The 239,318-nt window shown below is 35.5% G+C and overlaps 3 protein-coding genes and 1 non-coding gene across 5 annotated transcripts; 2 read left to right on the forward strand and 2 right to left on the reverse strand.

Moving 5' to 3' along the window:
- Window positions 1-938: 938 nt before the first annotated feature.
- LOC138704498 (uncharacterized) lies at window positions 939-49,460 on the reverse strand. Its single transcript, XM_069832425.1, has 10 exons — window positions 49,309-49,460; window positions 48,726-48,866; window positions 48,324-48,544; window positions 29,942-30,097; window positions 25,903-26,352; window positions 21,198-21,399; window positions 17,163-17,303; window positions 11,934-12,115; window positions 4,080-5,925; window positions 939-3,806 (listed from the first exon to the last, which is right to left on the reverse strand). The coding sequence occupies exons 3-10, from the start codon at window positions 48,534-48,536 to the stop codon at window positions 2,887-2,889; spliced, it is 4,110 nt and encodes a 1,369-aa protein (XP_069688526.1). The 5' UTR covers window positions 48,537-48,544; window positions 48,726-48,866; window positions 49,309-49,460; the 3' UTR covers window positions 939-2,886.
- Window positions 49,461-49,485: 25 nt separating this feature from the next.
- On the forward strand, window positions 49,486-100,259 carry Uqcc1 (Ubiquinol-cytochrome c reductase complex assembly factor 1). The gene is made up of 6 exons (XM_069832428.1): window positions 49,486-49,673; window positions 76,757-76,954; window positions 84,996-85,068; window positions 88,851-89,017; window positions 93,829-94,023; window positions 100,088-100,259. Exons 1-6 carry the CDS (start codon window positions 49,641-49,643, stop codon window positions 100,175-100,177), a joined length of 756 nt encoding a protein of 251 aa, XP_069688529.1. The 5' UTR covers window positions 49,486-49,640; the 3' UTR covers window positions 100,178-100,259.
- A 7,045-nt stretch (window positions 100,260-107,304) lies between these two features.
- LOC138704499 (sphingomyelin phosphodiesterase-like) lies at window positions 107,305-209,118 on the reverse strand. Of its 2 annotated transcripts, XM_069832426.1 has the most exons (11): window positions 208,805-209,118; window positions 173,397-173,543; window positions 150,628-150,851; window positions 140,726-140,899; window positions 135,905-136,129; window positions 123,425-123,597; window positions 119,734-119,928; window positions 116,967-117,137; window positions 113,843-114,023; window positions 111,063-111,253; window positions 107,305-107,514 (listed from the first exon to the last, which is right to left on the reverse strand). In XM_069832426.1, the coding sequence occupies exons 1-11, from the start codon at window positions 208,941-208,943 to the stop codon at window positions 107,313-107,315; spliced, it is 2,022 nt and encodes a 673-aa protein (XP_069688527.1). In that variant the 5' UTR covers window positions 208,944-209,118; the 3' UTR covers window positions 107,305-107,312. The 2 variants fall into 2 exon arrangements, with proteins under 2 accessions (XP_069688527.1, XP_069688528.1); XM_069832427.1 differs by lacking the exon at window positions 208,805-209,118 and having other exon boundaries at window positions 150,628-150,867; window positions 173,397-173,527.
- On the forward strand, window positions 156,000-156,071 carry TRNAN-GUU (transfer RNA asparagine (anticodon GUU)). The gene has a single exon. It is a non-coding gene; the product is annotated as a tRNA-Asn (tRNA).
- Window positions 209,119-239,318: the final 30,200 nt, after the last annotated feature.

Consider the following 239,318-nt stretch of genomic DNA (forward strand, 5'->3'; position numbering starts at 1 on the left):
TCATTTTGAAGCTGACATTTGGTAGGTTATGTTAAGAAGTAATCCTTATTTTTATTGTATACAGAGAGACAGATAATCTGATTTTACTTACTTTTAGGCTTTTTGCCCATTTGTAAAAATGTAAAAAAATATTGAGAAAAAACTTTGCATTATTAAGAGGGATTTGGCATTGTTTTCTTAGTGGCTCGGCAGTAAGTTTCGAGGGTATTAAATAAATTATTTTCACATGCCTAGACTTGAATGACGCAGTACCACATGCACTGGCCGAGAGATGAAGATAAACGAGCATTGGTCATTTTACTCTTGTGTTTATGAAAACTTGTGATAATGCTAGCCCAGCTATGCGCTACTAGACGAAACATCACGTGTTTGTCTCCTGGCCTTGGTTGTCACACAGTCAGCTGGTTACTTCACGTGCATACTATTTATTTTCTTTATTTGATATTTTCAATACTTTCTTATCAACGGTGCACCAGTAAAAAATATTTGTTTATTTGTACTTTCAATGTGGAATCTAACCATATATTTTTAAAATATTTTTTCGTGGGCAAAGGCGTCTTAATGAAGAAAAATCTAAATTTCTCTATTTCCATAAAAAGTAAGAAAAACTGTTTACATGTCAATATAAACTTTAATTTCTCAGCATCAAAATAAACCATGATTTTGATCATTGGGTGATAGGATTTTGGAGCCACAACAGTTTAAAGTTGCTAATTTTATGAAAATACGATAAATTTAAATATTTTTAATTTGAACACTATGAAGTTCTGATGCCTCAAACTTTGCACAAAGCATTGTATCACAGTTTTCAACGAACAGAAAAAGTTTCATTGTATTTAGAAATTGTAAGGTCAATTTTCTCTATATTTCGGTCGATTTGAGATGGAATAGCCCATACAGTGTTAGTATACAGGGTGAAAGTGAAATAATTCTGTAGATTGAAAGAGATGATAGATTATATTTACAGAAATATTGTTTTGTGATTAAATGCATGGTTAATCAGAAAATTGAGTTGGAAGTTTTACCAGTCTGACAACATCGCTGCCTTTTTCTTCTTGTAATACAGATGTAAGAGGTAAACAAACTCAGGTCTGTCTACCTTAGTCAACTATCTTCCATCTCCTTTTCTGGCTACAATATTGCAAGCTGGTCACATCGGTCACTGGCTTCAAATGAGTGTTTTTTTAATAAAATTTACACGAAAACTATCCACACTATTGAAATATGCCAGAGGGATAAATAATTCTTTATTAGATTTTCTATCAATATGGACAAAAATCACGATCTTACTGGCAATAGTTACCAAATAAGAGGGTGTTAAAACATTTGGGAAAAAACATATGGACTTCCCATCCATTAATATAGTATTACATTTTTTTGTTACATACAACATGAGCTATTTGCTCTGAAAATCTTCAGGATTATTTTACTTCCACCCTGTATAGCTGACTTCCATTCCGTGCAGTTAAGTTTAGTTCATGGCAATGAACTATATGTTAGAACAGTATATCTTCTTTATTTTATGATACATATCAATGGACAGTTCAAAAGGGAAACAACCCAAAATTTAAAATTTTGAGGAAACTGCATTTTAAACATTCATGTTGCTGTGAGAAAATCAATTAACATACTCTAATTTGAAACTTACTGTAAATATAAAAGATCATTAACAGAATTTGGAGTAATTTCAATGATCCTTGGATTTTTTCAGAGCACTATGAAGCTTTAAAATGCAGGTTTCTCTAAACTTTGAATCTTGTTTCCTTTTTAAACTGGCCCGTCAATATATTACGAAGAAATCGTATTAAAAATATTGTGCTATACAAGTATACTCAACAGTCGACAGTTCCAGCATTTATTTCGCCAGATTTTTCTTAAAGCTGATTCACTAAATTACTGCTATGTAGGCTGGTACTTGCCTATGTTGCTTTCAGAACAGTGCCGAACTAAACAAAACCTGTTTCTAGGGATACACCCATTGATAACTTCGTTAGTGACTGAAAACACGAGACCTCTGAAAGTGCAAAGTGTAGCATATATGTGTGGGTTGTGGGAAGGAGGGGAACACTTTTCATACCCCTAATGGCAGCAGCTTTGTTCAAATAAATATAGACTTATTTTTTTTAATTAAAATGATTCTATTTCATGTATATCACTTCAAGATGAATTGACTCATAGATACTGAATTTAAAGATACCAAGACCAAAAGTTTTTACTTACTCTGTATTCTTCATATACAGTAATGAAAAAGTGAAAAGAATTTATTCTCTGTTTTCCAAGTATTTTGATATAGTTCTTCAGAATTTGTGGAGATATTGAAAGCAGGAGAGGTTTGAAAGTGTGGATCTAATACTAGGGATATATGGTAGTTTCAATTCTAGTTGCTACTACAATGCGCAAAATATGTTATCTGAAAAAGTAATGTATTTACAACTCGAAACATATTTCATAGATCAATACATAAGATCTAGGGGCAAAAGTAACTATGTTTAATATAATTTACTAACAGAAAATGTCTGTAACACAAAAATCACAGCAAATTAACGTGAAATTAGATGTATCATTTGTAAAAAAAAAAAAAAGTTACTGGAAATGAACTCATTGAGTGATCTCTAATACAATCTTCTTAAATTATTATTGAGTCATTTTAAAATGACAGATTTAAAAGGTTTACGTAAATATTTGTAACACATTCAATCAGTCCTGAAGAACAATACAAAGAGGAGTTTTTACATTTATTTACGGTTCTTCATTTTCTTGGATGAGGCGAGGTTCATTTTTATGATTTTAATCATTACACAATTGTTCCAAATTGTACTACTTGCATTATTATATACACACACACTTGATTATTTAATGATCAGTTTTTATATAAATTACATAAATTCATTCGTCCTCATTAATTCTATCTTTATTGCTAGGTGGAATTTTGTGTGGCGATATGTCAAAGGTCCGTTGTGATTTTCTAGTAGAGATATTGTATCCCACAGCATTAGATGAACTGTTTGTTCCACTACTGTTGTCAAATGCTTGCGTCACGGTACTGTTACCAGGTTTAACCACTTTAACACCAGTATACTCTCCCAAGTTTGTTCTCACCAACATCAACTTCGGGAGAAGTTTTGGAGCCGAGTTTTCCCCACTATAGTTCCCCTTTTCCACAGCCATTTTCATAGAGTCCCTTGTTCGTTCTTCTTGCAGTTTTCTCCTTGAAGCCTTACTACTATGAGATGAACGCTCCTCTCTATCTCTCCTAGGATCCAAACACCTATCAGACAGATCATAAATAAAGTCCTCTTTCTCTACTTTGACCCTATTTCGCACCGGCCTCTGTCTTCGCTCAGTCTCATACACAGGAGTAACACTGTTCCCACACTTGGTCTGCCTAGAACACCTGCCATCATCTTTGACAGCCTGTTCTGTTACTACAGACGATCCGTCATCAGATGTTAACAGCGGAGATGCTGCAGAACTGTTGGTAGTCAATGGCGATGTGGAGTCACTGCTAACTGTTTCGATTACGTCATATGGTTCAGGAGATGATTCAGAGCCTGCCAATGGATAATGCTCGCCATTTACAGCCACTGAAAACATATTGTGTGTGGCCTCTAGATCTTGGTTCATGTTATTGTTACTTGAACCAAATATTACCTCCAACACCATTTTTCGCAGTGCTGTCTGTTCTTTTGCGTCTTGTTTATCAGATGGATCTTCCACTTGTGAACCAGCATCTGCAGATGTAGAGTCGGAATCATTATGCACATATGTTTCTGTCTTTGGTTTATGTGCTTCATTTTCTTGAACATCTGAAAAATCATACATGGGACTAAGTAGGTTGTCAATTGTGAGACCAACATTTAATAATAAGTACAGACAATATAACTTTTATATAAATGCCCTTTATTCAACCTTTTCCAAGAAAAATATTAAGTAGACATATTTAGCAGAGCTATTAAAACAATGAATAAAACATTTAGAACTTAACACAACAAATAAAATCTGCATATATACAGTGAAAAATAATTCTTCGAACTACACACAAGTTACTTACTCACCTACCCACTGTCATGGCTTCTTACCTAGCACTGCCACATCTCCAACATTCTTCTCATACTCTACAGCTCTCAATGCTTTCTTTGAAGTCACAGTCTCCAGCTCCTCATTGCTTGCACGACGTCTTTTAGGGCGTAGACGTAATGTTGGTATTGTAGATTTATTTGGTTCTTGCGGATCTGTTGTTGTTTGTCTATTAACACTACTTCCTTTTCCTCCCTTAACTTTGTATGTTCTTAACGTGCCGGTGATGCTACCATGTTCTTTTATAGACATGAGAGGATCTATTTCCATATCTTTGTAGCCTTGTTCTTCTGATGTCAGCAAGCACTCTTCAGTAGCCTCTTCTTTGAGCGGTGACTCCTCAGTATTTGTCGGAATAGCTTCTATAGTAATGTTATATTCAGGACTGGAAGTTTTACTGTCATTGCAGTCTAACAATGTCCAGTCAGACACCTCAGTGCACGGGTTATTTAATGTAATTTCTATATCGGCTGCTGTAGTTTCATACTTGTCAGTTAAGTTGATGTCAATTCCACTTTCCTCATTCTTGACTTTGTACGATTCTTCTGTAATGTCACATTTGCTTGAATTATATTCTCCGTCACTTCCCTGAGTTTCAATACTTTGCACCATTGTCTGTGCCTTTTCCTTATCTGCATTTCCAAGGTGTACCTTATTGACATGAGCTACACAGTCATATTTAGAGTAACACTTGAATGTACACTGTATACAACGATACCGGTTCCAACCTATGTGTACAGCAACATGACGTTTAAGATTTGTCAATTTGTTGAACTTCTTTTGACAAGACAGACATTGCAGGCGACGGATGTTTATCATGCTCTGCATGCGATTCTCCATTACGGGAGAAAACTGTTCTTCTTTCTTGGCAACTGTTGAGGTTGATATTTTATCCAACATTTCTCCTGCTTCTACCACATCATTTTGTAACTCTCTGCTGTTATGTAACATGTCTGTTTTCACAGAGTTCCACTCTGTGTCAGCCTCTCTGTCTTCACTCTTTTCTTTTACAAAGTCCACATACGTATCACATCCCTCGACGACATCTGGTACTGATGGCACATTATCATCATCACTGTCTTCCAGCTTAAGAGAAAGAGCACAGTCCTCATCACTTACACCCTCACTCTCCATTTTATCACTTTCAGAAGCGACGGAAGAGTTACAATCATCTGCCCCGACATTTTCTTTCAGCTTAGTGTCTGTATCTTTTGTGGCAAACTCTGCACCTGATTCCCTATCCACATTATCACCTTCGGCATTCTCTTCTATGTCAGAAGATGGAGAATTTTCATTTTCTTCTGAAATTAAATCTTGCTGACACGTCACTCCTGCTACAGAATTTACAGCTGACCCTGTCTTACAGTAGTCCCTTCTAATTTGTATTTCTATTCTCTTCTCAGGAATATCTTTCTTTGTATTGTCTGCTCGGCTGCCACTGCAATGTCTAGTTCTATTGTAAGAAGCATTTGGAGATGAGGCATGGAGTTGAGTTGTAATGTCAAGAGGTACAGGCGATGGGGAAGGTGTCATCATGCACTTTACACCACTATCAGAAATTACTGACAAGGGTGTCAATCTATTAGCATTACTTTCACTACTTGATGTGTCAGCACGCGTTGAGTTTTGGCGTTCTGTAGACACTTTTGTATTGGTAACTCTGTTGCTAGTGGATGAGGGTGTTGGCACTGAAGGAGATGGACGGCGGGCCTTGATGTTATTCTGAATGGCTATTCTTTTCTGGCAAATCTGAGAATGTGAATTGAGTGCTGCCCGTCTCTCAAATCGACGGCCACATCCTCCACACATTTGCAGTTCAAGGTCATCCTCAAAATTATTCATCCAAGCCTATGGAAATAAAACAAAATGTAGTTACAAAAAATTCCTTACATACTACAAAAAATCGAGAATTAGTGAACCTGTCAACTAAATAAAAACAAATAAAAAATTACCGCGTTTACTCGAATATGTTCCTTCTTTTATGAGAATGTTATTGCCCAAAAATGTTGGGCTTCTAATAAGATTTCTATACATTTCTAGTATTATCATACAGAGTTATGAGTTGATGAAGATTTTGAAGTTGGTTTCTTCAGAGGACTTAATTCATTTTTTAGTTCGTTCCCACAGGTTTCATTGTGAGCATTTCAGCAGCATGTGTTGGAGGGCTTGTTTCACAAAATTTGAAAATATTACCTCTTAAGCTAATTTGTGAGAAAAGAATTTCCTTATTCTGCATTCCAGGTCTCCTATTTCTGCGAGTTCTTGTGGTCTTATAAAGTTCGGATATGTAGGCACTAAAAGCGTTAAAAATAGGCAAGAGAAAACAAAAACATCCAAAATAGGCACTAAAAATGCAAACTAATAATAAAAATGTATATAAAGGATATATACATTATACTTTAATTTCATTTGCTGTGCTGCATTTTTAACATGAACACTTCTATTTTTGCTTAAAATATCACTTCTTTCCACATTTTATCTATGAAAAAAATAAGGTCACTTGGTCCAGCTATCAACCTAATTCTTAATAAAAAGTAAATGAATTATTAAATTGATTTCCTTAAAAGAAACACGTAACCAATAAAGGGATTAAATTCCCATATTCAATTTTGCTTAGTTGAATTTTTAAGCAATAAAAAAAAAAACACAAAACTCTTATATCCAAAATAAAATCATAAAATTTACAGTTCAGTTTTTCCACCTTAATATTAAAGTGAAAAAGAGAGAGAATTCACACTAGATTTAATTTTAAAATGTCGAGGAAACAAAATCTGCATTAATAAAATATACTGCCTCCACTTGATTCATGAATGCATGAACTAGTGGTTTTGCTATTTCATACTTAAGAAATTTACTGTCAGAAACCTGATAAACAGAAGGGTCCAGAGCCCCAAGCAGTTCCTAGATCAGCACTGGAAATCTGTAGTACCCCAAAACCTCAACTCTGCCTATATTTTGATTATTGCAGATGACAGTTGAAGTGAGTGTTAGTGTTAGTGAATGAAAGTGAAAAATAGTAGTATCTCGAGAAAAACTCTCTGCAACATCTGCTTTGTTCACCACATATCATATCATAAACACACTGTTTATTTCGTGAAGAAAGCAAAAGTATATTTCCCTTATTAAAACTGAGTCTTTATTCGGTTCCTCAAAATTGAAACTTTGTCCATTTTGAGAGGAACACTTTTTGAAGCTAAGAATCAGGACAATATCGATTTTTCAGCATATATGTAATACTACTTCCAGAGGAGTCTTTTGTCCAAAAAAAATGCCATTCTTGACAAGTTTTAAATCTGTAATATACAGTAAAACCTAGGTCACACCTCGCGATTTTCTCGTTGTTGGTTCTAGCTGAGAGTTTCCACTGATAGTGAAATTGCTAAGATAATCCTTGTCATAGGATTCAAGTATCTTATAAACAGAAGTGCAAGTAGCGAAACTATTTTATTTTTGTGTATTATATATGCTGTGTTTATGGAATGTTCGCGTCTTTTAGATTTTTTAATATATTTTTTGACCTCATCAGCAGCTGAAACTTTAAATCCTAACTCATGTAAATCACAGATCATTTTAAAATATGCATTGTGTCTATGCTCTCATTTCATGTAATTTGTGTCCGAAGTGTTCTGCAAACCTATAAGGGCATTCTATACTGACTTTGTCGAGATATCTGTATTTATCTATTTTCTATATACCGTATTACACAAATTCTGTCATTACACACAGGGTGACCAGACCTCCTCTTTTGTCTGGACATGTCCTCCTTTTTAGGCCTTTGTTTGGAGTCTGGACGGATTAAAAAAAAATCAAGAAATGTCCTCCTTTTCGTAACTTGTATGCCTGACATTTTGAAATTATCTGATTTGACCGCTTCTTCAAGTAATTTGCCTGTAGATGGCAGCAGCATCGACGGAATATACTCTTTGCCAACGATCATAACTCTCTTTGCTTACAAAGTAATATTAAATTCACATTTTGTGCTGTCTTTTTATGTATTTTGATAATAATTATAGTTTCCTTGGCTTTCATATGTAGTTAACTGTAAAATCATTTTATATTATTAAGTTTTATTATAACTATGCTGTAACAAAATAGATATTGACATAATTTTAAGTATAATATAGGCTTAAGCCTAAATCTAAATAGATATTTTCTTTAATAATTATAGTTTCCTTGACTTTATATGTAGCTAACTGTAAAATCATTATTATCAAATTTTATCATAATTATTTTGTAATATTAACATACTTTTACCTATGATATAAGCCTATGTCTGTACTGTAAATATTTTGTAAGACGATATTGACGTAATTTATACAGTGAAACCTGTTCAAATCGGACGGAATCCTGTCTATTTCGGAACAATTTATTGGACCCAGCGAAATTTGTATGTATTATGTATAATTTTTCCTGAATAAAACGGAATCTGTCCAACGCGGAAACGGAAACTGTCTGCTACTGTTCAAAACGGAAACAATATTTTGGACACACACTATATTTTGTAACTATATTTTGAAACAGCGTGTAATTTAAAGGAAAATACTAAATATGTAGGTCACTAAGATAAAAACAAGTTTTCTTTGCAAAATTCTAGAGGGTACGAGGGTGTGTTGGCCTGTCGGTCATAAATTTTATTACCCTGTTGACTAGGCAGAAGAGTCCCTTCAAAGATTTTCAATGCTTCACACCCGTATACTGTCGTAGCTAAACAGAGCGCAAGTGTAGTGATTTCCAGGTAAAAAAAAAAAGTCGCATAAAATGCGGCATTAACATTAAGTGATGAAGTAAAAGTTATCGAGATAAAAGAAAATTAGAAACAAAGTCTATGTGAAATAATATTGAAGTACAATTGTGGAAAACTCAGGTGTGACACTTTAAAAAATAAAGATAATAATGAGTGAGTATGAGATTTTAATCAAGATGATTCACCAACGGAATAAGCGACAGAAAGCTGATTTAATGTGATGAGTGTTAAATGGAATATTTTGTACTTCTTGCAGTTTGTGGCATTCCATTTTGTTTTTCATGTATATGAATGACAAAATATTCCATTTTAATGTCACACCTGAATAATACAGAAACCTGTCCACAACGGAAAAAAAATTAGGACCATGTCACTTCCGTCTTGAACAAGTTTCACTGTAGTATAATATAGGCTTAAACCTAAATCTAAGTACATATTTTCTGTCCTCTTTTTTCGAACAATATCATCCTTTTTGAAGCTTTGTGTCCTCTTTTCTATCGATGTCAATCTGGTCACACTAATTAGTAGGCCCCGGGAAAAGTATTGCTATCAGCTTAGTATGCAACATAGCATACCTGCTTTGAGAGGGATGGGGTAAATAACGCCAGACAGCGTGACGTTGGCAGTAGTGCAGCTTGGTTCATGAGAAATGAAGTGATATATGAAAGTCTCATTATTTGTGCGTCCTTTTGACTGGTTTACAGTGATTAACTATGAAGCTTACAAAGTGCAATTCTAATTTTATTCTCATTAAGAGACCTAATTATTTCATTGTACTTGACATACTGGTAATAATATTATTTACGTATTGATGCGTTACAATGAACTATGATATGCGTGTGCAAGACATGTGACGTGTATCATATTCGGATAACGTGTTTCAAGAAACTTAGCAAATTTATTCATATAGCTAGCAGCATAGTAACACATTTTTAATTGCACACATAGCACTATCAAAAAGTTCACATATGGTGGAATAATTAACCCTCTCTAACACTTCACTCATTAAGAGATAGGGTCTACAGCAACATTCTGCACTAAGGGCAGCCACAACCACATTTGCAACGTGACGTCCAACAGAGTCCATGCTTTCATCTATAGAAACCCATATCTTCTCATTTTGTAATTTACACTTCACTTCACGCAGACATTTATCATATGCATGTTGCACATACTTCTTCCGCAGTGTTGCTTCTTTAGGAATTTGTCTTCCAGTGTACTTTTCTGAAAAGCCACGGAGTTTCGCGTTTTCTAATTTGTTTAACGGAATATTTGAAGCAATAAATGCGTCACACATATCATCGTAAAATGATCGTTCAAGTAATTGTGAAGGAGATTCCTGCTGCACCTTGCTTAAATTCTGTTGTCTGTTACATGCGCGTTAATGCTCATTGCTATTTATATGCTTCTTAACGTTGCATGCCATGTCGGCTGCCAATTCCACGTGACACAATTCACATAACAGTTCATTACCACGGATGGAAAACACACTTTATTGACGAATGTATTTCCTTAGTGCTTCTATCTTGCGTACTTTTGGTCTCGGCACTCTGAAGACCCGTGTTCATTTACTTTTGACGCCGGCGCTACTCCTACCTGCACAGTGATGCGTGCAAGAGTCCTCGGTTCATAAACATTAGCTATACTACATCGCGAGTTTCCCTGTAAGCAATACTTTCTGCGGGGTCTACTAATTAGACATCATTTACAAAAAAAAATAATTGTTGATCAAGAGATGCAAAAGCACGTGAATTATTTGCTACCATTGTCTCCTCTACCAGCATTTTGGGCTGTCACACAAGACAAATAGTTGCTGCGTATATATCACGTGACTAGCTAGCGAAGAGAAAAGTTGAATATGTCCAAATTTTCTCACTGCGATTTTTCTTCTTGCACGGCATATGGTGAGTAACGATTTTTTTTTATCACACTGAGCGATTTTGCCAGTGAGTTCTCATTGCCAGTTGGCTCACTGCTACAGAATCGTCAAGTGTGACCTAGGCTTGTAAGTCCAGTAGAAAATGCGGTGAATTGAAGACCTTGTTCATTTGTTAATAATGTGACAGCGACGTGAGATTCGAACTCACGACCAGCGTCCCGCGAGAGAGAGCATATCACGCGGGCTTCATGAAGCATGAGGGACGGCGCGCGGCGGAGAGGGGAAAGGCCCACGCGACGAGGGGAGAGTGCGCGCGCAACTGCTGCATGCGGAGTAAGGGGGAATGGACCTTCCCGACCCTTCCAGAAGTGCGTCGAAGTGGAGATATCCAGATAATTCTCTACACACCTGTAGAAATTTCTCGCAACTATGATTTTGCTATAAAAGAAGAAGCGCCAGCGAACTCGAGCAGTTTTTTCAGTTATTCAGTCAGTGAGTAAGCCAGAGCAAGCAAGCCAGTCAAGCAAACCAGAGTTCGACTCGAGTGTGCGTCCGCATCTGCGTCAGCATCCGAAGGCCTGAGTTCGAGTGCAGTGGACCGCAGTTGGAGGGACCTGAGTTCGAGTGCAGTGGACCGCAGTTGGAGGGACCCGAGTTCGAGTACAGTGAACTGTCTCTGAAGGTCTGTGGTTCGAGATACTGTGAACTCGAGTGACTGAGATAGAAGAACTGTGAACTGAGAACTGATAGTTCTGATTTGTAAATAGTGCTTTGTAAATATTAGTTAAGATTAACAGTTCATTGTTGTTCGTACTAGTCCAAGTAAATTGTCATTGTCGTCGGTGGAGTTTTATAACGAATATTGTGTTGAGTGAAAATCCAATTGTTGACGAGAGCGTTTAAGGCGAATTGTAGAAAGGAATTATTGTTGGAAGAATAAAACCCTGTTGTGAATGTAAATAAATTTACAATAATATTATATTCTTCATGGTTTAACCTCAAATTTATTTTGAGCTTTTCTAACTTGACGCTAAATGTACACACAGGGGCTCCCATGATGTCCAATCATGCCAGTCCTCTACTGACAAGAGTATAGGACATTATACTGACAAGAAAATACTTTTCCTTTTGGGAGAATCCGAACCCAGAAGCTATGTTTCAATTAATCCCAACCAAGAGCAAATCGAGATTTGTGATGAGTATAAAAATAATTATTTCTCTTTCAATACATACCTGGTTCTCTTGGTGAAGTCTTTGCTGTTCTTTTCGTGCTTTATCTGCTTCAGACTGTGCAGATATACTTGTTGATTTTGCATTTGAATTCTTATTTTCCTGAGTAGCCATTTCTTTCTTAAACGCTTTATTCACAATCTGAGAGCGTAGTTTTCTAACCTGAAGGGTAGTCTTACGATGCACTGCAATATTAAGCATTAAATTAAATAGGTATATTAAAAAAAACGCACGCACACATAATAAAACTGAAAAAAAAAAAAGTTATTAAATTGACATATTACAGACGTGGACAAATTGTTAGCAAAATTGAATATTTTTAATATATATTTTTATAAAATATGATTCTTCAATTTAGACTACAGTTGACATTTTTGTGTATTTCCAAATTATTAGCAAAATTGAAGATTTGTATTGTATATTTTTCAAAATTTAACTCCTCAATATGGACTACATTTGATATTTTTGCATATTTACAAATTATTAGCAAAACTGAAGGTTTTTATTGTATATTTTTAGAAAATTCGATTGTTCAATTTGGACCACAGTTGACATTTTGGATATTTCCAAATTATTAGCAAAACTGAAGATTTTTGTTTTTGTATTTTTACAAAATTTGACTCTTCAATGCAGTTGATATTTTTGCTAATTTACAAATTATTAGCAAAATTGAAGATTTTTATTATATGTTTTTACAAAACCTAACTCTTCAATTTAAACTACAGTTGACATTTTTGCATATTTCTGTCTTCTGTAAATAAGGAAATATGCAAAATTTTCAACTGTACTCTAAATTGAAAAGTCAAATTTTGTAATTAGAATTATCATAAAAAAATCGTCAATTTTGTTAATAATTTGTCCACGTCTGTATAAAGATTAACAAAGGTGTGCGACAAGGATACTCTTTTCCCCTACTTTATTTAAAATATAATATATAATATTCAAGTGGAAAGAAAACAACATAAAATGTATCAATATTTCAAGGAACAAAGAAATTCAGACTCTTACATTTGTAGATGATGTAGATAACTACAATACATTGCAAAGACCAAAACACAATTTAGAAACAATAACATGTAACTATGGCTTAAAAATTTCTACTTCTAAGTCACAATCAATAGTTTTCAAAGGAAGGGAACAAATTAGAAGTAAAACTATAATAATAAAATAATTGAGAAAATTAACACTACTGACTATCTTGGGTGTACAATTTCATACCAAATGCAAAGAGATATAAACATAAAAATTACAGTGTTTCTCAAAATAGCAAGCATCATCAACAAAATTCTAAAACCATCTCACATACCAGACTGAAAATATACGATACTTTAGTTATTCCTACACTTTTATATGGATGTGAGATTTCGGCAATAAGAGTACAAGATAAATCCAGGACAAGGGCAGAAGATATTAAATTTTCAAGAAAAAGCTTCAACATAAACAAGGAAAGACTACAAAATAAATCATGAAATTCCACCAGAACTCGAAGTCAACCTAGCTATGGATATAATTCAAAAGTACCGTTGTAACTGGATTCAAAACATTTGTCGATTGGACAGATGCAGATTACTATATTAAATCTTGAAATAGCATCCCCATGGAAGAGTCATGGTCGATCTCTCAAGAGACTTCCTAGACTGATGCATTGTAGAACCAGAACAGGCCATGATTGCTTGGCGATGATGATAATATGTGTGTGTGTAAAATTGTTTGTATAGATATATTAAATTACCTAATTAGGTCAACATCACTGCTATTTAATATCCACTAAAAATGACACAGCCAGATATCAATCAATGTATACGACATGGTTGTTGCCGGTCATCAATTTTGTTGATTCTATACAGTAGAATTCCTCGTATCCGGCAACTGTAGAACAAAGCCAGTGCCGGATAACTGGAAGATACGTTTATAGGTTATGTAAAGACATACAGTACTGCACAAACATTTTTTTTTTCCATGTTGAAATTTAGTAATTTTCGTATACATATTTAAAAATAAAGTTTTGAAATACGTACAATATTTATTTTTAGTACTGAATATGGTAATGTGCATTCATCAGTTCATAATTATTGTAATACAGTACAGTAATACATAATAGCGTAAAAAAATACTAAAAGTTTTCAGTAACCTTATGACAATTTTAAATGGCTGCTATGTGACGTGAAGAGCAGTGTAGCAATTATGAAGATGCAGTAGCGTTCGATGATATGAACCTTTTTAACATATCTCTTATGTCTGCTTGTTTATATTATACACTATCTAATGTTATGGTTTATTTAACGACGCTCGCAACTGCAGAGGTTATATCAGCGTCGCTGGATGTGCCGGAATTTTGTCCCGCAGGAGTTCTTTTACATGCCAGTAAATCTACTGACATGAGCCTGCCGCATTTAAGCACACTTAAATGCCATCGACGTGGCCTGGGATCGAACCCGCAACCTTGGGCATAGAAGGCCAGCACTATACCAACTTGCCAACCAGGTCGACTACACTATCTATTACTCAGATGAAACTTTTACACGCTACAGCATAACAGAGAATTTCACACTTTCCTATTTAGACTCATCCAATACCCTTTCGAAACAGGCGAGTTCAAGCGGTAAATTTAAAGATATCATCCCTGCGCATTGTTTGCAAGGCCCAAGTGACAGCTTACCAATGCTACCCAATCTACTCCAGGGGCATAACTTTGTTTTCTGTGTGTGTTTTAATGCATGAACAATGTAAAGAGTAAACACAGTATCCGGCATGTGTGATCCACGAAAACCACTCACATCTACGTCTGACTCTTCCCTTTCGCATTATTGATTTTTTTTTTGGCCTAGGCAAAAGTACTGTTGTTTTGGTATTGCAGATTATTTGGGTGCCAGATACGAGGGATTTTACTGTATTTAGGTAAATTAAGAAATGGCCCCGCATAAATGTTGTAAGAGCTTGTGGTTGGTGGTGGAATTTTTAAGGATCCACCAAGCTATGGCAGAGATAGCATCCAAGCTACTGGCAGGGTTTCCTATGCCAGGCAAGTTGGTGATGAGTCAAATTAGAAGCTACTCATCGATCCTCCAGGATAGCTGGAGGTTGGGTGTAGGCTTGACAGCTCCATCCCATAAAAATTTATATTTTGTCTCAAAACTCCAACAGAAACTGCAGATCAGCAGATATAACTGGAGATGAAACAATGGCAAGAACAGAGACTATGATTTTGGTACGTGGAATACTTGCTCTCCTAATGTACTCACAAAACAGTTTCTAGATTATAAGATTCAGATGCAGCAGCATTAGACAGGATGTATTGGATGAAGATGAAAAAGGTTGGTAAGACCATGGCCTGAAAAGGAGCCAAAGTGCCATAGGAAGTAGAGGAAGGAATTAATAAATGGAAGGAAAAAGCATCAAAAGATAAAACTTCACTAATACAAGTTTCATAATACTCCCCTTTGCTGATAATGAGGCTATTACATTCTCTTCCGAAAAAGCAAAAAAATATGCCTAAACATTGCTAGATTATCAAATATCTCGATGTGACATCACATATAACTATGACAAGGACATCGAAATCAAATTAATGAACTTTTCAAGAATACGTGGAACAGTTAGAACTCTAGATCAACAGTGTATAAAAAGCTAACTCTTCAGTATTAAACAAGGTGAATGAGAAAAAGGTGAAACTATGGACTGGAACGGGCAACAATGCCTAATCCATGATGATTAACTTTTTGCATTATCACATTAATGCTCTATTACTGAATTAATTTCACTATTTTACACATATTTCTCATTTACATCAACATGCAAGACTTACATCTTGGTACACATGTCAAATCTCTTCAGATGTATCCTAAATTCAATAATGGATATCAATATATTGATAACACAATATATATTTAACAGCAGAAAGTAGGCCTAATGAAAAGGAAAAAAGATAAGTATGGAGATTCTTCAAGCATACTAGTCTACAATGTTATTCATTCTGCTGTGCTGATCGCTGCAAAAATAGCTGCAATTTTATTGTAGACACCAAACATCAAGACAACATTGTTTTAAGCCATTTTCTGGGGGTCAGGGGAAGATGAAGACTAACAGCCTACACCTAAAACCTGTGTGTGTTTGAGTCTGATGTTCACTTGTACACTCTGGTATGATTTCATTAAAATATTGCATTTTCCATTAGCAGTCTTTCTTTGTTAGGACTTATTTATTCATGTTTTGCTTTCTGTATTTTAATCAAATTTATTCAATTAATGGACTTCATTACTTTTGTTTTTTACTTTATCGCTTAGAATCATTCATTAAATTATTTCTTTTTTTTTTATTATTATTACTTTATCACTAAGATTTATTTATTATTTCTTGCAAAGTTCCCTTATATTTCTTATAATGGTATATTAGATACATTGATAATAACAAGGTTATTTACTGTGTTAAAGTAATGAGAATAATAATAATAATAATAATAATAATAATAATAATAATAATCTGTGACGCAACAGCCCACTCAGAGCCAAGGCTGAACATCTAACTGTTGGTCTCACATCCACATGCCTCAGAAGAGGTGAATGTTCAGCAAGATCTCTCCCTTCCCCCTCAACAGTCATTATAACTTGCTTACAAAACTGGATTTCGCTATTCACTATAGCTCCTCAAATTCATCACGATACTGGGTGGGCACCAGTCCCACAGACTGGAGAAATTTCATGAGACAATTTTTTTTCCCCATAAGGACTTGAACCAAATGCTATTCTGTACTGCTAATCCAAGGTATGATTACCTTAAACCACGCAGCTACGATTTGTTTATTTATACAATGTTATATTTTAAAATTATTTTTATTGATGCCATTTTCAGGAAGAAATGATAGATAAATAAATTGTTATTTATTTACAAAGAATAACTAACTCAATTTGATCTGTTACTTTAAACTGTACTGGAATGTTAGCAACCTCAACTGTGTAGGTTATATTATCTTCTGGGTAACTAAGTAATGATTACAATTCATATGATGCACTTGAATTATGTTTTTAAGACTTAGAAGTTCTGAAACTATATGGCAATTTCCTTCACAACGTGGTGGGGGGAAAAAATAACATCACAGTTTTAAATATTACGAAACCTTTTAATCTAAAAACTTTAACATACTGTTTCATAAATGTAATTTATCTTACATAGATACTGTAATATTAAAAGTTATTGAATTCGAGATAATTAAAAGAATAAAAGTATTATATTTACCTTTATAAAGATGCCTGTAGACACTCCACTTATTACAAAATGTATTCTTACAGCATGGACAAGGGTAACAAACTCGGAATGTCACATGAAGAGACTTCATATGATGATTCAAAGTCTTACGAGTTGAAAATCTTGTATTACCTGTTACCAAAACCAAATTTATGTAAACCCTTATGCAACTTGTACAAAGAACAGATACATAGAGAGCAAAGACAGTTCTGTACATCATCTACAAGTAGTGGTAGAGGAGGTTAAGATTTTGAACCGACAGGCTTCTATTTTTCTTCATATTTATTTATGAACAAAGGATTCTCTATCATACAGTGAATCTGTCGCATGGAGTCATTGGTTTACTTCCTCATTTGACAGCATTCACACTAAGGATTTTTTCTGTCAAAAATGTTATTGTTTTTGGTAGGATTTGAATCCTTGATGAAAAAAGATTGGAGATTTTCGAAAGAAAGATTCTGCGAAGGATCTATGGCCCAACATTTGAGGAAGGTCTCTGAGGTAGAGATGCAACTATGAATTATATAGACTTCTAGGAGAGCCAAATATAATCAATACAGTTAAAACAAGCAGATTGAGGTGGGCAGGACATGTAATACGCATGGACCTCAGTGAACCTTGTAAAAAAATTGTAATAACAAATCCGGGAGGTCAGAGAAGACGAGGTCGACTGCACTTGCGGTGGATTGATGGATGGAAGAATTGGAAGGCTGCTACACAAGATAGAGACGGATGGTGACAATTACTAAGGGAGGCCCAGGCCCACCAAGAGCTGTAGTGCCGATGATGATGATGATGATGATGATGATGATGAATCCTTGACACTAGAGGCAAACATAGTAACTAGACCAGAGATTCTTAACCATTTCTGACTAATACTGCAGTAGTGTCATTTGTTAAAATATTTCCAGCCACACAACTAAAGTGCCAGTCTTCCATGCGTTTTTTTTTAGTAGGTTATTTTATGATGCTTTAGCAACATCTTAGGTTATTTAGCGTCTGAATGAGTTGAATGTGATAATGCTGGTGAGATGAATCCGGGATCCAGCACCGATAGTTACCTAGCATTTGCTCATAATGGGTTGAGGGAAAACCTCGGAAAAAACCTCAACCAGGTAACTTGTCCCGACCGGGAACTGAACCCGGGCCACCTGGTTTTGCGGCCAGACACGCTAACCGTTACTCCACAGGTGTGGATTCTTTCATGCTAGAGGCCCTACTTCATATACTGGCAATATCAAGTGAAATTCATGACATGTTGGAGCAAGTTTTCTCAAGGCACTCCGTTTCCTCAACTATAATTTTAACTGCTTTATCATCAGTGGATTCAATGTTTGTGGATTCAGAACTTGGCCAATGACCGAGGATTTTAAGGGGTGATAACGTGGCATTCTACGGAAGAGAAGTAAAGTTAGAAGTCTTTCTTACTTACTTACTTACTTATGGCTTTTAAGGAACCCGCAGGTTCATTTCCGCCCTCACATAAGCCCGCCATCATTCCCTATCCTGTACAAGATTAATTCAGTCTCTATCATCATATCCCACCTCCCTCAAATCCATTTTAATATTATCCTCCCATCTACGTCTCGGCCTCCCCAAAGGTCTTTTTCCCTCCGGTCTCCCAACTAACACTCTATATGCATTTCTGGATTTGCCCATATGTGCTACATGCCCTGCCCATCTCAAACATCTGGATTTAATGTTCCTAATTATGTCAGGTGAAGAATACTATGCGTGCAGTTCTGCATTTTGTAACTTTCTCCATTCTCCTGTAATTTAATCCCTTTTAGTCCCAAATATTTTTCTAAGAACCTTATTCTCAAACACTCTTTATCTCTGTTCCTCTCTCAAAGTGAGAGTCCAAGTTTCATAATCATACAGAACAATCGGTGTTATAACTGTTTTATAAATTCTAACCTTCAGGTTTTTTGACAGTAGACTAGACGACAAAAGCTTCTCAACTGAATAATGACACACATTTTCCATATTTATTCTGCATTTAATTTGGTTAGAGGTCTCTTGTCTTAAATCTAATGCATAGAAATAAAAAAGTTCCGGAAAGAAATGTTTCTAGCCAAAATTACTGGCCATATCATCTCTGTCCCACATACTTCCCTTCTGACGTCTGTCTCTGTGAACCAAATGAGAGTGCAGAGACCTCTTGATAATTACGAGGGGGATCCAGGAAATAACGACCGTTCGCGCATACCCGCCGCGCAGCTGACTCCCCTTCCTTGTTTGAAGGTCAACTGGCTTCCTTAACATGTGTTCTCATAATGTTGTGAGTACTGGTTGCAACAAGTCGCCATTGTGCATTTTGTGTTACTTCAAAATGAACGACGTGATTGATAATCCCGCCGAATGTGAGGTAAGGAGTGTGATTCGATTTTTGAATGCCCGACATTTGAAACCTGCAGAAATTTACCGGCAATTGAAAGAAGTGTATGGTGATACTGTAATGAATGAAAGAAATGTGAGAAAATGGTGCGAAATGTTTAACAATGGGCGAACAAATGTCCACGATGAAACTCGACCCGGACGTCCATCACTCACCACAGAAGACCTGAAGACTAAAGTGAACGACAGAATCTTGCAAGACAGGCGCACATCACTCGGTGAATTGCATATTGCCTTTCCTGACATTTCTTGTTCTTTGCTTGGTGAAATTGTGTCGCAACATCTTGGCTACCACAAAATCTGTGCACGATGGGTTCCACGGCAACTGAGTGACCAACACAAAATTCAGAGAATGGCCTCAGCATTGACATTCTTGATGCGATATCACACAGATGGAGACGCCTTTCTTGATCAAATTGTGACTGGTGATGAGACCTGGGTGTCTCACAACATCCCAGAGACCAAGCGCCAATCACGTCAGTGGCATCATCCCTCATCACCCAAGAAACCGAGAAAATTCAAACAGACTCTCTCAACACAAAAAGTCATGGTTACTGTCTTTTGGGATCGCAAAGGTGTTCTTTTGCTGGATTTCATGCCAAAAGGCACTACGATCAATGCAAATCGTTATTGTGAGACTTTACGAAAACTACGGCGAGCCATCCAAAACAAGAGGTGAGGAATGCTTTCGAGAGGAGTTGTGCTTCTTCACGACAACGCCCGCCCGCACACTGCTGCTTCAACTCGAGAATTGCTGGATCAATTCGGTTGGGAAATCTTTGATCATCCGCTCTATAGTCCAGACCTTGCTCCTAGTGATTTTCACCTTTTCACTAAGCTGAAAGACTTTCTGGGTGGTACGCGTTTTGGAAGTGATGAAGAGTTGAAGAAGACAGTGAACACCTGGCTTAATGAACTGGCGGCAGAGGAGTATAACACGGGAATTCTAAAGCTAGTGAACAGATATGACAAATGTTTAAATGTAGGTGGTGATTATGTAGAGAAGTAAAGGAAGCTTCAGTTATGTAACAGACTTTGTTTTTTCAAATAAATATATTTTTTAAAATTATTACAACAAAACGGTCGTTATTTCCTGGATCCCCCTCGTAAAAGGATGAAGAAAGGCACAGCAAATCAATAGCCAACAGTGTACCTAGCGCTGAATTGGTGGTGGGAGTGAAGAGAAACAAATTTGGTGATAATAATGATCATAAGCAGTTCTCACAATAAGGAATAAATTTTATAATTATCACAGTATTCCCAAATTGTAGGGAACTTAATTTATCTGCATACTAAAAAACCTGCACTGCAAGTAAGAAATATGACTAAGCATTTCCAAACAATTTCTTATCTCTTAAAGATAAAAGTCATTGCTCTTAAACTGTCACAATGAAATGGCTAAAGTACAGAATTTTTTTTTTCCAAAGAACTATCAGATATGTATTTAATGTGTTCCATTACATGCAACCTACAAATGGTATTTTATAATTAGGTACCTGTTTCCTTTTAGAACCAACATGGTGATAACTATTTATTACTACTTAATTGATGATTAGAATAAGTTCAATAAATAAACCTAACAGAATATGAATATAGCAAATTAGTTTGTATAGATACATGCATACTTACATATAGGGCAAACATGGCTTTCCTTCGAGGAACTTTCTTTGATATTTTGTGTATTGTCTTGTTTTTTTGCTAATGGTACCAAGCTCTTTCCTTCATTACGTGGAGTATGTGCTGGCATGCTTATTCCATTAATGGTTGATATATGTCCGTCAGGTCCCAATGTTGCTTCATTTGATGACATCATGTTATGCAGTTCAACAACCTTTGGAAAATAAAGAGTACAGTAAAACCTCTCTTTATGGACACCCCCAAGATATGGACACTCCTCATATACGGACACATTTTTATGTCCCAACTGAAATAATATGATAAATTTAACTCTCAGACACGGACATGGACAGCTGTTTGACAGTCCTAAAGCTTGCTTTACCTTCTGACTGCGGACAGAACTTGGATTTCAAGATCTAATGTGTTACAAAAATGGAAAATTTAGTTTTGAGAACTGTACAGAAATTCCTTAACATGAAAGAAGACAATAAGGGTCTCGTAGGCTAGCAGTAGCCCAGCTGGCTTTGATAAACAAAATCATAAAATTTAACCTGTCTGATGGGTCCAAGGTTTCCGCGATCGTGAAATTGTATTTGACACATGATAGGGTTAGTAGGATTATTCTCTTCACTTCAATCAGTTGTTCTGTTTCGAGAGACATGGCACCTGAACGTAAAGGTTAAGTTGAAAACTGTAAATTATAGTACTGCATAACTGTAGACCTATAATAAAATTGCATGGCACAGTACTGTATTTTCCTTTTTTGGTCTTATCTACTGTAGTTCAAAGTTGCAAAGAATTTACTGTAGTACAGTATACTGTATTTAGAATTAAACTACAGTAATACATTTCATTTAAAGTGTGAAGAGATACATAATGCATATTACCGGTATAAATTTTCTGGTAGATTGGGGAGCCTCCCTCCCAATAAAGGACACCTCCCAGATGTGGACAGATTGTTATGTCCCTTCGATGTCCGTAAATGAGAGGTTTCACTGTACTTACATTTAAAACAATCTCTGATTTTATACAGTGACATCTGTCACTCTCAACTAGGATTGTCACTAAATTTTATGCATCAGAATTAAAATAAAATACAACTTTCGTTTTTGACTAGTAGATGATAAAAAATCGAGGATGTCTGAGACTCAAGTGAGGAAAAAGTTAGCAATAATACTCGTAATTCCTATTTTCTATTTCTTTCATTATGAAGAGCACCCACTGCTTATTTTGAGTTAACTAATATGTGGGAAATCTTTGGGCAATGGATAGAGGACCATAAAACAAGCAAAAAGTGTCACGTAAATATATAGTCAATTTTGCTTTGTTTTTTAATTACAGATATTTTTTAGTTCATACAGGTTTGCTTGAAAATATTTTACATTCCAAGTTTAACACCATGATCCGAGGTTAGTCAGGATCAAACTACTGGCATTAGATCTGACACACAGTGGTACAAAGAAAAACCTTAAAACTTGTCACATATATTAAATTGATTAGATGTTGTTAATGTTAATTTAATTATGACCAGTTTATTGTCGATATTTTTGTACTCTTCACGTAATTTCCTCCATCAATATTTCACTTCTAAATTTTTAGGAGGGGGGGGGGAAGTGGGGAAGTAAATTACACACAATTAAATATGGTACACTGGTGACAATCTTAACAAATCTGAACAGATTCTGAACATCATGCCACGATGTGGCAATAGTATCAACTGATGACAACACGTCATTTTCGGTTTAGTCATTCCAAAGACTGAAAATAGGTATAAGACAGTCTATGTCACTTACTTTTATTGTAGTGCGTCCAAAATAAAGTGACATCTGGCCACATACATACCTTCCATTCTCTGGTAGGCCTACCAGTAGTTTATAAAATTACAGTCCTTAGTAAGAACTTGTCAGTCCCTAAATTTTAAATGGCAAAAATGGCAATGTTCCTCTTTGGTATGGTTCACTTCTGGCTGGTGGGTAAGGACATGCAAAATTCGCATTTACGATAATGCGAATTTTTGCACGAATTTAGCATTTTATACATGAATAACGCTAATTAAAAAAAAAACGCGATTTTTGGCATTAAAAATAACACAACTTTTCTTTCCATTTTTAAGAATATAATGCAAATTTTATATATTGGGTTCTTTAATTCCTAGTGCAAAAATACATCATGCTCAGTTCTAATGTAATATCTGAAATTCTTACAAGCAGTGTTTGGCGGTGAACATGTATGTATGTATGTATGTATCTAATGCCTACCCACTTCACTTTACGTGATTCGGGTTCTGCATATCATGGATAGGTAGCAGCACTGTGACTCATTTTCTAGTTGCACACCACTTCAGCAGGCCATGTTGTGCATGATGTGTATCTGTGGAGAGTTATGTCACGTACTAGGGTGAGTGTTTGCGGAAGTGTAGTATATAGAATATGAGGAAGGGAGAAGGAGAAACCCGGTGCCGGCACGTAGCCTACTCCTGTTGAATAGCACCAAGGGAGCCGCCAGGCTTAACATCCCTGTCCGACAAACGAATCACTATCAACAGCTACATATGCCTTCTCTTTATATACACTGCAGAAAGATTTTGGATTTAATCCAGGCACATTTTTTCCGGAATTTAGCGAAGAAAAACTGGGGTACATGCATTATTTGAAATAAGATTGGAACTGGGGATCGAATCCGGGCTGGCTAGTCTGGAGGCAGACATGCTATCACAAAGCTAACTTGTCGGTGAACATACAAAATGTTTAGTAGACCTAATAACAATGCTGGAAGGTTTTACAGCGAATAGGGATTATAAAGAATGGACACTGAGCGAATTTTCCTGTGTTTTGTTTCTCTGTGCGCCAGCGGCTAGTTCCACTTTCAAGCGCTAGAGGTAGTGTAATCGAGCATACGCTAAGATAATAGAGTTGAGACACAGGATCCAAACATCGCTTACCTCATTGCATAATCCAGTAACGCTTTGCTTCAAATAAATTCAAGTTAACAGCTTTTCCTTATTTCTCAGTGACAAACTAGTTGTAATAATAATATTTTATATTTCAGATATCATAAATTATATTGTAAAATAATATAATACATTATAAAATTAAGTATCGAATTCGTTTAATATTTGTATATAATATAATATAGGTATATGGTTTTACTTCTCGTAAGAGTTTTGTTTTTCCATTTTCAGCGCTATCAAATCATTACATATTTTAATTGTTGTTGGGGTCAACGTCTCAACTCTCATTATAAAGGAACTCTAGAGTCTAGATATTACAGTTAATGAAGAATTTATTATTTTATGGATCCAATTTATTTTATTTGAGTACATAATGTACCTAGATGTATTAATTATATGTGTTATATTTCCGCTGTGTCGACTGCTAGCTGGTTTGATGTCAGCGCCAACTCTAGGGAGAAAGCTGAATCTGACGCTCTAGCTGGCTTGAAGGTCATTGAAATCGGTCTGGCTACATCAAAGGTACCGACGCGAAGTGTCCATTCTTTATAATCCCTATTCGCTGGGTTTTACTTATCCCACAGCACACATTTTATAAGGTGAACTGAAGAAACTTAAAACAAAGTTTTGAGAATGTAAAGGATGGCATTTTCATGGATGATAGTATTGCTGCTCTGAATGGTTGTGGCATTACAAGAGCTGCTGCTCTTAAAGCCACATTTACACAGACAATGATAAGGTCTCAACAAAACTTTGTCTGATCCAAGTAGAATCATATTTGAGAACCAGACCATCTTGGACCAAAGAACATCATGCTATTGTCAGCGCATTTTGAACTGGTGGATCAAGGTCAAGCAATGGACTGCATTTTCCATGCATGCTTATCCTATTCCTGGACCATTCTCCTCAAGTAAAATCGGCTGGGACAGCAGGGATGACTTGGATCAAAAGAATTTAATTTCTGGTTATTATTGCGATCTGGAAACAGTGTTTGGAGAAAAAAAAAAAAAAAAACATTGACTTTATTAAATAATGTTAGTTCGTGACAGCCAGAAATTTCCTAAAAAATGTGAAGAGGCAATTTGGATGTCATGTAATAATGTAGATTTGGAGATATTTCTATCAAATTACATCAATCTGAAAGAGCAAAATGTGGCTACAATGACAATGTTTTCATTTGAGGGATAATTGTATGGAATGTCTTCTTTCTTTTATAAAGAACATACAGAATAACCTCTTTTTTATTAAAATGAAATAATATTAATAATAATAATAATAATAATTATCTGCGGTGTTACAACCCTTTAAGAGCCCAGATCGACCAACTGGCTGTTGGCCTTATGTTCACATGCCAAAGCAGAGGCGGACGATTCTCCAACCAGAATGAAGGTATTGTGTAGTTAGAACAATGATCCCCAGTCATTATAGGTGGTTTTCATAATCGGATTTTGCTACTTATTGTAGCTCTCCATGTGCATCACGATGCTGGGTGGTCACCGGTCCCATATACTGGCCAAAATTCATAAGAAAATTTCTTACACTGTGAGGACTTGAACCAGCGAGCATTCCATAACAAGAGTCCTAGGCAGGATACCCTAGACCACAATGCCATGGGGCAGGACTATGAAAATAACATACCTTTTCAAAAAAAAAACACCACTAGTTTTAGAAAAAAATAACCTTACCTTTTGCAGGTTCCTACCAATAGGTAACCTATGTGTGGACTTACGTAGTACATAAAGTCATGTAAAATATTTGTAATCTTACTTGAGCTTTCATCAGATCCATATTTTCCATTTGAGAATTAGAAGAAGTTGAATGAAGAACTGTTTGAAAGACTCCAAACTTGGTATTTTCAATAGTTTCCAAACGTATGAGATGTTCTGTACGAGCATCTCTCTTTGCCGTAACTTGTTCACTGACACTTTCATAAAACTTGGATGCGGAAAGGTGTCCCACTGTCTCTGTAACAGTTGACAGTCCTCTCTTTTGAGATAACTGTTCCACAATTTGACTTAAATCTCTCTTAGCATTTTTATTTGCAGTAATTCGTGGAATTGAGGTTTCAACATGAGGTGATGAGGGACCTTCACTGTCATCACTTGATCCTGTTGCTGTCCTTGTGATAACTGGCATGGCATCATTCGTTATCCACGTTTCAGTGCAAGTAGTTGGTGGAACGGGCTCTGGTTGTATAATTACCGTGCAATCCTCCACCTGAAAAATTACATTCCACTGTGCACTATCCACAATAACAATTCAACAAGGCAATATTTCATACAGACAACTTATAATAAGTCATGAATAATAATAATAATAATAATAATAATAATAATAATAATAATAATAATAATAATCCGTGACACTACAGCCCATGAAGGGCCAAGACTGACCAGCCAGCTGCTGGCCTCACGGCCACATACCGAAGCAGAGGTGGACGATCATCCAACCAGAATGGAGGTATCATGTGGTTAGCATGATGAGCCAGCCAGCCATTACAGCTGGTTTGCGTAACCGGATTTCGCTACCTATCATAGCTCCCCAAGTGCATCATGATGCTGGGTAGATAACGGTCCCATACACTGGCCGAAATTTCATGAGAAAATTTCTTCCCCCATGAGGACTCGAATCAGCGCGCATTCCGTAATGCGAGCTCTTGGCAGGATGTCTTAGACCGCGACGCGGGACTACGTTATGGATAGGGACATAAAATATCGCAATTGTGATAAAAATATGAAATATGCTTTTTGCTCCTTTTTTCAGTTTTTTTCACAATTGCAACACTTTAAAGTTAGTTTCATTATTGCTAATTCCCCTACTTTTTCTAATGCTCACAAATGATTTTGCCCCCTCCCCCCACCCCCAATAAAAGATGTAGGTCATCCCATATTATTTGCAGATGACACAAGTATAGTAATTACAGCCAATAACTCCAACACATTCCAATCTTCAACAGAGGCAATATGTGATTTGTTCTCAGCCAATAAATTAGTATTAAATTGTAACAAAACTAACAAAATCCAATTTAAATCCTGTCCAAATTCAACCTCGAAAATTTCAAGCACAATAATTAACAATAGGTCCCTAACAGAAACAACAACCAAATTTCTTGGCTTACAAATCGATAATGTGCTATTTTGGAAAAATCATATTAAAGAAATTATCCTGAAACTAAATTATTCAACACGTTTTGCTATTATATCTATGCAAGAGATAGTAAATATCAATACCTTAAAAACAATATACTTTGCATACTTCCACTTGCTAATGAGTTTTGGAATAATATTCTGGAGAAATTATACAGATAGTAACAGTATATTCCCACTACAAAAAAAGAGTAATTAGAATAATAGTAGGTGCCAAATCTTGGGAATCGTGTTGGACCATTTTCAAAAACTACAAATAATGCTCATGGCTTGTCAGTATATTTTTCATTAATAAAATTCCTCGTAAGTAATCGTGAAAACTTTAACTAATTCAACAGTTCATTACATAAATACTCGTAAAAAAATGACTTTCATATTCCATTGGAAAGTAGGAGTAGGGTTTAAGAAGGGCACGTCAGCTACTATGGCTATTTGCGCCCTTATCTAAAGTTCTTAATATAACAAAGACATAAATAATATAATAATCAGAGTGCTAAAAGAACTAAAAAGCGTTGTCACAGTAAAACGAGGCACCATTGGAAAGTCTATCTTGCTATCAAAAAGGAGTGTGTTATATGGCAGTAAAATTTTTTGATAGCCTCCCCACAGATATAAAAAAATCAAACTCAAAACATAAGATTATTTAGGGCAAAATTAAAGAAGTACCTAATTTCTCATGCTTCCTATTCTGTAGGTGAATTTATAACATTCAACAACGCTGTATGAATATTTCTGTCTTCTATTAAGTATCAATACTAAACCCTTGTGTTGTACTAGTATATTGTAAAACTCTTTTGTATATATTTAAACTACAATTAAGACTTTATGAGTGCTATTCATAGACATTTTGCTAGCCCGTGCTACGAGCATGCTAAACTAGCCCCCGCTATCGAGTGATTACTTGTACAGGATTCATACCATATCATATCGCTAACACTGGTTTATGAATACGAAAAACATTAGTTCGCTGATCATCCACCAGAAGCCCACGCTAAGAATGTCTATGAATACGGCCCTATAGGACTATTTAGATTTTTTTTTACACATTCCTTATTCTAGCTGTGAAGCGATGTGTGAAAGAGTTAGAGGTAATCTAGGTACACAGACTAATGCAAGGTTGCCATAGGTATGACTATAGTTGTAAACATACAACTTACGGCCCTATGTTGAGTTGTGCATGCATGTGTCTATTTTAATAAGACTATGGATAAATCCCCTATATAAATTTACACTTGCACAGACATACAGTAGAGTGATATGCATTAACTACAGTACCTGTAGGACCTATTATATATTGTGACACCTGCAAGATTAAAAATCTACAAATGTATGTAATACACTGTAGACTGCCACCCTAGATCATATATGTAACAGATATGTCGGGGTTATAGGCTTTGAGGTTAACAACTTTTGTCAGGTTTACTACGCTGCCATCTAGTTGGTACATAAGGAGTCACGTCATAATACCCATTTGAATTGCATTAGCGACTGTGCTGCCATCTCGTGTTCATTTACGCCAGACGGGTGGTGATCCTGGCGGTTGTTCTCTTCAAAGTGCTTCCGATTTTAATGTAGCGAGGAGTTATCTGTTACATATATAATCTAGGCCGCCACACGGCGACAAATGGAAAACCAGGAATGGTGATGTATGTTTCTATAATAGTCAGCATTCTATATATACTGTAGTAATCTGAATTGCATTGGAAAAAAGGAGTTGTGCCACAAATTGATGCTTTCAAACCTGGACATATCAATTAATTGATAATATTACAGATTACAACAGATTATCCTGTTCTTATTAACAATAATTATGTTCATGTTATGTTTCATGTAACTCGTTATTTGAAACTGGTGCCATTTGCAAAACTTGGATTGTATTAAGAAACAACTAACTTGGCGTATTTTATTTTTACTGACTCGTTTGTGTATTCAGTTTCCTGTACTACTAAATTCTTTTCTTTTCTAATTTTGTGTGTTTATACTTATTAAATGTGTATATTCATTTATATTTTTTCTAATCCCTAATTTCGAAATAAGAAAGCACTGTAATTTTGCACGGAATTGCGACGTGCATAGAAAATAAATATGTAATAAGAAACAATGTGATTATTAATATTTTTATTTAAAATGGAAGAGGGTGGGACTATTTCCTTCAGTGTACGACTACCTGTCACAGGTTGGCACGACCATTCTGCTTCAGTAATTTGGCAACCCTGCCCTTTACCGTGAGTAGGTCAAGCTGGGCAAGTCTAGAGATCTTTTCCTCAAAATAGAGAGGGTTATTTTATCCTAAATGTGTGAGCACTCACTACAAATCATTTGTATTAAATTTATACATAGTTAAAACTGTGAAATGTTGTATAGACATTATATTATGAGGGCTGGGAAATTGGATATTTTTGAGGATTAGTTTCAACTATAAAATGATCTTATATTGTACAATACTATCTTACGGGTGCAATTATTACTAGAGAAAAAAAATTACTACACTAATATTAATCATATAATTATCTCCTTCGACACATATCTAATCTTTTGCTTGATCTATACGGATTAAGAGAAACATAATTAGACTATCTTCCACTATAATTCCGAAACCAATCTGTGATTTCACATCTTGTAATATTTTACATAATCAGCATTTAAAAACGCATAAGTACCAATTGGTCAGCAGGAAAGACATGCTTAGAATCTCCAAATAGCTCCTTGCAATAGACACGTTTATGAGAAAGGAAGTTTGCCAAACTTCTGAAAAGGTTCCGACAAATTTTACATTCGTACACCAGATCACATTCATATGCCAACAGCTGACGGACCTGAAACATAAAAGAAAATCATTAGTTATTTGGTTGAGAAGCTTTTGCTGTCAAAAAATCTGAAAGTTAGAATTTATAAAACAGTTATATTACCGGTTGTTCTTTATGGTTGTGAAACTTGGACTCTCACTTTGAGAGAGGAACATAGGTTAAGGGTGTTTGAGAATAAGGTGCTTAGGAAAATATTTGGGGCTAAGAGGGATGAAGTTACAGGAGAATTGAGAAAGTTACACAACAGAGAACTGCACATTGTATTCTTCACCTGACATAATTAGGAACATTAAATCCAGACGTTTGAGATGGGCAGGCATGTAGCACTTATGGGTGAATCCAGAAATGCATATAGAGTGTTAGTTGGGAGGCCGGAGGGAAAAAGATCTTTAGGGAGGCCGAGACGTAGATGGGATGATAATATTAAAATGGATTTGAGGGAGATGGAATATGATGATAGAGAGTGGATTAATCTTGCACAGGATAGGGACCGATGGTGGGTTGTGTGAGGGTGGCAATGAACCTGTGGGTTCCTTAAAAGTCATTTGTAAGTAAGTAAGTATATAAGACACATGTTAGCACTAGTTATTTTAGCCTTTCTTTCCTATTTTATGTAAACTCCTTTTTAAGGAAAACCCCAATTTAAGGAAGAAAAATGTAATCCCTCAGAGATTCGTTAAAAAGGGTTTCTACTGTAGATGCAAACTTACGTTATAAAGCATACAGATATGTATATTTTTGCAGCTCTCAAAAATCTTTAAATTAATTTTTAATAAAAGAGCCACCCTAAATAAGAGACGAACATAGGTTAAGGGTGTTTGAGAATAAGGTGCTTAGGAAAATATTTGGGGCTAAGAGGGATGAAGTTACGGAGAATGGAGAAAGTTACACAACACAGAACTGCACATTGTATTCTTCACCTGACATAATTAGGAACATTAAATCAATTCATAAAGAATAATCATGAAAACCAATTGTGTGACAATTTGAAAGGAAAAAAGAAAACATTAAGATAAATGATATGAAAACATAGGAAATCATTTACAATAAAAGTTTGTTGGGTACAAATGATTACTAATTATAGCTAAGGATGATTTTAACAAGAGATCCTATAGCATCAATCGTTGCATCAGAAATTTTAAATTGATTCAAAATTTCTCATGGGATCGTGCCATGGGCACTGAACATGAGCCCAAAAACTGTCCAATGTGTGATGTGGTATTGTGCTCCAAGATGTTGACAACAAGGCTCATATATGACTTGTTTTTCACGACACACCTCTTGTGGCTGTTGCTCGTGCATCTCAAAATGGATTGTGGGATCAAGAATGACACCCTTATCCTTCTGCCGATCAATTATGACGATATCAGCACGTCTAGTAGAGCCATCAGAAGGGACGCAACCAACCTCCTCATAAACCTCATAGGAAGCATTCTGACGGATTGAAGATGCGATGAGAGAACGAACCGTATTATGTCTGTTGATTCGGAGCAATTCTCCATGATGGCAGAAACCCAAGACGTGAGGAAACGTTTCTTGCTCGTCACATCTTCTGCAACAGGCTGAGTCAAGAGTTCCAGGGAGAGTATGTACAGGTATTGTATTACAGTTCATCTTAATGGCTTGCGTCCACTGACTGCTCAAAAGTCCCTTTTTGGTTGAGATCCACGAATTACCTTTCTTCCAGTGAGAATAGAAAATAACTCCCAAACCTTTACTTTTCAATTTTCTTCATTGATGAAAAGAATCTTCACGCAATGCTTTTCTTAGTTTTTGAGAAGAAATACTACCCCATTATCTCCTGGTCTAGTTGCCTCATAAGTGGTACCTTGTTGGTATTACTTCTGGGGTTTTATATATATACATCGATGGCTTTCCCAAAACACGCTACAAATGTTTCGTGTAAAATAATTTTTTTCTCGAAAAGAAAAAAAAAACCAACAAAATTGTATAAAACTTTTTCGTTTGAAATACCACAAAGAATAACTCCCTGAAATTAATGACATTACTTAAGGTTCACTCTGTGTACCTATATTAGTAAGTACCCTTACGATTAAACTGTATTAGGAATTATAATTACTGAACAAGAAAAGATTATAAATAACAAGGTGTACGAGTTTGTATAGCTTATCATTCGTCAGTCTATTACAAAAATAAAAATATTCCAAGTTGTATTTGACGTATTTACGCAGTGCAGGATATACCACAAAGTTGAACGTACCGCACACGTCTTTTTTTTTTACATTATGTCAAGCTAAGAAGAGGGGGAAACCCTTTCCATGTTACAGTACCGGTAATAATGATGGTTCGTGCTCGTGACATGGCAGCATCCAAAAATTAACATCGGAGGATGTTTCTATGATTGATCGACCTCTGTCACGTGAGAATAATAGAACAAATGACGATCAGCGAATTACCATAGGCGAGCGTAAAGGAAAAAGCCGTGGATTAGTGAAATTTATCCATGCAAAAGGCTGAGGTTCGCTTAAAAAAAATGGCTTCTAGAATTATATAATGTTTAGTGACGAAATTAAGTTAAACGTTAACGGATTAGTCGACTATGAATATGTTTGGCGACAACCTAATTAATACAACTCTCGATGAGGGTAATTTATGTTCGAAAGTTCACACGGAGGAGGCTCAGTTATGGTATGTATGTGACTGTATGTCTGCCCTTTGGATGGGCAATATTCACTTCCCTGAATTCCAGCACGATATCTCGTTGTCCATTGGAATCAATATGACGCAACAATACGTAACGAGCACCGGACGAACAATATAAGTGAAGCTTTCCACAATCGCTTGCAGGCGGTTGCTGGTAAACACCATCCCAATTTCTACACAGTTTTGTCAGAATTCCAGAAGGAGGATAGCGACACCGATACCATGATCCGACAATTTCTTACGGGTCGTGTTGTACGAAGGGAGCCAAAAAAAAAAAAATAGTGGAGGAATCTGCAGGCGAGGATTGCGGGAATTGTAGCATAGTAGCAAACGTACAAAGACCAGGATAGGGCATGGAAGACACTTGGACATCAATTCACCCTGTAAAGATACTTATGAAATTACATGTCTGAAATATATCTTTTGTGTTCTGTAAAAATTATCATTATATGTTCTGAAATATATCTTTTGTGTTCTGTAAAAATTATCATTATATGTTCTGAAATATATCTTTTGTGTTCTGTAAAAATTATCATTATATGTTCTGAAATAAATCTTTTGTATTCTGTAAAAATTGCCATATTTTCGAAATCCTATTCGGAATTGAAAATACAGCACTCGAAATAAACAGCTTCAGAAAATCGTACTCGGAAAAATGGAATTCGGAATTTTCGCATTCGGAAGAATGTTTTCGGAAAATGGGCCCCTACCATTCACTTCATTGACACAACAATGGAAACGAGGTGTATTTATTTACTTCCAGGAGGATAACGACCCGAAACATTACAGCCCTAATGTGAAGTTACAAATGAGTTTGAAAAGAAATACAATACAACACAGTACAATAAAATAAAATACAAAGTGGACAAAGAACAACTTAAAAGCGTCCCACAGGAGGAATGGAACAACATTTCGTCGTCTATAAAGAAACTAGTGATATCTTGCCAAACATGTTTAACAATAATGTTACAAGCTAAAGGACATGCATCAAATAATTGTGGGCTTAAAGGGGAAAAAAAAAAACAATGAAAAAGTTATTTTTTCTTGGTGTACGATTAATTCTACGAGGACAACAAAACGAAAATATTTTTAATGGAACCAGTAACTATTAACACAAAGAAATGTAGAAGCATCTTGATTACACATTTCTAACACTTGTATCATTAATGATTTGTTAAATAAACAAATTTAATTTAACTTTCTTGTGTTAATAAGGAAATGTTTGCTTTAATTAATTAAAGTAAAAGTTTTAATATTGACACAGAAAAGCTAAAAAAGTTGTTTATGTAACAAATTTAACAAATAAATGAATATAATATTTTATGAGAAAATATCCAGGTACTGGTAATACATGTATTTATTTGTAAAAGGGAAGGAATATTATTTTGTATGGAAAAATAATATATTATGTACGATATCTAAAACGTAAGTATGTTCAATTCTGTAAACCACTATATGCAGAGTAACGAGAATTACTAGCCGACGTATTTATAATTTGTAAATGAGCATGCATTCAATTTTTTCAATGGTTTCGAATTCCATATAAAAATGTTTCAGATATCTATATGACGGTGATGTTACAAACTTTAAGTATTTCTAAGAAAATATGTAATTATCTATGTTCATATAGTCTAGCAATAGTCTATTTGCTAAATTATTTTCCTACTCCCAAAAGTATTATAATTTATTCGAAAATAAAAGAGTGTTCCTCACTCATTCTGGGACTAGACTGTATAAAACGGGAGAATCTGCATTCTGTAGGTCATACATAATCTTTTACGGAACACTGTGGTCGCTATTCAAGCATCATACTGCAACTTGTTTGTTCTGCATAAGAAAAACGATAAAAATCTTCCAGGCAGACATAGGACTAAGCAATGCTGCGTCACAGCTGTGCTCTTGGACTGTACCATTTGGCATGAGGGGAGTTACGAAGGAGGGGCAGAGAGAAGGGGGAAAGACGAAAGAGGGGAGGAAGGGACGGGATGTTCCGAGGGGAGAGGAAAAGAGAGGGAAAGACGCGTTGAAGTATAAGCTCGAAGAACAAACTGATGCAGGTTTTACGTTTCCAACCTAGGCCTACAGCCCTACACTAATACTTGACCGTGAAAGATGATCTATACAATGTCTGAGGCACGGTTAGGTGCATGAATGAATTTTGCGGAACTTCTATAGCTTTAGAACGCTTTAAAAGTTTATAAGCTAAGGCATACCTGTAAGTCCTGCAATGCAGATTATAGCCTATTAAAAAAAAAAGAGTCGTTTAACCAATATGATCAAGGATCGTGAGGAATGATGGAAGTGAATACTTTACTCCTAATACCGCCCTTACTTCTTTCACATTGTTGAGTGATTAATTCTCTCTGAGAGTCACAGAAGCTATTGTATATTTATATTTCATGTCACTGAGGTAACACAACAGTGATGAGGAGGAATTATGCAACGCGGAAAAAAATAAATGGTCTGTTCATTTTTACGTTTTTGGAGTTAAAAAATATTTTGAATATCCAATATTGTGATACTGATACAGCGACAAAAATAGCATAAAAGAATAACGAATATCATAAGATTCTGAAATAACTAGCTATAGCATTAGTGCAACTTATATTTTACCTAGTGTCTTTGCGCCGTTTTTGAAATGCCATCCCCTAAGTATTGTATTACCATCCTGTAATAATATTAGGGTGCCTGTGAGAAGTACTGTTACTGAAATGCACTGAATATTACAGATAAGCCGAAAAACATGCCAAAGCAGAATATACGCAAGGCTAGAATTGCTGATAGAAACAAAGACATCCTAATGAAGTATGTTGCAAAAGGTGGCCTTGGTGGCATTCGTGAATCTGATGCTGACAGGTAAGCCTCAGCCCCCAATAGAGCCAGGTCTCGTTTTGCTAACTGTCCAATGCTGACAGGTGGGCCATCCTGCCTCAGCCCCTGATAGAGCCAGTCTCGTCTGCATAGAGCCTGATAAGCTCCAGGAGTCCGGAGCCCAAAATCCTTCCTATATAAGCATTAGAAACCTGTACTATCCCCAAGACTTCACCCCAGCCTATTTTCACTATTACAGATGATAGATGAAGTGAGGGGGAGGTGGAGATTGTTAATGGAATGATAGAGGAAAACGGAAGTACCCCAAGAAAAACCTTCTGCAACGTCTGATTTGTCCAGCATAAATCCCATCACGACCTGGCTGGGGATCGAACCCAGGTCGCCTGGATGGAAGATCAGAGTGCTAACAGTTGAGTCACACGTTAACATCACCAATTAAGATCCTAAACTTATAGCATTAAGCAGGCAAACACGAGAGGTTGTGTGTAAAATATACCATACTTCAGAATTAAATTTCATAGTATCAGATACAATATATGTTCGTCTTCTACAAATGTTGAAATATGTCAGGAATGCACAGATTCTACTTGTGGCTCAACATGATACAAAAGAGCGCAAGAAAAGGTTTTAATTATTACTGCGATTTTTTTGGTACTGATCACCTGGAAAAACACTCTAATTGGCAAAAAGAGACCACAGACTTGGGTGATTCTGTTGTTGTGTTCCATCAAAAGTAAATTGCAACATTGCAAATATATCACTATCTTCACTGTCCCTGTACTGTACAAACAATCTTTGTCCATCTACATCAGTGATGAGCAAACAATTTTTATGGGAGCTGGCCAAAAGAAAGAAGAAATATGTGGTAGGCCAACATACAAGTAATTTATTGAAAAGCTGCAATGGTACATTTCACGAAACTAAATGTAACATTAATCCTTTTTGCCTATTATTACTTATTCAATGGATATGAAGGAGTGGTTACAACTGGGATGAGGTGACTCTCGGAAGTGAAGCTAAATATCCATCTGCCATTGTTTCTAACATTACTTTTCGAAGTTTCAATGTAGAAAACACTTGCTAACATACAGTATATGAAGATGCAAACATGGCGATAATCTTCTGGGTATGAGATATCAGTTTTGAGAAGCTTGATTTTGATAAGACTTGTGGAAGTCAAGTTGTAGGAAGTTGAGAAACAATCACTTCAATTGAGTACTACATTGCAACTCAATTAATTCAAGTTGACTATTTGGTTTTACTAGTTTCGCAATCTGCATTAAAAGGAAAAGTAAGAATTTCCAAGTCTTATTCAATAAATGTCGGCAGTCAGTGCCTAATATTAAGCTGTTACTCTCAACGAAATGTTAATTCAAATTTCGTGGATGGTTTGCATATTAATTAATTTCTGACATCTGGACATTAAGCTATGAAATAGAAAGAAAAACAAACAGGAACGAAATTCATTTTTTCCTTTTCCTCATTGAAAAATTCTTGGATTTGGTATCCTGTTATGGGCTACACTGTCCAAGAGAATACTGTTCCGGCCCGCATCGAACCTCTCCAAGGACTGCATCTGGCCCATGGACTGTCCTTTGCCTATCATTGACCTACAAAGACCGATCTTCCATACTCTGAATTAACTTTATATAAGAATAAATGTTAAAGGTTATGTTTTATTTAACGACGTTCGCAACTGCAGAGGTTATATCAGCGTCGCTGGATGTGCCGGAATTTTGTCCCGCAGCAGTTCTTTTACATGCCAGTAAATCTACTGACATGAGCCTGTCGCATTTAAGCACACTTAAATGCCATCAACCTGGCTCGGGATCGAACCCGCAACCTTGGGCATAGAAGGCCAGCGCTATACCAACTCGCCAACCAGGTCGACATATATAAGAATATAATACAATGTAACATATTATATCATTGTTCAAATCTGAATTACATTTTGATATTTTTACAAAACAGTTCTTCGTTTAATGTTGCAGTTATTAAACAATGAACTGTATTTATTTCTGCACTGAGTACTTTTTAATACCAGTAGCTTTTCCCTCTTCAGTATTAAGAAACTTACAAAATGCATGACAGCATAATTCAATGCATGTGCCACCAACTCTTGTAAAGAATGTCTTCCCTTTTTTCAGTATTTGAAATGCATTGCTTTCCGAATTTGTTGTTGTTGTTTTCTAATGCCAGGCATTTGACAATAAAGTCATTTGACCTCTTGCACTCCAATATTTTTCGAAGATATTATCATGGTCAGCCACTCAAGCACAGATTTTGAGGTGTTCCGAATCCATTTCTTGGTTTGAGTTGCACAATCGGCAGTTAGGGGATTGATATATTCCAATTCTATGCAGGTGTTTGGCCAAACAATCATGGCCTGTTGCCAATCTAAATGCAGCTACAGACGATTTTCGTGGTAAATCGGGAATTAACTGTGGATTATGATGCAGAGAGTTCCATTTTTTCCCTTGAGATTGTGTTATCAAATTTTGTTTGTTGAAGTCTAAGTATGTAGATTTAATAAATCTTTTCACAGAATAATACGTAGATTTAGTAACAGGTCTGTAAGTAGCAGTGCTGCCCTTCTTTGCTAAAGCATCCGCATTCTCGTTTCCCAGGATTCCACAATGGGATGGTACCCATTGGAATACAATTCTTTTATTGAGTGATATTAATTGAGAGAGCATTTTAGTTATTTCTGCTGTTTGAGATGAAGGTGTGTGTTTAGAGACTATTGATAGAATAGCTGCCTTGGAGTCTGACAATGTAACTGCATTCTTAAATTTATTGATATGAAATAGAAGGTTCCTGAGACTTTCACTTATTGCAATTTCTCCATCAAAACTTGTTGTTCCATATCCAAGAGATCTATAAAGTGAGAAGAGACAGCACGTAACACCTGCACGGCACCTTGTTCTCTGGAGATCAAGGATCCGTTGGTGTATAAATGAAGCCAGTTTTGTGGACAGTGCTTACTTCTGATTTCAGTATTTCTTCATTTTGTAATATTAGTAACCAGTGGTAGGCAAAATATGAAATTTCGTTTTCTAAAACATTCCTGCTAGCAGAAGGAGAACTAGGATTTTCACGATTCACGATGTGTGAGCCCAGTCCAGACACAGCAGCTTACTTCATGTTTTACTTGCACATGCAAAACGTTCCAAGTAAGAAGAAGCGTGTGGACCATAAAACCAAGCGATTTTTAGAACTAAATGCCTCCAACTCGGTGTTCAGTCTTCGTTCAGTTCTAAAATTACTCAGTTTCAGGTCCAAATGCTCCTTACTTGCAATGTTTTGCATGTGCAAGTAAAATGTCAAGTAAGCTGTTGCATTTGGACCGGCTTAAAATGCAAAACAGCAAAAGAATTTTCATATTTTATAAAGTTCGGTAAAATTTTCAATTTCGTAAAAGTCTTAATATTTTTTCACATTTTACACGATTTCCCAACCTCCAATTAATATTTTTATAACTACCACTGAACCGAATTCTTTTGAAAATCCCAATCTACCTATTCCATCAACATTTCGGGATTTCCAAAGACAAGCGAAATCTCCAAATTCCCCTTTTAGAGTCACATCACTCATATTGTCAATAAATTCGAGAAGGTAAAATAAAGTGATTACTATTTCACCTTGCTCATTCTTTCGAAACCAGCGTTTCCAGGCCTGCTTCAGTAAATGTAATGTTTTAAATGGGCTTCAACGGGTGATGGGAGTATCTGAATAAAAAAACACGAATTATTCGATTTTTGTAAGTTCTCGAGATATATCTCGAATCATGAACAAATATTCGAATACTTTGCTCAGATGGTAGATGCTCCGAGAAGTGAAGAATGAGAACTGAAGTTCTCGAGAATATCGACTGCTCATCAATCGTATACATTCGGCTAACTTCACGGTAGTTGCGTGGAATAAAGACTTGCTCCAGATTGTCTCTCTCTGTCTTCTCTCCTCTTTCTTTCTCTCATCTAATTACGGAACACAGGAAAACAACATCTTTATCGGAATTTGCAGATAGCTACAACATGTGATTAGAGTAATAAAAAAAAATATAAATTCCTGTGCTTGCACAATGCACTGCTGTGACTGCTATTGTTATCGCTGTCATGCTGGATGTTGGATAAGAGAACTGAGAAGCGAAAACTTGCTGGAGAGTAATGAAATCGTTATTCAAATGATAAAAATATTCGAGAACTTTTAGGCCCAGTTGTACGAACACGGAATAAAGTCCTGTTAAAATTAATTCCATGGTTATGCGAGAAATGTGTTGTACCAACTTGGAATAGTGCATTATTCGGAGGATAACTTCCGAATAAGGTATTCCATGCTTTCAGTAGCTGTTAAATTTCTATCTAGAGAATAAAATATAAAATGGCAGCAGCATTAGATATGAATTTCTGATAGTGAAGATAAATTACATATGATGTAATTTTGAGAGTGCGGAAATAAAAAAAATAAGGCACAGACTTTATTTATTAAACGAGTGTAACAATGAAGAATTTCTGGCAAGATTCAGTCTAAAACTGGTCACTGCTTAAAGCGTGCTGGGATTGATTGATTGGAACATATAACACACAGGTAAAAATAGTTCACAATTTCATCATTATAAAGAAATTGTAATTTTTTAAATAATTAAAATTAAATTTAAGCAAATTCACAGCACAATATTATATCAGTATTACGTTTTGCATTATTATAACCTAGCTATAGACTCTCATGCTCTTGTCCTTTGTTCAAAAGTTATGGCATCAGTTTTTGCTTTCTAGCACGTTCTTATAGTCATTCACTATCATAACTAGCTTAAGTGTATCTTCTATCTAATAATTTTGACTTCTAATTTATTATGATTTACTCATTTCTTTATAATAAAATCTATACACAAAATAATGATATGTTCAGAAAATAAATGTCAACAATTACTGGTATTCTGAATGTACTTTATAAACAAAACACCATCTAAAATATTGCCAACCTCGGTTCCAATTCGGCTAACTATGGAATAGATAACCTTGGAATAAACTAACGTCATACAACACGATACTCCATTTATTCTATAGTTAGGCTATTCCATGAATAGCTATTCCAAGATTTATTCTGCGATCATACAACTGGGCCTTATTCGAATAAATTATTCCATCCTTAATATTATTCGAGAACAGATCATTCAATTCTGCTCATCACTGGTTTCAACCATCATGGGTTTTTCATTGTACAAAATAATATTAACCAGTAGTTATTACCTGTGTCATAGATTTATGATACGTAAAAGAACCCTGTCCCTGATTGAGAGCTCCAGACAAAATCTGTTGGCCATTTCTAGCCCATGTCTACTCCTGCTGTAGCTAAGTAGTCAGATCTTCAGCCTGTCACGCAGGTGGTCTGGGTTCGGATCCCAGTCTGGGGCTGGGATTTTTCAATACTTGTGGTGGAAGAGGTCACAGAGTTTTTCTAAGGGTTCTCTCATTTACAAATATTAGGCATCTATATCATTCCGTCTGATCTCCATTCCAGTTGGTGATGCATGGAGGGAGCTGGTTTAGGAACAAGTGGGTTTGCCTGCTCGAAACATAGATATGCAGCGAACTTTAGTGTAGTCAGCCAGTGTGGGTTGTGAATGCGCCTAGCTTGAGGGTCAGCGCAATAGAGTTCTAAGGTCATAGTGTTCTTTTCGCGAAATTCAATTAAATTTATTTATATGCTGCAACTGAGGAAATGCCCTAATTACAGTAGCATTATACAAATTGTTTTCTAGCTTAGGTGTACTGTAATACAACTACAAAAAACGAAAAATTATTACGTAACATACATGCAATAGTGTTAACATAAAAATGTCACACAAAAAGACAAATCAGAAAAAATAAAAAATAAAACAAAAGAATTGAGGAATGCCAGGCTACGCTTTTCCCAAGGCACATGTTATTCTTTCGATTATTTAGCTTAAATCAAGGCAAGTTATGACAAAATCATGGATGAGAAAAAGGATCTGAATAAATAAACATGGTATTATTATTACTTACTTACTGGCTTTTATGGAACCCGGAGGTTCATTGCCGCCCTCACATAAGCCCGCCATTGGTCCCTATCCTGAGCAAGATTAATCCATTCTCTATCATCACATCCCACCTCCCTCAAATCCATTTTAATATTATCTTCCCATCTACGTCTCGGCCTCCCTAAAGGTCTTTTTCCCTCCGGCCTCCCAACTAACACTCTATATGCATTTCTGGATTCGCCCATACGTGCTACATGCCCTGCCCATCTCAAACATCTGGATTTAATGTTCCTAATTATATCAGGTGAAGAATACAATGCGTGCAGTTCTGTGTTGTGTAACTTTCTCCATTCTCCTGTAACTTCATCCCTCTTAGCCCCAAATTATTATTATTATTATTATTATTATTATTATTATTATTATTATTATTATTAAAATTGAAGGTAGTGCAATGGGTCCATAGCAGTTATTTATTTCAGTGGGAGCGGACTTGCCGCATACAATCCATGAAGATTAGAATAATTAAGAAAATAGTGAACCAAATTCCATATTCGTTATCAGAAGTTTGTGAAATTATTTTAATCTCATTCATTAAATTCTAATATAAAAATAACGGGTAATTAGATAGTCGAAAAAAAAATTATGGTTTATTTAACGATGCTCGCAACTGCTGAGGTTATATCAGCATCGTCAGTGTGCCGGAATTTTGTCCCACAGGAGTTCTTTTAAATGCCAGTAAATCTACTGACATGAGCCTATCACAATAAACACACTTAAATGCCATCGACCTGGGCCAGGATCAAACCTGCAACCTCGAGCACAGAAGGCCAGCACTATACCTACTGCTCTACTGAGATCGACTAAATAGTCCATATTGTATAAAATAGATATCCTAAATAACAATATCCTACTGGGAAGACTTATCTTATCGCTTTCAAATCTTATCTCGCGGTATCACCCTAGAGAAAGAAAACCTATTAGATGCCCAGTTAAGAGATGGCATGAGACCGTAATGGATGACACAGTCTAACACTTGGATGGAAGATGATGATTACGACAATAACTTCTTACAGTTTTATTTTATGAATAGCCTATGCCCAATTCAAAGCCTGAGTACACTCCTAACTAGAACAAAAAAGCTTTACAGATCAGTGTTTTCCTATAAAATAATTATAATAGCTTAAATGTATAAATGTTACAATTAAGCATAAACTGCTCACAAAACATGTAGTATATTCTCAATGACCATGCACCATGCTACAGAGGACGATAGTAACTACCACTATTACACATTCAACTTAATTCTAAGAGACATTCTACAGACGACAGCAAATAAAAATATTTTATCTCTGAAACAAACAACCTTTCACACGATTAAAACAACAATACATTATATATGTAAGTCTACATGAATTATCCGTTACTTCTAACAGCCAAATTAAGCCACCGGCGTGGGTCAGTCGGTTAAGGCACTTTCCTGCTGGTCTGAAGTTGCGCTCAGGTGTGGGTTCGATCCCCGCTTGGGCTGGATTACCTGCTTGGGTTTTTCCAAGGTTTTCCCCAACCATAAGGTGAATGTCAGATAATCTATGGCGAATCCTCGGCATCATCTCGCCAAATACCATCTCGCTATCACCAATCTCATCGATGCTAAATAACCTAGTAGTTGATACAGCGTCATTAAATAACCAACTAAAAAAACAGCCAAATTGCCTTTGCAATACTGACTGTGATAAGTGAAATGTCTATTTTCTACAATTTTTAAGGTAGAGATTTCGTAATATTTTGTACACTTCGTCCTCTTGTGTATAAGTTTCACTGTGGTCAGATGAATGGTTTTTGAATTATTCAATCAATCATTCCAGTGTCATAACAGCTGTCGCCATCTTCCGGAAACCAAACGCCACTCCTCTCTGTTCATCCATTGGCCTGGCTCTAATCCTCGAGCATTCATAGCTGCTAGTACACCCTCCAGCCAAGTCTTCTTTGGTCGTCCTTTTTTCCTTCTTTCTGGTGGGATCCATTCCATAATTAGTTTTGGTAATCGTTGTTTTCGCATTCTTCTGATATGGCCTTACCACTGTAACCCTTTCCTTTCTATTATATCTATAATGTCTGGCTCGTCTTCTACTGCCATAATTTCTTTTCTTCGTCTATTTCTTATTTTTTCCATTTTAGATATTTTTAGGACATAGATTTCTGTACTTGAAATCCTTTTTGTTTCCCTAGTTGGAATTTGCCAAACTTCAGCTTCATATGTTAGAATACTTTGGAATATGGTTTGATATATTTGTAATTTTCTACTTTTTTAAACATATTTTTGCTCACCAAATATCTATCTTCGTAATATATCCACCTATTTGCTGACAACACGTGTTCCGCTATGAATTTCCTCTTCTTACAAATGATGGGTAAAAAGCACGATGCTGGTTGTATATTTCAGCAGCCACATTCCAAAGATGAGGTGTATTCGATATGTATTGGAGAGAATTGTGCAAGGTTACAGGGATTGCAGATTTTAAATTAGTTCTATGGATGTTTGTGACAGGCCAGTTTAAGAGGATATGTTCCAAATCTTCATTATTGTTGCACCAGCAACAACTACTAGAGTCAACAAGATTAAAGCAGTGAAGATACTTCTGAGTGATAATATGGCCTGTCCTGGCTCTTGCTAAGAAAGTTTGTATTTGCTCACCAAATAGAATTTAGAACATTTATTGCTTGTTTTGTTTGTGTAGTTCTGTTTTTAATTTCCACTGTATTATCTCCTGAATGGTCTATGTTTGTGCCTGAATAAGTGCATTCAATAGATGGTTCTAATTCTTCTCCATTATCAAACTTTTATATTTTCATTTCTTCTCCTATATATAGATATTTAATCTTCCCTATATTTATTGAAAGTCCCCATTTTTTATATTCTTCTTTTAGTTTTCTTGCCATTTATTCCATATCATGGTGATCTTGGTCATCTGCAAAATTCATTGAGAATATGTGTATGTTTTGAACCGGTACACCCAATTGTTGGCATTTTCTTCTCCAGTCCCTTAATACTCGCTTAAGATATATTTTAAATAGCATTAGAGATAAGCTACAGCCTTGTCTTAATCCCTTTGTTACTTTGAAGTCCTCTGTAATTTGATTTCCAATTTTTATCTTCGAAACTGATCCTTTATATATAATGATTTTATGGCTTCTATTAACATTGTATTGATATTTGAACTGTCCAAAGTTTTCCATAACATTTTGAGTTATATATGTATATTAAAAAAAGTCTATTTTAAAAATCTATATCCTCTTACAAAATTTAAGTTTCATGCATTACTTTCTTTTTACATCTCTTATGGTTAGAAAGAACTAAGTATCTAGAATTTTAAATTAACATGGAAAGAAACTTTTCTTTTAATATGTGATTTAAAAATATAAATTTTTAGTGTTCACTAAATATTTTTTATTTTTTAATTTGAAAAGTATTTAGTTTATAAAAAAATTCTACTGTATTTCGTTAACCAAAGAATATAGGACATACAGTAAAAATTTCATGTTTCTACTATCAAAATTGTAAGAGCCTTTACACTTTAAACATGACTAAATGTGCTAAAAAAAAGTGGGGGAAAAACAGTTTGTAAAGATTGCATTAATTCAAATTAAAGGGTGCAGCCATTTTAAGAATGGCATAATTTTTATGCTTCCAAGCGCTGCAGAGCACTTGAACTCTCTCAACATATAAATTAAATAACAAATTGCTGATTCCTTTAAAATAAAAAGCGAGAGAGAGACTGACTTTCACCCATCTCTCTACCCCTTTTAATTCCGGATACAATTTGATTCATATACTAATCACCTCTGCCGATATTTCAAAAGCCATAATTATAGTCCCGTTGCTCTAATTTTCAGCAGCCAATCACGTTGCAGGTTGGCTACATTTAAACGTGTGCGTCTTGCGCTTCGCTGATGAAGGTGTTAAGCATTTCCTAAGGCTGGATAAATACTTAATATATAATCGCCCGCCATTTTGGCTCTTTCGTTGGCGTTCGCAGAAAGAACATGAGGACGTTATTTGCCGCTCATTTGCTGAATTACAGTGCGTTTGATTTATCATCATAGGAGCTATGACATGATAATGTTTAATGGTGTGGCAAATAGATCCCTCGTCTGGTAGCTCGGAGACAAAAAAACAAAAATGGCAAACGATACTACCTACCTAGACTTTATAGAGCCTTCACTTCCTAAGACGTAAGCAAAGAGGAGGAGTCACGCCAAGAATAACAGTGTCGCGACTATAGTAACCAGTTTGTTAAGATTACCTAATTCCATAACACAGTCTTTCACATTTTACTCAGTATCCAAATATATGATTTAACTTTGTAATTATTATTATTACTACTACTCAGTATTGCCACTCATTCTGATTTTTTGTGGGACAGTCCGGTTTTTGGAACTTTTATAATAATTTAATGCGCTAAAAAGTTTTATTTTAATATTTAAATATTCTTCTTTATGGAAGCAAAGCTGACTCCAAATCATAAAATCATCAGAAAGTATTTTTTTTTATGAAAGTGCTATCTTCTACCTTCAGAACTTCGATTTCTCAGAATCATCATTAAATGGAAAGAGTCAAATTTATTTCAAAAATACTAAAGAAGCAGATACTATTCTGTAGGACAAATTAATAAAATCTTTAATACTAAAGGAGCAGTTTTGGCTCTAAGACACAGTGTCAATTTGGATGTTCTGTTTCTAGATTATAGTGTCTTAAAAACAGTAGTAGTAGTAGTAATCTAATTCTCAAATGATTGAATAAATTCCATTTTCTTTCTTGCTTTTCAATAAAGTCCAGTCAGCATTCTTGTAGGTGATGTCTTAAGGGCTAAACAACATGATAGGTGATCCTTATTCGTTGTAGAATTAGATACAATTTGGAGAGTTGAAGATTTCAATTTTATAAAGATGTGCAGTCAAATAGTCATGACCTGTTAACAATCTAAATGCTACAGCATCATGTCGTGGGTGTTCGGGAATTAAGTATTTATTTTGCAATACAGCTGCCCATGATTTATCATTACTTTGAATTTTGAAGTGGTGTCTTAAAAACATACTGTCAAAAGTTTCAGAAGGAGAAGGGGGCAACAAGAGTATGGGCTTGAAGTGGGTGCAGTGCAGTCTGCCTGCTTTGGCAGAGGTAGTGTCATGTGTCTTGGCTACACCACCCTCCAATGCCTAAGTACAGAGGGTTTTCTCTCATACGACTTTAAAATGGACTAATGTTAGGAATAAGTGTTCTGTTGATTTTGTCAAAGCAGAACTTCTCAGCCATATCAACATTAACAATAGCCATCGGTGTAGCTCAGGCAGTAGTGTGTTTGCCTGCTGATTTGAAGTTGCACTCAGGCATGGATCGATTTCTGCTTAAGCTGATTATCTGGTTGGGTTTTTTGCGACGTTTTTTCGAACAGTAATAAGAATCTCAGGTAATCTATGGCGAATTCTCGACCTCAACTTCCTAAACACCATCTCACTATCACCAATTCCATTGATGCTAAATAACCCAGTAGTTGATACAGCATCATTAAACAACAAAGTAAAAAAAAAAACATTAATATGACTTGTTCAGAATTTGTGTACGAGTTAAAAAATTAGAAACAACTCTTAAACGAATATAACATTAATGTCTTATGAGGTACTTTGCATTACCTGCTCTCTTCAGAATTATTTTGGGTGTACTATATGAATCTTATTTCAATCCTCCTTTCATGTTTTTAAGGCTAGGACAGTTGGATTAGATGTGTGCATATTGTACTAAGTTTTACAGTACTAATACAAGACAGCTCAGCTATTAAAGGCTTATTAGTAATCTCCAAAAATTCTGTTCGTATTTCTGAAAAATGAAAGGTGGCAGTCCTGATTATATTATTATTATTATTATTATTATTATTAATAATATTGTCCTCCCACCTACGTCTCGGCATCCCCAAAGGTCTTTTTCCTTCAAGCCTCCCAACTAACACTCTATATACATTTCTGGATTTGCCCATACAGTACGTGCTACATGCCCTGCCCATCTCAAACGTCTGGATTTAATGTTCCTAATTATGTCAGATGAAGAATACAATGCGTGCAGTTCTGCGTTGTGTAACTTTCCCCATTCTCCTGTAACTTCATCCCTTTTAGCCCCAAATATTTTCCTAAGAATCTTATTCTCAAACACCCTTAATCTCTGTTCCTCTGTCAAAGTGAGAGTCCAAGTTTCACAACCATATAAAACATCCGGTAATATAGCTGTTTTATAAATTATTATTATTATTAAATACTAACTCGGAAAAGATGTAGTGTAGTAAATGATAAATGCTGCTAGCTATTAAAAAAATAAAACTGGTACCGTATGACAAATTTATAGAATTTAGTGATAATTTATGACAACCTAGAAGGATGGTTAAATTAAACCAATTACAAAATGTAGTGCAATTATGAATATAAAAGATATACTAATCTAATAGTGTATACACTAATACTTTTTTTATTTATTTCTTTTTATCCGTGATGTGACATTCCATGAAGAGCCAAACTGCTCTATTAAAATGCTGAAATATTAGCATACTATATTTATTATGAAATTAAATAGGTTACACATAGTCTATTTTATAAAGGCGAAAAAAACAAAAGCATTTGAAATGGGTATCTAACAAGAGAATTATAGGCTTACGTGCTATTTTATAGAATTGAATTTCATTGTTTACATACCTCAGAAGTGCCAGTTTGGTAGACTTTTACAACCTGGCCGACACCTGTGACACTAATATCTATTGGTTTCCGTAACATGGAAAAGTCAGTATGTGATTCCCCATTTTGATCTTTGCCAATTCTGTTATTTTGGGCTTGTAATTTGCCCCCACCAGCTTTACTCCCATTTTGCTTGCCTCCTTTTGAAGTTTTAGAATTCGTCTTGGAACCCATTATATTACCTAAAAGTATAAAATCACAACATAAAATTTGCAAGGCATATAAAATTTTATGGACTTTGTTAAATATATAATTTATTTTAAACACATATTTAAACAGGATATGAGAAGAACGCAAGAGCTCCATAATTACGCCATTCTGTTCTGTATGTTGGTATGTTCAGTACAAATAAATATTATTTACCTTTACAATCTTGTTCCAGCAAGCTATTTATGCAGGATAATGTTTATTATACATGTTATTAATAACGGACTAGTTGACAAAGTAATACATGCAGTATTCGATTCCATAATTATGGTATCTTGGTTGATGCAATTGATGTGACTGCAACAAATCAAATAAAAAACAACAATAAAAGTGAGTTCTTATTAATAATTATATTTTATAAATAATGAAACCTACACCTTCCAATTTCGGGCTGCCCTCAGTGGAAACACTGCCGCGTGCGTAGAACGCAAGCCTTACACTGGTACTGAGCCATCTGGATTAATGTGATTTGTTTTAAATCTTAAAATACAATAAAATTATATCAAACTCATATAAACATGTTATATACATAAACTAGTTTATAATACTTGTGTGTCAGGTGTAAAAACACTACTAGACACTGTTTACAAAGCACTTATTTGGTAAATTACGCGAAAGTGTGTCCCTTTATAGAAGGTCACCTCCCAACCAAGCGGATCTCTCCTCGCTTTTTTACGTACTTACCATATGATTTCAATACACATTTAATTTTATTACTTAACTATAATGATTCACGTACCCTTATAATATAGAATGTTTGTGCTCCGACTAATACATTTATAAATATAACACAATATTCCAGTGGATTCCTCCTTTGTCACATTCCGAACTCCACCATTTTTGCTGAAGAAAGCGAATGCTGTTCTCTTTCAATCGACAGTTTACGTATTTCTCCTGCAGATAGCGTTAATGTCGACATGTTTCGGTTTACTCTGTCGGATGCTTAAGGAGGCCGAAAAATTCATTACTGGTCAATACTTTAGAATGGAAGTAATATAAAAAATAACGACAGTGCATTTTCCTTAATGAAGTATTATTGTCATTTATGAATATAATTGTTTCAAGTCTGGAATGTATTACCAATCTATTTTTCGAACATTTAAGGTATGCAGCATGTTTGCTTATTTCAAGAGAAGTTTACTTCATGGAAACCACCATCCAATTCTAAAAATATCTGTCCATGCTATTAGTTTTAAATTGTTTCCATAACGTAATTTTATTCATATCGTAATTATATAGTCTCTAATGAGAAAGCTAACCATTAGCTATGTTTTTATGACAATAATGGTTTTCTTTACTGCTGTTGGTAATTTTACAGCTTAATCTTTAACATTACAGAAGGTAAATCTTGGATTACATTGTATTAACTGTACGTTTTAGTAACATATGACATCATAACGATAAAGGGTAAAGTGTATGTGTAAGTAATAGTACGTGTTGTTTTGAATTCTTTTTTTTATTTGATTAATTCCATGTAGCCTATCAACTTAACTTTTTTGTCACTTGTTTATTGGAGAACGATGAGAGCATTTATTTGGCGACCTCTTGTCAATATTTATTGTTCCCCATCTCCAGAACACTGTTAAGTACTGCTATTGACATAACTCTCAGTGGTACCGTATTATAACCTCTATAACTACATTCATTGGTAAATGTTATGTAATGCAAACTTTTGCAGAACCATGTCTACCTTTCCTTTACATTTTTCAATTAACCATTTATGGTTTAAAGAAATCATATGGGATAGAAACTTGGCTTATTATGTGACTAGATGTAGGCCTATAGTGTTCAGAATTTCTGTGAAATCTGTACATAACAACTTTGCATAACTTCCTAGTAGATTTGTTATTCCAACATTTTATTTTTTTTCTGTTCAATCTATTTAAGAATTAATTAATATAGGAAGTATTTAAATCAGTTTGTAGGATATTAAACTAATACGCATTTTTATATTAGAGAGGAAATTTATGTTAAGTTGGCTTGTTTGCTCCAGACTGAAGCAAATTTCCGAATGCTTCATTTCAGTGAATTGTGAGATTTTTCATTTTCTTAATATGAAACCAAATATCGGGTTGAATGTGAACTAAAATAATTAACTAGCCTGTGGATAGTGATTTAGTTTAGGTATTTAAGTAATTTCAACTCTATTTCGTTAATGATCTGAGCCACATAGGTTTTAAATTTTTGCTGTAGTCCAAGACCGATGCATGCAAAAATGTAAAGTTGGTGCCAATTCTGATACATGCAAGGGCGTACGCAAAGGGGGAGGAGTTACCGGGTTGGAAATCCCCCCCTCCCTTTTTTGGACTTCTTGAAAAAAAATACTTACCTATTTAGATGTATTTTTTTTAATCTGTAATCGTTTTCCTTTCTCTAATTTTTCACTGTCAGAGTAACAAAATCTACATCGACATAAGGCATAGTCCTCCTACTCCAGTATAATCCCTGTGCTTGGTACTGTGGCACGTTTGAATTATAACAATGCTATTTTTATTAGGCCTATAGAAAGACCTACCACCTAAAACTTAGTACCAACTTTTAATAAAATGAAGCTGACACGATATAAAATCTAACTTGTGAAACATATTGAAAAGGTTGTTTTGACTGTTTTGCAGTGCTAATGTTGTTAAATATTGTGCATTGTCGATTTTAAACTCATTTTAAGAGCAGTATTCACCTGTTTGTTAGTTAAGAATTCTGACTATTGTTAAATGTTTGTTTAACTGTTTGTGCATTTGACAGTTGATATTTTTAATATAAATTTGACATTGTTCCGGGTTTTTTGATATGTCTAAGTGACCGCAACGTTAAATAATTTTCTAGCAGAAAGTCGCATGGTGATTCTTGCAAGGTTAGTGAAAATTTCACATTGGCAAATGTTTCTTGCAACCGTAGTGTGACGATGTTGTCATGAATGTTCTTTCCGGAACTAGTTTCACATCTCCCTGTGGAAACTCAGCTGATGATGATGATGATGATAATACAATTTTAGTAATGTCCCCCCCCCCCCCTTTTGACAAAATTCTGTGTACGTGACTGGATATGACACACAAATAAGATGGAAATACAGACGAAAAGTAATTTAGAAAGTAAAGAACCAATAGTCTGCCTAAAAATAGTTATAGCCCTATTTAGAATGAATATTTCCATAGCAATTTCTAAAAGTAACTGTTCTTAGGCTTTTCATATCGAAAATTGCTTCTATAGTTTCTGTTGCCCTCCCTTGACACTGAGTGCAAAGGAGGTGAGTAATGTGTGTAGAGTAAAATCTAAATATCTCAAGCTTTTTTGGATTCCTCTACACCCACTTTACTGCAATTTGTAATTTGTTTTTGTGGAAACTACTGAGAGTCTCAGCGAATGTTCCCGGTGTTTCTGTTGGCTGACCATTGGCAGATCCTCTAACCACCTTGCTTACATCTGTGAATTCACAGCACTTTGCCAGATTAAAACTTATACTCTGTTATATTAACAATAGTCAGTACTCCTTCCTCACAGTATGATGAAGGATCAGTGGAGTGGAGAAAAATTCTCTCCGTCACCAGGATCCGAACCCAGGTTTTCAGCTCTACATGCTGACACGCTATCCACTAAGCCATACCAGATTCCAATTCCGATGCTGGATTGAATCCTCTCAGTTTAAGCTTTATCTTTCAGTTTCCCTTTAGTGGCCAACCCTCATGCACTGTGTCAGAGATGTGTGACAGTGGTACAATGTCCAACACACTATATGCATATAATATATGTATATTTTCAAATCATCCGTTCTCAAGTGAGGTTGACCGCTGGGATCCAGAATTAACAAACATAAAAGATAAAGAGAAATGTAACGAGCAAAATAATGATTCGATTTGTACATTAAAGCAAAAATTTACATGTTAACATATAGATGATAGTGTAGAATTTGAAGAGAGGCCTTCAGAATTTCCATTACAATCTTCTGAACTTCATAAAAGGGAATTTGAAAGGATTTAAGGATATTACATGTAAATTTTGTCCCGCGCCATGGCGTCGCGGTCTAAGGCATCTCACCTAGGACTCGCGTTACGGAATGCGCGCTGGCTCGAGTCCTCATGGGGGAAGAAATTTTCTCATGAAATTTCGGCCAGTGTATGGGACTGGTGCTCACCCAGCATAGTGATGCACTTGGGGAGCTACGATAGGTAGCGAAATCCGGTTGCGAATACCAGCTATAACGGCTGGGGGGATCATCGTGCTAACCACACGATACCTCCATTCTGGTTGGATGATCGTCCACCTCTGCTTCGGCATGTGGACGTGAGGCCAGCAGCCAGCTGGTCGGTCTAGGCCCTCCACGGGCTGTAGCGCCACGGATTATTATACATGTAAGTTTTGGTAAACAACCCCTCGCTCCAAATAGTAAGCCTGTAACATCCCAGTTGTAAAGCGAAATGCCATATTTTTCACTGAAGTATGAAAGACAAGGTACATATTTAGCTCGCTTGTCATCATTTATCTGCAGTGCTTGATTCGTGTCTTGTTCAAAGCAAATCATAGGGTCTAAGACCATCGCTTTCTGCGTTCTTCTATTGATGGCAATTATATCGACTCTTCTATGAGAATCATCTTCAGACACACAATGAATCTCCTCATGTACTTCCCATCCTCTGTTTCTTAGCAGGTTGGCAATTGCTGTACGGGCACGATGGTGTCTGTTGTTACGCAGTAGCTCTCCCTTCTTACAGAACCCCAGTACGTGGCCAAGTGTTTCAGTCTCGCTGCAGCTGGGATGGCGACAATGGGTAGTACTGAAGGTTCTGCCAGGGACAGATCTCACTGCGGTGACATTGCAAGACATCTTGATGGCATTGATGTATTCCGAGGACGAAAGACACTTTTTAGAGGAGATCCAGGAGTTGGCATTCTTCAAATGTACAAACACCTTTGCCTTTATGTGGGAGATGGCACCATGACTGGAATGATTGTTTTCTGAGAACTTCTCTGAGATGTTTTCCTTTAGTTTGAGGAGTGATGCTGTTTGGAGCAGTCTTCAGGCGCGTGAGAGATGTTTTCTTCTCCTCTTCTAGATTTCTCGTGCGATGTAGATGTGCATCATTCATGTGTTCCAGTCGCCTACAGATTTTATAGTGTTGAATACTGGCTTCCCATTCAGCTCTCAGAATTCCAAGACCTCTTACGTTCTTTGATGCATACAGCATGGCATTCGGAGTGTCATCTGGGAGGGACAATATTTCCTTGATTACACTTCTGATAATTTACTTAGTGATTTAAGACAGCGCTCATTCTGTCAGATCCTGGCCACCTAGTCACTCGTAATGAGTGCACCTTTGCACATTAGTGTGTTGGACATTGTGCATGAGGATTGGCCACTAAAGGGAAACTGAAAGGTGGAGCTTAAACTGAGAGGATTCAATCCGGCATCGGAATTAGAATCTGGTGTTGCTTAGTGAATAGTGTGTCAGTACATAGAGCTGAAAACCCGGGTTCGGATCCCTGTGGCAGAGAGAATTTTTCTCCACTCCACCGATTCTTCATCATATGATAATGCAGAATTCCTGCACGGAAATATCATATGTTGTTGTTGTTGTTGTTTTCTAATGCCAGGCGTTCGACAATAAAGTCATTTTACCTCTTGCACTCCAATATTTTTCAAAGATATTATCATGACCAGCTACTGAAGCACAGATTTTGAGGTGTTCCCAATCCATTTCTTGGTTTGAGTTGCACAATGGGCAGTTAGGAGACTGATATATTCCAATTCTATGCAGGTGTTTGGCCAAACAATCATGGCCTGTTGCCAATCTAAATGGAGCTACAGACGATTTTCGTGGTTAATCGGAAATTAACTATGGATTATGATGCAGAGAGTTCCATTTTTTCCCTTGAGATTGTGTTATCAAATTTTGTTTGTTGAAGTCTAAGTAGGCTATGTAGATTTAATAAATCTTTTCACAGAGTAATACATAGATTTAGTAACAGGTCTGTAAGTAGCAGTGCTGCCCTTCTTTGCTAAAGCATCCGCATTCTCGTTTCCCAGGATTCCACATTGGGATGGTATCCATTGGAATACAGTTCTTTTATTGAGTGATATTAATTGAGAGAGCATTTTAGTTATTTCTGCTGTTTGAGATGAAGGTGTGTGTTTAGAGACGATTGATAGAATAGCTGCTTTGGAGTCTGACAATATAACTGCATTCTTAAATTTATTGATGTGGCATAGAAGATTCCTGAAAGTTTCACTTATTGCAATGATTTCTCCATCAAAACTTGTTGTTCCATACCCAAGAGATCTATAAAGTGAGAAGAGACAGCATGTAACACCTGCACCTGCGCCTTGTTCTCTGGAGATCAAGGATCTGTCGGTGTATAAATGCAGCCAGTTTTGTGGAGGGTACCTAATATTAATTATAATTAATAATATTCCTCACAGTAGTTGCTGGAAGTGTTGTCCATCTTGTATAATACATGATCCACAAAACCTGTTTAATTAACCATATTCACTAAATTTGGTATTATTTTTCTACACATAACTGGCCAACCAGGAAATTTACGTCTAAAGTTTTCTACGGTCACATGCAGCAGGCTGATTGCTCCATGTGTCAGCTGTAACAGTCTGACAGCTGACAGTAAAGGTGTGCAGCGAGTGAGCTAAGAATAAGTGCAGTTTATTTTCCTATGTTGTGTTATGTTTTGCAATGGTTAGATATTCAGTGTATGAATATGTACACATTTTTAAAACTTACATATGGAAGAAAAAAAATCGTGTGCCATAGGCCTACGAGGCGCGTCCATAAAATAACTTTCCCACTTGTCCCAAAGCTAGCAAACCATATGTTGCGCAAAGCGACTACGTGTACATGACAGAGTAATGCCCTGGCATGGAGCATGCGCTTGCAGAACTTCCCAAGTGCTCTCAGTAGCTTCGTTGGATTGATTGAAGATGGACGCTCCTATTCCAGCTCCCGCCACGTGTGAACTGCGATCAGTGATAAAGTTTTTGAATGCACAGGGCATAGCTCCGATTGAAATTGATCGTCATCTGTGCCAGGTCTTTGGGCCTAAAGTCATCAGCAAGCAGATGGTGCGTTGCTGGTGTAGACAATTTTCAGCAGGACGCCAAAATATGCATGACGAGGAGCGCAATGGGAGGCAACCATCATTACAGACGACCTTGTGGAGCAACGCAGCATCTGCTTGCCCATAGACCTGGCACAGCTGACGATCAATTTCAATCGGCGCTATGCCCTGTGCATTAAAAAACTTTATCACTGATCGCACTTCACACGCGGCGGGAGCTGGAATAGAGCATCCATTTTCAACCAATGCAATGAAGCTACTGAGAGCACTCGGGAAGTTCTGCTAGCGCATGCGCCATGCCAGGACATTACTCTATCACGTACACGCAGTCGCTTCACGCAACATATGGTTTGCTAGCTGTGGGACGAGTGGGAAAGTTACTTCATGGACGCGCCTCGTATATTCAGATGTTTTGCAAAATCTCGAAACATATTTGCCATAGTCAGAGAACTAACCAGGTTTGTGTAAAAACTAGTGCATGCACTCTATCACTTTTACAAAGACAGCTGATTATATGGCAGTGAGACAAACCTATAAGACAGACTGGCTAAATAAGTGGCTAAAGACAGAAAGTAGAGCTAGCTGGAGGTAAGTGCTCTCGCACATAGAATATCTTCCTCACTACTTAATGGTCTTCGCAATATAGTTTGTGTTAATTGCATGTCCAATCCAGTTTGTACAAATGATTTGTGTGTGTAATGGCACTTATAAGACAAGATTTATTATACAGATAGGAACAATTATCGTGCTTCCAGTTACTGGATTCCTGTCTGCCAGTGGCCTCAGTCTGATGGCAATCTGATACCCAGGAGCAGGACCGCCGACAGAATTTATGGGCCTCTATGCAATATTGTACTCGGACCCCTGTTCAAAAAGTAACAATTACAAGTTACCTGTTATTATAACCATAATAATTATTTTCAAAATATATAAAAGATAACCCCATACACAGTTACAAACCTAAAAATATACATTTTTATTACACAGAAAACTTTTAGCAAAACTTCACATTAGCACAATATATGACATTCATAAAACATTATTCCTAAACGCCTGTAATTTCTAACTTGCAGTCCAACATCAACAAACAACTCTCCTTGACTTCATTGATGCAAAATCATCAATTATATCATCAAAATTTAAAGACCTAGCAAGATCGCTCTCCAGACTAAGGAGGCCAAGGTTACTCAGTCGTTCTTGACACGCTGTTTATCTGAATATATTTTTTATTTCCTTCATTTTGCTGAAGTATCTTTCAGCATCAGCGACTGTCACAGGAATTGTATAGAATATTCTAATGGCTATGCAAATATTTGGAAATAAACTGTCCAGTTTTAATTCCCTCAGACTATTTAGGAGATTCATAGGTTTCAGTGGGGTTGGCCCTAAATTAGAAGCATGAATTGATTTTAAATATTTCGGCTCATCACTGATCTCTTTGTTAATGTCTTCATAATATTTTTCAAGCAGTCTAGCACCCATATTAATATCTTCCAATTTTTTCTGCCTCTCCTTGTGCTTCTCAGCTCCTGACTTATGCCTGTACTTGTCCATTGTGCAGTTAAACTATAACTGATAACACTAATGAACAGAATTTACTAGACAATCGACAACGAAAAGACGAAAGTTTCGACACGAAACATACAATGTACTGAAAAGGAAACGTGATCCTGTGACTTCGGTTTGGGAGAGTCCACTAGCATATTGCGGTGGTTAAAAAGGATAAGCCAATAAATAATTGAATGTGTTCAGTACAAGCGATGGGAACATAGTTCAGGCAAATGCCGGGGCCCTCAAGTGTCGTGTCGGTGAACGTTAATGCAGGAAACCGATATTCTGTTATATAAAAGTCAAATATTTACATATGAAGTGGTAATTTGTATTAATTCTACTATTGTGGAGTTAATATGTCAAATTTATGTAACAAATATTCTTACAAAATTTTATAGTACCCGTATGTATCTACGAATAATTATTCATAATAATAAAAAGTAATCAGATTCACTTTATCTGATGGGCCCTTATTGCTTACGGGCCCATATGCACTCTCCTCCTTTGCCCCCCCCCCCCCCCCTTCTCAGCGGCCCTGCCCAGGAGCATGATATTTGTTCCGCTCTATAGAAAGTTGCAAAAATGTCGCATACTACTTATATGCTTGGTTATAGCTTAATTACCAGAATGTAGAATTTTGATACAGTTTTTGTCAAGAAATTTACTGTTTCATTATCCCTCACGCCACAATGAGAGGGGCTCCACTGTTGGAAAATCCTACTATTCAATTGGTTTAAGTGGTGTGTTATTAAACATTTTTTAGGATTGTGATGCAACTATCGCCTGTATGGCTGCATGTGAATCTGACAAGATTACAACATTTTTGGAAATGTTTTATCCTGTACAACAGAGATGAATTGTTGTGTTGTGACCCAATGAATGATAAAAGGAGAAAAAAGTGCATGTTCCCAGCTTCTGCTTCACTATGTGCTGATAAGAGATTTTGTAACCATTATTTGCGTAAATAATGTAATTTAGTACTTTGTGATGTAACATTTTCATAATTAATTTGTGATGTTCAAATTTTTTTGAATCCTGGATTTTATGTACCGTATAAATTATACATCTTGATTACACAACTTTTAACACTGTATCACTTAGGAATAAATATATATGACTTTCAAACTGATGAACATCCTGAAGAAAATAGGTGTGAATTGGAAAGACAGGAGGCTGTTCAGTAACCTTTATATGAAACGAGTCAAAGTCAGGTTAGGAGAAGAAATGTCTGAAGGAAGTGACATAGGGAGAGGAATACGACAAGGATGTCCTTTATCATCTACCCTGTTCAACATCTACTTGGAGGATTTGGTGAAGAACTGTTTTCAGAACATGAAAGGAGTGATAGTAGTAGGAAGAAGAATAAAGTACGTAAGATTTTCTGATGATATGGCGTTGTTAGCAGAAGAGGAGACGATACTAAGGGATATGCTACTGGAGCTAAATGACAGCTGTGAGCAGTATGGGATGAAGATAAATGCAAATAATACAAAGACCATGGTTGTCGGAAGAAAAATAAAGAAGGTAAACTTGCGAATTCTAAATGAGGCAGTAGAGCAAATGGACAGCTTCTGACACTTGAGATGTACTATAAGCAGTAACATGAACTGCTGCCAGGAAGTGAAAAGGAGGATAGCAATGGCAAAGAAAGCTTTTAGTAGAAAAAGGAGCATCTTCTGCGGACTTCTGGAAAAATAACTAAGGAAGAGACTATTGAAGTGCTTTGTGTGGAGTGTGGCATTGTATGGGGCAAAAACATGGACATTACGACGAAATGAAGAAAAGTGAATAGAAGTATTTTAAATGTGGATATGGAGAAGAATGGAGCTTGTGAAATGGACAGACAGAATAAGAAACGAAGCTGTGTTAGAAAGAGTGGGTGAAGAAAGAATGATGCTGAAAGTGATCAGAAAGAGGAAAAGGAATTGGTTGGGTACTGGCTGAGGAGAAACTGCTTACAGAAGGATGCACTGAAAGGAATGGTGAACGGGAGAAGAGTTCAGGGCAGAAGAAGATAAATTTTAGTTCTGAAGAAGGCCCAACAAGGCTGAAACATGTTAACCAGTTACGATAGAATTTAACATGAGAAAGACATATAATACACATTTCAATGTAACAAACTTCGTTGAAGTTAATGTAGTTTTTAAACAAATTGAGCAATCAAGATGAACTAAGCAGATATGATATGTGTATGCTTCCTTTGTTATGAGACAATTAGCTTTGAAAAATAAAGAGAAGTTCGTTACCATTTGACTTGTTTATTACACATATTTTCCGAGTTTGAGGAAATTGTATTAAATCTTCGAACAAGAATCAGTTTGGTGCAATGTTGTTATGAATATGGTAGAAACTTCACTGCTGGATTAAGAATATTTCATGTAAAAATACGTACGGTGAATGGCCCTTGTGCCATGCTTTATCATGCATTAATTAAGAATTCTGAAGAAACTGATTTGGTTCATGATAAAGTAAAATCGGAAATACCAAGAATTAGTGATATTCAGATTGCAGAGGTTCTCCATGAAAGCTGGAACCTATATTCTGACCAGTGAAAGAATAAAGTGATGTAAACCATAGATTACCAATATATCTGTTAACTTGGCAACAAGAGTCACTGCCAATTCAAGAGAATTCTAGACCACGTGCATGTGTTTACATCACTTTATTCTTTCGTTGGAAAGAGTTTAGCACTTTAACTAGGGAAAACCCATTATCAGTCAGTAGTGCTAATGTGTTAAGCAAACTCAAATGCCACACTGCGCTGTTTGGTTAGTTTTACGGGAACTTCTGAAAATGTATCTTTATAAACTGCAAATAATGTTTGAAATGAAAGAAGCTGATTATGAAAAGAGATATTACTTTTCATTGCTTGTATTAGTTCAGATAGAAATTGAACCAGAATGGTCCTCTCGAATACTGTGGACAAATGCTGGATCATTAGTAGTAGTAGTATTTATTTATTTAACCTGGTAGAGATAAGGCCGTCAGGCCTTCTCTGCCCCTCTACCAGGAGATTCCAACTACAATATCAACAATAAAATTACAATTAGTATTAAATTTACAATTACAATTACAAATAATATTACAGTTAGTATTAAATTTACAATTACAATAAAATCAAAGTATGAAAAGATTACCTGAATAATTAAAGCTAGATAATTTATCATAGAGAAACAAGGAATATTTTATATTTACTGAATTACAAATTAAATCTAGAATAACAAAATTGTTTAGTGATGAAATTACTGAATATTGAAATATTTTGTGATAGATTAAAGAAACTATTTACAAGTAATCAATTACTGACCAAGTGCCTAGTAAGTTTTCGTTTGAATTCAATTTTATTTCGACAGTACTTACAGTTATTGCCGAATATGGACAACAGACAATCTACATGCACTAAATCCCATTTTTAGCACATTGCATAGTCGCGTAGTTCATCTTGATTGCTCAATTTTTTGGCAGTTGTATTAAATTTAACATTTTTCAGTTACACATGACTTCGTATGGAAAAAACCTTCCTTAATTTAATTATAGAAAAAAAGTAATGTGGAATCATGTACGCCTATTGGATTAGTGTTCAAGTCTTCATCTAGACAACTTTGGAATAAATTGAGTTTATCTCAGCATACCTTTAAAATTAGAAGGTATTTTAAATGTGTGAGATATTGTATAAGCTGGAAAGTTATCCTATAATAACCCATCAGTTGCACTGGAGATTTTTCCTGAAGAGTTGAAAGATGCTTATTTTGGCATATGCAAACCCTGCAATAAACTTCAGACTTCAGGAAAAATAAAATTTCTCGTATGCTGGACTACGAAAAAAAAAATTGCTGCATCTTTTTTTCTTCTGTCTTTTCGTATTAATCTTCTTTCTCTTTATTCACTCGTCATCCTCCTCCACCTCCTTATTTTTATCCTCTTCCCCCTGCACAATGCCTAAGCATCGACCTGTGTAAATACTCTTCTCTATAATACTCTACGTCCCGTGCTGTGGCATCGTGGTCTAAGGCATTCTGCCTGGGACTCACGTTACGGAATGTGCGCTGGTTCGGATTCTCGTGAGAGAAGAAATTTTCTCATGAAATTTCGGCCAGTGTATGGCACCGGTGCCCACCCAGCATCGTGCTGCACTTGGGGAGCTACGTTAGGTAGCGAAATCCGGTTACGCAAACCAGCTATAACGGCTGGGGGGATCATCGTGCTAACCACACGATACCTCTTCTGGTTGGATGATCATCCACCTCTGCTTCGGCATATGGTCGTGAGGCCAGCAGCTGGCTGGTCGGTCGTGGCCCTTTGTGGGCTGTATCGCCACGGATTATTATTATTATTATTATTATTATTATTATTATTATTATTATACTCTACATCAGGGACAACAATATGGATCTGCAGCCCCATGACTGTGGGCTTGGGCATAGGAGTTTCAGAGGAATTTGTGGGTGCAGCATTAGTTTGTAGGAGCGCTAGTTTCTAGAAGAAAAAGATGAAACCAATAATAGTTAATTTTGAGGAAAATTATGCTTTCAGGATACATTAAAAATGTTTTTATTAAAACATATTAAAATTTTGAAAGTTATATATTTTGAACGTTGATTATCAAAATATTAAAAATACCAATCTGTTTCTTTAAGCTATTCAAAAATATTATTTCATTTTTCATAGAGCTATGTAAGATATATATTGCACATGTTTCTTATTCCATTTGTTCCAATCCTGTTCCTTTATATTCTTCTTTTCAAACTGTTGCCTAATAGACATCAGAAAAATAAATTAAATATCTTGTATTAAAACAATATTTATGAATGAAATAGTACTGTCTTTGACATTTAAAATAGTAGAACCATTTTAACACTGAAGTGACATGACAACATGAGGACTAACTGGTAGGGGGAGGCAATGTTTTAAGCAGTGAGGAGAGTGGGAACACACAACCAAAACAAGCTGTTGCTGTTCTACTTCTGTTACATGTTGGGCTTGACGTGTTGTCAGCTCACTTGAGGTATGTGGATATAAAGGGAAAAAGTAAGCCCGTGTTGGGTGTCGAGCATAGTTCCTGGGTAGCTCAGTTGGTAGAGTGTTGGCATGCCCAGCCAAAAGTCCCAGGTTCAGTAACTGGCCCTGGAAGAATTTTTCCCTTTAATTTATTCAATATAACCATTGTTATTAGCAACATTGTTTTGTGGCATTAATTTCCTGGAGAGCTGCAGTTCACGAACTTAATCAGAAAAATTTGAATACTGGTAACTAGACCGCAGAACTTAATGCAATTGCATGTTTTTATTGATTTGACATACTGAAAAATTGAAATTAGATCTTTATCAGTCGTGGTTTTTACGTTCTATTGAAGTTAACTTTATTTTGTATAAATGCATATTTCGAAGATTTTTCCCTTTTAATTACGTATATATTTTTATTTTGCATATTTAAGTGCATATATTAATATCTTCAGTTGTGCCTGATTTATTATTTAATTTAAAAATTTCTATCTGATAAAAATAAGAATAATTTCAAACTAATATAAAAATTATGTCAGAAATAAAATTATTTAATTACTGTTTAGGCTATGAAATTGCTGTGATGACATTGGATACTTGTCCCTAGTGTATAAGTTGAGTCGTTTTCCACTTTAACATGAGGCTAGATGCTGTTGTGTACATACTAGCCGTGTAAGTGTAATTTTTCAGGAGCCAGGGCAAAATAACGATGGAAGGTCACTTGAAACAACTTGAAAAAATATTAAGGTCATTTGATAACTTGAATTCAGGGAGAAAAATGCGCGAATTTATCACTTGTTTCAATTGCGGCAAAATAAAGATAATTGTTTTTTTTTTTCTGTTGTACTGGAAAGTAAGTTTAAAAAAAGGAAAGAAAATTAGTATTATGTGGAATAATGATCAAGTACTAGAGTTCTTGAAGATGTATGAAACTCACGAAGTCCTGTGGAATATAGAGACTGCAAAGTATCGCTACAGAAATGTAAGGGAAGCTCCATGAAATAATTTGTTGAGTAATTGCACAGGAGAAGTTTTAATGTGGACAGTGATGAGGTACGAAAGAAAAAAAAAAAAACATTAAAATTGTATTAGTCTATAGCATAGAAGTTAGAAAGATAGTAGTAGTGCTGGGAGGGATATTTAGGAGCCAAAACTGGCATGGTTCAGCGTGGCTGATAAATTTTTGGGAATTATGACAGCTTCAAGAAAATCAATTTCAAATGTAAATTAGACTCGATTATTTTATTACATCTACATTAACAATTCTATTTGTAATGAGCATAGAAATAATTACAGTATAATTTAAAGAACTTTGACCCAATTCCTTAATCACTGTATCAGTTATACAGCATAAAAGTATCATGTACCGGTTTTTGTTTTTGTCACGGATTATAATTTTTCTTCCGTTTCTTTAATATCTTTATCAGTTTCCTGGTAAGAAGGTTTCCTACTATAACAGTGGTGTATGCAGAATTTTGTCAACAGTGGGGGGGGGGGGTCATTAAAATTGTCTACAATTTACGTTATCGATATTTTAAGTTTTGTATTATCATCAGCTGAGTTTTCACAGGGGATGTGAACGACATCATCATCAGGCTGCTGCTGCTGTTGTGAAGAAACCTTTGCCAATGTGAAATTTTCACTGACCTCGCCAGAATCATTATGCGACTTTTGCAAAAAAAAATTATAAAATTGAGCTTTGCGGTCACTAAGACATATAAAAGAACCCGAAACGATTATGTGAAGTTTATATTAAACTGTCAAATGCACAAAACGTTAAACGAACGTTTCATAATAAGGTCAGAACTCAACCTAAAGAATGGATGAATACCACACTTAAAATGAGTTTAAAATCGACAATGCATAATATTTAACATCTGCACAGCAGAACTGTCAAAACAATCTTTTCAATATGTTTCAAAAGTTAAATTTCGTACTGTGTCGGCTTTATTTTATTACAAGGTTGGTATTAGGCGGTAGGCCTCTTTATAATAAAGATATCATTGTTATAATTCGAACGTGCCGTAGCACAAAGCACAGGGATTTTATTTTGAAGGAGGAGTAGGAGGTATACGCTTTGTCGATGTTGATTTTGTTACTCTGACAGTGAAAAATTGAGAAGGGAAAACGATTATGGATAAAAATGCTCAAATCTAAATATGTCATTTTTTTTTTTTTACAAAGAGTTCAAACCCGTACCCCCGCCCCCTTTGCGTACGCCCCTGTACTGCAGAAATTCCTATTTGCACAACTTCCATCGACGTCATTTTATCCTGCGTGACAAAATAACTTCAACCTGTCCGAACCGCTACTTGAATTTAGGTTACTTGAAATCGAGTTACGGTACCTCCAAGCCCCCGCGTCCTGCGTGGCCGCACCCTTTGCCAGACATCTGCATTCTTCGCTCTCTTCTCAGTATTAGGTGACGTCACTGCTGAGTCTGGATTGGGGAAGTCAGTTTGGTTCGATGCACACTAGCGTGCTGCGTCCCTTAAACGCGCGGTTTTAGAAATGAATGCTGTTGTGGTTTCAAGCGTGTAATGCACACGCGGTTGCAGGGACGCAGCGTTACATATTTTTATGCTCGACCATGCCGAAATGTAGTAATTATACACCTGGTAGCAGCCCTTTAATGGACCTCATTAAAGTACACCTATTCATTAAAGTTCAGGTGTTCCACCAATCAGAAAATACCATTGTATCAATATGAAAGTGCAAGTATCGATTATTCTCGAATATGCAATCGAAAGACAACTAGCGCGAGATTAGACAATATTAAACTCAGTCGAAAAAAACAACACACAAATTAACATCAATTCACCGTCATCTTCCAGCCTTTCACAAAGCACATTCCTGCAAATTCAATTCACCAATTGCCGGAAAAAATCAATATGGTTGAGCATAAAAAGTCGTATGAAACTTGACTGTAATGGTAATTAAGACGCTCGTATGAAAATTATGAAACTGGCTTGCGCTCGTTTCATAAACATACTCGCGTCTTAATTACTACCATTAAAGGCTCGTTGCATAATGTACTATTATCTGGTTGCTGGGCCTGTCTATACGCAGCATCACCGCTAGCATCTTGTGTCCTGGCAGTTCATTATTGGCTGTTTGTCCATATACGAACACGCTAAAACAAGTGGAAAAGCATAATAAAATTCACCTTTTTTTTTTTGGACACACTGATGTTAGAAGGTAGTAAATTTGATCCTTTGGCCAGAAAAAGAACTTAATTTACCTCTATTGAACCACAAGCTTTTTGTATTATAATGCTGAACTTCTAGCACATGATAAGATTTTCGTAAAGCATTATGGAGGGTTTGAAGTGAAGTATTGTCTATGAAACAGGATAAATTTATCGTTGAGAAATCATGGTTTAACTTCGGTAAATCTCTTAAGCTGCATCTACACGGTTCAAATCCCCATGCGTGTACGCATGCAATCTGGGAAGAATATTGAAAGAATCAAGTTTAAAACGCCCGTTCAATTAAGATGCATGAAGATTTTGTGTCTACATGAGCGCCGTTTTGAACGTCTTCGCTACGTATATAAATTAATATTAAATATCATTCTTGCATTCTTTGCTTGAATGCGTAAAGTCAATTTTCGATGTATGTACGCATGCAATCTGGGAAGAATATTTGAAAACGCGCGTTCAATTAAGACTCGTGCAGATTTTATGTCTCTATGGTGCGCCATGTTGAAGTTATTTTTACAACGTATATATAATATAACTGTTGTTTAGTCTCACAAGTGATACCAACAAGTCACCACTTATGAGACTTTATTTTATTTTATTGGGTTATTTTACGACTCTGTATCAACATCTAGGTTATTTAGCATCTGAATGAAATGAAGGTGATAATGCCGGTGAAATGAGTCCGGGGTCCAGCACCGAAAGTTACCCAGCATTTTCTCGTATTGGGTTGAGGGAGAACCCCGGAAAAAACCTCAACCAGGTAACTTGCCCCGACCAGGATTCGAACCTGGGCCACCTGGTTTCGCGGCCAGACGCGCTGACCGTTACTCCACAGGTGTGGACCTTATGAGACAATTAGGCCAGGAGATAATGAGGTAAGGTGGCCAGTTCCTTTGCCCCTCCAGTGCATACATCGCCGATTAGCTACATATTACACTAATCCGACTTTGGATGCATACAAACAATTGGAGTTACGCAATAAGAGGCCAACCGCCAAAAGCCTGTTTTCGAGATACTGACCATTGAAATAAATATGGTTTTTATTAAACATTTTATGCAAGAAGTATTGTAACATTCATACTATTACAGAAAATAGCACAAATAATACTAAAAAAAAGACTAACCGTTTTTAATAACAGACCGCAGTTGATTTAATATTGCAAAGCAAAATAAATGAATTTTCGGAATATGTATTATATGTCTTTCTCGTGTTAAATTTTACCGTACCTGGTTAACATGTTTCGGCCTGTTAACCAGGTACGGTAAAATTTAACACGAGAAAGACATATAATACATATTCCGAAGTGATATAGTGTTAAAAGTTGTGTAATCAAGATGTAAATGAATTTTATGCAATAAACGGATCTTGCTTATCAATAGCAGCAAAAGTGCAGATATCGCATTCTTGATTTTTTCCAAGTTAAATAATCCGGCGCGGCGATGGGTAGCTCTCAGTTGCTGCATGTGCTGTCATTTTTAATGTATAAGGACATGCACAATTGAATGCGTTTCGTTCACTCTTGCATGCATTGCTTGAATAAAAGAAGAGTTAAACCGTGTAGAAAGATGCAGATTTATGTCACTAAATCCAAGGATTGTGAGTGTGATAAGAATACAGGTCGCTATTGTTTGAAGATCACTGATGATTTGATGAGGCCGTGTCTAGGTGATATGATAAGGACGAAGAAATTTTTTTTTTATTTTCTGCTCCAATATTCTGAGCTAGATAGCTCGAGGTCAACATTTCTTGGGAACTATTCTTCACTTCTGAGAATTTAATTAAGGAATACTTTTAAATTAACCAATGTAGTCTGGCGTGCTTAAACAGTCTCTGTAGATCTCTCAGCTATTAGACAATTATGTAGGTCGCCTACTCTATCACTCTTTTTTACTTTCACTCTTCTTCTCAGTTTACTTTAACAGAAGTGTGTGATTTCACTAAACAGCAGATTTTTTTTTCTTCCAAGAAAACTTTATTGTATAAAAATTTCACTGTGAACTGTAAGGATCTGGAGACAAACAAAATTATTGCTTTTTTTAAAATGTAAATAGTCTGTTAAAGATGTTTGAGAAGTTACGTGCAATGTTTCGCACAGTACTGGTATATTAAATTGGGCTATTTTGTTATACCTTACATAATGTGTTCCACTGGAATATTTGTTCTCCAGGTGATACTTTATGTTAATTTCGTTTCCTGTTTTGTATGCAAATAATAATAAAGAGGATTAAAGAGATCAGAATACTGCCACACGTTTAATGTAACACTTTCGAAATTAAAAAATATATATATATAAATTATACAAACTTCTTTGGTGACATCTTACAGCAAACTATTTATTTCTCCTAATTCCTTTATAGACGTTATATGTACCGTAATCATAGGGATTTTCTCAAATTCCCTGCCATTTATTTTTCACGAAGTATAAGTGATTTCAAAAGTGCTTGGACTTTGATCCTTTTATATTTATTGTAACATAACCAATAATCAGCATAGTGTCCATTTAATAAATTGCGAGTTCTGACACGGCAGTGTGTTTTTCGGCTGTTATCGTATCTGATTTTAGTAACAGTTTTTGCGTGGGATTATCTTTAAAGTGTGAAGCAAGCTTTGTCAGGAAGCGTACTTTTCACAGAAAAATACAGCAGTGTTTAATAAATATTCCATTGTTTAAATTTCAACTAAGTAGGCCTACATAATACTGTATATATTATGATAAATTGATAATGTGCCCTGAAATAAAATTGGCGCAAGTTATAAAAATTAACACATTAAATAGAATGGGATATTATATTAAATTTTAATTAAGATTGCAGAGCACAGTCAGTTACGATTTTCAAGTAACACACTTGTATGCGCTCTTTTGAAAACATTGTAGCGAATTGGTTAGTTTTTCATTAGACTCGTTCCACTTGATAATCGATACTCAGTTTCTTCTGTTCTTCCCTTCGATGGATTTATTTTCCAATCAGGATCTCAATTTCTGAATTCAGCAATGTAAAAATATACGTGAAGATTAATTTTTGGTCCTACAGAATATATCTTTACAGTAACAATTGATATTAGAGGAGAAAAATTCATTCTGACACCGGGGATCGAACCCGGGTCCTTAATTCTACGTACCAAGCGCTGTAACCATTGAGCTATGCCGAAGTTCAATCCATAGCACCGAATTCTCCTCTAATATCAATTGTTACCATAACATATATTCTGTAGGACCAAAAATTAATCTTCACGTAGATTCTACGCCTAACAGTGCATGTTACTGTGGAATCTCGGCCACCAAGTCATTCAGTTGAGTGCGCTCCTTGTATAATGGCAGTTGACAATGTAAATGTCAACATACTTGACAATGTAAATGTCAACATACTTGACAATGTAAATGTCAACATACATGTCGAACTTGGAGTCATGTCACAAAGGGAAAATCACTAGAGAGAGCGATTCGATCCGGTGCTGTGGATTGAACTTCGGCGTAGCTCAGTGGTTAGAGCGCTTGGTACGTAGAACCAGGGACCCGGGTTCGATCCCCGGCGCCGGAGCGAATTTTTCTCCTCTAATATCAAATGTAAAAATAGTTACGGGAAAAATAATCGTAAAGCTGATTTTAAGCAAATTGCTAATACTTTATCCAAGGACTTGAAATAAAATACGAACCTACTGTAATTAATAATAAAATTTATTGTTGTGATGATTATTAAAATAAAAATTCTAAAAACCCCCACATTTTATTTATAATTATAGATCTTTCAAACAAAATATTGGAGACTTAAAAAATAATGTTTCTGACGTGTATATGTGTTTGAATATTTCGACTTTTTGCGTCACAGTCGTGCTTTCTCAATATTTCTTATAGAGAAATTGCGTAAAGAAAACAACGCAATAAATACCTTTATGTGGCGCGGTACTACGATGCTTATGAAACGTATTTTGTAACATGTTGCATTAATCCATTGACAGTATTTTATCTGATATTACTTCATTATTTTGCGATACACATATGCCTGTCTGGTTATATAGCTAGTATCTAGTAACCTTTGTAGTTTTTTGCTAGTTAACGACCTCTAAAATTGCAGAGTCATGCTATCTTCATGTTCTGTTTAAATCCTCGCGTTAAAATTAAACAAGTTACGTATCTCATAGCCAGCGAAATTCTTGCAAAAAGTAATACCGGTATTTGTTTTTCTAATAATGTAGCACGTATAACATATCCCTAACCTCGATATTTTGGATGATTGAGGTATTCAGAAACAAGACTGAATAACTCCAAAATCAAAACAGCAAATTGTTACTGAAGTTGGAAAAACCTCGAGTTTTAATCCACAGATAGAACAGGTTTCGCAGACTGCTCTAGGGCCTGTAGGTGAATACGTTGAAGTTGATAGACAAATAATATTGGCCTTAGGATGCGTTCTAACTACGTAACCTGATCACACAATAATGTATTCTTAATTTACCTTGTAAGTGTCTCAAGATTGGTTTGTTTTATTATGAAAGTCATCCTGTAAAATTTTGCGTTTACACTTTGGTGAAAAATGTATGTGAATGTCATTTTCTGTCTCCTCGTATAACTTCTGATGACACAATATTAATTATAGTAGTTCCGAGAATATAAACATTTGCCTACAATACAGTGACACTCCCACAAGCACCGCAGTCAGTGAGGTCATTTCCAGAGAGAGAAAATACATAATGAATCTTGACCCCAAGACCAGTGAAGTGCAGAAAGAAAAGAAAAGTGTTGCATTAAATTGAACAGAAAACAATCTATACTAGTAATAAATCTGTAGCCGAAATTTTTCCGGTAATTTTCGATTTTCCAAAAATAATTGGTCCTAACATATATAATTAACCACCCTGAAACCGAAAATCGCTTTTTTGAAATTTTTGTTTGTCTGTCTGTCTGTATGTTTGTTACCTTTTCACGCGATAATGGCTGAACGGATTTCGATGAAAATTGGAATATAAATTAAGTTCGTTGTAACTTAGATTTTAGGCTATATGGCATTCAAAATACATTATTTAAAAGGGGGGTTATAAGGGGGTCTGAATTAAATAAATCGAAATATCTCGCTTATTACTGATTTTTGTGAAAAATGTTACATAACAAAAGTTTCTTTAAAAATAATTTGCGATAAGTTTTATTCCTTGAAAAATTTTGATAGGACTGATATTTAATGAGATAAATGAGTTTTAAAATTAAAATAACTACCATCTAAGGCCGTGTAATGAATTAAAAAACAAATGACTTCGTCTATAAGGGGCCTTGGACAGCAACAATCGAAAGCTATGAAAGATAGCCTACAGAGAATGTTTCTGTGTTTGTATGAAGTAATATCGGAAGCTAAATTAACCATTTGTATAATTAATTATTATTTCACCATTGGAAAGTGTAGTTTCTCTGGATGGACATAATGCTATAATGTTATTACAGTAACTTCTGATATGATATAATATAATATAATATAATATAATATAATATAATATAATATAATATAATATAATATGTAATATTATATAATATAATTTAAGTTATTTGAAGGGTACAGAACCATAGTGGGCTAAGCGCCATTTACTGAATACTTAGAAAACAAGGGTTAAAATTAAGTTATTACCATAATTGAATGGAAACCTATAACAAGTAAAATAAAGTATACACATTAAATCTAAATGATGTCAATCTTCATTAAGCTATGGTTGCATGTAATAAAAATTAAGAAACATGTTAAAGGAATTGTCATTGCACCAAATGAGTGTGTCTGGACCAAAAAGATCGCATTTTAATTATTTGGATGCAATTTAAATTAAGTAACATATTAAACGATTTATCCTTCTATAAAACACGAATGTTCCCTGGATCAAATGTCCTATTTTAATTATGTAATTACTTTATATTTATTTCTAACGGGTGCAGCGGAGCTCACGGGTACGGCTAGTAACTATAATAATTCTGCTGCATTAATGGAATGATAACGTTAAGGTGCATCTACACGGTTCAACTTTTCTTTCAACTTTACACATTCAAGTAATGCATGCAAGATTGAATGAAACGTACTCAATTGTGCATGTAGTTTTCCACTAAAAATGAGAACGCATGCAGCAATTGAAAGCTACCCATCGCCTGTGGGTGTTACGTGCGTTATTTCGTTCAACAGTAGATGTAGCGAGCAGCTGATTGTTCTAGAAGGCCGCGAATAAACTGAAAAATGTTTTGTTCGGTGATGGTGGACCTTTTAAACTGAAAATGGCGGCAAGTACGATTACCTTTATTGAAGATTATCGCAAATTCGAGTGTCTGTGGAGTATGGTACCACAATTTTGAGAATGAAGTAGGTCTAAGTATTGGATTGATATTTAATATTAAGTAATTACTGTACACCATATAGACACGAAATCTGCATGCATCTTAACTGAACGTGCGTTTTCAACTTGATTCTTTCAACATTCTCCCAGATGGAATGCGTACGCACATAGAAAATTGAACCATGTAGATGCAGCTTTAGTTACTATAAAACAGCGCAAGCAAAAGCTGTTCAGTGAAGCAACCATACGAGGAAAAAGATCGAAATGTGATAGCTATTTCCTTTTGATCCTTATACGGTAATAAAACTGTGTTGAATGTTGATTACACGTAACGTACAGGGTCACAATTTTATGGAAGGAACTGTTCAGAACGAAGATACATACACGTACTCCACCCTAACACCACCACCTTTCCACTCTTCGACTCGTTTTCAATGCCTTTCTGAATTTTCCTGCTAGAGTGTTTAATTTTTGACATGTGTGGAAACATCTGATTTGTTTAGGAAATTGCTGCAGTTTTTATACGCAAAATAACATATATATTTTTTTTATTCTGATATTATTACCTCCTTACGCCCCACAATTTAAGCAACAATTCATTTTTTTTCTCCCAGTTTCTCGGCCTTTCATTTTCTGTCTATTTAATTTTAAATCCTTAGACAAAAAGATCTACAATGTACTTGAAATATACTATATTATAATTATTTTTTAAAATTCTTTTTTCTCGATAAGAATTATTCTTACCTTAAATATTACCGTATATTATGTTGTGTAGTGTTTAATTCGGATATTTTGCCCCAAGAAGAAACATAAATACGTCTAGAAGAGGAAAAGAAAAAATCGAATATAGGTTATTGAGTAAAATAATATTAGCCCAATTAAAAATAATTTTGATCCAGTTGATCCACCCAGAATTTATAATTTGTGTTAGACAAGCCCGTGGTCAAGACAATGCAGGTCTTCCCCCCCCCCCCCCCCCCCCCAGGTATTCCGGTTCCCCTGTTAGCCTCTGAAAAACTAAGTGGTTTACGTTTCTTGACACTAGCAACATCTATGAGTCATGCTCATGAAGTCGAAGCGAATAATAAGTGGAAGCCCAGCCATTGGATAAATAAATGAAATTGAGTAATAAATAAAAACAAAATAATAATCAAGCTTTATAAAATATGCCAGTTTTTCTGTGCAATCTTAATTGAACTTTATCCCATAGTATTTAATATTTCTTTATAACTCCAGTTCTATTACTTGGAGAAAACATACAGTAAATATTGTAGCTGTGTATAATTTATAAATTTAAACAATACAGTTGAATATTTTCCAAGAGTTAATGCTTAGTAACAGTGCTCTCTTCCTACCATTCACGAATGAGTGAGCAATTCTTGCTAACCCTATACACACACACTGGCTTATCATAGGTAAACACACCAACTCACAATGCAAGTGCTGTCATGACAAGAGTTATATGCATTTGTGAGAATATACTGTCCCATTACACCTTGAATACCGAAAATTCTTTATATATATAGTGAATGTATTGTATGGTTTGTAATGTAGCAAAAAGTTTTTACATCAATTCAAAAATGGTTTTGTTGGAAATTTAAATAAGATAAGTAGTTCTGTCTTCAGATATTAATAATTTCCAACACTCCCTTTCTTTGACTTGCATTTGACTTTATTTTTTTTTCTTTCACCTATTAAACTGTTATGACTCAGTTGATCATTCCATAAAAGCCTATATATATATATATATATATATATATATATATATATATATATAGTTCTTACTCCATTTCGGCTTATACATCAAAATATGTGTATTTTCATATAAGCTCGTTTTCTACTTTTATACTTTTCGCATAAGCAAATTAAATTAGTGAAAGCATTGTAGTTGAGCTAAATAACAGGAACACGGTTGCCATCTATCATTTTTCGGAAGTAGGGACAAAATTTCTCGACTCTTTACCCATGAGTTCCAAGTTTTTTTTTAAACCTTTAATAGCTGCCTACCACTTAACACAAAACTTACCATTATTAACTTCATCTTGTCTTAGGAATGTAAAATTTAGTACAATATTATACACTTAACCCAAATAATATAGTCTTAGTAACATAAATGAATGAGTGAAGTAAAACTCATGATATATTGGTAGTACACTCCAAAATAATTCTGTAGACAGCAGGTAAAGCAAAGAACTTGTGCGAGATATTAATATAACATTAATTTAAGAGCGGTTTCATTTATACTTTTTGTTACTCCCACTAGATTCCAATAGTTGTTTCTAATTTTTATTCGTATACAAATTTTTAATAAGTCATATTAATGTTATTAATAAGAAAATCTCATCTGATCAAATCAACAGAACATTATTCTTAACCTTAATCCACTTTATAAGAGAGAACCCTCTCTACAAAGCATTGGAAGTTGATATAGCCAACACACATGACACCAGCTCTACCAAAGCAGGCACACTCTCTTGTTGACACCTTCTCCTTCTAAAACTTATGGTAGTGTGTTTTTTAAGGGTAGTTTATTTTTTAAGGTGCTGTAGTCTACAAACAGAGCATCCAAATTGGCACTAACTCCCAACGTAAAGGCTGCTTCTTGAATGTTTTTGAAAGAAATTTGTAATTATTATGATTCAAGTTTCTGTAGTGTAGAGGGTAGTTTTCAAAGGAATCGAAGTTCTTCTGAAGATAGAAGATAGCATTTCCATAAAACTTAAAAATATCACTTTCTGATGATTTCATAACATTGGAGTGAGCTTTGCTCCTGCTTATGAGTACATGTACCACATAAAGAAGAATATCTAAATATTAAAATAAATTACTTGAGGTTTTTTTCTTTCTTTTTGTTGTTTTTTACGATACTTTATCAACTGCTGTGGTTATCAAGCATCTGAATAAGATGAAGGTGATAATGAATCAGGATTTTAACCTGGCCTGCTTGTTTCACGGTCAGGCAAGCTAACCGTTACTCCACAGCCGTGGACGAATTACTTAAGGTAGAGCAGGGAAAATTATATTAGTAAATTAAATTATAGAAGCCCCAAAAATCGAGACAGTTAACATTCTGACTGACATGGCAGGATGTGGTGCAATAAAGTCTAAATCAGGACTGTTCCTTGAAATCGGGATGAACAAGAATGAAGTAATCTATTTCTGCATCCAATGCTACAAAAATAGAGGTTAAGAGTAAGACTTAAATGTTGTTACAATTTGCATGCTTGGACGAATATATTTGCTTTATGATCTATAGCAGTTAACCTTCGGACTTTGGTAGTAGCCTATTCAGATGTTTCCCCATTAAGGTAATCTGAAGATAAACTTGGTAGTGATATCATTACAGTACAAATAACCTTGGCATTGAAGAAGAGATGTGATGATACTTGTTTGATAATGATAATCAGTTTCATTCAAAAGATTGCCCATAACTACATTGTTTTGGTAGTTCCCTAGAGATAATTTAATTGAAATTTGTGTTTTTGTTTGTTCTTTTTTTGCGATAAACTACTAAGTTTCCATTGGCTTGCATAGAAAAAAGTAAATCGAAAAAAATAAAGTGTTGCGTTTAAAAAATAGACAAAGAACAACACTTCTCGTAAGCCCTCTTCAGTTCTTGTTTCCATCTTTCTTACCCTTCCCCTTTTCCCTCTCTCCCTTCTCTCTTTCTCTCTCGTATCCAATCTCAGCATTATTCAGAGGTAAATCATTTTACTTGCGCTTTGGAGCAGTTGTGCTGTTCAGCAATGGTCATATTTCAGACTATTTTCCTAAGCTGTAGAAAATGAAACTACAGGAGGGGCGTGGAAGTGGAGGTATGTGGAATTTTTGTCTGATAATTCTTTGCACTTTCATTTCTGCGTCATCGTCATCATCCGCCTCCCCTCCCCCCATCTTGCCTCTCTCATACTGTAGTAGTCAATGTCTTCTCGGGGATCCCAACCTATTAGTTGATAAATATTAAAACTGGATGTACATGTACGAATGTTACCGCTATTGGGAATGGAATGGAAGAATTAATTTAAATTGTATGAAGAAAGCGTGCTTATGTATATTTTATAGACTTGGATATTATCTGGAATTTGTTGTGATTATATTAAGAGTATAATAATTACATTTTTTTGGCAATCTTCATAAATGTACAGTGGAATATCTTTAATCCTAACTCTAGGGAGAATATAAAAAAAAAAATTCGAAATATTCGAAATTCGAATTAACTAGCAAATTATTATTATTATTAGGCCTATTTATTATTATTATTATTATTATTATTATTATTAGGCCTATTTATTATTATTATTATTATTATTATTATTATTATTATTATTATTATTATTAGGCCTATTTATTATTATTATTATTATTATTATTATTATTATTATTATTATTATTGTTATTATTAGTAATGGTGGTGGTGGTTATTATTGTTTAGCCAACTGTCCGAAGACAGGTTGACATTAGTAAGGCATCACTCTTGAGGCAGCTAAGCCAAGAGATAATAGGGTAGGGTGGCCAGTCCTTTTCCCCTCCATTGCATACATTGCTGACTAGTGATATATTACTCTAATCAGACGAAAATATATAGGCTTACAAACATTTGTTCTTCCTCTGACGCACATTATTATTATTATTATTATTATTATTATTATTATTATTATTATTATTATTATTTAGCCACTGGCGTGGCTCAGTCGGTTAAGGCACTTGCCTGTCGGTCTCTGAAGTTGCTCTCGGATGCGGGTTCAATCCCCACTTGGGCTGATTACCTGGTTGGGTTTTTTCCGAGGTTTTCCCCAACTGTAACGTGAATGCCAGGTAATCTATGGCGAATCCTCGGCCTCATCTCGCCAAATACCATCTCGCTATCATCAATCCCATCGACGCTAAATAACCTAGTAGTTGATACAGCGTCATTAAATAACCAACTAAATTATTATTATTATTATTATTATTATTATTATTATTATTATTATTATTTCTGGTATTTTCTATGGCTTCAATAAGTGGACAAGTTGACAAAGTATTATATTTCAGTAACTGTCCTTGCAATTAATTGACGTAATTTTCTTTCCAGGTTTCAAGATGTGCTCAACCACTAGTATTAAAATCCTGGGCCCAGTCATTTATTGCACAGGATAGAGTGAGATGTATCCCGTGTTTCCACACGTGTATTAGCAAACAGAGGAATGCAGTTATTTCCCATGACAAGCCACAAGTGGGATTTGTGAAGAAGTTCTTGAAACGTGTGGGATGGTTGGATCATTCTAAATCAGTAAGAAATATTTTAGTTTTGTGATAAAAGTAGATTTCAGTGAAATATAACTTATGCTGTTAGAATTTTGTATGGACATTTTTGTTTTATATAGGTTATGTTGTTGCCTTCCTTTATTAGTTTTCCTCTCCTTTATTGAAAAGGCAAAGACAGAAAAATGAGGAGTAAGAGATGGACGGAAGGAGAGGGAAATCAATAAAGAGGGAGTAAGAAAGGAGAGGGAGACTGAGAGAGGAAAGGGGATAGAGACACATAAGGGAAAGGAAGGACGCACACAAAGAGGAAGATGGGAAGTGTAGAAGGAGAGGAGGAGAGAAATAGATAGTAAGGGAAGGACACAAGGAGGGAGAGATAAGACGCCACATAAACATTCAAGCACGGAATACACTCTGGAGTGTATTATTATATAAAAACGAAAGTTGACAAATTGGAAAGCAAGGAAAGAATCATTTAGAAGCTGCAGAAATGTTGGTCTTATGCAGAATGTTAAAAATCAGCTGAGGAGATAATGCCAGATATTGCAATTTTAAAAACAGTAAATGAAAGTAGAACATTAACGAAGAAATTACAGAAAAGAAAAATAAATTTCAATGGTCATACAATTAGACATGACACTTTTTAGTTAGTATGTTGGAGGAGAAAATACAGGAAGGAAGAGGAAGACCGAAAAGAAAATACATTATAGACACCACCAGCGTAGTTTGGTTGGTTAAGGTGCTTGCCTGCCAATCCGGAGTTGCGCTTGGGTACGGGTTTGATTCTCGCTTGAGCTGATTACTTGGTTGGGTTTTGTCTGAGGTTTTCTCCAACCATAAGGCAAATGTCAGGTAATCTATGGCGAATCCGCGGCCTCATCTCGCCAAATATCATATCGCTATCACCAATTCCATCAACACTAAATAACCTCGTAGTTGATACGGCATTGTTAAATAACGAAGTTAAAAAAAAATTACAGACTTGCTCAGTAGAATGAAGTGCAACAATTATGAAGGATTAAAAGAACAGCAGGGGAAGGAGAAACATGGTTGAAGCGACAAGGTGAAGCCTTTGGAATTGATCAGTTGATCTGCAAAATTCTTAAAAAGTGAAGGTTTATATTGTTAATCAAAGTATATGTTGATGAAGTTCTAAGCAACAAAAGGTTGTAAATATGTCGAAGATTTTTACGTGATTGGAAAATAGCGGCCATCTATTATGATTTTAAATTCATTTTAAGGTTATTCTACTTGTTATCCTTGACAGTAATCTAGACAACCACAACCACCAGTTTTATTTATTTCATTAATTTATGGTGACCACAGAAAATAGGACTAGTAAACAAATTTGGAAAGAAAAAAGCAGTCTAAACTAACAGATTCATGTTGTGACCATGTATGATAAAGTTACCAGTTTTGTTTCACAATTTCCGGGGACAGGTATTGACATATGAAAAAAAATCTACTTTTAACATTTATGTTAATTTACCATTCACTTGTATTATTCTTACACAGTTTGAAGAATTTTGTCATTCTATTGCACACTAAAAATATTCACTCTACTTACCTGTTATATTAAAGTACGGATTTTTTTAAGCAGATTTTCTCTGGACTCCAATTTTGCAGAAAATTCCTGGCAGGACATGTTGGAGTTGATTAGCAAGCATTGGCTCGAATGGTTTCTAAACTCATTCTGGATTTTTGGGATATCCACATCATGTTCTTTGAAGAAAAAACTTTTTCCACTGAAGCATTACTTCCAGGAAGACACAAAGAAAGTTCAATTTACTTCTGAAGTTGTGCACAGGAAACCATTTTCTCACAGAAAATTAAAAAAATTTCACTCTGTTTTGAGCAAAGAGAAGTATTTTCTTCATTCTACTTTGATATTTTCTCTGAAATCACATATTTCTTCAAGCAAGAAATTTCGTCATATCTTTTTCTAGGTCAAGTCCATCTATATTTGAAAAAAAAAAAAAAATAATGGACTGTCTCTTCCAGAAGGAGAGCTCGGCAATATATGTTCTATAGATATTTTATTTTGTATGTATGTATGTATGTATTTATTTACACTGCAAGTGGGCAAGCACCTGGTGGCAGTGGTATATACAATATTAACAATACACAGTTAAAATGATAAGCAATACACAATAAAATTTACAATAGCCTACATAATAAAATTTACAACACATATACAATTTTATACACAATACAATAAGAATACACAATACAATTTAACACAATAATAATTAAACATAAAATAAAACACCTAATTTTACAACACAACCTACATAATTATGTATAGGTCCTACATAATTTTCAATAGTCTTTCACTTTACTCTCATCTCATTCCCTGTAGTGGCACTATGACGCATTTCACTGACACTTTAGCACACATTTCACTGACACTATAGAACACATTTCATTGACGCCATAAATTATCACTGATCGGAACTGTTCACTGCACTGTAAAACCATAACTTCACTGACTCATCTCGCTTCACTGATACAATAGTTCAAATAAGTCAAATAATTGCATTCTTATGCATACTTATAAACAGAACTACATTTAAACTAAACATTTCTAGTGTAAGGCCCTCTTACACGCTATTTTTAAATAATTTACAATTCAAACCAAGGAAGTAAACTCGTCAGGCTAGATAAATACATGCCACCTTAAAAAATTAAGTGTTGAATGTCACCTTAATTTTAATTTTCACTTTATACACAACTCTTTAAATTATTCTTGAATCTCCTTAAGGAAGGACAGTTCTCAAAGACCGCTGCAGGTAGGTCATTCCAATCATTTATAGTTCTATTTAAAAATGAGAATTTACCTACATCCGTTTTCTGTTTCCTACATTTGATTTTAAAATCATGATCGTTCCTACCATAGTACGTTGGCTTTTCTAACCGAGCCGTTATGTCTACCCATGCTTTCTGACCTAGATGTGCTCTATACAATGATGTTATTCTAGTTTTCCTACGTCTGTTTTCCAAAGTTTCCCATTTAAGTTCTTTTATCGTATCGTTCCCATCTTCTCTTTTACCTTTAACAAATTTTGCTGCCCTATACTGGATTCTTTCTAAGGAATTTATCTGATATATTCTATAGGGATCCCAACACGTAGTTCCGTATTCCATTAACGGTCGCACTAATGTTAGATATGCTATTTCCCTCGATTTGGGGCTAGCCTTTCTCAAGATTCTCATAATAAAGTGAAGTGCCCTCCATGCTTTGCCTGTAACATTATCAACATGCTCTCCCCAAGAAAGTTTGGAGTTTAAATACACTCCTAGGTATTTACAACATTGTTCTTGCGGAATTACAACACCACTGAATTCGTAATTTAGACTAGTTTCCTCTCGGGTTTTACAAAATGTTATAGATTTACTTTTAGAACCATTTATTTTCATCCTATGCTTTAACGCCCAGTTGTAAATGTTATTCAAGTCTGTTTGAATAGCATCTACATCTGAATTATTTCTAATCTTTCTATAGATAATGCAGTAAATGAATAATGTGAATGAATAACCCAGGCACTGAGACATTCAACAGCAATTTAATAAAATTCACAAGAGAGACTGAGAAGTCTGTTATGGAATAAGAACCATTTCTTCTAAAGATGCCAAAAATTGCTTAACTGACGATGGAATAAATTTATTTTCCTTCCTGGAGTTTAATTTTTCTACTAATCTTAATAACACTATGGAAAACTCGACTGCAATTATGTTTTTATCTAGTTTCGATATGTCGTCATGAAAAAGCAGCAAAGTTGTGTTAGCAAAATTCATCCAGAGCAATGTGCAAGAATCATTAAACCTTATTAATAAAATCAACACTGAAAATCCGGGGATATTTGGGGACATTCTGGGAACTAATTTTATCCAGGGATTAAAAGTAAAATTCAGGGACTGTCCCCAAGGAAATAGAGACGTCTGGTAACCTTAATGTATGAGACAGACAGGCAAGAGATTAATTATTTTTACATAAATTTTTAAGAACTTAATATTTTATTGCATTCAAATGTTCAGCATTTTGGTCTTAAGTTTGTAAGTAATTATTTTAATTCGGTACACACACATATTTATGAAGCTGTCTGTATTACACAAATACTAGAAACTATCTCTATTTGACTCATTCCTAATAGAAGCAAAATGTTTCTTCTGCCTAGTTTTACATACTTACTTACTTACTGGCTTTTAAGGAACCCAGAGGTTTATTGCTGCCCTCATATAAGCCCGCCATTGGTCCCTATCATATCCCACCTCCCACAAATCCATTTTAATATTATCTTCCCATCTACGTCTCGGCCTCCCTAAAGGTCTTTTACCCTCCGGCCTCCCAACTAACACTCTATATGCATTTCTCGATTCGCCCATACGTGCTACATGCCCTGCCCATCTCAACATCTGGATTTAATGTTCCTAATTATGTCAGGTGAAGAATACAATGCATGCAGTTCTGTGTTGTGTAACTTTCTCCATTCTCCTGTAACTTCATCCCTCTTAGCCCCAAATATTTTCCTAAGCACCTTATTCTCAAACACCCTTAACCTATGTTCCTCTCTCAAAGTGAGAGTTCAAGTTTCACAACCATAAAGAACAACCGGTAATATAACTGTTTTATAAATTCTAACTTTCAGATTTTTTGACAGCGACTGGATGATAAAAGCTTCTCAACCGAATAATAACAGGCATTTCTGTGTTTAATTTCCTCCAGAGTATCATTTATATATGTTACTGTTGCTCCAAGATATTTGAACTTTTCCACCTCTTCAAAAGATAAATTTCCAGTTTTTATATTTCCATTTCGTGCAATATACATAGAAAAGTTTAATGAAAGATCCTGTTAGCAAGACCTGTTATTATGAATTAAGGGGAATACACCCTTCCGTGAAGAAATGTAAAAGGAGAAGCAAGCTTAATCTTAATTTTAACTCAGTGACGTTCATAGATTTTATTGTGATAGTTTCTTAAAAGATTCTTTCATATTTTTACAAGCAATCTTAAGACTGAATTTAGTTCAAGTAACACTTCCTGCAGAGGTCGGTTATCAGCAATTTAAAACTCGGACTTTATGGTGGAGTTGCCACTTTGCTTTGTTATGAATTCCAAGTTTGAATCCTTAGTCATCAGATCATCACATTTATGCTAAGTACATATTATTTTTATTTTCTTACTAATCTGCTGTGTAGCAGTTTTAGTGAAAACTGCTGACTTTGCAGTTCGTTTGCTTGATCCAACCAGTACTTGACATGTAATAGTGTTGATGATTGTGGTGATGGTGTCACTGTAGGTCTACTAAAGTACATATCACGAGAATCAACAGATGATGATGATGATGATGATAAATTCAACTTTTACTAAGAAAAATGTTACTTTAATATCGTGGTAATAATAGGGTAGACCTGCCCATATTTCGTACATAAAACAGAGACGAATTAAAGAAAAATGTCTATACAATGTCCTTAAATTTAACTTAAATTCAATATTACTAACTCGAAGTAATAATTTAAAAATATCACTTGTAATCCACTTTAATTTCAACTGTAAGATATCTGAGCTTCACGAGACATGTTATTGTATGGCCATTAAATTCCACAAGGTTCTTGCAACGAGAAAATATATCGATTGTAAATACCGTGATTGTGTTTATAGAAGAAGAGTTTGCTAAATATTGTAATTACTTGTAATAGCAGATATAATGAGAAAGAACTGTTTACATTGACCTTAGATAAGTAAATGAATAAGCATCTTATATAGACCGGATTAATGCATAGTACAGTGACGTAGCAAAAATGAGTCTATCTAGCAGTCACGCTTAAATGAAGTGAGTCACCAAGTGGCGTGAGATGGGAAGGAGTTGGAATGTCTGTTTTCCTTTCCTCCTCATTGTCGTAAACATGATTGCATATAAAATATTCCTGTGCCTACTTAAAACTATGCTATAAATAATATGGTTCATGATATTATGTAGATTAAGACGCAAAACTTCGATTTGTATTAAGAAATAGGAATTAAAATTTTACATATGTAAATAGTGCTCTGTGGATGTCTCGTTTATTCGTATTAAATGCAGTTTTGTGTAGCCGATATAAAATATAATTGTGTGTACTCTGCTGATTAAATATTGATATCAAACAAATGTATATATATACAACAACAAGGCTTTTACATCTTCTAATAGTTCCTCTGTATCTTTCATTTAATTAAAGATAGCAACAGCAATTATGCCATTGCCTACTAAGTGTTCAAACATGGATTAATAAATAAGGCAGCGAGTACTTGACTGTTATACACAGTTACGTTCGTCCTTAATTGAAAAAGAAAATGTCATATTACGTGTCCCTCTAAGTAACAACTTATGCTAATATAAAATAATAATAATAATAATAATAATAATAATAATAATAATTATTATTATTATTATTATTATTATTATTACCATCACTACGTCCTGCAAGAAGGGGGTGTTACTGCATAACAGCAGACAACCATCGAGCCTGAATATAGCAATTGCCAACCTGCTGAGAAACAGAGGATGGAGTAGTGCACGAGAAGATTCATTGTGTCTCTGAAGATGACATAGAAGGAGGGTGGATATAATCACCTTCAATAGAAGAACTCCGAAAGAGTTTGGTATTAGACTCTACAATATGCTTTGAGCAAGACAAAATTCAGGTACAGCAGATAAATGACAAACGAGCTAAATATGTACCTTGTCTTTATACCTCAGTGAAAAATATGGTATCCTGCTTTACAGACTTACTATTGGGAGCAAGGGGATGTCTACCAAAATTCACATGCAGTATTCTTAAATCTCTTAATATTTCCTTTTATGAGATTCAGAAGATGGCGGTGGAAATTCTGAAGGTCTCTCTTCAAATTCTGCACTATCATTTATTTGTGAAGACATGCATTTTTTAAATGTACGAAATGAATAACTATTTTAATTCAAGAATTTTCATTATATTTTCATGTTTGAAATTCGAGATCCCAGTGGTCAGTTTTACTTGAGGATGGGTGATTTTGAATAAATATTATTATTATTATTATTATTATTATTATTATTATTATTATTATTATTATTATTATTATTATCATCATCATCATAATCATCATCAACATATTATAACAGTATTTTATTATTTATTTATTTATTTAAGCTGACAAGATTAAGACCATAAGCCTGAAGATATATTCTTTTAAATTATGTGTCGGAGTGTAATTTATGCATAACATCAGGATACGTCACATACACTTTAGGAATTGGATCATATTCTGATCTTAAACATTTAAAAATACAAAAAACTCGCAAAATTGCAAGTAATTCAATTTATGTAGTTCTGTTATGAACTGTCCTTTACAAATTCATTTTATCAAAATTTTCCTGGAGCAATTCGAATTTTAAGATTTTCCAGACACACAATTTATTAATTAGGTACATTGGCGTGTCTTTCAACCACCAATTTTTTTTTTTTTTTTCAACTACCGAAACATGTTGTTGTTGTTTTCTAATGCCAGGCGTTTGACAATAAAATCATTTGACCTCTTGCACTCCAATATTTTTCAAAGATATTATCATGGTCAGCCACTGAAGCACAGATTTTGAGGTGTTCCGAATCCATTTCTTGGTTTGAGTTGCACAATGGGCAGTTAGGGGACTGATATATTCCAATTCTATACAGGTGTTTGGCCAAACAATCATGGCCTGTTGCCAGTCTAAATGCAGCTACAGACGATTTTCGTGGTAAATCGGGAATTAACTGTTGCAGAGAGTTCCATTTTTTTCCTTGAGATTGTGCTATCAAATTTTGTTTGTTGAAGTCTAAGTATGTAGATTTAATAAATCACTACCGAAATATAAAAATTTAAATTCACTGTTACAATAATTATTGTTTTTTTTTTGTACTTCACCACTGTAATATCTCAAAATATAAGATTTTGATTTTTCTGTGTGGTTAGCGTGTTTATCTTCTTTTTGTGTAGGCCTACTTAAATACAGTCTACAGACCACATTCTGAGAAATAATACAGATATGTAACTTAGTTATTTTGTTTCAGAGGTTGAAAATATCTGGCTATCTCTTATATGAAAGTGTGGCGGATAAAATTCCTTATATGCAGTTCTTCAGAGGTAAGTTTACGTAAAGTACAACAAAATAAATATTACGATTCTCGTGTGCGTGTTACCAGGTTTTCAGTATGTGAAACTTATCAGACTCGCATTATTTGTGGTTGGTTAATTGCCTGTAGTAGGTCTGGCGATAAATAACATAAACCCAATCAGTATTCTTATTCATTCTGAAATGATCAGTAATGATTCAGCACACAGGAGATAGTTTCGGTTAATGTACAGTTTATTAGAAATTAAAGACAATTTAGTGGAATATTATTAAATTTTAATGTCTGTCTGCGCCACTTAATTCAAGCAAAATTACTACTGTGCGTATATATAAATCGAGGTAGACTTAATGTTGAAAAGAACTGTTACATTCAGTAATGGAACAGATTCTTTGTGTCACACTTGCTAGAGCTAGACTAATATGTTGTTTGTACTGTTATATTGTCATACTGGTATGCAAAGTGTAAACATGTCTTTGTGAGCACAATAAATACAGAGAACAAAGTGAACAGTTAACCATTATGATCATGAATGAAGACGAAAGTTAGGCACTTAAAATACATATATGGACGAACAAAATTAGGTATATTAAAACGTCACAAAAGACACTATAAAAATGAAAAATAAAAGGCATTATTAAATGTTTCCAATTTATGCACGTTTTAATGTATTTACATAAAAACCAGACACATTTCAAAGACGTTTATTTTATTTATTATTAAATTAACATTGTTACAATTAAATATACATAATCTGTACACTAAAGCATTTGCTAATTACCCATTTCTGTTCACTTATTAAACACTGTATTCTTGAGATGAGCGCCATCATGAATTATGCACTCGTGCACCCTATCTTGCACGGCATCCATTACTTTGCACAGCATGTTTTGAGGAACTGCTTCATTTTCAGCTTCAATTCATTTCTTCAGCGCAGCGATACTGTTGGGTTGGGTTGGGTTGGGTTGTGAGGTTTGAGGTAGCCTCAAAGAAAAAAATCACATGCAGTTAGATCAGGTGATTTTGCTGGCCAAGAAATATTGCCATGTTGGGAAATGAAAGGTCCTTATCCAAAATGCGACGAACAGTGGTGTTTGCCAATTGCAGAACTGTTGAATGACGTTGAGCAGATCGCTTAGGACTTCGAAGAACTGCTTTTGTGCACTCAATGTTTTCCGGAATGCAGACATTACGTGGCCTTCCTGGTGGTCATTTCTTATTCGCTGATGCTGTTTCTCGGAAATTTTTTATCGGTCATTTGTTGGTGTTGTTTGATGGGACAGCAGCATTACAATACATATTGGAGTGGTGTCGGAATAAGAGATGTGTTGTCACCAGTGATTCACTGTTTTTAAAGTAAACGCACAATGTGTTGAACTCCAATTCTCCATATTTATTTATTTACTATAGCAACTGAAATGCTATTCTCCAACGATGTTCTTTAAACTCTCTTTCACTCTTAATTCTCCAAGCTGAATAAGGGGGTGGTTTTTATGGCTTACCTTGTAGTGTTACACTTCTTTGATTATATTTTATTGCACATAAAGAATCTTTTATTTAATTCTCCATGTTCAAACTCGGGCTGTCCAGTGGGGAAAATGATAATGGACCCACTCCCAAGTTTCCGATTGCTTTGCTTTGAATTGATTAACTTTTCCCCATTTTCACCAGATTTAGCCCCCCCAGAATATCATCTATTTCTCACGGAGGAAGAGCATTTTCAGAAAGAAACTTTTATCTAATGAAGCAGTAATAACTGTAGAAACTACAGTTGCTATTTTGTATATATCTAACCACGCCCCATACATGTCTGGTAGCAGACATTTCTGGATACTTAGCAATGCATTTTATGTCTAATCACAGAAAAAAAGACACAAATTTAAGTGCAGCATCTTTTGATAACTGCCATAACAGTAACTTGCACATATAATTTGCTTGCATGTGATTCAATAGGTGATTACTTACCTCCATTGGCTATTATTAGGTAAAGATTGGAAGATTTAAACTTCATAACACTGTAAATCACACTTTCTCAAGTCGACCTGGTTGGCGAGTTGGTATAGCGCTGGCCTTCTATGCCCAAGGTTGCGGGTTCGATCCCGGGCCAGGTCAATGACATTTAAGTGTGCTTAAATGAGACAGGCTCATGTCAGTAGATTTACTGGCATGTAAAAGAACTCCTGTGGGACAAAATTCCAGCACATCCAGTGACGCTGATATAACCTCTGCAGTTGCGAGCGTCATTAAATAAAACATAACATTTAACACTTTCTCAACCTACCAAAATATAGATGATGACATTTTATATGAGATATGTATAGGAGCGCTGTTAAATGTATACAAAGTAACAATACTACTGTATAGTGCATAAACTGCACATTCCTGGATTAAAATTGGTTTGTAGACCAGGACAGATATTTTTTTTAAAGGCTTAGCATTGCTTTACGGCCAGTGTGCTAAATTTGTATATTATTATTTGTATTTCTATCTTTTTAGTTTGTATTTTATTAATATAAATACTATGGGGGATAAGCTCTGTTGGTATATTATTATAATTTCTGTTATTTTTGATTGGTGTTGGTTTTATAATAACTATCATTATAAGTTTGTTAAAATTTAATTTTTTTAGGTTTTGACTTATTGATATTTAATTATTTTATTGGAATTTTTTATTAAATTATTATTTGTTTGTAGATGCACTATCACCTTTACTTTTTAACTTCGCTTTAGAATATGCCATTAGGAAAGTTCAGGATAACAGGCAGGGTTTGGAATTGAACGGGTTACATCAGCTTCTTGTCTATGCGGATGACGTGAATATGTTAGGAGAAAATACACAAACGATTAGGGAAAACACGGAAATTTTACTTGAAGCAAGTAAAGCGATCGGTTTGGAAGTAAATCCCGAAAAGACAAAGTATATGATTATGTCTCGTGACCAGAATATTGTACGAAATGGAAATATAAAAATTGGAGATTTATCCTTCGAAGAGGTGGAAAAATTCAAATATCTTGGAGCAACAGTAAGAAATATAAATGACGCTCGGGAGGAAATCAAACGCAGAATAAATTTGGGAAATGCGTGTTATTATTCGGTTGAGAAGCTCTTATCATCCAGTCTGCTGTCAAAAAATGTGAAAGTTAGAATTTATAAAACAGTTATATTATCGGTTATTCTGTATGGTTGTGAAACTTGGACTCTCACTCTGAGAGAGGAACATAGGTTCAGGGTGTTTGAGAATAAGGTTCTTAGGAAAATATTTGGGGCTAAGCGGGATGAAGTTACAGGAGAATGGAGAAAGTTACACAACACAGAACTGCACGCATTGTATTCTTCACCTGACATAATTAGGAACATTAAATCCAGACGTTTGAGATGGGCAGGGCATGTAGCACGTATGGGCGAATCCAGAAATGCATATAGAGTGTTAGTTGGGAGACCGGAGGGAAAAAGACCTTTAGGGAGGCCGAGACGTAGATGGGAAGATAATATTAAAATGGATTTGAGGGAGGTGGGATATGATGATAGAGACTGGATTAATCTTGCACAGGATAGGGACCGATGGCGGGCTTATGTGAGGGCGGCAATGAACCTTCAGGTTCCTTAAAAGCCATTTGTAAGTAAGTAATTATGATGAAATTTTGAATAGTTAAAAATTTGTTTTGAGATATAGTAACAACTTTTTTCATTTTGGGAACTCATCAATACTGCCTTGGAAGTGTGGAGTAAGCTAGTACAGTTAAATTGTATTTGTAATACACACGAAGATAATTGCAGCAATTCTTTTTCTGTAGAATTTCATATGGCGGATACATTTTATTCATGGTTCCTAATCACTGAGCTGCATGTATGGATGTTAATGGTGAGAACAATGGCTGAAGGAGAGGAAGGACGGTTCACACGTAACAGCATAGTTGAAGCAATGTGGCAAGATACTAGAGAACGTTCGAAGAAATTGGATGTAAGTGTTCAGAATTGTTTTCATCTCTTTCTTTCAGATACAGAAAGAGAGGCGTTATATTGCATCTACATGATTCAATTTTCCATGCATACATTCAATCTGGGGAAAATATTGAAAGAATGAAGTTGAAAACACATGTTCAATGTATGCAGATTTCATGTCTACATGGTGCGCTGTGTTGAATGCCATCTTCACCACGTGTGTGTATATATATATATATATATATATATATATATATATATATATATATATATTTAATTACTTAATATTAAATGAAGGGTTCAGAACCATAGTGGGCCAAGCACCATTTACTAAAACCATAGAAAACAAGGGTTAAAATGAAGTTATTACCATAATTCAATGAAAACATACACATTAAAACTAAATGATATGTCACTCTTCACTAAACTATAGTATTCACTTAACTTTAATCAAAACATAAAGAAAATCTGTTACATAGTAATAATTAGGGAACAGATTTCTAGTTCCATACCTATTTTGTTTGCTACGTCAAAGATGTATGTTATTCAGATAGCTCTATGTTTCAAGTACACAGGATCCACCTATTAAAATTCTATAGAACCTAAAATGCCTAAATGAACCATAAACTCCTATAAATGACTAAAAACTATGTTCGTGCCTGAAAAGCATCTTTTTAGTATTTTGCTATTAAAAAAAATTATCTTATGGACAAACACTGGTCTGGCAAGTTCGTTTCATATTGATCGTAGAAAGGGGGAGAAGAAGGTTTTACCTAATCTCCTAGAACCGAATTTTGTTTGGAAAAGTCCATCTTCGCATAAAAGCGATGGTAGGCTGTTCAGGTTAGGCAAGAGCTTACAAATTAGTTTCCACATCTCCGTTATGCGACTTGAAACTGATCAATCAACAATCGGTATCTTTCACTGTCTTTGACTGATAGACTAGAATTTGAGTCTTCAGTTCAGTAGCACTCATTGTCAGCACCAGATATTTGTAAATAAATTCTACTTAAAATGGAATATTTACTAAAATGAAAAGTATTAATTGTTAATTTTATATAAACTCCTAAAAGTCCTAAATTGAATTTTATAGAGTCCTAAATATCTCCTTTTTAACACCTAGAAATTCGTTTCCTAGTAATAATCCTGTTGATATTATCTCAGTAAATTACAATCTAGACCTAAACAAAAGTGTAAACAAAAAGCATACACACCCCTCTGAAGCAAAAGCTCTTCCAATAGAAATAATTGACACAGACAATCCTTCAGCTGAATGGACGTATATAATACTGATGGATCCCCTTGGATGAAACTGAAGGAGCTGGAGTGTGTGGAATTTATCGGTGCTTTCCTTTTTATAGCAAAGCAGGTGAAAACATCACAATTGAGGCACTCAGAAGCAAAGTGATACAAGTGACATTTAGTAAGATTTGAGATAAATGACTTTGAAGTTGAAAAGGAAATTAAAAAATCTGTTACAGGACTATGTTGCTGTAAATTTACAGTTGTGTATATTGGTACCTATATTTTTTAACTTCTAAATAGAAATTATCTATTCTAAAACATTTTAGGTAAAATAGGGTCCTAAAGTCACTATTATTATTTTGCCATGAAAATATTTTTGTGGAGAAGTAATATAAGTGCAACAGTTTTAAATATTTTTATATTATTTAAAACAAGAACAAGAACATTGCTTACAACATTCAAACATTCTTGTCTTAACAGCATTTGAGCTTTCTGATTATCATATTATAACACAAAATGTGTCTGTGTAACCGAAAGAATCACTGAGTCAGTCTTCCTAACGTATCCACCTGTTTGCTGACAACATAAAGTCTATTCAGTTTTTGTTTTTCATGAAAAGTAAGGGATATTTTGAATGGTGTTCATTATAGATGCCTGTTGCTAATAGCCAGAGTAGATTATATATACCCCAGAGCTCTGTCTTCTGCAATTGGTATTGATGATTTTAATTTACTTCTTTTGTGGTTTATGGATGGACAGTATAGAAGAATGTGTTCCAGATCTTCATCATGATTATTACACCACAGACAAGTAGGATTATCAGAAAGATGAAATCGGTGTAGGTACAATTGTGTGACAATGTGACCTTTTCTGGCTCTTGTTAAAAATGTTTGAACATGTCTGGGCAATTTTTTTGTACATTTCCAGGTCATTTGGTTTCTTTTGAACGGATTGTAAAATTTTTCCTTTTTCAAAGAGAAACAATTATTGATCCATAGGTTTATAAAATGAGACTTTACTGAAGCAAAGGCAATGGATAGAGATATCACTTGAAGAGGTCTTGGTTGCAAATATGTTGCTTATTTCCCAACGTTATTGACTTTCTCGTTTCGAGGTACACCACAATGACTAGGTATCCATTGAAATGGTATTTCCTTTTGGAGTTTTTTTAGTTTACTTAGTTGTTTCTGAATTGGAATAATTCTATGTGCGTATAGGTTTGGTACATATTTAACTATATAATAAATATAGCTTCCTTGCAGTCAGTAAGTATGCAAATAGATTTTTTTAGAAATTTGAGTAACACCCTGAAGAGCAGCATCAATAGCTAGCAATTCAGTGTCAAGACGGAGGAGGATGAACATGGTATGAAGTAACTGTCTTTATATTTTGGAATATAATACTCTGCTCCTGATGTCCCATCATCAGGGTTTAGAGATCCATCTGTATAAATTTGAATATGATCCTTATATGTGCTGCAGAGTAGTTCCATGGCATCTAACTTAAGAATGTATGGAGGATCATTTTTGGAATGATTTGCTGGAATTTGTATGCTTTGTTCTGGAATTACCCATTTCCATGGAGGAATTTCACAACTAAAGTTTTAACAATGAATGTGTCTGTGATATAGGCTAGTATTTCTTCTTTGTTTATTTTGTAGAAATTACACAGGATATTATCTGACAATTTGAAGAACATCTGAGATCTGGATGAGGCTTGCAATTTTAAATGTATTTTTAGATCCTTTTTTAATACATAGTGTCTGATAGGTTGAATATTACATCCAATTTCTAGGGCAACAGTTGATATTTTTAGTACTCCGAAAGAAGAGGGTTAAGAAAATGTTTAATTTTAAATGGAATTCAGCCTTAGTCGCTGTTCATTTCGTCACTAGCCTCATCTGAAGAAGTCACATGTGTCTCTGCTGCAACATCTATGTTTCTGTCATGAAGTGCATCTGTAGGGCTCCTACCGTGAGTATTCCTTGAACTTTCTCTTCCACGCACTCTTCCATGTCCTGCAGTCCTTATTATAGGCCCATCCCTCATGCTTCAGGTCATCAAATAAAGAGTAGTGTATGGGTGGGATGAATTTCTTTAACTATTGGAAGTTGCTCCACTTGGCAAAAGTTATCCTTATTGTTATTGGTCCAGCTCAATGTGTGCAGGCCTTCCACGAAGATGTTTCGAATATGTGGTATGTTACCTCTCTCCAATGTGGCAGATTAATTAGTCATAAACAGAAGAAACGCAACAACACTATGTAAACAACGCACTTGTATTAGTTTGCCTCTCAGTCAAAACTCTGTATGCATTGTAATACAAGAGTAAGGCCAACCGGAGCAGCACTGAATGGAACTGCACTTATATTACATTTTTTCTTAACAGAAGTGACGTTAAAAATTTAGAATATACACTTATCTCAATTTTTAAAAAAATGTCACTTGTATCACTTTGCTTCTGAGTGCCTCAATTATGATATGGTGAAATTGAAGCGATATATATGTGAGGAATGATAATCACACACAAGATACGAAGAAAAGTGACACTCCAATATATGCCCTAAAATTGCTAGTATTGAAAACAATTCATAGTAGATTTCCTAACAAAGGATGGCTTCATACGAGTATTTTCACCAATGGTTCCCTGCTGTCCATCCAAAGTGGAGCAGTGCTGGTGCTTTATGTTTTCTTTTCTTGTTTTATAAATCCTTAGATTATGGAACTACAAATTTAGAGGAGAAGTTGAAGCCATCTATTTGACACATCCAAGATCTGTTGTACTGGATCTCTTATTTTCAACAAGATATTATATTCAGTGATTCTAAAGAAGCTGTGACTGCTGTAACCACTGATCTGTCACCTAAAAAAAAAAAAAAAAAAAAGAAAAAAAAAACTGATTGTTGGAAAATTATACACATCTGATGAAACTTAACAAAAGGATAGTTCTTCAGCGGGTACTGTCACACTGTGAATTATCTGGTAATGAAGCTGCTGACCATCTTGCTAAGAAGGGAAGTTGTCATTATTGTTAACTAATTCTGAGTTCTTGGCAATAAAGCCATTAACACTTTTGCTGTCCAACATTTCTCATGCACAATGGGTTTAGGGGAAAAGCTGGACATCACTGAAGATGATTCTGATCTATTTCTTTCTGAAGACTGTACAATGGACAGAGTGGTGAAGAAAAAAGAAGGGAAGTAAAATCTTACAAAACCCATGTCAACTTTATCATTTTCACCAGTTAAAAGATCAATCAACTCAAAATATCAAAATATAATATCGTACCATTACCACGAAATTTCAAATAATAAACGATGGGAGTGTCTCAGTGTACAACAAAATATAATTCCTGAGTATCCAAGGACAAGTGCAGTTGCATTCTTTTGATTATTCATAGGGCATGACTGTCAAAACACTTGTACAAAATTGGAATTTCAGTCTAAAATTCTGTGGTGCGCGAGTTTTGCCTCATTCTGTAGGTTATATATTATATGCCTAAACTTTAAATCTATTTTCTTAATTGTTAGGCCAAATTTGATTATTTCCATTGTTATTTTATCATCTTATATTTGTGTTTGTTACAGGCTTCAAATCCATCTGGACTTCAAAGACAGCTTTATGAACTGTCACAGCAATTCCAAGCCGCAATGATTGGGTATGATGAAGGATTACTTAGTGATGACAAAGTTCTTGCGGGGGCTGTATGGAGAAGATTTTTTCAGCGTGATTGTAATGATCCAGAACACATTGAATGTCTTGTTCACTATATTCGCAAGCAGGTACACAAAATTAATTAATAATTTTCATAACATATTTTTATTTTGCTTTCATAGAATATAATGTACTATCAAATTCCTTAACCAGATAAATTCCTTAGAAAGAATCCAGTATAGGGCAGCGAAATTTGTTAAAGGTAAAAGAGAAGATGGAAACGATACGATAAAAGAACTTAAATGGGAAACTTTGGAAAACAGACGTAGGAAAACTAGAATAACATCATTGTATAGAGCACATCTAGGTCAGAAAGCATGGGTAGACATAACGGCTCGGTTAGAAAAGCCAACGTACTATGGTAGGAACGATCATGATTTTAAAATCAAATGTAGGAAACAGAAAACGGATGTAGGTAAATTCTCATTTTTAAATAGAACTATAAATGATTGGAATGACCTACCTGCAGCGGTCTTTGAGGGCTGTCCTTCCTTAAGGAGATTCAAGAATAATTTAAAAAGTTGTATATAAAGTGAAAATTAAAATTAAGGTGACATTCAACATTTAATTTTTTTAAGGTGACATGTATTTATCTAGGCTGACGAGTTTACTTCCTTGGTTTGAATTGTAAATTATTTAAAACTAGCGTGTAAGAGGGCCTTAGACTAGAAATGTTTAGTTTAAATTTAGTTCTGTTTATAAGTATGCATAAGGATGTAATTATTTGACTTATTTGAACTGTTGTATCAGTGAAGCGAGGTGAGTCAGTGAAGTTATGGTTTTACAGTGCAGTGAACAGTTCCGATCAGTGATAATTTATAGCGTCAATGAAATGTGTTCTATAGTGTCAGTGAAATGAGTTACAGAGTGTCAGTGAAATGTGTGCTAAAGTGTCAGTGAAATGCGTCATAGTGCCACTACAGGGAATGTAATGAGAGTAAAGTGAAAGACTATTGAAACTTATGTAGGACCTATAGATAATTATGTAGGTTGTATTGTAAAATTAGGTATTTTATTTTATGTTTTATTATTATTGTGTTAAATTGTATTGTGTATTATTATTGTATTGTGTGTAAAATTGTATATGTGTTGTAAAATTGTATTGTGTATTGTAAATTTTATTGTGTATTGGTTATCATTTTATTGTGTATTGTTAATATTGTATATACCACTGCCACAGGGTGCTTGCCCACTTGCAGTGTAAATAAATACATACATACAAATGGTTTCTCAACAGTTATATAAAATTGTATCTACTTATAATTTGTTCATATCAAGCAATAAAACTAAAGCAATGGCTTTTGAAATAAGCAACCTGTCAGATAAAAAATAATTATAAATAATGAACCAGTGGAATAAGTTTCTCATTTTAATTGTCTTGGCAACCTACATATAGAATGTATTGAGTCAGCTAATTCAGGTTCATGACTTACAATATGTCGACATCTGATCACCTAATTGGAATAATAAGTTATTATTAAAGTAAGACCTAAATAATTACAATTAAATTGTGAAAAGGAGCAGATAAAATAAGGTTTAATGTCTTAATGGTTATCACGATTGGTTTAAACATGCACTAAAACCAGACGTAAGTCAAGTTTGAACCAATAAATTATTGAGATTTGCAATAAAATAATGAGTCTAGGAAATTGTATATTTAGTATGTAGAACTACATTTGTTTATAGATCTTTTGTTATATTATTAAGTTTTGTACTTGTGAACTATATCAATAAATCAATATGTCAATATGTAATTGTCTTGGGTGTGATGTATCATATGACAGGAAGAATGATCTTACAAATAAACTGTATAAATTTCAACATATGTGTGGTACAATACACAGAACTCTAAGAAACAAAACCCGAATTGATACACAGCTCAAGTTTTATAAAGTGATGGCTGTCCCAATACTAATGTATGGTTCAGAGAATTGGGCACTAAATATATCTGACAGACTGAAAATTGAAACAGGTGAAATGAAGTTTTGAAGAAGAGTTGCTGGTCTTACTTTGCTTGATCAAATGAACAATAATTACATTAGAAATAGGCTAAATATATTTAATACGAATATTTATTTTCAGTCAATGACTTTACTATCAATATATGTAAGGTGCTAGTTCTTACATTACATGATTTAATATTGTATGAACGTTTTCGTCGGTTTCATACCAACATCATCAGATACAACATTCTATACAGCAATATCATCACTAACAGATACATACAGTATGTCTCTACAACCAAAATACAATATATATTAATAAGCATACAATATGATAAAAACCAAGATAATTAGGACATAAATGTGTCTTTCTTGTGTGACTACACCCTACTGTCAAATGATTAAAAGCACACGTGTGATTACAATACTTGTACAAATATGTTTGCAGGTCTTTACTGATAAAATAATAAAAAATAAAATGAAATCTGTATACTATATTATGTGAAGAGATGCATTACAGTGCACGTCTTTTCGCCTTCCAAATATATGTACGTCACAATATATAGACTGAGGTTGTGCCTTGAGTCTAATTATTCAAAGTCGTTATGGATATCATTTGTATCCGACGATATATTTCAATATTAGGTTGTCTTATGATGTTGATTTGCGGCAAATACTTGAACATGCATTATGAGCGGTGATGCTCTTCAATATGGTTAATTTACGGACGATATCCAAATACAGTAGTTATTGTGGACTATTATAGTAAGTTGAATGTCAGCATTCAAGTTTAGTTGTATATGAGTGTGTGTATTCGTTGGATGTTGGTTGTATGGAGGCTATGTGAAGACAAGAGAAAACAAGAATACGGGCACAAACAAATCAGTTAACATAGTTCAAACACTGTAATGCATCTCTTCACATAATATAGTATACAGATTTCATTTTATTTTTTATTATTTTATCAGTAAAGACCTGCAAACATATTTGTACAAGTATTGTAATCACACGTTTGCTTTTCAATCATTTGACAGTAGGGTGTAGTCATACAAGAAAGACACATTTATGTCCTAATTATGTTGATTTTTATCATGTTTTTATCATATTGTATGCTTATTAATATATATTGTATTTTGGTTATAGAGACATACTGTATGTACCTGTTAGTGATGATATTGCTATATAGAATGTTGTATCTGATGATGTTGGTATGAAACCGACGAAAACGTTCATACAATATCAAATCATGTAATGTAAGAACTCGCACCTTACATATATTGATAGTAAAGTCATTGACTGAAAATAAATATTCGTATTATATATCATAGACTTTTCTGAAAATTAATCAAAATGAATTGCTAAATATATTTAACCTAAATGAAAACATTATTTTAAATAAAAATAGCTGGTATGATCACACAATGTGAATGGATCATAATAGAACAAGTAAAAAGATTCTACATTATAAACCAGAAGGTGATAGAGATGTTGGTCGATCTAGAACAAGATGGAGAGATTCTCTCTGAGCTGGAACAGGCCTTCAAGCCTACCATGTAGAAGATGTTGAAGATGATGAAAATTTCTGTGCTAGTTGTCTTTATCATTGGGATTAATGAATTATGTCTTTCATTCAATCATTCATCCATTCATTTATTGTTCTGCCCAAGGGCAGGTCTTTCACTACAAACCCAGCTTTCTTCAATCTGTCCTATTTCCTGCCTTTCTCTTTGTCTCCGCATATGATCCGTATATCTTAATGTCTATCATCTGATATCTTCTTCTACCCGAACTCTTAATTATGTCTTAAATAATCAATTTACTATATTATAAACAGTGTAGAAAAATTCGACTCACACTTCCTGAAGTAATAGATAGGATCAGGGCAAGTAAATTTTAACAGTAAACCCATATGTGGAATTATACTCTATATTACTAAAGGGCATCGATGTCCTCAATACAGTGCCCTTTTAAATAGGCAAAACTTTATTAAATTATATCTAGCTACCAAAAAATACAAAATATAATAAAATTAAAACCAATCTAACCTCATAAGAAATTGTTTGAGCAACAGCACATAATTTAATAAAAATATTGGTCTTGTAAACCAAAAATAAGGGTGAAGATAATGTAAGTTTCAGGCAGACCTTATTTGTAATAAATCAGGTGTGAAAGGAAATGAACGTCAGATGCAATTCTTGTAATAACTTTAAATAGCAAAACGAAAACAATTGTTGCATATTAAAAAAAGAAAAACGAACAGCAAGTCTTCCACAAAACATACAAAATTCACAAAAATTGCTGCAACTGGTATTCACCAGCTTAAATGTATGCAATGGATTGACAAACTTGCACAAACTTCTTTGGTATTTGAGTTTTGAAGCAACAACTATCTTTGCAATGATGCAACAAGCTCTTGCCCTGTATCCAACAATACCTTGTACACAACACTGTAGTCCCGTCGCTCTAATTTCCGGCAGCCAATCACGTTGCAGGTCGGCTACATTTAAACGTGTGCGTCTTGTGATTTGCTGATGAAGACGTTATGCATTTCCTAAGACTGGATAAATACTTAATATTATTGCCTGCCATTTTGGCTCTTTCGTTGGCTTTCGCAGAAAGCACACGAGGACGTTATTTGCCGCTCAATTATTTGCTGAATTACAGTGCTTTTGATTTATTATCATAGGAGCTACCTATGACATGATAATGTTTAACAGTGTAGCAAATAGATTCCTCGTCTGGTAGCTCGACAACGAAAGAACAAAAATGGCGAACGATACTATCTTCCTAGACTTTATAGAGCCTTCACTTCCTAAGATGTAAGCAAAGAGGAGGAGTCACACCGGGAATAACAGCGTCACAACTATAGAATACAATGTGTGTTGGATTGCTTACTTGAAGGAATACCTTGTCATCGAATTTGATACGGTCTAGTAATGAAGGGTCACATTTTTGGTCTTGGTCTTATAAATTACTAGACTATCTGTTATCTGATTAAGTTTGTCAATCGAATTTTTCTGCTCTCTCTCTCTCTCTCTCTCTCTGTATATGTGTGTCTGGTGCAGGAGAGGGGATGTGCTCATTGTCATATTTTCTTTTTTTGTCAGCATAAATTTTTATGATCACCTCTATGTGTCTTTAATTTGTATGTTAATAAAAGAAATATATTTGTTGTAGTGAAAAATTCTTTGTTCCGTAAAATTATAAATGTTATTTTATACCTAAATGTTATTACTAGAGCTGGCGGTTTCTGACCCAAAATATTGCATTTAGATTAGATATAGCCAGTATGTTGTTCTGAAAACATGCATAAAGTCGTATTAAATGGTTATAGAAAGAGGTGAGATTTTTATTGGCTCATAATCCACATTTACTATGTATGTATGTATGTATGTATGTATTTATTCATTCACACTGCAAATGGGTATATACCTGGTGGCAGTGGTAACTAATTACACTCAATAATGACAATTAATAATAAACACAACTAATAAAAAACAATAATTAATAATAATGATGATGATGATGATGATGATAACAACAACAACAACAACAAGGAGCAGCCTAAATTAAATGAAGCATGATCACTGAAAATAACATTTAAAGTAAATCTAATTTGTATCTTAACCCTAGGTTCGAACTAAGACCCACGAGTGTGACAGGTTCATACCTGCACAAGTACCTTTCGGCACTACACTTATTTCACTGTCAACTCACTCACTGCACTGATTCTACCTGATTTCACTAACACTTCAAAACCATTTCACTGTTCAAATACTTTGCACAGCCACTTCACTGACACCAACACACTTCACTTACACAATAGACTTCACTGACACTACACACTTCACTGACACAACACACTTCCTCACTGATAGAACACTTCAAATAACAAGATTTCAATTACACCCTTTAAATAGTGTGTATAATATACTACCATCTATTAGTAAAGTCTACAAAGTTGGTCTGTTTCGGCACAGTAACTCTTAAACAGTATTGTTAAGTTCCCTTCCGCTCATTACCAATAGTAAATGTACCAGTCAACTTCTAGGTTCAGAGTCTGAAACCACGAGCCCTAGCTATCACTGATGGAAACTATGCATTTGTTAGTCTCATTTAAATTGGGGATGGGGAAGAATTCCGTACCAATCTGTAAAATTTATTGTAATTAATATATTTGTGTGTGCAGGTGAAACATTTGGATGGACTGGATCGAGAGGACATCTTGATAAGACGCAAAATCACATGGCTCGAGTTACCGCAAAAATTTGATACTTAATAAAGGAAAATGTGCAATAAACTTTGTAGAAATGTTTCAATTGTAAGTACTATTTATTGCAAATATAATTGTTTTATAACAACTTGTCTGTAAAAATTTACAACCTCATATCCCTATCCTTGTTAATGTAATCCAAATTAGCTTCCTAACAAATAAGGTGATGGGATATTGTAAATAATTAATTAATTAATTGATTTAGTAGTTTTATAAGTTGCAGAAGAAGTATTGCTTAGTTTTCATTCTTTTACGAAGAGTAAATATTGATAGTTTTGAATGTACAGAGTGTTTTTCACAAGTTGTGTCACTCTCGACAATCACTGTGCATAGCATCTTTTTCGTTAGTATGGGACTAGACTATTAATTACTTTCATTATAAACACCCATTAAGGGTGTTTGAGAATAAGGTTCTTAGGAAAATATTTGGGGCTGAGAGGGATGAAGTTACAGGAGAATGGAGAAAGTTATACAACGCAGAACTGCATGCATTGTATTCTTCACCTGACATAATTAGGAACATTAAATCCAGATGTTTGAGATGGGCAGGGCATGTAGCACATATGGGCAAATCCAGAAATGCATATAGAGTTTTAGTTGGGAGGCCAGAGGGAAAAAGACCTTTAGGGAGGCCGAGACATAGATGGGAGGATAATATTAAAATGGATTTGAGGAAGGTGGGATATGATGATAGAGACTGGATTAATCTTGCACAGGATAGGGACTGATGACAGGCTTATGTGAGGGTGGCAATGAACCTTCGGGTTTCTTAAAAGCCATTTGTAAGTAAGTAAGTATAAACACCCATCGTAGAATGAACATGAAACGCAATTTTGAAATATAGTTTACCTTCATCACGTGGACTACTCAAAACGTTGTCCATTGGCCTGCAGACATTTCAGGCACCACCTTAAGAAATTGTCATCAACATGTTGAAGTTGTCAAGGAGAAACCAGTGAGTGACATTTCAGTTCTCGCTTTTTAGTTCTCTGAATATGTGTGAGTTGTTTTGGAACACTTTGTTGCAAGTGACCGAATAGATAAAATAAGAAGACTACATTCCAACACTAATACTTAGAGGATTCATATTTGATCGAGGCTTTATTAATTTGTAAACATCACACAACACTAAAAAAATTCAAACTTCGATTATTTTTTAAAATAATCTCCCAGTTTACTGATATACTTCTTGCGAGGAAGAGTTTTTTAATTCCTTTTTGAAATAACATCTTTTGTTAGTTGTACAGCCATTTTTCGCACTTCTCTCATTACCAAGTCATTTGTTATAGTTAATGTTTTACTTCCTAAGTTTTTTCTTCAGCAGTCGAAACAGATGATAGTCATACAGTAATAAATTTGAATCATATTTAGAGTATGTGACGATACTTCCTAGCTAATTTCGTTTAAGGGTATCTTGTGTGATTTTTGTGCAGTAAGGACGGGTGTTGTCATAAATGATGGTGATGCCTTTAGACAATTTTCTTTACATATTTCACGTCTTCTGAACATTATGACTTCTTTTAATTGGCCTATTAAAAGATCACCATTGTTTGTTGATCTAATGGACATAGATCAATTAATATTGTTTCTTCCATGTTTCAAAAACTTGTGGCTATTATCTTGTTGTTGTTCTCTAATGGCCGCAATTTGGGATCATGTAACCCATTTTGCTTCTTGCTTCCCAATAAAGTTGAGAGAAGTTTTTATTTCGTTGTGCTTCCTTATTCAGTGTGGTGCATGTGAACAGGCGTTCTCTTCCCATAGATGGACCTGGTAAATTGCATAAGGGGCATTCTTCAGTATTAAGGATTCCAATTTTGCAGAGATGTGCTGCAAGGCAGTCAAGACCGATGTTTAACCTGAAGGCGGCAACAGCTTCTTTTCTTGGTTTTAAGCTATATGTTTTCCAAAGTTTGTTGATATCTGCCCATTTTTTCCCTTGTGATTGTTGAGCAATTTTATGGAGTATTTCTGCTTCTGATTTGGTTTTAATTTTGATGCCTAATGTGTGCGTACTCAAAACTTTTTGTCTATGCAGTTTTGTGCCCTTTTTTGCTAATTCATCAGCAATTTCATTCCCACTTATGCCAACGTGTGATGGTAGATAGATAGATAGATAGATATTTATTAGCCTTAGGAAATACAATGATTTCATGGCATCGTCAGAGTGAATACATAATAAATATGCGGTTACATACATGATATTCCGACATACAAGATGTCTACAATAATATACAAATAACATACAATCAACACATTCTGTAATGAAGTCAATTCTCCACAGTTTTCTTCAGACCATTATTTGTACAAAGTTCTTGGTTTCCTTATCCTCTTGGGCAGTCTCACCCCAGACATGAATCAAACAGAAAAGAAGATACTAACTACTGTAAGCTAAATTTGGAGTGCTAAACTAAGATACTCATTGACAGTAAAAGGCATGTGGGAAAGTAAAATATGTTTCACTGACTTTTTGAATCTAGCATAATTAAGGGCTTTAGTTTCAACAGGGAGTTTGTTGTAAAGTCTTATCCCTGTATGTGATAAGCTATTGAGACTCTTGGATAACCTATGATGATTAAAATGTAAATTATTGCATGTTCTTGTGCTGTAGTTGTGATAATCAGAGTTTATTTTAAAACTATCATAATTTTGGTGGATGAAACAGACTGTTTCAAGAATGTAAATACAAGGTAGGGGCAAAATATCAAACTCTTTGAATATTTTTTTACTATCAGAGTGAATAGGTACCTTCTTTATAATTTTCAGTATTCTCTTTTGCAGTCTAAACACTTGTGCAAGTTTTGATGACGACCCCCAGATAATTATCCCATATGATAATACAGAGTGAACATAGCCAAAGTAAACCGATCTAAGTATCTGGGAGTTATATTGGTTAGGACACAGAAAGCATAACACAAACGACTTAGTTTATCAGTTAAGAATTGAATATGACTTTCCCACGTGAGGTTGGAATCAATCCATATCCCTAAAAATTTTGTACAATCGACGTCCTTTATTTCAGTATTATTAAGTAGTATTTCAATGGAGCCGTGTAGTTGTATCCATTGGAAATGTACGAGGTCTGTCTAAAAAGTATCCGACCTTTAGCCAGAAAAAATATTTCAAATACCTGACGGGGTTGGGACCCTAATCCCCTTCAAAGTAGGCCCCTTGTGCTTGCACACACTTAGCCCACCGATCCTTCCACTGCCGGAAACACCTCTGGAAGTCTTCTTTTGGAATGGTGTTCAGCTCCGTCGTCACATTCCGCATTATCTCTTCTCTACTCTCAAAATGGGATCCTTTCAGTGGTGTCTTCAATTTTGGAAACAACCAGAAGTCGCAAGGAGCCAGATCTGGAGAGTAGGGAGGTTGGTGAACGGTTGTAATTCCATGTTTGGCCAAGAAAGTGTGTATCAATTGGGATGAATGTGCGGGGGCGTTGTCGTGATGCAAGTGCCAGTTGTTCGCCGTCCACATGTCTGGTCTTTTGCGCCGAACTGCATCACGGAGTCGCCAGAGAACATCGTGATAGTACTCCTTTGTCACCATTTGTCCTTCCGGTGCGTATTTGTGATGCACAATTCCACGGACATCAAAGAAAACAGTCAGCATCACCTTGATTTTGCTTCGCACCTGCCGCGCTTTCTTCGGCCTTGGAGACTCGGGATGCTTCCATTGCGACGACTGTCTTTTTGTTCCTGGATCGTACCCGTACACCCATGACTCATCTCCAGTTATCACGGTGTTCAGAAACCCAGGATCAGTGTTGGCGGTGTCCAGAAGGTCCTGTGCAACGTCACGACGGAGGTCTTTTTGTTCCGGGGACAACAACTTGGGCACGAATTTCGCAGCCACTCGGTTCATGTTCAAATCATCACACAAAATTGCATGTGCAGAATCTTTACTCACTCCAACCTCTTCGGCAATCTCCCGCACGGTCAAACGACGATCTGCCATCACCAAATTTCGCACCCTCTCAACAACAGCTGCACTCCGAGCAGTTTGGGGCCTGCCACAACGCTGCTCATTCTCCGCTGATGTGCGGCCATCTTTGAATCGGTTGAACCACTCCTTAATTTGTGTTACACCCATCGCATCTTCCCCAAACACCTGCTGAATCTTACGAATTGTTTGACTTTGAGAATCACCAAGCTTTTGACAAAATTTGATGCAGTATCTTTGCTCAATTCGTTCAGTTATCTTGCGAGAAAACTAAATCCGACAAACACTTAGAACAGCACCTTACTTGGCGACCACCAGCCAGTGACTGGCACAAGCGAATGCGGTGAAAAAATTCAAGCATGCGCATTACAGTTCCTCCTTTCACCATGCACAGTGGCGCCGCCTTAGAATCACAACTTTACTCGGGAAAAATTAAGGTCGGATACTTTTTAGACAGGCCTCGTATTTTCTTCTCTAAGTTTTCTAGCATTTTTATTAGTTTTCGGATTTCATTAATTTTATATGTAAGAGGCAATTTGTTTGATGCTATAGCTTGTATTGTAGCTTTTGAGTCGACTAGTAAGACAGCATCGTGAAACATTTTCGATCTACATATTAATTGCTCCAGGGCAAAAAGTATTGCTTCAATTTCTGCATCAAAATTTCATTTGTTTTCACCTATAGCTACATAATGCGAAAAAAGAGATGAGTGTACTCCAGCTTCGGCATTTGTTCCTTTATTTATTAATGAGCCATTATCTTTTCTAAGATGATTTCACTTTAACCTTTTTTGGTGGTGACAGATCTGGAAGTTTCCATTCTTTGCCAGCAGTCTTTCTTGGTTTTTTAGATAATGATTTCCTTGACAAACATATTTTTGAAGACGTACTGTCTATCCCATTTCATTAATTAATCACGTCCTGGATAAGAAACGAAATCTTGGAGGGGGGAACTAATAATATTGTTACTGTTATTTTTTTAGTATCGGTAAATCACTTTTATCTTATCCTAGTGACATAGTGTACCGTTCATCAAACTGTTAGCAACTGTCAGAAATAGATCATTACTTCACGTGTGAAATAATGGTATCTTAGTTACCATTATTTTATCCTGTGAAGTAATTTGTTAGAAGCAAACATTGATATTACGTTTTCAACTTTTTTTAACTTAGTAAACTGTTAAGAAAATGCTATTACTTTTTTTCTGCGTCTGCTGTTTTTTTTTTTTTGTAGACAAACCGTGCATTTTTTTTAAAGCGCTTCAGTAAAGCACTTCATACCTTTGCTGCAGCAAAATGAGGGTCGAAAAAAAAGTAAGTAGATCAACTGACTGCAAAATGGTGGACAATTAATATTGGCTTCTATTTCTGCCGTAATAAATTTAACTCTAAAAGAACCAAACATGTTAAATAATTTCGACTTCCATGATAATGACATGGAATTATTATTACTAGACGATTTTGACAATAATAAACGTTGCAAAAGACCAAAACACACATTCCGCCATGATGGATCGTGCAGCAAACTCGTAAAGCGAAGTTTTGATTTGCTGCACGCTCGCTACAGCGCTGCAAATGTAATAAAAGAACGGTCTTGCTGCAGCGCTTTACGTCTTGCTTTAAAAAAAAAAAACGCACGGGAACTGCGGATGAGTGGGGAGGGGGGTGAGAGAGGCAGATTAGAATGGGGTACCATGTTGAGGGGGGGGGGAAAGCATTCTCAGGATTACTGGAACCTTTCTGGTTGTGCGAAGTTGAGAGAAACAACGGGACATGTGCACAGTCCATCCTATGTGGGTGCGGTGAGTGCAACTTTTGCTGAAGTGTTTTAAAATTGCCTCTCCTGCACAATTTGCTTAGTGGCACTTGTCCCATTGTGCGACCACGTGCTTCATCTAATTTGCATTTCGTTATTGATGATGATGATTACTGTATGCAGTGTTAGTTTGTACACTTTAGTACGTCAGAAATTTTGATATATTCCTGGTTTATTAGTAATAGACTAGATTAGAACAGTAGTGTCAAGACTGCCCTCTGTATGCTGTTATGGAGCAGCTTGACGGCCTCACTCGAGAAGAATGAAAGAGGGAGAAAGTGGTACGACCCAAACACAGTGATTTCTCAGCTTAACTGAAATTGACATTTGCCGAGGTTGGTTACAGGACGTGTAAGTCACAGTTTTGATGCTCAGCAGACACTGAAAAAATTCGTGGAGAGGAAAGTGAATCCATAGGTTCGATCCAACAACAGTCAGGAACTGTCCGTAACTATCGTGAGCATGCGCAGTACAGAAAAAACGTTCCAACACAATCCGAACCAGTCCTGAACCGGAAACATGTACTGCAGTCGGGCGTTCCAACAAGCTTTTGACACGGGTTCGGAACGGTCAGAAGTAGTCCGTGGATTGTGGCATGTACGGAAGAGTCTGCGAGACGCACATAAGCTCACCAACGTCTCCTGGATACTGAAGAAAGACATGATCAACTGTTCACATCAATGAGGTTAAGATGAAAAGTGACAGTGCAGACGAATAATAAAACTAGAGATTTAATTTAAATTTTCGCCAAAAAGAAAGAGAATGAAAATTATTTGAGTATTGAAATAATTACAATTTCAACATGCAGCTTTGATTAAAGGTATAATAAATAACGTACATAAATTAATAATTAAAAAAATAACTATTTTTAGATGAGAATTCCCCAGTACACGACAATGAATTATCGGAATTCTTGCCTTCCATATTTTTTGTCATCTTTGTGTAGAAAATGATTGAAATTCTATTTTCTGCAATTAGAATTAGCTGCGAAACGATAATAATTAAGCATCCCGTTCTTAGCAAAGATGATCACAGTTATAGCATCTCTGGATTTAGTACATAACTATCTGTGAAAGCGTTCCAACTACGTCCAGTCCAGTTTCAATCCCATAGCAGATGCTCAACTAGCACATGCGCATAAGATGGTACAGGAACTGTACATGAACTGATCCATGAACTGCTTGTTGGAACGAACCTTATATAAAACATAACTGTAGAGCATCACGTTTCATCACTATGTGAATATAGTGCTGAATGACATCACACGAAGATATAGGAATTACTTACCCTATTTCCTTCTGGTAAATAACAGAAATCAGAGAGTAGGTTGTGTTCAGGTTTAGGTGTTTTGAGACCACTGGAATAGAGCACTAATTGTATTATTAATTCAGAAATTGCTTTATTAACTGAGAAAACATATTATCACCATCATCTGTACTTTTTGGTACAACAGATTGCTGCATTAGTTGATCACATTGAGTATAATCTCCCATCTGAGCCACAGAAATTTCACAGAGCTTGTCTTTGAGACAGTTCATATCACAACCACGTTGAAGTGCTGTGTCAGCATGCTTCACATAGTATCTGAAACATAAAATGAGAAAATCTGTAAATTATAATATAAAGAAGTTACTGATTCTTTTAACATGGTTGGAGACTTCTGTTGTTGATTTTTCTCCTTATCAACATTATACAGTAGAACTTGGTTATAGCGACCCCGTTTTGTGCGACACCTCATCTATAACGTCAAATATTCTGTAGTCCCAACAAATTCCCCATAAGACATATGTTTTCCTACCTTGCTTAATACGACAAACGTATATGCATCTACCTCGCATATAACGTCATTTTCAAACTCAGTTTGGAGTAAGATTTTCTAAGAACCAAAGTATTTTAAGAAATACTTTGTTGAAATCTGACCCTGACAAATTCTTTACAGTCTCCTTCTGTCATAGTCCTCTGGAATGCAGGCTGATTCCCGACCCCAATGTAACTTGCCCGAATTCATGCGGTATTAGATCAGTTTCGACAGGAAGTTTTCACTAAGTGCATGCATTTTAACGCAGTATGGCCACTAAAAGAAGTGAGTGACGCTTTAGAAGTCATTAGAATTATAAACATGTTCTATGAAGCTAGGGAAGGGAGCAGTGAAATTGCAACTGAAATTATGAACATAGAACGTAATTTAGCCCTAGAAAGTGTGTATTGGGCAAGTAGAAGCCAACAGAGTAAAATGACTGATTACTTCACTTCTAAGTAAAGTAGTTTGGTGAGTACTGAACAAACTGTTTTAATACAGAATACTGTATTTATAATTCTAGGCCTACGTGTATTTTATTACGTTCATTGTAGGCTTAAAAGTGAATACATAAATCTAAAATAAGTCTAATTAAATTTGTTATTTTTCATTTACCACCTCACTAGATTGATAATGTGAATCTCAGTTACTACGACACTCGTTTATAACAACATAATGTTTAAGGTCCCTTGGATGTCGTTATAACCAAGTTCTACTGTAGTTAATACTTCCTGACAGTTGATTTAGCTTTTTTCTGCTTAATAAATAATATTTTCGAATTTCAGCCTAGCAGCAGAAATAAAAAAAAAAGCTACTGGTTAGCAGAAATTCTAATAATTTAAAAGTGTGTCGTCGGCCTCGGTAGCGCAGTTGGTATAGCGCTGGTCTTCTGTGCTCGAGGTTGCGGGTCCGATCCCTACCCAGGTCGATGGCATTTAAGTGTGCTTAAATGCGACGGGCTCATGTCAGTAGATTTACTGGCATGTAAAAGAACTCTGCGGGACAAAATTCTGGCACACCAGCAATGCTGATATAACCTCGGCAGTTGCGAGCGCCATTAAATAAACCATAATTTTTTTTTAAAGTGTGTCAAGTTTAGAGTGACCTCCGGTTTTTGGAGGACATGCCCTTCACTTTTGGTCTTGTCCACCTGTCCTCCAGGCATTTAAAAATTTGCTAAAATATCCAGCATTTTAAAACGTATGACTATTAAAAATGGAAGTCTTCATAACTCATTTTATTTATTGCTCTAAACATGGTACCATCTTATTTTATGATGTACAAGTATAAAGTTTTATAGCAGTTGTCTTTGCCAAATAGTTTTTGTTTTGATCTGTTAGAAATATTTTCCATTTTGTACAGCAAATGGACAGTGTTCTTGTCCGTGAAAGTCGGTTAGCAGAGTTGAAAGTGAATGATCAGATAGAAAGTTGTACAAATCTTTCTTTTTCGCGAGGTATTAGCAATATATCAATCACACATGTAACGCTTATAACTAATTTTTACATTGAGCATTGAGATATATGAAGGGGAGAGAATGATATAGTTCAAAGCCACGCATTTTTAGCTTCAGAACGCTAGCCAATTAAAGAAATGATACTTCTGAATAGTTCATTCTCTATTTGTAATATTCTTTTATCCTTAAAATTAAGGAAAAAAGATCTTTTACTAACAACTTCAAATTAGTAAAACTCCGAAAATATTGAGATAGGGCACATGTTTATACAGGGTTGTTTCCGATTTCTGATAACGAATTTGAGTGTCATGTGCGTCATGAATCGCACCGACAGTTGAATTGCAGTGAAAGGCGACAGACCAGTAGTGAGTGATTTCATAATCAGAGTGCACTGTGTATCACAGTAGCAATGCTCAAGAAAATCGAGTCTTTTTGGGAAGGGTACATAACAACCCTTTTCAATGCCAAGTACAGTTACGTGAAAATCATAGGAGCCTGCAAAAAACGTGGTTTCGTTATTTCAAAGAAAGGCATCTTGTGTGTACCTAATAAGACTGGCAAAGCTCGGATGGGATTAATTCCAGAGTGGAAAAAGCAAGCAAATCCACTCCCTGTCACAAGTTGCCGCACCCCACGAGATGATGCAAATTAATTCCATTCGAGCTTTACCAATCTTATCAAGTACACAGAAGATGCCTTTCTTGGAAATAACGAAACCTCATTTATTGCAGGCTTCTTTTATTTTCAGTTATGTAACTGTACTTCGCATCGGAAAGGGTTGTTATGTACCTATCCCAAAAAGGCTCGATTTTCTTGGGAATTTCTGCTGTGAGTCACCGTGCACTCTATGAGATCACTCACTGCTGGTCTGTCACCTCGCACCACAGTTCAGCTGTCGTGTGGCTCTTGACGCACATGATGTCATTCAAATTCGTTATCAGAGATCGGAAACAACCTTGCATTACATGTTTTGCTCAGAATGTCTTTGGAAATAAGCTCCATAAGTGGCGGTAAATCTTCGTGAATCACCCTGTATACTTTCAAAAACAAGTGAAAAGTGGAAATCGACATCCAAGCGAGTTATGAAGTTTTGGAATTAAGGTAACAATAAACATTTTCATATAACAAGTGAGTTATTCATACATTCCTGCAAACATAGTTGTAATTCTTTGTGTTATGCCTGCAGTTATGTCTCACTGAAAGTATCGTTTACATATTGTGCATATGCAAATGGATTCAGATATCTGTACAAATAACCAAGACAACTAGATAGGCTGGCCAGTAAACTGCTAGGGCTGTATTCATAGACATTCTTAGCACGGGCTTCCAGTGGATGATCAGCGAACTAACGTTTTTCGTATTCATAAACCAGTGTTAGCGATATGATATGATATGAATCCTGTACAAGTAACCAGTCGATAGCCGGGGGTAGTTTAGCACGCTCGTAGCGCTGGCTAAGGAAATGTCTATGAATAGCACCCCTAGAGATTGGTTGTAAGATCATCTGGAGATTAATACTTTTGCACAAACAATATATTTTCAGCGGAAGCCTCCACAATGTAGTTAATTTTCGCAGTTTGCATGTGTAAATCAGTTCAGGTTAATTGCGTGTTCAGCAGTACTTTGTGCATGTAGCTGTCATGTGATAGCTGTATGCTACTCGATAGAGAATTTGGTGATTTGCTGAATCTCCACACCTTACATTCATCGCATTTCATAATTATGCAAGTCAACAATAATTAAGCCAAATGCATTTAGCTAGATCAGATTTAATTTGGATAATACAAGTTTGAAAATAAAGCACTTAGAATTAGCGTATTGATTTGAAATGCTATAGGTATGCTTGCTATACACAAAACATTTGAATACATTTTTCACCTGTAATACTGTTCCAGAAGACTGCTGTTTGTAGCCATTTTGTGAATCAGCTTATCCATTTCTGTAGGGGTCAAAGATTCAACTCCATATGCTTCTTTAAATGAATATGATTTGAACCAGTTCGGAGTCATATTACCATTTAAATTGGCTTCTGTAAGGTTGAAGATCCATGTTTCACTGTCTAGAACATCCTGAAAGTAATAAGATTTAATAGAAATTACCATCTTCACATTTGATTGATATTATTCTAATGGAGGGGGAAAGAACTCCTTTTCCTGTCTCTATAATTAACTATGCCCAGTCCTGTTTGAAGTTCACTTTGAAGTGGACGAACTATAGATTGACAAATCGAACTGAAACCCTGACCGAGTTACTACGTGAGCGCTGGCTGTCTTGGGGAGGAGCAAGTGAGAAAGCACGGGGGGGAAGGGAGAGAGCACTATGCACTATGTACTTGCAGGTCCACTCACAGTTTGTCAAACCTGCTAACAAAAGTATTAAAAGGTTGATTAGTTACCTGCAATGCTAGCATAATGGAACCTTCCTAGCCGACAGTCGAGGCAAAAAATGAAGAATCCGTTATTGTGGTAATACTGGAGAGTGGTTCTTCTATTGGTCACGGTGCCCACACACACCCTCTCAGATATTTACGTGGTGATTGGTGACTGAATGACGAGGAGCGAGGGAGAGAGAAGAAAGAAAGAGAGAGATTTCAGAAGTTGGCGTGTTTTACGGGGTTTCACTTGAAGCTGTCAAACTATAACACTGTGGGTTTGTAAGAGTGTAATCAGTGTCATATTTGGACATTTCCTGTCAGAAGAGAAACAAATTCACCAGAGGGAAGAGAGAGAAGAAACACCATGAATTATTAATCTCGTTCTGAAGTAAACGAATTGATGTTGTGGGTATTGTATTACATTGTATTTACATTCCATGGTATTTGTACATTGCTTCATAGCTAGAATATGAAACATGTCAAACGAAAAAAAAAAAAAAAACCTTAATAATGACATGTCTTAATTATAGTCACAGTCTAGTTGAAATATATACTGAAGAGTTTTACAATATTGTCTACTAGTACAACACAATACTTAATACAACACAGAAATATTCACAAAGCGTTGTTGAATGTCATGAATTCATCTACAGAATGAAGGCGTGAGAAATAAGGTACTTCTTTAATTTGGCCCTAAATAATCTTATGTTTTGTGTTTCATTTTTTATATCCATAGGGAGACTATTAAAAATTTTTACTGCCATATAACGCACTCCTTTTTTGATAGCACGATAGACTTGCTGATGGAGTATGAAAGCCATTTTTTGACACAAATTTATGCTATGAACTGTTGCATTAGTTACAAAGTTTTCACGATTACGTGCAAGAAAGATTATTAGTGAAAAAATATACTGACAAGTGTACTCACTATCAGATTCAGATATCTTGCTTTGAAGTAAAAAGAAGCTATTGAAAAATAGGGTACTGTAATAAACTCAAAAGAACAAAACTTTCACTAACATTCTCCAATTTGTTTGATGTAAGGAAAATAGTGGGCAAAACTTCAGATATGAATTCCTCATATGTAGAGAAGAAAAAAATGTTATATGAACGTAGGTCCGGAATTGCCTGGTTGCCACGCTATAGGGATCACAAGGAGGATCATTGTGTATTACAGAAGTTAGATATTAGTTGATTAATGTTTCAGTCTGTCAGTGGCGTAGCATGAAATTTTGAGTAGGGGAAGCTAACTCAAGTTGTCTTTCATGCAATATGAGAAAACGTATTACAAAAATACAGTCTTAAAATAAATAGTAGTCAATTTCAAGTCAGCAGTCGAAGATTGGTTGGAACATCGTAAGTAACACCAATAAGGCATGACCTCAAATGATACGTAGTAAAATATGATTTCACGATTTACACATATCTCTTAACAAATAGACACGTATACGTATAACATTAGCTCACTCCCTGTCATACTTAGAGAAATCACAATATTAGTATCATTACATAAGTATGCGTCTGTCTTTTGGTTGTGTCCTTCATTCACAGCAAGGGAGTCAGTCGGTCATTTGTTTTTTAAATCACACTTTTGTTCGTAAGTCAGTCTTGATAATACAATTGTCCTAAAAAAATTCAAGTAAATTAGTGTCAGGAACTGTTATTTCGCTCATTATTTATTATATCAGCCACAATGCACACTAACACTTCAACTGAACACAACTGACGAAAAGGGATAATGCGGAAACTACTTATTTCAAATGTTAAAGCTAGCTTCTTTGCGAGCCTTGCGACTAGGGTAGCTTAGGAAGGGATGGAAAATCTGCGGGGTGGATTACACAGAAGAAACCGGTCTGCTTGGAAGCTGGTGTGTGCAGGCTTCTTGTTTACTGCTGCATCACAAATCATCCTGAGCTGCCGCATCACAATATTTAATGCGTAAATATAAATTCTATTAAAATTGATAAATAATTTTCTTCATAAACTGCAGGTTTATTATGAAATTATTATTAACTGGGGAAGCTAAGCTTTTTAGCTTACATTGACGCTACGCCACTGCAGTCTGTGTACATTTGTTTACAGGAACTGTTTAAAATGTCCACCTCCTGCCTGAATACAGGCTGCAGTTCGTCGTCACACTGACTTCCGGACCTGCTCCCAAATTTCTGGCATAGCACATATTGTCCGACAGTGTGTGCAATATGTAGTATCACTCATGTATGTAATATATGTAGATGGCACATTTTTCTCTTGTAGATATATTCTTAAATGTAAAAATACTTACGAAACTTGAAGAATCTGCTACATAGACCTTGTAGTTAGGGTTGAGGTTACTGAATGGGGTCATACTTCCTCCATTGTAAGCTATGTGATTAGCCCGATATGGCTCATCAGTAGTGTAGTAGATATAAAAGTGATCGAAATGTGTATGGCCATTGAACTGAGCTGTTACAGTTTTGTCAAATCTGAAAACAGATAGATTTATATATTAAAGTTGGAATTCCGTTATAACTACATAAATACATTGATAAATAAAATCTATGGTTGTGCTAGTGCTTGATATTTGATCTGAGAATCATAGATTCTAAATTTACGAAAAATGAAGGATTTTTTAAGTGCATGGCTTCCTTCCAAATAAAAGTAAACCTGGGGTCTCGTTTTGTAATTTACAGCAAAGCTGAGGGATTCTGGGTTCGATTCCCAGTGCCAGAACGAATTTTTCTCCATTAATAGTAACAATAAAAATAGCCTATTGTCATTTCTAGCACAAATTTTTTGTTTCGAATGGATTATTTCTGCAAGCCTGTCAGATTACAGTGTTCTCTGATTCTCAAATCAGGAATATAGAAATGAGATCCTAGGAGTGTTGCATAGGTTCTGAAAGACTTTCTGAGGTCATGCAAGTCTAGTTTTTCAGGTAAAGCTGCCTGTGAAGCAGACTTGAATAATTTCAAGGGAAAAATTGTTCCGGGACTGGGTATCGATCCCAGGAGCTCTGGTTGAACGTGCCAACGACTGTTGAGTGGAGTTCCTGAGCAGCTCAGTTGGTAGAGCATTGGGCGGAGTTCCTGGGTAGCTCAGTTAGTAGAGCACTGGTACGTTCAACCAGTGGAGTTCCTGGGTAGCTCAGTTGGTAGAACGCTGGTACGTTCAACCAGAGGTCATGGGATTGATACCTGGCCCCGGAACAATTTTCCCTTTGAAATTATTCACTTTCTGAGGTCGTTAACATTTGTGAAACGTCCGAAACTTGGTTAATAAAGTTAAACGACTGGGCATACAAGATGTCAAAAGCTGATGTAAGTAGAGATTTATCCCGTATGGCAAATGTAATACAAATTTAGTTGGTTTATATACAGGATATAAACAATATAAACTGCCAAAATTATATAGACAGTACATATCAGTCTGTTCAGCAAAATGTCTAGTGAAATTTAATTATGTCTTTTAATTTGTATACAGACGTGGACAAATTATTAGATAAAATTATTTATATGTGCAACGAAGCTGTATTTATCGGCAGAAATAATGAATTAAAATGTATTTTACACAGAAATAATGAACAGAAAATTGAGTCTTGAGGTTACTAATATTTTGTGAACATTTCCTTATTATTTATTAACACGTTGATTTGGTCATGGATGCTGGAAACCAAAATTTGACACTTTCTTTGAATATCAGCATCATTTACCCAGATATCATACAGTGCTTAAATGAGTCCATGTTTTGTCGTAAGCCTCTTTTTGTTCACTTTCTTCTTCAGTATAGATCACAGATTTTCAATTTTGTTCATATCCGGTCTTCTTGCAGGCCATGGGAGAACAGACTGTTGAATATATTCTGCAGTATACAATTAAAACACCAGTAGTACTAACACAGCCAGATAAAATATACTTAACCATTGGAAAAATATACCAGAAGATGTAAACAATCACATTTACAACAATAGAGACTCTGTGAATTATACTGATGGTTGATATGATGAATTATATTATGTTTCCAAGAAAAACGCTTTAGTCTAATAATTTGTCCACGTCTGTAGTACCACATTTCTAAAGGTACGGTCACACGTCGCTACTTTTGCAGCGATGCAGTACAAAAAATTGCGCAACTCTCGTACTGTGACGTGTGAACAACGGTGCAACCCGAAAACTAGCGGCTGCCGAACCTGCTGCTCGCTACTTTTCCATGCTGCGCGCAGCTTAAAAGTAGCGACGTGTGAACAGGGTTCTCAGGGTTGCAGCCGCAGCATTTTTGATATCGGTTTTGTTTGAAACTTTTGCTGCGGTTGCAACCAGTGTCACCACCCAAATATGCCCATGATACTTTTATTATTTGGATGTATTTTAATGTTAGATGTGATGAAAATAAATTATTTGTAACAGTTATTAAATGCACAACACAGTCCGAGCATATTTGCTGACGATATAATTCACTTTTTTAATTTTCTGTAGCGTCGTTTCAAACAGGAGGGTTGCCAACATTGATTACGTGAATATGCTGTTGGTTATCATTTAAGTATATAGGCGTTTTTGAAAGCTTTGTAGTAAAAATAATGCCAATTTCTGAATACTAGTTAGGAAAGAAAAGCAAATAATAGATAATTAAGCTTTCGCATGAGTTTATTAATAATGCGAACATAACCACAAAATGTTTATTGAGAAGTCAACACGGAGATGGAAACCTGCAGCATGACTGCGGCTGCAAAAGTAGCACCTTGTGTGTGAACAGACTCGCAACCTCCAGTTGCAACTTTTGCAGCACTCGGGTTGCGCAGCACGAAAAGTAGCGTGCAGCGCGCTACTTTTGGCTTACGTGTGAACACGACACGCAACTTTTGCAGCTGCAGTACAAAAGTTGCGCAGCAAAAGTAGCGACGTATGACCATAACTTAAGACTGATAGTCCTGTGATTATTTGTTTACATTTTGGCTGAACCTGAATGCCATTGCCAATGATCATGTGCCCAACACATACCAATATACAACAGTGTAACAAACAACTGTTATATCGGACAAAGTAAATAGTGACTGTCTAGTCTATTCTCTTCCCCAAAAAGTTAGATTCACAAAATATTTTCTTTGGGAAAACTTGGTTACAGAAAAATATTACTGTATTTGAATTTTTTTCTTCAGTTATTTGTGTTCTACCACAGTTTTTTTTTTTTTTGCAGTTTATTCCATTTACACCCTGTATACAGTATGTTTCATGATATATGGAATCCATCTTCGGGATAGATTCAGGAGCCAAAAACAAATAAAGAAGTTCATATGAACTTATGTCTTGAATCTCTTCAATTCTAAGTTACAGTTTTTATGTTCCAATAGCAATACACGAGGATGCAAGCAAAAAGTTACAGTGCTGTACTTATACTGAATTTTTCGTGGTTTTAATGAGAAACCAACTGACCTATGAACAATCTTACGAAATTCTCGGCTCCATGTCTTCAGACATGAGGGATATCCTGTCGGAATGTGACTAAGAATGTGAACTTTTTCTCCATTTTTCTCAGCTTCCAGTAATGTTTCAGCAAGCCACTTCAGCTGACCTGCTGGATCCTTACTGTCGTATATCAACCACCTGTAAAATGTTCGGTTAGTTGTCGTACATGTTATTAACTAATACCTCAAAGACAAGAGGGGAATAACAGGGGTGGTATAAAGGTACAGTTTTCCAACTTTTTTTGAGTCACAACATACCTTATTGAATGTTGCTGTTCTTACGAAATGCTGATACTGCATTATTTAAACACACCAGATTAGTACAACGTTCAGTACACTATTAATGTTATAAGATATGAGGGCTCATCCAGTTATGTGATATTTATGCATGGTGTTGCTTATACAATTTGCCAATAATTGGCCTTAGGAATGGATGACAGACTCAAGATGTAATAGTTTGCCTGTTTAGATTTTACTGTTAATGTGGAGAATTGTTGATTTATACAAATATGACGTTGAAAGAGATAGTAGAATCTTTATAGTTCTATTTTCCATTGTGGGAAACCCATATTTTGAGAGAGGAACAGAGATTAAGGGTGCTTGGGAATAAGGTTCTTAGGAAAATATTTGGGGCTAAGAGGGATGAAGTTACAGGAAAATGGAGAAAGTTACACAATACAGAACTTCATGCATTGCATTCTTTACCCGACATAATTATAGTCCCGTCGCTCTAACTTCTGGCAGCCAATTTAAACGTGTGCGTCTTGTGATTCGCTCAAGAAGACGTTATTCATTTCTTAAGGCTCGATAAATAATATAATCGCCCGCCATTTTGGCTCTTTCATTGGCGTTCGCAGAAAGCACACGAAGACATTATTTGCTGAATTACATTGTGTTTGATTTATTATCATAAGAGCTACGACATGATAGTGTTTAATGGTGTGGCAAATAGATTCCTCGTATGGTAGCTCGGCAACGAAAGAACAAAAATGGCGAACAATACTACCTACCTAGACTTTATAGAGCCTTCACTTCCTAAGACGTAAGCAAAGAGGAGGAGTCATGCCAGGAATAACAGCGTCGCGACTATAGGAATATTAAATCCAGACGTTTGAGATGGGCAGGGCATGTAGCACGTATGGGCAAATCCAGAAATGCATATAGAATGTTAGTTGGGAGGCCGAAGGGAAAAAGACCTTTGGGGAGGCCGTGACATAGATGGGAGGATAATATGAAAATGGAATTGAGGGAGGTGGGATATGATTATAGAGACTGGATTAATCTTGCACAGGATAAGGACTGATGGCGGGCTTATGTGAGGGCGGCAATGAATCTGCGGGTTCCTTAAAAGCCATTTGTAAGTAAGTTGTAAGGGAAATCCATATTGTGCATAAATTAAAAAGATGGAATTGACAACAAATTTTGCTTTCATGATAGAATCAGATGATACTGGTGAGTAAATTTTTTCATCGAAGATGAAGTCGGTAAATTTTATACACATAGTCTCCAACTTGTATAGATGTATCTTTCTGCAGAATGCAAGGAACGTCAAAAACTACCTATGTCGTATCATATCCTACATTGGAATCATACTCAACATCAAAATAAGTCCCACTATAAATAATAAATTCTGTAGCAGCTGCAGCAATAATGATAGTGATAGGGATGATAATAATAATAGTAATAATATTAATAATGTGCCATGAAGGCATTTGGGGAGTGGTAGAGCACCATGCTTTCCATGACCTCGGCACTAGAATGAGATGGTGTCACAGTCTAGTATATACAGTCACGAAGCTTGAGTTGTTGACGTTGCTAGGAACAATAGACTGTGCAGGTACTATTTCGCATTGTCTGTAATGAGGCGATAGTAGCGATCCTAGTGGTTAGCAATTATCTATGGATGCATATTTATTACATATTGAGCTTCGTGACTGTATATACTAGACTGTGGTGGTGTGGCCTGCCAGAAAAGATCCAGTACTCAATTTAATAAGAGGCTGAGTGAACTTTTGGGCCGTTCTGGAAGTATGACAACGAGAAAATCTCGTCACTACCTGGGATCGAACCTTGGATCTTCCAGTCCGTAGGTACTTGCTCTACCAACTGAGGTACCTAATAATAGTATATTATTATTATTATTATTATTATTATTATTATTATTATTATTATTTTTATCATCATCGTCAACATCATCATCAGTACAAAGTTATGTTGAGTTAATTAATTTTGCTGTACATGCGAAAGTTCACATATTGTACATTTCTTAAGTCAATGTTGAATCTTTCGTACACTACTTTTAACACTTTAATATAAATAATTGATTAAATGGCGATCTTACTCGTGTTAATTATGTAAGCATGGAAATCCTACACATACAACCCAAAAACTCAACACACTAGAACAATATGAAATATACAGACACACTAAAACACACCCTGATCAAATTCTCAACACACAGATCTATTTCAGAACACACACACTATTTGACAGAACTCATCACACGAACGCACCCACACAACAGGCAGCGAAGTTGAGATAGTGCCGAGATCTAGTAGGCTCTGAGGATGGTGTCAAGTAACACCGAAACATCTGTAAGCCACACATGCTTACATAATTAACACGAGTAAGATCGCCATTTAATCAATTATTTATTTCTTAAATATTAAAATACAGTATTGGAAATTATTTCTTTATATACTGACAAACTTAGAATGGCTTACGATTTTTCTTACCAATTGAGAATGTAGCAGAAGTTGCTATTGAGAGTTACAATTCGGAATCCAGGCTTCACCAACACTGTATAATAACCTCCTCGTAAAATGGTTTCTTTTGTTTCTGGTGGTAGCCACACAGACCATTCTTCTGCTAATAGTGAGTATAACCAGTTTGTGGAAACTTTTTCATCAGTTATATGTTGTGGTGCAAACCTGCAATGAATCAACCATGGTTAATAAATGCTGTCACAGCCAAAACCTGTAAGTTAGTTTCTTTTCTTTATAGAATGCAGTCTTTCTCATTATAGCGATAAAAGAATTTCTCAGATACCTTTAATAGTTCCGAGATATACCCTTTCAAATGCGTGCATGCCAGTTCTCTGTCCCAAAAAGTTTTATTCTTTATCGCTTATTTTCTGCAACTTTAAATTTTACATTTGTTTTTCCTGGATAATTCAAAAAGTTTTTGAAATAATATTTTAATTAAACTTCCCATGCTTGTTTGTGCTTTTTTAAATAATTACTGTTAATTATATTTAACAAATTTAAAATATTAAATATGCAGAATAAAGCAGAAGGAATGTAAGTTATTGCAAGTATGCCAAATTTCATTTGACCCAGACAGAAAGGTACTGAGATATGAAATGCTAAATTACACTTAATTTTTACAATTGGATAGATGTACCCCTCTCCTCTAGTCAGATAAATCTGATATGGTTTGTGTACATTTCACTTTTACAAAACATATAAATATCTTGTACACTAATGTTGAGTTCTTGGCAATAAACTCTCTTGCTCTACGATATTTCTCACACACAGTGGTTTAGGAGAAAGATTTGGACATAGCTGAAGGTGATTCTAATCCATTTCTTCCTGAAGACTGCACAATTGACAAAGTGATGAAGGAAATAATAATTCAAATTTTGTTAAAGTGTTTTGACTAACAGTCCTGTCCTATGAGTAATCGAAAGGATACAACCACACCTTTCCTTAGATATTTGAATTGATTAATCTTTAAACTACAAAACATAAATATTAAATAAATATTAAATATTTCAAAGTTTGCAGTATGTGGACCCATGTGACTTCGAATTAAATATTTATATTTTAGTTTTGAAACGAGCGTTTTCCTCGGAAAAATGAACCTATTACATTTGGAACTGAACAGGGAAATAATTAACATTTTGAATTATATGAGATTTTGGATTAAACTATTTCGAAATAAAGAATTTGAACCATATTTATAGAAGTGCAGTATTATCTTGTATTGGAAGTATTGTATTCTGGTGCATTTCCTGTGAATTAAGAGTCTGGACAGTTGAACATAATATAACTGAAGGCATTAATGGATGAAGAGGTTACGTAACATTTTTGTGGAAACTAAGTTTTCATTGTGAATGAAGATGGCATGTAGTGTTCTTTTACATAGCACCTTATTTCAGTTTGTCTTGTCTGTATAGAATATAGAAATACAAAGATGGAGAACTAGTGAAGTGCTTTGTGTGGAGTGTAGCATTGTATGAGGAAGACACATGGACATTACGACGAAGTGAAGAGAAGCGACTAGAAGTATTTGAAATGTGGGTATGGAGAAGGATGGAGAGTGTAAAATGGACAGACAGAATAAGAAACGAAGCTGTGTTGGAAAGAGTGGGTGAAGAAAGAATGATACTGAAACTGATCAGAAAAAGGAAAAGGAATTGGCTGGGTCACTGGCTGAGAAGAAACTGCCTACTGAAGGATGCACTGGAAGGAATGGTGAACGGGAGAAGAGTTCAGGGCAGAAGAAGCTATCAGATGATAAACGACATTAAAATATATGGATCATATGTGGAGACTAAGAGGAAGGGAGAGAATAGGAATGACTGGAGAATGCTGGGTTTGCAGTGAAAGACTTGCCCTTGGGCAGAACACTATGAATGAATGAAAGATGGAGAAGGACGTATGTTAAGATGCAAGTTTTTTTAATGGATTTATTTATTTTTATTTTATTCGGTTATTTTACGACGCTGTATCAACATCTAAGGTTATTTAGCGTCTGAATGAGATGAAGGTGATAAAGCCGGTGAAATGAGTCTGGGGTCCAGCATCGAAAGTTACCCAGCATTTGCTCGTATTGGGTTGAGGGAAAACCCAGGAAAACACCTCAACCAGGTAACTTGCCCCGACCGGGATTCGAACCCGGGCCACCTGGTTTCGCGGCCAGACGCTTTGACCATTACTCCACAGGTGTGGACTTTTTTTTTAAGTGGATGAAAGTGTTATTTATACATGTTATTATAACATAACCCCTTATCCACCCATGTCTTCAATTATATTTGAATGAATACTCGTACTTGTTACAATTCTATATGTTTACAAAAATTGAGAAATATACGAGGCGCATCCAGAAAGTAAGTTTCCCTATTTTTTTTTAAAGAACACACACTTTCAGGAAAACATTTATTGGCAACAGGTACAGCAATGTTTCAGCTATTTTCAAAATAGTCACCATGAGAATTGAGACACTTGTCGTATCGTGGGATCAACTTTTGTATCCCTCTGTCGTAGAACTCTGCCGCCTGTGAATGGAACCAGCGTGTGACAGACGTCTTCAGCTCTTCGTCGTTGCCAAAACGCTCACCGGAGGACAGGAATTGCTTGAGGTGCAACAAAACGTGAAAATGGCTGGGAGCAATATCAGGACTGTAGGGTAGATGATCAAACAATTCCCAGCCAAATTCCGTCAAAATAGCTGCTGTGCGCCGAGCCGTTTGTGGACGAGCATTGTCATGGAGGAGCACAACACCTGCAGTAAGCATTCCACGCCTCTTGTTTTGAATGGCACGTCGCAATTTTCGCAATGTTTCACAGTAACGGTCAGCTTTCACTGTTTCACCTCTTGGAAGGAAGTCAATGAGCAGAATGCCCTTCCTGTCCCAGAACACTGTGCACATCACTTTTAGTACCGACAGCGTTTGTTTGAATTTCGTCCTGACCGGAGATCCACTATGCCGCCAATGCATTGACTGCTGCTTGGTTTCCGGGGTGAAGTGCGAAATCCAAGTCTCATCGCCCGTGACGATCCTGTCGAGGAACTCGTCGCTGTCGTGATACCGTTGCAGAAATGTCAGTGCTGCTCCTAAACGTTGCATTTTGTGTTCGGGTGTCAGGTTTTTCAACACCCATCTGGCACACACTTTTTTGAACAGCAGGTACTTAGTGACAATGTCATGCAACAAGGATCGCGATATCTGCGGGAAATGGCTGCTCAGCTCCGTAATCGTGAAGCGACGGTTCTCCATGATGCACTGCCGCACCAGCTCAACACGATCATCATTGATGAGGGACGGTCGCCCACTGCGCTCTTCGTCATGGACACTTTGACGACCTTCGGAAAACTGCCTACACCAGCGACGCACCATCTGCTTACTCATGATGTTCGGCCCATAGACCTGACAGAGCTGCCGATGAATTTCAATTGTGCATTAAAGAACTTTATCACCGACCGAACCTCGCAGGCGGCGGGAGAAGGAATAAGAGCTTCCATTTCGGACCACTGCCGCCACGCTACAGGCACCAGGCGGGACGTGTCCGGCTGGCATATGATTGATACGTCATAGATCTGTTACGCATGCGCAATTGACACGGCTAATTACGTTTACTTTCAAGGCGAAAAAATCGGGAAACTTCCTTTCTGGATGCGCCTCGTATTTTAACCAATACTTACGCATTTACTGGATATGTGTCATGATTCCCAATAACTGGATAAATTGGAGTGTTTGGAAATTGCTTTTTTAGGTACGATAGAAATGTTTTAATTACACGTATACTCGTTGTAATATTATTTTCCCAGAATGCATGATCGACAATATCTCCTGTCATGTAGATGTAATCAATTTTCTGAAATCAAAATGAAAACAGTTTGCATATTTATTCAATTCCTGCATATAAATACAAGTACTAATATACTCTTAAAAATCGGCCACTCATAACTAGCATTATGGTAACCTCTTTTGCAGCTCATTGTTTACTATTGGTAGATATTTCATAGCCTTCTCTCGTACTATCAGAATTCCTCGAGCATTAAATTAAAGCAAATGCCATGCACATTATATAATTATCACCGGCACTGACGATTTCTTTGTTGTTGCATACAAGTTAATTTTATTTTTATTATCCTTTTCATTTTTCGTTTCACATTTTGTATTTTAATTGTTTAAGAAGAAATATTAATACTTCTCTCTAAAATTAATTTGAATGCTTAATTCTTTTGTCATATGAAATCAGCCAGATCCGTTTGAGAAAATCTAAAATAAAATCGCAATAAAAATTCTATCAGGAGTGAGTGATACACAAGCTTTTTTGCACGATCGTGTTTTTTGCTATATTTACAGCTATTGCTGTCAGGCCTTGAGAATTCCCACACAGAAACTTGTTGCTAGGGTAACCATTTCTCATAACATAAACTGTATTGAAATAGACCCATTACATTGCACTTAGTTACTATTACAGTGCAGTTTTGCGAAGGCTTTGGAATAATATTGCTCTAAATTTTCAATGCAAAATCTATTGTATTCGCAGTTTTAAAAATATTATCATGCAAAAAATGTTGTAAAATATACATTTGTGAAGTGTATTACAAAATCTTGTATCGATATAGGCTACTATTCAGTTTCAGTATGTTAAAAGACAGAAGTTTTGTATCATTCTTTTTTTTTTTTGCTGTTATTTATACTTGCTTTGATATCTCTTGTCATATCGTGAGTTAATCTTTTGGGTGAAATCCTAAGGCCTGTGTACTATTGTTGAGTACTGGTTCTATTGTTGTGAACTAGATGGCGTCTGTAGATGTATTTACTAATTTGTTATGAATATGACTTTGTGATGAATGAAGCCGGTGATATTCAGGGATGTTGTGGCCCGAATTTCCTGGCAATTGCCTTATAGTTGAGGGAAAACCCTGAAAAACCTCAACCAGGAAATTCAACCCAAACGGGAATGGAACCCGGGCCCTCTGCGTAACAGACCAGCGTGCTGATCCCTACACCACAGAGGTGGTCTGTATCATTGTTTTTACTGAGAAAAGAAATAAAATTATCTCTTAGCAACGACTGAATAAACTTCATTTACTGCAATGCAACGAGCTAAATCATGCATGTGATGTTCTACAGAATTTGAAAGTGTTTGAGAATAAGGTGCTTAGGAAAATATTTGGGGCAAAGAGGGATGAAGTTACAGGAGAATGGAGAAAGTTACACAACACAGAACTGCACGCATTGTATTCTTCACCTGACATAATTAGGAACATTAAATCCAGACGTTTGAGATGGGCAGGGCATGTAGCACGTATGGGCGAATCCAGAAATGCATATAGAGTGTTAGTTGGGAGACCGGAGGGAAAAAGACCTTTAGGGAGGCCGAGACGTAGATGGGAGGATAATATTAAAATGGATTTGAGGGAGGTGGAATATGATGATAGAGACTGGATTAATCTTGCACATGATAGGGACCGATGGCGGGCTTATGTGAGGGCGGCAATGAACCTTCGGGTTCCTTAAAAGCCATTTGTAAGTAAGTAAGTAACATCATTTCAACGTCATTTTTGCTCTGACTAAAATATCCGGAGAGCTCCGATTTACAAGTCGATAGTGCTATGGTATAGCGCGTTTAAGGCTCAACTCACACGGTCGACAACTTTGCGATTATTTTGCAGTTATGTGTTGTGCTGTGGGTGGTCAGGATTTAGTATTGAATTATATGGAAACAGATGATGCTAACTCACACGAACCACAAACTGAAGTCATTGTCGACGTCTGTGGTCGTGAGACGTCGGTATCACCCACAGCACAACTGCAGAATTGTCGCTGTCGATGGTCGAGCTCACACGTATGACACGCCGGCCACTCGCCGCCGACACCGTATCCTTGGAAACGACAGACGCTTTTATACCGTATCCTTGGAAACGACAGACGCTTTTACACCGTATCCTTGGAAACGACAGACGCTTTTATACCGTATCCTTGGAAACGACAGACGCTTTTACACCGTATCCTTGGAAACGACAGACGCTTTTATACCGTATCCTTTGAAACGACAGACGCTTTTACACCGTATCCTTGGAAACGACAGACGCTTTTATACCGTATCCTTTGAAACGACAGGCGCTTTTACACCGTATCCTTGGAAACGACAGACGCTTTTACACCGTATCCTTGGAAACGACAGACGCTTTTATACCGTATCCTTTGAAACGACAGACGCTTTTACACCGTATCCTTGGAAACGACAGACGCTTTTATACCGTATCCTTTGAAACGACAGACGCTTTTACACCGTATCCTTGGAAACGACAGACGCTTTTATACCGTATCCTTTGAAACGACAGACGCTTTTACACCGTATCCTTGGAAACGACAGACGCTTTTACACCGTATCCTTGGAAACGACAGACGCTTTTACACCGTATCCTTGGAAACGACAGACGATTTTACACCGTATCCTTGGAAACGACAGACGCTTTTACACCGTATCCTTGGAAACGACAGACGCTTTTACACCGTATCCTTGGAAACGACAGGCGCTTTTATACCGTATCCTTGGAAACGACAGACGCTTTTACACCGTATCCTTGGAAACGACAGACGCTTTTACACCGTATCCTTGGAAACGACAGACGCTTTTACACCGTATCCTTGGAAACGACAGGCGCTTTTACACCGTATCCTTGGAAACGACAGACGCTTTTACACCGTATCCTTGGAAACGACAGACGCTTTTACACCGTATCCTTGGAAACGACAGACGATTTTGCACCGTATCCCTGGAAACGACAGACGCTTTTACACCGTATCCTTGGAAACGACAGACGCTTTTACACCGTATCCTTGGAAACGACAGGCGCTTTTATACCGTATCCTTGGAAACGACAGACGCTTTTACACCGTATCCTTGGAAACGACAGACGCTTTTACACCGTATCCTTGCAAACGACAGACGCTTTTACACCGTATCCTTGGAAACGACAGGCGCTTTTACACCGTATCCTTGGAAACGACAGACGCTTTTACACCGTATCCTTGGAAACGACAGACGCTTTTATACCGTATCCTTGGAAACGACAGGCGCTTTTACACCGTATCCTTTGAAACGACAGACGCTTTTACACCGTATCCTTGGAAACGACAGACGCTTTTACACCGTATCCTTGGAAACGACAGACGCTTTTATACCGTATCCTTGGAAACGACAGACGCTTTTACACCGTATCCTTGGAAACGACAGACGCTTTTATACCGTATCCTTGGAAACGACAGACGCTTTTATACCGTATCCTTGGAAACGACAGGCGCTTTTACACCGTATCCTTGGAAACGACAGACGCTTTTACACCGTATCCTTGGAAACGACAGACGCTTTTATACCGTATCCTTGGAAACGACAGGCGCTTTTACACCGTATCCTTGGAGACGACAGACGCTTTTACACCGTATCCTTGGAAACGACAGACGCTTTTACACCGTATCCTTGGAAACGACAGACGCTTTTATACCGCATCCTTGGAAACGACAGACGCTTTTACACCGTATCCTTGGAAACGACAGACGCTTTTATACCGTATCCTTGGAAACGACAGACGCTTTTACACCGTATCTGTGGAAACGACAGACGCTTTTACACCGTATCCTTGGAAACGACAGACGCTTTTACACCGTATCCTTGGAAACGACAGACGCTTTTACACCGTATTCTTGGAAACGACAGACGCTTTTATACCGTATCCTTGGAAACGACAGACGCTTTTACACCGTATCCTTGGAAACGACAGACGCTTTTATACCGTATCCTTGGAAACGACAGACGCTTTTACACCGTATCCTTGGAAACGACAGACGCTTTTACACCGTATTCTTGGAAACGACAGACGCTTTTATACCGTATCCTTGGAAACGACAGACGCTTTTACACCGTATCCTTGGAAACGACAGACGCTTTTATACCGTATCCTTGGAAACGACAGACGCTTTTACACCGTATCCTTGGAAACGACAGACGCTTTTACACCGTATCCTTGGAAACGACAGACGCTTTTACACCGTATCCTTGGAAACGACAGACGCTTTTACACCGTATCCTTTGAAACGACAGACGCTTTTACACCGTATCCTTGGAAACGACAGACGCTTTTGCACCGTATCCTTGGAAACGACAGACGCTTTTACACCGTATCCTTGGAAACGACAGACGCTTTTACACCGTATCCTTGGAAACGACAGACGCTTTTACACCGTATCCTTGGAAACGACAGACGCTTTTACACCATATCCTTGGAAACGACAGACGCTTTTACACCGTATCCTTGGAAACGACAGACGCTTTTATACTGTATCCTTGGAAACGACAGACGCTTTTACACCGTATCCTTGGAAACGACAGACGCTTTTACACCGTATCCTTGGAAACGACAGACGCTTTTACACCGTATCCTTTGAAACGACAGACGCTTTTACACCGTATCCTTGGAAACGACAGACGCTTTTACACCGTATCCTTGGAAACGACAGACGCTTTTACACCGTATCCTTGGAAACGACAGACGCTTTTACACCGTATCCTTGGAAACGACAGACGCTTTTACACCGTATCCTTGGAAACGACAGGCGCTTTTACACCGTATCCTTGGAAACGACAGACGCTTTTACACCATATCCTTGGAAACGACAGACGCTTTTACATCGTATCCTTGGAAACGACAGGCGCTTTTATACCGTATCCTTGGAAACGACGGATGCTTTTATTTATATCGTATCCTTGGAAACGATAGACGCTTTCTTGGCAAATAGCAAGCTTGCGGTGTGGTTGTCTGTGGTCGATATGGACTTCAAGCGACCACAAAAAAAGAAGCCCGCGTGTGGTCGGTTTCGCCGACAGCACAATCACACACAAACTGCAAAATAATCGCAAAGTTGTCGCCCGTGTGAGTTGAGACTAAAGAAAGTGGATCTATTAACGTGCCACGCATTGGTGGATATAGGCGTGTTCTCGAAACCGAAGCTGTCGCCAGTGCTGCTATGACAGCAAGTCCCAGCAACTCTTAGACAATGTCCACAGAGATGGCTATGCCATACACATCTTGTTAACATTATATGAAATTCTATTCCTACCGCATGAAACGTGTTTAGGTACTTTGCGATCTGCAGATATGGATCACATTTTGCTCTTAATACCTCAGCTGCGACAGGAAAACCACATGGACATGGTATTCGAACAGGATGGCGCATTGCTTCCAGTGTTGCCATATTTAGCGATAAGTCGCTAAATCTAGGGAATTTTGAATCCGTCTCGGCGATAAATTTTGTAAAATACGATTAGCGACGTTTCTGGTGATTTTTATATTCTTCCACTTTTTCCTTTCTTTTAAGTTAAAACATTCAACCGAAGTCATGCACTTCGTAGTTTTAGAAGAGACATGGGTGCATGACTGAGTCGTCTAATGATTCATACATGAAAGCCCTGATCTCATATCTCAGTGATCAGGGGTGAAAGATGCTCACAGGTTAGGTCTCTCTCTCTCTCAATGCTACTGCTCCAACATCGATAAACGGTGGCAACTTTGATTGGCACGTGACGAGTCGCTAGCTCCACCTAATTCTTGGTTCTTCCCGCAAAGCGGAGATTTTCCACTCCGAACCGACCCGAGGCAATTGAGTTTTGGAATTTTGTGTCGACAGTTCGTGTGAAGCAAATGAAACAGTAGTTTTTGCTGGTTTTAATATATTTTAATATATAAGATTTAAAAAGTGTTAGATTTCACAAAAATAATTGTGGTCAAAGGTTTGAGTGAAAATTTCCACACTTACAATTTGCCAGAAAGTGTAGTGTCAATGACAGTGGCGTAGCGTCAATGTAAGCTAAAAAGCTTAGCTTCCCCAGTTAATAATAATTTCATAATAAACCTGCAGTTTATGGAGAAAATTATTTATTAATTTTAATAGAATTTATATTTACGCGTTAAATATTGTGATGCGGCAGCGCAGGATGATTTGTGATGCAGCAGTAAACAAGAAGCCTGCACACACCAGCTTCCAAGCAGACAGGTTTCTTCTGTGTAATCCACCCCGCAGATTTTCCATCCCTTTTAAACTACCCTAGTCGCAAGGCTCGAAAAGAAGCTAGCTTTAACATTTAAAATAAGTAGTTTCCGAGTTATCCCTTTTCGTCAGTTGTGTTCAGTTGAAGTGTTAGTGTGCATTGTGGCTGATATAATAAATAATGAGCGAAATAATAGTTCCTGACACTAATTTACTTGAATTTTTTAGGACAATTGTATTATCAAGACTGACTTACGAACAAAAGTGTGATTTAAAAAACAAATGACCGACTGACTCCCTTGCTGTCAATGAAGGACACAACCAAAAGACAGACGCATATTTACGTAATGATACTAATATTGTGATTTCTCTAAGTATGACAGGGAGTGAGCTAATGTTATACGTATACGTGTCTATTTGTTAGAGATATCTGTAAACTGTGAAATCATATTTTATTACGTATCATTTGAGGTCATGCCTTATTGGTGTTACTTACGATGTTCCAACCAATCTTCGACTGCTGATTTGAAATTGACTACTATTTATTTTAAGACTGTATTTTTGTAATACATTTTCTCATATTGCATGAAAGACAACTTGAGTTAGCTTCCCCGGCTCAAAATTTCATGCTACGCCACTGGTCAATGATTGGATCAAGTGCAGTGTATTCACAATCAGCTGTTCCCACTCCTTCCACCTCAACATCACAGCCGTCAACAACACAACCAGACTCCGCAGAAGAGGGTGACGACGAGGAATTTATATTTTTCTCCGCATATGTATGTTTCTCTTATTTTTATTTAGTGATATTTATTATTAATTTTTAGCGACATTTCTGGGGATTTTTTTAACAAACTTTGGAGAGATTTAGCTACTTTTTGTTTATAAGTTAGCGAGATTGTAGAATGATATGTTGGCAACAGTGATTGCTTCACAGGTGAAAAGAACTTCGTGATTTTTAAAATAATATTTAACTTCAACTGGTGCTGTTCTAGTGAGGCAATTACATGGCCTTCAAGTTCTCCAGACCTGACACTGCCCAATCTCTTTGTTTGAAGTTTTGTAAAGAAAGATATTCATGCACAGCAACCCGGGGATATTGATGATCTCAAGGAAAAATTCTCTCAGCTTTTGAAAAGATTACTCTGAGATGTAAGATCACTCATTGAAGGGATTAGCCTGACGGTGTGAATTGTGTTGTGTAGGCGTACACAATACACAATGGTGGGCACGTGAGGTGGTCAAAACTCCCATCAATCTGGAATTTATTATTTATTACAGATTACTTAAAAATAAAAATAATAACTGATCTCATGTTACAGCGTTTTTATATTGTCTTCCCAAATGATGATGTTCAGTCAACTGTCTGAAGACAGGTCTGAACCTCACACGCGACACCAACATGGCACCACCCATGAGGCAACTAGGCCAGGAGACAATGGGGTTGGGTGGCCAATTCCTTTCCCCCTTCATTGCATACATCGCCGATTAGCTACATATTACTATATACAAACAATATTCTTCTTCCTCTGACATCGCCCTCGGTAGCTGGGCTTCTGTGCTCGAGGTTGCGGGTTCGATCCCGGCCGAGGTCGATGACATTTAAGTGTGTTTAAATGCGACAGACTCATGTCAGTAGATTTACTGGCATGTAAAAGAACTCCTGCGGGACAAAAATTCCGGCACACCGACGACTCTGACATAACCTCTGCAGTTGCGAGCGTCGTTAAATAAACCATGTTTTAAAAAAAAATCTTCCTCTGACACATATCGTTGTCCCCCAAATGGTTGACTTTTATTATTGTTGGTTTATTTTAATATTCAGTTTACGAAGCTGCATTTATGCTTTATTAATATGAAACCCATTGAAACTCGATCTCGCTATGCACCACACACGGGACTGACGTTTCATTTGTTTTTTTTTTTTTTTTCGTAAAACCCGAGTCACAAGGGGATAGTTTACAGGAGTCAAGTGCTTGAAGCCTCTAAACTTGATGCTATATTTGTGATCACACGGAGACATTAAACTTGAAACCATGCTTGAAAAAAAGCGCGCGCTGAATGTTGTATTCGTAGTGGAGTTTGAATTCTTGTATCCTGTTATAGTTAATAAAAATCAATAGTGAACTGGCATTTTTAGTTTGGTGAAACTGTAATACCTTGTTGAAAGAATTAGCTGAAGAAGGTCCTGCAGAATACGGGAAGCATCTCAGAATGAGTCCTGTTTTAAGGGTTTTTAATTTTTTTTTGAACCACTTCTACGTCTATGTTTTCGAAACCTTGTTTCATGAGTTCACTGACTAGTTTCTGGAATAATAATTCCCGCTTGTTTTTATTGAGGTATTCTTTATCATGTATATTCTATAGAAGTTCATACTTCTCATACACTTCCAAAAACTTTATGATATCGTTGGAATTCCACTTAGGAGCGCTCATTATTAATAATTATTAATTTACTTCGACAATAGGCCTAAAACTACAAACTTTCTACTTACCAAGTTACTACAAGTTCGCATTCACACGCGGGAAGTGGTGGAGTCAAGTTGGTCCGTGACGGGAAAGTGGACACAAAAGTTGACGGATCGTCAACTCAAATTCTGCTTGACCGCCAAGTCACGACTTGACTGTCTCGACCATATCACACGGGGAAAGTTGAAGGAAAGTCGACTTGCTCCAAGCACTTGACTCCTGTAAACTATCCCCGTGTGAATTAGCCTTAAGATTGAGGATCAGTGAGACATGCTTAGTTTTGTTTATTCAGGCATTTGGTATGCCTTGCACAGATACGTTTTTCGATAGAGAGTTTTCGTAAAGTCTAGAATCAGTGGCTGATTAGGTTTGGTTAGTTCAGGTTTCTGGTATACCTCGCATATACGCTTTTTTTTTTTTTTTGTAAATAAGTACACAAATACATTTACCCTGGACCGAAGAAAAGTGTGCTTCCTCACGTAGTTAAGCGTCATGGATTACTTTGTGATGATTCTGTTTGAAAATATACGAGAAAATCATCGGTATAGTATACAGGGTAGAAGTAAAATACATGAAACATGGGGTAGCCTACAGTTCATCGGAAGATCAGCGAGTTCCTTGTGATTTCAAAGAAATGGAAGTCCGTGAAATAAATGACGTCTGTGTGTGTGTGTTTTTTTTAATTTATGTCTAGGGTTCTGAAGTGACTGGATCATCTTGCTTCTTCTAATAAGACTTTTAGGGCCGTATTCATAGACATTTCGCAGCACGCGCTACGAGCGTACTAAGCTAGCCCCGGCTATCCACTGGTTACTAGTACAGAATCCAAATCGTATCCTATCGCTAACACTGGTTTATGAATACGAAAAACGCTGATCATACACTGGAAGTCCGCGCTAAAAATATCTATGAATACGGCCCTTATTGTTTTATAATCTTCCTTCTTTAATCAGACGCGTCTGGACGCCTGAGATTATGCGAATATTAGTCATCCAGGAGAAATGTACAGTACATGGTACTGAATAGAGAACAACGATTAACAGAAATGACGGGGATAATCGAAGTTTCCATCGGCGTAGTTAATCCGTAAGCGTGTTTGCTGATTCGGAGCTTCGCTTTGGCGTGAGTTCGATTTCCGTTTAGGCTGATTTACCTCGTTCGTTTTTCCGAGGTTTTTTTTTTTCCAATTATAAAGGCTATGAGGCAATTGGCAAAAACGTATTACGGCGAACGCCAGTAGGGGAAGTTATCCCCACCCGCGCCGCTCGGCACCTCGCTCGCATGCTCTCTCTCTCTACTGTCTCTCTCTACTATCTGTCCCGCTTCGATGGATCACTGCCTACCACATTGTAATACGCATTAGACAACTGTCCACAACCACAATGCAATACGCATTAGACAATACGCATTAGACAACTGTCCACAACATGTACTGACACAACACAACACAACACAATGTAATGTGGTTTGCCTACCACATTGTAATATGCATTAGACAATACGCATTAGACAACTGTCCACAACCACAATGCAATACGCATTAGACAACTGTCCACAACATGTACTGACACAACACAACACAACACAATGTAATGTGGTTTGCCTACCACATTGTAATATGCATTAGACAATACGCATTAGACAACTGTCCACAACCACAATGCAATACGCATTAGACAACTGTCCACAACATGTACTGACACAACACAACACAATGTAATGTGGTTTTCATTAAACAACACTCACCTGTTAACTTTGCACATCCTCGAAGTAACACAATAGTCTTTTTTTCCCACAGGTTGGACACTCGTAATGGCTAGCAAGTAGTCCATGCTCCTCATAGTACCTTACCGTATCCGCCTTCAAATTCTCCCTGGACATTTTCAGGAAGAAGTACGTCTTCGGTACGGATCATCACTACACGTGGTTACGTCTGTACACGAAGTTGGACACGGACACAATGAAGCTCCGCGCGTTAACACTTATGCCACCCCCGTAGTCAACCCCTACCAAGCGACATTCACAAGCCCACCAGTTTCTACCCACGCTATTCGGTCATTGTCCCCTTCTACAATACGTTATGGCAGTTCCCTTAACCATAAATAGATGCATTTTCCCTTCTTCCCCAACTCGCCTCGGTAGCCGAGAGGTCTAAAGCGTGATCAAAAAGCGTGCGTTTAGGTTTAGTTACGAACTTTCTCGGATCGCATCTCCCCTCCTGCGAAGTCGTAAGAAAAAAAAAGAGAGAGAGAGACATGAAGCAAGAACAGAGGAGAGGCTGGAGAGAGAAAGGAGAGAGAGAGAGAGAGACTGACAGGACGAAGTTCCTCTTTTGCTTAGTAGATGTCGTTACTCTTTTTGTTCCACTTCCCTACACTAGATGTCACCCCACCCTAAACCCCTATTTCCACTCTTTCCCGCTAGGGTGTGTGGTGAGCTTGTAGGGGAAAAGTGGAAAGGGGACGTGGGCGGAGCTTTGCGTTCGCCGTATTACGTTTTTCCCAGGCAATTAATTTATGACGGCCTCCTCGGCCGTCGGCCTCATCTCGCCGAATACCAATTCCATCGTCACTAAATAATCTAGTAGTTGATACTTTAGCTGCGCTTCAAACCGCAGGAGGTTTTTGGCTTCTTTCACAATCTTCCTCTTTTCTGTTGCGTTCTTTATCTTAAGTTCCTCCTACGCTGTCTAGGCCCAAGCGAACACTATCTTTCCATCTCAATTTAGGTCTGTCGAATACGGTATCTACATCCACTGGGGTTTTTCTGCCATATAGCTTTAAATAAGGAAGCATCTTCTCTCCTTAACACACGCCCCAACGAACGGAGTCTTTCACTTTGATACTTGCAATTATAACTTGGTCTGGAAAATAAAATTCTAAGTAATCTCTTTATTTTTCCTTGCACTGCAATACTATCCCCATTTTGTTTAATAAATATATCTGTATATCTTTTTGTGATTTGTTGAGTAAATTTTCATGAGAAATACGCAAATGTATATATTGCGTAACCACTTAATAAGACACGTGTGAGTAAAAATAGCTAAAACTGTCAACAGAAAATTTTATTGAATGTATTTCTTCTATGCTTTAATTCTGAATAATGCTGTTTAGGCTGTATGTTTGCACGATTTTCAGATAATGCAGATATATATTTATCATTTTCGCTGAACAGACACCCGGTTGTTACTCCAGGATTTTTACTAGTGGCAATGTTGTCGATCCGCTTGGAACATAATGCACATCATATTCTTTCCGAAATACCCTTTGCATTTCAATCAACGAATTTGTAATCCAGCAAGTTTTAATGAAATGATGACATTGTTCACGACACTATTTACACTTTTCAATAATATACGACAGGGGATTATATTGTGTGATAATTTCAGCCATGCCCACATACTGTATCTTGATTATTTTCAGAGTCTATACGGTAATAAAATTGAATTCCAAGTTTACACAGACTTTCGCAAAGAAGTGATAACTGCTTAAATCGTAAGGTTTATATGCAGTACTCCGTATTTTGAATTATTCGTACATTCACTTGTTTACTTGTAAAGATGAGGTCTTGAAGTGGTAAAAATAGTTGGACTAACTCGACAAAAGTAATTTTTTAAAACAGAAAAAAAAGTAGAATCATAGGCTACGTACCTTATGAGTTTCCTTAATTTGTTGTAGTGTGTTACTGACTGTATGCCATGGTATATCACAGTCTCTATAATCACCCCAGAAACCAGCTGGTGGGTCAGAGCTGCCTTGTTTACTTTGAGACTTCCTACAACACAATGGTTCACCACAGACTGCATTTCCATTTGGTGAGTAAGTTGGATCATAGTGGATGTCTGATATGTGAACAATAGTTAGAGCGTCAGAAGTCTGGAAAAAATATTTCACAATTCATTAGCTATTATAAGAAACATGCATGTTGAATATGATACTTATATGCCACTTTTGCATCAACCGCTAGCAGGATAAACCAATTGATGCGTTTTCTGGAACAAGAACTTAACTAAAAAGTCTTTAATTTGAGATACAGAGCCGTGAGACTGAAGCCGGATGGTCTATGGCGAGTTCTCGGCATCACTTCATTTCACCCCTTTGATTTGATTACCTGGTTAGGTTTTTCTGAGGTTTTCCCCAACCAAAAGGCAAATGCCGGGTAATCTTTTGGCGAATCCTCGGACCTCACCTCATCTCACTACATCTCGCCAAAATATTATAAAAAATTGCACAAAATTGTAGAAAAATACTAAATTGTAGAACTGTAAAAATTGTAAAATATTGTAAAAATTGTAATTGTAATATTGTAAAATTTTGACTTGTTCCACATCTTAAAGCTTCATTGCTCATGTAAGATCTATGGAATATAATAAATGAATGAATGAATGGAACGAACATTTTAGATCTGGTATGACAGAATTTCGCAGAACGGCAGTCAAATGTTTCTATAGGACGCTGTGTTTGTTGGAGGGAAATAATATTTTGTCATGAGGGAGATGTGTTATTAAGGATTATGCTGCAAACGGAAAAACGACGTAACGTTAGTTAAGTTGTTGTTCCAGAGAATGCCTAAATTTATGTACGAGTATATATACTTTTGAGGGATGTTCGATAAGTAACGGTAAGTTTAGTAAATGTGGTAAATTGAGACAGGTTTAATTAACAGTTTCAAATTTTATACTAAAAGCCTTTGTCTTACTCTACACATGCTAATAAAATTATCAATGATCTGGTCTAAACTCTTGCACATGCGCAATGACATCTTAAAGAATATGCACTGTGAATTGAGACCACCCCATTACTCTATCTGAAACACGCTTTCGTGGTTAGAGACGTTGTCTAACAATGAAGTGAGGGCAAAAAGGCACAGCTGGGAAGGTAAGACATGAGCCAAACATTGATACGCGCAGTAGACCATGATGACATCATCTCCTCTGTAGCGGTCGGCGGAAGGGAGAAAGTGTCTTACCCTCTGCGCGTGTCTGACTCATGACCAGGGAAAGGATTTATATGTAAATACATATTTACTTATAAAGCTAATATAATTTATATTTTGCATTATCTTTATGTTTCACAATGTGTAGGGTTGAAAAATCCTACTTTTATTTTCCATATTTTTCCATATTTTAGAGTTTAGTACATATTTTCGTTAATTTCCATATATTTTCCATATTTCATATAAAACAGTCCATATTATATTAGGTTTAACAATAAAACAAAACAAAATTCCATTAACTTTTAAAAATACATTTCAACAATAGAGATTTAAACACATGTTCAGTAATCCCTTTAACATCAGAGTTATTTGAAAATTAGCAGTCCTATCAACAATGGGAAAGTAAGTTACAAAACTGTATTAATTTAATTTAAAATTTTTAACAGACTTCAGTTGTGCAGCTCAACAGTTAAATGCCAGTCAGAGTACACATAGGTTCAGTTTTGTAAATCATACTATAAAGACGGTAAATATGCCAAAAGTACGTCATTCAGTCAATTTAAAATCAAAACTAACAAGTTACATTTCAGAATTTAAAGAAGATGGTTTATCAACTGACAATAAAATATTATTTTGTAATTTGTGTCAGTGTGCAGTATCATCTACACAAAAGTTCCTGGTGCAACAACACATTACAACTAGTAAACATCAGGCCAACAAACAACTAAATTCCAAGCAGAGACAATTGTTTTTAACACAACCAACAACATCGAATGTAAGATCTGAGTTTAACATCGACCTGTGCCGTTCTCTCATCTCTGCTGATATTCCTCTCTACAAACTAAAGAATAAGGTCTTCAGGGAATTCCTTGAAAAATATACTCAACATACAATCCCGGATGAGTCAACACTTAGGAAGACGTATGCTCCATCCATCTACGATGAGACAATACAGAAGATAAGAGATGAAATTAAAGATAGTTCAATTTGGGTTTCCATTGATGAGACTCCCGACAAAGAAGGTAGACTTGTTGGTAATGTAGTTATCGGTTTGTTAAGTGAACAATATTCTGAACGAATTCTTTTACATTGTGATGTTCTAGAAAAGTGCAATAACAAAACTATAGTTAAACTGTTCAACGAAGCTATGGGTATCCTGTGGCCAAAGGGTATTATGTACGATAATGTGTTATTCTTTATTAGCGATGCTGCCCCTTATATGGTCAAAGCTGGACAAGCATTATCTGTTGTATATCCTAAATTGACTCATTTTACTTGTGTGGCGCATGCATTTCATCGTGTGGCAGAAGTGGTCAGAGACAATTTCCCTAAAGTAGATTTGTTGATTTCATCAGTGAAAAAAGTATTTCTCAAAGCTCCCAGTAGAGTTAACGTGTTGAAAGAAATGTACCCTGAAATTCCATTGCCACCAAAGCCAATTTTAACTAGATGGGGTACATGGCTAGAAGCAGTTGAATATTATGCCGAACATATAGACTCTATTAACAATGTTCTCCTTGCATTGGACTCTGAAGATGCAGTCTCAATTGATACTGCGAAGACATAAGTGTGAAGAATGACTTAGCTCACATTCAGCATACATTTTCATGCATCATAAAAACGCTCAAAAGTCTCCAAAATAGGCACCTTTCACTATCTGAAAGTTTTGAAATTATAAATAGTACTGTGGAACAACTGAATCGTGGTAGAGGTAAAGTTGCAGATGCAGTAAGAGCTAAGGTGGACACTGTACTTTCAAAAAACCCTGGATATGAAGAACTACAAAAGGTTGTTGCTGTGATGAGTGGTGAATCAACAGTGAAGATTAACTTGGACTTATCCCCAGCAGACATTGTGAAATTGAATTATGTACCAGTTACTTCTTGTGACGTCGAACGCTCTTTTAGTCAGTATAAATCTATCCTCAGAGACAATAGAAGAAGATTCACTTTTCAGCACTTGAAAGAAATGTTTGTAACCTATTGTTATGGTAACAGACAATAAAAATTGTGTTTTGTTGAAACTACATTGGAAGATAAGGTACGTCCATTATATTTTTTGTTTAGTTTGATTAAAATGTACCAATATTTAACGTACATAGTCATTTTTTTATAATTTTAAGTCCATATTTAATTCCATATTTTGGTAAAAATCCATATTTAATTCCATATTTTGGTAAAAATAACTACATATATATTTACATATTTCATATATTTTTAGTCCATATAAATCCGTTCCCTGCTCATGACTAAACTTCCCAGTTATATATGTTTACTGGGAAGTGGCATTTATGGTAGACTTGTAGAAATAATTTTAAATGATGTGATAGTAGTTCAGATGGTTCGGGAATGATGGAGAATATTTGCTGAAGAACTAAGAGAAACTTGAATTTTGAGTCTGTCATCTCACGACTAACAATAATAAAATTAAAACTAACAGATGAATGAAACTATAAAACAAGATAAGGTCTAAGTTGCGAGATGTCGCCAAAGCACTCGATGTGTCGATTTTCTCTACTTACGCAATCATCCAAGATACTTTGGATTACCATTAAAGAGAGAAACGGGTGAAATTTCTATCATTTCTGGTCAAAAATATTTTTTCCGTCTCACTGCAAATAATAATTCAAAAATATATAGACCCTAATCTATGTGCTACTAAAGTTTCAGAATCCTATTGCAAACGGAACTGTCAATAATGACTTCATAATATTTGAATTTTATATCTAAAGAGTCCTAAAATTTTAAAGCTATCAAGCTGAATTATTTTCTGCACCCTCTATAAAGTATGGTTAAGGGGACACGCTACTGAGTTTTCGTCAATTTTGGTCAATGTTAAAAGTTAATTTTTTTTTTTTACTGATGAACTGTATTGACTAGGAACAAACCCATGCACCATTTCATTGTAGGTAGTCTTAGCATCATTTTAAAAGTTTAAGAAACAAATTATCTTTATATGAGACCCAGATATTTGTTTACTAAAATTATAAACACTTTTTTATATTCTATTTTTTTCCGAGTATATTTTTCAACATAAAATTTTGAAAATAATTGTGCACATGTAACTCATCAACATCTATTTGATTTTAAAATTTCAAAAACTTACAATCAAAATTGTGGAGATTAGAAATCTCAGTAGCGTGTCCCCTTAATTAAATACGTGTCGGATTTTTTTATATTCGAGTAACTTTTGAAATAGGAAATAATATCTATCCAATAGGCACAAAGAACTTAAAAATTATGTCTTGAGCAAGTAAATATTCTTAATTTTTTTCTCAGGACACATTTAAAAATATGAATACTCAAATATTTTTCTAAATACATATATCACAGGTACTATACACAGATTTTTGACTCACTTACCATAGAATTCAATTACCTTTTCTTTAAAGATTATATGAATTTCTTGTCACAACACGCTTCAGCTAAAATTTTGCTCCAACCGACATTACTTATGAAATAGTATCTGTAATATACTTTTAACAAAATTAATTTAAGAATATATAATATAATATACTGTTGTTGAATTTCTCATACATTTTTATTCTCATTGCTAACTTCCACTGCTGTTGGTTTAGACCCAAGATCTATGTCCAGAGTCCATTCAAGACTATCATCGTCTGCTGAACATCCACGGTCTTGGAGTACTATGCCACAGATTCGATTCGGAGTTAGGCCAGTTGTGTTGTTAAGTATGTACAGGAAAGTATCCTGTAGTAGAAACAAACAAAATAAACACGTCAGGATGCGTATGAAAACATAATTGCTTACTTACTTACTGGCTTTAAGGAACCCGGAGGTTCATTGCCGCCCTCGCATAAGCCCGCCATTGGTCCCTATCCTGAGCAAGATTAATCCAGTCTTTACCATCATATCCCACCTCTCTCAAATCCATTTTAATATTATCTTCCCATCTACGTCTCGGCCTTCCCAAAGGTCTTTTTTCTCCTCCGGCCTCCCAACTAACACTCTATATGCATTTCTGGATTCGCCCATACGTGCTACATGTCCTGCCCATCTCAAACGTCTGGATTTTATGTTCCTAATTATGTCAGGTGAAGAATACAATGCGTGCAGCTCTGCGTAAACATAATTGCTATAATGAATTAAATACTATTAAGGCCTCCAAACAGACGCGATACGGAATGCGTTACGATAGCGTTACGATTTTGCGATAAATGTTTTCATTGCGTTCAATGATTGTGTTCACACACACGCGATTATCGCAATATGCGTTATTATCGCAGCAAGTAGAACGCGACGATTCTGCGTTCTATTCTCCCGGAGATGTAGATCGCGAGAACGCCACGCGTTTATTTTGATGCTGGGTTGAAGTGTGTCATTTATGGATCCATCTTCAAAGGAAGATGAACTTCTCTTTCTTGGATGAGAATCGTCGCAGGCAAAGCAGGCGCAGGTAAGTCCATTGTAGTCATGTATGGTTAAGATAAACAACATAAAAAGGTATAAAGTGATGATTTAGCTTTTCTTTGCCAAGAACGTGAAATAAATAACAAGTACGCCTACCCGATTATAAACTTTATTTTTTTTTAATTTGCTCTTTTTGTTGCAGGAGGTTGTGGATTCACGAGTCAAATGCCACAAGGGAAGAAAAAGATTAATTTTATACCTTAGTTCAACAACTAACCTTAGCACTCTGCTAACCTTGAAGAGCCTACTAGTAAAGAATTTCAATGTTTAGAGTACCCATAAAATAACGAATTTTAATGTGAAGTAAATTCGGTAGTAATTTATTCTAAACATACCTACGTCTAATGATTTACTTACATAAGTGTATCTAGAGTGTGGTAAGATATTGAAAGTAATAAAACTCCGACAAACAAATTACTTAACTTTTTGTTTCCACATACCGGTACTTTATTAATTTTATATTTCTGCACAATTATTTATAATATTGTACAAGCATTTTGCAATTTGCACAAATAAATGTTTTTTCATTTGTGAATTTTTGCGACGGTTATTTATTTTCTAGCTTAAACCCCGCGTAAGTCTACAAGCCAGTATGACATCAAATTATAAATAAATAATTGCACTTATTGTTTACATCTAACTTTGTAGCTATCTCCTTCCATTCCTTCTCCTTTTCCATGCCAAGGATTTTCCTTTACGAACTCGATAAAAAAATTCCACGTTCGTTTACAAGTAATCCGAAATCGCAATCTGTGAGCACAAGTGATATACACCTGCTGAAGGTAACTGGTCTTTGCGCTGTGGCTGGAAAACTAAAATCCGCATTATGTGGTCACCCATTACGATACTCTGATTGGCTGGGAACGTTAGAATATCGTATATCGCGGACGCGCCAGTTTGGGCACCTCTTCGCGATAGTGCGATATTGCGTTATCGCGAAATCGTAACGCATTCCGTATCGCGTCTGTTTGGGGAGGCCTTTATAGTCACAATCATGCCATGGTATGAAAGAAAAATTTCACAACCTCGAGCGGGAATCGAACCTGCGACTTCCTGGTCTCCGGTCAGGCGCTCTACCACTGAGCTATCGAGTTCGTCTCACGCCAAAGGCTCGGAATTATCCTTTCATACTGGCGACTCTGTTATAGAGTACTGTCCATAGCGTCTGATCTAGTCAGCACTGCTTATGGATGGAAAGAAACTTTACAAATGTAATCTTCATCTTACGATGTTTGGGTGACGTATATGGTTGTGAAATTTTTCTTTCATACCATGGCATGATTGTGACTATAATAGTATTTAATTCATTAATATGTCACATCAACGGACGTATATACGTCACCCAAACATCGTAAGATGAAGTTTATAATTGCTATAATTTACAAAAACGTATTGGTAAACTGCAGTAATAAAGGCTATTTGTAGATAATATCAAAATACTTCAAGAACATCAGTGAGGGAAGTGAGACGGTATGCGCCGGTATGGAATACCGCCAGTGATTTCTATGGCCAGAAAACATACCGTCACTGAAAAAATGTGATCCGTAAAAATTTGTTTATACATTTCTTCACAGAAAAGAGTAGGCCTACTATCTGTTTGCTTCTTAAATCTAAACCACAGCCTTCTGGAACTGAATTCAACGTGTATTTAGACACGTTTATTTAAGTCAACTCCTGGAATGCTTACAACGGTAGTACAGACGTGGACAAATTATTAACAAAATTGACGATTTTTATGATAATTCTGTTTACAAAATTTGACTTTTCAATTTAAATTACAGTTGATAATTTTGCATATTTCCATCATTACAGTAGACAGAAATATGCAAAAATGTCAACTGTAGTTTAAATTAAAGAGTCAAGTTTTGTAAAAATATATAATAAAAATCTTCAATTTAGCTAATAATTTATAAATTAGCAAAAATGTCAACTGCATTGAAGAACCAAATTTTGTAAAAATATAAAACAAAAACCTTCAGTTTTGCTAATAATTTGGAAATATCCAAAATGTCAACTGTAGTCCAAATTGAAGAATCGAATTTTGTAAAAATATACAATAAAAACCTTCAGTTTTGCTAATAATTTGCAAATATGCAAAAATATCAAATATAGTCCAAATTGAAGAGCTAAATTTTGAAAAATATACAATACAAATCTTCAGTTTGGCTAATTATTTGGAAATACACAAAATGTCAACTGTAGTCTAAATTAAAGAATCCTATTTTGTAAAAATATATAATAAAAATCTTCAATTTTGCTAATAATTTGTCCACGTCTGTATTTAAATTATAGAAGGTTGTGGTGTGTAGCTTATAGTGACCATTGTTGATAATTTAGTGGCTATGTCATTTTTGTTGTTGTTGCACTTTTTATTAATAATTGGCACTTTGAAGCTTTAACATCATTTTAAATGATAAGACTCAATGGACATTGCAAAATAATCTAGTAAATAATTGAAATTATTTTATTATGATGATGTACCGATGTACATATATGAAATTATTCTATTGAGAAATTTAATGTGTTGTGTAAGCTCCAAAGATTCGCGTTACTGATTGCACGAAAAAAAATATTGTGCGAGATCGTGCGTATTTGCTTGGTTTCCGCACAAAACCAATCCGCGGAAAGTCTAAAATTCCACATTCAATATTCCCAACCTAACACACATAACAATTTCCCTCTTCTTACCGCTTAAGTGACATATTCATTTCACTGCTTTAGGCTTTTAACATATTATTTTTAGAAACGTTCAATATAGTAATAATTTTAAATTGGAAACTTACCACTGCAATTTCACCTAAATTGCACTGTTAATTATTGTTTTTAAATATTTGCAAAAATTAAGTAAACTCTACAACTCCACTAAAGTTACTGCATTCGTGATGCAAGTAACATTAAGGAAGCCGTGAAAAAATCAACAAGATTCCAGACTCATCATATACTGGGGGGAGGGGGAAGACAGACGTATATCACGGCCTGCTGGAGTATAGTAAACACAGAAAACATTTTAAAGCAACAATGTTGAAGATAGATATTTTTGTTTTGCAAATTTGCCGTCATTGAACAGAAACCAAGATGGAGATTTCATTGCGACTAATTAGAAATTCCTCTGTCAGGTATGTAATAAACGATCTTCGTACAAAATAATGTACGATACACGAGTGGTATGTTTTCTTTCAATTCTCGGATATTAAAAAAGCTCAACTACGTTTCGCTTTTTCAAACTTTTCCTCGAACATGAAAACTTCAACATACCGCTCTTGTAACGCATATTACTATTGTATACATCATGTATGTGTATGTTGTAAGGGAGAGAGTATGCCATTTTTAAATCGAGGTATGCCAGGCGAAAATCTTGGGGTAGCATACCGCCTCTGGTTTTTTCCTCACTTCTCTCACTGAAGAACATACACAAAATAATAAGTGTTTACATTTCCCAGAAATTTAATTCAATTCCACAAGTCTAATAGAATTCTATAAAACTCTTGGTTGATTATATCTTAAGACACAGTAGTTGGCCTAAATGTTGTTTTTGATATATTATCGTAACACAACGCAAAACACACAATACCAAACACGTAGCATAACACAAAATGAACAAAATAAATAACAAAATAGAAACACATAACATAATATACAGTAACTACAGTAAATTTTATTTCATTTAAATTTATGTTGTTTATTTCACTCTTATTTGGTTTATTTTTACTTAGTTTCTTTTTCCCCCCCTATTCGTAGATCTAACATTATTGTGCAGCCTGCGTTATTTAGTACCGAATCATTAACCCTGTATCCTTTACCAAGGAATACAGTCCTGTTAAAGAAGTCAGTTCGAGATCCTATGTGATAAATTTAATTTTCCAAAGATACTGAATTTTCTGCGAGCCATGGCTTTTTTATTTTAAGCACGGAGCAGGAAGGGATACATGGCTTATCGGGTGATGCATATATTTCTAGGCTACTCATGATACTCAGCTACTACACTTAGCTTTAAGGTTTTATTAATATTTACTCGTTTCTGATCATGCTTAAGTTACATTGGAAGAGATTTTCCACATATTGTCCACACCTGTGGAGTAACGGTCTGGCTGCGAAACCAGGTGGCCCGGGTTCGAATCCCGGTCGGGGCAAGTTACCTGGTTGAGGTTTTTTTCCAGGGTTTTCCCTCAACCCAATACGAGCAAATGCTGGATAACTTTCGGTGCTGGATACTGGACTCATTTCACCGGCATTATCACCTTCATTTCATTCAGACGCTAAATAACCTAGATGTTGATACAGCGTCTTAAATAACCCAATAAAATAAAAATAAAAAGATAACTATTTCCGAGTTCAAGCGACATAACTATATAGAATGTTCCGAAATTCTCAATACCAAACTTCTAGGGCTTGGAGAAGAGACTGAGTAGATAACGTCTTAAATAGGAATCCATGTTCGGAAACGGAAAAACAAATTCAAATCAAGTGTTTAAATCACCCGCTTGTGATGAGTCAAAGAGCGATATCATCTTGACCAAAGTTTCGCGGAAAGAGGGATAGGACAAGGTGGCCCAATTGCTTGGCCTCCACGATCGTCGGATTTAAGTCCACTCGACTTTTTCCTGTGGGGAGATACGAAGAGTCGTATTTACGAGACTCCTGTAGAGTCAGAAGAAGATCTGCTTGCACAGTTCTTGTCGCTGCCCAATAGATTCAAATCTTTGTGCGTGAGTGTACCAGAACATGCTTTCGTAGGTACAATGTTCTGAACCGAAGTTGGTGATCGCCACATCGAACTGCTGTTGCAGTGGACCTGGACATTAAGAACGGAATGCCAGTACTATGTGCCGTCTTTATCCCTAAGGAAATACCCCTCGTACTCATTTCTGTTAGAGGCTGAGTAAACTCCAGAAGAAGTGCAAGGACTAAGTCAATGAAGAAAATCCATGACGCCATCGGGAATCGAACCTGGAACCTTTCAGATTGTAGCGCAACCTCTTAAATGTGATGCTACCACGCGTTCCATATTATTATTATTATTATTATTATTATTATTATTATTAATATTATTATTATTATTAATATTAATTCTTGTGAAACTATAAAACATCTTATTTTATGTACTTATGATCTATGATTTTTGATAAAGAATCCTGAAAAGATTTGCCCCCAGAGCACGAGTAGGCCTATGTAGGCCTACTTTTTTTTAGGGAGTGCTAGAGAGATTTTTTTATATAAAAACATGTATTTTTGTCCTAGCAATACATTTATTATTATTTACTCGACACCTGTTGCGATAAGCCCTTTATTATCCCAACAATTTTTAATATGCATTTATTTATTGTCGCTTTAACAGCCATAGTCATTTCGCGACGTCTGTTGAAGTAATACGTGAAACCTTGAAGTTTAGTTCCCTTTGTCCCAGACAGATGGCCTTAGTTGTATGTACAGTGTAGGGCTCTGAGTTCTGCAGTCACAACTGGCCTACGTCTATGTTCATGATACAACGGAGTGGGCTATGGAAATTCAGCTCTCCTTGGCAACGGTTTTGTTGTGAATTGTTTTGTATCTTTGTGCGTGTTCATATCACGTCGGGGTCACCAATATTGTAGCTAGAATACAATATACTGAGTAAATGAAACTCAAGAACAGTTTTTATTTCTCGTCAGAAAAGATACAAAACAATTCACAACAAAACCGTTGCCAAGGAGAGCTGAATTTCCATAGCCCACTCCGTTGTATCATGAACATAGACGTAGGCCAGTTGTGACTGCAGAACTCAGAGCCCTACAACAGTCCTGTACTGTATGCATTTCCAGCATGGTCATCGTTTAATTAAAATTTGATGCGCAAACTACATGATGTTCAAAGAAAAGTTCTCCCTACAATTAGTGAAGCCAATAATCAAATCAAATAAATTTCTTCACGAAATTTTAAACATCGAGTCCATTGAAGATTACTCACAGAAATTACTAAATCAGTTCTATACATCAAAAGTCATGCAAATTATTTACTAAGTGAAAATCAGATATTTATTTAGGACGCACTCCAGCCACATCTATATATGAGCCGTTCACAGCAGAAGTGGTGTAAGTAAAAAATGAGTAATGAGGGTTAAAGTAAATATTCTATAAAATACAGCGCAAAGTAGCAATTAATATTCAGTTTATTTAAACTATTAGTAGTCGGTGAATAGCAAGAAGGTCATATTAATTGCTACTTTGCACTGCATTTCACAGAATTTTTACTTTAAATCTCATTACCAAATTTTGACTTACGCCACTTTTGCTCTGTACGGCTCATATCATCAGTGAATAACATCAAATAACCAGCAGGAAGAAAACTGTGTATCCAAATCAGAGATTAGCTTCAAATAGGAGTTCAAAGCTATACAGCTTGATCTCTACATCCAAACCCATCAGTGAATCAAGATGCTGGCTGGCTGTACCACCTGTGCTGGTAAAGCCAGTTGCATTAGTATCCTTCCTGAACATTATTTCGGTTTTATTGTTGTATAATTGTAAATAAACGTTTGGAGTTTGTGATAAGGAAACTACCAACCCGGCATTTTGTCTTAACTACTAGAAAAGTCAGGAGAAACTAGTCTGATTGGCCGACTCCGGGGCTTGAACCCGGAGCCTCGCGAATGTCAATCTAGTGCGTTACCACTGAGTCACCTCGCTCTGTATATTCGAACAATGAAGGGAAGAAAGCGCGTCAATAATAAAAGAACAACAGACAACCCAGATACATATTATGAAATGCTCTGTTGTAATATAGGCTAGTTACACCATAATTATTTACAAAAGTTTACGTTTAAAGTACCGGCGTGGCTCAGTCGGTTAAGGCGCTTGCCTGCCGGTCTGAAGTTGCGCTCGGGCGCGGGTTCGATCCCCGCTTGGGCTGATTATCTGGTTGGTTTTTTTCCGAGGTTTTCCTCAACCTAAGATGAATGCCAGGTAATCTATGGCGAATCCTCGGCCTCATCTCGCTACCACCAATCTCATCGACTCTAAATAACCTCGTAGTTGATACAGCGTCGTTAAATAACCAACTAAAAAAAAACGTTTAAAGTTATTTGCTTATTCAAGCTTGTATTTTATCTGGATATCTTAGTGAACCCGGAATGGTTAGAAGAAACATTTTATGAAAAACGAAAATGTAATAATATGTTTATTAAAATAATTAAATACTTAACCCATTTATTAAAAAAAATACGGTACCGCAGTTAAGTTGCAAGGCGGTTAATCCGCACCACACACACGGATAATTGAGAATCTACATTATTTTTTTACTTGGTTATTTAACGACGCTATATCAACTACGAGGTTATATGGCGTCGATGGGATTGGTGATAGCGAGATGGTATTTGGCAAGATGAGGCAGAGTATTCGCCATAGATTACCTGACATTTGTCTTACGGTTGGGGAAAACCTCGGGAAAAGCCAACCAGGTAATCAGTACAAGCGGGAATCGAACTTGCGCCCTAACGCAACTCCGGATCGGCAGGCAAGCGCCTTACCCGACAGAGTTACGCCGGTGGCTCTACATTATTATTATTATTATTATTATTATTATTATTATTATTATTATTATAATTATTATTATTATTATTATTATTATTATTATTATTATTATTATTATTTATTAACATTATTGCTATTATTTTATTACTTACTTACTTGCTTTTAAGGAACCCGGAGGTTCATTGCCGCCCTCACATAAGCCCGCCATTGGTCCCTATCCTGAGCAAGATTAATCCAGTCTCTATCATATCCCACCTCCCTCAAATCCATTTTAATATTATCTTCCCATCTACGTCTCGGCCTCACCAAAGGTCTTTTCCCGTCTAGCCTCCAAACTAACACTCTATATGCATTTCTGGATTCGCCCATACGTGCTACATGCCCTGCCCATCTCAAACGTCTGGATTTAATGTTCCTAATTATGTCAGGTGAAGGATACAATGCGTGCAGCTCTGCGTTGTGTAACTTTCTCCATTCTCCTGTAACGTCATCCCTTTTAGCCCCAAATATTTTCCTAAGAACCTTATTCTCAAAAACCCTCAATCTCTGTTCCTCTCTCAAAGTGAGAGTCCAAGTTTCACAGCCATACAGAACAACCGGTAATATAACTGTTTTATAAATTCTAACTTTCAGATTTTTTGACAGCAGACTAGATGACAAAAGCTTCTCAACCGAATAATAACAGGCATTTCCCATATTTATTCTGCGTTTAATTTCCTCCCGAGTGTCATTTATATTTGTTACTGTTGCTCCAAGATATTTGAATTTTTCCACCTCTTCGAAGTATAAATCTCCAACTTTTATAATTCCATTTCGTACAATATTCTGGTCACGAAACTATAATCATATACTTTGTCTTTTCGGGATTTACTTCCAAACCGATCGCTTTACTTGCTTCAAGTAAAATTTCCGTGTTTTCCCTAATCGTTTGTGGATTATCTCCTAACATATTCACGTCATCCGCATAGAGAAGAAGCTGATGTAACCCGTTCAATTCCAAACCCTGGCTGTTATCCGGAACTTTCCTAATGGCATATTCAAAAGCGAAGTTAAAAAGTAAAAGTGATAGTGCATCTCCCTGCTTTAGCCCGCAGTGAATTGGGAAAGCATCAGAAACTGACCTATACGGACTCTGCTGTATGTTTCACTGAGACACATTTTAATTAATCGAACTAGTTTCTTGGGGTACCAAATTCAATAAGAATATCATATAATACTTCCCTCTTAACCGAGTCATATGCCTTTTTGAAATCTATGAATAACTGATGCACTGTACCCTTATACTCCCATTTTTTCTCCATTATCTGTCGAATACAAAAAATCTGATCAATAGTCGATCTATTACGCCTAAAACCGCACTGATGATCCCCAATAATTTCATCTACGTACGGAGTTAATCTTCTCAAAAGAATATTGGACAAAATTTTGTACGAATTATTATTATTATTATTATTATTATTATTACTATTATTATTATTGTTATAATAGACAATGTATAATTACCATGGTAGTATTGATCGCACCCGAACATACTTCTTCTTTTTGTATGTGAAGTTCAACACATGTTTTATTAAGAAAATCATACATTTCATCGTATGTCTTCTCTTCTTTCATCTGTAGGAGACTGCCTACTATTGACAGGCATGTGAGACAGAACGCCTTATCTAGTAGACTATTTGAATGGCTTGGTGTCATTCCTGGACCTGTTTGTCCCGGTTGTTCTCCCTCTGGAAAGAACAAAAACTTAATTTAAAAATGAGTATCAAGTTCTCTTTAATTGTATAGCTGAAACAATGTCTCGAAGAGGTTTAGTAAATAACAAGAATATTTCAAAATAATAATAATAATAATAATAATAATAATAATAATAATGATTTATTTTAGCTGGCAGAGTTAAGGCCGTAAGGCCTTCTCTTCCACTCAACCAGCAAAAAGTGTATATAAATATGCATGAAGTTACAAAGAATCCAACAATTTGATTTAGATGAGAGTTACATGTATACAAAAGTTATTTACAAATTAAACAACAAAATACTATGAACTATTAATTAAACACTGAAATAAACTGTGTAGCAGAATTAAACTAAAATACATAGAATGTTAATATATTTCAAATAATATTAGATAATAGAAAGAGATTATTACGAGACAATTAAAATACAGCACAATCAGGATGATGTCTAAAGAAAAAAGTAACAATGTAGTCAGTGATAGTTTAAATCAATATGATTGGAGTGAAATGCTAATAAGGTTATCTTTTAAGCTGTTCTTAAAGGTGTTTATTGTCTTGCAGTCCCTAATACTTTGTGACAAGGAATTCCATTGACGCGAGGTGGATATTGTAAAAGATGATGAATAACAAGATGTTCTATGAAGAGGTATACTTAGCGTGCCACAGATAAGTGATCTGGTATTTACGTCGTGGTTAGAGTATAGATAAGAGAAACGAGACGAAAGGTAATTTGGTGTTGAAGTGTGCAGAATTCGAAAGAGTAAAGACAAAGAGTGTAAAGTTCTACGTTCTTTAAGTCGGAGCCACGAGAGACTTGCGAAGGACGGTGATATGTGATCATACCGTCGGATGTTGCACACGTATCTGACGCACATATTCTGAGCTCGCTGTAACTTGACTGACAATTCAGAACTTAGGTCACTTAACAAAACGTCACAATAATCGAAGTGCGGCGTTACTAGGGTTTGCACTATGGTAAGTTTTAGTTGCTGGGGCAAGAAGTTTCTCAAGCGACTCAAACAGTGAATGGAGGAACAGATTTTTTTTATCGTTTCTTTAACTTGAAAATTCCAACTTAGATTATTATCAAAAAAGAAGCCAAGATTTTTTACGACAGATGAATAAGGGATTAGCGTGTTGTTAAGGGTAACAACTGAAAGATTAAATGATGTGTGTATGGATATAGCTTCTATACGTATGTATAGCAAGCCCCAACATTTCTGACATATGGATTGTTCTGTTGAAAACTTGAATGCGAGTTTACCCACAAGTAAGTTATCATGACATCAAGCTATGAAATGTTTCTGTTTTTAGTTAGAAGCCGATGCACAGTATATTCACTTTAGAATGTGAGTAATCACTTTCAATGTGTGTAATATCTATATGTAAATTTTATAAAATTTGAAAATTTACGCTTTTAAAATTTATATTTTATGGAAAAAAATTAAAGTAGGTAACGAAAATAAGTCATATCAATCCACCCACTTCCGACATGCCTTCATATCATCCAAGGTCATTAGAGCTATATTCGTTTTTCATTCCTACACCTCCGAAGGAATTCTCTCGTTGATAGCGTTTGTCGTTACTTTCAATAAGAATACCCGAGACTGCCTTAAAATAGTTTGTTGCTTTTATTTAAAGTTATTTCAAACGTTTAGAGATATATTTTCATTTTTTTGAATTCTGAATAATGCTTATGAGTAGAGCCCGGATGTTTAATAATAATAATAATAATAATAATAATAATAATAATAATAATAATAATAATAATAATAATAATAATGATTTATTTTAGCTGGCAGAGTTAAGGCCGTAAGGCCTTCTCTTCCACTCAACCAGCAAAAAGTATACATACACATGTATCAACTTACAAAGAATTCAACAATTTGATATACAGACGTGGACAAATTATTAGCAAAATTGAAGATTTTTATTATATATTTTTACAAAATATGATTCTTAAATTTAGACAATAGTTGACATTTTTGTGTATTTCCAAATAATTAGCCAAATTGAAGATTTGTATTGTATATTTTTCAAAATTTAACTCTTCAATTTGGACTACATTTAATATTTTTGCATATTTACAAATTATTAGCAAAACTGAAGGTTTTTATTGTATATTTTTACAAAATTCGATTCTTCAATTTGGACTACAGTTGACATTTTGGATATTTCCAAATTATTAGCAAAACTGAAGATTTTTATTTTATATTTTTACAAAATTTGGCTCTTCGATGCAGTTGACATTTTTGCTAATTTGTAAATTATTAGCTAAACTGAAGATTTTTATTACATATTTTTACAAAATATGATTCTTAAATTTAGACTGCAGTTGACATTTTTGTGTATTTCCAAATAATTAGCCAAATTGAAGATTTGTATTGTATATTTTTCAAAATTTAACTCTTCAATTTGGACTACATTTAATATTTTTGCATATTTACAAATTATTAGCAAAACTGAAGGTTTTTATTGTATATTTTTACAAAATTCGATTCTTCAATTTGGACTACAGTTGACATTTTGGATATTTCCAAATTATTAGCAAAACTGAAGATTTTTATTTTATATTTTTACAAAATTTGGCTCTTCGATGCAGTTGACATTTTTGCTAATTTGTAAATTATTAGCTAAACTGAAGATTTTTATTACATATTTTTACAAAATATGATTCTTAAATTTAGACTGCAGTTGACATTTTTGTGTATTTCCAAATAATTAGCCAAATTGAAGATTTGTATTGTATATTTTTCAAAATTTAACTCTTCAATTTGGACTACATTTAATATTTTTGCATATTTACAAATTATTAGCAAAACTGAAGGTTTTTATTGTATATTTTTACAAAATTCGATTCTTCAATTTGGACTACAGTTGACATTTTGGATATTTCCAAATTATTAGCAAAACTGAAGATTTTTATTTTATATTTTTACAGAATTTGGCTCTTCAATGCAGTTGACATTTTTGTTAATTTATAAATTATTAGCTAAATTGAAGATTTTTATTATATATTTTTACAAAACTTGACTCTTCAATTTAAACTACAGTTGACATTTTTGCATATTTCTGTCTACTGTAATGATAGAAATATGCAAAATTGTCAACTGTAGTCTAAATTGAAAAGTCAAATTTTGTAAACAGAATTATCATAAAAATCGTCAATTTTGTTAATAATTTGTCCACGTCTGTAGATAAGAGCTACATGTATACAAGAGTTATTTACGAATTAAACAACAAAATACTATGAACTGTTAATTAAACACTGAAATACAAACTATGTAGCAGAATTAAGCTAAAATACATAGAATGTTAATATATTTCAAATAATGTTAGATAATAGAAAGAGATTATTATGAGACAATTTTGAAAATACAGCACAATCAGGATGATGTCTAAAGGAAGGAGTAACAATGTAGACAGTAATAGTTTAAGTCAGTATGATTCGAGTGAAATGCTAATAAGGTTATCTTTTAAGCTGTTTTAAAAGTGTTTATTGTCTTGCAGCCCCTAATACTTTGTGACAGGGAATTCCATTGTCGCGAGGTGCATACTGTAAAAGATGATGAATAACGAGATGTTCTATGAAGAGGTATACTTAACGCGCCACAGATAAGTGATCTGGTATTTGCGTCGTGGTTGCATGTTTAGGCATTTATAACGGTTAAAATAGGCAGGCAAAAAAGCAATAAAACGTAAAAAAAAGGCACAATAATCTTTGAAAAAGGCATTATAAGTTTTAAAAAGGCATAATACATTTTAGCAATAAATTTAAATTATATCAACATAACTCACATATTTACTTCGTAGGTGACGCATGTTGACTTATAAAATACTTTTTTTTTTTTTTTCATGATTTGCATGTCTTTTCACAAACATTACATAACAAAACTGTTCCATCAGTTGAAAACACATGAGAACCAAATTCACTAACGAAAGCATGAAGTTTACTTTCTAATGGTTTACTGAATTTAGGCATTCTAGCTAACCGATCTTATACCTTCTGTCACCCGACTGTTCCTCACTCAAATTTCTTTCTCCTACAATAATAAACATGTGTAGCACAAAATTGTAGCAGTAAGATTTGAAAATATGAAATCAAACAATTGGAAATGCTACGTGACAACTTCTATGAGAACGAGCTTAATATTTAAAATTATAGTTGGTATCGCAGGGTTGCCAGATAAAGGAATCGCAACCGTCGTACCAACTTATGAAAATTGTCGTACTTGAGCATAAAATTATCGTACATTTCTCAGCTTCCTAATACACACACATAATTCTAGTCTACCGCTGTGTAGTAATGGTTAGTATGTCTGACTGTGAAACGAGCGGGCAGGGATTCAAATCCTGGTTGAGACAAGTTACCTGGTTGTGGTTGTTTTCGGGGTTTTCCCCTCAACCCATTAAGAGCAAATACTGGGTAACTTTCGGTGCTGGACTCATTTCGTTGGCATTATCACCTTCATATCATTGACGCCAGATAACTATTGCAGTTGCAAATCAAGATTTCAGGTATAACTCCCTGTAAAGTTGATTTGAATAATTTCGAGGGAAAAATTGTTCCGGAGCCGGGTATCGAGCCCGGGACCTTTGGTTTAACGTACCAACGCTCTACCACTGAGCTACCCGAGAACTCTAACCGACACCGATCCAATTTTTTCCCTCTATATCCACAGACCTCAAAGTGGGCTGACAACCGTCAAGCAACCAACTTCGAGTGCACACTAACTCCGTGTGACTTAAATTGTGGTTTTCTGTTAACGAACAGTGACGTGTATTATGCAAATCAAGATTTCAGGTATAACTCCCTGTAAAGTTGATTTGAATAATTTCGAGGGAAAAATTGTTCCGGAGCCGGGTATCGAACCCGGGACCTTTGGTTTAACGTACCAACGCTCTACCACTGAGCTATCCGGGAACTCTAACCGACACCGATCCAAATTATTCAAATCAACTTTACAGGGAGTTATACCTGAAATCTTGATTTGCATAATACACGTCACTGTTCGTTAACAGAAAACCACAATTTAAGTCACACGGAGTTAGTGTGCACTCGAAGTTGGTTGCTTGACGGTTGTCAGCCCACTTTGAGGTCTGTGGATATAGAGGGAAAAATTGGATCGGTCTCGGTTAGAGTTCCCGGGTAGCTCAGTGGTAGAGCGTTGGTACGTTAAACCAAAGGTCCCGGGTTCGATACCCGGCTCAGGAACAATTTTTCCCTCGAAATTATTCTACTATTGCAGTTGATAAAGAATAATAAAATAACCTATATATTATACATGTCTACCAGTCAATTTCAGTTCCAAATTTTAAGAATTTACTACTAGCGTAATTATTGTTCACATCCACAATAACATTCAGGATTGAAACAAATCACCACCCATTTCTTCATCATCAACACTGTCTTCGCAGTAAAGCGTGCACGATGACGCTTGGTTAGAAACAACTTTGTTATATTTAAAGTCAGCAGAATTTGATCTTTGGCCGGCGCGGCGGCAGATATTTTTAATATCTAACAATGCGGCAGCTGAAAATTATATCAAATTAATTCATCTACAGTCGACTCAAACCCGACACCTCTATAATTTCGGCGCGTTTAGACGTATTAATGCTACAGCGATAACTATTTCATTGACAAAAGACTTCATTTATCGAACAAACAAGGAAGTTAATAAAATTAAACATGTAGGCCTATTACTTTGATATAACCGCGCCGTATACGTGAAACCTAGGGCTCAAGATGACAAATTATGACTTGCATGGCAAGCATGGTTTACCAGAGTTTGAAACCATTTTCTCCCCTTAAAAGCATGTTTCTTTCGGATTAGTCAAGGACATACTGAATTAAAAAAAAAACCATCAATTTCATTTCAATAGTTATAAACCAACATTATAAGTTCCAAAATAATTGTTTCCCTTGAGTGAAATTGTCGTACAAAATTGCGTACGACATAGAGTTCGCTCGTACCTCGTACAATTAGTCAAAATAGTCGTATGCGTACAACTATAGTACATATGGTAATCATGTGGTATCGTGAAGACATGCCAATATTATATTTGTAACTGTGGATTGTCGATCATTATTCATATTACACCAGGGGCGGCCCGTCCTTATGTGCTACAATGCTACAGCACAATGATAATTTTTGCTCAAATAATGTATTTGCAATACCCCCATAGTATCTGTCTGGCATTTGACAATTTCCCGTGGTTATGTTCATGACGCGTTATAGAGTGTTTAGTCTTCGCTCTTAGCTCTTTGGTGCCTCAGGGGGTACAATGTGCTACTCAAAACTCTAAATGAGAATGTAGACAATTAATGCGCATGTGCGAAGCTGAAATCACTGCCCTGATTGGCTATTTTTACGCGGGGAAGTGCTGTAGTCAGCTTCAGCACAACACAGCTTGGAGATTGCAAAAGTAAAGCGTAACGAGAGAATGCTTGTTTGTGGAAGAACTCGGAACTATTTACAATGTAGGCCTATTTGGTAATTCAAGTGTCCGACTGCTGCTGCCGTCTACCTGGTTTTTGAGGTTCCTCCTGAATCAGTCAGCAAGCGACGGAGAATGGAATCCCAGAAAACTGAAGCCAAGGAAGTATGTGACCGTATAATTCAGAAAACTACTCACCGTTTCCAGTCTTTAAGCTATCTAGATGCAACAAAATTGTTAAACAGCAAATTTTGTGGCAATTTTTGGATAGCCTAATTTTCCTGAACGCGAACTTGAAGTTGCTGTCAACAGCTATACTGTACTGAACAAAAGAGTGTTAAAGACACAACTTTGAGTTCTATACGGAACACCTGCCTTCCGGAATATAGATGGAGCTGTTCAATTGTTACGATACATAGCCTCCAACAATTCACAGGATCCATTCTGTGAAGTAACACTGTCAATAGAAAAGAGTATGATATCCAAGTTGAAGGATTTAACACCAGGGTAATTGACAGGTTCTGCAGTAGGAAGGAACGTCGTATGGATTTCATATTTCGTCACTAGGCGAGTCTCAAATTAAGATAAATACATATAAGTGTATACAGTAGGCCAATATAGAAATTGTAGCACACTCATTATTTTGACCACCAGCCGCTACTGTATTACACCAATAGTATTAAAGCACGATTATTAGCAGATTAAGCACCGACATTACATTTATTTACTGTTGGTAAAGTTAGTCATTGTTTCAAATATTTAAATTCCATACACATTACATTACAATTAATTAGAAAATTGCAAATAAACAAGATATATTGCTTTAAAATAACAAAAAAAGGCATTTATTAGTAATAAACGCCTAAGACAAAATATGCAAAATAAAAATAGGCCGTGTCACTTTAATTTACTCCAAATCACATTTATATCTATGCAAATAATGATTTACTTCCACCCAGTAAAAAAGGCATTTTGTCAAACATCCGGGCTCTACTTATGACAATCCGTGTACATAACAATATAGTATTGCTGGAGCTTCACTTTTAGTGAAATAGTGGGAACTGTGTTGAAACCTATGGTGCTCAATAAAAAGGGCATAAATCAAATATGCAAGTTTTCAGTAGAGCAAAAGCAAAGTTTGAAATGAAGACCAGTAGCATTATGACGGACTGGAACTGTGATGCTCTACAATCTACATAATTATGAAAGAGGATAGACATATGACTTCTATACCATCTGAAGAAATACATTTTTTTTATTTCACATGGAGACCATGACTGAAAACCACCAATTTATGGCTTACGCTCTTTATACCGTGCATCATGGAAATTTCCAAGCGATTGCACAACTCATGCCATCTGCCTTAAAGGATTCTAAATAAAAAAAACTTTGGAAATATGTAAAATTGAAGAGTGTGATACCAAAACGTGTGAAGTCCATTTTTATGAAAGAGCTGGACTAGTTTTTTAATCCACCGGTCTACGGACTGAGCGAGTTTTCAAGTGACATGCACAATAACACAAATTTTTAGGCAAGGATTGGCGTTGCTTTGGAAGAAAACAAACTTAAAATACGATAGGTCTCAAACATAATCATATATAAATATAAATCATAAAAATGGACAAATGGACTGAATTTTTAAACGTCATAAAGAGACTTAAATTTACAAGTGGAGAAGGATTATTTATTTGTTATAATAAAATAATTAATACTTTACATGAATTGTATCAAATTATTTGACCCAATATGAAACGTGGCGACATGAAGATTTATGTTTTTTTATTTTTCTTCCATATTTATGCAATGGAGGAGGAAAGGAACTGGCCACCATACCCCATTATCTCCTGCCTAGTTGCCTCATAAGTGGTGCTTTCTTGGCATCACTTGTGAGGTTCAGGCCTGTCTTCGGACAGTTGACTAAACAACATACAAATGACGAGGGAAAGTCAATAAGTTACAAATAGAAGTAGTGACATACATTTTTTAATGATACTCCCGAAGCTGTCACCGCTAGATGACAGTATTATCAATGTTCCTTCAAGCCCGCAAAGAAGCAGCAGTTGCAAGATGGTGGCACCTTTGACGAATTGATCCGAGTGCTGATGTACACTTTGTCTTGGGTTGTCTAATGATGCACTCAAGACTCATCAGTTCATCACATAATTCCGAGCTACCATGTCTTCCCCTTCATTCTGTCTCCTCGGATCAAGTCGCCAATCTGTTGTACATTTGCCTACGTGACAATCTATAAAGGCCAACAGATTCCGTGTTCGATAATTTTACACTCTTCAGAGAACTTCTGTGCCCAAATTGTAGACAGTTTGACATGGTGGGCAATGTTCACTATAGACGGACAGCATTTCTTTACGAATTCTCTTTGCTGCCAGACCTTTCGTCCAGAAAAATCGGAGCACTGCTTCACAGTGTAAACTCGAGCAGGCGTGCCGCCATCTTGCAACTGCTGCTTCTTTGTTTCGTTTGTGCCGTTTGTGCGCACATTGATCACCTTGGCAACAGGATAATACTGCCTTCTAGAGTTGATAGCTTCAGATGCTTCATTAAAATGTAGGGTGTCACTTCGATTTGTAACTTACTGACACGTGTGTGTAACTGTTATTTTCTTTATTGTAAGCTTCTTGTTGTAAGGTTAAACACAAGTGAGTCATTTGTTTCATTTACGAAAACTTTAAATTGAACTGCGAAGAAGGTCTACTAAATTGCTAATATTAAGAAACAGCTATTGTAAACACCATCTAGTATTACATTTTCATTCATCAAGTAATTCGCTACTTTAGAGATCTTAGTCTTTCCCGGTGATTTGTTTAGAAGCAGACTTTTGGGTACTCCATCGTGTGCAAGAACTTTATAAATCAAACCTTTCGGAACTGATTACAGGGCAATATAATATTATTACCTAAGTATACCCTGTTAGAATCGTTACGCCTGGCTACTCCAAACAACTGGCTGCAGTAATAGTGGTGTTTTATTTAACGATGCTTCCAATTGCATAAGCTACTCAACTTTGAAATTCAAAGTGGACGAGAAATGGTCAACAAATGTTTCCTGGGGCCATCTAACAGGGATAGGGTTCTTATACGTGCCGTAAATCTACGACACGAGACACACAGCTATACTTCGCTCTCAGAAGTCATGATAAGGATTTTATCGTCCTCGGCCAGGTTTGAAACCGCAACCCTCGGATCCACATCCTGGATGGTAATCGTGAAGCCATCAAGGACGACTGCTTGCATGCAATCGAGTGCTGAATGTTACAGGAAGGTGACAGAAGCTCTTTACAGGCAGGAGAAATGAGATTATTAAGAAACTTGAAATGCTTCAGATTAAGTTGCAGGATCATAAATTAATATGCAAGATAAAAAAACAATAATTGCGGAATCTTAAGTAACGTAATGTAACGTTGTTGTCCACACCTGTGGAGTAACGGTTAGCGCGTCTGGCCGCGAAACCAGGTGGCCCGGGTTCGATTTCTGGTCGGGGCAAGTTACCTGGTTGAGGTTTTTTTCGGGGTTTTCCCTCAACCCAATACGAGCAAATGCTGGGTAACTTTCGGTGCTGGACCCCGGATTCATTTCACCGGCATTATCATCTCCATTTCATTCAGACGCTAAATAATCTAAGATGTTGATAAAGCGTCGTAAAATAACTACCGGTACTAAAATAAATAATGTAACGTTGGATAATCTGGTTGATACTTTTGAAAAGAAGGGATCTGTCAGAAAAGAAGATGTATAATAGTACCTATAAATCCACAAGTAGAATGTAGATCGATTAAGAAAGAGGTGTATGGATAAAAATACTTGAATACGTAACAGATTTATCCCGTGCCGTGGCGTCGTGGTCTAAGACATCCTGTATAGGATTCGCGATACGGAATACGCTCTAGTTCGAATCGTCATGAGGGAAGAAAATTTCTCATGAAATTTCGGCCAGTATATGGGACCGGTGCCCACCCAGCATCGTGATGCACTTGGGGAGCTACGATAGGTATAGCGGAATCCGACTACGAAAGCCAACTATAACGGCTGGAGGAATCACCGTGCTAACAACACGATACCTCTATTCTGCTTGTATGATCGTCCACCTCTGCTTCGGCTTGTGAATGTGAGACCAGCAGCCGGCTAGTCGGTCCGAGCTCTTAAAGGGCTGTAGCGCCACTGATGATGATGATGGTGATGATGATGATTATTATTATTATTATTATTATTATTATTATTATTACTACTACTACTATTATTAATAAGAAAAGAAAAAAATCGATAATATTGCAAAACAGGCAACATATTTTCAACCAAGATATCTTCATGTGATATCTCTATCCAATGCCTTTGCTTCAGTAAGGTCTCATTTTATAAACCTATGGATCAACATTGGCTCTCTTCTGACAAAGAAAAAATTTTACAGTCCGTTCAAAAGAAACCAAATGACCTGGATTTGTACAAAAAGTTGCCCAGACATGTTCAAACATTTTTAACAAGAGCTAGAACAGGTCACATTGTCATACAATTGTACCTACACCGATTTCCCTTTCTGATACTCCTACTTGTCTGTGATGTAATAATCATGATGAAGATCTTCTGAAACACATTCTTCCATACTGTCCGTCCATAAACCACAAAAGAAGTAAATTAAAATCATCAGTACCAGTTACAGAAGACACAACTCTCCTATCGAATATATATAATATTATATTGACTACACCCCAGCTCTGGCTACTATCAGCAGGCATCTATAATGAATACCGATCAAAATACCCCAAATTTCTCGTGAAAAACAACAACTGAAAAGACTGCAGCGGACTATAGTGCACTTTATGTTGTCAGCAAACAGCTGGATACATTAAGAAGAAGAAGAAGAAGAAGAAGAAGAAGAAGATTATTATTATTATTATTATTACGTAACATATTTTAACGTAATAAGGGATGTACGCCTGAAAACAGGTTTCGCTTACTACGGCGCTGTTCGAAAAGTGGCATGGTCAAGTAACGGCCTGCTTAGAGATGATTCAGCTCGTCAGCTTTCGGCAATAAAATCTCGCGACTAGTAGAGGGCGGATTTTTGTATATTAACATGTTTTATTTCTTCAAGGTTAAATATACGAGTATGCACGTATGAGAGAAATGTGTTTCATGCTATGGGGAATCAAATGGGGTAAGTTTTATAGTGCACATAATTGCATATTAAAAGGGTTGGTACATATTCCACAAGTGATATTCCTCGAAAGTTACTACAGTTAGTCACTTTTGTTGACGTCGTACAAAATTTTGTCCAATATTCTTTTGAGAAGATTAACTCCATATGTAGATGAAATTATTGGGGATCGTCAATGTGGTTTTAGGCGTAATAGATCAACTATTGACCAGATATTTTGTATTCGACAGATAATAGAGAAAAAATGGGAGTATAAGGGTACAGTGCATCAGTTATTCATAGATTTCAAAAAGGCATATGACTCGGTTAAGAGAGAAGTTTTATATTATATTCTTATTGAATTTGGTATTCCCAAGAAACTAGTTCGATTAATTAAAATGTGTCTCAGTGAAACGTACAGCAGAGTTCGTATAGGTCAGTTTCTGTCAGATGCGTTTCCAATTCACTGTGGGCTAAAGCAAGGAGATGCACTATCACCTTTACTTTTTAACTTTGCTCTAGAGTAATCCATTAGGAAAGTCCAGGATAACAGAGAGGGTTTGGAATTGAACGGGTTACATCAGCTGCTTGTCTATGCGGATGACATGAATATGTTAGGAGAAACTCCACAAACTATTAGGGAAAACACGGAAATTTTACTGGAATCAAGTAAAGAGATAGGTTTGGAAGTAAATCCCGAAAAGACAAAGCATATGATTATGTCTTGTGACCAGAATATTGTACGAAATGGAAATATAAAAATTGGAAATTTATCTTTTGAAGAGGTGGAGAAGTTCAAATATCTGGGAGCAACAGTAACAAATATAAATGATACTCGGGAGGAAATTAAACGCAGAATAAATATGGGAAATGCCTGTTATTATTCGGTTGAGAAGCTTTTATCATCGAGTCTGCTGTCGAAAAATCTGAAAGTTAGAATTTATAAAACAGTTATATTACCGGTTGTTCTGTATGGTTGTGAAACTTGGACTCTCACTTTGAGAGAGGAACAGAGACTACGGGTGTTTGAGAATAAGATTCTTAGGAAAATATTTGGGGCTAAGAGGGATGAAGTTACAGGAAAATGGAGAAAGTTACACAACACAGAACTGCACGCATTGTATTCTTCACCTGACATAATTAGGAACATTAAATCCAGAAGTTTGAGATGGGCAGGGCATGTAGCACGTATGGACGAATCCAGAAATGCATATAGAGTGTTAGTTGGGAGGCCGGAGGGAAAAAGACCTTTAGAGAGGCCGAGACGTAGATGGGAAGATAATATTAAAATGGATTTGAGGGAGGTGGGATATGATGATAGAGAATGGATTAATTTTGCTCAGGATAGGGACCAATGGCGGGCTTATGTGAGGGCGGCAATGAATCTCCGGGTTCCTTAAAAGCCAGTAAGTAAATAAGTAAGTAAATATGTACATATTCCACAAATATTCGCATATGAATGCTTATAGGCCTATTACATTTTTTATTCAGAGATCGTTGAAATATAAAAATTGTTCCGTAACTGTGACTATAAAATTTAATGAACACAAGTTCAAGTTTCAAGGCACTTAAAAGTTTTTACACCCAATTCGACATTTCTTTGTGTAAGAAATACTTTCCTTTTTGCGTCGTAGTGACAATGCCGCGTAGCTGCAGTTATAAATCTTCACAAGACAGTAATGTAATCTGAACATAACTAATGCCCCAAGGGAAAGCACCAAGGATGTGAAAACAATTATTCAATTGTTGATCTAAATGAGGGGTTGGAAAGCAATGGTGTATTGTTAATGTTTAGGTGAGGGGTTTGGACTTTTTCCATTGCTGGTTGTCACAATCAAAAAATTAAGACATAATCTCCACCGAAGCCAGGAATCGATGATCAGTCATACAGAATAGCTGTACGTAACGATCCCAACAATAGGTTTTTTCTCTTCTCTCCTTCCTTCCACCTGAAGACGAAGGGAGAACCACCCTTCGAAAAGTTGTGTCTTAATTTTTTGATTGTGACAACCAGCAATGGAAAAAGTCCAAACCCCTCACCTAAACATTAATTATTCAATTCTTATTCCGCAAGTGACATAGCCTCTTTGAGGTACTTGCCTGTGGCTTCATGTGGCGTGGAGAGGTCATTTTCTTCGTATAAAAACATTTTAATTGACAGAAGGAAAAGTTTTCTGCCAGAAAATTTACAAAAATATTTGGTTGTTTATTGTAACAAAAACAATTGATGATGAAATGCAATGAAAGAATAACCCCAATCTATCTTTATCATCACATTTATTACTTGATAAAAAAACAATAAAGTTACGGAGAAAATTGTGAATTTCATTAACAAAGCAAACACTTTTTTGTGTATATTTCTCAATTTTTATAGCATATTCCCAACTTTTTACTACATAAATACATGCATGTGTTCACTATTTTAATACATGTAAATGCACCGTCTAATTACAAAGTATAATAATTATAATTTATTTACCTTAAATAAGTGTTGAAACTATCGACTATCCTCTCTAATGCACATTGATAGAATAATAATTGAACCACTGCCTGCTGGATCGCATCCTATAGCTGCGTAAACTGCCTGCTCAATTAAAGTTATTTTGCCGCTAGGTGGCAGGGGAAATAACAATGGCAGGCAGTGCGTACGGCTAGCAGAATCCAGCGGCTACTCGTGCATAAGTATTGATTGGGCAGGCAGTGTAAGCAGCTATATGATGCGATCCAGCAGGCAGTGAATGTTTCAATCACATACAATTTTCAGTTTGTATCTGTATTTATAATAAAATTTTATATTTATATTTATAATAAAATTGATACATTTTTGTTAATACAATATGAAACGTAACGTATATCGATCGTAACAATGACAGCATCCATGGATAATACAGAAGGCTGTGGAATACCATATGAACTGCAGTTTCACTATTTTCGTGTAGTATTCTTATCAATATTGTAAAATAAAAATATATGAATAATTTAAAACTAATTCATATTAAATAATAACGTGAATATGTTATAAAAGTCGTATTTGCATGTTTTTAAAAACTAATCTCAGGAAAATAGCTTTCCACCTCGCGATGTTTGCTAAAATCCTCGGAAAACGATATAATTTTGTATCGGCATTTCTTTTGCAGTCAAGTGTACGACTCTTTTATTTACAAGGCTCTAGTTTTAACAATATCGTCGCTTTCCAGGCTGATATCTTTAATACAACTGCCTGTTGAGCTTTCTTAACAATTTCGTATGAGACTGTTCTAGCCCGCAGCTTATGTCATCGAGTTTTTCTTCGGCTATATCACGATTTATGTACCTTCTTTTTTTATTTAAAAATGAGCCGATTTTTCTCGCACGTTTCACTAAATTCTGGGTTTTTTAATGAGATCGTTGCTGAACACAAGGTTATTTCCGTAGAAGTATAACATGATAGTTTTTGTGCGATTTCTTCGTAATATACGACTAATAAATGAAGATTGACTGTTCTTACATCTATTGCATTGCTACGGTTTAACCAGCGAATAGGGATTATAAAGAATGGACACTTCGCGTCGGTACCTTTGATGTAGCCGGACCGATTTCAATGACCTTCAAGCCAGCTAGAGCGTCAGATTCTGCTTTCTCCCTAGAGTTGGCGCTGACATCACACCAGCTAGCAGTCGACACAGCGGAAATACAATTAATACATCTAGGTACATTATGTACTCAAATAAAATAAATTGGATCCATAAAATAATAAATCCTTCATTAACTGTAATGTCTAGACTCTAGAGTTCCTTTATAATGAGAGTTCAGACGTTGACCCCAACAACAATTAAAATATGTAATGATTTGATAGCGCTGAAAATGGAAAAACAAAACTCTTACGAGAAGTAAAACCATATACCTATATTATATTATATAAAAATATTAAACGAATTCGACACTTCGAATAACATAATTTATGATATCTGAAATATAAAATATTATTATTACAACTAGTTTGTCACTGAGAAATAAGGAAAAGCTGTTAATTTGAATTTATTTGAAGCAAAGCGTTACTGGATTATGCAATAAGGTAGGCGATGTTTGGATCCTGTGCCTTAATTCTATTCTCAATTATTATCTTAGCGTATGCTCGATTACACTACCTCTAGCGCTTGAAAGTGGAACTAGCCGCTGGCGCACAGAGAAACAAAACACAGGAAAATTCGCTCAGTGCCCATTCTTTATAATCCCTATTCGCTGGTTTAACTGAGTTGCACTGAATGGAAGTGAGCCGTGCCCTGACCTTGACGCTCCTTCATCCGGTGCCAGTGATATCTGTGCATAATACGCAACACGAAACCTTCTCAAGTCGATCCAGGGGAAATGTACACACTATTGCCTCGGCAGTCGCGTTAGATCTATAACAGTGAAAGACCGACGGCATTTACCTGAGCGCTGGCGAGCGTTCTGTATGTGACGTAAAAGAAGAAACATATTCACTATCTAACTGAATATATTGGAATGAAAAGAAAGAAAAAATAACCTATAAGCTACATAGTGCTCCTGTTAGTTTTCTTTAAAATACTTCTTGTACTGGGTTCTACTCTCGGTGGAGGCAAAAGAATTGCATCTTAATTAATTTCCATGAAGATTCTGGTATTCATACAGCCTTTCTCGCCAGATGATTATGGAGGTTTGTTTACTTCATGGTGTAAAAGAAAAATGTGAAGTTATGACATAGTTTCGTAATTTATTTGCCTGTAAATCATCCTGGCTATAACGTTATGTATTTTTATTGCTGAAGTGACGTTTACGTAACATGTTTGTACTTGGATGTGAAATCAGTGAAGGGTTTCAAAACAAGAGAAGTAAGGATATGAGACAAATTTTCAGAATATTATTCAATAAGTGAACTGAAAATAGCAGACGTAACTGGTTGGAGTTGTTGCAGACGGTGGGCAAAAAGACAATAACACTATACAGAATGTTGGCCTATGTCTAAAATTCACTAAATCGGACAAAATGAGATACGTTTCACAGATTTTTAAAATTATGTACTTATTTATTTAGTTTATTTTTTTCTATTATTTTTGTTAATGTGAAAATGAATGTTACATAACTGGCCACGATTATTTAAAGAATTTTATTTTATTCTATAATTTGTCTAGTTTGTCTATCATTGTATTATTAACTTGTATTGATTTAAAACTTACTGGCAATAAAAGTAAATAAATAAATAAATAAATAAATAAATAAATAAATAAATAAATAAATAAATAAATAAATAAATAAATAAATAAATAAATAAATAAATAAATAAATAAATAAATAAATAATATAATAACTAGCAGTACCCGTGCGCTCCGCTGCACCCGTTAGAAATAAATATAAAGTAATTACATAATTAAAATAGGACATTTGATCCAGGGAACATTCATGTTTGATAGAAGGATAAATCGTTTAATATGTTACTTAATTTAAATTGTATTTAAATAATTAAAATGCGATCATTTTGGTCCAGACACCACTCATTTGGTGCAATGACAAAATTCTTTTAACATGTTTCTTATTTGTTATTACATGAAACCATAGTTTAATGAATGTAAAAAATAGCCTATCAAGTTTTCTGTGCATAAGGAGTTATTTTAATCTTATCTGTCCTGGATTCACTCAGAAGTTACTGTAATAACATTATAGCATTATGTCCATCTAGAGAAATTACACTTTCCAATGGTGAAATAATAATTAATTATACAAATCGGTTAGTTTAGCATCCGATATTACTTCATACAAACACAGAAACATTCTCTGTAGGCTATATTTAATATCTTTCGATTGTTGTTGTCCAAGGCCCCTTATAGACGAAGTCATTTTTTATTATTTCATTGCACGGCCTTAGATGGCGTTATTTTAATTTTAAAACTCATTTATCTCATTAAATATCAGTCCTATCAAAATTTTACAAAGAATAAAACTTATCGGAAATAATTTTTAAAGACACTTTTGTTAAGCAACATTTTTCACAAAAATCAATAATAAGTGAGATATTTCGATTTATTTAATTCAGGTCCCCTTATAACTCCCCTTTCAAATAAAGTATTTTGAATGCCATATAGCCTAAAATCTAAGTTACTACGAACTTAATTTATATTCCAATTTTCATTTAAATCGGTTCAGTCATTATCGCGTGAAAAGGTAACAAACATACAGACAGACAGACAGACAGACAGACATACAAACAAAAAAAAAAAAAAAAAAAAGCGATTTTCGGTTTCAGGGTGGTTAATTATATATGTTAGGACCAATTATTTTTGGAAAATCGAAAATTACCAGAAAAATTTCGGCTACGGATTTATTATTATTATAGATGTCCACAAAAATGTCAGTTCTGTGACGTCTCAGAACTGACAGTCACAGAACTGAAAAAGAACACATTTTTCAATTTTTTATCCCTTAAATCTCATATTGGTTAGTGGGTTTAGGATTATGTTGAATATGGACACCTTCATATCTGACTGTTAACATAAATCTACATGACACATTTTACATATTTTACAGAATTTAACTATATCTTAGAACTGACTGGTAATAAAGGTACTCACAGGAAAACAGTTACATATGTTTTCCTTTCTCTAATTTATTCTCTTCAGTCCTGTTGTAGAGTATACTAAACATAATTTTGTTTTAATTTTTTTGCAATGTCTTGGATACTTTTGAAATTTTTGAAAAATTAAATTTGGTAGAAATGAAGAGTATCACTTTTTCAACATTTCTATATCAGAATTATAAATTTGGGGGCACCAAGAGTCAAAATTGCCCCAAAATTTGATTTTCTGTGAAGACTTGATTTGGGATTTTTGGAAGCCCAGAAATGATTATGTGACCTTTTTTTTCCCCCAAATTAAAATATATATATATATATATATATATATATATATATATATATATATATATATATATACACAAGACAGACAGAAGACAGATTACAAATCACCATTTCACTTCATATTCCTACACTGTAGCCCATACCAAACAACTGAAGAACTGTTCTGGACTCTTGCTTTCTCTAGTGGATACTTATATCGCGTGTAGTAGGCCTATGTGTTACAGAACTGATATTAACTATTAGGGACTGATTTATATAATATTTAGAGCATTAAAGAAACAATTCAATGACTATCTTTTGTAATAAGCTAATAAATGACAGGGGTATGCTAACATTTAATCTTGTCAAATATTGTGTTTCACTCTTTTCATTACTAAATGACAATAAAAATGCTTTTGAAGATGTAGTCAGGGACACGTCACAGAACTGACATTTCCACAATCATAGGTGCTGCTCAGGCATAATATGGTTTAATTACAATTGTCTAAATAATAATTAAGCTATGGAAGACGATTTATATAATTTAAGGCTATGGATAGGTGAAAATAACGAAAAAACCTTAAAAAGAGGAAATTTTGTTTTTAACTTTAAAAAATAAGACGAGGTTTCAGTTTTATAAATCGGGACCAGCACGTGCGTGGAGATGTAGCCTTCAGCTGTCTTTCTGACAGATTTTGTTCTTCATTCTATCTAATTTTACTTTTCATTCAACTCATATTTCGCTCAGTTATGTAGGAAAAAATGTGTGTGGTAGACCTGTATAGGAAGGAAGGATATCATATTATATCATATACATGCTGTACTTGGATACCCGTTTTCTCGCTTTTTCAATTTTCAACATTTTGTAACATTCAAAATGCTTTAATGAATTCACTTTTTCTCCAATTTCAGTGGAAGTTTGCTCAGAAGTCCACAAAAGCATGTGAAATAAGCTGACACATTGTTTTCTTCTGCTATTTAAAGTATTGGAATCATACTGTATTGAGATAGTAAAATGTTTAAAAAAAATTAAGAACTAAAAGGGTAAATATTTTTTTTTCAAAAAGTAATTGGGAAAATATGGAAGGCATGTGTCATATCTTTACATACATCCATCAGGAATAAAATAAATATAAATTTAAAGAAAAATTATGTAAACTTTGAAAATTGATACAAATATAATTTAGTGTTAAAAAAATAACAAAAATTAATTATGAGTAAACTCACTGGAACATCAAAGTGAAAATGTATGTATTGCATGTCCACATTGTAAGAAATATGTGGTAAAAGTTTCAAATTAATTGGTGTAAAAATGTGTATGTGTGTGTCTAATGCCTACCCACTTCACTTCCGTGATTCGGGTTCCGCATACTGCGGATAGATGGCAGGACTGTGACCCATTTTCAAATTGCAAAGCACTTGGGCGGGCCACGTTATGCATGATATGTATCTGTGAAGAGTTATGTCGTGTACTAGGGTGAGTGTATATTAAGTGTTCGTGTAAGTGTAGTGTAGGGAATGGGTAAGGATGATGATGAAGATGAGGAAGGGAGAAGGGGAAACCCGGTGCCGGCACGTAGCCTACTCCTGTCGAATAGCACCAAGGGGGCCATAAGGCTTAAGTTCTCCATCCGACGGACGAATCACTATCAACAGTGACATACGTCTTCGCTTCATATTCACTGCAGAGAGATTTGGAATTTAACCCAGGCATATTGGTGCACAATTTAGTGATTAGTTGTGCACCGCCATCTCTCCTAGTCCCGAGGTAAAAATTTTACAAGACAATTTCTGACACGCCGGAAATCGAACCCGGGCAGGCTAGTCTGGCTGTAGAAGTTAGAATTTTCACAACTCCATAGCCTTAATTCAACGTGAGATGGAAAGAGTAGGCCTACTATCAGAAGTACTACAATTTCTTCCTCTACGAGGATCTTTAAATATAAGTATTAACATAATCCAACAGCATTTACTAGAAAGTCTAAACTCATTAAGAGATATTTTAGCTATTTCCCCGTTACAAAATAGGATATTTTTTCAGATAATGTTCATGAAGACGAATTTAACCGACACATCTTAAAGAATAAAAAAGGTCCGTGTTTTATTGTTACTGAACGGCGTTAGAAGAATGTCGCAATTTTAATTCCGTACTCTCCTTTATGGTTTGTAATTTTAGCATAAAAAGTTAAAAAGTCGTCCGGTGTTCGTTTGTGATTATAACTAGCTTGAGATAACTAAGAATTTGCATTCTTGCTCTCTTTATTTTTTAAACTCTATACGTGACACTTAGGCCTACTGGAGTTAGTTTCCTTTCAAGATAAAACGAACGGATAGTGGCTATATTACTTTTTTATGCTTCCATAGAGTCACCTTGTATTCCATACCCTGTATAGATAAAAAGTTAAAAGCAAAGTTATCGGTTCCTGTTGCAGGCCATGGAGGCCCACAGGTTAAGGGGAAATTATTGTGAAATAAAAAATTAAGAATATCCACTTTTTTGTTTTTATGATTGTAATTTCTATTTGAACCTTCTAGTTTCATAATATGGTTTCATTTCCTATTTGTGAGTACTTCAAACTGTGACCATAGTCTAGTATATACAGTCACGAAGCTTGAGTTGTGAGGGTGCTGTGCCGGTACTATTTCAGATTGTCTGTAATCAGGCGATATTAGCGATCCTAGTGGTTAGCAACTATCTATGGATGCATATTTACTACGTATTGAGCTTCGTGACTAATCTAGACTGTGCTATGACACTGACTTTTGTACAGGGACATCATTTTATTTTTACTAACATTTTTAATATTAACCTGGCTATACCGTTGGATCAACGCCGTTTGCTACCCCCTTCCACGACTGGAGTTCGATGATACTGGCGTAATATACAAACAAATCACTTTACTATGTATAGGAGGGAAGAAAAGTAGTTCATCCATTTAGGTAAACTAGGAAATATCGCGCTTTTGAGTTTGATCATTTTCATTAGGTTTTTGTTTAATCAAAATACAGTACAGTATTAACAATGAGTGTTTTTACTCACGAACGGAGCTGTCCATGTGGATGTATTCATTATGCAGTGTATATTATAATGTCTACAGCACATTAGCGTAGACTATAGAGAATGAAGTTAAATTGAAACATAATCATAATATGGATATTTAAACACATTTTTGAAAATGGTGGCCGTTCATTTCGACACAGGCTTCAGTTCTCTTGTGCATATTATCGCACTATAGAATACTGCATCTAATTCCAATTACCAGTTTCGTCCTTCGTACTAGTAACTCATGTTGAAATAATTTTATACCTATTATATAAAAGAGTACCTTACGTACTGTAAATTCAATCTTCACTTCTGTCGGATTCGAAAAGATAAAATTACTCAGACATGCTATCTACTGTCCGTCCAAGTGGCTATGTCGTAGGGTCGTTGAAAGGGAGGAAATCACGTTACAGTTAATTACTTAACAAACCCCTTTTATTTAAGTTATTCTAAACAGTTGTATAATATTACGTAGACGTCCAATTCCTAACAAAAATTAATGTTCTCAGAAAAGAGCTAAGACAGCCCAGCCACTAGCTGGAGAATAAAAGCTGGTGGGGGAAACCGGGATACGACGTAGGCAAATGGACGACAGTACCTGTGCGAAAATGATTCTATATTGAAAGCTCTTTCATCACCGGAAAACGCGAACATATTTTTGGAACGTACTGTTTACTATGACCGTAAGGCTACTATGACTGTATATGCGGTCTTGGATCTGTGTGGAGGACGGTTGAACTTCATTAGTAGAAGGGGTGGGAGTGAAGTACATTCAAAAACTCAGGTACAATAAAAATTGAAGTAAAAATAAAATTACGTCCCTGTATATTGTAATAGAGAAAAAAGAAATTGCAAAAAATTGCAAAATGTTGCCTATAACTATACAGAAGAACTCCGTTCTAATCTAAAATCTTCACCATTCTAAAGTACATCCCATAGTAATATAATCAAATGTGGCCACACATAAGTTGAGTGAGTTGAGAGAGATGTCTTTTGGTTTTATGCTGATTTCTCGACTTGAGATTTTAAGCAGAACAGTTCTGTTCTTTTAAAAGTAAAATTTATATTTTTATATCACTAACTTGGACGGCTGGTAGTGCCTGGAGTGGTCTTCAGAGTTGTTATTGTTGTAGTTGCTATTTTCTCCGTCGCCTTCATCGTTGTCTTTTCCTGTGCAGTCTTTTGAGTTGGATAACTTTCGTTTACTTCACCCATTTTGTCGTCTTCTCCTGAAAACACAGAAATAAAAAGATATGTAAACTCAGAAAAAAAAAAAAAAAAAAAAAAACTGATCTGTAATAGCACAGAAAATACGAAAATCCCATCTGTAAAAGCACAGGAATGCAAGAAACTCATCTGTAAAAGCACAGGAATGCAAGAAACTCATCTGTAAAAGCACAGAAATTCAACAAGCTCATCTGTGAATGCATAGGAGTCTTTAAAGCAGTGATGGGCGTTTGTCCCTATTCACACTTGCTATTTGTCGTTCGACTTACAGCGCGGGCGCATGCGCAGTACGGATTTCGTTCCTTTCCTTTCGACATCTGCTGAGTAGAAGCTGTTTCTATTTCTGTGCGATATTTCCGTAGGTGGGCCAGCCGAATTGACGCGACAGGACCCGAACATGGTTCGGAAAAGCAGTAGCAGACAACTTTTAATCAGCTGTTTCTCTCTTTCCGCGGGCTTTGTAGCATCATGTCAGAGAACAGTATAGAGAACATACTGTGGTCAGAGTGGAACAAAAACCAAGTAATGAAATTAATCAAACTTTACGAGGAATTTCCATACTTTTATGACATCAAAAATAAGGACTATCACAATAGGATTCGGAGGGAAAATGCACTGGAGTTTATTTGTAAAAATTTGGAGTCTGTTCGTCCCAATACTATTCCCTCCGACATCAAAACAAAAATAAAGAACATCAGGAGTCAATATGCAAGAAAAAAAATAAACTTTCAATTCACTTTAATATAATAAATATCTATTGGACAATTTTGTTCCAGTTTGAAATCTTTACTGAGAACGTGGAATAACCCTTTCTCCTGCCTTCTGGACCTCCATCTCCTTTCCCAGTCTCTCTCTCCCTCTCTCACTTTTTTTTTTTTTTTTTTTTTTTGCTTCTCATTAGTGCAAGCTAACAAAACACTTGAAGCTGCAGAAGCTAAAAGAGCTACTTTTTTAAATTGTTAAAATCCATTCTGTTCATTTAAAAGGCTCACCACATCATACACACGTTGCTCGAGCTCAACAACTAGCCTCGAGTAGCAGACGAGAAATCTGCCAAGAGTGAACGGTGATACTACATTTAGCCGACAGAAAGCGCTTGATATAGGGCGTTGCTCGACAACTTGCGTCGACTTGTGGACGAAAAATCTGCCAAGTGTAAACGGTGATGCTACATATAGCCGACAGAAAGCGCTTGATGTTGCGCGACAAATAGCAAGTGTAAATAGGGACTTTGAGTGCATTTGCCCTCCGTGCGCACGGGGCATTCCAAGTGCGAGCGCTGTAGTGTGCCAGCAGCTATAACAGATCTTACAGCTTTTAAATGAGCTAAATTTAAGACTTCAGGGAAAAGAAATTCTTAATACACCATTTGCAGATAGAATTGCAGCTTTTAAGGAGAAATTGCTGTTATGGATACGTCAAATGCAAAAGGGCGAAATATATCATTTCCCATCCTTATCTAAGCGCATAGAATTTTGAACAATGAAAATTTCAAAATGTGCGCATGTATTCTATCCGGTCTATTAGAGGAATTTACATCAAGGTTCCACGATTTAGATTGCCTGGAAATTGATTTGCGTATTTTTGCTACATGTTCTGATTCAAACTGATAATTGATAACGTCCCCCCTTCATTATAGTGTGAATTGATTGACCTGCGATGTGATCGAGAGATGCGAGCGAAATATGATTCAAGGTCGAGTCTTATGCATTTTATGACGGATTCCCAAGAGGACGCTTTCCCAATCTGCATAAGCTATGTGAGAAAGCTTTGTGTTTATTTGGTTCCACTTATAGTTGTGAACAGTTATTTTCTATTACGAAAACGGCAGTTCTTCGCATAGCTTGTGCTAATACAGTTTCTCCAAATCTTGAGAAATTGAGTAATATGAATTAATGTGCAACAGACATGTTTTGTTTTGTGTTTAAGGAAGTGTTTCATTACTTTGTGTTCTTATTTAGCTTGGTAGAAAAACATTTTCTTTTGAAACATACAGTACGTACCGCAACTTGAATAAACCGGTTTTCGTGCACTCTAGAAGCACACTTCTCTCGTAGTACACCGTGCAAGCACAGAGTGCATAATTCTGCCCAACCCTGCTTTAAAGCGTAAGCACAGATAAAATTAATCTGTGAAAACGACGAAACAAAAAATGATTAATCTGTGGAAATATAGAAATACAAAAAAAAAAAAACTAATCTTTAAAAACACAGGAGTGTAAAAATTATTTTCAGAACACAGGCATCCAAAAAATTCTTATGTAAAATCAAAATAATACAAAAAAAGCATGAATACAAAATAAAAGTTGTCTAAAACACAGGAATATGAAACATTTGTTTGTGGGCCTAAATCATACGAATGTAATAAAATAACTCATCTGCAAAACATAAAAGTACGAAACTTATGTAAAATGAAAATAATAGGTACAAAAAAAAAACTCATCTGTTACAACACTTTAATAGAAAAAAAAACTCATATATAAAAGCACAGGGATATCATGGGAATTCATGTGTACAAGCACAGCAATACAAAAACGCATATATAAATGTACAGAATGCGAAAAACTCGTGTATAATAGCAGAGGACTAAGAAAAACTCATCTGTAAAACAATAGGAATACAGAAAAGATATCTGTGAAACAGGAAGGTATAAAATACTAATTTATACGGAAAGTACAGGAATACGGAAAACTCATCTACGAGTACAGTGGAAGCTCTTAAGTTCGACAGAAAACAAGTTCGACATCCTATAGTTCGACTGCTTACGTAGGAGAATTAGACACGCCCCTATACGGGCACTAAGAAATGCGTTTGCCATTTGAATGGGAATTGGTTCTGTGTCTTGTAGTGATACTTTTGTTAAAGGAAAACAAAATATATTATTGACCAGGACATCCACATTTAATCACTGATTTTAAATTAATGAACTCTTCTTTTTCTATTTGAGAATTGTGCCGTTTGTGAGACGGAACTGTCGAAACCCACTGTTGTACTAGAAGCGCATACACAAGTCTCGGAGCGGGCAGGAAATGCAAGTACAGTACTGTATTCGTTGACGGATAACCAATAAGAATTAGTATTCATTTCACCTGCCACACCCACTACCCTTATTGGACTGTACTTTCAATTCTGTTCAGTCGAACTTAGGGGAGTCTACTGTATAAAGGCACAGATATGTACAGAAAATATACGTATGAAACGTGAAGCTACAAACAATTAATTTGTAAAGGGAAATACTAAAAAAAAAAAAAAAAAAAAAAAAGAACTCTATGTGAAAGAGCAGGAATACGAAACATTCGTCTATAAAAGCACCGGAATAAAAAAAAAATTATGAAACAGGGGGATACAGAAGACTAATTTTGAAGCAAAAATAAAGTAAATAAATAATAGTCTGTAAAAGCACAGAAATGGTAAAAGAACGAATGTTTATAAAAGAATAGGATAGCTATAAAAAAACTCATTTGTAAACGGTATTCAGAGTTTCATCAGTAATGCCTAATTCTTTTCAATTTTGTTTTTATCTTACAATCGCTCAACTATCTCTGTATCACACTGTCATTATTTAAAAATAGATTTTGTCGTTGCAAAGAGAACTGAATTGAGGAACTGAATAAAAATATTTAAAAACAAAATACAAAAATGAAATTTAAGCCTTCTTTTAACGTATACTTATTTAAAAATGTGCTTTTAAGGAACCCGGAGGTTCATTGCCACCCTCACATAAACCCGCCATCGGTCCCTATCCTGTGCAAGATTAATCTAGTCTCTATCATCATATCCCACCTCCCTCAAATCCATTTTAATATTATCCTCCCATTTATGTCTCGGTCTCCCCAAAGGTCTCATTCCTTCCGGTCTCCCAACTAACACACTATTAGCTTTTCTGTATTCGCCCATAAGTGCTACATGCCCTGCCCATCTCAAACGTCTGGATTTAATGTTTCTAATTATATCAGGTGAAGAATACAATGCGTGCAGTTCTGCTTTGTATAACTTTCTCCATTCTCCTGTAACTTGATCCCTCTTAGCTCCAAATATTTTCCTAAGAACCTTATTCTCAAACACCCTTAATCTCTGTTCCTCTCTCAAAGTGAGAGTCCAAGTTTCAGAACCATACAGAACAACCGGTAATATAACTGTTTTATAAATCATAACTTTCAGATTTTTTGAAAACAGACTAGATGAAAAAAGCTTCTCAACCGAATAATAATAGGCATTTCCACCCAAACGGATCAGACTGTATATTGCAATTTCAGGACTTCTTTCCATTCTGAGCTAGACAATCCATTCAAAGTTTGTAATCAGTGCCGTGTATATTCCTTATATAGAATAGCTCCTTCATTGTGGATTATTTATTAGTAGGTTATTTTACGATGTTTTATCAACATCTTATGTTATTTAGCGTGTGAATGAGATGAGGGTGATAATGCCGGTGAAATGAGACCGGGGTCTAGCACTGATAGTTACCCAGCATTTGCTCATCTTGAGTTGAGGGAAAACCCCGGAAAAACCTCAACCATGTAACTTGCCCCGACCGGAAATCGAACCCGAGCCACCTGGTTTCGCGGCCAGACATGCTAATCGTTACTCCACAGGTGTGGACTCGTGGATTCTTAGCTCACACAATGTATCATATGGCTGTGCATTATTTCTGGATAAATTGACTTGTACAGCGATTCCAAATTAATGTTCCACGTAAACCATTACGTACTTCTCAAAGTAGGGTCCATTCTGGGGGTGCGCGAATATTCTGAATAGGGATTTCCCCCCCCCCCTTTTTTTTTGTACGGAGGAGGATCCGAAGGATTACACGCAGCCTGAGGGTTATCCTGCTTACCACTCCTATTCTGTGAATGATGTTAACAGCGTGTGGGAAAATATCAGAGATAGTATCAAAATTGCAGCTGAGCAGAGCATAGGTTATTATGAAACTAAGAAAAAGTAACCGTGGTTTGATGAAGATTGTTGCATGGCAGTAGAAAGAAGGAAACAGGCAAAATTGAAATTCTTGCAGGATCCAGTTGAGGAGAAGAGAGATAATTATTTCAATGAAAAACGGGAAGCAAGTCGTACACTTAGGAATAAAAAGAGAGGTTACTTGAAGGAAAAACTGAATGAGGTAGAAACAAATAGTAAGAATAAAAACATTCGAGATTTATATAAGGGTATAAAGGAATTTAAGAACGGATATCAGCCAAGGGTAAACGTGATCAAGGATGAGAATGGTGACTTGCTTGCTGACTCTCCATCAGTCCTAAACAGATGGAAAAAACTATTTTGCGCAACTATTAAATGTACATAGGCCAGATAGAAATGATCGGGACGAAATTGAAATACAAACTGCTGAGCCATTTATACCCGAACCCACTCTTTCAGAAGTCGAAATTGCGAAAGAAAATCTGTTTAAGTACAAGTCTCCAGGTATCGATCAAATTCCAGCAGAATTAATACAAGAGGGTGGAAGTGCTTTATATAGCGAAATTTATAAACTTGTACTTGCTATTTGGGAAAGGGAAATTGTACCAGAACAATGGAAGGAGTCCATAATTGTACCTATTTTTAAGAAGGGGGACAAAACCAACTGTGGTAACTTTCGAGGAATATCACTTTTGTTGACGTCGTACAAAATTTTGTCCAATATTCTTTTGAGAAGATTAGCTCCGTACGTAGATGAAATTATTGGGGATCATCAGTGCGGTTTTAGGCGTAATAGATCGACTATTGATCAGATTTTTTGTATTCGACAGATAATGGAGAAAAAATGGGAGTATAAGGGTACAGTACATCAGTTATTCATGGATTTCAAAAAGGCATATGACTCGGTTAAGAGGGAAGTATTATATGATATTCTTATTGAATTTGGTATTCCCAAGAAACTAGTTCGATTAGTTAAAATGTGTCTCAGTGAAACATACAGCAGAGTCTGTGTAGGTCAGTTTCTATCTGATGCTTTTCCAATTCACTGCGGGCTAAAGCAGGGAGATGCACTATCACCTTTACTTTTTAACTTCGCTTTAGAATATGCCATTAGGAAAGTTCAGGATAACAGCCAGGGTTTGGAATTGAACGGGTTACATCAGCTTCTTGTCTATGCGGATGACGTGAATATGTTAGGAGATAATCCACAAACGATTAGGGAAAACACGGGAATTTTACTGGAAGCAAGTAAAGCGATCGGTTTGTAAGTAGATCCCGAAAAGACAAAGTATATGATTATGACTCGTGACCAGAATATTGTACGAAATGGAAATATAAAAATTGGAGATTTATCCTTCGAAGAGGTGGAAAAATTCAAATATCTTGGAGCAACAGTAACAAATATAAATGATACTCGGGAGGAAATTAAACGCAGAATAAATATGGGAAATGCGTGTTATTATTCGGTTGAGAAGCTTTTATCATCTAGTCTGCTGGCAAAAAATCTGAAAGTTAGAATTTATAAAACAGTTATATTACCGGTTGTTCTGTATGGTTGTGAAACTTGGACTCTCACTCTGAGAGAGGAACATAGGTTAAGGGTGTTTGAGAATAAGGTGCTTAGGAAAATATTTGGGGCTAAGCGGGATGAAGTTACAGGAGAATGGAGAAAGTTACACAACACAGAACTGCACGCATTGTATTCTTCACCTGACATAATTAGGAACATTAAATCCAGACATTTGAGGTGGGCAGGGCATGTAGCACGTATGGGTGAATCCAGAAATGCATATAGATTGTTGGTTGGGAGACCGGAGGGAAAAAGACCTTTGGGGAGGCCGAGACGTAGATGGGAGAATAATATTAAAATGGATTTGAGGGAGGTGGGATATGATGATAGAGACTGGATTAATCTTGCACAGGATAGGGACCTATGGCGGGCTTATGTGAGGGCGGCAATGAACCTTCGGGTTCCTTAAAAGCCATTTGTAAGTAAGTAAGTAAGTATTCTGTGAATGATTGGGTAGCCGAACGGCCGCGCTCTTTTACAAGTACAGCACACCGCACCCTGAATTTAACCTGGGCTATGGTATGGATGATGGTGATATGTGATTTAATGATGGCGAAATGAGTCCTAGGTCCAATGCCGAAAGTTACCCAACAATTCTACTTCAATTGGTTGAGAGAAAACTCCGGAAAACCCCCGTACCATGTAACTTGTCCCAACCAGGATTTGAATCCGGGCCCGCTCGTTTCAAGGTCAGACGCGCTAACCGTTACTACACAGCAGTGAACCTCCTTCTTTAGAAGGATCTTTACTTTCTTAATGTGGCAATAATGTTAGAAGCGCATTGGCCGTTGTTCGTACAATTCATAAACCCTTATCTCTTGGCTTTGAACAGGGAAAATGAGGAATTCAAAATGAATGACAAGCAAATTTGGCGGACATTTTCTTTTATCTTAATGGACTTAATTCGAACCTGCAAGTTAGAAGTGTTCATGGTTTTCAAGTAGATAGCAAAATTGAAACTTAGATAAAGAATAGTAACATACGTTACAAGAGCGGTATGTTGACGTTTTCATGTTCGAGGAAAAGATTGGAAAAGCGAAACGTAGTTGAGCTTTTTTAATTTCCGAGAACATGAAAACAAACATACCGCTCGTGTATCGTACATTATTTTGTGCGAAGATCGTTTGTTACATACCTGAAAGACGAATTTCTAATTAGTTGAAAAGAAATCTCCATGTTGGTTTCTATTTAATGACGGCAACTTCGGAAAAACAAAATATCTTTCTTCAACATTGTTGCTATAAAATGTTTTCTGTGTTTACTATACTCCAGCAGGCCGTGATATACGTCTGTCTTTTTTTCCCCCAGTCTATAAATGCGAACTTAAAACAAACGGTAAGGTTATGTAATGATTTATTTTTCATTTTAATATTTTAACAATATTATTTATATAACATATTGCAGTAATAACATCGGCATCTGGAATCTTGTTGATTTTTTCACGGCTTCCTTAATGTTACTTGTATCAGGAATGTAATAAGTTTCGTGGAGTAGTAGACTTTACTTAATTTTTGCAAATATTTAAAAATAATAATTAACATTGCAATTTAGGTGAAATTGCAGTGGTAAGTTTCCAATTTATAATTATTACTATGTTAAACATCTCTAAAAATAATAATATGTTAAAAGACTAAAGCAGTAAAATGAATGTCGCGCTTAAGCGGTAAGAAGAGGGAAATTGTTATGTGTGTTACGTTGGGAATACTGAATGTGGTATTTCACACTTACCGCGTATTGGTTCTGTGCGGAAAACAAGCAAATACGCACGATCTCGCACAAAATGCAGTTGTGGACGAACCGAGTGGAGAAAAAATTCCATGCTTCGTTACCGATGCTTGAGGAGTTTATACTTACCTATGAGAAAAGTCTTCCTGACGAAGTAAGACTTAATTGCTTCCACTTGAAAGGACTGTCGGCTACATTCATAGATTATTTTCCGCTTCCTATTGAAACAATAGGCCTATGGAGACTCACAATGTCACCGTAAAGGAAGAATATCGGCTTGTTGAGTTATCATATGACACTTCTTGGAAAAACGTTTACAATGAATGTAAAATGTTTATTGTTGACTGGAAGTTCATGCGGAGCATAACGTTTAATGCAGTTCCCACGATTTACTTTTGTGAGCGTGCATTTTCTATTCTTTTTTGATGAGAATTAATAAACCAAAACGATTCATATTTAAATCCCTATCTACTTTTTCAGGACAGTGTTATACTCCCCTCTGGAATTCGTTACCTAATGACGTCAGGGACTGTCGGACTTTATCATAATTCAAAATTAAATTGGAAAATTTTGTCTTATTTAATGGTTTCTAGGTATTGCTAGAAGTGTTGATTTGTGTGTTTTACTCTAGATTAAATTTGCAAGTTTCTTGTTTATGTTTGTTAATTAGTTAGGATATAATCAATTATGATACTTAATTATTCATTTAAAATTTGTGTGACTGAAACCTGTGTATATTTTTGTATGGCTTTACTTTGTTTATAGTGTGATTTTTCTTTTTATTTCTATTATTTTATTTGTATTTCTGATGGTGTGGAAGAGAAAGCCTTATGGCCTTAACTACACCAGAATAAATAAATAAATAAATAAATAAATAAATAAATAAATAAATAAATAAATAAATAAATAAATAAATAAATAAATAAATAAATAAATAAATAAATAAATAAGTGAATAAATGAATATATGAATAAGTGAATAAATAAATAAATAAATAAATAAATAAATAAGTAAATAAAATTATTTACGTTTTGTATAATGAAAATGTACAGTAGTGGCAAAAAAACCGGACCGACCCTTGTAGCTGATTTCAGAGCCTTGTTCACTCCAGAGCATGATAGACTGGTAACTAACTAAGACTTTCGTGGTTCGAATCCTGCCTGGGGAGGAAACTTTTTTTTTTGTTTTTCCTTACTCAAATTTATTCGCAATACTTTTCTGTTGGTTGTAAAATTCATGTTCTGGGAATAATAAGTTAATTAAGTAGTAAAATATCACTGCAATCGAAATTGGGAATAAATTTGAATAAGGAACAAAATAAAGTTTTCTTCCCAGGCAGGATTCGAACCACGAAAGTCTTGGTCATCAGTCTATCGTGCTCTGGAGTGAACAAGGCTCTAAAATCAGCTACAAGGGTCGGTCAGGTTTTTTTGCCACTACTGTACATTTACTATTGATTAAATTTGGTAAAAAAAATCACTACTCATATTCACTTAATATTAACTCGAAAATTTATCCTATCCATCATTTCACTGACTGCTTTGAAGTGGTCCGCGAAAATACAGATTTAAGAAAAGGTGGTCCGCAGTGCTAAAAAGTTTGAGAACCACTGACGTAAACAATCCGGGAATTCGTGACATTATTCACAAGGAAGCGAGTGTTTTTACTTTTTTAATCTGAAATAACAGTTTTTTTTATCATTGATTAACTTTACAACTTCTTTACTGTGTTATTAGGAATTTATGTGGTTGACACAGTAAAGAAGTTGCAAAGTTAATGAGTGATTATAAAAGTGTTAAACGTGTATATAGAACAATGAAGATTTTTTTTATCTTTTATACAGTGTGGAAGTGAAATGACCTTGAGATTGAAAGGGACGAGAGGTTACTCTGAAATTAATAGAAAACTTGTATTCCGTTTCATGATTAAATGCACGGTTAATTAGAAAATTAAGTTTGTAGTTTCAGCAGTCCGGCAATATCACCGCTAACACACTCTTCTCGTGATACAGATGTAAGAGGTCAACGAACTCGGTGTGTCTCTCTAGATGATCTGTTCTCTGGCGCTGTGTTGCAGTCAACTCACAACGTGCAGTGGCTTGAATTTAGAGGTTTTTTTAAATTAAATTTACACGAAAAGCGTCTACACCAAATACATTACTATATTAATACCGGACAGCTAGCAGTTTTGTGTGCGAACGACGCTGGTGCTGCTACCTACCTGCCGGTGTGGAGATACTCGCGAAACAAGCTGTAATCAACTGCAATGTATATTGTTGCTGGGCTAGTTAATAGTTTTATTAATTAGTGCTGTGTTAAAATGTCAGGGTGTATGTGTGCTGTTTATAATATTGTGACAATTGCAGCATTACAAATTGCTCCAAATCGTACTTTCGATTTCCGACAGTTCATAAAACGTGAGTCAACAAAATTCGTTATTAGGCCTAATACCTTTGTGCGAGATCGTGCGTATTTGCTTGTTTTCCGCACAGAACCAATACGCGGTAAGTGTGAAATACCACATTCAGTATTCCCAACGTAACACACATAACAATTTCCCTCTTCTTACCGTTTAAGCGCGACATTCATTTTACTGCTTTAGGCTTTTAACATATTATTTTTAGAGACGTTTAACATAGTAATAATTATAAATTGGAAACTTACCACTGCAATTTCACCTAAATTGCAATGTTAATTATTATTTTTAAATATTTGCAAAAATTAAGTAAAGTCTACTACTCCACGAAACTTAATACATTCCTGATACAAGTAACATTAAGGAAGCCGTGAAAAAATCAACAAGATTCCAGATGCCGATGTTATTACTGCAATATGTTATATAAATAATATTGTTAAAATATTAAAATGAAAAATAAATCATTACATAACCTTACCGTTTGTTTTAAGTTCGCATTTATGGACTGGGGGGGAAAAAGACAGACGTATATCACGGCCTGCTGGAGTATAGTAAACACAGAAAACATTTTATAGCAACAATGTTGAAGAAAGATATTTTGTTTTTCCGAAGTTGCCGTCATTAAATAGAAACCAACATGGAGATTTCTTTTCAACTAATTAGAAATTCGTCTTTCAGGTATGTAATAAACGATCTTCGCACAAAATAATGTACGATACACGAGCGGTATGTTTGTTTTCATGTTCTCGGAAATTAAAAAAGCTCAACTACGTTTCGCTTTTTCAATTTTTTCCTCGACCATGAAAACGTCAACATACCGCTCTTGTAACGTATATTACTATTGTCTCTGTGTTGATAGAACAATAAAAATTAGCTTTTTATTTAGGCCTAATAAATGAATAGAAGTTAAAATATATTGGAAATTTTAAGGTTTTATCAAATTAAGTTTTATTGTTGTCTACATGCCTTTACTAATAATTATTACAAGCATCAGAATACTACCATTTTTATTTTGCAGTTGTCAGCAATGGGTATATAAAGCATTATTGTAAATTCATTCCTAATGTCAGAACTGATTTTGTCTCACTAAATCAAAGAAAGATATGTAACAATTAATAATTACGGAAAGTAATATGAAGCTCTGATATAAGGTAATAATTTTACATTAAATACTATTCAACATTTCTTAAGTGTTTCATATATAATTCCACATTAGTAACTCACATTTTAAACAATAGTCCGAATCCCGCTATGTTAATATTTATTTGTATATGTGGACGTAATTCCATCCCGCTCCGCTAGATGTCAGGTCCGCGATATTTCGCACTCACGCCAATGCTATTAGTATACAGCTGTCCGGTATTATTATAGTAAGGTATTTGTCCACACTATTGAAATATGCCAGAGGGATAAATTATTTTTTATTACTTTTCCTATCGATATGGACAAAAAATCGCGATCCTACTTATAATAGTTACCGAATAAGGGGCTGTTAAATATTTCAGAGAAAACATTTTTTTCTGAAAAATTATTAACTTTCCACCAATATGAGATTATAGTTTTTTTTTTTTTGCATATAACATCAACTATTCGCTTTGAAAATCTTCAAGACTATTTCACTTCCATCCCGTATATGCTGGCCTTTCCTGCAGTCTTCATAATGAAATAATATTCAGTAGTCGATAGTAGTCATAATAAGAGTATTCTTAGATAACACATGCTGTAGAAACCATAGACGCGCATTAGCATTAGGGACAAAATATTGAAGCGATATTTCTGAGCTGCGTGATAAAACGTTTTCTTCACAAAGATATAACATTTATATAAGATCAGGCGAACCAATGTTGCTTGTTTATGAACGCTAGCCTTACTCAGCTAATGTTTGCTATACTTTAGAAATCTCAACAATAATCTTCATGGTACTAATGTGTATATTTACGTTGAAGGTCAGATTTAGGCAATGATTAAAGAGTTACGGTTATGAGCAAGCGGAATTGAAGATGGTAGCTTTACTAACATCCCAAGACTGGTTACATTTCCGGACTAGCTTTAAAGATTGTATCCTTGCACGAAATTCTTAAAACTAATGGTTAAGATTTTCTTGTAAGAAATGAGATAGTGAAATTTTTTTTAACATCTAGTTTTTTTTACAAATATTTTATTTATTGTATTTATTTATTTATTTTTACTTTTTGTTATATAGGGTATTTCAAAAATCAGTTCGAACACCACTATAAATATTATAATATTTGATAAATTTGAGATAGGGAAAAAACAAAAACATCACAGTGTTGCGCAAACAACGGAGTTTACAAAACATTGGGAAGATGTCCGCCGTTTTCTTGTTCAATGTACAGCATTCTGTCTGCGACACCATGCACAGCATTTTGGAGATAATGTCTTGGAATACTGGCAATTTCTTGCGAGATGGCATCTTTCAGTTCCAGTAGGGTTGTTGGATGTGTCAGGAGAACTCGTTCTTTAAGGTAACCCCACAACCAAAAGTCGGCCGGATTGAAATCTGGAGATCGCGGAGGCCACATTGTTGGAAAGTGCCTACTGATGACTTTGGTCGGAAAACGAACCTCAATTACGCGTGTTAACTCCACCATTAATTTTTAGTAGGTTATTTTACGAAGCTTTATCAACATCTTAGTTTATTTAGCGTCTGAATGAGATGAAGGTGATAATGCCGGTGAAATGAGTCCGGGGTCCAGCAACGAAAGTTACCCAGCATTTGCTGATATTGGATTGAGGGAAAACCTCAGAGAACCTCAACCAGGTAACCCGGGCCACCTGGTTTTCTGGCCAGACGCGCTAACCGTTTCTCCACAGGTGTGGACAATAATGGAATAAGACAGACTGTTACAGTAAATGGGGTGCGCTACTACAGCATGTTACAGAACTTCGTCATCCCTAGACTGAGGAATCACGATATGGAAAACATAATCTTCATGCAAGATGGCGCTATACCCCACATCTTTATCCCTGAAAAACAATTAATTACCAGATGTTTGGCGATCGTGTCACCAGTAGGCACTTTCCAACAATGTGGCCTCCGCGATCTCCAGATTTCAATCCGGCCGACTTTTGCTTGTGAGGTTACCTTAAAGAACGAGTTTTCCTGACACATCCAACAACCCTGCTGCAACTGAAAGATGCCATCTCGCAAGAAATTGCCAATATTCGAAGACATTATCTGCAAAATGCTGTGCATGGTATCGCAGACAGAATGCTGTACGTTGAACAAGAGAACGGCGGACATCTTCCCAGTGTTTTGTAAACCCCGTTGTTTGCCCAACACTGTGATATGATCTCAAATATTATAATGTTTATAGTGTTTTAATGTTTGAACTGACTTTTGAAATACCCTATACAATATGTAGAGCTGGCCTTCTATGCCCAAGGTTGCGGGTTCGATCCCGGGCCAGGTCGATGGCATTTAAGTGTGCTTAAATGTGACAGGCTCATGTCAGTAGATTTACTGGCATATAAAAGAACTCCTGCGGGACAAACTTCCGGCACATCCGGCGACGCTGATATAACCACTGCAGTTGCGAGCGTCGTTAAATAAAACATAACATTAACAATATGAATAAGTATGGACATCGGCTAAATGTTGGTCCAGATTTGATACGAAATGTAGGAAACACTGAAATGGAAATAAAATGTATTGTGATTCTCTATTTAGACTGAGCTCAAAAAACCTAATTAATTATTTCCATGACTATTTTCAAGCTTTTGAGCAAATATGAACTAAAAATTTTGAACACTTTGACGCAAAGAGCCTCTTTAGTAACGTCAATATGCATTATATTCTAAAAATATAATTTCAAAAGTATTAGCCCGAAAAGACAAAGTATATGATTATGTCTCGTGACCAGAATATTGTACGAAATGGAAATATAAAAATTGGAGATTCATCCTTCGGAGAGGTGGAAAAATTCAAATATCTTGGAGCAACAGTAACAAATATAAATGACACTCGGGAGGAAATTAAATGCAGAATAAATATGGGAAATGCGTGTTATTATTCGATTGAGAAGCTCTTATCATCCAGTCTGATGTCCAAAAATCTGAAAGTTAGAATTTATAAAACAGTTATATTACCGGTTCTTCTGTATGGTTGTGAAACTTGGACTCTCACTCTGAGAGAGGAACATAGGTTCAGGGTATTTGAGAATAAGGTGCTTAGGAAAATATTTGGGGCTAAGCGGGATGAAGTTACAGGAGAATGGAGAAAGTTACACAACACAGAACTGCACGCATTGTATTCTTCACCTGACATAATTAGGAACATTAAATCCAGACGTTTGAGATGGGCAGGGCATGTAGCACGTATGGGCGAATCCAGAAATGCATATAGAGTGTTAGTTGGGAGACCGGAGGGAAAAAGACCTTTAGGGAGGCCGAGACGTAGATGGGAGGATAATATTAAAATGGATTTGAGGGAGGTGGGGTGTGATGATAGAGACTGGATTAATCTTGCACAGGATAGGGACCCCTGGCGGGCTTATGTGAGGGCGGCAATGAACGTTCGGGTTCCTTAAAAGCCATTTGTAAGTAAGTAAGTATTAGCCCTAATGGCAGAACATTTTGTACAGATGATAGCATTGTAGGCCTGTTTATTTAGTTTAAATTTCATACATTGTGGATGAAAATTGTAGAAGTTTTAAAAATCATATATGTCCCCTTTGAATTGCAAGAGATCCTTTTACAGTAGCAATCTCTACCGTTATCATTAGAACAGAAGGGAGACCAAACTTGCGACAGAAATTTACAAAGAGGCGAGTGATTGTACCGTGTGCTCCAGCCATCATATCTACCACATCTATGGATAATAAGTTGTCTTTTTCCTTGTAATAAGGAATTGTGTGTTCCAATATGCGACATGAACGTCGGAAGATTGGACATCGCATGATTCTGGCCGAATAGTTGAGTCAATGATGAAGCCTACTGTTGCTAAACCACTGAATTAAGATTCTTGGTAGTTATGCAAAAGTTTTAGTTCTAAAAATGCTGCAGGAAAAGGAATAAGATTTGCTAAATGAAAATTCCATGCAATTTCCGCGATGAGACTACAGTATTTTTAATCTGTGATGAATAAGAGAAAATAACATATATTACAGTTTTGCAATCTCCTTACGCAATTCGAGAATAGGTTTTTCCAACTCTGACGTAAATGTAGGAGTGTTGGTTCAGGAACTTTACATAGCAGTGTACTGTACCTGGACCAAGGCCATTATCTAACAAAATATTTTCCAGAACTCATTCTTTCCGACATTTGTTTTGGTGTGTCCGCAAACGAAAGTTGAAAAAAACATGTGTGTCCATTAGTCAGCTGAGTTGGAGTGCCCCAGGCTGTTAGCTAATTACTAATGGTCGGTGCTGTGTGGTCGGACTGCAAGTGATAACATTCATAGCTATCTATAGCATAAGAATTTGTAATAACTTTTCTTTAATTAGGGTATTCTTACAGTACAATAGTTATCTTTCAGCAGTAACAGGGCCATAATTTTTTATTTAGAAGAACATTCGGGCGGGCAGAGCTTTTACCAAGGTCGACAACTCTCGTTCCTTGTGCCTCACAGCACCCAGACTGCCGTCCTCGTGGAACTGATTACCACGTTAGCCTTTGAATCTGAGTTTCGCGGTTTCCAATCCTGCTGCTGGTAATGGATTTTAAGGGGTTAGGTACAGTTTAGAGCAGTAAATTTTTTGGAAATATTCAACATTTTTTTCTCTCCATTACTGTATCTTGTACCATAATGAAAATTGGTATGTGTAAAACACTGTCCTTCTGCTACATGGAAAAAATATTTTTACGATTTAAAAATACTTATTTATATTTTTTCTGTTTCAAAATTCATAATGGTGGTAGTTCATTGTGCAGTGATGAAGCGTTTCCCTCATAACTCATAAACTTGTTAAATTTTTCATGTTCTCTCTCTTTTATTTTATTACTAAAACTCACATTTACAATATCATGCTCTTCCAACTACATTCCTTAATAAATAATATATTGTTTTTATTATTTTGTATTAGAAGAAAGTACTGATATTTTACAATTTTTTAAATGAATTTATTTTTTATCAGACAATCTACCAAAGATAGAGAAGTGATCTTGCATCATGTTGTAGATATGACATGCATAAATACACACAAAAAATTTCATGACAGAATGTTGGATAATTTTTGTAATTATGTGGGAAACACTTCATCACTGCACAGTGAACTGAATTTTGAAAAAAAAAAAAAAAAAAAAAAACATGTAAATAATGTTTTAATTCGTAAAAATATTTTTTTCATATAGCAGGACGACAGTGTCTTACACATACTAATTTTCATTATTGTACAGCAGTGGCAAAAAAAAAGTACCGATCCTTGTAACTGATTTCAGAGTATTTACTCCAGAGTACGATAGACTGGTAACTAAGACTTTCGTGGTTCAAATCCTGCCTGGGAAATTTATTCAAATATATTCCCAATACTTTTCAATTCCTGGTAAAATTCATGTTATGAGAATAATAAGTTAATTAAGTAGTAAAATATCGCTGCAATCGAAAAGTATTGGGAATAAATTTGAATAAGGGACAAAAAAAAGTTTCCTTCCCAGGCAGGATTCGAACCACGAAAGTCTTAGTTACCAGTCTATCGTGCTCTGGAGTGAATAAGACTCTGAAAATAGGCTACAAGGGTCGGTCCGGTTTTTTTTTTGCCACTACTGTACAAAATACAGTAATGGAGGGAAAAAAATATTGATTATTTCCAAAATTATACTGCTGTAAGCTGTACCTAACCGTTTAATGTGCCATAAAAGCCTTACTTTGGATTCTTCCAGGTGGAAAGAAAAGGTATGAATCCCTTGTCGTAGACTGAAGGCAGGTGAAGAAATCCCGTCCCTGAGAGATGGTTGCAGACCAAATCTGATGGTCGTTTCTAGCCCATATTAAATTTCGATGCTATATTATAACTTCTGCAGTTGCAAACATCGTTAAGGTTTAGATCGACTCTAGGAATGTCATATATCTTCAAAATTTTAGTAAATAAAGTTTTTGCCTCACCTGGAAGCTCATTTCTCCTAGTTTTCAAAAATATATAACTTGCAGGGGCGGCTCGCCCATAAGAGATGCGGAGCTGCAGCACTCCCTTCTTTGTCAAGAAAATAAAAATAATTTTTATTTTAATTTGTAGAATAATTTTTATAGCTTTTCTTAAGTAAATTACTTTATATTTTATCTGGCCGGGAATATGTACTATTATCTGATGTATAATCGTTTTGCGCGTCGACTGTATTGGAATTGACACTGCATTCAAAGTCGTCCTGGGATCTGCAGGGTGGGACAGATCATAGAGAGTGTGTCTTGCTTGGTCAGGGGGTAGAGAGGTGAAGGGAAGCAGAGGGAAACTGCCGCTGTTTAAAACCCATATCTTGCTGCAGTGGCTTGCAGAGCCAGGCCACAAGGGAAGATCTTTCCTCCCCTCCCACACCGCTATTGTAATGCTGCGTCAAATGGAGTCTCTATTCCCTTGAAACTTAATGACAAAATTTTTATTTTCTCTTCACATACTTATTGTTGTAGAATCTTATCGAGTTAATGTAACGAAATTAATATCCTCTTTTGCCTTATTATTATATATCCAGCCTCCTTAACTCAAAATGTTTGCGCGAGTAGAATCCTTTTGATATAGCATGTAAAATACGAAAGAGACGTCTTTCCAGTTTTAGAAAATTGTTCACCATCAGTATATCCGAGTGTTACTTTGGTGTGGCATCTTAGTACCGTAACTTAACCAGTGCAAATGTGCAAGCATGAGTGTGTGTGAATTACAGAATATTAATTTTTCTCAACTTTCCCTTGCGGAGAAGATTGAAGTGAAATTTGTATATACCAAAATCTACTGCAGCGCCCCCAATCCACAAGTTCACGAGCCGCCACTGATAACTTGTACCCATTATCTCAATAATTTCATAATTATTTGGGCATTTATAATATAAGCGCACTATACTTTCTATATACCTTACGCCATCTTCAGTGTCTATTTTCTCCTATTTTACATTTTCCGGCATTTATTATTCTTCCGACGGACAAAAAGCAGACTTCCATTTGGGCAAAAGACTTCACTGGGTATCAAATTAAAGCTTGAACATGTGGCTATGTTGTAAACTAAAATTATTTTAAATCGATTATAATTATTTTCCCCAAAAAATATACAAATATACATACTTATTATTTTGAAGTGCTGATATAATCTCTCATATCTTTTGAATTATTCAAGATAAATAAATAATGTTAGTATGTGACATTCTCCATATGTAGGGTATCATTTATTTTTGTCGAAAAAATGTTTTAATCTAGGTCTAATGGAGTTGGGTCGGTCCAAAATTTTATCCAATTGCTAAGTTATTTAAATTAAGAAATAACGATTTTACTATGTTAACATTTTAAATAACGATGTTATGGTAACACAGTAAAATCATTATTTATTAATTTAAGTAACATAACAGCTAATGAGTTATTATTAGGGAGCGGATTCTTATGTGCTAAAAAGTACGAAAATATTTGCTAAAATTAAAAAAAATATAAATTTTTTTTTAATGTGACAAAAATACCTTACTTAGCTTGAAAAAAAAATTACCAGGTACTCGCCAACACATTTAAGTGCTAGTAGTTGTCCGAGAATTGCAGTGAACAACAAAGATCATCTCCAAATTCTCCATCACAAATGCATGCCGATCATCTCTGAACAACGACTTATACTGTGACAACGATCTTTCCACATCACAGGACGTCAGACGTGCATATTTAAAGAGAGGAATGTCACAAACACAAACACCGTCAATTTCACCTACAGGCACACCCTCCAATACTTGAGGAACTTTACACATTTTTTTATATCCACTGTTTTTCCCATTCTGGAATTTGTCCCTTAGTAATTGTGCTTCTGAACCTGGTAGCGAGTCTAGTTTAATTTCCACGGCACGCACCTCCCTGTTTCAGACAACAGGTTTTTGGATGTTTCGAGTTTTTTATGGTGTCACACCAAAAGCTTAAATTTGCTAACAGGAAAGCCAAATCGTTTTTTAAATAACCATCTTTCAGTATATCCTGAAGGATATCGATTGACGAAGCCCGATAACAGGAATCACAACAAGATGTATTGCCTTACTTGATAGGCATGAGCGAGAGACGAGAGATTTGTTTAAATTAAATAGCCAAATATTTATACAGGAGCTCTTATCTGTTGTGTTTGACAAACAAAGCGTGGAATGAAATCATCTTCAGCAACAATAAACATTCCTAATTATGTGTTGCAAGATCTCTCCTCCTTGTCCATATTAATTTATTCTCTAATAATAACGCTGATATGCTGCCTAGCAGTTCTCAGAACTTGAGGCGATACTATTACAAAAATGGATCACGGATACACCACATAGCGCTTAGAAACACGAAGCAACCAAGAATTCTTAAAGAAGATAACGTACTTCTGAGTGATATAATTGATTTAGTTTTAAAATATTTAAAAGTTCTTATAAAAATTATTTAAGTAAAAAAACTCCAAGATTTATGTGTTCATAATAAATTTCCTGAAAATATGTACTTACATAATTTTTTTGTGAAAATATGTGTTTTTATGTGAAATAAAATTCGGGTTTTAAACTTGAAACTTCATGTTCGGAATTCTTAACTTCGTTAATTGTGTTTTATCACACGCAGAAAGAATATTTAATTACATAGGAATCCACTCCTTATTTATTATTATATATGTGTTAATAGAGTGCATACAAGAATGAAGAATGAAATAGAATTATTCTTAAAAATCATTAGTATAAATCTTAGTCATTGCGGAAATAAGAAAATATTATTTTTCTATAAAAATATACATTTCTATGGTAGTCAAGACTCTATTACAGCTTTCCCTTGAACGGTTTGATTTCACAGTACTGTTCCTTTGTTCTTAAGTATGAAATATACTTGTATCTCCCTTTCAGCATAATGTATCACCTTTCAATATCAGTTTTAATAATCAAATGTTATTAGCCTGTTAACGATTACAATAGATAATAGCTACATATTTTTTTGCCATTTTGTGCAAAATAAATTATAATTATGCACTTACTTATGCCGTACAATCCATAAACGAAGTTAGATATGTTACTTTCTTTTTGAGATTATGTAAATTATCTTTTTACAGCCATTTACGTAAGTACAGCTGTTAACGCTAGGTAAGTGTTTAAAAAATTGGCTATTATGTGGTAGCATGCGAAGGTACCTACATTTAACACGTGCGAAATAGTATATTGTAATATTAATGTTGAAAGACACACATTACGCATCCGAGTGTAATTAGTTGCAACCCCATGTTTACTGAGGGTTGCATATCATGCGAGGATCGCAACGAGCATTTCAAGACGTATGTTACATACTATTTTTTATATAACCATATCGTAATGTAAGTAAATTTTTATTTAGTATAATAATTATAATAAATAAAAAATTATTTATTTTGGAAAGTTAAGAATAAGCACTAGAAATATCTAATCGATTAGTAGTTGTTCATATGTTCGTATAGTTACGCGTTAGTGTATTGTTACTTATTATTATTATTATTATTATTATTATTATTATTATTATTATTATTATTATTATTATTATTATTATTATTATTATTATTTAATTTATATTAAAACCATATCATAATGTAAGTAAATTTATATTTAGTATAATAATTATGATAAATAAAAATTTATTTTAATTTGGAAAGTTAAGAATAAGAACTAGAAATATCTAATCGATTAGTAGTTGTTCATATGTTTGTATAGTTACGCGTTAGTGTGTTGTTACTTGTTGTTGATATTATTATTATTATTATTATTATTATTATTATTATTATTATTATAAATTGACTCAATTTATATCGACTTTAGCAAAGCGTTTGATGTTGTACCTCACAATATTCTGATAAATAAATTTAAAAACTTTGGTCTCTCTTCTAACTACGTGAGCTGGTTTGAAAACTATTTAACTAATAGACAATGTTGTGTTCGTCTAGGTGATTCTCTCTCGGACCCATTTAATTGTTTATGTGGAGTTCCCCAAGGATCTACATTGGGCCCTCTATTATTTTTATTATTTATTGATGACATATGTAAAAGAATAAGTTCAAACTACCTGTTATTTGCTGATGATCTCAAAATCTTTCGCTCAATAAATAGTTCTGCCGATTGCCAAACTCTTCAAAATGATATTAACTCCATTGGACTTTGGTCTGACATTAATGGAATGAAAATTAATGAAACAAAAACTTTTGTCATTTCGTACTCTCGACAAACTACTTCCATAAAATTTAATTATTCTCTTAATAACGCCTGTATTATTAGGAAAAATTCTATAAAAGATCTTGGTGTACTACTCGATTCTAAATTATACTTTCACGATCATGTTCAATATATTTATAATCATTCAATAAGAATGCTTGGTTTAATAAGGTCTATAACCTATTCTTTTTCTACTCCTGAGTCACTATTAATTCTATACTTTACTTTGGTTCGCTCTAAACTTGAATATGCATCTGTAGCCTGGAATTCCATTACTTCAACCGATTCGGTTAAATTGGAAAATATTCAAAGAAAATTTATTTTCTTATGTGCTTTTCGATATATACCCAATTCCACTGACTTTAACTATGAGATTACCTGTAAATATTTTAACTGTTGTAGCCTCTATGCTAGACGTCTAAATCTTGATGATCAATTTCTTTGCAAAGTTATCAATGGTGATATTGATTGTGAGTCTATCATAAACAATATCAGCCTTCGTATTCCTACAAAAGGTTTAAGATTTCAAAAAAATTTTTATAACCGAAATTCAAAATCACTTTCTCCAGTCTGTAGATGCATAAAATATGCCAATTTGCATGGGCACAATTTAGATCCTTTTAAGGTTTAGTTTCGTTTTGATTATTAGTTTTTACTGTTTGTACTCTATTTATTTATGTATGTTTTTGTTATTTAAGATATTATTTATTTTTGTTTTGCACATTTGTATCTTCTGTTTGTGTATTGTGCTGAACTATAATTGGCCTCTGGCTGTTGTTCAGCACACAAATATTAATAATAATAAATAAATTATTATTATTATTAAAATCATATCATAATATAAGTAAATTTGTATTTAGTATAATAATTATGATAAATAAAAATTTATTTTAATTTGGAAAGTTAAGAATAAGAACTAGAAATATCTAATCGATTAGTAGTTGTTCAAATGTTTGTATACTTACGCGTTAGTGTGTTGTTGCTTATTGTTGATATTATTATTATTATTATTATTATTATTATTATTATTATTATTATTATTATTATTATTAAAACCACTGTCTCCTGGATCACATCCTATGGATGCGATCCAGTAGGCAGTGATTAAAACATTTAGAAGATCGATGATATGAAGATTAATTGAAAATTATAATGGAATTTGACGAAATTGATGAAGATTTTGGAGGAACTCCACCCGAGGTACTTAAAGTGGCGACTAGTATGCTGCCTGAGAAATCTAAAAATCGGTGTGAGCGAGAACGTGATTTACTCACGGATTCGTGCAAAAAGAAAAATGTCAGGAAAAATTAGTGAGAATGTGATGTTGGCGTATTTTCTGGAGAAATGGGAAATAATGAAATCTTCAACATTATGGTCTATTTATTCCATGTTAAAGTCTTCGTTATGTAGTGTTGATATATCGAACTTTAGGAGTTTAATCGCTTTCTTGAAAAGAAAATCAGTTCGGTATGTAGCAAAAAAGTCTAATGTTTTCACAAGAGACGAGATACGTACATTTTTGGTGGTAGCTCATCATACAGAATATTTAGCTATAAAGTTTGGTATAATAATACGTTTGGCTGGCACTTGTCGCAGAGATGAATTTTCAAGATGCAACTCGACGATATAGAAGATAAAGAAAGTAGTGTCGCAAAGTTACCTTGCAGCACTAATCTTCAATTGTTTTATTCCAGAGCCGCTGACTGCAATTTTCAGTTCTACAATTAGGTACAGTGACATAAAAAACATTTTCCTTACATTTTTATTATACCTTGTTTTTTTTTTTTACTATATCATGCAGGCTTTGCTTAATGGTGTTAGTTGTCATGGTAATATTTTACACTGCATAGGTATAATCAGGACATAGTTAAAAATGCAAGGAAAAAGTTTTTGATGTCTCTTTACGTAGGCTTATTAGTTGCATTACGATATGGTTATATAAAAAGCAATTTTAACACTGACTTTCAACTGTTTGCGCTGATTGTCAGTTGTTTCCTACCAGATGTCACACAGCAGCAATCGCAACCGATCAATAAAACGGTTGAAACAACGCCAGATGTATTTTAAAAAATGACTGACTTTTAGTTCAAAAAACGTACACAAATGAAATAATTGCTTTAACAACTATTGTATTTTATTGATAACCACATCTTTTTACTTTTAACACACTTGCCAGAATTTATGGGAAGTAAATTAGGGTTTGGAATATGGTCTGAAAGAGTGGGAAGAATCTTTTCGCTGTACTTGCTTACTTTGAACATTCTTTATCTTGCACAGTTCCATAAACGTGTTGTATTACATATCGTTTTTATTCCTTGATTTTGATTTTGCTGGTAATAATTCCAATGTCACTCTCCCTGCAGCTTCATTTATTTCTTCAGTTTCGAACGCGAGTTTAAACTCTAACCTTAATATTTCATAAAATTACCGCCAGATGGTATTTAATGCCACACCCTGTCATGTCGATCAATACTGTAAACGCCGATTCATACATTTGCCGCCAGCTATCAGTTCTATATATGCCAAATGTAATCATCAACATAAACATTCCGGCGTAAGCCATTTGGCCTGCTCCGTTTTCAGAGAGTTTTTAAAATTGGTCTCTCCATCTTTTCATGGGTCTGTCCACTCCTCTTCTACCGTTAGGTAAATATTTGTAGAGGTTATGCGGTTCGGATCCATTCTTCGTATGTGATTGTGCTTTTGTAATCTATATGTATCTATTATTTCAACAATGTTCTGCATTTATAATTCTACACGAATATCTTTGTTATCAAGGTATAATATCTAAATAAATTATCTAATGTATTTATCAATACTGAACAGCTGTCTAAAAATTGAGTACGGCACACATTTTAAAATTATTTTGTTCGTAGGTTTGCTACACTCTCCCTGTGGCCTCGTTTCGCAAATATTCCTATTCACAAAATTAAATGCCGTTTTAACAATCGTATCATAAATATTCTTTTAAAATGCAGGAAATCGAACTAAAAAATCAGTGGGTTCATATTAAATGAATTTCATCCATGTGTGCCTTTTGAATAGAAAAAAAAACGCTAAACGAGAATATCGTTCGAGATATGATCAGAAACTGAATCGTTTGGAAAAGCGCAAAACCGTGAATAAGATAGTATGTGTTATATTGAAGACATCGTCTCTTTTCTCTCCCAGATGTCTTATGCATTATTTAACCACCGCCTTAACTCAGGCGGTAGCGAGTTTGCCTACTGATTTTGGGCCTGGGTTCGGTTCCCGCTTGGGCTCGATCACCTTGTTAGTTTTCTTCTTCGGTTTTTCCGAACTGTAAGACGAATGTCACGTAATCCATGGCCAATACTCTGTCTTATCTTGCCAAATACCATCGAAGCTAAATAACTTAGTACTGTAGTTAATACAGCGTCGATAAATAATCGATTAAACATCAAGTAAAATTAAACAATCTTCCGTTATTTTCTCCTAGAGTCATGTAAGTTTTTTAGTCGCCAAGGGGACCGGACACACACTTCCTATTCTTGTGAACTTTTTCCTTTAGTGATATTGTTTAGTCATGAGGAAATAATATATTTTTTTGCCCTCTGTTTCCGCTGTTGTGAGACAATTTGAACAGTTTATGTTATTCATATTTTATGGTTCTCCGTTTCTTACTCTTCCTTTTACATGTTCGCTACGTGGAAAGTTTTCAGACAGATAATACGTATGACGCAGTAAAATAATGTAAGAAGTAAAGGTTTTCATGACATAGCCGCATCGTCTAAAGTAATGTTTCTCAACCAGTGGTACGCGTACCAAAGGGAAGGGGAGGCCGGGGCAAGTTCGGCATTAGGGGCAACTTCGTCATAGCATTTGTTTCCAAGACCTGAGCAAATAGGAGCTTGTTTAGAGGGTAGCGTATTGAGAAAACATGGCCGCTTGCTGTGAATAACGCTTGTATGGTATAGAGCGATATTTGCAGTTCTGACAAGTAAATATATTTTTTAACTCATGGCTTATTATAATTATGATATTGAGTACCTTAAGGAACCGTAACGATAACATTGACGATATTAGTGAGTGGCATCATTATTAGAATTACTAAATCTGTACCAAACTGAGCTTGGCAAGCCGGTTGCAAGCCTCTATTAAGGGTACTGATTAATAATTTTTTTCCTGCCAATTGGGGCAACTTCGGCAGTAAGCTGCTGATCTTGCCCCATGGAAAGAAAGAAGAAGATAGGGTTTCTGTGTTGTTTGTTAACTATATAAAATAAGTAATTATGATATTTAAAGTAATTTAAAGCAATTATTAGACGGTCACTCCAAAAGTAATGTGCAACATTTATTTAAAAATTACATTTTTATCCTGGTGGAGAAATTAAGATATCTTGGAGCAACAGTAGCAAATATAAATGACACTCGGGAGGAAATTAAACACAGAATAAATATGGGTAATGTCTATTATTATTCGGTTGAGAAACTTTTGTCATCTAGTCTGCTGTCAAAAAATCTGAAAGTTAGAATTTATAAAACAGTTATATTACCGGTTGTTCTGTATAATTACGAAACTTGGACTCTCACTTTGAGAGAGGAATAGAGATTAAGGGTCTCTGAGGATAAGGTTCTTAGGAAAATATTTGGGGCTAAGAGTGATGAAGTTACAGGAGAATGGAGAAAGTTACACAACGCAGAGCTGCACGCATTGTATTCTTCACCTGACAATTAGGAACATTAAATCCAGACGTTTGAGATGAGCAGGGCATGTGGCACGTATGGGGGAATCCAGAAATGTTTATAGTGTGTTAGTTGGAAGACCGGAGGGAAAAAGACCTTTGGGGAGGCCGAGATGTAGATGGGAGGATAATATTAAAATGGATTTGAGGGAGATGGGATATGATGATAGGGACCAATGGCGGGCTTATGTGAGGGCGGCAATGAGCCTCCGGGTTCCTTAAAAGCCATTTGTACCCGTATGTAAGTAAGTAAATAAGTAAGTAACAGCTTTGTTATTTTCACAGAATGTAGATACGAGTAATACACGTTCCAGAGGTCCACCATTCGGAATTGAAGCCGGAACTTTGTAGTTTGTAGCCAATTGCCGTAACACCTGCTCTACTCGACCGCCATGACCCAATAAAGTAGTGTGTCAAGTTCTCTGTTTAGAAGGGTACATTCTTACATTGTATCAATAAGGCTTGCACATACTGTAATTGTCAGAAAATAAATTCACTGAGCAAGCTAACTCTGTGATAAAACACTGAACTTGCATTTGGGAGGTCTCGGTTTCAAATCTTTTGGGAGTAGCTAACCTGATCCGGGTTTCAGTGGTTTCCTCGGCCATAAAATGACTAGGAATCTAGTTAAAGTATTTAAAAGATAAATGAGGGATTGGTTCCCATTTTCAGCACAAACAGATGCTGTTTCGCAAGGCTCTATCACTACTGGTACATAGTGATAAGTCTGCTGATATGACTACTAGATGGCATATATGTAAGCGAGCTTGCCGATAAATTTCAGCAATCCACAGTATCAACAATAATATATGACTCCAGTCGCGACAGTCGCGAAATGACCTTGCAGTGGAAGAGACTATAAAATATGAATATGCATTTTTATTGTCAACAACTGTTACATCTATCTACATGTAGTGGTGGTCCTCACATTTTTGTACATGGTGCCATCACCACATTTATTTACATTTGCATTACTATCATTTTAACCCTTCATTTGTATTCCTCCTATTACATTTATACCCTTTTCCCTTATAAACCCTTACTAAAAGTGTTAAAAAGTATCAAATATTTAAGGAGGTGATAGTATGCATCAAAACAAGAAAAAAAAGTCTAATAAACATGGGTCCTACAACACATTCTTTCTGAGATCTGAACACTTGTTCATAGGAGGTGCTCAATGTGACGTCCATTCATGGCAATGCATTTCTCTGCCCTACAATACAGCAGACTACCAGATAATCATACCGTAGTTGACACCCCTGGCATTGGAATACTGATACGTCCCAAGGAATACTGAAAAGAATAGTCTGGTTGCGGATATGAGCGGGGTTCAGCAGAGATGGTGTTGTGAATTTTCGTAATCAGCATGTGTGGGCTGATGAAAATCCCCATGCAGTTGAAGAAAAAAAGGTATCGGCACCGATTCTCAATCAATGTATGGGCAGGCGTGTTTGGCGATAGATTAGGGCCATACGTGCTACCACAGAGATTAACTGGGGATCGTTATCAGGATTTTCTAATTAATGTATTGCCTACCTTGCTGGAGTACGTGCCATATCAGCAAAGACTACAGATGTGGTTCATGCATGATGGCATACCAATACATTTTTTCAGCAATGAGCGTGAACACCTGACGCTGATATTTCAGGACCGCTGGATTGATTGAGGAGGCCCCACACCTTGGCATGCTCGTTCCTCAAATCTAAATCCCCTAGACTTCTGGTTAACAAGAACAACCAGGTCAGTTTCAAAGAGTGCGTGATTCCTTACGCCGAAGGGCAGAGAATGCATTTCCATGAATGGACGTCACATTGAGCACCTCCTATGAACAAGTGTTCAGATCTCAGAAACTATGTGTTGTAGGACCCATGTTTATTAGACATTATTTTCTTGTTTTGATGCATACTAGCACCTCCTATAATATTGGATACTTTTTTCTTAACACTCTGTATACTCATACCTCTTAACTTCCAAACCTTATCCACACTCTACTCTCTAATCTTTGTTCTAATACTATTCTATACTTTCTACCTTATTACAAATTGCGTACTATTTTCTATCATTCCTATTCAGTACCTATATACTAATTTTCCTATTGTTACTATTTATCTTAGCAACCACTTTCATTACATTCTCCATTTACATCTATAGGCTACTAATAATAAATCTGTAGCCGAAATTTGTCTGGTAATTTTCGATTTTCCAAAAATAATTGATCCTAACATATATAATTAACCACCCTGAAACCGAAAATCGCTTTTTTGAAATTTTTGTTTGTATGTCTGTCTGTCTGTCTGTCTGTATGTTTGTTACCTTTTCACGCGATAATGGCTGAACCGATTTCGATGAAAATTGGAATATAAATTAAGTTCGTTCTAACTTAGATTATAGGCTATATGGCATTCAAAATACGTTATTTAAAAGGGGGGTTATAAGGGGGCCTGAATTAAATAAATCGATATATCTCGCTTATTATTGATTTTTGTGAAATATGTTACATAACAAAAGTTTCTTTAAAAATGATTTCTGATAAGTTTTATTCTCTGAAACATTTTGATAGGACTGATATTTAATGAGATAAATGAGTTTTAAAATTAAAATAACTGCCATCTAAGGCGGTGTAGTGAAATAAAAAACAAATGACTTCGTCTATAAGGGGCCTTGGACACAACAATCGAAAGCTATGAAAGATAGCCTACAGAGAATGTTTCTGTGTTTGTATGAAGTAATATCTGAATCTAAATTAACCGATTTGTATAATTAATTATTATTTCATGATTGGAAAGTGTAGTTTCTCTGGATGGACATAATGCTATAATGTTATTACAGTAACTTGTGAGTGAATTGAGGACAGGTAAGATTAAAATAGCTTCTTATGCACAGAAAACTTGATAGGTTATTCTGTATATTCATTTCCTGTATTTCTTATAATAATGTTTATGAACATATACATTTTTATCTCAGAGAATTAACGAACAACGAGAGTGTATTGATTTAGTATGCAGTAATAGTATGTTAGCTTAGCAATCCATTATTTTATAATTCAAATTTTAACTATGCTCAATTGAATCGTGTTAAAATACATAAAATACATATGCAATAAATGCAATGCAAAAAAAAATTGGGTAATGAGCCAAGCAGATTATGTTGCGCTGTTGTAAAAGCTGTTCCTCCTGAGATTCAAGAGCTCCCACAACAAATTAAAAACTTTCTAATTCGAGTACATCCGTTATCAACACACTTTTTCATAATATAATATAATATAAACATAATAATAAATCTGTAACCAAAATTTTTCTGTTAATTTTCGCTTTTCCAAAAATAATTGGTAATAACAATTAAGAAACATGTTAAAGGAATTGTCATTGCACCAAATGAGTGGTCTCTGGATCAAAATGATCGCATTTTAATATTTTAAATACAATTTAAATTAAGTAACATAATAAACGATTTATCCTTCTATCAAACACGAATGTTCCCTGGATCAAATGTCCTATTTTAATTATGTAATTACTTTATATTTATTTCTAACGGGTGCAGCGGAGCGCACGGGTACGGCTAGTATTTACATATTTTTGTCGATTTTCTTATTCTTATATTTCATGACTTATCCACTATCATTTCTTCCTTGCCTTTTATATCTTATCTACTTCACTTCTTTGTTTCCATATCCATCTCACTGTCCACACCTGTGGAGTAACGGTCAGCGAGTCTGGCTGCGAAACCAGGTGGCCCGGGTTCGAATCCCGGTCGGGGCAAGTTACCTGGTTGAGGTTTTTTCCGAGGTTTTCCCTCAACCCAATACGAGCAAATGCTGGGTAACTTTCGGTGCTGGACCCCGGGCTCATTTCACCGGCATTATCACCTTCATATCATTCAGACGCTAAATAACCTAGATGTTAATATAGCGTCGTAAAATAACCCAATAAAATAATAATAAAATAATCCATCTCACTCCACTGACTTTCTTCTCTTTTTGTCACCGTCTCTGTGCTATTCTATCACTTTTTCATCCCTGACTTGTTTGTACTCACTTTTTCTCACTTTCTTTCATCGCGTCTTCCACAGCACTGTATTCTGTTCTCAGTATTCTCACGCTCTTTCATTGCCGCATCACCAGCACTTAGTATTCTGCTCTTAATATCCCTAAAATTCACTTTTAGTTAATTCTCCAACTTTTCCACCTTTGGTTCCTTCTCTTCCTCTTTTCACTTATATATATTTTATCCCCTCATTCTCACTCATTGACTATTCCCTCACAATTTCATTCGTATCTTTCTTACCCCCTGTGTCCACATTCGTTACTTTCTTTTCTGTGCCTATTCTATCACTTCTGCCTCCCCTAAATTGTTTGCACTAACTTTTAAAAAAAGAAACTATAAATAAAACCTACGTGCGAAAATCTTTTCTTTTTTTTTGGCTGCAATGGAGGGGGAAAAGAACTAGCCACCCTACCCTATTATCTCCTGACCTAGTTGCCTCGTAAGTGGTCCTAGTTGATATCAGTTGTGGGGTTCAGATCTGTCTTCAGACAGTTGACTAAACAACAAACAACAAGTGCAGATGCAAATGGCTTCAACTTCATTAAATTTTGGCAATAAACACTTTCACTGTTAATATACGTTCCAATTCGCCTTTCTTCATAATGTATTTATCTCAGAAAGCAATTAATGCCTAACTGTAACGTGATACAATATCGTGACGTATCGTAAGAACTCAAAGGAAGGGCTAATATAAAAAAATATCATCAGATTGTACAAGATAGTGGCAGTGCCCACTGTAATCTATGGCGCTGAATGCTGGATCTTAACGAGACTACGGAAATACAGAATTACATTTTCAGAAACGAAAACCCTGATGAAGAGCTGAATGTAAAATAACGTCGTATATGAAATAAAGAATTCAGGAACTGACTCAGAATTTTCAGTCTGCTTGACAAGATATTCGGATATCGGAAAGATTGGTTTACGAATGTTGAGAGAACGGAAGCCAACAGAATTTCACAATAAAAATCTACAAATAATCCAAACGAAAACGAAGTAAGAGAAAACCACAAAGTTGCTGAGGGTAATCATTTTAAAATTGTACCGCATTTGAATATTTTGGAGAAAACTTTTTTAAGACGGGACGTACACCGGTATATAACAGGTTAATCAGTGAAGGTTACGATGATGATTATGATTTTTAAAACGCGTTTATGTATGTTTATTATTATTATTATTATTATTATTATTATTATTATTATTATTATTATTATTATTTAGAAAAGGACATCATGAATATTAAATGAAATGCGAAAAATTTTATAAAACTATTTGAACAAAATAAAATCCCTGTAAGTCTCTTGATGGAGGAAAAGTTCCCATCGCATCCCATTATTATTATTATTATTATTATTATTATTATTATTATTATTATTATTATTATTATTATTATTTAGAAAAGGACATCATGAATATTAAATGAAATTCGAAAAATTTTATAAAACTATTTGAACAAAATAAAATCCCTGTAAGTCTCTTGATGGAGAAAAACTTCCCAGCGCATCCCCTTATTATTATTATTATTATTATTATTATTATTATTATTATTATTATTATTATTTTTATTATTATTATTATTATTTTTATTATTATTATTTAGAAAAGAACATAATGAATATTAAATGAAATGCGAATAATTTTATAAAACTATTTGAACAAAATAAAATCCCTGTAAGTCTCTTGATGGAGGAAAAGTTCCCATCGCATCCCATTATTATTATTATTATTATTATTATTATTATTATTATTATTATTATTTAGAAAAGGACATCATGAATATTAAATGAAATGCGAAAAATTTTATAAAACTATTTGAACAAAATAAAAATCCCTGTAAGTCTCTTGATGGAGAAAAACTTCCCAGCGCATCCCATTATTATTATTATTATTATTATTATTATTATTATTATTATTATTATTATTATTATTATTATTATTATTATTTAGAAAAAACATGAGGATGAACATTAAGTGAAATGCAAAAAATTTTATAAAACTATTAGGACAAAATAAAGTCCATCGGAGTTTCTTTATGTAGAAAGAGTTCCCATCGCACCCCATTATTATTATTATTATTATTATTATTATTATTATTATTATTATTACTGTATTATCATTATTATTACATTAAGGAGACTTTAACGTGAACAATTAAAAAATTCATTATAAATTTGCTAATATATAAACTGAAAATGTATTAAAGTTGGAGTCATAATTTAATATAATTTTTATAATGTTATAGTGGATCATTAATGTATATTTTAAGATGTGAGACATAACATTTAGGTGCATATTTATTATGATATTAAATAATTTCAAACATGTTTAGAGATATTACGAATTTTAATTAGGATGAGTTTTGAAAATCAAATGATTTTTTTTCAGCATAACTAATCTCACAAACACTATTACCTTATAATAGTTTAATTTAAAGATCATCTTATTATGAACTACTAGTAAAAAGAATCAAGCTCCTTACATAATTAGGTTTTGACATGTGTATACTTACAGTATAGATTTACAGTATGTATATGCAATGTTAAAAAATACGCAGTAAGTCTATGTAATAGCGAGTAAGGAAAAATGTGTAGTCCTACCTACAATTTATGTCCCACACCATAAAAACTCCTAAATGATGGATGCACTATAACCAAGGGCAAGTATTTATGGTGATTAATTTTATCATTTGTGTTTTTTAATATTGGTGTCGGCGGAGATTGTTGGAGATTGATTTGTACTTTTGGCGGAGATTAATGGAAATTTTGGAAAATACAATTATTTTGGAAGTGAATTATTAACTCAGTATGAATATTACTTTCCAAATAATTAACACTAAACGTTCTTTGGATTCTGGTAAAGGTGCGGTATGGCCAATAGGCAATATTTGTTGAATTGATATGTATTTAGCACACATTCATTAAAAATGAAAAAAGACTTGCAGCCTTCAAATTAACACTTTCAAATTATTAGTGAAATGTTGAATTCTCCGTATTTTGAGTTCACTAATGTAATCAGAACACCTGGAATACCATGTAATGTAGCCTACTTGGATATATAACAAATTAAGGGGAGATGATGGTATTTTTTGGCGAAAAATGAGTAAATAAAAAAAAAAAAAGAAAAGAATTTCTTTGAAATGCTCTGTGATATTTGTGGAATTCATAGCATAATATTTTGTGGGTATTTGTGCCCTTATCAAATGTTGAGATGCCATTTTTGAACTTCCTGCGTTATGGATTTTTAAATCATTCGACCCCTTTTATTGTTGTTTCCGGTAAATTGAATTAAAAAAAATCTTTAAAATACTCTTTGATATGTGTGGAATGCATTGCATAACATTTTGTGGGTATTTGTGTCCTTATCGGATGTTGAGACGCTATTTTTAAACTTCCTGTGCTATGGATTTTTAAATCACTCGCCCCCTTTTATCGGTTTAGGTAACTTCATTTTTTTGCTACATTGCCAGACAAAAATGGATATAATTTCTTAACTATTAAACATACACGCATGAAATTTAGAACACAAATTCTTTAGACTGTTAGGAAACTTTTCTCTGTAACAGAAGTTTGTTAATTGATTTCATTTTAAAACTACGTCCGTTTGTTTGCAAGAAAGGAATTCAGAAAAGTGTTATTAAATTTTAATTGTTTATTTTACAAACGTAGGGACTAATATCAAAATTCTGTTACAGACAGTTTGTAGAGCATGCTTTTGCGAGTACATTGCAAAAAACTGGATGAATTTACTTTTTAAAATGGTTTAGATATATCGATTTTAGTAAAATCCTGTATTGGGTATATATTTTTTTCAAATCTGGGCCCCGAAATAATTTTTTTTTTCAAAATATTTATTTTTGGTTGAGTTTCTACAGGTATGAGTTCTCTACATACAAAAAATTAATATTTTACACCAAATAGGAAAAAAGTTTAAAAAAATACCATCCTCTCCCCTTAAAGTGAAAAAAAAAAAAAATCCGAAAAAAAAAACTCAGAACCTAAAATTCGCTATAAAACGACGCAATAGTAATAATTCGCGAATGTGTTCATATTTCGCGATTAGAACTCTATTTCTTGATTTGTAGCGATTGTTTTATCCGCATATTATTATTAATCAAAATCACTTAATTCATAAATATTAGTAAACATCTATTGTATATCTATTATGTTGTGATTTTCGCGATCTCCGTAAATACCCGGCCCTAACTATAACGCTGTAAATATTACATAAAATCACGACTTCAACTTTCTGTGCATATGAAGTTTAAACATTAGCATATTTGTAATGATACCTCCATGCGTTCATGTACAAGTCTCCGTAAGTTTTCCAATAAAAAATTTATGAATTCGCGCTTCTCATACAATAATTAGGTACTTGGGAGCAGTTGCAATAACTATTAGCTGATCGTAATATAAAAACATTTTATAATCTAACACAACTATAAGTTCCTTGATATAAATTGGTGCACTGTCAGTTGAAGATCGGTATATTGTTACACTGATACAATAAGCTATTAGTTCACAGTTTTAAATATAAATTCCTGTGACATTATATTATATTTCGTGACTTACTTGGTGTCGTGTCGTCATCCTTGAGAAGAATCACTGTTGTCGTTACCACGATCACTATTATGCCCACCGCTGCTATGAACACCAGAGCGCCCCATCTCGGCACGATCATGGTTCTTGTTACACTGCCTCTTCTTCCCATGGAGGAGCCCTCGGAGAATATCCCAAGAATGGAGGTAGGACGTGCAAGCTGTAGGGCATTAACATATTCTGCGAAAAAAAGAATCCAATGTTGTCTAATCGTATTTACCACACTAGTTTATAGACCTTGAAAACTGGCGAGTTTTTATCTCTCCGCCGCTCATATAGATAAATAAGCTGAGCAAATCGCATAATTGTGTATACCTGTAGGAGCTAGTCTGACGGGTTATATTACGTAAAGGAAAACTTGTCCTTACAACTAGAGTGCGGAAGAAATGTCAGTGCAGGCGGGAGAATCTCGTTCGCGCATGAGTGAGACGGCGTGATTTGTAATAATTGTAGTCTTCTTGACATGGTACACAATGCGAGGGTGCTCGTGTAGAAAAGGTCAAGTATGAATTTATTGAAAAGGGATAAGCACAGATTTGAACTCTCCACGATTAATCCTTATGGGAAATGCCTGTTATTATTCTGATGAGAAGCTTTTGGCATCCAATCTGCTGTCAAAAAATCTAAAAGTTAGAATTTATAAATCAGTTATATCACCGGTTGTTCTTTATGGTTGTGAAACTTGGACTCTCACTTTGAGAGAGGAACAGAGGTTAAGGGTGTTTGAGAATAAGGTGCTTAGGAAAATATTTGGGGCTAAGAGGGATGACGTTACAGGAGAATGGAGAAAGTTACACAACACAGAACTGCACGCATTGTATTCTTCACCTGACATAATTAGGAACATTAAATCCAGACGTTTGAGGTGAGCAGGGCGTGTAGCACGTATGGGCGAATCCATAAATACATATAGAGTGTTAGTTGGGAGGCCGGAGGGAAGAAGACCTTTAGGGAGGCCGAGACGTAGATGGGAAGATAATATTAAAATGGATTTGAGGGAGGTGGAATATGATGATAGAGAATGGATTAATCTTGCTCAGGATAGGGACCAATAGCGGGCTTATGTGAGGGCGGCAATAAACCTCCGGGTTCCTTAAAAGCCAGTAAGTAAGTAAGTTAAAGGGAGTTGAGTCATTGTTCCACCGATGATGCAGTTACAAAGCTCCGTATTTTGTCACAAATGGATTATGTTCAGTACCAAAGGAGAGAAAAGTCTGGCAACCCTACTGCATTGACTAAGGCAGCCGTGGCGAGAACGTGACTCGCGAGACATTGTGGCTCGCAGTGATAGCTGTGCATTTCGCTTGCTTCTAACCTCCGCCAACCCCCACCCTCTCACTCACTGGAGTCAAACTCCGTTCCATTTGTATTTGTCTCTGACCTGCGAGTGGCATATGTCTCTCTCGAAACCATGTACGAAAGTTCCAAGTAGGATGGGAGGACGCATTTTTTTGCTGCCAATATTATGAGAATATTAAATGTATGATTTGTTCACAAGTATTACGAGGAAAACGGTTGTATAACATAAAACGGCATTATACTACATGTTACTGATGAAACATTAAAAGGTTAAGTGTTATTGTTGTTATCATCATCATCATCATCATCATCATCATCATCATCATCATCATCATCATCATCATCATCATCTCTGTACGTCGACCCTTTTTCAGCAGATGTACGAATAATGCGGTTAGCTCTTCAATTTGAACTCACTGATTTACTATGTGATGTCAAATGAAAGCTAGATGTAAGGACTTGACAAATGTTGAACTTTCAAATCTTTGCCAAAAAATAAATATCCGAAGCTTCGTTCTTTCGCTTGCTCTGTTGAAGCCATGTTCGCTACAACTTACGTTTGTGAAAAATTATTTTCAACAATTAAAATAGTAAAAACCAAAACTATATCGCTATTGACAGGCAAATACCTTCGTGATCAACTACGACTTTCAGTAAGTGACATAATTCCTGATTTTGAAACTTTGTCGCAGAGACATTCTGAAGAGAGTTAATTTTAGGTTGTGATATTGTTAATTTATTGTTCATTTCTTTCTTCGTTACACGTACTAAACATTAGTTTGTAGCCTTGTACTGTATAAAATTATATTTAAGTGCTTGACGTAAGGAAAATGAAAATCGGTTAATAAGTCAGACAGTTGCTTCACTTCCCCTTCGGGTGTCCGCCTCCCTCCATAGGTGCTATGCACGTTGCAGGTTACACAGTGGCTCGGCGCACGATTACATTTTCGCCACCGCTGGACTAAGGGATGGAACGTCGCTGTTCAGTCCTGACTTAGCTACGTATTCTTAGATGAGCCGGCGATGCGCTGTTGCCAAATTACGGAGAGTTCCAGTCTACTTATACTCTTAGTTTTCAGTATTTTAGAGACGACTAAATCGGGAGCAATGTGTTATTGTCTACAGTATAAGCTCTAAAGCTACACAGTGGTTCAAGATTCAAACTTTGTTCAGCACCTTAACAGTGAACCTTCATCAATGTCATGTTAAATTGTCTCTCACGTTTTGTACACGCAAAGGTCATGTAAAGGAAATGATCATAACAAAAAATTAGCTGGTGGCCGATAGTACAAGGTCCTTTTAAAGGAAGTAAAAATATCACTCAAAAGTAGTTGAGTAGTCCTCTTCACCTAGCTCTCCCCACCTAACAGTAAGATGGGGAAGCGTTTTGTCATTGACAAATCATACTCGCAATAAATATAAGGTAGTGTGCTGCATCAGCTGGACGAAGTAAGTCATTCTACTGTGTTTACAACAGTGGTCGACATTTATTGACTCGCGAGTCAACTCCTTAGCGGACAACAGAGTGGAGGGGTAAGGCATGATCTGCCTCCCTCCCCTTAACCATCACTTGTTCACTCAAAGTTACGTCACAGTCTAGTATATACAGTCGCGAAGCTCAATACGTAGTAAATATGCAAACATTAGGTAGTTGCTCTTCACTAGGATCGCTAATATCGCCTCATTACAGGCAATGAAAAATAGTACCGTCACAGTCTAGTGTTTCTAGCACTCTCAAAACTCAAGCTTCGTGACTGTCTATAGTAGACTGTGATTACGTAGTGAAGGCCATTTCGAGCACCTTTTGTGAACTGAAATCAACACATGATACAACACAATTTTGGTTTTAGTGGATTTTCTTGCTTTAAAATCCATGTATTGCATTACTTTTGCAGTTAAATTTCAATGGTGCATATCCTAAAAAGGTACATAAGCCAAATAAAGCCAGGTTCTAAATAAGGCCCATCTGTCATTTAATTAAGATAACATTACAATTTCCACTAGTTTCTTAATGTTTCTGACAGTTCCTGGCTTCTAATGGCTAGACCAGAAACTATAACAGTTTAAGTGAACGATTTCGCCATGTTTGCTTCAGTTGAACAGTGAACGACGTCTGAAGCTGTTGTCGCTATTATTTCGAGGTATTTTAATAACCCTTGTGCATTTTTTGGTAACTTAACGTAAATGAACATGGTATATGTAATTTCAAAGCATATAATTAGTGGAATAACATAGTGTGTTGATATTTTCCACTTAACGTGTATTTATTTATCCCTTAGTAAAGCTCTGAATGAAAGTGTGGATTTACAGGGAGCTCCAAATAAGGCCCTCTATAGACGAGCTAAACAAGGCCCATGGGCCTTATTTGGAACCAGTGGCGTAGCGTCAATGTAAGCTAAAAAGCTCAGCTTCCCCAGTGAATAATAATTTCATAATAAACCTGCAGTTTATGAAGAAAATTATTTATTAATTTTAATAGAATTTATATTTACGCATTAAATATTGTGATGCGGCAGCTCAGGATGATTTGTGATGCAGCAGTAAACAAGAAGCCTGCACACACCAGCTTCCAAGCAGACCGGTTTCCTCTGTGTAATCCACCCCGCAGATTTTCCATCCCTTCCTAAGCTACCCTAGTCGCAAGGCTCGCAAAGAAGCTAGCTTTAACATTTAAAATAAGTAGTTTCCGAGTTATTCCTTTTCGTCAGTTGTGTTCAGTTGAAGTGTTAGTGTGCATTGTGGCTGATATAATAAATAATGAGCGAAATAACAGTTCCTGACACTAATTTACTTGAATTTTTTTTAGGACAATTGTATTATCAAGACTGACTGACGAACAAAACTGTGATTTAAAAAACAAATGACCGACTCCCTTGCTGTGAATGAAGGACACAACCAAAAGACAGACGCATACTTACGTAATGATACTAATATTGTGATTTCTCTAAGTATGACAGGGAGTGAGCTAATGTTATACGTATACGTGTCTATTTGTTAAGAGATATGTGTAAACCGTGAAATCGTATTTTATTACGTACCATTTGAGGTCATGCCTTATTGGTGTTACTTACGATGTTCCAACCAATCTTCGACTGCTGACTTGAAATTGACTACTATTTATTTTAAGACTGTATTTTTGTAATACGTTTTCTCATATTGCATGAAAGACAACTTGAGTTAGCTTCCCCTACTCAAAATTTCATGCTACGCCACTGTTTGGAACATGAATTATCTTCAAGGTTTTTCTTATTTCGAGCCTCATATAGACGTTCTGTACATACAGTAATTCATTTATAAGAAAATTGTGAAGACAATTATCAAAGTTACGATAATTATTCTAAATTCGTAATTTAATTAATTATTTCAGGAAAATAATTGTGTTTATTTGTTAGATATAATATTTTAATTCTTTCGATATGTAATACCTAAACACAAAAGTTTCAGTTATTTAGAAAGCTTAAACTTGCGTTATTTTGACTCGAAATGGCTTGAGACATAGAAGGTTTGAATACTCATGAGCCGTTACGTTGTTCTGCTTACCTAGCAATACCACACATGAGCTGCAGCCATTCGATAAGTCCGTGCTTGGACCTTACGAAGCATTCTGGGATGATGAAGTCTTGCTTTACTGGTCAAAGCAGGAAGGTACACTACACAAACGGATATTTGGGAAATATTTAGTAAGGTTTGGCCAAGAGCTGCTACTCCTTCTAATGTATCAAGTGGGTTTAGCGCTACTGGAATTTATCCGTTCGACCCTAGTGCTATCCCTGAGTGCCTTCGCTTCTTCCAAACTCACCAGGAGAGAAAAGCCTGAAGAAACCCCATTACAATCACAATCTGGATCCCAATTGCTCATACATCAGCCAAATCAAGTTGAAGCATTAACCCAGAAAAGAGTTTCGAAACAAAGAGATTCAGGGGACTCAAGATTCGGACTCAAGCTTTACAAGTGACATCTTCTCTCTTCATGACGAATCCAGTAACTTTTCCCATATCTCTAGTAATAATGAAGAACAATTAGAAACTTCATTTCAAGACATTCTTCGTACCGTGAAATGAAGAAAAACCATACAAACCAGCGATGAAAAGCCCTTAATTACCAAGCAGTTGTAATTAGGAATTGTTTCAAGGCAAAGAAGACTAAATCAGTTAAAACTTCAAAAGAACATAGGCCTACAGAGGACCGCGAAAGCGATAAGAATGGTGCCACTACTCCTAAAGGTGTGTGCGTGAAGACAACTCAGAAGAGGAAAATATGTCCTGTGTCTTCCGTGAAAGATCTTCTTGAAGCTGGCCGAGTGGCATTCAAACTAAAAGAGTCTGAAAAGGAAGTTGGTTATGCTATTTATGCAGAAAAGATCGTATTGCTGACATGAGATTGTGTGTAAAGTGTTCAAATTATGTTCATGAAGAATGCATTGGACTTACGGCTAAGAAAAAATATTCAGTTTTCTTTGTCCACAGTGTGATTTTCCCAGAATGTCATCTTAGACTAAGGGCAACATACCAGTTCTCTCTGCCAAGAGTGTAATCTTCAGACAACAGTGAAACTATGGTGAAAATACTCAGTTTTCGTTGCCCAGAATGTGATCTTAGACTAAGAAGAGTTTTTTTTTTTTTTTTTTTACTCAGAGTGTGATCTCTGGACTAAGGACAAAATATCCATTTGCCTTGTCCAGAATGTGTTTTTCTTTTAATTAACTTTGAATATTATTATTGTAGTTCATTTGGTTTAAATACAATTATTATAGTTTAATTGATTTTTATTTGCTTTCGTAATGACTATTTATTTACACATGGGCCTTATTTGGGACTGATAGTGGGCCTTATTTGGAACGAGTGTGCTAAATAAGGCCCATTACTCACATTTGAAATATTGCATTATTATAGAAAAGTTTTTCAATAATTCTAAATCTAAGACCACGTTTTCTTTACTGCTCACCTTGAAGTATGTTTTAGTACAACTTTTAGAATTTTATCTCCTTCAGTAAACGTACAACAAATCTTGATACGTTAAGTGAGCCGTATTTGGCACATGTACCTTATGTGTCTTTTTTTAAATATAAGTTTAAATAATATTATTATTGTTATTCAGTTGTTTTTATTACTGTAGTTTTTCACTTGTTTCTATTAGCTTTTGTCTGCAGTTGTTTAATCCAAAGCGTCCTCAAATTGATGTACTGAAACATTGAATATTTCCTTTATTCAGTATACATACATTGCCATCAAAAGAGGTAATTTTTAGAAAATAATATTTTATAAATGACAAAAAAATTTGATTTTGTACATACTGAGACCTGAAGAATCCAAAAATGGAGAAAAAAAAAGTACATGGTGCTATTTAAAAAAAAACAGACTCATTGGCACATTCGTTATAAATGAAAAGCATAGCTAGTATTTGAAAACTGTTCAAAATATTCCTTCTTTGATACCCTACAACTTTTGTATAAATAGTTTCTTCATAAAATTAGAAACAAGAAAGTTACAAGCATTGTTCCATACTTGTTACTCACTCTGTATAAAAAAGTAATACGCGAACAAGTCCCGTCTGCTAACTGTAACAAGGCCTGCAAATGAAAATATTTCTCCCAACTAATTTAGTTCAATATTAATTAATGTATGACCTTACAGCATGTCCTCCGTAGTGGGCCAAGTGATGGTGCTAACTACCACAAATCCGACGGACCTGAGCTCTGTTCATGGCAAGAAAGTGAAGGTTTTTTCTCCCTTTCACAGCCTGGGCGGGTTCTCCTTCTTTTGCTTGTATTGTGTCTTCAAGTCATGACCTTGTTCCGTGCAAACTACGTCAGCAGGGAATCCTCTACTTGTAAATGATGGTTAATCAGCAGAAAGGCTCACCGACTTCTAATACCACAGACTTGTACCTGCATGGTCCACGAAGTTGTCGTGACAAATAATAACATTAATGTGCTGTGGGACTTTCCCATGCAAAGCAACAGGAAAATATAGACAGGTATTACAGACACAGTGCGTTGCTTAACACCTAGACTTACAATTAGCAGGCTATTGTTTATTCAGCTGTATCAGCTGATAAAGTGTAGGCAAATGAAGAAGGAAATTGTAGATATATCAGTGGCGGTTCGTGCCTAAAATGTCAAGGGGTTCACTACTTTTATATTAGGGTAGACCAGGGTAATTGTAAAGAAATTCTGTAAGAAATACAAAACTGTCAATATAAAAATTTTAATTCGGGGAATATTTAAATTAACATGTTGGCTAACCTACAAAGCAGTTTGGCGCCAAATAGGAGTAACTGCTTAGTTGTGAACGAATGTTTTGCAAGAGTCTACAAAAAAAGGTGAGAAAGAATTTTGCTTCACCTTCATTTTCGGCATTGTAATTCATTCATTCATTCATTCATTCATTCATTCATTCATTCATTCATTCATTCATTCATTCATTCATTCATTCATTCATTCATTCATTTATTTTATTCCATAGATCTTACATGAGCAATGAAGCTTTAAGATGTGGAACATGTCAACATTTTACAATATTACAATTACAATTTTTACAAATTTTTATAGTTTTACAATTTAGTAATTTTCTACAATTTTTACAATTTTGTACAATTTTTTTACATTTGTTTACATTATTTTTACATTTTTTTACATTTTTTTTTTTACATTTTGGCGAGATGTAGTGAGATGAGATGAGGTCCGAGGATTCGCCAAAATATTACCCGGCATTTGCCTTTTCGGTGGGGGAAACCTCGGAAAAACCCAACCAGGTAATCAAATCAAAGGGATTGATGCCAAGGACTCGCCATAGACCATCCGGCTTCAGTCCCACGGCTGGGGAAAACCTCCGAAGAAACCAAAGTCCAAAGGGGGATCCAACCCAAGCCCGAACGCAGCACGTACAGTGCTATTTTTTAAGAATACGTTGTTTTTATGAGTAATGTAAAGTAGTTAACATTTATTACAATGGTTTTGAGATCTCCCATAGGCTCAGTTCATTAAATTATGACGTATTTACATTTGTCCCATAGTTTTAATTGCTTGGGGGTAATTGGAAACATGATTTTACTATGGTTACATTTCGTACTTTTCAGTAATCAAAGAAACTAGTGCTGCTCATGATTAGGTTTTCTCCGGAGCGGTTGTTTGCGCGCTTTCAATCGGAGACCTCCGGTTACCTCCGATTGATGCAGCGCAGGTTGTATATGTGCTGTGGCGCAGACATACACTTTCCGCTGAGCATTCCTTTAATCGGATCAGGTAGTGATTCGAGTCCGCTGACGTCCGCGTATCTTTTAAAATAAGTTGTAATTTGTTGTTGTTTAATCTCTCTTTTATGTTAATCTCTCTCTCTTTCTTCGGCTCTTTTTTTTGTGTTGCTTAAAGTGCTACGTTAGCTGACAATTTTTTTACTATTTTTGAAATTCATAGTATATGTGGAAAGCCGTATTAGTTTTATATCATTGATCAAATTAATAACATTCAATCTAATTGCAAAACTAACGCAGAAGTAAAGCTTTTCAGTAGCTAATGTAAACATTTATACTTTAACTCTCCTAGAAACTCTCGTTTAATCACAAACAGTGTTTGTCAATTATTATTCTAATCGGTTTAGTTAACGTAAAATATATTAAGGGAGCTTCAGAATGGAACAAAAGAAACGTGGGCTATCAATGGGATAAAGTTTACTGTCCAACATAATTTATTCAGATTCTTCACCGGACAGGATTGTGATCATTGTGTTAAAGGGTGTCAGTATTTGAACTGCCTCTTCTAAAACGCACCACTCCTGCTCTGTAATAAAAATATAAGTGGATATCAACTTAAGGATAATTGTAATTATATTATTACCAGATGTTTCTTTAGTTTCATTCAGAAATATTTTAATCCAAACAGTAAAATATAACCCAAGTTATCCACACCTGTAGAGTAACGGTCAGCGCGTCTGGCTGCGAAACCAGGTGGCCCGGGTTCGAATCCCGGTCGGGGCAAGTTACCTGGTTGAGGTTTTTTCCGGGGTTTTCCCTCAACCCAATACGAGCAAATGCTGGGTAACTTTCGGTGCTGGATCGCGGACTCATTTCACCGGCATTATCACCTTCATATCATTCAGACGCTAAATAACCTAGATGTTGATACAGCGTCGTAAAATAACCCAATAAAATAAAATAACTCAAGTTGTCTAAACAGTAAAATATAACTCAAGTCATCTTGTAAATATTTCATTTGTTTTTTATTGCCTCGAAAGTTACGTTTTAGAGAAATTTCAAGACTTTTTCATAGACTGTGAGCGTTTGGGAACAATAGCACTAAAACAATTTAAAAAGAAATCGTATCAAATGTTTTGCGTAATTGTTTTCATCAAGTTCGCGATTGTGCGATCGCTTCAAATAGTCTAACAAATTCGAAGTTCCACCATCCTTAGAGTAAATTCGCCCACAAAGTTTACAGTGTGCGACTTTATTATTGCCTTCAACTAAATTAAAGAATTTCCATGCGGCGGATATCCGATTTGGTGCCATTTTATTCCCCTCACAACTACCGTCAGTCCGAACGCGCCGGTCGTCCTTGAGCTAACTGTCGCTTCGCTCCGAACCCCCGCATCCCTCCGTATGTCCCCTGTTCCACCTACGGTAGTATCGGAGATCACCGGCGGAGAGCTTTATTCGTAATCTCCGATTCCTCTGCGGTAGTACTCACTCCGATGAGCAGCACTGAAAGAGACCCCCCACCCAACTACTTTGTCGAGGATTTAGAGAGGGTTGTCACAGATATGAAAAATAGTAACTACAGTTATCGTGAAGCTCAGGAGAGGTACTGAGTTCTTATATCGTCATATATCATAGGTTAAAGTGACGAAATGTACCAGTGACCAAAATTGGAGTTGGAAGGAGTACAGCTCTTTCTTCTGAAACAGAACAAAAAGTGTTCAGTGTCTGATAGCCCGTGCAAAAATTGGTGCTTACAATTACCCCCTCTCAAAGGGGTAAATGTAAACAGGTGGGGTAAATGTAAACTAGCAATTAAAAGATGAAAAAAGTCAACCTTATTATTTTAAACCCATTTTCAGGGAAAAGAAAGATCTAAAAATAACACAATGTTTCTTCGTCATGCTTACCATTACTGAGGGTTGTGTAATGTTGAAATATATTTGAAATCAGTGAAAAGTGTTTACAATTACCCTGGTCTACCCTACATAGTTTTCCAACAATTTAAACAAAAATCTCATTTCTGAAAAATTAGAAAAACACTACTGTTCTTTAAAGTACATAGCCTAATTACCTCAAAATGTGCCTGATGATGATGATAACGATGATGATGATGATGATAAGTTATCTTTGAAAGAACATAGCGATTTTTCCTTACGTTATCATTCTGTCTTTCAATATTCTGCCTGAAAGCTGAGCTAAGCTGTTGCCTAATTTCTGTTCTTCCAAAGACTGATAAATCTAGGCAAGCATTCTTATGAGTAATAGATTCCTCATGCTTCTTAGTTTTCTGTGTCAAATGGCTTAAATCTGACACACCAGTGCATGTCCAGCTCTTATCTTTACCCTTAGCAAATATCAGGCACGGGAAACAAAATAATTTATTTTTAGATTCACAACCACAAACACAGCTGTTTCTTTAATATATTTTTACATTAAAAGCTCTGCAAAATGTCTTACCTCGACTTGTTTGTGCTTGCTTTAAATCGAGTTGAGGTAACGAGCATCCAAGGTTCTTTATTTTACACTTATCTTCCAAGATTAAAACTGAAAAATTTGTTTGTAAAAGATATTGAACGCTATTCATTTTCTTTGGAAACTAACACTGGTTACACTCACAGATGAATCTATTAAGGCTAAAACATCAAGAACGACCATTCTTACGTTTCCGCCATAGCGTGTCCCTTGTCTCACTAGTCTATATTTACCAGCGCATGCACATGTTTCCCCTGCAGAGTTCTCTCCTTACCTTTCGCCCCGCACGCAAGCTCTGAAACTGGCTCGGCGAGGTTCAGAGGAGAAATTGAGCCTCGTAAGTATGTAGTCGATCTCTGGAATTCATGTATTTTCATACGACAAAATGCATCAGAGTCGCAAGTAAACTTATTAAAGATGAGCGAGAAACAAAGAATGATAGTGTAAAAAAAAATAATAATAAGTATCCCCATCACACGCCTTGAAACCACTTGGGGGGCATGAGGTAGAGCCCCATGCTTTCATGATCCCGGTACTAGAATGAGGTAGTGTGGTCGGCACCACGCTCCGACCGCTTTTTATCCCCAGGAAAGACCCGGTACTCAATATTATAGGAGGCTGAGTGAACCTCGGGGCCGTTCTGGAAGTTTAAATTATAAATACATTTATTTATGCCCGGTTTCTGGTACACCTCAGTTAACTGTCAGTTACTTAACTGCACTTATAAATTTAACTGCACTGATAACTTTCATGAGTTTCCGAAAAGTTAAATGTAGATTTATCAGATCTTGTGACTAACAGTTGAGGTAACTTCAAGTTCAATATCTCTTGTTGTCCATAGATGTCTCCACTAGTATTTTATTAGTGATTTTTTTTAGTTATTTATAGTTATTTTTATTTTCTGAAGTTTTCAGTAGTAATATGGCAGTGAGCTCTGTAGTAGTAGGAGCAAGGCTTTTTAATTAAGGAACCGTGTGATAAACGATAAATCTAAATCGTAGTATGATTAAAAAAGCAATAATTGTTGGTATTTGGCGTGATCATCGAGGTAAATAATACTAGTGGGGAGAGGACTAGATGTAATTTCTGCTACAAAACAGCAACCCCAGTCAGCTGTTGTGGTTATGGCAGCCATATTGATAATGTAAAAATATGTTACATTCGTTCATATGAATGCTTTCATGTGTTCAAATGGACTTTTCGGAGACCGAAATACCATTGGCATTGGTAGAGCACGCAAGAATAAAATACTCCTTGACTGACGACATAGAATCTGAAGTTTATGACGAAAATTGAGCTTAAGATATTCGAAATTGTCTTTACAAACACACATTATTATCCTAATATGTCATAGAAAGTAGAACATTTACCGTAAGTTACGTAAATAAAACGCCAATTTTTTAAAACTATACCGATAATATAGTAAATTAATTCCGGTTTATATTATTATTTAATATCAGTTGTTACAGCTTACGAAACAGTAATGCAGTAACGCCGCATGTCGGTATTTGTTCGAATCAGTATTAACAGCCAGGTAACTACGGCCCGAAGCACAGTTACCAGTTGAAGCACAGATAACTGTAAAGATTACGATAACTGTTGTTTCGGAAACTCGTTTCAAACATATCAGCGTGTTAATTCGTAGATAACTCTGTATGTACAGGTAACTGTCTTTCCAGAAACCGGGCATTAAACAATTAAATGCGGATTCTCTGACCCATTGAACGCATAGGACGCACTGCCACCGATATGGGGCGCTCACAAAATAACTTTTCAGAAAATTAGACTTAAAGTCTTTATGTATAGTTAATTACCCATTAAAGGTGAGTGTGATTTTAAACATCTGCACCATTGCAAAGATTGTGAGGACATGATTCTTTTATGCGGTTCACGCAATACCGGGCAGAACTCTAAGCACAACCCGCTGCCGTCATCCAGACTGTAGCGAGCTTGAAACACTTGGACACATCTTGGACAATGCCCCAAAGGCGAGCTGCTGATCAATGCTAGACATCATCGTGTACGACATGCTTTGGCGATATCGTTAAAAACTTTAAATTGGGAGATTCATGAGGAAGTACATTGTATATCATCAGATGGTTCTTTTAGACGGGCAGACATTATTGCTATCAACGGACGCTTAAAACGGGCTCTTGTTCTTGACCCTACTATCCGTTTCGAAAGAAACCTAAATCAGGCCACCGAGGTTGATATTGAGAAGAAGTCCATATATGAACCTTGTCTGCCGTATCTTTCTCAAAAGTACAACGTCCCTCTTAAACAATGGTCCGTCATTGGTTTGCTGTTTGGCAGTAGAGGTTCAATCACAAAATTCACGTGGAATTATCTTAAGAAACTTCACATTCCTTTTGATTATGTAATGTCTATTCTTATAAATATTATCAAGGATTCTCTTCAAATATTACATCATCATCTCTATTTCAGTTAATCAACTTATATTTGCCTTCAACAATTAACTTTCTTTTTTCTTTAATGTATCACATCACATTATTGTACATGTTTATTGTATTCAGGACCCTTGTGGTCACTCAAAATTCTTTGAGCTGATGTCTATAATTTAGAAATTTATTCATCTAAAGTATGTACAGAAGAAATATTTCTCAATTGACCAATAATGGATTTGATTCCCTTGTGCTCTGAACGCCCCATATAAGGCTCTGAAAATAGAAGTGTGACGCATGTGGAACATACAAGCTACCATCACATGAGGGGTATAACACGTTTGGGACTGTCAAATTGTGAGTTACCTGTGAAACAGAACGCCTTTGGGTGGGATATCGATATATTGTTTCAGACTGTAGTATTTTGTTGTTGCTAAGTTGTTACCACTTTTCGATAGTGTTTTGTCAGGCCGGTTGGTGACAAAGACCACTTCCCAACTGTATGACACGATGTTGTAAATTTCACCTTATGCAGCACTGATATCGAAAACTGTCAACATTATTGGATTAAAGGAAGGAATATGCTAATTCGCAATAAAAAAATTGAAAATGACTTCATTTTGTGTTTGGACTGCCGATGTTACCCTCATGTGAAGTCCGTTATGCTTTTGTCATGCCGGTATCAATTGCACCAACCACAAACTTACGATTTTTAGATTACGTATTTGACAACTACATCGCAGAAGATTCGTCATCTCCACCAGACATGTAGACAGGTGAACCTTGTGAAAATTCCCGTACTACCAATGGTCCAGAGTCTTTCCACAAACATTTCAATGAACAATTTTATAGCCCACACCCAAACGTACACAAAGTGACGCGCCATTCTATCAGTGCAATATGAAACCAAACTTAAAATTGATTCAATTAAACAGAATTTTTCGCAGCTACCACGTAATACTGAGAAACAAAAACAAAATCAACTATTGGAAAAGTATAAAGTATACAGTGCTAAAAAAACCGTTGGTTACCAGACTATCTGACGAAGGGACGAAACTGACGGAATGACGAAAGCCATTGTAATTTTGTCATTTTAAATTACCGTAAATCGGGGTTAGATTGGTCCAGCACGTGTTACTTTGGCCCACATACGATAAAAAGTTTTGCAAATGTTTCGAACTGCGAGTTTCATGCACATCATCCATTTCTACACGCCATACGATAGTCAGATATTTTACAAATAACTGACGCTGTCAGAATTGTCTACAATTGCCTTTGTTGGACGCCAGTACTGTTCATGGTGTTTATTGTTGTAGAAGCAGTAAATTAATATTGTGTAAATATATTGATACTTCAATGCATTATAATTTTTGTAATCTGAAGGTATTGGCATACGAATATTACATGGATTAACCCCGTGGTAGCTGAATGGTCAGACCTTTAGAATGTCAACACCTCTTATTAGTTCCACTGCATCCCCATTCCCAGCTTCCCCTGTGATGTCCTCCTCCGGCCAGGGCCGATGACCTCAATCTCACACTGTAAGGCAGACTCCGCAGGTCGAGTCAAGATCGCGAGAGGGCATACAGGCCTGCTTATGGCTTCCACTGCGGGTAGTATAGTTGTACACTGCAGTCTGTCAGTGGTGGAACCTGTCGACTTCGCTTGGGTGCACTGGTGCACTGCATTTTGCACCAGGAAAATTTATGTGCTAAAAACATGAACCTTAGCAATGTAATGGATGATTATGTGCGAACAATTAATTTCATAAGGTCTAAAGGACTTAATCACATGGAGTTCAGGACACTGCTTGATGTTATTAACAGTGAGTATGGGGATTTATTCTACCATACCGAGGTAAGGTGGTTAAGTCGAGGAAACGTTCTGGAACGTTTACTCGCACTTAGAAATGAAACTGCCTTATTTATGGAAACCTGTTAGAAGCCTTGGACATGGAAGAATATAAAAGAATAATGCAACAATTGTGCGAAGATTTCGAACGTAGATTTCAAGATATTAGAGAACTTGAACAACAATTTAAGATATTTGCAACACCTTTCCAGTGAGTGTCCTGGATATTTCTGCTGAACTACAATTAGAAATAGTTGATTTACAAAGCGATATTGAGCTAACGGATAAGTATCAAAACAGAAAAAGTATTAACAATTTCTATACTTGTTTTTCACGAGAATGGTTTCCTAAACTGCACAATCTCGCTGCAAGAACGTTGTGCATGTTCGGGACAACCTACGTTTGCGAAACACTGTTTTCTTTAATGACGTTTACAAAGTCACGTTACAGAAGACAACTAAGTGATGAATTCTAGAAAGCATGTTTGCGATTGGGTTGTACTAAAACAATAGCTCCGCGAATTGAAAAGCTGCTTACTAACAGAAAACTGCAAAAATCGCCGAGGATCTCTGATGTATAAGAAAAAGTACTATAATTAGAGAATTGTATTTTAATAAAAACGTTTGTACTGTTGTTTTATTTTGTTAACTGAATTGTATAGCAATGAGAAGAAGACAAACAGTGAACAGTTTTATTTCGTAGTATGTTAATCTGTATAAAAGTGTATATTTTGTTTTGTTTCATTATTGTGCAAACATGCAAGAATTTATTTCGTATATAGTTAACTGTACCAAATTGTATACTGTAGAGTACTGTTTTTAGTATAGTGCAATTAACAGTGAATGTGTGCTTCAATTAATTTATATTCTTATCACAAATTTGGTTCACATACAAGTTGTTAGCTCCGCCACTGTGGAAGCAGCTACCCTTGCCCGCAGCCGTACGTCAGGGCTTGAGGGTTTGTACGTACGCACGAGAGTGTAGTCACTTGACGCTCCCTGCTGTAAGGCCTATATCTGTTTCTTACGCTATTACTACATTATAGTACAGCGTTTATCATACTATGGTCCGCGGACCACCTGTGGTCCTCGAGTTCTGCCCTTGTGGTTCTTCAAAAAAGACAGAAGAAAAAATAAAATTCAAAGGAATTGCGTACCACACTATAGTTGAAAATCTCAGAGTTTGGAAATGATACATGGCAATCGCCTTTCACTTTTTCTCCTAGTACTAATATTTTATGAAATTTCTTACCCTACCCGTCTACCCAATTCCCACTCTACTCTCAACAACAAAAGAGGGATTTAAAGCACTATCAACTATTAACGTGGGGTTACTGGTCATCTTTTCTCTGCTTATCTGGCGCCGAGTCTGTAACCCAGCCAGGGACCACCCGAATTCATAACAGAGGACCAAGGTACCGAACCTTTCCATGTATTGATGACTTTCTTGGTAATTTTGCCGATACCCAGGCTGCACATTGAAATGGGCTCGTACACCAATAATAGAACGTGCCAAATTGCATCTTTAGTTGCTGAAAATCGGCCATGTTTTTGCATTTGTTTTTCCAGATTACAATATAAGAAATTTTAAACTTCGCCTATTTTAAAATCTGACAGGTTTACTTTTTTACACTTGCATGTTTCGTCTCTAAGTGCAATTTCAATTTTATCTTCATCTTACCAAGCTCTTTATGTAACCCCAAAAGAAAAAAAATCGAGGGGTGTTAAATCTCGAGACCTGGCCGGCCATTCTACTGGTCCACGTCGACCAATCCAATGTCCAGGGAACTGTTCTTCCAGTCTGCTGCAACATTTCTGTGGCTTAACCTACCAGAAAGAAGAATTATATCAATTCTTTCCTTTTTCGATAATATCACGAAAATCAAGAAATTTGTTATAGGAAAGCTTCAAATAATCACAACAATGCATTGAAACTGTCACAGGTTAACCAAACAGTAAAGCAGGAGAAGATAATTACCAGAATTGCATAAAAACACCTTTTCCAAAGCCTCCTTAGTACCGTACTATGTTACAAAATATCTGTAGATGCAGTAACTAATGTTTGTGTCATTATGACAGTTATCTTTAAATAACTTGAAAACGTTTAGAGATATCTCAAAACGGATTGCACCATTGTTTTTCTCAGAAAATTTCACATGATTTTGAACACCTACATGGCCCCCTTTCCATTTAAAATTTCAAAGTTGCATTCAAAATGGCGACTTTTGAGATAGCTGAGGGCTAGAATCGAATGTGTCACTTGGTCTTACAAATACTGGTAACACCTATAATAATCTAAAATAAAGCATATGGGAGATATTTATATGGTTCCATACTTTTGATTCACTCTGTTTATTACCATTTTGTACCATTGAAACAAGTTCCCTTGTTCATCCTAATAATAAGAGAAGCTTTGTTTTCTGCATTTCACAAGACATTGCCCACATTCTGTATTATATCATAAATTAACATTTAGTTCCGTCAAGATAGTCTGAAACAAAGCAATTTGAATTATATCCTTCTTAAAATTCTGTAATTTATAACTTATAAATTATTTTGCTAGTAATAGGATCCTTGCCACAGAAAGTCTTCGTCTTATCCGTGGAAATTTCCATAGGGCATTTATCTGCTACTAAATTTAAATGATGGATTGACCTTCATAAATCAACATCTGAGGTGAGTGATAAGACCGTGTTTTGTAAGTTTTCCACCCAGATGGTCCGGGTTCGATCTCCGTCCAGGTCGTGATGTAGTTTGTGGAGGATAAAGCAGACGTTGCTGAGGATCTTTCTTGGGGTACTCGCGTTCCTCACTATTATTCCACAAATATATATAATTTGAACTGGTAATGGAAATTACGGGAAAACGACTGAACGGATTTTAATAAGTGGCCCCTCATTTTGAAGCTTGGAACCCAAAGTTTTTCATAAAAATAATAGTTTTCAGTGAAATATCAATTTTCATACATCATTTTCCTATTCTTCAAAATCCGTCTCTCGTCAATTTTGAGGAATAATGGCTTTTCAGAATAAAACAAAACACAAACACACTACAATAAACAATATCACACGAAGGTCACGACCTGTAGGATTGCTGACATATTTATAGTTCAGATGTCTCAGATTCTCTGACAATACCAATATGTCGATCTTCATTTGTGTAACTTTTTCAGAACGTTTCTGTAATATTGGTTATTAAAAACTTCGACTTACTAAAAAAAATTTACAGGCCAGATTCTGTGGTGTGTAATTTTCTGAGTACAGCTGTCTATGTATTGGATATTAAAAACTACAAAACTTAAGAATGTTTGATGACATTATTACCATTAAAAATGAAATATTATTGCAGTGAATGCCATAATGTATTTGTCACTAATTATACAGATTAATGCTTTATTGATGATGTGAAAGTGAAACCTTTTGGGGTCATATAAGTAAATGGAAATTTCAGCACAAAAATCAAAAGTAATGGCATTTTTAGGACAAGACCCAGTGAGAAGTAAGATAATACACAATAACCAATGCCTCGAACAAGTGCAAAATTTCAATTATCTGGGTTGTGAAATATCTTATCAAAATGAAAAAGATGTGAACAAGAAAATTACCAAATTTACACAAATTCTAGGAATAATAAACAATACATTAAAAGCTAAATTAGTACAAAAATCTACAAGAATAAAAATATATAATACACTAGCATTACCCACCCTTCTAAACGGAAGCGAGATTTGGACATTAAAGAAAAAAGACATGAACAGAATCAAAGCAGCGGAAATGAAATTTTTCAGGAGAACAGCAGGATATACTCTTTTAGACCGAAAAAGGAATGAAGAAATTTTAGAACAATTAGAAGTAGAGTCAGTAGAAGAAAAAATCAGCAGATACAAATTCAATTGGCTAGATCATGTAAGAAGAATGGAAAATTCAAGAATCCCAAAAATTATGATGCAATATAAACCTAGAGGACATCGTCGACCAGGAAGACCGTTAAGAAGACTGCTAGATGGGGCCGAAACAGGTCTACAGAGGCCTAATTCGTGAAGGATGATGATGATGATGATAAGTAAGCGTAGAGAATATCAGAAGTTAGATCTTCATTTCTATAATATTTACCGAGTGACGGCTATATAGTAGTCTATACAAAACTTACGTAAGATAACAATATTGTTATTAAAAGTGAAATATTTTTATAGTTATTAATCAAGTGGGTGGGTCTTTTCCATATATTTAATGATGGTGTGGTGTAGGTATTTAAAGCTGAAAGTTAGAATTTATAAAACAGTTATGCTACCGGTTGTTCTTTATGATTGTAAAACTTGAACTCTCACTTTGAGAGAGGAACAGAGATTAAGGATGTTCGAAAATAAGATGCTTAGGAAAATATTTGAGGCTAAGAGGGATAAAGTTATAGGAGAATGGAGAAAGTTACACAACGCAGAACTACACGCATTGTATTCTTCACCTAACATAAATAGGAACTTTAAATCCAGACGTCCACACCTGTGGAGTAACGGCTAGTGCGTCTGGCCGCGAAACCAGGTGGCCCGGGTTCGATTCCCGGTCGGGGCAAGTTATCTGATTGAGGTTTTTTCCGGGGTTTTCCCTCAACCCAACATGAGCAAATGCTGGGTAACTTTAGGTGCTGGACCCCGGACTCATTTCACCGGCATTATCACCTTCATCTCATTCAGACGCTAAATAACCTAAGATGTTGATAAAGCGTCGTAAAATAACCTACTAAAATAAAAATTCAGACGTTTGAGATGGCAGCGCATATAGCACGTATGGGTTAATCTAGAAATGGATATAGAGTGTTATTTGGAAGACCTGAAGGGAAAAGACCTTGAGGGAGGCAGGCGTAGATGGGAGGATAGTATTAAAAGGATTTGAAAGAGGTGGGATATGTTGGTAGAGACTGGATTAATCTTGTTCTGGATAGGGACCGATAGTGAGCTTATGTGAGGGCGGCAATGCACCTCCGGGTTCCTTAAAAGCCATTTGTAAGTAAGTGATGTAGATATTTATATGTGTGATTCTCTTCAGTATTGTCTGGAGGAAGCGCAAAAATTATAATGCCTAAGGAAAGACCAAACGGTATTACTTACTCATAAAATAAGAGGCCTACAAAATGTTGTAGTGTCCCGATGACTTTAGCAAGATCTCTTAGCAGGATAAAATGATTCTATCCTCTACATTTCAAGGTAGTTCACGAAACATGCAGCAGCTGTACCAAGACGCTATGTCTATTGTTGGAAAGCATGGCAAACCTGATATTTTCTTAACTCTCACCTACAATCCGCAACGACCTAAAATAGTTACTGCTTCACTCCCACATGAAAAACCGACTGATCGTCCTAACATTGTTACTTGTTTTCGCATTAAAACTCAAGAACTGAAGATGTATAGGTTCATTATAAAGTTTTGGCATAAAGAAATCATTCAGAGGGGTATATTTCATTATTATGGAAGCAAATAACTTCCAAAATGTCTGGTATTCTTCACTGGAAATAAATTTGAAAAATTTTAATTTGAACGTCTAATGAACTTGGTTTGCAGCATTTGCTGCACAAGCCACTAGTAGTATCTATATTCCACTCATATCATCTGAAATAGTTAAGAACACAGTCTACTACATACAGTCGCGAAGCTCAATATGTACTAAAAATGCAAACATGGGTAGTTGCCCACCACTAGGATCGCTACTATCGCCTCATCATCGCAGATCTCTCTCCTAGTAGACGACAAAATATGTTACACTTTCGTTGTGTTCTTTTGGAAAAATTAACACCTTCCTTCAATTATTGAAATATTAAATGCATAAAGTTAATTTATTATTTTAATGAAGTATATTAAATTCCACCATAAACTCGAAGATACCTGCAAGAAATAGGTTAATATTATTTTTGTTTGTGCAAAACGAACTGAAATTTACTATAATCGCTTCACTCATTCAAGATTATAGCGATAATCAACTATGAAACCAATAAATATTAATTTGCATTTCCCTTTACAACAACAATAATAATGGAAATATGAATTAATGGAGTAACTTATGTGTACCGGTACTTGTAGTGTATGCTTACGTAGTTAACAAAGTGGGATGAGGTTAAGCAATAATACTCACACCAGAATTGGAAATAAAACGTGATCAATAAACTTTATTGTAACAGACTTTTTCTACTCTCTAGTAAAGTAACAAATAAAAATAACAACAAAATTAACAGCTATAATTAAAAACATATCCTTTGAAAAAAAAAGTAGGGCTAAGCAATAATAATCCCACCAGAACTGAAAATAAAACGTGATCAATAAATTTCGTTAAAACAAACTTAATTTTTCTACGTCTCTAGTAAAATATTACTATTCCAATTATTGTATTTTAGCCATTAACATTTTCATTACAACCAATAACGAACATTTCACAAGCATCAATGTGAAATACGCAACGAGCTAGCACTCGATGGAAATACGACACAGTCCAAAGTTGACCGTGGACAGTCTATTGTTTCTAGTTGCTAACCGCTTGGAGCGCTTTATCACGAGATTTGCAAAAAATCACCTCAAGCTTCGCGACTGTATATAGTAGACTGTGGTTAAGAATTAGACTGGAGTGAAGCCTTGGGGATAGTACGGGTTTTCGATGCTGATAGAGGAAGTACTGGGGACTACGGGACCTGGAGTTTATCAAGCTACTCGTCAGGGAATGAGACCCGGTTATTTCAGGGCTTAGGTGGAATGACCCACCTGTCAGTATCGGATTCACGGATTTCACCCGAACCATCTGTTGGACTAGGACAATAATCGTATATACAAAGTGATTCACGACTAATGATCCACGCTTTAGGTATCAATTCTACACGCCATTTTGAGTATACGTAAAATTGATACCATCTGAAATAGAATTGACAAATCTGAAATACAATTGACTAATCTGAAATACAACTGGAAAAGGTGTAGTGGTGCAGGATAACATTTAAAAGTTTATTATTACGAACCTGTATATGAAATGCTATTTTCCTTAATTTTATTTGCCCTCATATCATATAGGACAAAATGGTGTGTCATTCTTTCGAACTTCATTTTACATTCCAGTTAGAAAAATACAGTTACTATTATATCAGAGCTCATTATCGGCCTTCCAACAAGGTCTGGTCGCACAATAGAAATTTCCATAACTTCATATCGAAGTTCTTCTTGCATATTTTTACACGGTCACTTACCGTAAAAGAAAATGGCCTACAAATTGTAAGATATAAGAAATTATTGGTACGAAAAATAACGCAGAATATTCTCCTCTACAAGTACAAACCTATTGAACCGAGTCACTGCCTACTAACTTACGGACTTTGTGTTGTATTCTTGATGAACACCTAAGTAGAATTTCTTACCCATCTGCCAAAAGAAACCTAGAGAATGTCGAAGATAATGAGTGAACACTTACTTTTTTCGTTACCAGAGGCGCTCTCCCACACGCTGCTTACGAAGACAGCGCATTATCTGTGATTCGATAAACCGCAAAATATTAATGTAAATGTTATTAAATATAAGCAGCTGAAACGTAATTTACTCACCCGAATTAAGGAAGGTTCTTTCACGGTCTGCATTCTTGTCTTGACTGACATAAGCGTTGCCGCTTTGCGGCCGGGAGGTAATTTGCTCACTCTGTATTTTGTCTAAAAGTATGCAATGAGCTGTATCAAGCTCATATTTCAACGCTCTGAATAAAATGTACTCAAAATGAAGGTTCTAAACTATTTTGAAAGCTATTTTTCACAATTTTATTCAGTTCTACTTGCCTCTAGTGTTAAGAATCTCAACTATACTTACTTACTGGCTTTTAAGGAACCCGGAGGTTCATTGCCGCCCTCACATAAGCCCGCCATTGGTCCCTATCCTGAGCAAGATTAATCCAATCTCTATCATCATATCCCACCTCCCTCAAATCCATTTTAATATTATCTTCCCACCTACGTCTCGGCCTCCCCAAAGGTCTCAACTATAGGTGAATAAATTAGCGACGGAATGATCTAAACACAGTAAAGGTTGCAAATCAAGATTTCAGGTATAACTCCCTGTAAAGTTGATTTGAATAATTTCGAGGGAAAAATTGTTCCGGATCCGGGTATCGAACCCGGGACCTTTGGTTTAACGTACCAACGCTCTATCACTGAGCTACCCGGGAACTCTAACCGACACCGATCCAATTTTTCCCTCTATATCCACAGACCTCAAAGTGGGCTGACAACCGTGAAGCAACCAACTTCGAGTGCACACTAACTCCGTGTATAGAGGGAAAAATTGGATCGGTGTCGGTTAGAGTTCCTGAGTAGCTCAGTGGTAGAGCGTTGGTACGTTAAACCAAAGGTCCCGGGTTCGATATCCTGCTCCGGAACAATTTTTCCCTCGAAATTATTCACAGTAAAGGTTGTCATTTAACCTACATTAATTCTAAATCAAAGTTTAAAACTTTATAAATTAATATGGATCTTAACACACACTTAACTCTTCTAATTGAAAGTAGGGCCTACAGGGACATCATTTTATTTTTACTTCAATTTTTATTGTAGCTGAGTTTTTTAATGTGCAGTAGTGGCAAAAAAAACCGGACTGACGGAATAATCGAAGTCCCCGAAATGAGCCACTGCGCATGCCACGCCCGCATTCACAAGATGGCGAGTAATCTATTGAAATTGTTGTAGTTTCGACTGCTGATGTAGCCCATTTCGAAAGCCATTAGAAAATAAGCTGGTGAAATTCATGTTCTGGGAATAATAAGTTAATTAAGTAGTAAAATATCGCTGCGCTCGAAAAGTATTGGGAATAAATTTCAATAAGGAACAAAAAAAAAAAAAAAAAGTTTCCTTCCTGGGCAGGATTCGAACCGCGAAAGTCTTAGTTACCAGTCTATCGTGCTCTGGAGTAAGCAAGGCTCTCAAATCAGCTACAAGAGTTGGTCTGGTTTTTTTTTTTTGCCACTACTGTACTTCACTCCCATCCCCTCTATGGTAAACTTCCGACCGTATGCAGTGAAAGTTGCCTTACGGTCATGAGTAAACAGTACTGAGTTAGTGAGTATAGTACGTTCCAGAAATATGTTCGCGTTTTCAAATGACGAAAGAGCTTTCAATATTGAATCATATTTTCACACAGGTACTGTCATACGTTTGCCTATGTCGCATCCCGGTTTCCACTACCCGCTTCTGCTCGTCCCTCTGACAAGGCTAGTGGCTGGACTGCCTTAGCTCTTTTCTGAAAACATTAATTTCTGTTAGGAACTGGACGTCTACGTAATATTATACAACTGTTTAAAGTAACTTAAATACGTAATTAACTGTCACGTGATTTCCCACCTTTCTACGACTCTGCGACAAAACCACTTGGATAGCATGTCTGAGTAATTTTATCTTTGCGGATCGGGCAGAAGTGGAGATTGATTTTACAGTACTTAAGGTACTCTTTTATAGATTAGGTAAGAATTATTTCAACATAAGTTACTAGTACGAAGGACGAAACTGGTAATTTTAATTAGGTAGAATAGTCTATAGTTCGATAATAGGCACGAAAGAACTGAAGCCTATATCGAAATGAACGGCCACCATTTTCAAAAATTGTGTTTAAATATCCATATTATTATTATTTTTCAACTTAACTTCATTCTCTATATTGTACGCTAATGTGCTGTAGACAGTATAATATACACTGCATAATGAATATGCCCGAATGGATAGCTCAGTTCATGAGTAAAAACACTTATTGTTAATACTGTACTGTATTTTGATTAAATAAAAGCCGAATGAAAATTATCAAACTAAAAATCGCGATATTTTCTATGAATGGATGAATTACTTTTCTTCCCTCCTATACCTAGTAAAGTGATTTGTTTGTATTTTACGCCAGTATCATCGAAGCCCAGTCTTGGAAGGGGGTAGCAAACGGTGTTTCCGGTTCTCAACCGTTAATCCAAAGGTATAGCCAGGTTGATAATGGAAATATCAGTAAAAAAATAAAATGATGTCCCTGTATAATTACAGAATTGACATGGTTTAAAAGCAAAAGCCACACGTGTGGAGTAACGGTCAGCGCGTCTGGCCGCGAAACCAGGTGGCCCGAGTTCGAACCCCGGTCGGGACAAGTTACCTGGTTGAGGTTTTTTCCGGGGTTTTCCCTCAACCCAATACAAGCAAATGCTGGGTAACTTTCGGTGCTGGACCCCGGACTCATTTCACCGGCATTATCACCTTCATTTCATTCAGACGCTAAATAACCTAGATGTTGATACAGCGTCGTAAAATAGCCCAATAAAAAATAAAAAAAATAAAATAAAATCAAAATTATTGGTGCTGAGGATGTTGGTTGGTTGTTGTGTAGATTGTTTATACTGAGGTTATGATGTATATGAAAGAGGAAGATCACATATAACATGGGAGGATAGAATTGAGGAATGAGTGTTATAAGTAACGTTACAAGTATACTTTATTCCTTACAGTACAGTTTCTGGTTGTCATTCAATAATTGGTTTCCGACCCATGGTAATCTAACAAGAAACGTTTGTTTTGGTTTCTCGTATCATTCAGAAGTTTTAATATTGAATTTAGATACATCCTGTATGTATGTTCAAGGTGGAAGTGAAATAACCTTCCGGATTGAAAGAGACGATAGGGTACATTTAAATGAATAGAAAACTTATATTACGTTTTGTGATTAAATGCACTGTTAATTAGAAAATTAAGTTTGAAGTTTCAGCAGTCCGGCAACATCGCCGCTAACACACCCTTCCCGTAATATAGATGTAAGAGTTCAACGAACTCGGTCTATCTCGCTAGGTGAGCTATAACGGCTTACGACGTTACAATCTGCCCGCATAGTGTAGTGACTTGTAATTAGTGGTTTTAAATTAAATTTAGACGAAAACCGTCCACGCTATTGAAATACGCCAAGTGGATAAATTATTCTTTATTAGATTTTATATCGATGTGGACAAAAATCACGATCCTACTTGCAATAGTTGCCAAATAAGAGGGAGTTAAACATTTGAAAAAAAATATATATTTTTTTTTTCTAAAAAGACTATTAATTTTCCATCAATATGTTGTTACAATTTTTTGTTACATACGACATGAGCTCTTTGACTCTGAAAATCGGCAAGATTATTTCACTTCCACCCTGTATACACATATGTATTAAAAAAGAAAGGGGGCAATGGGCAGTCTTGCCTTTGTCGCTCTTAAATCACTCGGCTAAGTTTGAACTCATGTGCCTCGGATCCAGTTGCTATCACGGTAGCAGCAAGATCTTCGCTGACGACTTTAAAAGTACTTGTAGTATGCAAATGTGTTGTGGAAATTACGTATGATTACATTTTATCTGGAACATTCACACGTTAGAAAATTCATTTGTTTCCTAATTATAGCTATGTTGGGAAGAAACCAGTTTGTGTGACGCGAGCTAATTTAAAATGCCGAATAGGGCCTCAAATGATAATAGACACTTCGTGATTACATAGAATCCTGTTTTGAGAGATAGGCTATAACTTAAAGGAAATAGTGCATTTGCCAGGGTCATGTTCGTTCACAGTTTTCTACGACTATACATTTCGTTATTTTACTCCGTAATACTGATTGTAAAGTTCTTGAAATGAATATTATCTCTGTCTGGGAGCCTATTACAGTCTGGAAAATCTAAATCGACAATTAATTATAATGACTATAATGACAGTTTTCACTTCATATTTATTTTTTAAAGGTGTAATCTTTTTAAAAGCTAATTACAGCTAACTTTACCTTTTGTTTCTGTTTTGTCTGTCAGATGTGCGGACTCATACGCTGGAAGACTACTACACACGAGCTTTGAGCTTTGCCCGGTAAATATCAATCCACAAATACAGAGACATAATTTTATTTTTACTAACATTTCTAATATTAACCTGGCTATACCTTTTCTACCCCCATCCACGACTGGAGTTCGATGATACTGGCGTAAAATACAAACAAATCACTTTACTAGGTATAGGAGGGAAGAAAAGTAGTTCATCCATTTACGTAAACTAGGAATTATCGCGATTTTGAGTTTGATAATTTTCATTAGGTTTTTGTTTAATCAAAATACAGTACTGTATTAACAATGAGTGTTTTTACTCATGAACTGAGCTATCCATTCGGACATATTCATTATGCAGTGTATATTATACTGTCTACAGCACATTAGCATACAATTTAGAGATTATTGAAAAATAATCATAATCTGGATATTTAAACACATTTTTGAAAATGGTGGCCGTTCATTTCGATACAGGCTTCAGTTCTTTTGTGCATATTGTCGCACTATAGACTTTTGTACCTAATTCCAATTACCAGTTTCGTCCTTTGTACTAGTAACTCATATAGAAATAATTTCTGTACTTAACCTATAAAAGATTACCTGACGTACTGTAAATTCAATCTTCACTTCTGTCCGATCCGAAAAGATAAAATTACTTAAATATGCTATCTACTTTCCATCCAAATAGTTCCGTCGCAGGGTCGTAGAAAGGAAGGAGTCCTTTTATTTAAGTTATTTTAAACAGTTGTATAATATTACGTAGACACCCAATTCCTAACAGAAATTAATGTTTTCAGAAAAGAGCTAAGACACCCCAGCCATTAGCCTTTATAAAGGGGCGAGCAGAAGTAGGTGGGGGAAAATCGGGATGTGACGTAGGCAAACGGACGACAGTACCTGTACGAAAATATGATTCAATATTGAAAACTCTTTCGTCACCGAAAAACGCGAATACATTTATGAAACGTACTATACTCACGAACTCAGTACAGTTTAGTTTCACCGTAAGGCACTTTGACTGCATACGCGGCCTTGGTTCTGTGTGGAGGACGATTGGAAGTTTACTAGTAGAAGGGGTGGGAGTGAAGTACATTGAAAAACTCAGATACAATAAAAATTGAAGTAAAAATAAAATGATGTCCCTGTACTTTTTGTAGGATAATGGCATTCTCCATCATAGAACTCCATAAAAACCTCACATGTGCATCCCAGCGTCCCTTCCTGTTTTCAAAACAGTTTGCAAAGTCATCTTTCAACATAGCCTTCAGCTGCCTCGTCACGTTCTTCTTAATCTCGTCCAAGGTCTGCTATAGCCTCCATTTCAACGTGAATCTTTGGCAGGAACCAAATTGGAGCTGTATGGAAGATAATAGATCTGGATGTTGCCGATGTTTTTCCCCTTCACCAAAAAAAAAAAATAATAATAAATAAATCTGCACGAAACGTAAAAAATATGTATGCCTCGTCATAAATTTTGCAGCCGCAAAGGAAAAAGACGTTTGGAAACACCGAGACATAGATGGGAGGATAATATTAAAATAGATTTGAGGGAGGTGGGATATGATTGTAGAGACTGGATTAATCTTGCTCAGGATAGGGAGCGATGGCGAGCTTATGTGAGGGCGGCAATGAACCTCAGGGTTCTCTAAAAGCCATATGTATGTATGTATGTATGTATGTATGTATGTATGTATGTATGTATGTATGTATGTATGTATGGTATGTCATGTCATGTCATGTCATGTTATGTTATGTTATGTTATGTTATGTCATGTTATGTTTTATGTTATGTTATGTCATGTTATGTTATGTTATGTTATGTTATGTTATGTTATGTTATGTTATGTTTTATGTTATGTTATGTCATGTTATGTTATGTTTTATGTTATATTATGTTATGTTATGTCATGTTATGTTATGTTTCATGTCATGTTATGTTATGTTATGTCATGTTATGTTTTATGTTATGTTATGTTATGTCATGTTATGTTATGTTTTATGTTATGTTATGTTATGTTATGTCATGTTATGTTTTATGCTATGTTATGTTATGTTATGTTATGTCATGTTATGTTATGTTTTATGTTATGTTATGTTGTCATGTTATGTTTTATGTTATGTTATGTCATGTTATGTTATGTTATGTTATGTTTTATGTTATGTTATGTTATGTTATGTCATGTTATGTTATGTTTTATGTTATGTTATGTCATGTCATGTCATGTCATGTTATGTTATGTCATGTTATGTTTTATGTTATGTTATGTCATGTTATGTTATGTTTTATGTTATGTTATGTTATGTTATTTTATGTCATGTTATGTTATGTTTTATGTTATGTTTTATGTTATGTTATGTTATGTGTTATGTTTTATGTTATGTTATCTTATGTTATGTTATGTTATGTTTTATGTTATGTTATGTTTTATGTTATGTTATGTTTTATGTTATGTTATGTTATGTTTTATGTTATGTTATGTTATGTTTTATGTTATTTTATGTTTTATGTTATGTTATGTTTTATGTTATGTTTTATGTTATGTTTTATGTTATGTTATGTTTTATGTTATGCTTTATGTTACGTTATGTTATGTTATGTTATGTTTTATGTTATGTTATGTTATGTTTTATGTTATGTTATGTTTTATGTTATGTTATGTTATGTTTTATGTTATGTTATGTTTTATGTTATGTTATGTTATGGTATGTTATGTTATGTTTTATGTTATGTTTTATGTTATGTTATGTTGTGTTTTATGTTATGTTATGTTATGTTGCATTAGCATGCTCTCGCTGAGGAACAAGATATGCGTCGAGTATTACAGAAATAGTAACGGCATTTTTTTCAATAAGTGCCCACTTAAAAGTTATACGTAAAAAAATATAAGAAAAAAGAACTTTTTGTTTGTGAATTTTAGATTCGTTAGAATCTAAGTTTAAATACTTATTGTGTTTGAAGTTGCACTGATTTCTAATCCGATTGAAATAGATCAATGATCCATAGCAGGGTCTGTCAGTTTTTTATGGTCTTAAGCTTACACATTAACAATAAGAGGATAAGGACCTAAATGCAGATGAAGGAATAAGCTGTCCTGATTTTATTAACAACAACAAAAGGCTATTATCATAGATCCAACTATACGCATGGAGAGAGATCTAAACCAAGCTCATCAGGTTGATCATGAAAAGAGGGCCATTTATGAACCTTGTATTCCCTACCTTAGTGCCAAGTATAACATCCCTCTCTTCAATTGGTCAGTGACAGGTTTATTTTTTGGTGCTCGGAGTTCTTTACCAAAATTTACATATAATTTTTTAAAACAATTATCAATATCATCTTTTGAAATCAAAAAAATCATCTCGCAAATTCTTAAAGATTCCCTGCAGATTGTACAGTTTCATTTATAGCACTCAGAAGGCCTTAATTAAGGATATGCTAATTTTAAATAAAAT

The sequence above is a fragment of the Periplaneta americana genome, chromosome 8, assembly GCF_040183065.1.
Source record: "Periplaneta americana isolate PAMFEO1 chromosome 8, P.americana_PAMFEO1_priV1, whole genome shotgun sequence".
Taxonomy (NCBI): domain Eukaryota; kingdom Metazoa; phylum Arthropoda; class Insecta; order Blattodea; family Blattidae; genus Periplaneta; species Periplaneta americana.

Coding starts and splice junctions, on each gene's coding strand:
- Uqcc1 (XM_069832428.1), top strand. CDS start 49,641: ATGTATTACCAATCTATTTTTCGAACATTTAAG. Junction 89,018..93,828: donor AACGTTCGAAGAAATTGGAT/GTAAGTGTTCAG, acceptor TGTTTGTTACAG/GCTTCAAATCCATCTGGACT. Junction 94,024..100,087: donor TTCACTATATTCGCAAGCAG/GTACACAAAATT, acceptor TTGTGTGTGCAG/GTGAAACATTTGGATGGACT.
- LOC138704499 (XM_069832426.1), bottom strand. CDS start 208,943: ATGGGAAGAAGAGGCAGTGTAACAAGAACCATGATCGTGCCGAGATGG. Junction 173,544..208,804: donor GGATGACGACACGACACCAA/GTAAGTCACGAA, acceptor CTGTGTTTTCAG/GAGAAGACGACAAAATGGGT. Junction 107,515..111,062: donor CTTCTGGAACAGTATTACAG/GTGAAAAATGTA, acceptor TTTATGTTTCAG/ATACTATGTGAAGCATGCTG.
- LOC138704498 (XM_069832425.1), bottom strand. CDS start 48,536: ATGGGTTCCAAGACGAATTCTAAAACTTCAAAAGGAGGCAAGCAAAAT. Junction 5,926..11,933: donor GACTTCACCAAGAGAACCAG/GTATGTATTGAA, acceptor TTATTTCCATAG/GCTTGGATGAATAATTTTGA. Junction 3,807..4,079: donor TGGAGATGTGGCAGTGCTAG/GTAAGAAGCCAT, acceptor ATGATTTTTCAG/ATGTTCAAGAAAATGAAGCA.